Source organism: Haliotis cracherodii, unplaced genomic scaffold (assembly GCF_022045235.1).
Source record: "Haliotis cracherodii isolate W230 unplaced genomic scaffold, xgHalCrac1.p SCAF_12, whole genome shotgun sequence".
NCBI lineage: Eukaryota > Metazoa > Mollusca > Gastropoda > Lepetellida > Haliotidae > Haliotis > Haliotis cracherodii.
Genome location: NW_027266267.1, coordinates 30,427,405 through 30,651,892, shown reverse-complemented (window position 1 = coordinate 30,651,892; position 224,488 = coordinate 30,427,405). Strand labels below are relative to the sequence as shown.

Below are 224,488 nucleotides of genomic sequence, written 5' to 3'. Positions count from 1 at the left end.
CAGTAGGGCCACAATAAATTAAATTTAAGATTTTCAGCCAAATATATTCGAAAATAGCGGATTTTTTTTTATAGATAATGTTTTGCTGAAAATCCCGGAAAATATGGGGAACCAAATTGTAATATATTAAGGCAAGGCTTGAGATTCTAAATAAGAATCTATCTATCTATCTATCTTAAGAGATATAGATTCTCAACTATTGTTTTCAGAAAATTATTTTTATCATATAATGGGTAGGTTTCTCGGCAGGATAAAGCCAACGGATAAAAACGATATCCGTTGGGGTCATATGCGGAAAGAGATGCAAATATCAAAGGTCAAGTAGGGACTACTTTCACTGTTTATAAACAAACATGGTGTCGCCCTCGTCATTCGCGGATCGAGTCAAAATTAACCATCAGCAATCTGGATAAACTACAGGGATAATTGCTATCATTATTAAGAACAGTCTGATATACTGAAAATCAGTGTCTAACTGTGACGTAGATAAGGCATTTTATAGATTTGGCAACTTTGGAGATATAAATTTCGAAACAATTTTCAGGGCACGAGGCCTAGCCAAGCGGGATCAGTAGCCATATCTGTGCTTGTAGACCTCAGCGGCTTGAAACCTTCTCAGAAAATTAAAATAGTTGGATTTGGCCGAAATATATGTGAATTGTTACCTTGTTGCGTTTTGTCGCTGTGTGTACATCTGACTACACTTCTTAACGTTATGACAGGACGGACCGACTGTCAATAAGGTCTGACCGTGGCCGTGACGTCTCAGAGACAGGGTTAGAGTAGCTTCCCTTTGACAAAGAGCAGTTATTCCAGCGATCAGACCGATGGATTGCCGCAAAAGGCAATTAAAAAAATTTGTTGTTTTGCGTTTATGTTGCTTCGCCACTGTATAAGAAACAGATTTCAGGTGGAACTATATTGGCTACTGTCACTGTCCGACTGACACGTCACTTACCCTCACTCTCCTACCCAGAGTTCCATGCTCGCTAAATACAATGTTTATTCCTAATGCAGGATATTTACTAGCCCCAAACACACTCTATTTATTTTGATATATCTAGAAATTACGAAAATGTTCTAAGCTTAGCAACTTTAATATTTAGGATATGTTACAATATTGCAATTTATACTGAGTCAAATTAAAAACTTCACATTTTTAAAAGTAATCCCATATATGATATACAACGGACAAATGTACCAGAAAAGGTAATTTTTAATCATTAATGTCCAAAGAAGGATTTTAATTAACGGTGGTAACCATAATTTGTTCCAAGCACCTACGGTATTCGGTAATAACACCAACAGTTTAAATCATAAGTCCCAAGCACGAGAATCTGATGGCACACAAGTTCAGTGGCGTGTATGGCCACCATGTGGGTTGATGACTGCCACACAACGCCTCCGCATGGACCTTGTGATGCTTGTGAACACATGATTGGGAAGACGACGCCATTGTTGCTGCAAAATGCTGCCAAGATCTTGCAAATTCTGTGGTTGGCTCTGGAGAGTGCGCAGACTTCTGCCAAGAGCATCCCAGACGTGTTCGATGGGATTGAGGTCGGGAGACCTTGACGGCCAGTCCATGACGTTGACTCCCGCATTCTGAAGGAAATTCCTTGTCAAAATTGCTGTGTGGGGTCTGGCATTGTCGTGTTGGAAGATCAAACCGGGTCCATGTGCTGCCATAAAAGGCATTGCCACAGAAAGCACCCCACACCATGACACTTCCGCCTCGAAATATGTCAACTTCCTGTACACAACACTGGGCGTAACGTTCATGACGGCGCCTCCACACCCTCGCCCTACCATCAGCAAATCGAAGATTAAATCGGGATTCATCACTGAAGACGACTTGATTCCAGTTCCTCTGAGTCCATCGTAAGTGTCGCTGTGCCCACAATTGGTTGATGTAGCAAAAATCGGTTACGGAGGTGACGTAAGACAATCTGAGGATCCTCTGCATGTGACGTCACACGTGGTCGACCTGGCCGAGGGCGATCAGCGGTGGTACCCGTTTGCTGTAGACGCGTCTGTAAATCATAAACAGTCTGTCTACTACAACCCATCGTCCTTGCGACTTCAGCTACGGACGTTCCCGTCTACAACATGCCGGTGGCACGTTCACGTTGCACATTTGAAAGGCGTGGCATGACAAATAGCCGTAAAGACTTTTGTTTTCTTGTGTTTTTCTTTTTTTGTTAATGACTGCTAACAGGTATGGCTGAAAACACGTGCGGTATTACGGCCACGTGACCAGTTGCACGTGAAAAACCTCTTTTGCCACTATAGTGCTGTGCACATGATTTTGATCGATTCACCTGCACAAAAACGGGTGTTATCTGACGACAATACGAGGCCATTACTGTTTAAATACACAATAAGGGCCCACAAGGATAACTGGTCAAAATGTTAAAATTTTAGGATTGGGAAGTTTTTAATTTGGTTAGGTATATATAGAGTGCTGAAATATAGGTCTATGTTTTTAATTGTTTTCAGAACCTTCATTATATTTGTTTATATTATATAGACTAGATAAGGATCGAGATCTTTCTAATTTTTATCAAACATGACAAATATTATCTCGGTAAGTTGTGAAGCGTTAGAAATCTAGGATAAGAATGGATGTTTTCATTAGTACGTTTTCACCTGAACCCAAACAACTCTCCGTCAGCACAACAAACATAAATGGAAATTATCAAAATCATTATTTCTGGTAAATTTGGTTGAGTAGACTTTCTTGAAATTGTGATTAAAACCCTTAAAATACATCACTGAATAAACTGAGAGGCAAAAGAAACGCCACCAAATTATATAATGGTCGTCAGTTTACAACAAATTTACGAATCATCCCGAACAGTTGGGAACACACAGCTGGAATGCGCCTTACCTTTTCCCTGTGAACATGTGCACGTGCTTCAGGTGATTTGCAAGAAAAGTGAATTTAATCACTCAAATGTGCACAAAGTTACCCGTATGAAATTCTGGTATCAAAATGACCAGGATTGTACTCTCTCATCACATGGAACCGTTTAAAACAACGAACATGCATGTCTCGACTAACCGCAGAGCAGAGGGAGAGAGCCATCGTTGTGTTGCAAATGGGAGCGACGCAGGAGCAAACTGGCAGTACTGCAGACAGGCCGCTGAGCGGAAGACCTAAGGTCACGACCCTACGGGAAGACCGTTATATTTACGGGTTCTTCACCTAATGTCTAGATTCCTAACTGTGACGTCATCATCCGCAAACAGCCTCGGACATCCAGTTAGCAGGAGAACCGTTGCTGGACGACTCCGCCTGTATGGTCTCCGTGCCTATCGACCTTTCAAGGGCATGGTGTTAACGTTTCTACACCGACGTCACAGACAGAAATTGGCGAAGAGTGCTCTTCAGCGACGAGCGACGATGGGCGGGTTCGAATCTACCGACTTGGCGAACGGACGGCACGTTATTGTGGCGTCAAAGAAATAGAGCCTTCTGGAGGTTGCAGTGTCATAGTCTGGTGTGGCATCTGCGGGGACCAGAAGGCAGATCAGGTCATCATCGACGGAAATCGTTACATTGATGCGGTTTTGCGGCCTGTGGTACTGCCATTCCTGCAACGACACCAACGGACGCTGTTTCAGCAGGAGGACGCCACCCTTCCAACAGTTCGAGTCACTAGCGACTTTTTGAACGCCAACAACGTGACCGTGACAGATCACCGGACATGTCGCCTGTAGAGCACCACTGGAACCAACTTGGACGCAGGATTCGAAACGTCAACAGTCAACATTGACAATGTTGTGCCTTGGCAATTGCCCTGCTGGAAGAATGGCGTAGAATCCCTAATCAGGATGTCAGATAGACTCGTGTAGTCAGTTCGACGTCGTGTTAGGGCCTGCATTGTTGTTGGAGGTGGTCACATCCGATACTGAGCCATGTGTGTAGCACGGGACTTTAAAAGAGATCGCCGTCGGGGTCATAATGTGTCAACAGTTCGGCTGAAGACAAGGCTTGTTTTGCTCGGTTAAAACCTTCCTGACATTGTGGTGTCCAGATCCACTCAGTGTTTTCTTTGAGCAGATTGTTGAGAGGATGAATCTTCGTCGATAGGTGGGAGATAAAATGTGCATAGTATTGCAGCATTCCGAGGAACGATCTGAGCTGGGTTCTGTTTGTTGGTTCCGGAGTTCGGGTAATAGCTTCAACCTTCTCTTGAACTGTATGCAATCCGTTTCGATCGATCACATGACCCAAATACTCAAAAATTTTGGGTTGTGCAAACTGGCATTTTCTTTTGCAAACCCTAATTCCAAAGTGTTCTAATCTCTCAAGGACTTGGTCAAGAAGTTGAACATGTTTTGTTGTCTTCCCTCCTAGTTCTATGTCATCTTGAAAGGTGACAGTTCTAGGTGTACCTTGCAGGATCTCTTCCATGATTTGTTGAAATATTGCTGGACAACTAGCGATGCCAAATGGCAGTCGATTGTAACAGTAAAGTCCTTTGTGGGTGTTGATTACAAGCAACTTCTTGGTTTCTTCTCTTACAGGGACTTGCTGATATGCTTTTGTCAGATCAATTATCGAGATTTCACTGCCTGCTAGAGTTGCAAACAAATCTGCCCCTTTTGGGAGGGGGTACTTTTCCACTTCAATCCACTGGTTTAAGGTAACTTTATAGACCCCACAGATTCTCACATCGTTTGATTTCTTAGGAACGACAACAATGGGTGTTTCCCAATCACTTGAGTTGACTTTGAAATCACTCCATCTTTCTCCAATTTGTCTAGCTATTTCTCCACTTTCTCTCTCAGGGCATATGGCACTGGTCTTGCTTTCATGAATATAGGCCTGGCATTGGGTTTCATTGTGACTTTAGCTTCCTTTCCTTTCACTGTTCCTAATCCATCAGCAAAAAATACTTGCATGGTTCTTTAACACTGTTGCAACTTCACTTTTTACATCGGAGTCGGTGTTGAAATTCACTGTGAACAGACTGTTCATGTCTAGATTTAGCTTGGATATCCAAAGTCTACCAATGATTGCCTATGTACCGGCCACATCAGCCACTAGGAAAGGTAACTTGTGAATGGTGCCATTGTATTCTACGTCCACTTCAGCCCGACCAATCAAAGGTATGGATTGACCCGAGTAAGTTTTCAGTACTGTCATAGGTTCAGAAAGTTCTACTTCAGACAGTTTTTCTGTGTATACCGAATATGGAATGATTGTGGTTGCTGACCCGTGTCAATTTCCATGGAGATCGGTTGTCTGTTTACACTGATGCCAACTTTCACCGCTTCGCGCTTCCCGTCTTTTCACTGTTGTGAAACAGTCCCAGTGTAACGGTATCACTGACATAATCATCTGTTTCTTCGTTTCCGTATCCATTTGGGATCGGGTTTTCTTCAACAAACTTCATTGAACTGGTTGACTTTAATCTACATTGCGATTGCAAATGGCCAATTTTGGTACAATCATTGCATCTAAAGTTCTTGTACCAACAATCTTCTGATCTATGATTAGTTTTGCCGCAGCGGTAACACTTCTGATTCAGTGACTGTGACCTTACATTTGTGTCATTCTGAGGTGAAGGACGCGATCCTTGCTTCCTGTTGGTTGACCTTTGGTGTGTGACCTTATTGATTTGAATTCCACCGATCTGTTCTTGAACAGTTTTCAAGTCGTGTGCATTTTTGTCGGCTAATTCCATAGCAATGGCAATGTCTTGAACTTTCTTAAGGTTAAGATCAACTTCTGACAATAATTTGCGTTGAATAGCTTCATTTCGTAACCCACAGACTAGTCTATCACGCAAGGCCTGCTCTAAGAAATTTCCAAAATGACATTTGTTTGCAAGACGCTGTAATTCTGCCACATATTCTGTGTTAATTTCGTCTATAGAATCGGAACCGTTCAGCAATTGCCAGTTTGGGGGATAGATGCGCAGACAAGGTTGCAACAATTTCCTCGTACGAAAGTGAATTAGGTTTCACCGGTGCAATGAAAGATTTCAACAACGTGAAAGTTTTAGGACTAATTGAAGCCAGTAGTGCCGATGTTTTACGGGTGTCCGGAATACCATTAGCATTACATATTTGCTCAAAACGTTCAATGTAAGTTTCAAAGTCACATTTACTATCATCAAATTCTTCCAAACGCCCAAACATATAAAGACATGTTTGATATTTGACTATAGATCAATGTGGCAATGTCGCAGGGCTGAGATAATATTGAAACGATCCCACCTTTGTGTTTCGGAATTCGTTATTTCCCAAGTTCCGCGAATTTCCATGAATATCCGTGAGAAAACATGCACAGCACAACACCACTAACTAAAATAACACATTTCCACAAAGTCATTGTATCCTCAGTTCACAAGGTACCACACTTCCGAGAATCCATTCTGTCCGATAACTTGGTTTCTGAATGTCCCGCGTTATTCCACTTATTCGTCCAAGATCATTTTCTTGTGGCTGTCTTATTCTTCAAAGTTTTTATCTCGTCGCCAGGTTGTAGTGTATAGGCCTAAGTATTTCTTCAGTAACTAGTACGTAATGATAACGAGATGCCTTTTAGTTAATGCCTGTTTACTTTGGAGCCCACGATGACAATAGGGCGCGTAAGTAGTGTAGTGGTCGGCCATGTCCGCCAAGTACAGCCGAAGTTTCCCGAGAGCCGCAGCCCGTACCAGGGCAGGAGGACACAGGAAACGAAAACCTCCCAGCCAATCAGCGAGCCGGGATCGCATGTGGGGAATCAGTCGAATTCAAAGCAAGCAAAGTAAGTAGGCGTCTTTCATGGCTTTTCACTTACCTTTGCTAAAGTAAAAGACTCACAATAGTGTCAACTAGTGCCACTGGTACTATTACCGCCGGGATAGTACCAACATCAGTTTACACTACAATGGCGCTGCGAACCAATTCATAAATCGGGTGTAAAAGTCCGACCAAGTGGACGGGTCGTCGCACCAGTCATTTTTTCCCATCCGCCATCTTGGATTGGAAAAACGTTACAAAAGTAGTTTTGTTGTCATTTCAAACAAATTCGAGATGAATTATTGTCGCATCTTGCCTCCAAGCTGCACTCGTCGTCTGCTCCGCGCACACGGAACGGCTGTCATTCAGAAATGTCAGCGAAAATCGCTGAATGTCAATCGGCGCACGTGGCTTTGTTAGTATACACAGCCAACCACGTGCGGCGAGCCCAGGTTACGCTGACATTTCGGTGTTGTGCTGTGATCATAATGCGGGATATTCAAACCACTCATGTTTTGGAATAACATGTGAGGTATTACTGGATTTCTACGGTGTGATTTCTGCGATTCTGGGAGTCGGATTATGTTCTATTCGCCTTCGAGTAACTCTGCAGAGGAACTCTATGAACATTGATTATTGATTGATTCACTAACATTACCAGGATCGGTGACCCAGCTGTTGTGTGAGATTCCACACATTGCTGGGATTTATAGCAAATTAATATTGAATTATTACATACTGGTCAACAGTGATTTTTAAAATTATTTTAGTATGTTATATTACATTACATGTGCAACTGACTGGGTTATAGCGAAATGTTAAACGGCACCTCAGCAAAACGGCACCTCGACTCAAGCGAAAACGGCACCTTATTTTTTTTTTACCTTGGTCAAATAAGTGATATTAAACTTACGTGGTAACTTGCAAACACCAATAATTGTGAGATGTTAAAACAAGTTTACATTAAAGTACACACAGAAATTTCAGATTTTAAATAAATGCAGTTAATATACAAAATATAAAAATATTCAAACAACTCAATTATTACTAATTTGGCCTTGGCACAAATACAGTGTATCAAAGGTTTTTATGTCTTTTTAAACGTAAAAGTGTAAACATATGAACAAAACAAACCAGGTGTTAGTAGATCAAGGTGAATGTCCATGAACTATGACATCTTGACAGGTGAAAACAGGTGCTTGAAACCCACGTGCATGTGATTTGTCAGTGGTTAGTGATTTGTGAAAACACTATACGCTTTGAAGTTGTGATGTATCGTCAAGTCACATTTAACTTTTCGGCCATTTTGAATCCGATTTTCGCGATATGTAACGAGAAATTACGGTACCTGCAGCTTTGATCTTCTGACAACACTGCTTTCGTTCGCTTGGACCGGAAAATGCTTCGTGTCAAGTTACCAAATGTAAGTAATAGCTCATATTCAGCAAACAACTACTTTTTAACCCGAGATCACTAATGTAACTTGATCAGCTCAAATAAAATGTCAATTGTAATAAATGCACACATTGTAAATTGACGGCACACCTGTCGTCTGCTTGTTTACGTTCATGGTGTAAATGTCACGTGATGAGACACGTGATGTGCTCGCCAAAATTTAAAACTATGGAAACAAATTAGGGTAATTTCTTATTGAAAACGTTATGCTTTTTGAGAACTTCTGTCTCTGGTGTTTTGGTGATATATAAAATAAACCTTTATTTTTACAGGTTTTGACCAATGGTGAACCAACCAGAAGAGGTCAATATAGGCAATATTTGTCTGCAGCCCTAGACAAGGCATATAATGCTGTTTTAGATGGAATGGCAATTAGGAAAGCTGCCACTACCTTTGCTGTTCCATTTGCTACACTGCATGACAGGATTAGTGGGAAGGTTTCTATTGAATGTAGTACCACTGGTAGAGAACCACTATTGTCCATGGAAGAAGAACAGGGACTTGTTTCACATATTGAAGCCATGGCAAATTTTGGGTATGGCTATACTAGGGCTGAGGTTACTACTATTGCCACAGACCTAGCAATATATGTTGGAAAGAAGTCAAAGGATGAACAACCCCTATCACTTCAGTGGTTCTATGGGTTTATGAAGCGATGGCCTGATCTGTCAGTGAAGAAGCCACGATCCCTTGAGATACAGAGAGCAAAAGCTACCTCAGAGACGATCACTCATTATTTTAATGAGCTTGGGCACATCATTGATAAGTACAACCTGAAGACATGCCCTCATCGTATTTATAATGTTGACGAAAAGGGACTTGTGGAGCATCATACCCCACCATCAGTTGTTAAATCGAGTCAGAGTATTCCAGCTGCAGTCACAACATCAAGATCAAGTAATACAACTGTTATAGGTTGCGGCAATGCGTCTGGTAGTTCTATACCACCGTATTCTGTATTCAAGGGCAAGAGGATGCGGGAAGAACTACTTTCAGGAAGTACCCCTAGAGCAGCAGGCACTGTAAGCGACTCTGGCTGGTCAAACACAGAGATTTTTCAACACTCTCTGACAGAGCATTTCCTGAAGCATGCTGTCGCCGCGTCTGCAGATAGTCCACTTCTTATTGTGTATGATGGTCATAGATCCCACGTATCTATTTCACTCATCGAATGGGCACGTCAACATCACATTATTTTGTTTGTACTGCCTGCACACACATCCCATGTTTTACAGCCAATGGATGTTGGTTGCTTTGGACCTTTTGCTAAAATTTACAACAACTTCTGTCATACGTATATGCGGGAAAATGCCACAAGTTCAGTTGATAAACATTCTGTTCGTGAACATGGTTGTAGAGCTTATAACCTGTCGCTGACACCAACAAATCTGCAATCCTCTTTCAGAAAATGTGGAGTCTATCCATTTGACAAGTCTACAATATCAACATTGCGCCATCAACAGTTTTTAAGTCGACTGAACCTTTGCTGCATCCTGATACCGGTGTTATTGATTCATGTGTGCCAGTTGGAGACAAGGTTGCCACTTCACCTACTGAGGGCAATGATGTAGCAGGATTCTTTAAAGACAAGACGACTGTACTTTTCAAGAAAGCTGTGCCTACTAAAAAGAGAAACGTTCTGAGCGCTGTTGTCGGGGGCAAGGCCATCTTTCTGAATAAAATTATTTCCCACCAGACTGTGAAATCGGCACCCCAAAAAAGAAAGCAAGCGCCTAAACCAAGTAAATCATTTAAAAAAACAACTACTGTCGCTGCAACGAATGCAAGTACTGGAACTTCACGGTCCAACTCGTATCAGGACGATATTTTTGATAGTGATGTGACAAGTGATGACGAACTCTGCTGCAAATGTAGCAAATTTGTACCTGATCAGGTGCGAGCTAATGTCTCACTGATCATAACAACCTGGGCACAATGTACCCACCCTACATGTCAGCACTGGACACATTTACGTTTCTGCACGCCAGTTCGTGTTGTGCGTCAACATTCTGAGTTTTGGTGTCCCTGTCTTGATGAGCCTGAAAAATAACTCCCTGCATCAACCTTGTAAATAATCTGGATATTTGTGACTTTTCATCGTTTTTTTTCAATATTAAAACAGAAAATGAATGTTTGATGGACAAAGATGTCATAAAACAACTGCGGACTGTTCTAATTCGGATTTTGACACAAGAGATCGTCCATATATGTCATCCCGGTTATGCGACAAGCCAACCAATCAAATGATCGAACTTGTGTGACATAGCTTTCTGGGTCACTTCTGTTGACAGTGTAGAGCAGGAAACGGGACCAGAAAGTGATGATCATTTTGCCCTAGGAAGAGGTATAGTCATATTATATATCAAATGAAAGCTTGAAACATATGGATTACAAAAATTCATGTCGTAATAAAAACGATGTGGACAGTTTTTTATATCAGGCATTTGAATGTTGGTAAATTTCGGTCAATTTTCTATGCTATTCCGAAATATAAAGACTGCAATACATACTTCATTGCTTGTAAATTATTTCATAGCGAATCATTATGATTTGATGGACACATAATCTTTAGAAATATAGATTCTGAAGAACAACTTGTACAGTAAGTCACGCAAATAGGTATTGTACTTAAGTATCAGTGTAAGCCAGTGCGAAGACAGTTAAAATTTAATAATTCCTTAACTACTAACATGGTTTTATCCATGTAGCTATAGTTACTACCCTTTATGGTATGTTATATTGTTTGACAATTTCGCGCAGTATAAACAATGATTTTAACAGTTTCAACAAGAAACCTTCACAGCGTTCACACAAGTCCATCAGCGTTGTTTGTGCATTTCTCCTGTACCCCACAAGAACATCATTCAACACATGTCAAATTATTTGTCTGCATGTGCATCTGGTGTGACAGATACCACTACACAGTGGCACACAAGGCTCTCAAGCAGCTCTGATGCATATTGACCTTCAAAGAAGTTCGGTACAAGCGACATGTTCACAGTTCTTGTCCACCCAAAGTATAAAGGACTTCCAAGGTCAGGCAGTGCTTCATGTAATTTCATCCAAATTTGTGTTTGCCACATCGAAAGTTTTACGTGCTGTTCAAAGCTGGACTCACAAGGATGAAGGAAAGAGAGGTCTGCATTTTTTCTCATGCACATCCTAGCTCTGATGAGGTTGAGGTCATGGTAAATGGGCTTCATTCTTTCTATGGGGTCATACAAATGTGCAGTAAGGCGTCTTGCAGCATTAGCAGCAGGTGGTTTTTTTCTTTTCCGCCCAGGTGGAACATCTCTGAATAGACGTCAGGGTTAGCCTTCAAAGCATTGTACACAGTCTTCTTCCCATTTCTGAAGAAGGCTGAAGTAGAGTCAAACCCAGCAAGAGCATGTACTGCTGGCAGAGCTTTGCAAAAGCTGAGCTGGACCTGTCTGCATATATCATGAACAGGGATCAACCTTCGTCTGTCTGTACTTCTTGATGCCATACCACCCTCAATCCAGAGCACACAAACGTTGGTGAGGCTTGAAAAGTAATGTATGCACAGAAAGGAAAGGAAAGGAAATACATGCAATGTAGAGTTTTTTTCATCATTGAGCCTCAGAGATCAGTCATTACATCGTGGTACGTCAGTGCTTTCTGCCTTTGACTTACGTGTATCTGTACATTGAAACAAAACCCTTGCCATTGAATGGAAAATATTTATCCCATCCACCGTTTCACAGTTAATATCCACATTGTCATAACCCTCTTGTATAAGCAATCCACCATCTGCAGGTGAGACAATGCCACTTGGTTTATAGATGCCATCTCTGTTTCTGTGTAATTCCGACTCGTCATGAACATTCTCAATTCAGAGTATCTTACACAGAGTCCATAGGAGTGCAGCGTATCTATTATGCTACGAGATCCAAATTCATGGTGCATTTGAATGGCTAGACCCAAATGAAAAGGGGTTGTTGTGTTTGTTGAGGCATAAACTAAACACTCTGCAAAAGCAACTGCCTTTCGATGTATGTCATCTGACGGCGTGTATAAAGCTGCATTCAACTCGAAAGCTTTTCTGTCTATCAACCATAGTACAAACTGCAACAAACTGTCAGTAACAACCTGTTTGGACGCCTCTTAAGAAACTCCACTGGAGGCTGGATAAGAATCCTTTCTTTTTGACTTGCATTATGTTGTGTCTCAAATCGTGACTGCATTTCTAAGAGTTTTTGTTTTCCTCATTGAAAGCCTCCCCATCATCATCATCATCATCATCATCATCATCATCACCACCATCATCATCATCATCATCATCATCATCATCATCACCACCACCATCATCATCATCATCATCATCAAACCTTGTCAAGTGTAGCTCCCCCTTGAGTATGTTCACTGTGTGGATTGCATCAGCCAGAGTTAACATGTTAACCCCTTGCCAGCAATCCTCTGCACTGATATTCTGTCGCCGAAAAAGGAACAGAGTCACATTTTAAGTTTCTCACTTTTGTAGTTGCTGTTGTTGGGGGACTGATTTGTTATGAGTTCATTATATCTTGCTGTGATCTTTGCCATTGATTGAGCTTTTCCTTCTGTGAAAAGATCGATTTCCACTAGTTTTGCAAAGACCTCATCATACAGATTTCTCAGAAATCGTGTCATCATCATCATTGTCATTCATATGTTGTACTTGATTGGCTGCTCTCAGAAATCTTTTCATACAAGTCTCATAATATAAACCTTCTTTGGCAATTAAATCTACATCTTTTATACTTCCAATTACATCCATGTCCCCCACTGCTACTGCTGCTGCATTTAGGTCACCAGCTCGTTCAAAAGACTGAATTGTGTGTAGTTTGTTGTTACCACGATGTTTTTTGAAGCCACTGATTAAACAAGACAACCACGTTATTGATTTGACAGATCTAGTGGACTGCCCGTTTGTACTTACAGTCGCCTGAGAAATAGTTTTTGGGAGTATTGCCTGTGTTGCATATTTGACATTTGATCATTTCAAGATCTGTGGTATGATGTCAGTGAATCATCATGCTTGACGTTTATGATGCGACTCAATACTACATCTTGACAACTGTGTGCAGCTAAGAATACACTTTTTGAACCATGGATTGGTCCTAATGTGATGTCCCCGTCCTGTCGCCCAAAAATCAGACACTGTTCGTGTACATCATTAAAAGAGAACTTGAGTCTTTTTCTCACTGGTGCCAGCTTAAGAGGGCTGGGGTCACTTGAATTGCAAGGTTCCTTCATTCATCTGTAAACAAATCATAAGTCTGTGCTTGTGTTTTTCTTACAGAAAATATTCAACTTGCTCTCTTTGTGTTTTCTAGAATTAGAACGTGTAAACCGACAGACGCCTTAGTAATCATCATTAGCGAGGAGGAAAGCAGTATTAACCTTTGGCAGCGCGACACGGTGTATGCCGTGTCTAGGCCTAATTCATACCACTAGCACCTTTGTTTTTGGCCTCATTACATCAGAAAAAAAATATATATTACACAACATTTGTCGTCATTACGATCATTTAGCCAAAATATTCAATTTATCCTCCTATTTAATACAGATGCACATGACAAGTGGCACGCTGCTATCAATGAAATGTATGGGAAGGCGTCTCCCGAAGCATATTCACTGTATATTTTAATAAATCTTTATAATTTGAATTTTTATTCGCTACATTACAAACATTAACTGTGTGATATGTCTTGCATGAGCAGTATTTACCTCATGAAATATTTCCTGTGACCATTGTGCGTTTGTGTTTACGTTTAGTGACAACAAGGGAGATCACTCCCAGCTGAGGGTGTATGGACAATTACTTTTATATATACAGACATGTCGGCATTTTCCGATGCATATTTTGTTCCAAATTTCTAGATTAACATCCATGTGAAATTCATTACGACAAATTTATTTTGAATCTACATAAATTAAACTTTACCAAAATGCATACAAAAGGTATACCTCTTTCAGGTGCATAATAATATATGTTTCAATGGGAAATCCGGGAATGTTTGCTCGGCTAGTGAGAGGGCGGCCATGCTGTGAGTGTCAATTTCAATGGAAATACGTGGATTTGGGAAATGTTTGTCATAAATAAACAAGTTCACAGGTAAGATATTTGAAAAAAAGATAATATGAATGTTACTATGAATATTCAGCGACTTTTCGTAAGTGATCGAAACATCCATGACACGAGGATACCTTTACTCAATTTAAGCTGAAACTGTATTGAAGAGGCCTAACATGGTGCTGTCAGATCACAACAAGTGAGGTTGTTACAAGGACAGTTATTGTGCATATTTCCCTTCGATATACTGTGGGAACACATGTTTTAATAGACCTAGGTGTATATTGAGGCTGAAGTGTGCCAATCATTGGTGTTCATTAAAAACATTGCCACAGACTTGAACATTTAACAACTACACAGCATTGTTCAACATTGAAGATATACATTGTCAGTTGATATCAGAAACTGAAGCCCCCCTGACACTTGCACGATTTTTGTCCCTGAATGCCGCGCAATGCGTGCCATTTCGGTGGTACGCAGCGGAGCGTGAAGCCGCGTTTGCGACCTGTTCGCGCACTGTACACGCATTAGTTACGCAATGTCTACGCAATGCACGGCCCAAAATCGGCCGCATTGGCACACATTGACATGCAATGGCACGAATTGTTTACATATAGGTTAAGTATTGTTTGCGCATTGTTCACGTCTTCCGTACCGCAATGTCCCGCAGTGTCACATATGACACGCATAGTTCCCGCTGTTTTCCCGCATCTCCACGCATTGCCCCGACGACTTCGCGCATGCGTGAAGTGTCGCTACAATCTTTGGTCACGCTTTGTCCCGCTTGGCGGCACGCTTCAAATCCCGCTGTTGGCGTATGTATATAAACTCCAAATAGAAGAGACGCTTCATTCCTCGACTCACTGTGAACGATACAACATGCTGAATACCAGATAATACCATAACAGAGAAGGTATCTATATCTGGCAGCTGCAGAACTATTACTTCTTGAAGAGCAGGAGAAAAGGCAGCAAGAGCAAGAGATGGTGGAGAAGTTAACCCCTCACCTTAAGAAGGAGACCACGTTCATGAGAAAACCGCTTGAAGTTTGACTCAAGCTGGCTGCCACCCTCCGCTTCCTAGCCACTGGAAATGCCTATCCAAGTCCACAGTACAGGTTCAGAGTTGAAGCAGGTACAATCTGCTAGTTCTTACCAGAGGTATCATTGAGGTCTACAAGGACGAAGTGCTCAGTTGACCCAAAACTCAAAGAGAGTGGAAGGAGGTTGATGAGATGTTCAGCTCCAGATGGAACTACCACAATTGTCTGGGGGCCCTGGACGGCAAGCAAGTTGCTATGAAGAAGCCACCCAAAGCAGGCTCCCTCTATTATAATTACAAGGGCTTCCACAGCATTGTACTCATAGCTGTTGCAGATGCTGGGTATAAGTTCTAGTATGTTGATGTTGGGGCAGAGGGTGGTGCCCCATTGAGCCAGTCCTTCTGTCTCTTGTCATACAACTGTGGGTAGTCTTTTACATATTCTGCTAATTTGTACCCTCATCTGTCCACTTATGCTCAGGAATTCCGTCCTTGGACACTCTGATTCTCTTCTTCTGTTTTACTGTGGGCTCTTCTTCACTTGACAGTTCTATTTAAAGCCCCATTCACATGGACAACATTTACTCATGTAAGCAAGTTTACTCATGGAGTATATTTACTCATGTTAGCAAAAGTATATTTACATTGCGTTCACATGAAGTTTATGCAAGTGGATTTTTATCATTTGAGACCATGTCACTGTTGAAGATAGTCAACCAGAGGCGAAAGAGAGACTTTCCATACTTTCTTAAGCCCCATTCACATGGACAAAATTTACTCATGTAAGTATATATACTCACGTAAGTAAAAGTGTCCATGTAAATGGGGCTTAAGTCTCTGTAAAAACTTCAAGTTGTGTCTATGGAACAACATACACACTTGAGCAGGAGGAAGGAGGAGAAAGATCCCTCTCCCTGTCTGCAATCTGTCCTCTTCCTGTCTTGCACTGGTCTTCCCATTCTTCTACGGACTTTCTCCTTGTCAGGCATGTTGTCCATTGCTGGCAAGTTGCAGAATGACCAGGCCCCGCTTACATACGCACTGACGCGAGTGCCGTCGTTGCTCATTGGTCGTGAACTACGCGCGAACAATGCGTAAACACTTAGTGAGCAGTTCGTGCATTGCGCGAATGGTTCGTGACGTGCACGTCCTATGTGTGAGCTGGGCGTTCCATGATTACGTGAACACCCTAACGATCACTCCGCGACACGCTCGAATGCGTGAACGCGGCGCTAACAGATGCGCCCACAACGTAGACAGTTCGTGACCCATGCGTGCCATGGTGTGTCAGAGCGTGTAGTGGATTCCCATGGCACGCATCATAGGCAGTGTTTGCGCCGAGTTCGTACAATGTTCACGCAAGTGGCGCGCACATGGCATGAAAATTGATGCGTGCCAAATTTTTGAACATTTTGAAATTCTCTCTACGACATGGCACGCACCACCGCACGCTTCACACACACTGCACGCTTGTTCCCGAAGACTTTAATCATTGGCACGCCGAAGTGCGAGCCATTGCGGGAACGAAAATCGTGCAAGTGTCAGGATGGCTTAAGAACTATAGTAGCAACTGATTTCTGCATGTACCATGGACACACCGCCGGAAACGCCAGCGGTTAACAGACCTACTTCATCTGCTAGTGTCTCGTCAGTGTCAGTGTCTCGGTACCGCCCAACAGTCAGGCTATAGGGAACAATACCAGTGGGAATTGGCCTCTCAAAGGCGGGAGCAAGAACGCAGAGCTATGGAGGAGGAATACCTACATAAATTACGCAGGGCAGAGGAAAAGAAAATGTGAGCAGAGGAAGAGAATGAGAGCAGAGGAAGAGAGAATGAAAGCAGAGGAAGAGAGAATGAAAGCAGAGGAAGAGAGAATGAGAGCAGAAGAAGAAATATCACGGTTACAGAACAAGCTTCACAGTGCCGAGAGGGGCAGGCTACAAGAATGTGATCAAGTACAACCTAAGGAAGCGGAGATACGAGGGCACCTGAGCATGGGGTCGAATCCAGGTGTGTATGACAGACCAGAGTTCTCCACGGACCGTAGATTTGAGAGAGATTTGAACTCAATCAACGATGTCATCTCCAACTATGAGGGAAGGGCCACTGGACCACCAGGCAAATTTGTACATCAACCCCCGATGGGGGATACCGGGCCACAACCTATGTTTCCCCACAACAGGCCATTGGATCAGCCAAGAATGGAACATCCGGAGAGCAGTGGGACTACACAGGCCAGTGAAGTTGACCACCAGAATATAGCGGTTAATATGGAAGCAGATATCCCTGGAGTAGATTACCGGACCCGAACGGTCGATGCCAACCAACAGAGACCACCATGAGTATGCTGCAACGTGAGGTCAGAAGAAAAGTTCAGATCGTAGGCCGAACAGATCCCCCCCAGGCCTGATCAAGATCATGAGCGAGGCGAGGCGATCAGAAGACCACGTCAGGGGAGCGGGTCTGAAGACCCCACCCGTTTCATATGGAGGGAAGGGGAGCTGGAGTGCTTTCCAGATCTAATTAGACACTTGGGCAAGGAATCACCGGTGGACTGATCAACAAAAGTTCGACACCCTTTGCCTCCAGGATGAGGCCCTTGGTTATTTTGCCATATGCAAGGAGCGACAGCCTGATATATCTTTCGAAGCTATGGCGTCTAAAATGAAAAAGCAATTCAGTAAGGCGGAATTACCCGAGACTGTCCAAATGAAATTCCAGACAATGCACCAGGATGCGGATGAGTCCTTCGCAGTGTGGTCAGAGCGCTTGGTGAACACAGCCGTGATAACCTTCCCGGGCCTGCCTGACTATTATGTGGACCAACAAGTAATCACCAAGTTTTATCAAGGGTGCTCAAATAAGGAGGCGAGTCAATTTGTAGCCAATCTTCGCCCCGATACCTTAGAGGATGCTATAGATAGAGTCCACCATTTCCAACATGATGCCCAAGTAGTATATGGGCGGCAACCCAGGCGAGAGATAAGCAGGTCATGCTGGAGGAAGAACTGGCAAGCCTGAATCGGATGGGGGAACCGCGTTCTGTCGAACAACGAATGGAGGAAGTAGAGAGGGGGCTGACAGAATTAAAGAAGGAGACAAAGAAGGACGTAGAAGAGAAGTAAAACATGGTGAAGAAGTTGGCAGAGAATATGTCTAGAGCACGCGTCTGTTCTCGGTCCTCAGCCTGGGGCGCAATGATGGGTGCTTCGCTTGCGGCGAGCAAGGGCATTTCAAAGCTGATTGTCCCAGGAGAAGCCCCAAGCCCGAGAAGAAAGTCAACTTCATGATTCCTCAACCAGGTTCCCCCAACTTCCAGGGGATGAACAAGATGGCCTGATCATCCCCTATCACTCCAATAGGCCAGAATACAGGATGCCAAAGTAGACCAGTCCTTGAGGCGGTCTACGGCGGGATACATCCACTTATAAGAGTTGCACCTATCAAATTTGGAAGACCAGAGTTTTCCCAACAACTTGGGGAAACCCTTGGCAACCCGCCAAGTCCCCCGGACCCAACAGTTCTGTATTGCTCCATTAGCAATGCCAGGGCCATCTACCGGATCCACTAGATCGGAGGACTGAGGCCGAAAGATCCCTAAGCCCGGGATATTTACTGGGCATCACAGAGAAGATCCATAGGCCCAATCTGTTTACTGAGGGTCAAGAAAAAGACTTATAGGCCTAGTATATTGAATAGGCCCCAGGAACAGCCGAAAGGTAATCCCTGTCGGAAAACCAAAACTGAGAATGGAGATCTAAGAAGTGTCTACTAGTCCCAGAGAGCCTTGGGAGTCGAAGGTGGATATCTCGACGGAAGAGACAAAGTCGTAATCTATGAAAATCCCGGATGTTAACCAGGGCAGAATATACGGTCCTACCCCTCCGAAGGTCACAGAAGACGTCAGGTTCCTGTAAATAGGGGGGAGTATAGTGGTTGGCCATGTCCGCCAATACAGCCGAAGTTTCCCGAGAGCCGCAGCCCGTGCCAGGGAAGTTGCAGGACCTAAAAAACCTCCCAGCCAATCAGCTCGAATTCAAAGCAAACAAAGTACGTACGCGTCTTTCATGGCCTTTCACTTACCTTTGCTAAAGTAAAAGACTCACAATAGTGTCAACTAGTGCCATTGGTACTATTATCGTCTGGATAGTGCCAACATCAGTTTACACTACAGTAGGTCACGGGACTATGCGAGAATCTCCATTATTCTCTACTTCCGGTGACAAACGACGCTTATAACGCTGATACCCTTATCTGATTATTTATATATCATAGAAGTTACAAACAATCTTGCAAATCCTATCTATATAATAATGTAGTCATCTACTCCACTCACCACTTACCGAATGAACCCCTTGTGCCCCAGCTTTTACATACTTACCAAATTACATGTGTATGATATTGATCCTGGTAAAGAAAGTCTTATACTTACCAATTTTGTATTTTATACTGTATTCACAAAAGATAATGTGAAAAGAAAACACCCAGAAACATACAGTTAAACTTGCAACCAATGTGTCTTTCATTAGCCCAAGTGACGCAACCAATCATCTGCGATGCAAATTTATTTTTTATAATCCATTTCCAATATAGAAAAGTGTCGCTACAAATTCACTCTCTGTTTGTCTTCAGATTCACCATAAATTCTGTCTATGAGTTGGGAGTGGCTATGAATTCATTGTTTCCCTATAGACAGTCTCAGGTAGGTGAAATTATATGGTAGGTCCCCAAGGCAGAGGTGAGAAGTTGATACTTGTGTATCTATTGCATTTTATTACTCTATCATTGTGTTATATATATGATTTATTACATGCAATATTTGCAAAACACTTAAAAATGCTGGCGTTCTCCACCCTTTGATGGCTGAAGGATGACTGAGGCATGTCGGCTTCTTCGTCATTGTAATACAGTAAGTCCCTTTTTAGATTTACCTACATTTATTATTTCATCTACCCGTGTGATGGGTTCACACATTTATTATTTCATCCACCTGTGTGATGAGTTAACACATTTATTATTTCATCCCCCCATGTGATGGATTCACACATTCATTATTTCATCCACCCATGTGATGGGTTAACACATTTATTATTTAGGAGATAAATATTTCGTTTTGTAAGATTTGCGTGATGTTATGCTGAATGGATGTACGGAAATTTCATTTGAACACGACGCCGTAAGGCGGAGTGTTCAAATGAAAAATTTCCGTACATCCATTCAGCATAACATCACGCAAATCTTACAAAACGAAATATTTATCGACATTGTAACATGAACGTTAATTAAATCGATATTTAGGAGGAACTAATTTACTGAGCGCATGACACAACAAAACTGTCGTTAGTAATACGTCTCCTCGTGCTCACCTTCGAAAAGATGCATGATATGGGGTGCCGCGAAACCGATCAATGGTTTCGAGGTACTCCAATAATGAGGGTCCATTTTACGAAAGGGGTGGTCACATGTTCAAGCTCATTTCTCAGAAAATAAACAAACAACAGGAAATATCACAAATTCAATTCTTTATCACAGTTCCTCATCTTACTTGTAATTTGTAGTTGTGCGTAACTATGAAATACAAATAATCAAAATTAGAAAAGACGTACATACTGTTTGGCCCCTGTACAAGATAGTGTCAACTCGCCTGAAACTGAGGTGGTGACAAGAGACGTCAAACGTGCGAAATTTCAGACATGCAGCTTAGCTGGGATTGAAAAAGTTGTTTACTGTTACAGTGGAATAACATATGTGAGAGAGGCCGTGGAAATTAGCAGAAGAATTAACCTGGAAATTACTCACGGGAGCAGTGGACAGTGGCAGGATATTTGTATCTATGACAGGTACCAAATTACGTTCGTTAGCGAGCTGCTCCTGTCTCTGAAAAATGTTCGAATAATGTCGTTTTTGAGACGAGCACGAGTCAATGGAATACGACTTCAACGATTCATCGGATTTGTGGCCGGTAATTCTGCAAATCTCGCGATTCAATACCTGCGTTTGACAGTAAAGTGACGGCAGTTTGCAGTGTGAAATTCCCGGTCTTGGATAATGTTTATGCTGCGCTCAAATGGCGGCCCCCTGATGTGCCTGTGTATGGCAGCACGTAACCCAACAAAACTCGATTTTGAGTAAAGTTCTCCCTCAGCATTTCTGACTTCGGCATAAAAGAACCTCAGTCTCTCATTCAGTTGAAAAGCAGGAAGCTCTTCGAACGTGGGTTCAAAACCTCGGAAACCAAGCCATTCTGGAAGTGAAAAGATTGCCGTGTTCAGGGTACAAATGTGACGGTAAGTGGGAGTATTTCGTTATTATTACGGTGTCGTGTTTAAATGAAATTTCCGTATATCCATTTAGTATAACATATCTCAAATCTTACAAAACGAAATATTTAATTTATGTTAAGATTTTGGTCAATCTCGTTATATTATTGCCAATTTTTGCGATGACACATTGGTCACGCTTTACATTGCTATTATGGCAATGGTGTAAGGGAGGTAACTCTCGCTGATGTTGATCGAATCTGCGTAGGAATTTTTTTTTATTTGTTTATGTATTCTTTTATGTTTCAATGGCTTACGTCGAAATATTTTAACTCCCAGTAGATTTGGAGAGGTTCCTATCCACGATGTCCTGTACTGCTTTTGTATCAAGGGACGCGAAGCGGTGACTGGACGCTTGAACTTTGGGCTCTACGGAAACGCTGGCTGTATTTCCTAGTTCGGGGGCCATCTCAGAACGGTTTTTCAGCTTCAACAGCTTTTTGTGGGTTATAATAAGAACAAAATTAGGTGGATGTATGAAAGTCATTATAGAGTTGCAATAAATGTTTTTTACTCTGTTAAAAATTGATTTTGTTTTGTTTTTTCCTTTGGCCAAGCCCAAGAAAATTACATTATTTATGATTATGATTTTGTAATTAATGGAAAAAGGTAAATTTCATTTACCTTCAAATTCTTGTATTATCTCAGAAAATGTCTCGTCGCCCCATTCACTCAATATTTCATCGAAATCTCCGATGTGGAAGTCAGGGTAAATTTCCATCTGTTCCTCCATGTTGATGATTTCAAAAATAGTTCCATTAATTAATGTATACATACACGGTGATGAGACCCCAAAAATTCAGCGATGTTATGCTCATTCGACAACACTTTTTAACCAATCAGAACAGGGAACATACCTACATTTATGTTACAATTAGGAGATAAATATTTCGTTTTGTAAGATTTGCGTGATGTTATGCTGAATGGATGTACGGAAATTTCATTTGAACACGACGCCGTAAGGCGGAGTGTTCAAATGAAAAATTTCCGTACATCCATTCAGCATAACATCACGCAAATCTTACAAAACGAAATATTTATCGACATTGTAACATGAACGTTAATTAAATCGATATTTAGGAGGAACTAATTTACTGAGCGCATGACACAACAAAACTGTCGTTAGTAATACGTCTCCTCGTGCTCACCTTCGAAAAGATGCATGATATGGGGTGCCGCGAAACCGATCAATGGTTTCGAGGTACTCCAATAATGAGGGTCCATTTTACGAAAGGGGTGGTCACATGTTCAAGCTCATTTCTCAGAAAATAAACAAACAACAGGAAATATCACAAATTCAATTCTTTATCACAGTTCCTCATCTTACTTGTAATTTGTAGTTGTGCGTAACTATGAAATACAAATAATCAAAATTAGAAAAGACGTACATACTGTTTGGCCCCTGTACAAGATAGTGTCAACTCGCCTGAAACTGAGGTGGTGACAAGAGACGTCAAACGTGCGAAATTTCAGACATGCAGCTTAGCTGGGATTGAAAAAGTTGTTTACTGTTACAGTGGAATAACATATGTGAGAGAGGCCGTGGAAATTAGCAGAAGAATTAACCTGGAAATTACTCACGGGAGCAGTGGACAGTGGCAGGATATTTGTATCTATGACAGGTACCAAATTACGTTCGTTAGCGAGCTGCTCCTGTCTCTGAAAAATGTTCGAATAATGTCGTTTTTGAGACGAGCACGAGTCAATGGAATACGACTTCAACGATTCATCGGATTTGTGGCCGGTAATTCTGCAAATCTCGCGATTCAATACCTGCGTTTGACAGTAAAGTGACGGCAGTTTGCAGTGTGAAATTCCCGGTCTTGGATAATGTTTATGCTGCGCTCAAATGGCGGCCCCCTGATGTGCCTGTGTATGGCAGCACGTAACCCAACAAAACTCGATTTTGAGTAAAGTTCTCCCTCAGCATTTCTGACTTCGGCATAAAAGAACCTCAGTCTCTCATTCAGTTGAAAAGCAGGAAGCTCTTCGAACGTGGGTTCAAAACCTCGGAAACCAAGCCATTCTGGAAGTGAAAAGATTGCCGTGTTCAGGGTACAAATGTGACGGTAAGTGGGAGTATTTCGTTATTATTACGGTGTCGTGTTTAAATGAAATTTCCGTATATCCATTTAGTATAACATATCTCAAATCTTACAAAACGAAATATTTAATTTATGTTAAGATTTTGGTCAATCTCGTTATATTATTGCCAATTTTTGCGATGACACATTGGTCACGCTTTACATTGCTATTATGGCAATGGTGTAAGGGAGGTAACTCTCGCTGATGTTGATCGAATCTGCGTAGGAATTTTTTTTTATTTGTTTATGTATTCTTTTATGTTTCAATGGCTTACGTCGAAATATTTTAACTCCCAGTAGATTTGGAGAGGTTCCTATCCACGATGTCCTGTACTGCTTTTGTATCAAGGGACGCGAAGCGGTGACTGGACGCTTGAACTTTGGGCTCTACGGAAACGCTGGCTGTATTTCCTAGTTCGGGGGCCATCTCAGAACGGTTTTTCAGCTTCAACAGCTTTTTGTGGGTTATAATAAGAACAAAATTAGGTGGATGTATGAAAGTCATTATAGAGTTGCAATAAATGTTTTTTACTCTGTTAAAAATTGATTTTGTTTTGTTTTTTCCTTTGGCCAAGCCCAAGAAAATTACATTATTTATGATTATGATTTTGTAATTAATGGAAAAAGGTAAATTTCATTTACCTTCAAATTCTTGTATTATCTCAGAAAATGTCTCGTCGCCCCATTCACTCAATATTTCATCGAAATCTCCGATGTGGAAGTCAGGGTAAATTTCCATCTGTTCCTCCATGTTGATGATTTCAAAAATAGTTCCATTAATTAATGTATACATACACGGTGATGAGACCCCAAAAATTCAGCGATGTTATGCTCATTCGACAACACTTTTTAACCAATCAGAACAGGGAACATACCTACATTTATGTTACAATTAGGAGATAAATATTTCGTTTTGTAAGATTTGCGTGATGTTATGCTGAATGGATGTACGGAAATTTCATTTGAACACGACGCCGTAAGGCGGAGTGTTCAAATGAAAAATTTCCGTACATCCATTCAGCATAACATCACGCAAATCTTACAAAACGAAATATTTATCGACATTGTAACATGAACGTTAATTAAATCGATATTTAGGAGGAACTAATTTACTGAGCGCATGACACAACAAAACTGTCGTTAGTAATACGTCTCCTCGTGCTCACCTTCGAAAAGATGCATGATATGGGGTGCCGCGAAACCGATCAATGGTTTCGAGGTACTCCAATAATGAGGGTCCATTTTACGAAAGGGGTGGTCACATGTTCAAGCTCATTTCTCAGAAAATAAACAAACAACAGGAAATATCACAAATTCAATTCTTTATCACAGTTCCTCATCTTACTTGTAATTTGTAGTTGTGCGTAACTATGAAATACAAATAATCAAAATTAGAAAAGACGTACATACTGTTTGGCCCCTGTACAAGATAGTGTCAACTCGCCTGAAACTGAGGTGGTGACAAGAGACGTCAAACGTGCGAAATTTCAGACATGCAGCTTAGCTGGGATTGAAAAAGTTGTTTACTGTTACAGTGGAATAACATATGTGAGAGAGGCCGTGGAAATTAGCAGAAGAATTAACCTGGAAATTACTCACGGGAGCAGTGGACAGTGGCAGGATATTTGTATCTATGACAGGTACCAAATTACGTTCGTTAGCGAGCTGCTCCTGTCTCTGAAAAATGTTCGAATAATGTCGTTTTTGAGACGAGCACGAGTCAATGGAATACGACTTCAACGATTCATCGGATTTGTGGCCGGTAATTCTGCAAATCTCGCGATTCAATACCTGCGTTTGACAGTAAAGTGACGGCAGTTTGCAGTGTGAAATTCCCGGTCTTGGATAATGTTTATGCTGCGCTCAAATGGCGGCCCCCTGATGTGCCTGTGTATGGCAGCACGTAACCCAACAAAACTCGATTTTGAGTAAAGTTCTCCCTCAGCATTTCTGACTTCGGCATAAAAGAACCTCAGTCTCTCATTCAGTTGAAAAGCAGGAAGCTCTTCGAACGTGGGTTCAAAACCTCGGAAACCAAGCCATTCTGGAAGTGAAAAGATTGCCGTGTTCAGGGTACAAATGTGACGGTAAGTGGGAGTATTTCGTTATTATTACGGTGTCGTGTTTAAATGAAATTTCCGTATATCCATTTAGTATAACATATCTCAAATCTTACAAAACGAAATATTTAATTTATGTTAAGATTTTGGTCAATCTCGTTATATTATTGCCAATTTTTGCGATGACACATTGGTCACGCTTTACATTGCTATTATGGCAATGGTGTAAGGGAGGTAACTCTCGCTGATGTTGATCGAATCTGCGTAGGAATTTTTTTTTATTTGTTTATGTATTCTTTTATGTTTCAATGGCTTACGTCGAAATATTTTAACTCCCAGTAGATTTGGAGAGGTTCCTATCCACGATGTCCTGTACTGCTTTTGTATCAAGGGACGCGAAGCGGTGACTGGACGCTTGAACTTTGGGCTCTACGGAAACGCTGGCTGTATTTCCTAGTTCGGGGGCCATCTCAGAACGGTTTTTCAGCTTCAACAGCTTTTTGTGGGTTATAATAAGAACAAAATTAGGTGGATGTATGAAAGTCATTATAGAGTTGCAATAAATGTTTTTTACTCTGTTAAAAATTGATTTTGTTTTGTTTTTTCCTTTGGCCAAGCCCAAGAAAATTACATTATTTATGATTATGATTTTGTAATTAATGGAAAAAGGTAAATTTCATTTACCTTCAAATTCTTGTATTATCTCAGAAAATGTCTCGTCGCCCCATTCACTCAATATTTCATCGAAATCTCCGATGTGGAAGTCAGGGTAAATTTCCATCTGTTCCTCCATGTTGATGATTTCAAAAATAGTTCCATTAATTAATGTATACATACACGGTGATGAGACCCCAAAAATTCAGCGATGTTATGCTCATTCGACAACACTTTTTAACCAATCAGAACAGGGAACATACCTACATTTATGTTACAATTCATCATAAGTATGATGGGTTCTCACATTTATTGTTTCATCCACCCATGTGATGGGTTCACACATTTATTATTTCATCCACCAGTGTGATGGGTTCACACATTTATTATTTCATCACAAGTATGATGGGTTCATACTTTGATGTGCATAATAACAAAGTGTTTATTTGTTTCAAGATGTACTGAAGCTTTTGAATGGTAGTCTAATCTTTAGACATCGGTTCGATTCCGGTCAAAGACAAATACATTGAGAAATCTTATTCACTGCATGGCTTTATTTTGTGATGGAGTGTTGTGTTCAAGTTAATATCTTTATTGTTAGAAAGATTCTTTGGTGCAAGTAAAAATAGTCTTTACTTTTTTATTTTGATATAATTGGGACACCTTTACTAAAGGATTGAAGTTGTATTTGTTGATGTTCTTCAGCTGATGAAGACAGTGCCTCACATAAGCAAATTCCATGTTGCGTGAAAGGAAGTATAGCTTGGTAGTGTTCACCAAGGCGAGGTCACCCGCTACTGTCAATATTTGATAATGATTGCTATGTAGCACTTGCTAGAATACTAAGAAACTACCAAAATATATTATGTGAGCTCTTCCAAAAAAAGTATACCATGGAGAAGATAGGTCCATAGATGCATTAATGCCAACTTGAGACTAAAACACTTGCATACACATGCCATCAGAACCCTCGTTTTGAATACATTATATTAATTTTGTTAAACTTTAACTCCAGCTTCACCTGGATGATACCTTTGGTGTGGCATACTCATCACGTGAGTGTCCTTTAGGTCAATTTTCCTGTCACCATGTAGATGCTGCACTTTGGGTAAGTTTAAGTGATAAAATATAGGGTAATTGTTGATAATAATGTACCTACTTGACTCATTGTGCACACTGACTCGGTTGATTTCGAACACCATGCCACAATATTTTCGGTCAATGTTAAAATGTGGTCACTCAGCATGCTCACATCTAATGCTTGTTTTCTTGTTTGAAATGATGATACACCTGTACATGTTACAGATTCTATCAAACATGTTGTTAAGGTTGGTTATTGTCCCCCGCCGCGCGAAAGTGCGAAGCGGGGGATATAGTATTCACGACCGTACGTACGTTCCACCTTTTTGTTGCCGCGATATCTCAAGAACTAAACACTGGATTGTCTTCATATTTGGTACTATGGTGTATATACAGGCCGGGGACATTTCGTCACTTAGTGACAAATACTTGTTAATTTTACAGTAATAAAAAATATTACAATAGTTACAGGAAGCCAGCAAAACTGATGTGAAGTGTAGCTGGCTAAATGCACCCAAGTCTAAAATGAGGCCAGGGATTGCCAGTATGGAGGAACTGTTTCCACCTCGCAAGCCTAATTACAAGTGAGTGTGTTCAATACAGCTGCCTTTTGATATCCCTAATCAATATGTGGTAAATATGTATGTAATCATGGTAATTTTTCATGATTTAGTTATTTTGAAAATGTCATTTCATTTGTTCTAAGTACTTACTTTATACCTTTGATAAGCCAGAGCTCTAACTAGAGAGGTCATAGATGACGACCGCAAATTTATGCATGATGAGCTGGACAAGCTTGGACAATTCACTGGTGCCTTATTATTTTAAGTTGTGTGTTGATACTATTGTTTTATTCTTTATTAAGTTATTCTATACATGTGCGCTTGCACTAGCTCTAACCATTTTTAAAATACTGTTGAGGGTAAATACATTTGCAAATTGACAGCAAATGTGTTTCTTGTTTTCTGTTACAAGAGGATTAGATTACTTCTGGTTTCAACAAAAATTTACTGATATCTTGGTTTTACGTTTATTTTCTTTCTAACAAGCATTTTCCAATAAATCATATTGTTTGTGTTATTTAGATAGAAGTATTTCCTGTGTGTTAAAATACATATTATACATATGAATTTATTCTCAATCATGCCTAAGTTGTAATTAACTTTGATCAATTTCTTAAAAGTATCTGAGCTACTGATTGCTTAAATTATGAGCTATATGCAATTTGAAAAATAACATCTATTTTTGCAGCCTTAATCACTTATACACTGTTGATCTCTTTGTCATTGAAATAGCATTACTTATCATGCTTATATACCTGTAGCTTATTTATGTAACTATGTATTGCAGCACTCCGATGGATTCTGTCACCAGAACCACCAGTTGAGGGGCCAATAATTACATCTGTAGAAGATGGTGTACTCAGCCAGGCGTACATGGAAGCACCGTGTAAGCAGTCCTGGCTGAGCAGGGCAGTCCTGCTGTCACCATCCAGGATTGCAGATATTGCAAAAAAGACAGCAGGACAGAGGACAAATCCTCTGTGGTGTATTGTTCGGAAACACCAAATCTCTGCCTCCAACTTTGGTGCTGTGTTTGGATCGATCGGGAGAAATAGCTGTGGAATTCTAATTTGATGAGAAAATGAAATATTTCTTAAATGCTATTTGCAAGTAGAAAGCAGGACTCTGTCAAATAGCACCACTTTCAGAAGAAGAAAAAGCTGATATTTTGGTACGATATGATGTGGGTTCTTATCATCACTGCAATTCTTGGCGCTATTTGTCCAGTGCTTCAATGTGCCTTATGAAGCTGTATTTGTTTGTTGAAGATACTAATTTTGTTTCAGAATAAAATGTGAAAACTGTCAAAATTAATTTTCCCCACAATGTTGGCTTGCAATTACAAAAATCTGTTTGACATACTACTGATCTATTCATGTTCGTGTGTTTTCAGGAATATGGATGCATGAATCTGGTGTGCTTGGGGCATCCCCAGACGGCCTGGTCAAGGCAGCTTTCATGATGCCAGTTATGTTCCAGTCACCTGCAGCAAGGCATTTCCTACCAGACAATATTGAGGTGAAGTGCCCTTATGCTGCGAGAACTGTTGGAATTCAAGCAGCTGTTGATACTGTGAAAGGCTTCTGTCTAGGTTAGTATGTCAGAGCTTTGTTTGTGCATCTTGACAATGTCAAAGTACATTTTTTTCATTTTAATACGGTCACTACTTATGAAATACAAACAGCAGATGCCCTAAGAACATGATGTTTTATTGTAGTATGTAGTAGGCACACACTACTCAAACAAGGCCGATCTATATTCTGTTCATAGGCTTATATTCTGCCCCAAGTCTGCACATGTTTGAATGGAAGAACATACACCCTCTTCTTCCATGAAATAACATATCTTGATACATAAGTTCATAAGTTGGGACATAATACCCAGTACAATGTAATTGAACATTTTTGACATTTTACAAATATACAGGTCATCCCTAAATATACTTGGAGAGATTCTTATCAGCACACTGTACATTAAGGGATATGTTGTGGGGTTTAATCATGTTGGATATTGAATGTTTAATTGTTTATTTCATTTTCAGTGAGAGGAGAAATGGCTGTCTTCATCTGTAGGATAGTCATGAGTACTATCACCCAATTCAGGGTCAGGTGTATGTCTTGGGGAAAGAGTGCTGTGACCTGCTGATTTGGACACCAATTGACATGGTTGTGGTCAGGATTTCTAAAGACCAATCTTGGGCACCAAATATTATCAAACTGATTGATTTTTTTCACAATCAGTTTATAAAGTCGATTCTGTCATAGATCCATTCTGATATTTCTCCAAAAAGTGTTAATGCATGTATCATTGGTGTGTGCCTTCTCTGGGATGTAGCACTGCATTGAAAAGGTGCATTATGTCAAAAGAAGGAAAAGGTCAACAATCAGCAGTTTCACAAACATGGTTACCTCATACATGTTTACAAATCCTTCCACATGTCTATCAAAGGTCAAGGTCATCTCGGATGTTATTGTGAAACATGGCTGTATCCAGTATTAATATGCGCTTTCAAGAAAACACATAGTATCCCTTCAGCAAATTCAGGTGAATAAACAGGTACATGTATAACAAACTTGGCCAGTAAAAATGTGAAATTTGATATTAAACATCACTAGACATGATGATTTACCATTTATAATGTATTTCCAGTTCTCCAAGGCATTGTTTTATATGCAGAGATTAAGATTACTGTGTGTATTTTCTCATAAACTAAGCCGGAAATAGCAATCAGCTGTGCATACGTTTCATCCCAATCTACCGGTGATTCAGTTAAAAAGTACCCAATGAAATTTTAAATAAATTTAATGAAATATATTGCAAACATTAGTTTAGATAAACAATGACATATTTTTTTTTTATCACCGGATATTATGATAATAGGATTAAATTGTGTACTTCAGTTCTGATTTGTTGACAGGTATTTCCGGTGTCACATGATCGCGGTGATCAGCTGATAATGTTTTCTGAGATGGGGGAAAAATCGTGTCATTGGAAAACTTGAGTTTATTAAAAATATTAGTAACTTTGGGAGCCATGCTTTATTGCATGCCATAAGAGTTAGAAGAGTGCAATAGTTAATGAACACTATCCATAGCAATGCAATTACATACACAAGAAGTTGATGCTACAGCATGTTTTTCGCCCGCAACAATTAAATGTGTATTAAATTATGTACACTGTCCATGTGCCTTATTCGGCATAGCAGCAATCAACATTTCATCTTTCAACTTGACAAAAATAACAAAGTGCCACTCTCATCTCAAACTTATTAATTCAAAGCTTGGATAGTGTGAGTAGCATCACACAACTTTGATTCTAGTTATGTGACTTTGATTCAGGAAGTGCCGCCATGTTTATACTCGCGTGTGCTCATGATGTATTTTTTGTCAAAATTGATTACCATAACAATTTGATTAAAAGATTGGTTGACCAATTCATTTAAATTGCACTACACTTTAACAGCAATGTAACATGTGTGAGGAAGGGTCCTTCATATAGTAGTGCTTCTCAAATCTATTGATGTGGCAAATTCTGTAGTCAAGTCAAAGTTGGAACTGAGTCCAAGGTTTGAGATAGCACTGTGTATTTCTATCTCAAATTCAGGATAAGCGGGCAAATTAATATGTATTTACATAGTGGTGGAGTCGGGACAGTAGAATAGTTCAACTGTACCGGTTTTATGTTTTCAGCTACTTCCTTGATTAGAGGGGCTTGAAGATTTATGAGAGCGCAACATACCTGAAATATTTTTGGTGAAATGGGCCTATAGTTGGCTGGAACATGGTTGAGTATGTCAAACTTTTTAATACGCTCATTTGCCCTCTCTACATGTATGCGCGCTCTAGCTACTTTATAACAAATTTTGGCTTCCTCAGGAGTAAACTGGGATTTTCCTGAAAGGAATGGTGGTATGTTTACATGAACTCCCTGAGTCAGCAAGTCATGTATGGTAAACCCCTTGTCTGCAAGGATTAAGTCCCCAGCTTCAAATTGTCTGGCAAGATGACAATGGTTCACTATTGCAACGTCGGAAACAGACCCAGGATATAATTCAGTTGCAAATGTCAAAGCTCCATTTGGAGCGACTGCAGTCACTGCCTTGACAGTGTGTCTAGATTTGTAGTTACTGTAAACTCTGGTTTGTTTGTCAAGGTCATGTGGTATAGCTTGAGCTATTTCAACAGCATCAATCGATTCAAACGTTTTTGGCATTGACCCTTTGCATTTCCTCTGTGATGGCATTGATACATTTGTCGTGCCAGCAAACAACAACTCATGTAATACATGAATGAAAGTGTTAAAAATATTGGACACAGTGGCTCTGCTGACATCAAACCGCTGTGCTAAATCTAAATCTTTGCAGTTAAGTGTCAGTGTCATAAGAGTAAGTAGGAGCTGATTCTGTGCACTAATGCTTCTTGGCTTTCCAGCCAGCATAGGGGGCACGGGTGGCCCAGTCGTCTTAGGCGACGCGATTTGCTGTGCAGAGTTTGCGTCCCTTGGGCACGCCAGAAACCTATGATTGTGGGTTTCTAGGTTTGTCAGCACCATACCCGTGCTCGTGGGTTTCACCGAACTGGTAAACGTCTGAGAGCTGTATCACTTCGGGCTTTCCTCCCACATTAAGCTGATACGCCATGATATAACTGGAATACTGTTAAACCCAACTCACTCACTCCAGCCAGCATAGTAGTTGCGGCCAAATCTGTTGATGGTGTCAGACAATACGACAAAGATGTCATACGGTATGCTGGTGTACAGCAGCATCTGTAACAGAGCATTTGTTGTTGTTTTTGTTTCACAAATACAGATTCATTGTTAACGTTTGTATCCCGTCAAGATATAATGCTGCAGGGATATAGTCATCATCTGGTCTGTTTGTATTTCCTTTTCGGAGCATAACTTGCAAACCGTGACACTGTTGTCATCCAAACAAGCTACATTTATTAATGTCTGTGGCACAATTGCTGGATTTCATCTTCAAGTGTTGCAATCTGGTCTTGTTGAATGGATAATGATTGCTCTGTTGAGGAGAAATTGTAACCAAATTCTCATGCATATTTGTGTACAGATTCAAACAGCTTAGGTGAGAGTCAGCCTGTGATGTTTGTGTGTCACCATCTGATACGCAGTGGAAGTCTTAAACAAATAACTCAACAAAACTTAGTCTGTTTAATAACTGCAACTCAAATTTACACCATATTTGAATTATACCACGATTTCAGAAACAATTTCTAAAATCACTACTTACCACGATTTGTCCTTATTTGACAATGTTTTAGTCCTTATTGGACTGAAAAACCCTTGTTTGGTTTTATTAAAGTCCTCATTTGACTTTACAATTACTACAATTGTGCCCTGATTTGACACTGTCAGAGGCAGCCACCTGCCCGGCAACGTGGCTGCTCTCTACCAAGCATGACTATAAAAGTGACAAGCCTAGCGACAGAGTTCCCTCCGCACGAATTTGCGCATGCCGTCTGTGCTGCTGCTGTCCAGAACACCAGAACGCAAGTGGTGCGTTCGCGGAAATGTTTTTGAATGATTTGTCATCCTTCTGTTCATCATCTTCGCTTACAATAGATGTGGCTGCATCCTCAAGTGGGCCATGCTGCCTTTTACTTCTGAGAAAAACGTCTTTGTTTTACTATTATTATCATTATCTGATATGTTTGTTTTGAAAATTTAATTATTTTTAGTCAATGTGTCAGACAAGATGACTTCAGGAAAAGGGGCGATGGGGAGCCTCGTGGTTAAAGCAGAAGACCTAAGTTTGATTCCCCACCTTCATATAAATCCGACCTCATTCACCCACTTTCACTAAAATGTTGTTGAATATGTGATTTCATTTTGCGGACTTAAATTTTTTCTATAAAACCTCAACCACTGTTCATGTATGTTGTATGCACTATACAATTTTTAAATATCAGTGCTATTTGCTTTATCCCTGTTTGGTTTAATATTTTTGTTTCCTGAGCACACTCCAAATACTAAACACCTTCTAGCTGTATTATCCTCGAACTGGAAAAGCTTCCCTTTATTATGAGGGAAGAAGGATGGATTGTTAGATTTATCACCATCTTGAAAATGACAGGAGCAAATTCTGTCACTTTTTCAGATGGACACCTGTTAAATCGCCTGAAACATGAAAATGACTAAGGTTAAGGCTGCTGAGGCTACAATTCTTACATATGCATTGACTTTGTTAATAAACATCATACATTGGGGGTAGGAAGGGGGACATTTCTTTAAAACAACATATATTGGCATTTTGTGAGGGTGGATACATAATCTTTTCAAGCTTTATTTGGGACATTTATTTAAAACCAAAGAGTATTTTACCTGTGCATATATAGATCTGACTTTATAATATATATATAGAGAGAGAGAAAGTACACAGGCACATTACAGTAATAATTAAATAAGTGGAGTAAGATTGCACACAGTTTTAATTTTAAACTCGTACCACGTCTTATCAGCCCATAACTGAATAACGGACATGAAGTTGTAACGTATAGTTATATATACTGAACAGCATTGAAAGCGCACCAGCAATAAATCTTGAAATATTACAAAAACAACTTGAGCAATGACCGATTTTGATTAGAACAGACAGACGGATTATTAAGAAAGACGACAAAGGAAACAGGAATACCACACAGTAATTACAATTACGTCATCAGTGTAAGGAAGACACATAGGGTTAAAATGAAAAGTCAATATCTGGTATGTCCGCCATTGACAGCAACACAGGCCATGCAACATCTTCTCATTGATCGAATAAGTCTGCGAATAGTGTTCTGGGGCATTCCACTCTTGACGTAGTGTATCTTTAAGTTCTCTCAGGTTCTGTACTTGCGGACGACGTGAGAGGCGTTGACCCAGGTAATCCCATAGATGTTCAATTGGCGATAGATCGGGTGACAGGGCTGGCCATGGAAGCAGAGGCACATTATTGTTCGCTAGGTACTGTGTTGAAACACGTTCTGTGTGCGCTCTTGCATTACCTTGCTGGAGGGTGTGCATATCCTGGTGCTGATGAAAGAATGGGATGACGTGATTTGCCAATATGTTATTCCTGTAGTAAAGGGCATTAACTCTTCCACGACAAACATGGAGCTCTGTTCGATGGTTATGACTGATGCTGCCCCACACCATGACACTCCAGAACATCGTATATTACTCGTTCACTTATATATTTTCATATGACTTAAGCCCGGATAAATATACATCCATTTTCATAGTGGTGCGTTTTCAATGCTGTTCAGTATATTTATTTATTTTTTATATATTGTACCTATTAACGGCGATTACAAAAGGGAGAGTAATTAACAGAAATGGCCTTCACTTTGTGAGAGTTCATTGGAGTATGAACCTTCATAGAGTGAGGGCCAAACTGTATGAAGTGAAAGTCAGTTCTTATAATTTTTTATCACAATTTCTTACCTCAGAGGATGTAGGCCAAGATCTAAACACAATTATTTAGTACGTGTGACTAAATGTTTACACTGACAGCCATACAACAACCAGCTATATCGCGGAGTAAAATAGTTCCTCAAAAAGAGAGGTGACATTGGTGTATGGATGCACAACTTGCTCTTCAGAAACATCTTACATGTGTTCAAATCATATCCTTATTAGATGAGAAAGGTCCCAGTAGGTCAGTCACAATGACAGCGAGTCGTAATACATTTACGGGAGACGGGAGAGATTTCCGATCAACTGGCAGATAATTGAAAGGTGAATAAAGATGCATCAAACAGACACAAAGGTAAATTCATAGATTGCTGGAGACGTTCAATGTCAGCCTAGGCACGGATAGAGTCGATAGTTTAGATGTGCATGTCTTCGTTTGTTCATTAGGATGGGCCGTAGAATAAAGGTTCTCAATTATCAGAAAGAATGCATATGCATGTTTTCGTGCTAAGGATTTCTCAGGGTTTCCCAGGAATGTGGAAGTAGTCCGTCAGTGTTAACGTCATTTCAAGAACATAGTCTCGTGAATTAAGAATTGAACGTCAGTTTGGATGGGTTCATTGAAGTGTGAACGATTTTAAAGGCGCTGGTTAAACTGTGTGAACCTCCGAGCTTGCGACGTTCAATTCTTAAATGAAAGTCAATTTCGCGGTCATGTGATCAATGGAAAAGCCGTATATCGTGTAAACATGAGATTAAAAAATTATTAGGTTATGTACCGTGTACTGCGAGAGCAGCAATGCAACATGTACACATAATTTCCAGACAACGACCCCATAAACTTCTCTTTTCCTTTGGAAAGCGATTTTTGTTGTTGCATGATTCACGACCACTACGGTGGTTACAGCCGAACACGAAACACAATACCATACCGCCGAGCTGTCAAACTGATAGACTAGGATGTTGTCTATAATGTGTATGTGGATAGTGTGTGATAGTGGAGCTAGTTCTCGAAAAAATGTGCTTGTCACCGGAAGCTGGGAACCGGAAATAGGCTTCGCGAGACCCAGGTCATAGTGATAGCCCATTCGTGACGAACTCGTGCGACTCGTGCCCCTCACATGGCCATTTTTGCGACCGGGATCCGTCTTAGCGCAAACGGGCATACCTAAAACAATTGTCAACTAGTTGCGTTATGGTTCACATATATTTCCCCATATATTATATATATTTCAGATGCAATTTAAAGCACATCTTGACATGCGGAATTATACAGTATGATTGAACACATTAAAATGTGTCTTGGGTATATTTTTAGATGCAAGACATATGTAAAATCAAAAATTATTTCTGAGGGATTCTTTGGCGCATTCTGATTGGTTTGTCGTATTTTTGCACAGAATATTCATCGATAGGGGGACGAGTCTACTTGCAGGTTACGGAAAGGGGCGAGTGGTGACGAATTAGGAGATAAACCTACAAAAGCGCTCGGTTCAAAATTATAATAAAGAGGTATCTATTCTACAGTGGGACTACATCAAATTTCAAAACACTGTAGGTTTATCTCCATTCTACCATGACGGCAACAACGCTTTGAAAACGGCGCTCTCTTGCAACGCGTAATAACACAGGTGCACAGGTCCGCAATCTTAGAGCATTCCGAAAAGTGGTCACAGGTAGTCATATATGTAACAAATAATACTGAAGGTCAAGATTACAAAACACCAAAGTCGTGAGTAGTTTATAATAAGTGTTCAAAACACATAGTTTTTCAAACGAAGCTGACAAATAGCACTCCTAACTTAATCCAAAGATAGATGTTTTAATTTCTATCAAACTGTTGCACACTGTTGAACACTGTGGACTGGCTGTCGTTTCTCGGAAATTTGTGAGAGAGGTCATTTCTTGGAAATCGAACATGCCATCATTTATGTTGTAGGGGTGAAGGGTAATAGAAAAAGGTTTTAAAATGTTAAACGAATATATTTCTACAGCAAACTTTATGAATTTACATTCCAATATACATTTAACATGTCTAAGAGTTATTAGTTAGATAGCAATTACCCCCAGTAAACAATAATAACATCAAAGTAAATGCCTCTCCACCCGAACTTGGATGTGGCAGAACTTGACCTAAATCACGGTTACTCACACCTCACAGCTGTCAATGGCTGACAATCCTGTGTTTACATTAACTTGATTTAGTTAAAATTAGCAAGATGACAACCCCGATCTATGATGTGTTCAACATTTACCTGTAGATTTACTAATACTGGGATTGATGGAGCCTGCTGGTACAGCCATATGATTACCAATGGAACTGAGTATGACTGAACAGCCGCTGTTTAGGCTGCAGACTAGCCGGATATTTTGAAACGAGGAATCTGCATGGTGTGACCTGTCAATTTCAAGATTTCACGGATCAAAAGCCAAATAGTGACAGAACTTAGACATTTTTGGTCCAGAAATAGTAGGTCGTGTATAATTTTCATAATTGTGCGTGTTCTGAAATGAATTTCATCAAGTTTGATAAGCTGTCAATTCAGTTGGGACATTGTTTTCGTGGACTTTCGAAAGGGAGTGTTTTCTGATGCACTTTCAAATCCCTTACTGCCAAATTCTAACGGTGGTGGTTGACGGAGATGGTAGGCTAATGGATATCGATCAGAAAAAGGTTTGTAAACACCATGTTGTCATGAATAAAATGTCTTCAAACACATTTTATTATGTTATATTTCACTTTCATTGTCGGTTGTTTCAATAATGAAATTAGATCTACCTGTTCGTGGGTTTAAAAAAAATGAACAATTAATATTTTGTAAACAAAATTTATTAGATATCACTCTTTCACTTAGTTTCATAAACATTTAATTTGCATGCAAAAGACATGCCTTCGTTAAATCTTTTAATGTCATCATCGCAGCAGTCAGGGTTGCGGCCTAGAACACTCCAAACATCCAACATCAAACTACCGTATTTCCTCTATTTGACACTATACGCCGTCTATTAATTTCGCGAGAGCCCTTGACTCGGCGTGTATTGGAGATCTGTCTGGTATTAGAGACCCGGCCAGCGTGTATTAGAGGAAATATAGATACGTTTTACAGTTCATATGGGGGTGATCGATCGGCAGCCATTTTCTGTGAATCGATATGTAGGCTAGCTATCTATGTATTCATACGCACGTTAATATAATTGAAAGGGGTTTCCGTAGCAAAAAGGAAACCTCTTTTTAACCAATCAGAATCAAGCATTCATCAATGTCATGGTAGAATGAGCAATAGCCCGTTCGCGGAGCTCTCCAAACTATCGCTGCCAAGCTCCTCACAGCGATAGTCCGTTCGCGGAGCTCTCTTTATTATCGCTGCCACCAGTCAAAACTCCCCACTGTGATAGGTGGCCCCAACCATGCTTGGAGTTGAACTCGCAACCTAATGACCGTTTGTTTACAAACAAGTGACGACTGTCGTGACGCCGAATACACTTACCCCTGCTAAATTACTTTTCTCTGTTTGTCAATTTGAAGTTCTATTTCATTAAAACTATCATGTAATTGATATGGTAAGAATGTAAGGGAGATGTTGGTTGATTTTCCGTTTTTCTGCAATCTCGAACCAATCTGATTATTAAAACAACAAAGTAAATTCATCTGGAAAACATGGTCAGTCGTAAACCTTTTCAAAATGAAATATGATGGCATTCCCAAAGACATGAACAAAAGTACATTACACAAAACGTTACTACATTTCGGGTTAGAGGGCAAATTTCAAGATTCTTGTAATGGCCGCGCCCACACTGGTGGCAGCGATGTAAGCTGGGCCGCGCATAGGGAGCCGGGAACCAGCTGAAGCGGAGTTGTGCCCCCTTTTCTTTGTATGTGTCAAGCTCCTTCCCAGCGCGTGACACCTTCGTTACACTCTCTGTGACATAGTATAGAGAGCTCCGCGAACGGACTATCGCTGTGAGGAGCTTGTGTATGTGTGCGTAACCTCTCAGTCGCCTTTTGACGTCATTGAAAATAATCAGTTTTCGTCATGCTATTTTGGCATTGAATACATACTTCTCCCATAACAGGGCTTGATCTTCAATCGCCAGCAGTGGTTTATTCGCAGTGGTTTATTTTTTTTCACCTAATCTGATTGGCTGCCTGAGAGTGGAGAGATGTGTCATCGTGTTTTGATTGGCTGGCTAAGAATAATTGACGGCACTATTTTCGGATCGGGGATACCCGAGGTCGTCTAGTACAGGAAATCCCCAGCAGGCAAAACATTACCGTAGTGACAATGTTTCCATTGCCGAAAGTTGATGACCGAAGGAAAGTTTGTGGGGGAAGAAGGGGTATGATATATGGAGATATACCACAGAATTTCGGCTTCCCAATGTACCAGATTCAGTTGCAGAATGAGAAGACGGTAACCGAAGCGAGATACCGCATCGATATTACGGGACCAGGGGAGCAACTCCGGTACATTCTTTACTGGGCGTTTTCAAGGCTAATAACAAAGCTCATGAAACAGTTCATTAATTAATGTAAAAATACCGATGAAATAGTGAAACAAACCATATTGTTTGGTATTTTTAAAAAACAACAACTGTCAACCACATAAGAAATGTCACGTTCCAAAAAAGTTTTGATCTAGAGCCGATCGATCAAAAACATATTTCATAGATCTATTAAATTAATCGAGACTTAAATTTCATATTTTAAGAAAAATAAACACTCAGATAATTTGGATCTAGAGCAATACTCAATTTTAATGCAGGAAACGATCAATCTTTGCTGGACGGACCGTACATCTCACGACCAAGATGTTTTGCAACCACAGCAGTTGTTTCCCCTTTCAACAGGTGGAGTTTACCAAGATCAATATAATTAATGTATTTTGGCCTATAATTATTTGGTATTTTTTAAACATTAAGACTTCAATTATTTAAACATACTATCTCAGGACAATTAAGAAACTCATTCTGAAAACAACAACATTACCCCGTTAAGACTTGAATATATTAAGTCATACCTAAATCTAAATAAACTCCAGAAAGTAATATATGTATTTATATTTTTTCTTAACTATTTTGATTTATTATAGGGAGCAGACAAAATGATGAAGTTCAAGATGGTGGGCACCAATCAACCTTTTTTAGGTATTTTTTTCAAAAGCAATATTCTTTTTTTTTTCAACAATGATGTACATTTGTGCATCTTAAAATATATTGTGTTTTTTAGATAGGATGAAATTATCTCAAAATTAATTTCTTATTATAAGTTTTAGGTAGAAACTCAATATCACAGTCAATTATTTTCAGAATTTACAGACAATACAGAGTATTAAGACATGTAGAATTAGGTTTGTCTCAAGTATATTCTTTAAACCAAAGATTTATTATATACCATGATTACTGAAAAAAACCCACTTCTTTAGAAATGCATTAGGAATGTCTAATTTTAATTTAAATACTTTTTGCCCCCCAAAAATCACATATGAACAGGTCACTCAAATACATATTTATTATTATGTCTTGTTTTCATGAAGATAAAAAGAATGTTTAAGAACATGTTAATTTTAAACTACCTTATCAGTAAGTCTTAAATCTAATCTGATAAAATAACAAAAGAATGAAGTTTGGAGGTAACTGTTGCAGTAAAATTACAATGTAAAATTACAAGGGTATTAAAATGCAAATATTTGTAGAACTACTGAAATGATAATTTATTGTTTACATACTATCCTATGTATTTATGTTTCACACACAAAAAATTATTGTGCTTGTCAAATTCACATTGTTTCTTGTCATTCACAAATATGGGGAAATTAGATAACTCATTTAGTAACATTTGGTGTCATGATGTTAAATATTATGTTCAAAAGAAAAACTGTCAACTGAAAAGGGTTTTTTTATATCATAAAAACACATGGGCTCACAATGTTCAGGAACAAAAAAAATTGTAAAAAAGATGACATGAAATATTCATCATTTTACACATTAAGTTATTTACTGTAAAACTAGTTTTAAAGAGGTAAATTCGTCCCAAAATTTTACAAGCCATTGAAGGATTTGAGAAGATGTAATCAGCTGATCAGTTGCCTGAGTTGGTAAATAAAATCTTGCCTGATCAATCCTGCTGACAGTTCCTTTGGGCACTTGTTTTTCGTTAACAATAGTTCACAATATATAAGACAATATTTAATTTCCTCTTAATTGGGTTTATAACATTTGTTTCTAGCGACCAAATAAACGAATAACGTATTTACATACACTAAAAAGGTGGGCCTATTTAGTGTTGCGCATTGAAAATGATAGTCACGGCGAGACGAATGCAAATAAAGTTATGGGCCGAGAAATCCAAAACCATTAACAAATATCAAATCACATTACTAATTCTCAAAACGTTACCCCCATCAGCTTTTAATAGTTAACAAAAAACATAACACGAATGCTAACAAGTGGCTTGCCTGTCACGGAAACTTCGTGTGAGTTGTCTTCGATAGAACCTTTTTACCTGTTAATGTTACAGTTGTCTTACTGAGCATATTCGAAAACGAGGCTGGGGGGAATCCCGAGTGGTTACTAAACACGGGAAATCTTCAACTACGAGCTCGACTTTTTATGGCATATTGTTATGGGAGAAAAAGGATTAACCACTGTGTTCGGTTGATACCGAAAAATCTACACACTCGTGATTAATCTGTCACAATTAGAACTCGGCAAAGCCTCGTTCTAATCGTGACAGATTAATCACTCGTGTGTAGATTTTTCGGTAACAACCGAACACAGTGGTTAATCCTCTATGTATATAACTCCATTTGATATGTAGTTATGTCGTTAGGATATTAGGCGTTATTTTGTACGCTCACAGTTTCCGTAAAGCTTATAAAAAATAAAAATTGTCGCACAGTAGCTTTTATCGGTTTTACGATAAAAAGCGGAGAAATGTACTGTTTTTCAACGCAGAATAAATTCTCGTACAACACTAAGACGTCTTTTTTTAAAACCGATTTAAATATTTGCAGTTAAATTTACACCATCAAATAGGAAATTGCGTAATTTTATAGCCAGAGGTAGATCCAGTGCCGCGTGAGCGCAATTCTCGCACAACCTTCACTTTTCCGATCTTACGAAAATGTGCTTCAGAAACTCGGCATTCAGAGGGTTTCATGAAAATTCTACAAATAAATTACCTTGGTTAAATCTTTCCAAAAGGCTATCGAACTCCTGAGCAGGTACAGATTCGATGTCCCTCGATCATCTTGTTTTCTGTTGCCCAAGCTTTGAACACCTTTAGGTCACTCTTACTCTTCCAGATACTGTTTTTATTTTTGTTTTTATCAATGAACTTGTCAGTATCTTCATCGGTTACCTTTAGAAATCGCGATGACGACGTTGAATTAGCCGGTTTGTCACCTGTGTCATTTCTGTCAACATCGCTAGTTGGGCATTTGTTTTCGTCGTTCACAACTTCCAAGTTCAAGCGGGGAACTTATTAGGTGGCGCGAGTGGTCATGAAGGATTTTATGTGCGCCTTCAAGCAATTGTTATATATATTGCGTTGCTTCCAAAAATTATTTTAATCTATGATATTTCAACCAAAATAAATGCTAAAAGTGTACTGTTATAAAGATAAACAAACGAATCAGGCCACGCGCAAATTCCATATTGGCCCGGCCGTTTTTGCCCTGCTGGACTGTAGGTATGATGCAGGCCGATTTAGGCAGTATTATAGTTAGTTGATTAATGAAAAGCGACATTAACGCTGAGGTGATAACAGGACCATGTAAGTAATAATAGTAACAAAAAAAGCTCGCCTCGTCTAAGTTTTTTTTTGCTATTTTTCTTTTATTGTTATTATTAGTTAGATCTACATGGTCCTGTGGGTGATCGTAACTCCCATGCATTACCATAGACTTACGACAGTCTTGGGGCTAAGGTTGTTTAGAACAACGGCAGCCAGTATGGTTTTTTTTAAATCGCGACGTCATCACAGTGAGGGACTGAGCGGTATGCAAAGCCAGTTGACGGCCAGGCATAAGGCTGAGACGATTCTAAATTTACTACCAGGATACCCGACCCCCGGGTACCCACTCTAGGTCTCAAGTAAGGTACAAAATGTTCAAATGGGAAGGTTTTTTTTACTGGCAAAATGTATTTATATATAGTTTAAAACGATCTGATCGTGCATATCCCCCTGGATGCCAGAGGGACATATATGTCCCTCCTCTACAGCCCTCACTTTGAAGTCGAATAAAATTCAAAATACATCACCCACACAACTACACTTTACAGTTTTGAATAAGGTGTGAAATTCCCTGTTCTGTGATATCATCCACTGGCATTTTAGGCCAAGCAAAAGTACTGAACATGACCTCTGAAAATTAGGTACATCGGAAATGTCGCCATTTTTTACACATTACTAAATCACCACTCACGGCGTTATTTACAGCATGTTTTGAAATCTAAATTTCGCATATTTACTCGGAGAAATGAATTTCAAAAATAGCATATTAGTGATCACGGGTATCTGTCTTTTATGAAATCACCAATGATCATTTCAAAATGTCTCCAATAACCCTAGAATCGTTTAGAATGTTTTTGAAAAAACGAAAACACGAACGTCGAAGTGAACTTTCCGCCATATTGGATAGTGTTTACAAAATCACGTTTCAGGTGCACCGGTTATGAGACGCCTGTAACATCAAGTATATTTCAAACTAATCTGCGATACCTACATCCTTGAATTCCTCATACATTTTAGAATCAAATTACCAGTGGTCTTTGTCACCAATACAAAGTGGCTAGATGAAATTAAGCAAAATAGTTTAGGTGTGAAAACGAACGCTGTGCTCGAAAAACTGCACATGGTTGAAATGTAAACAAAGCAAAATTCAGATTTTACACAGTGTAGCATATCCTCCTATTTTGAGCTATCCATTCGTCTATTCGTTCAAGATATTGGGTCAACATTTTCAGAATATGCATGGGAAGAGAATCGTAGGAAGAATTAGGGAATTTCAAATAGATACATTGCAATGATTTGATATTTTCAACAGAGTTGTCAAAGTTACCGCTCTGGTTGACGCCATGACTGACGCAAAATCACGCACAACGACAACGGTATTTATCGGAATTTCTGACTATTTCCGTTGGTTTCAATGAAAACTATGACAACAAATAACAGTACATAGATTGTCAGAATGTTTCTGATTACTTACATGTCACATTTATGTTTATACGATCCCTGATTCAACGAAAGTCCCTTCGTACAATCCCGCGTACTGTTGAAAGTGTACACGCCATTTTGTAAAAGTGGGTCACCGGAAGTGATGTCATACGTCAACATTGTTGTACATATTTGGTAATTTCTTTGAGGTGAATGTCCTTGAATGAGAGTGCACACGATCACTGTATCGTGCTGTTTACAGTCTCAGTTATGATGTATAATTTGCATGTCTTTTATAAAAAAATTCACACAATTAATTTCACTTTGGATATTTGTCAATGTTCAAAATGAAATCATACGTACATATAGGCCACAACATGTATGAACGAACCTTTTATAATCTGCTGTTTGTTTGAACATTGTTTATAGTGTCGACTACGATATTTCTTTCCTTTGGACAAGTGTTACAAGATGAAGTGTAAATGTACCTGCAGCATGTACGTATTTCTTGGGATGTGTAATAAGTCAATATTATAAGTTCATATAACCAATGTCCATGAATAGCCGTTTCATTTTATTTTATAACTAAAACTGAATATATTACTTTAACAAAATGGATAATATTTTTCGGTAAAATATATGCACACATTCCTGAAATGTCTTGGTCTTGGATTTGTCTTTTATGCATTATTTAATCAATGGTTACAATTTTTTTTCAATATTGTGATCACAGGATAGTAAACAGTTTACTTTATTTCTCCAGGAATTGTAAAATGTATAAAGATATAACCCATGCCAGGTACCCCGTTGGTTCAAACGTATACGATTATCCTGAAAATTCTATACCAAAAGAGCTTTCTTTGCATCTTTTATTGTGTAAGAAAAAATAACATAATCATGAACAAATATATGTCCAATATTGAATATAATTTTGGTTGTTTTGAAATATTCTTTTGGGAATTTCATTACGTAAGCTGATGCCAAACAGGTGCGTGTCTTGTCCAATTAAGATACACGATAAACTATCTAATTGTTTACATATTCAAGACATTATTTACTTGGTGAGAGCAGTCATTTTATGTTGTGTCGAAAAAGCGTCAAATTCCGTTCCACACATCGAGATTTTCCATACAATGAACGAAAATTAGGGGAGATATATATTAATCAAAATACCAGTGTCTTCTTTTTCCGACGTTATCAAAGACATAAAACCAGTCAAAAAGAATCGTGTTATGTTTAGGGTATTTCATTACATTTGGTGATAAGGCTTGTGCTCCATTAATAATGATGCAACATCAAAGTAGTCAAATTACACTTACACAATCGGGAGAATGTTGGAATGTAAGGACTAAGTTATAGCTTAGATAAGGCCATCCATTTCTCTATTACCTCCTTTTTATGAAGTACGATTTCATCATTTCTTATGGGTATATTTTATAACTAAACGTGTACAGTTTCAATATCGATATTTGTGTTGGAATAGTTTGGTTCCTCCTGTACAAAACACCACGAAAATATTTTGTCCGTTCTCACAGCTAATTCTCACCAAGTGACCTGAGTTACAACAAAGTAGAGCTAAGCATAGCGGAGTTATGCCCCCTTTTCTTTGGACGTGTGTAACCTCTGTCACCTTTTGACGTCATAGAGAAAAATCAGTTTTCGTCATTTACGGCATGCTATTTTTGGCATTGAATGTATGTCGTTATACATACGCATATAACTCCATTTGATATATAGTTATGTCGTTCAGATATTCGGCAGTATTTTGTTCGCTCACAGTTTCCGTAAAGCTTCTTAATAAAAATAATTGTCGCACAGTACTTTTATCGATGTACGATAAAAAGCGGAGAAATTTACTGTTTTTCAACGCAGAATAAATTCTCGGACAACACTTAGGAGTGTCTTTTTTAAAAACCGGTTTGATATTTACAGTTAAATTTACACTATCAAATAAGAAATTTAATATTCTCCACCTCTGCGTAATTTTATAGCTAGAGGTAGATCCAGTGCCGCGTGAGCGCAATTCTCGCACAACCTTCACTTTTCCGATCTAAGGAAAATGTGCGTCAGAAAAAAAAATCCGCATCCAGAGGGATATATTAAAGTTGACTGAAGCTTTGTCTTTACTAAAATAAAAATCAGAAGGGATGTGTGCACAGTCAGAAAGAAATTCGAACATCAGCGACGTGTAACCATGACATTTTATTGTTAATGTCATAGAAAAATATCTATGTAACTACAGTCGTGCCTCGTTTATACGGACACTAGCGTCATTTCACAATTCGTCCGTATAAACGAATTTCCGTATAACTGAAACCAGCTTCTTACTGGAAGAGTTACTTCCCTTCAATTCTCATGACAAAATTCCTTATACATATTATACATTATACATATGTATATAGACTAACCACCGGTCCGGGTAATCCTGTGAGTACCCGGGTCCTACTCAGTACCCATCCAACTCGAAGACCCGAGTTACCCGTCTCAGCCATACCAAGCAACCATAAGGGTTAATATGTACGTCAGAAAATTAAGTCGACATGCATCCACTAGGTCTAGATTTACAGATCGAGGGAAAACATCAGCTAATTTCAAAACGATGAAATGAAGCGGATCCGCAGTTTCTGCACTTACATCCTGTAGGCCTAACCTCTTGTTTATAGATGACCGCTCGCCCACTCGAAAGAAATAGAGGAGATAAGAACACCAAATTAAATCAAACTTATTTATTGTGCTGTAGATTCTCTAAACAGTGACTCACCACAAAGGCGAGCATTCGACGACTTCGCTTTGGTACGATTTGGATTGGTCCCGTTTTGAACCAGAGACGTGACAAATTTACCCAAGAACGACTACTCGCGAAGATCATGTGGTGTGTCACGGTCTGGAAAGGTGTGTTAAATAGCGACGACCGTCACATCATCTGAGCTCGGAAGTTAAATATTTCAGAATTCTCGCCGGATGTGGTGGAAATATGGAATCAAGGCCGTTTAATTTCAACGTGGGTGTGTTGGGACACGTAGACAGTGGGAAAACCAGTCTGTCAAAGGCGTTGAGTTCTGTTGCAAGTACTGCATGTTTTGACAAAAACCCACAAAGTAAAGAAAGAGGTATTACCCTTGACCTGGGCTTTTCGTCATTTTCAATACAACTAGATGATGATTCAAAAGAAAAGTTTGGTGGACACGACCGAGTTCAATACACACTTGTCGACTGTCCTGGCCATGCAAGTCTTATCAGAACAATTATTGGAGGTGAGGTTTATTGCACGCCTCGTGGCGCAGTGGTCTATTTTTGGGGTTACAGGCAAAACATCACCGATTGGCGAAAACGTCACCTCGCCTAAAGCGATAACGGCTACTATTTCCTGCCGTAAACGGCACAGTATTTTTTTTTTTACTTTGGTACTGAAATACATGAAATTAAACTCACGTGGTCACTTTCAAACACAAATAATTGTGAAATGTTAATCGCCTTAAAGGGACACTGATCTAACGCAATTCCCCGGGACTGGTTGTTGCCTTTGTTATTGTTTTTTCCCAGTGAGTACCCGGATGTAGAGCAGAAATCTAGACTAGCTCGCGACCTCTGTTGCGCCATTCGTAAGCGCATTAGTCACTTTTATGGATACCGGTAGTAATAAGAGCGTATCACATTGATCAACAAAATGAAATACAGTTTTCGGGATAATAAGGAAATGTAGGCATCTTTGTGGGTAGCATCGGTAATGGTGACAAAGTTTTGATAAGTCACTTGCTTGGTAATTTTGCGATTTTCGTTTACACTATTTTGACTTGCAACACAAAGTAAATATTTCACCTGAGCATTGCTTTTTTTATAGTGTGTATATTTTTTTACTGTCAAAATGTGTAACATATTTATTAAACGTCTAAATATTCAGTTATTTTACAAAGTGACTGAAAAACTTTTCCATCTGTATTATTATAACGAATTCCAAACATTTTGATGTTTAATGTCATCACCAAGAGACTAAAAATGTTATGTTGAAAAGTACATTTCTATGTTGTTTGGCTTCTAATCCTACATAATAATCTGTTGTGATGTTTGTAGGCCCTTTTGATCGTCTTAATCAATCTGGACAGATTTTTTAGTCAAAATGACTGAAATATTTACACATTTTAAAAATTGCCTGAGAGAATCACATTTTACAAATTGACGGTAATCTATACACGCTTACAAAGGAAATGACCTGTGAAAACAACGTCTATCGCGCATTCAAGAATTTCCCAACCAAGACGTAGAAAAACAAGAACGAATCGGTTCAAATGAAGGAAAACAAAATGCAAATACCATAATTACAACTTACCAAATTTATGTGTATAAATAGGCAGCTTCCTTATTCGAGGAATGTATCCGTGAATATCCACACAAAGGAATAATATCCCACTTGTCTGCAGCTATACAAAATAACTTATTCGATGTCACGTGTCTCTGTAACTATCAAATATTCTAAAAGATATATATCGTTTCGGGTGTCAAGTCTCAAGGGTCGGCTGAGAAAGGCCATGTGACAACTATTTTCATTACGTCGACGGTTCCTAAAAAATCCATTGAGTTTGATAACAATGAGCAACCAATCAATGTATTATCAGTTAACCCTTTGAACAAATTGTATGTTGTTTTTACATCGGCACTTCACGCCATGATATGAGTGTATTCCCTTTGTTTTAGTAAACCTAGACATGTAAACACTCACTTTTGACATATCCACTGTGCAAGATAACAATGATTAATCAATCAATGTATTTTCTGTTAATCCTTTGATGACTAGGAACGATCCGTTGATTTACAAAAAAAAGTAAATCAACTGATCATTCATCTCTTGCTGGGCTGCCACGTGCATATTACATAACCTCACTTCAAACCTGGATTTAGATTGTATAATTACCCCAGACACAATAAATGCCAAATGAGAACCTTTGTCAGGTAATCTAAGTGGTGCTACCACTAACTGTACCTGTAATAAATTAATTAACTGAGCATCAAGTGAATGACGACAAATACACAAGTGTAGGGTTATACGAGAAAACATGTATGACAACAAGGGAGTAGTAATCGTATTACACAATCCGAAATCCGAAAATGCTTTCACTGCATGGATACTTTTTTTAGTATTAAACTATAACCATCTGGGGTATTTCCAAATGACGACTTCCGATGAGCTCCGCCGTTCTTTTTGTCTGTTTGTTTAGGCTGAAGAAATTATTTAACATGCGCCCTTTGTCGAATCTTTATAGATCACAGTTAACCAATCAGTGTTTATGCAAAAATGCGTAAAACAAATATTGCCTCCAGCCTCCAAGTTTATTTAGCTGTCCTTGCAGACGGTAGCCCAGTCTCTGGTCACGCTCAGTTGCGTTGCATATCATCCGGGTACTCACGGGGGAAAAAACAATAACAAAGGCAACAACCAGTCCGGGGAATGGCGTTAGATCAGTGCCCCTTTAAATCAAGTTTACAATAGAAATTAGCCTCTACTCCAAGTTACTGACTGACTGTTTGGGAGGTGCAACTAAACTTCTCGTTGAAACATCACATGCTTTGAAGGTTTAAGTACCTTTACTCAAAGTAACTCAATGTCAAGCTGAAACTACCGGTATACCATATATTTAATATTAATTTTGATTAAGTTTGAAATAAATTGTAATTTTACAGAGATATTCCAAATATATCTCCCCTTTCTGCCGACATCTGACATCACAAGAATGTTGCTCCAGAAAACAGACTGTGTCCCCGCCCAGGGAAAACATATATTCGACAAAACAACATAATAAAGCATGTTAATAAAGCATATATATACTACCACATAAATTGTTCTTATCGTTAATAAAAATAGGTGCCGTTTTTGCCTGACATTTAGTAGCCGTTTTCACTAAATGAGGTGCCGTTTTCACCCAAAAATCGTCGACGTTTTGCTGAGGTGTTTTAGCCTGCACCCCTATTTTTGTAATGCCTAATATGCCTTATCATGATGATTCCTTTGGAGAAGTTTTGGGCTGTTATTGGTAACTGAATTGAAATCAGCGTTAGAAATTGACATTAGTCCTATAGACCTTGGCAAACTGCCAAATAGTTAACGTATCATAAGGACAAGTAGAAATTTGCCCTTTTTAAGGTTTTTCTACTGTCACCGTCATTTTTTCATGTTATTTTTTAAAAGTAATTCCATAAAGTATTGAAATATCTTCTACAAGAAATATGACGTTATGTGAAAGAGCCAATTTTATAAACAAGAACACATAGATGACAGTCCCCATGGACATCACTCGACACACATAGATGACAGTCCCCATGGACATCACTCGACACATACAGATGACAGTCCCCATGGACATCACTCGACACACATAGATGACAGTCCCCATGGACATCACTCGACACGTACAGATGACAGTCCCCATGGACATCACTCGACACACATACAGATGACAGTCCCCATGGACATCACTCGACACACATACAGATGACAGTCCCCATGGACATCACTTAACACACATAGATGACAGTCCCCATGGACATCACTTGACACACATAGATGACAGTCCCCATGGACATCACTCGACACACATAGATGACAGTCCCCATGGACATCACTCGACACGTACAGATGACAGTCCCCATGGACATCACTCGACACACATACAGATGACAGTCCCCATGGACATCACTCGACACACATACAGATGACAGTCCCCATGGATTTCACTTAACACACAGAGATGACAGTCCCCATGGACATCACTTGACACACATAGATGACAGTCCCCATGGACATCACTCGACACACATAGATGACAGTCCCCATGGACATCACTTGACACACATAGGGAGTGTCATCAATGTGTGTCGAGTGATGTCCATGGGGACTGTCAGCTGTATGTGTATGTGTGTACAATATAGCATTCTATAAAAACAGTCATAAATATACTTGAGGCTTCAAAACAGTTGATTGCACAAACTTGGTGAAATACAGATGACAGATTATATGACTGCTGCAGGGAGGGTGTAGCAGTTTAGTGAATGTCTTTTACGAGTCAACAAACACATACTACGGGGTTGAGATCTAAGATCTAAGATATCATACACCCTGAAACACATAATTACACAATAAATAATAAGTGAAACATTATCATTAATGCTTGATACATAGCATAGGCTTATTACAAGTAAGTATTTACATATATCAGTCATCCATTAAACACGAGATAGACTGAACCTTAAACGATTATACTAGAACATATACAGTAATATACGTGATCCATAATACCGTCATTCAAGGGAGATAACTCCTTGACTTTCATTTGACTATAATATATACACAATATATATACATAATGCTTACACATTCTGTATAAACATATACAATACTTTAAGACAGAAATTAATGATATTATGTTTTCATCACATTTGGATTACATCTTAAGTCTTAGACAAATATAAATAACACAATGCATACCCTGTGGGTGATACAAGGGTGTGGGTCTCAACTGCCACACTTATGGCAACACCATAGATGACCTGAATAAGCAATACAAAGACTAAAACACTATTTAAATTTAATATATTGAACAAAGTAATACACACTTAATTTACAATGCTTTGCATGTATCACCTCTGAATCTGTACATTATAAAGCTTTTTAAAACACTCTTGAAGTAAAACACTTTCACACATATTTCATTGAAGTGATAGAATACATTTTAGTGATAAAGTATGGGTGTTTAGCTTATCTTATGCAGATTTAAATATTTAGACATAATCAACATTTATGTCAGATTACATACATTTAGTTTACTTTATATAACACTTTAAACATACTGTATTATTTAAATACAACACAAGATAGAGATTATAACCATTTAACTCACCTGATTTAATATTGTCTCTTTACACTTTGCTGGTCTGAGCAGTTCTGTCAGTTTATGTGCTGAGAGAGTATGCAGTGTAATCAAAGCATGCAGTTAAACAATAGGTGTTAGCTTGGCCAATCAGAAAATGAAGCTTCTGGCCATGGGGCAGTTAGTAGGTAAGACAGGTCAGATACACTTTGTTATAGCTGACTGAAACTGACAACTAGTTATATATAATAAATATATGTAAAAACCTAAAGTGAAATTCAAACAAATATATACAAAAAACTACATCGGCCACAGTGGTTCATTACGAAAAATGACAAGCTGCGGTTGTGTTTGTTGAAGTGACAATTATTCCATTATCAATCACTTCCTCAATCAATCACCCTGTAATAAAATATAACAATATATAACATTATATACTATACATACAATAGCATTCAAAGATACGGCTGCATATTAATTATATCCTAGTTTGAGCAGTCACATTAATCCACACATGCAACACATACAGTTACACATCACTAGTTCATTGTAGATAACTTATATTTACAGAATTTACAGAACTTTCAAATCAGTAGTACATATATAAAATGTCTTTTATCATAACTGAATATATCAGTTACACACTATATAGTTAGAAGGATACCATTAGCCGTATGGTGTCATAAATATATACTTATTATCACTAAGAGTAGGAACATATATAAAATGCTACCATGTGGTGTTAAATTATAACACATAGTTAATACATAGAAATTCATTCATAAGTGAGTGATAAAATAAAGGATTTATACATACCCTGTGTGTGACACCGGGGTGTGTCTATAAACCCACGTTATAGAGGATTATGGCATTCCTATAAAAGTAAATATAATGTAGTGATTGGTGCTTCCGCACTCGTACATTGGGTTACATCGGATTGGCGACCCTATGCTGCTCGTATGTTTCCGTGTGTGATCGAGGCATGTGATCAACTTACCCGCCAAATCTGACAGGTGACAAGTGACAGATTGAGACTGGACAGAAAACAGAACGAACGATTATGACACCAAGCAAACTCCACCTCGATCTCCCCATCGATCTCCCCATCATTACGCTTACACTGTAAGGTAAGCACCTTTCCTTATCACTAGGCCTTTACAACAATAACATAACTGTCATGCCTGAATACATACATAGATACATACATTACATAGATACATACATTACATACATACATACATACATACATACATACATACATACATACATTACATACATCACATACATCACATACATCACATACATTACATACATACATACATACATACATACATAACATAACATAACATAACATAACATAACATAACATAACATAACATAACATAACATAACATAACATAACATAACATAACATAACATAACATACATCATCACAACTATTATCTTAAATAATAGACAACCAACTTCTAATTCAATCCTTACATTCAAAACGCCCAATCAAATCATCCTTTCACACATCCTTACATGTTAAACACTTTATACTGATAAAATAGAAGATATCTTGATTATTTGATATCATAGTTAAGCATTTACAATACATTATTGATAACATATTTAATCAATAAGTTGGAATTCTATTTAGGAAATATAATGTAAATAACTAACCTGAACTATATGTAGTCCTTGTCCTGTCTGTGCAGAGTTATAAGCAGAGTGAATAAAAAGTGTGCAAATGTTAGGGAAGAAAGCTGTAGTTAGATAATGTCAATCAGCTTGGGAGCTGAAAGCTATTGTATTGACAAGCTGGAGAGTTTGAGACAAAGGGACAGGAATAGACTAACCTGTCCACCCTTCAATAAAATGGACCAACATTTTGTGCTACAACTAATGAAGATATATACAACTACTTGAAATGAAAAAGCTAAAACTGTATTCCTAAAAACTCTATGTACAATATCCTGTTATATGACAATAAACAAAAAGGGGCGATACCTCCTTGACTGACTCAATACAATCAAATGAAATAGATATGTATACAATAATACAAGCTAATATGTACATGACTATAATATAAACTAATATGTACATGACTGTATAATACAATAATACAAACTAATATGTACATGACTGTATGATATAATAATACAAACTAGTATGTACATGCATGTATAATACAAACTAATATGTACATGAATGTATGATACAATAATACAAACTAATATGTACATGACTGTATAATACAATAATACAAACTAATCTGTACATGACTGTGTAATACAATAATACAAACTAATATGTACATGACTGTATAATACAATAATACAAACTAATATGTACATGACTGTAATACAATAATACAAACTAATATGTACATGACTGTATTATACAATAATACAAACTAATATGTACATGACTGTTTAATACAATAATACAAACTAATATGTACACGACTGTGTAATACAATAATACAAACTAATATGTACATGACTGTATAATACAATAATACAAACTAATATGTACATGACTGTAATACAATAATACAAACTAATATGTACATGACTGTATTATACAATAATACAAACTAATATGTACATGACTGTTTAATACAATAATACAAACTAATATGTACATGACTGTATAATACAATAATACAAACTAATATGTACACGACTGTATAATACAATAATACAAACTAATATGTACATGACTGTATAATACAATAATACAAACTGATATGTACATGACTGTATAATACAAAAATACAAACTAATATGTACATGACTGTGTAATACAATAATACAAACTAATATGTACATGACTGTATTATACAATAATACAAACTAATATGTACATGACTGTTTAATACAATAATACAAACTAATATGTACATGACTGTATGATACAATAATACAAACTAATATGTACATGACTGTGTAATACAATAATACAAACTAATATGTACGTGACTGTGTATTTCAGTAATACAAACTAATGTGTACATGACTGTGTAATACAATAATACAAACTAATATGTACATGACTGTGTAATTCAATAATACGAACTAATATGTACATGACTGTGTAATTCAATAAGATGCATCTGCCACATTACATAAAACTTCTTACACTAACCATTCTGAATGGTTAAAATTGTAAATTTTTTAACTTATACTGCATTACTCCTTAAAGGATTTACTGCTGTTTTCTGACAGAGAGACGAACTGTGTGAGATCCAGCAGCTGTAGAAAATTTGTTCCAACTAGTAGTGGCAGCACCCTCGCACAGTCGTCACGTGACCCGGAAGTCATGACGTCATATCAAAACACATGACTGCTTTGTCACCTCCTCGGACGGACATACTTTGTATCCCTTGTGGAAATTTAAGCTTATTGTTTCTATGCTTTGTGTGTTTCTGCATTCATCGTATGCTGCTATATTGTTGCCTGTGTATGGTCTGTTACCTTTAAGGTCTTCCCTTTCGTAATTTGTAATGTTTATTGCTCGTTTTGGGCTCTAGTCACACTAATTTATGGGCGTTTTCTTGTTCCCGCCATTTTGGTTTTTTCCCCGCCATTTTTGCGATGGCCACATACTGTCATGTTTTGCATTTTGAATTCTTTATTTGGCATAGGTAATACACTAAATTTATCTATTTTTTAAGCTTTATTTTTTCACTGCCATTTAGCGTAATTGTTTGCTCTCATAAACTTGAATCAAATAAAAATTATGATTCCCGTTTTGGCTTAGCCACATCGTTATGTTTTTGCTTAAATTCCAGACATTATGTCTCAACGCACTTGCTGCCACAGGAACATATCTGGTTGGGGCCTGCCCCTTCTGCCTTGATTCTACGATGCCCTGTACTTTCACAATGTAGTGCCGATGTTGCAGTCCTTTGTCGCTGTGCTCCTTCAACTCATATGAGTATCGAGAACACGCCTCACTCAACGTGCTCGTCGACACCCTGATAAGGCTTACAACTCGGAGACTCCCTTCCTCAGCTCCACTGATGCCCTTTTGAGGTCTCCTACGCCTCCCTTGCCATCAGGAGGAGCCACGGGCTATTCGGCTTGAACGGCCAAGGCTATTTCTTTAGCCTATGGTCCGTCTGCATGGGGACTGTATATCGACAAAGGGTGGTCCTTCCAGGCACTCTGCTCAGACAAACACCAGGATCCATGGACAGTGCCACCTCAGTTTCTGGCTGAGTTTCTCCTGTTTTTGCGCATCACACTTTGAAAGGCTCTACTATCTCTTCGTCTGTGATTGCTGTCTCGGTTGATCGGAGAATGATGAAAATCCCCAAACTCATTTTGAAGATCAGTTCACACCGCCTGCGTGGGATCTGTACATCGCAGCCAGAGGTCAGACTGAATACTGTTTCCTAGTGGGTCCGGGCGGTCATCCTCCAAGCTTATAAAGCTGCTGGATTGGATTCCCCCCTCAAGGCCAACAACCCACACAAGATCAGGGCGGTCACAACTACCATGGCTCTTCACAGTAACTGCTCCTTCAAAGTCGATCATGGAAGGCTGTTATTGGTGATCTGACGCTGTCTTCGCCAGCCATTACCTCCGTGATGAGGCCAAGGAAGATGTCGCCGGCGTTCAGAGTTTTGGCTCCCTGGCTCACCAGTTGTCGACTCCACTGATTGTCTGATAACCTGACCTTGACCAGACTAGAGCGCTCTACTGCGTTCCTCTTTGGTCAATGTTTTTGTCATATATTCATGTATTCCTATTTGCGTCGACTCTCATTTCCTGATGACAGGAATGGTCATAGATGTTGACGCCGATGCCGACGCCAACGATTCTCCGATACCCTGAGCGGAACCCATCGACCACTCTGGTGTTAATTACCCCAGACTAGAGGGCTCTCCTGCCATCAGCATTCGCTCCGTCAAACTCTCTTTTGTTTATCACCCCAAATTAGAGGGCTCTACTGCGTTCTGCATTCGCTCTTAGGTAAGTCCTAGGTTTTGGCTACCCGCCTCATTCTATTTTTGTCACCTATTCGGGTTTTTTCCTTTTTGCATCGATGACAGAAATGGTTACAGATGTTCCGGTCATCATTTGTATGAGGTGCGGTTTCACTGGACCTTGACGAGGGTTTAACTTTAATATGGATCACATCTGAAGGTATGCCCACAGGCCATGCCATCTGATAAAGATGCATTAAGGAGTAAGGCAGGATAAGGATACAAATGTAAAAAAATATTTAGATTATACTAATGTGATGAAACTATATATGTTTGATCTCTTGGCAGATAATGACCAAGATTGAAGGATAAGGTCATTTGGTCGGACTGCTTATAAGTTTATTAGGGTAGCTACAGGCACAGGACTATTTCTCCAACTGAAAGTGATATTATTGAACCAGGAGTGCAGAGAACTTTGTTATTTAGGTAGCTATTAGCACATGACTCTTTGTTCAAAGTTGTACTGCATTGGACATGAATGACTGAATCAGATGTGTTGTGACTCACTCTCTACAGTAGTGTTTATGTCATTACTCACAGTGCTTATGACTTTGTTACTATAGTTACTATATACGGTGGGGATGGGCCTGCTTCTGTTTTTGCAAGTAATGTAAACATCTTTCATGTGAGTTGCAGGCATGGAACTTTCTGATTTATAGTTGCACTGCATATGACAACACCATCCAGATGGCAACGACATGCATAGGACTTAAAGTTATGTAGGCCTTGAAAAATGTCAGTGAAGGGTTAAACAAGTACTTGCAAGCACTTTTCTTTTCTTACCTTGTGAATTAAAAGGTGTTTTTTTTATCTTGTGAATTAATAGTTACACTGGACAGTGGTTGTCAATGAGATATATTTGACAACTATCAAATATTGTGGGATAAAACATCAGTATGTAAACCTTGACATGTTCCAGGTGCACAGATAATAGACATGATGTTACTGGTGGTGGACGTTGTGAAAGGAATGCAGACTCAAACAGCAGAGTGCCTTGTCATTGGAGAGATACTCTGCCACAAAATGATTGTTGTGATAAACAAGATGGATCTTTTACCAAGCGAAAAAAGATCTGCTAGTTTTGAGAAGGTAGGATCTAATTGATTGATTTTTCAACTTATCATGCATTACTCTTTAATTCATTTACTGATTGTTTTGACAGAATCAAGAAGTTTATCAGGTCCCGCTGAAGAAGTAGTAGTTTCAACTAGTTGTGTGGCTAATCCCATCACACATCGTTCACATGACCACAGAAATGATGATGTCACATGACCATCACATTACTGCTGTCACACAGACTGAACAGTCCTGTTTGAGTTCTCAAGCTACAATCCATTGACATCCTTTGCGTGTTATTCAACACTATTGTTTTATGTGATTTATATCCTTCATATGGTTTGTGACTCCATGTCTTACCTACTATTTTTGCGATTGTGGTATCTTGGTAAGTATCAGGTGTGTTGTGGTTCCAATTAGCCATTTAAGTTCATGTTCTGTGGGCTTGAAGCCCCAACCAGCATCTACCTCTCTAAGATCGGCCTCCCCTTCGTCTCTTCCATCTACATCGACATCTCACCTGTACAGGTGCTGGTGAATACTTCAGAGACAACAGTATTCCAGACGCTGATGACCACACTGAAGGCTACGCTGATCAACACGTCTGTGGCACGCACTTGGGATGACCTCGCAGACAGAAGTTAGCCATAACACAATATCCTTGTGGTTACGTGCTCTTTTTCCACAGGCATATGAGACCGCTGGATTGGATCCCCCCAGGGCAACCCTCACGAGATCAGAACAGTTGCTGGACACGCAATTGGCTTTCGAACAGGGGAAGCCCTCAAGCACTTTCCCTGTCGAATTGCTGAGCGATTCCATGGAGAGGACGATATTACTCTCATAGAATTTCTTTCATGTGGCTTCTAGTAGACATGATCTGTATCCTAACTTGAAGATCATCACAAATTCATGACCGACTCGCCATATGACAGAATCGTCATATACTACAGGGTACCCACCTCTCGGGGGCCATCATTCACAGGGCAGGACCGGACATCACAAATATCTTGGAGGTCAACCTGCTCCTACACCGGCCTACGATTGCTCACATCAGCCCAGGATGTGATGAGCAGAGGTCGACTACACTTGCTTCTGATGCAACAGTTCCTGGCGCCTCACATGACATCAGGACCCCTTGGCCCATCTGTTGCTCTACCCCCTCAAGTGGAGCTGTTTCGTGAAAAATTGTGTACTTTGTGATAAGAGCATGCAACTTGGCACAGTGTATCTTCAGATATGGGTCCACCTATCAAAATCTAATATTGCCACCAAATCCAATACCCAGTAGTGATGAGTACAGTCTCAGGTCAACAGCAAGAAGCAAACAAGGAAAAAAGGTCACATGCGTTCAACCAAACAGTAAAATTCTTCACACATGGAAGGCATTTCTGAGAATTGATGAGAACAAGACAACTGTTTAAGTTCTTGGCTTAACAAGTTATTTCATAAGCATGTTGGGATAAACAAAGTATACACACTTTCAGCAAACAGGTTCTGTATAACAAAGTGTACGCACTTTCAGCAAACAGGTTCCATATAACAAAGTATACTCACTTTCAGCAAACAGGTTCTATATAACAAAGTATACGCACTTTCAGCAAACAGGTTCTATATAACAAAGTATACGCACTTTCAGCAAACAGGTTCCATATATCAAAGTATACGTACTTTCAGCAAACAGGTTCCATATAACAAAGTATACACACTTTCAGCAAACAGGTTCTATATAACAAAGTATACGCACTTTCAGCAAACAGGTTCTATATAACAAAGTATACTCACTTTCAGCAAACAGGTTCTATATAACAAAGTATACGCACTTTCAGCAAACAGGTTCTATATAACAAAGTATACGCACTTTCAGCAAACAGGTTCCATATATCAAAGTATACGTACTTTCAGCAAACAGGTTCTATATAACAAAGTATACACACTTTCAGCAAACAGGTTCTATATAACAAAGTATACGCACTTTCAGCAAACAGGTTCTATATAACAAAGTATACGCACTTTCAGCAAACAGGTTCTATATAACAAACGCATTTTCAGCAAACAGGTTCTATATAACAAAGTATACGCACTTTCAGAAAACAGGTTCTATATAACAAAGTATACGCACTTTCAGCAAACAGGTTCGATATAACAAAGTATACTCACTTTCAGCAAACAGGTTCTATATAACAAAGGGTCAGTTGTCAATGATCTGAATCCATGTTCAGATTAGGAAACTGACACACGACCCTTATTGCACATGTCTGAGTTTGATTTGAACAGTTGATACTTGATGTCATTGTCCTGGCCATTGCATTGTTTCACAGAATAGATGTGTCTCTCTCAAACACACACACACACACACCACACACCACACACCACACACACACACACACACACACACACACACACACACAATCATGGTTGTACGCATTGTGATTACACCTGCTTCATTGCAGATTTAGGCCCCCTTGGACTCAGTACCACGGTGACAAGTGTGGCTAGGATCCCCATCCTTTGTGTCTGGACTGCACCAATATATGTTTGACAGCTTCAAAATGTAGCTTTTGCATACCTCTTTAACTGAGAGCGGATGGGCAATATCGGTAGCAAGGGCTATGACCCTTGGTGGACTACACTACCACAAGCTTCTAAGTCATGCCAAGAGCTTCTGAGATGGAGTTGTAAGTCTGAGAGGATAAGCTGAGCAGTGTGTGACTGTTGTGGCATATTTGATTACAGCACTTTTCAAATGTGGTGACAACTGTGATGACATTAAATTGCCCCTAACCAACCAAAACTATTAGCCATTTTCAGCATATTTTGATAAATTTAAATTTTGTTCTTTAAATATTCCGTTGTTGTCATTGCCATATGAGTATACAATATTGGTATAGTTAATTGGCTTTTATGAAGTATGTTTTATAGATATGCCGAAATTGTGAGAAAATCTATATTTGATATTTTCTACCTGTTCTGGTTCTGGATGTCGGAATGTTCTGGCAGACAATATATCTGGGCCAGGCAGGATAGCTACCTGAATGGAAGCTTCCTTCTGAGTTTTTTTCGGGAGTATATAGTTATTCCAAGGTTCCGTCCATCCATCGGTCCATCGGTCTGTCCGTCTGTCCATCTGTCCGTCTGTCCGTCCGCCCGAAAACTTTGTCCGCGCGAAAAAAATTGTTTTTTTTAATTTTCCATTTTTTAATGAATTTTTCAAACCCTAACGTCTGCCCGAAAACTTTGTCTGCGTGATTTCTCTTAAACTATTCAGTGGATTCATCTCAAACATAGTACATATAATCTGTGTCATATGGAGGGGTGCAGTCAAAAGAAAAAAATTGTTTTCATTAATTTTCCATTTTTTTAATGAATTTTTCAAATCCTAACGTCCGTCCGAAAACTTTGTCTGCGTGATTTCTCTTAAACTATTCAGTGGATTCATCTCAAACTTAGTACATATAATCTGTGTCATATAGAGGGGTGCAGTCAAAAGAAAATAAATTGTTTTTATTAATTTTCCATTTTTGTATAAATTTTTCAAACCTTAACCCTATCCTAGCTATTTAATTTGTAACTACTGACACACTAGTCCGGGGTATTAATGAGCCACGCTCACTTTTGCACTTGTTATCTTGTGTGTCAGGGCCTAGGTCATCTCAACAGTGACCTTGTCGCAACTTGTCAGAACTACCAGATCACACCTTCTGTCTCCTGATCCAAGAGTCGCAAGCTTGGGGACACATTCAGCATCCCGTGGGAAGGGCAAAGAGCTATTCCGCACCCAGTACTTCTTCCCAGGGCGATGCAGAAGATCAGGGCAACCAAGAGCCTCGCTCTGATTGTGATCGCACCTTGGTGACCAGCGAGAGGGTGGTTCATAGATCTCTGAAGTCTTGCAGGAAGTAATCCACTACCTCTACCGGGGTGTTCCATCTTACTTATCCATCTGAACAGCCGGCTACCACATCCAACGCCAAGCAGGTTTCATCTGCACACCTGACTCATCTTAAGGGAGCTGTAGACTTTGTGTGGTGCTTGGAAATGGCTTTTATATTCCCGTATCAGTGACCTCCATGCCCAAAGCTAACTGCAACACAGTTATGGTTGTGAGCTGTCATCCTTCAGGCTCATGAAATTTAAGTGGTTGCACTGACGATGGCTCTACACAGTATTTGATCCCCTTGGAGCCATCATGGATGAATGTTTTTGTAAGGTCAGACACTGTCTTCGCAAGCCACTACCTGTGGGATGTGATCTTGGAAGATGTTCAAAGTGTTCACAGTTTTAGATCTCTGGTCAGAACCCAGCAGGTCACCAAGCCATGTCGCCATTCAAATGCTCCTCTCCAGAGACTCGTGCAGTGTTCGCACGCCTGACACAGCGCGTGGACAGGATTGGTCGAAGTAGTTTAAGTTCTGAAGAAGTGATGCGCTTAACGACTGCTGTGATCCATTAGAGAGTTTCTGTCACTGAGGACCGTATGCCCCCTGCCATACGGTCCGATAAAGATGCATTAAGAAGTAATGCAGGATAAGTTATATATGCTAGATATATGTTTTATTTTTGTATACTTATCCTGCATTACTTCGTCTAAAGTGGCCCACTTGTCACAAAAATGCCTCCCAGTGACGTCTTCAGATGTTACGAGCTAGCAGTAATGTCATGGTCTGTGACATAATCACTTCTGTGGTCATGTGGACGCTGTGTGATGGTATTAGCCACACATCTTCTTCTTCAGCTGGACTTTCTTCAGCTGAAACATATCAACTGCTGTCATTGTTGTCACTATGTTTTCCTTGCAAAGGATATATTTCAAAATATATATTTACACATGTATTTCTTAACATTTTGAACCCTACAACTAAGATTTGTTGGTGCCCTAAAGCAAATCATTTGATGAATGTGGACACATTTTGTCTTTGTCCGAGTGAGCAAAATGGTGTAAATGTATTATCTGCGTAAGTGCAGATTATGATTTTCAATAACAGCCACTAACTTGCAATGAATGTCCTTGGTTACAGAGGTGTTTGAAAAACAGATATGTTAAAAATTAGATTAGTGCCATAAACAAAACTGGGGCATTTGCAAATTTCTGATTTTCACTCCAGCAATACATTTTTCTGAAATAATTACACCACAACTCTTAATTTTCACATCCTTACAGACGAATATCTTCCTATTATCGCTCCTGAAATAAATATTTTTACAATCATCAGGATTTCCTTTTCGCTTGGTACCAAATTTTTTTAAGTATGATCATTAGTTATTTCATTTATGATTTTTGGCTTAAACCCATATTTATGTCATATATCTATAATTATACCATATAGCAGATGACATAATGTACATTTTGTCTATGATTATGGTCCGAATATATCTATTATTTACTACATATTTTTATGCCTAATCCTCTTAGTCATTACCCTACTTCTTCCCTAGGGAAACTCTGAACAAACTATATCAAATAAATCAACCTACATGCTTACTATTCTACTTACATAACAACCTATTCTACAATTAAAGATAGAGGCGTCTGGTTAATCTAGTGTCTGTGTGAAATACCCCCATACTGAGTGGACTTACTTGTCAGGAAACCCAAACTCTTAAGACACTGAATGCTACAGTACCAGGTCCTTAAAAAACACTAGGCTGACCCTTGACATGGTAAGAGATAAACTCTTGTCATACAGCCTTGAGCACTCAAGTAGGAAAACATCCACACCCCGAACGACCCAAAGGAACTATTTATAGCCAAAACGTGACTGATAAGAGGAACAATTGTCTTCATGATACATTCAACTTCCAGAGGTACTTCAAATTTATATGTTTCTTATCGGTTAACAACTAGCCACCCAATGTTGCTTGCCCTATATAATTACTCTAAATTATGTGGTTTCCTTCAGTAATATGCTGCTGCTCACCCTGCAGTAAATGAGTACCATGTTGGATGAGATGGAAATGTGACTACAGGGATCAAAATTACATATATTTCAAGTGTGCCAGTGGGGACAGTTATGCCAAATCAAGTGTGCCATCACATGTTTAGGTATGCCAGGAAAAACATAATTGGCTTCTAAACTGTTCATAATTCAAATACAAGTCAAGTGACTGTCATAGTGTTTATTCAAGTCAAATTATACTTATATTATCACAAAATTCAAACACACATCACTCAATACTCATTTCTGGTTACTCGTTGCCTTTGAATCTTCGTTAAATACTGCAATACTAATTATAATAGTCTCACACCATTATCAACAAAGATTATTTTGTCATCTACATGATAGTAAACTTGCCTAAATTACTGTAACATTCAATTTAATTGGTTTCTATTGATGCTTCCTTGCCAAAATCTGCAACAAGATTTGTGATTTGAGCATGTGACCTAAGGCAACCAATCAAATTACAGCAAATGGTACCGTCCTTGTGTATGATGAATTTAAGATTTTGGCAAAAAGTTTTTGTTAAAATGTGTTGTATTGTCTTTGTGGAGAAATCGAGGCGACCAAAGCTAAGATGTCATTTGACTCACATTACACGCGATTGCACGAAGAGATAAAAATAATAACTTAGATGTAAGTTTGACAACTTTTAGATAAAATTTTGTTGATTTAATTTTTTACTTTGTAAAATATATTTAAGATTTCATTGACATTTTTTTTATTTTGCTCTTTGACATGTTTGATGTGGACCCAATAAGATTGCGGGAAATAGATCTAGTGAATAATCTTTTAATCTTTCAATAAAAAATAATTAATTGAAATAAAATACGTATTTCAGACATTGTGAAACGTGAGAGATGTAATAAATGAATGATATGACAGGTAGGTTCATAAAAGTTAAATACTATTTTGACGTGACTACAGCTTGGCCAGTCTTCTGGCCTGCGGTGTCTGGGGACTCGGTGTTAAAAGAGTTCAGTCATGTTGATCATCGTTTTCGCACATACTTATAAAAATTATTTTTACATACGAGTCATGACTATCAACAGAAATACTCATCAGTCACTTTCATCGATAAATTAAGTGTGACATAGGGGCATGCAGGTAAGGAATTCACCGTGCCATTACAGTGTTAGGTGTGCCCTCGGCACGATGGCACTAATAATTTCGAACCCTGGACTATTAACCTTGCAGCAACTAGGGCTGAATACATTCCAGGGAACTGAGGGGGAATATCGTGTGTGTGCACAATGATCCATTGATCAATTTTGTGCCGAGAACTATCACCAAAATAATCTTTGATAATTGGAAATGTGCTGTTGTATACTATGGCACATTTCCAAGTATCAACGGACAAAATCTCTCAGCTAAACCTTCCAATCCAAGCGCCCGGAGGACGCCTACTCCAACACCAACCTTCACTGGTACCCTGACCAGTATACCGTAGATTCAGCACTGTCAGTTTGAGGACTACAAGGAGAATAATCAAATGCTGTCAACATTATACGTCTCTGAACTTATCAATTCATGTTCCTTCGGGATATTTATCTAATACCTACACCATTATCAGTACTAGTGACGAATGACATCTTCTGAAATTGAAAATATGTTGAGTGTTTGCATTGGTCCTTAAAAGAATGGAGTGCCCAAGGGGGTTTGGGAGTATCCTCCCCAACAAATTATTTTCATCATGCCAGAGCTATAGATAAGTTTTTGGTTATTTTGGTATTTTCCCCAGGAGTTATATTTTGTTTGGGTATCCTCAAAATTTAGAGGGTATTCAAATTTATACCTTCCTGTTTCTTAACATTTGGGTATTTAACTTAAAAACTATTTCGTAGTAATCCCTGTTAATCATTTAAACTATGTGAATAGTAGTATACTCGTCTGCGTCTGCTTGTAGATTCCTCTCAGCGAAGACATTTTTAAAACATTTGTTTATTTCTTTAACCACCAATCAGCAACTTATTAAGATACAACATGTACATTGACTAAACATGATGTGCTTTTCAATTGGCATCTTTCAGTATGTTCCTCACAGAAGCTTTTCCAAATGTCTGTAAGTGAATTTGGCCATAGGCTGATACGAATCGTTTTATCTGACAGTTGTAATATACGCAATCGTTTTATCTGACAGTTGTAATATACGCAATTATTTTTTCTGACAGTTGTAAGGTGACAATTTTTTTATTTCTTGGTTTACGGATGCGCCGCTCTTACAAAGTCCAAATGTTAAAAAAAAATAAAAATGAAAATTACCCTTTTTTATATTACCGCCGATCTTTTCGACAAAAGTTCAAACAAAAAAAAGATTTCATTTCCTCGTTGAGCGTAAAGCAAAGGGAAGTCACTCTGATATTTCTTGCTGGGATCCTTCTCTAATACCATCAAAGCTTGTCAACACAAAGCGTAGTGGTGACCAGTTTAACTATTTCAACACTGTTGGCCGTTCAAAGCACCGCCCAAATCACGTCAAAATAGTTTATAATTATATTAACCTACTTGTCATATCATTCATTTATTAAATCTATCACATTTCACAATGTCTGAAATACGTATTTCATTTGATTTTATCATATATTTTTTATCTAGAGATTAAAAATGTATTCACTAGACACTATTTCCCGCAATGTTATTGAAAATAAAATTCTCAGACACACTTCGACAACGGGTCCTCATCGAACATGTCAAACAGCAAAATAAAGACGTTTCACGCGCTGAAACGTCTTTATTTACAAAGTAATAAAATCTTCAAAAATATACCTATAAAAGTTGGCAAACTGACATCTTAGTTTTTATTTCCAACTTTTCGTGCGATCGCATGTAATCGTCAGTCAAATGACATCTCGCCTTTTGTCGCCTCGATTTCTCGGTTCAGACACGATGTCTTAATGCCAAAATATATGCATAAGAAATCTTTGTCACAGCTCGTTAACTAGCTCTATGCATCCATATAGTTCCATATTTTTAATATAGATGGCGATTTCATGCTCAAACGTTCAGAATAACTTGATTTAACCCAAACCTTTCGCCAAAGTATGAAAATTACCGTTGCTGTAATTTGATTGGCTGCCTTAGGTCACGTGCTTAAATTTGACCAATCATGAACCTTGTAGCAGATTTTGTCGGTGAAACAATCTATAAGTTTTTTTTAATGTATACATACTGACATGGCAGCCTTCGACCAATGTGTAATTCATACGAAGCTTTGAAAACGGAGGTATTTCCTCATGTTAGTGAGCAGACAGCCACTATCATCGGGAAATGGGTGATGACAGATATTATTTGTAATTCTTTTTGAAATAATGTTCCGACTACGTAAACAAATGAAAAATAATCAGGACGTTATGAATGTTTTAGCTTACATTATTTTTATTTAAAACGAACTTTATTTAGTTGTTAATGAATTATTTAAATAATGTGATACACATAACTTTCATATTTATAAACAATAGGATTAATTAGACCTTTCAAATAGTGTATGGCCAAACATGTAGTAGCAAAGATGTTAATTTCAGCAGATTATTTCCTTGATAAATGTTGGTTTCATCTATCACACAAGAGTCTCTGGGAACTTGATGTCACAGCAGTAATCTTCTGGTTGGCTGGTGTTGAAAGAGTTAAGGGATATAATAAAATGTTCTTGAAAAATTGAGTTATTTTACTTTTGTTACGCCAGGATATTTTTTTTTCATACCTACCTAACATTTTAGGTCAAAATTGAAGTAAAAAAAATATGAGAGGCTTTTTTTTTTTTTTTTTTAAATTGGCCTGCCTCACTTTTGAAATGAGTTTGAAATCTGTAAACCAAGAAATAAATAAAGTGTCGCCTAATATACGCAATCGTTTTATCTGACCGTTGTAATATACGCAATCGTTTTATCTGACAGTTGTATTATACGCAATCATTTTATCTGAGAGTTGTAATATACGCAATCGTTTTATCTGACACTTGTAATATACGCAATCATTTTATCTGACTGTTGTAATATACGCAATTGTTTTATCTGACAGTTGTAATATACGCAATCGTTTTATGTAATAGTTATGATATATGCATTAAGTTTATTTCAATAGCATATTTATTGGTTTTTTTTGCAGATTTGGTACGCTAGGATTTGATTTGTCTTGTGTATTTCAGTTTATCTTATGTGTATTTTGCGCAAATAGCACAGCTTTTCTCGAGCTCTGAATGTTGTCCCAGAGTTTTAAGTCCATTCTGAGGACAAATAAATTGTCTGGTTAAAATCTTTAAGTGTTTGTATTCATTGTGTGTAGTTTTTGGTTTTCACTCACATTCCCGAAATCGTATTGCATTATATAAATGTGTGAGATATAATTACCTCTTAATACATACACATCTTGTGTGTTAAAATCATGTATAATATAGCTACATTAAAGCTATAATCAATTGATTATATCAGTTTAATATTAAGCAATGACAGTTAGGAGTGAAAACAGTGACATTTACAAGTGATCGGCTTAAATTGTCCGGCTATCTAGGCCTACTAGTGCTTCCGGCATAAACACATTGTATAGTTTATTTCGATATTGTTTTATAGTTTAATCCACTAACCTAATATGATATCTTCCAAAATACATATGTAAACAGCTAACATTTTAATTGTTAAATCCTGTAAAAGTATGTACATCCTTCTAAGTTACTGTCACTTCCTAGATTTGGTGTTTAATCTCATTCTTCTTGCTCAAAGTTTTAGCTTGCATTTCTGGTAAGGACATTGACAAAGAAATATTGTTAGAAGGCCTGTGATTCTTATTCTTGAACAGTTCATGATGTTCAAGAACAGTTCATAATTTGAAGAACTCACTTTCATAGGGGTTGCTTAACATGACTTTCCTGATTCAACTTCTATTTTATCTTGTTTGCGTACAACCAAATCAGAAATGAAGCCTGTACAAGACAATTATATCCAGTGTCGGTGAAATCTTATGACTAACGGAGGATCATCATCATCACCGTTGGGCCACAGACATTACACCATCAAAGCCTTAGCCCCAACTGTAGAGTATGTTGATTCATTCTCTCAGATATTACCTCATAGCCATATCTGAAATACATAGGAAGAGACTATTCAGCCCCTGCAAGAATATGACAAGATATTACTGTAACAGCGGTACTCTGGTCCTCTCAAAGATAAGAGAGTACTTGTTGGGTTCAAGGGATTTATTTTCAATGGGCGTAGAGAACTACACGGTAGTCCGGATCTGCCCTAAAACATACATAACTTGATATAAATGTCATGGGTATCATTATAAAGGCACTATATAACAACAATACTAATTATACATTTCAATCTATAATTCCTTACTTTTGGCATATATATATATTAACAAATCCTTCCACATAAAACAAATTACACTCTATATATATATACAATTAATAATGCATAATTAATAAAACATAAATAGCATACCTCGTCTCAGGGACGCAGGCTGGAAACTCTCTTATGGAGACGTGCAGTGAAATAGCCCTGCACAAATAAGTATACTACATATAAGTATACTACTTATAAATATATCACATAGCCACAGTTACACTAGCATGTATGGAATACGAGCATTATAAATTCTACAAAATACTATACATATATACATGATACATATACATATATCACTTCTAACCAATTTAAACCTATTTTATATATAAATGTACATTTGGCTATTACCTCAGTCAAATACACAGTTAAGTTGAATAAAGAATACATTACAATGTCATAATACAATGCTAGCTAAAATACTATATCCAACAACCATGATTAAAATACATAACCTAAGCTCCCAGATAAATAAAGTAATAATTAAATGAACTTACCCTATATGATTCAGTGTAGAGAACGTGTTGAGAAAATAGGTGTTGACTGACCAGTAGAAGTGTGATCAGTGTCCCCACATAATTGCAGAGAACATGCAACAAAGCTAGATCACAAAGAGCACCTAATCACAGGCCAAGCCTGTGACCAACCCATTGACAATAGCCAAGAAAGAAATGTCTGAACTACCCAAGCTATATACAGAACTAGCTTACCTGTGAATTAGTAGATTTGTGCAAGTGCTGAAGTTAACACAAGTATTTAGGAACATAAATGTTAAATATTTAGGTTAGCTTATTAATTTAATTCATGTTTGGTTACTATGATGATACTTTAAAATCTAACAATATTCTATTTACAAGCATACTGCTACATTACCATAGCCACAGTTGCTGGCTAGTTCAAATGCACTATTGCAGCAACTTGTCAGCAAGCCCAAGATTTGCAAGGGATCTATACCCCAGGTCGTATGGTGGCCTACGGTGGTGCCCGGTCAAGACGATCTAATCGATAATCAAGATCTTATGTTGTGACATCGCGAAGTGCATCAAATCATGCGAGCACCTTTGATTAAAAACATGAAAAGGTTTGGAAAATATCTGTTGACAAAGTCTTGGCGGTGCACATGCTTTGCAAATCCTGCAACCGACCAAAAACAGTTTACGAACCAGATATCGATTTCATTTTCCAATTTTATTGGACTATGCATAGACTTGTTAGTCCAGCCAAAATGAAACTCCATAATACCAGCCTAGTTCAGCAAGGATGGAAACTGGACTTTTATAGTCAGTTAACTCAATTGCCTCGGGAAGATGTATGGTGGCAGCTCAAACTGTTCTCTACCAATAGTTTTCATTCTATGATAAAAAAATGGATGGGGTGGGGTGTGAGGATCCGACACCGGCAGTTTCAGAGGGTAGATAGACCTTTGCTCATTATTACCTACTCAGTGTAGGATAGACCAGGGGGCAATAACTGAATCAAGCCTTAAGACACAAGCTTTGATATCAGATTGACCAGAAGTGATGTCAGAACCTGAAGTGACATCAAAACTGGATTTGATGGTGAAACCATATGTGACATCACAACGGGAAGTGACATCATATAAATGACATCATATGAGATTGAAAAGGAGGTCATAGTGATGACATTTATTCCGGAAGTGATGTAAGAACAGGAATGATGTCATAAAGAAATGGATATGATGTCAACAAGATAGATAATGATGACACTAATCTGGAAGGTGACGTCAGATACGGAAGTGACCGAATGACAGGAAGTGACGTCAGAATCGAAAATAAGAGATGGTTAAGAAACTCTAATGACGTCATAACTATGAATATCAGCAAATATAATGGTAATCCAAGAGAAGATATCACATATTTAACTGATTTATTTCACTGCTTGATTTTCAAGTCATTGAGAGGTGATTCAATGGAAATTATCTTGTATTAGAATTTGAAGCAGTTATCATATGAAGGAATCACAAGAGTTTTTTTCATATACTGTCAACTATAGAGGGAGTGTAATAGACGCAGAACCCGCCAATCTCTCTGGTGTATTCTGGCAATGATGTAATAGAGGTAGAGGATTCGTAGGAATGATAAAAATAACAGTTATTTTTGTTAATAGTTCTAAGAATACTGCCTCTATAACATCTAACATCAGTAGTACTCCATTCCACCTCTCCAATCATCTGCCTCCAGTTGGTATATGTTTGGAAAGAAGTGAGTATTTTCCAGCCTTTGCACATGTAAGAGGTGTGAGCTGTTTGTGCAATTAGGGGAACAGCTAGGTATGTATAGTTGTTAGTGAAGAGGACTTCTGTTGAAAGTCTGACAATTTGCATCCAAAATACAGGTAATGATGTAATATTAGAGGTAGTACTATTAGAAAAGATATTGTTTTGATGTCTGCCATTAACTGCCTGACATGGTATACATCTTTCTTTGTACTGGGATTGCCAGAATTGAAGAAAGAAGGTGTCATGTTAAATTGTACTTAAATTTTGTGTGAGTTCATTTGAATTTGCGCCTTTGTATAGTTATGTTATGCAACTAACTACCCATTTTCTTGTTTAAAAACAGATGAAAAAGCGCATGCTGAAAACGCTTGAGACAACACGTTTCAAAGACAGCCCAGTAATAGCAGTATCTGCATGCACAGGAAACAAGGACAATGTAGGTGAACTTGGTGCTTTCCTAGATGTTGGTCATTACCCTTCTGTGCTTTAACTTTAAGTATAATTGAGTAAGTATAATACAAGTATGATGTTCCCATTCCCCCTTCAAGTTTCGTGAAAAAATGCCCTCTGGTGTTTATATATATCGGTACTATGCAGTCCAAAGTCGACAGTGTTTTGCTTCAGGTGGAACAAACAAGAGATAAGGAACTTGGTATTAACAGAATTTGACCTTTTAAAGGGGTGTTATCAGATTGCATTAACTGAACAGGGAAAGACGATTTCTGCTTTTGCTGCACCAGATGGACTTTATCAGTACAAAGGTGTGCCATCTGGCTAACAAATGCACCAGCTACCTCATCAATGATGTCACTTTGCCCTGCAATGTAGAGACTTACATCGATGACACTCTCAGCCTTTCACTTGAGTGGGACGATCATTTGCCGCAAATAGCAATTTTCCAGCTATATGACGGCAGATACCTTTAGTCGCCTCTGACGACAAGCATGCTTGGGTTGCTGAAGACCTATTCTATCACAGGCAATACTGGCCAAGTGCTCAGGCCCAGGTTGTGGTAGTCGGTCAAGGACAGGGGACAGCCGTTTGATGTGAAAGTGAAGTCTGTTTTCTTTGTAATATTGATTATATCAGTCCACAAATGCAGTTTTGCTAATCATGCATTGTATGATGGAAACATATTTTATGTTCATTAACATGTGTAATAGGATTTGTTATGAAAACAATTTTATCATTGAAATTGCATGTCTGTTTTAAAGAAAATGTTACGATGTTAAAATTTTCTTTCTTGAGGAGGAGTATCATGTGGCAGTTTTGTTGTAAGTTTATTTTGGATAATTATTAGTGGGAGAAAATTGAAGCGCTAATAAAATGTCAAGTATATTCCCATGGCATCTCATAACATAGAGTGACCTGCCCTTAGTGTATACATTGTCTCAACTTTGTCCAGCACTTGACAGCTTCTTTACCCTCCCAGCATAGAGAGCTTCACCGTTGTAACTTTGGGAAATGACTCCCTGGTTTGAGGCATTTCCAGAAGGCCAGTTGTATCTATATAAGAGTGAAGATGAGGGGCATTCCAGGTCCTTCTTCGACTTGAATGTTTGAACACCAACCTTTATGGCTGTTTCCAATGCTGAATCCTAGATTCAAGAACGGAGTATATGCCTCACTCTAGATATTCAACTGTGACTAATTCTGGACAATCATGACTAAATTTGACTAAATTTGACTAAATATATTGCCATTTATAACTGTTAACTTAATCCTGTGTTTCAGTATCATTTGTTGATTATTTATTGATCTTGTGTGGTTACTTACTGATTTCACGAAATCTTTTTGTATGTAACCCTTCACATTTCAACTTGGGAATCAACTCCTTAAAGTAATACAAAAATGTCCAAACTGACAAAGTCAAAATAACTACCCAATATTTTATGTCAGATTGACAAGGCCAAAACAAGGCTTTGACAAGGCCAAATTATGTTGAAATTATTCACAAACTGTTGACAAGGATTGATAATTTATATCTTTTGATAAGTTTTTTTAACAAAGTATTGACAACAATCATATATCAGGGAAACCTGTCAACTCTCTAGCTATTTAGCTTGCATCATGTACTGTGCTGTTTTATTCCAGGAAATGACATCTGAAGGAATGAATGATCTAATCTCCTTGTTGGTTCAACACACATATTTACCACTTCGCAGCCCACTGGGAAACTTCATCTTCTCTGTGGACCATTGCTTTGCTATCAGAGGACAAGGGACTGTTCTCACAGGCACTGTTCTAGCTGGAAAAGCCACAGTGGGTGATGTAAGTTATTTTTAAAGATTGTTTCATGTGGTATGTTTAGCACACAATATCATTTGTACCCATATGTTATGAGGAAATCTGGTTTTCAATAACACTAAATAATGAGTTCACCGAAAGACATTATCAGTTTAGGGATAACAAGTCATTGATCAACATTTGCACGTTTCGTTCTGTCTGTTCCTGGATTGGTAAATATGCCACTAAACATACCTCCTAGGCTACCCCTATTGTATCATAGCCAAAAAGGTGCAGTTTCTGGAGCACCACTTGGAGACTTTTCGTCCAAACCTGGTACGTGCATTAACCAAGGGCTGAAGTGGTGCCTTTTGCTATTTAGGAATTTTTCAAAATTTGAGGTTTCCATGGAGACAAGTTGGACTTAGCAGAAACGGTAGGTGTTGTTTCCTGAATGGAACTCAAAAACTATTCAACATTTATCACCCAAACATGGTACATATATTATTCTAGGGCTGAAGTGGTGCCTTTTGCTATTTAGGAATTTTAATACAATTATATTTTTCATGTTTCCATGGAAACAAGTTTGATTGACACTTTCTTGAAACTGTGCACATACAAAGACCAAGTTCCGAATCCCAATGTTGTTAATGTTTTGATAGCTGAATGACTACACTTGTATGCTAATATGTATTGACATACTAGATGGAAATTCTCTCATTAAGTTTGACTTAAAAGTAACAGTCATATGATTCAAGTTACACTTACTGTTGTGATTCAGTGTTCAAGTCACATCTACTGTTGTGATTCAGTGTTCAAGTCACATCTACTGTTGTGATTCAGTGTTCAAGTCACATCTACTGTTGTGATTCAGTGTTCAAGTCACATCTACTGTTGTGATTCAGTGTTCAAGTCACATCTACTGTTGTGATTTAGTGTTCAAGTCACATCTACTGTTGTGATTCAGTGTTCAAGTCACATCTGCTGTTGTGATTCAGTGTTCAAGTCACATCTACTGTTGTGATTTAGTGTTCAAGTCATATCTACTGTTGTAATTCAGTGTTCAAGTCACATCTACTGTTGTGATTTAGTGTTCAAGTCACATCTACTGTTGTGATTCAGTGTTCAAGTCACATCTACTGTTGTGATTTAGTGTTCAAGTCACACTTACTGTTGTGATTCAGTGTTCAAGTCACATCTACTGTTGTGATCAGTGTTCAAGTCATGTCTACTGTTGAGATTTAGTGTTCAAGTCACATCTACTGTTGTGATTTAGTGTTCAAGTCAGATCTACTGTTGTGATTCAGTGTTCAAGTCAGATCTACTGTTGTGATTCAGTGTTCAAGTTACATCTACTGTTGTGATCAGTGTTCAAGTCACACTTACTGTTGTGATTCAGTGTTCAAGTCACATCTACTGTTGTGATTCAGTGTTCAAGTCACATCTACTGTTGTGATTTAGTGTTCAAGTCACATCTACTGTTGTGATTCAGTGTTCAAGTCACATCTGCTGTTGTGATTCAGTGTTCAAGTCACATCTACTGTTGTGATTTAGTGTTCAAGTCATATCTACTGTTGTAATTCAGTGTTCAAGTCACATCTACTGTTGTGATTTAGTGTTCAAGTCACATCTACTGTTGTGATTCAGTGTTCAAGTCACATCTACTGTTGTGATTTAGTGTTCAAGTCACACTTACTGTTGTGATTCAGTGTTCAAGTCACATCTACTGTTGTGATCAGTGTTCAAGTCATGTCTACTGTTGAGATTTAGTGTTCAAGTCACATCTACTGTTGTGATTTAGTGTTCAAGTCAGATCTACTGTTGTGATTCAGTGTTCAAGTCAGATCTACTGTTGTGATTCAGTGTTCAAGTTACATCTACTGTTGTGATCAGTGTTCAAGTCACACTTACTGTTGTGATTCAGTGTTCAAGTCACATCTACTGTAGTGATTCAGTGTTCAAGTCACATCCAACTTTGGGATGCTTGGTGTGATGTCTGCTCCACCAGTCTCTCGTGCGTTTCTTGGTTATCACTATGATAATGTGATAGGCGCTCTTAGACGTCTCCAAACGGTGCCCAGTGACAGTAGATCCATAAATTTATGGCAAATGGTCTGATATTTTACTGCAGATTTACGTTGTATTTTTTTCTCGCTGCTGAGTTTTCTTTTGTCTATATGTCCCATGAGGCTCCTGACCGACCTATCGGTTCAATAATAGATAAAACACAAAGAGTAAAGTTTGATCCAAAGTTTGTTTTCACAAAAACAACAAGCGGAAATTTCATTAACTTAATTGAAAGAAATACCTACCTATTTTTCCCCCTTCCCTACCTTTATATATTACAACCACCCCTCTAACTCCTGAATAAAATGTCCTAAAATAAACCTATCTTATTCCTATGCCATATCTCCCAACCATATCTAACCCTAACCTAACAGACTGCCTCCATGGTCTAGTGGTAGACTGTCTGCCCGTCATGTTAAACAGAACTGAACAGGCTGATTTACTGCCTTTCGGCATCGATGCATCCAATCAGACAGATTTCTTTGATAATTTATGTGTGAGCCTGTCAATTCAAACATTGAAACATGATATATCAAAGGCTATATCAAAACCGAAAATGGTAGATGGGGAAATTCAGTGGAGTAAGCCTGTGCTAACATATGAAGATGTCTCCTCTTGTGAAAAGACCTCTTTTGCTGTTTCATTGTTTTTATAACATTCGGAATGCCAACTTTGTGAAAATTGGCATGATTATCATGTATGATCTTAATCATGTAGGCAGGTGTGTGTCAAACACTGCTATTTTCTGCATATGTTGTGTAGTTTTCCTAGCCCTATGGCTATTGTAGTACCTAACAACAGCCGACTGTTGGGTCTGTAATATATTTTACAGGTTATCCCAAGCTACTATTCTCTGGTGGAGTTGTTTGAATTTCCTTGCACAGACAACTGTGGCACAGGAAAACAAATGTCCATAGCCCCTATTTTAATACCTGGTATTTTGACTGAACAGTTCAGTTAGTAACTTAACCAAAGGAGGTATTGCATGTAATATGTAAACCTACACAAATCTGACTTTTTGTCCTTTACTCTATTCATTTGGTTTTGACATTTTACAAAATGTAGTGTCTGTAGCCCCAGATTATTAGATGTTTAAATGTTTTACTTTATCTTGAGTAGTTTCCAAAGACAAAAAGTTGTCATTTAACATTAATTTTTATCTTATTACAGTTTGTCTGTTCACTTATTAGACACTTTGCAAAATGTAGTGTCCATAGCCCTAAGTACAGGCAAGTCATTTGCCTGGATATTTATCTTTGCACTTATTGGCTTACAAGTTTATTACATACTACTATCTAGAAGTTTTGAAAGGATTTGATAAGACTTACTTTGATAAGATTTTTTATATTTCTTCAATAATATATAGCATTTTGTAGTGTCCTTAAACCCATGGGATGTTTGTGATGAGTTTCAGACAAAAGCAGATGAAATTAAGAAAAACCCTTTTCAGGCCTAAACATGCTAATATCGTCCTTTTATTTTCTTACACCACTGAGCACTTTAATTGCACTTGATTTTTCAACAAAAGTGCAAACCCGATTGTGACCAGGTGAATGTATTTAAAGTGGTATTTGATGAGATGGATTCATACTACTAGGGGTAATTATTCTACTGAATTGGAATAAGAAGGTCATCATCCACACACCTTGAGATTGATAGCTGAGTTCTTCCTAGTTCTCATGAGCCTAAGATTGGGACTGTTACTGGAGGATTTGGCGGATAGATTTTGCATTTTAAAAACAACATGTAGTTGACTACTTATGTGTAAAACTGTCTCCTTTGACAGTATGGCCATCTAAAGCTATCATTAAGAAAACAATGCCAAAGACATTTATAAAATACTCCAACACATGAATTGTGATAGACTGCACGGAAATCTCACTGAAATACCACAATCGTTTACCTACAGGACCTTCCTATACTCCAATTATAAATCGCATATGACTTACAAATCATTGATTAGTCCTGCTGGGGTAATAAGTTTTGTGTGTGATCTTTGATGTGGTAGTACTAGTGATACACAATTTTCAAATTATGTGGCTTACTACATCTCTGATCCTGGGGATGCAATAACTGTGAACTGGTACACTGCTAGTGTTGAAATGTGTACATACAGTGTTCACTGCAAAAACTCAAATATCAGCTTTCTATTTTAGACCATTGATGTTCAGAATATTTCATTCCAATGTACTGATAGATTTAACACCTTAACGCGCACCAAAGGAATTCCCACTTGAACACTGGTATATATAAGTTTGCATCTATGGTCATGATCATGGCGAATAATGGAAACAAGTCGGGTTCTTGTAACTGACCAAAACTATTAAAGCATACTGTTGGTCAATCTCATTGATGTGTTGGTTATAATAAATGCAACAAAACCCTATCTATATTCATAAAAAATAAATTGTACAATTCCAACTATATCATGAGCATGTGCAGCATGCTAGTAGTTATAATGATTATATATAGCAAAACACTTATAAATGGCAAATTTCTACTAGTCCCTGTACCTTAACTGTTGAGCAGTTTGGTAAGGACTGCACTGATGTGTTTATGGATCACTTTCAAGTGATGATACCAGGTATTTGTGAAAAGGTGAGAGTGTCCTAACATCTTATCTGGAATAATTTCCTCTTACTGTTCACTGTAATTTTGCTGTGTTCAGGTGCCTGTGGTGAGAGTACTTGCATCGCTATTAGACTGTGAAGAAAGGGTGATAACGGAAAAACCATCATTAATATTAATCATACCTGTTTCAGTCGAATTAAAAAAAAGTTGTGCCTTTATTTTGGAAAACATTTCTACAGTAACACAGCATGCAAAACATAATGAAAGGAACAAGGTTTTTGACAATGATCATGATGAGTGGACTATAGGACTAGTGCCAATTTCTAACACTGTTGAACTAGCTTGCTTGTACTAGCTTGGACTTTTAACATTAATAATAATGTTAATTCAGCTGCTCACTGAGACACCATGTCACAGTTGAACATAGATACCCCACTCACACACTGGGAACACAGACTGACTGAGCGAACCAGTCCCCTCTTGTCCCTTTCAATGTTGGCACCTAGGAAAGAAACACCATGTACATTGACGTACCAACCATTAAATTTTGATCAAATCTTTTGGTATGTCACAGCCAGGGATTGAATTCTACAACTGTTCATAACTAAACGATAACAGCAGATGATAGAAGTGACAAACAGCTAAGGTTTTAGACAGGTATTGAAATTTTTATTGCCACAAGAACCTTTCTCATCTTTTATGTCAGTGTTCATTTCAGAGTGGGGCATTCCCACTAACAAACATGAAATTTGACTGGAAAGTGAAAAGACAGAAGCCTGTTCATTATGTGAAACAATTAACATGATCAAGATTACCAATTCTGTACAGGATAAATAATTCAAATTTAGATTTGTAGAACTTACACATTACACGCTTTATAAGGTTCTGTCGCCATTTTTAAAATGATCCCATTTCAACAGACCCATTTTAATGAGGATACACCTTCCACACATAGAGACTGCATGTAACAACTCAAGTTATCTTTTTTCAGCAGATTCCCATATATTCACCTTGCAGTGGTCTCATGACTACATCCCCACTTTAGACCATCATTATAAAATGATGAATATCCAAAAATGGTCTTAACTGCATTATCAGGGGCAGTTGATGGTTTGCTTGTCCATGTGTGTTCTTCTCGATAGTAACACAGTCTTCTTCAGAGAGGCACATATCCCTGATATACTGTGACAAATGTCTAGCACTCTCCTCACTTTTCACATCACAGCTGTCTGCATAGTTAAAAACAACTGAGTGAAGGGAAGGTACTGTCACATCTGTGTTTTCAGCCATATTGACAACAGACTTTGAGTCAGTAACTACCCTGCATGTGGAGGACTTCCACAAAGTTTTGCAGCAAATCTATCCGAATTTATTAGTTTAACAGTTGAAATACCACTTGCATAAGTAGCATCTTGCTTTGAAATTGTTGATGTCTTTGTATGTTCTGCCCCCTTGTGTTTTGTGAATGTCATATTTTGTAATTTAACCAGGCTCAATTTGGATTTTTTTTGGCTGGTTCCACTTGCACTCCATTGAAGTAAATGCATGCAACCCCTCAAGTTTTTTTTCTGAGATGTCAACTAAAGCATAAAGGACAGCAGCAACATGGTTGCAGAATTCACCCTCACTGAAACAGATATATTGTTCACTGATTGTTTAATTAAAAATGTATAAAAACATATAATTCCACATCCAAAAGTTTAAGTAGCATAACACAATGATGTAGGATTAATACAATGTTGCTGTACATTACGCCCTCATACCATGTACATGTATAGAGGTATTCAGTGGGCCTACTGCACAGTGAAAATGCAATATTGTTATTTGGTTATGTTTGGGAAAATTCATTCAATTGTACAATTATACATACACTAGTTTTGGTACTTCACAGTAAGTAAAACTGATACCTTAGAGCTACTGTTTAATGGTAACTTAGTAGAGTTGTGACGATACACATTGAAACCAATACAATACGTATCGTGATATTTGGTTTACGATTCGATTCGATTCGATATGTATCACGATACACAATTAACTGCTTAACATGCCTGTTTTTAAGAAAATAAAATCTAAATAATGAATAAATCAATAAACTAAATTCTGCAGTTTTGTTTTGTGTAATCCATTTAATTTTGTTCTTAAATTCAAGAAGTTAGATGAAAGAAAGATCTCAAAAACTTTTTATTTGAAACTTTTAATTAGGAAAATACAAAATAAAAATCAATTTGGCACACAGTGTAATTTGGCACACATATGAAAATAAATATTTCTTGGCCATTAAACCATGATTGGGTAAAACACAAATAATTTTCATCACACTGAAATCAGCATATTTTCTATTTATGCTGAGTTTGCTTGTCCCTGAGCAAGAAATATAATCAAGCTTATATTGAACAGTTTGGAATGGACTTGTGGAGGAACTGAAACTCAATTTTCATACCCTCAGTTTACACAACTTGAACTTTAGAACACTCAAAGTGTCACAACTGACAATACTGTTACTAGAAATATTCAGTAATGATTGCAAAAGTTCACTCAGTCAAAATTTTAACAAAAATGATATCAAATATCAATCTCAATTGGCACTTGGTACAGTCAGAAAGGTACAATAATAATTAGCACGATACCTGTTTATGAAGGAATTCTTGCAGAATAAAAGACTTGAATGAGTTAAAATGGCCAATCACTAATATTCATTCAGTCAAAAGTCACCAGCAGAATTCTTCGACGACGAGTTTGAAGTTCGAGGATCCAGTTTTGCCCTCTTGTGAATCTGAACATCTTCACTCGCGTGGCGTCTCTTCAAATGGGCTGCCATATTCATTGTGTTGCCATTATATGTTGAAATGGTATTGCAAATAGTGCATGACACCTTTGTTTTGTCTCTCGACAGAAGGAAATGCTTCCACACAGCACTTTTAAACGATGCCGGAGCCTTTATAAACTCTGACACATCGCTTGCCTCGCCAAGAGCCGCCATTTTAACTAGCGAGACTAGACGAGATTAAATGTTGCATAGCAACCTCAAACATGGCGTCGTCCACGAGACAGCGTTTCCGGTTGTATTACGAGTAAATATTTTGTTTCAGAACAGATAAATTTATTCAATGAAATGTATTGTTATTGTATCGATACATAGAAACCATATCGATATATCTTTCAGATACCTACAGATCGTGATTCGAATACATATCTATTAATCGTCACAACTCTATAATTTAGTAGATCTACTTACCCGACATGGCGGTTGCAACCAGCAGCATGTGCTCGGCCAGTAACTTTGGACAGGGACACCCACACATTATAATCCATTTTTTGTTTCATGTTCTGTGTTGGTATTGAAGGAATCACCTTGCCACTTACATAACAGTGAGAACAGTCCTTGGATTTATGGTGATATTGGATTGTATGGACGTGTCTATCTTCAGAAAACTTCAGCTTTTAACTGTGATTTAGCGTTGTTTGGGCCAGTGTCAAGTGTCCGCTGTTTGCTAAAAACCAAATGATTATACTAATCACTTGATGGCACAGGTCAACATTGCTATCCCTGCCATGTTTCAGGAGTAATGAGCCTGGTAAAAGCTCGCCGAGAGGTGACACAGAAACTGTTCAGATCGTCTTTGTCTCACATTGACCACTTCTGTTGTATTTACATGTTCAATAAATTGTTTGCCAAGATCACTTACACCTTTGGCACACAAAATCAATTCAGACTTTTTCCCCGAAACATATACTCCATTATGTCCTTTGTAAATGTTTTTTTTGACATATTGATGACCCATGCCAAGAACACATATTCACCATGTAACACATGAAGAATTTACTGTAGGAGAGCGGAAGTCCGGGGTTCGATCCCCGACCTCGTCATACCAAAAGACGTTAAAAGATGGTACTTGTTGTTACCCTGTCTGGCACTCGGCATTAAAATGCAAAAACAAGGACTGGTCAGCTCGGAGTCAGTATACTGTGTCTGAGTGGGATATTCATGTTAAACTGTGACATGGTATCTCAGTGAGCTAGCACTATAAATCGGCATCAGTCCGGACTAGTACAAGCAGCCACACAAACACATACACATACATGCAGGTCGCTATATAAGTGCAATAATCTTGGACGCGACGTTAAACCCAATTTCACCTCACCTTATATATATACTGATATTAGTCTTATGCATGTAGTGGTTATATTAACTGAATTTTTTAACTTGTATTTTTGAAACGGTGATGGAGAACAATTGTATGATCTCTAACAAAAATCCCCTGGGACATCAGTTTAAGAACTAAAGGTGGTTGTTACACTGATATTACAGAAGTTTACAAAGTAACCCAGAACATCAAAGAGATATAGCCTTTGTTGGGAAAATGTCTCCTCTGTTGTGAGTATGGGTGTTATCCTGGCTATCACGGTACAACGCCACCTAATCAACACTTATCTCTCTTATATGGGTGTTATCCTGGCTAGCACGGTACATCGCCACCTAATCAACACTAATCTCTCTTGTATGGGTGTTATCCTGGCTAGCACGGTACAACGCCACCTAATCAACACTAATCTCTCTTGTATGGGTGTTATCCTGGCTAGCACGGTACAACGCCACCTAATCAACACTAATCTCTCTGTATGGGTGTTATCCTGGCTAGCACGGTACAACGCCACCTAATCAACACTAATCTCTCTTGTATGGGTGTTATCCTGGCTAGCACGGTACAACGCCACCTAATCAACACTCATCTCTCTTGTATGGGTGTTATCCTGGCTAGCTCGGTACAACGCCACCTAATCAACACTAATCTCTCTTGTATGGGTGTTATCCTGGCTAGCACAGTACAACGCCACCTAATCAACACTGATCTCTCTTGTATGGGTGTTATCCTGGCTAGCACGGTACAACGCCACCTAATCAACACTAATCACAGCAAAAAAAATGCAGTTTCCGGTATCCGGATACCTGCCGGATACCACCGGACACTTACCCAAAACGCGTCCGGGTATCCGGTGGCAGAAACCTTGCCGGATACCAGATCCGTGGTATCCGGCATGGACACCTCACCTGAAAGTATGCCACCTGGAATCCGGGTATCCGGCACCGGATACCTCACCAGATACCTCAATCTGGGTGTCCAGGGATCCGGCACCGGATACCTCATTCTGAGTTTCCAAAAACATGTCACAATTTGGGGGGTGCATTTTGTTCAATTAAGTGTGAAACACCTAAAAATATATTAGAAACTAACCATGAAAATTGAACATTGCTGAAGGTATCCGGCAGGTATCCGGCAGGTATCCGGATGCAATTTTTCGAGATGTCTTTCTCCTAGTAAATAATGTTAGCCTAGGCATAGCAGATAGCTGTAGTAATATTCTGTGTTATTTTGGTTGTAAATATCCCCTTAAAGTTGAGATCTATGGGCAGGTACTTTTGGTGAAAACATTTTTCAAATTCATATATATTTCATTTTAGATGTTCAGCGTATTAAATGAAAAGCATTCAGTCCTGGTATGATGGTATCCTTACATTTCATCTTCATATTCCCAGTTTGTTCTAGTTTCTCGTGGTTGAAGCGCTCGATTCACCACATCGGTACATTGCTTGGTGTCACCCATCATGATATTGTTGGAATTTTGCTCATAAAGTGACATAACACCATATTCACCCTGACAAAACAAATGAAAGTCATTGGCTATGTGCTCACTTGGGCCTTTGTTCCTGGTGAGATTAAAAGATAATTTTGGAACTGTATCAGTACTTGTTACATCTTGACAGACGAGTTTCATTGAAGTTTGAAACAGAATATCATTAACCCAAATGGGTGCATCCACAGAAAACACCTACCGTAATAAAGTACCGGTACATAAAAACATCAATGTAATTTTTCTACTGACATGGAACTAAAAACTTCATTCGGTGAGCTGTATTAATTGTAGGAAAACATTCAGGGCATTAGTATATTTGTTATATGTTAGCACCTATGTTATGAATGATCAATATCATATTTCTTTAAAGAAGCAAAACAAAAAAATTTGTTAAGATAACAAATCATATTTATTGATTTTATGACATTTCATTGGTTCAGTAACCAAAGGTGTTTGCAAGAACATTCAAAAACAGAAACAGATGCTTCAATGCCATTTTCTAAATAAACAAATCGGTCAAATCTCAGAAGAATTTCAAGGGAGAAGAATATCTAAAGTCAATTATGTTTGTGCAGTAAACCACAAAAGTCATTCAGATTTGTATAGTCAGCGTCAGCGTACACCACATAAACACAGTCTCACTGCTGTGGTATTAATTCCTTTAGACTTGATTAATGTCGTAATAAAACAATCTACAGAATCACACTGATGTGGCATTATTCATTCAGAATCATCACTTTCTGAGGTGAACCTGCTAGTTGTTCTGGGGAGGATTATTCATCACCCTGAGAGTCCTTTGTATGACTTGTCTGATCTGGTGTCATTGTGAAATCCAGGTGCCTGAAACAATTTATAACATCTTTAAAATCTTGTTATTAAAAATATGAGAAATATACATATATTGACAAAGGGTAAAAAGTTGGTTTCTCAATGAGTAAGGTAATGACAGTTTATCAAGCAACTGTTAACCAAACCATGTTAACCAATGTAAAAAAGCCATAGCAAACAGTAAATTTTACAGAAAATACAAAATTGTAATTGATCTTCTGAAAACAATTCCTGTAGTGCCATAAGGCAGGCTCAACTGATTTTTTCTCAAATGTTTGCATTACATCAAAACATAAGGAAGGGTAAACAAGGCAATGCAAATTGCATAAAATAGGTTCTTATACATAAAAACAGAACTACCGTATTTGATGTAATAAGCGCCTCGCTCTAATAAGCGCCCACGGGAATATTTGCTAATATATTGTCTCGTTAACAATCCCAATTAGCACCCTTTCCAAGTGATCAATGTATACAAGACTTATTTATTTGCATATAATACACATTCGTGTGTGATATGCACCCTTAATTATGGGGAATTTCATTCTGGAAAAATATATTTGTCGTACATTAACATTTCAGGCTGCCAGCATAAAGCACGAAATTTTGAGAGCGCCCTGGGCGCTTATTCTGTCGTATACGGTATTCATAATTATCAAAACTTTCAATCACACAAGTCATGTAAGTGATCTCAAAATAATATATAATGAGTGTGCAAGTTAGTATAGTTCCACACAGCTTTTAGCAATATTCCAGCAATATATCTGCGGGGACACCGGAAATGGGCTTTTCACACAGTACCCATGTGGGGAACAGAACCCAGTGCTTCGGAGAACGCATTACCCACTAGGCTACCAAATACAAATATCATCTCAAATACAAAAGTAAGTAACATTAGGATTTCATGCAACAGATATTTTCACCAAATATCAAGTCACTATACAACTGATTGAATTACTGATTAGAGAAGCAAGTACATATAAATGTAGCAGCTAAATCAGGCTTAATTTGAATTGTTCCTTGCTTCAGTTGCAATGGGAGCCACATTGAAAATAATTATCTCACTTATTATTGATAATTAATATCTACCATTAATTGGTAGGCCACTGATACAAAAAATCAACTGAAAAGAACCACCTGAACAATCGACTAAAAACTATGTATATTACATTTGGGGGACCTTATTTCGGCTGCTGGCAATAGCATGGGCGGATACAGAGGGGGGTGCTGTGGTGCGCACCCCCCTTTTTATTTCGAAAATAAATCTTTATTTCTGTATACATTTCCACCAAAGACAATAAATAGCTGTAAAAAAAGCTGTATCCGCCCATGATTAGTCATGAGTAAAATCATTATCATATTTTTATCATTTACCCTATCTTTAATTAAGATTAACAATAACGGGAAAAACTGCCAAATATATTGGTCAAGTGTAATCATAATTTAAGTAGTTCCATTTGGTTTTGGAACTTTTCAAGGGTCATTGTAAATATATGTGTATTCCTATTTGAATACTCGTTTGATTGTTATAAAGTTACACAGTATTGCATCTATCGTCTGTTTCTAAATACAGTGGAACCCATCTTTGACTTGTGTGACATAATTGAATCATACCCCAATTGAATCATACCCCAAGTGCATTGTTATGCATCTGCACAGAGTGGTCAAAGTCCTTGTCACACACATAGTTTGCTACAAGGCAGAATCCAATAAGTACAGTTGAGACATCAGGTTGTATCCAGACAAACTGTCTGATAATCTCAAGTATGGTCTTGGTAGGATCAAGGGATGTAGCTAATCCTAAATAAACATTAAACAAATGACATAATCTCTTCTACAGAACACTTGATCAAAGCCTGCCCCACCTTTGATGTTTATCATCTTGTTACGCTCACAACAGCTCATTAGCAAGATGAACTCAATGTCAACTCATGGTGGATTTGGGATTAACAGGGCAATTAGTGTCAGGTGGGTATTATCACTTGCAATTATCTGTTAATTACTTAATTGAGTAGTGACGGCTTAGTTAGTTTCCAACCACACTGACAAGTCAGTTTACAGTTTACTAGTAACATGTTTCTGTGGACCAAGGAAATGTATCTTGCCAGATACTTAAAAAGTTCTACTCATAAGTAATAAAATAATGACAGTTTTGATATGCAATTCTCCCTACAAAGACATTTAACATTTGATATACATAAACTGTCTGTTGAAACTATGATGATGCTAATATACAAGTCGCACAAAACAACTAATTCATATACTGGTACCTAGCCAAACATACATAATTTTTATACGCGTATGCACATGCTTGTACATATATACCTCTACTGGCACATCACACATACAAACAATCATTAGATGGATGTAATCGTTGAAAAAATATTTTACATACACAAACAAGTGAACAGATTCTGTAATAGCATGGTTAATACTTGGAGATGTTTAAGCATTTCCATTTTCACAGAATCGAAGGCATATCCTTTCAGGACTCAGATCAGCTTGTAGTGATTTAAATTCACATAAAAATGATTCATGTGAAATGACCTATCCCGCACGTGTGGCACCTGTTATAAAAATACCATTCATTACTTATTTGTGTGTCCAAATTATGCTATTATTAGAAATAATAGGTATTATTATACAGCATGGATATAAGAAAGCTTTATATGGAATTGTTGAAAATTATGTACAGGAAAACATTGAAATAAATCAATCAATACGTGCATTTATCTCAGAATCTGGTAGATTTAATCAATATGGACTTCTCCTTCATTATCTAATTATAATCAGATGATTACATTATTGCTCAACTGATAGTTTGCAAAAGTATAGAATTAGTATTTTATTAATAATTATTTTGTATTTGAGCATCATTTAGATAAGCCAATGAAAAAAATATATGTTTAAAACACATGTAGTAGAACATATTGCAATAGTTAAGACCCGAAAAGAAGTTATGTGTAGGATCCTCAAAATGGTATCCACAAGAGCAGGTTGTAGAATCATGTTGGTGTTTGTTGTTTAACTCTGCACTCAGCCATATTCCAGCTAAATGACGGCGGTCTGTAAATAATCAAGTCTGGACCAGACTATCCAGTGATTGACATCATGAGCATCCATCCACACAATTGGGATACAATGACATGGATCAACCAAGTCAGCGAGCCTGATCAGCCGATCCATTAAGTTATCTCTTACAACTAGCATAGGTTGATCATGTTGATGGGGACTAACTTCAACCTGGAATCCCCATGTGAGTATGTATGCAGCTGTTAGCTTTGTTTGATGTTTAACGCCACACTCAGCAATATCGCAGCTATGTGGCAGGAATCAAACCTGCATGGGTCTTCAGCACGAAGAGTGAACGCTTCAACCACTAGGCTACCCCACCACCCAAAATTCCCCCATGATAAAGTTGTCATCATGGTTATTGTTCAGCTAGTTCAAGTGAAAATGTTCATACCCTTAAAATGTGTCCACTTCACGATGATCTCTGATGCAAAACTTCCCTGTCATTAAAGCTGTTCTTGATTCTTCACATCTGGAAAAATATGCTGAGGCTATTAATCATCTCACAGAGTAAAGGGAGTATATGAAATAAGACAGTGAGTCACATTAGCATACAAATTATCCAGTTAAAGTAAACATATTTCTTCATTATATACATAAGCATATACTAACATATGATAGACAGGCTATTTGTTATATAAAAATATAATTATATCCTGATACATTTACTTACATGTTGGCTATGAAAGTTAATGTGTCACATGTGACAGGCTTACATGTGGTAAATTACTTTAATACGTGATCATTGTAATATTCACATATTCCTTACCTTAATGTGTCACTTCAGCTGCCAGCATTACCTCAGCTGCAATCTCAATATTTGGCCAATTTTGACGAAATGACCGATCGTGTTCAGTGTATAAGCTGGGCCTCGTCTCTAATATAACTTGGCGCAAGTTGACGACGTGCATAGAGAGCCGGGAACCAGCTTATGTCGTGTTAAACTAGTTCCCGGCTCCCTATGCGCGTCGTCAATTTGCGCCAAACAATATTGTGATATTAGAGACGGGGGCCCAGCTTTGTGTTAACCCGGAACAAGCCAATTTACCCATATTCCCCTGCGGTCCAGGGCACCATTTTAGAACATGGATGTAAACAAACCTCGTGTATCGATATACACTGTGATACTTGATTACGATAAGCTTACCTCGTGTATCGATAGATTGTTCTCATTCACCTCCACCACGGAAATGCCGGCCGAAGTTCCTCTGAGCCATCCACAACGCGGAAGTCAACAGTATTTGGAAAGGCGATTGGCAGCAAATGCGGATGCCAGGTACGTAGCAGGGCTTCGTGACCTTATGATTTCCGTGCAGAGATCTTATGGAACGGATTGATTTAGATATTTTCCTGCTCTACATACTTTACTGTAAACGCCAAGGGTCCTTTTTTTAGTATTATGGTCAACTGTTTGTTATGACGACAAGGATTTGCATAAGGGGCGTAATGGATTTGTGGTCAAAACAAGATGATCCAAATTAGATCCGCTTTTTATAGATAATGAAGAAATGTACAAAGATCTAGGAACGATTATTAACTCTAAACTTTTGTGGGATGCTAATACAGACTATAATTTACAATAATGGCCACCAAAGACTTTACTTTTTTTACGCTTAACATATTTTTATAATTACACTGTTATGTCCTTGTTTTGTATAAGCTTCATAACTAAATAATTCAATATTTCATGGAATGACTCTGACCTTGGCGAGGATCTTTTTTGCAACAAGTGATTCCCTATGTAAAGTGTATGTTGAATGACCCTGGCTTTGTTGTCAAATAATTGTTTGACAGTTGTTAAATATGGGATTATGTTTTATCTCTGAATGTTTGGGATGAAATATTTTAATAAGGACAGTTCTAAGTTGGAAACTCAACTGGGGCCTTTTCAATTGAATTCAATGTACAGCATGTACAGTTTGGATATTTCTGTAATGTGAATGCTACTTATTTTTGCAGAATGTCTGGATGAATGAATGAGTCAGTCATCTGCACAGCATCAATGGAAAAAGGGAAGCAATGAGGAACAAGAGAAGAGTAGCAGTGAGTGGTAAATATTTGAAATTATTCTGTTTGGTTCATCATGTTCATGTAGCTATTCTGCAAATATTTCTTCAGTTTGCTTGTTCTTTATCACCTGTTGGCATGGATGGCTTAATTATCAAAGGCACCACAACTTGCTGTGCATAGTTGCATCTCTTGGGCTTGACAGAAACCAATGGTCGTGGGTTTGAATCGAGGGTAGCATCATACACTTGCTTGTGGGTTTCATCAAAGTGGTAAACATGTAAGACCTGCATCACTTCGGGCTTTCTTCCCATTTCACTCATTTAACACCACATCCAACAATAGTTCAGCTAAATGACAAGGATTATAAATAATCAAATCTCAAATCTCAACTAGGCAAACCAGTGATTAATGTTATGAGCTCAATCCAGACGCACCGATGATGACTGTTATGGACAACATCCCACGTTATTGGGTACGATTACGAGCGATCAATGAGCCCACTTGCTACCTCATCTATTACTTTGGCTTGTATGGCAAGCATTTTTAAGAGATGTCAGTTAATGATTGTTTCAACTCATCAGCATGGAACAATATATATCTCAAGTGTTTGGTATATAACAAAACTCAAAGATGATAAATTAAGTGAATTTGCTGCCTTTTATCTGTAAGTACATGTTGCAACAATTCTTTTCTGTTGCTACAATCTTTATACATAATTTTGCAGAAACTGATGTCCAGCTTGAGATACCCGGATGACTGGTTGACAGTCTGGAAGGACCCTTCCAGATATCAGAAGTGATAGGCAGACAGTGATGAGGAGAATCCTGTTATTTCAATGGGGGCCTACCAAGAAGTTATATCCCAATTGACTCTGGGACACACTCACAAAGGCTGGTCTGGCTAATGTGAGAAGACCAACCAATGCCAAGTCGGAGTGGGACCCTTCAAGGACGTTGAAGCAATTATTGTCTTTGGCCATGTGGTAATCACTTGAAAGGAATGATGTTTGCGACTACTTGTCTATAAATGTGGACCCAAACACCAAATAGAATGTTCACAATTCTACTAACACAATGCAACAGGGATAGAGCCGATCTGGCCTCCCCTCATCCTGGTTCCTGTTTTTCCATGGCAATATAGAAGGGAAAGGATATTTGAGGGCAAGTAACTCTGAACTGGTGAGCATGGTCTGCTTATGCTTTCAAGCGAACAGTTATCCCACTCTGTTATGAGTATTGAAGAATAGGAGGAAATTGCATACTGCATCAGGAACCATCATGTGAACAATGTTCAGTGTGTGATATAGGCATATAAATAAAAGAAATTGATAATTTGTTTGTTGTTTATGTTTCTTTAGCCAGGTGTGTAAATGGGGATTTTCCAATATTTTGCCTCAGTTTGGTAGCCATAGTTATCGGATGAAACCATGCATTGCTTGGACATCTTTGGAATAACACATTGATCTGCTATGTCAAAGGTCAATGTCATAGCCAGACAAAAAAATTGTTAATGGCCAAACTCTTCCTTAGGGCAAGGATAGAAGTTGGCAACAGGTCATACACTTACTTTTTATCCCCCCGGCATATATTACGGGGTGATATAGCGATCAGTCAGTCTGTCTGTCCGACCGTCCATCCGTAATCATTTCCTTTTCCAGGGGAAGGATTCCCAAACCATTCAGTGTATTTGATCGAAACTTGGCAAATCTATCAAGCACATACTGAAGTGGTGCCTTTTGATATTTTGGGATTTTTTTTAATTTTTTAATTTTTTTTTTTTTATGGAATGATGTTGGACATAGACTCAATTGGGGATGGGGTTCGTTTCCGGGGCAGAATTCAAAAACCATTCAGTGTATTTGATCAAAACTTGGCAAAGCTATCAGGCACATACTGAAGTATTGCCTTTTGATATTTTGGGATTTTTCTAATTTTTATTTTTTAAAATTTTTATGGAATGAAGTTGGACATAGATTCAATTGGGGATGAGGTTCGTTTCTGGGGCAGAATTCGAAAACCATTCAATGTATTTGATCGAAACTTGGCATTCATATGGATGCGACCATGGTGGATCTTTTGTGGATAAACAATGTATGCTTCTTAAAGAACTTTAAACTGTTGACTCATTACATACAGAATTGCACATTTACTAGTGGTTACTTTACAGACAGCTGTTATCTGGGTTATGTCATCTTTCTGATGACTCTTGTTCTCTAATGTGCATTTTCCTGCAAAAGTCTAAATAACTCTTATACATATAGTTGTATATCATTGTCATATGTTTGTCAATGTTATACTGAATGAAGCAATTTACAATTGTTTTTGAAATAGTCGCAACTGATATTGAAGGTCAAATTAGCTTTCAATGTCTTTCAGTAAAAATGTTCACAGTAACTGAGGAACAGCTCTCTGTAGTGTGATGAAATCTGGTACATGTCACCCTCAGAGTGAGGCATATTGTGTTTCAAAACTTAAATGAAGCTGGTATGCTCATAACAAGTACTTGTACCTTTACAAATAATCATATTATCATCTCACTAGGACCAAAGGCCCAAGTGAGCACACAGTCGATGAGTTTATACTTTCACTCAGAACAATCTGGAAGTCTGAACATGAAATTTAAGGATATCATCATACATGTATTAGAACTGATGTTTGTTCATTAAACAGCTTAACATCTAAAAAGATTGAAAAAATTGTCTTCTCCAAAAGTACATGCCCATAGATCTCAACTTTAAGGGGATATTTACAACTAAAATGACACAGAATGTTACTACAGCTGTCTGATATGCCCAGGCTAACATCATTTACCAGGATTAAGACATCTCGAAAAATTGAATCCGGATACCTGCCGGATACCTGCCGGATTCCTTCAGCAATGTTCAATTTTCATGGTTAGTTTCCAAAATATATTTAGGTGTTTCACACTTAATTGACCAAATGCACCCCCAAATTGTGACATGTTTTTGGAAACTCAGAATGAGGTATCCGGTGCCGGATCCTTGGTATCCGGTGCCGGATCCTTGGACACCCAGATTGAGGTATCCAGTGCCGGATACCCGGATTCCAGGTGGCATACTTTCAGGTGAGGTGTCCATGCCGGATACCACGGATCTGGTATCCGGCCTGGTATCTGCCACCGGATACCCGGACGCGTTTTGGGTAAGTGTCCGGTGGTATCCGGCAGGTATCCGGATACCGGAAACTGCATTTTTTTTGCTGTGAATCTCTGTTCCAATTCTGCAAGTGTGTTTGGTTGTCTGCCCGCTAATGTTGATTTTGTTCTGAGCCAGATGAGCAATAGACACCCTTGTTGTGTGAGGATGTGTGTTGTCTTGTTGAAACAACTGCAGTTGTAACAACCATGAGAACAACATGATAAACCTATACACAACAGCCCTTGCACGTGTCAGAAGACATGAAGCTTGGACCTATGGTTGTAGCTGAAGCTCCCTAAACCATCACACTTCCACCATCCCATTGGTTAGCCTGGATGACACAGCAATCCGCGGCAACACAAAACGCATGAACTTGACCATCAGAATGAGAAAGATGGTAGCGAAACTCAACCAAAAAGACAACTTGACACCACTTGGCACGTCGCCAATGTTGATGTTGCCGTTCTCACTCTAAATGTCACTGCAAAACCGTGTGGTTGTGTCAAAATTGGTCCCTCTTACAGATGTTGACAGTTGCGTTAAGCAGTGTGGATACATTGTGGAATCATCTCTACTGACACTGGTGCCCTTGGCCGCTGAACTACAGCTGCTGTTCTTATGGCTGCTTCAAGTTTCAATTTGGGAATGACTGCATGTAGCAGGAGGAAATGTTGTACATACATGGGTCAATGTTTGGGAGGGGCATTGAAGTGGAAGGCTTTGAGGAACCTTCAAGGGAAGTGAAGGTCTCCGGAATCATAGTACTCTTTTATGTATTGAACAACTCTCTGTGTTTGTATGTTATGTTGTTGAGAGTGTGCACCTACAGTCAGGTAGGTGTTGGGTGCAATTCCTGAAATCAGAAGTGCTTGCACTAGATCATGTTACACAAACTCAGAACCTTCTAACATGAGTAATTAACTGCTTCAAAGACATGCTCCATGTCAATCAGTGTCAGTCACAAGCATTAGTAAAGCAGACAACTTACCATGTCATAATCCCATTTCCACTAAAGTATGCATAAAGATTAGAAAAATAGTTACAACTGGAGGAGAATGAACAAACCAACTGGCAACATGTTGACATTATCTCTTTTCCATATTTGGCATCTCTTCTGAAATTGCCAGACTGATAGAGTTCAGCATGTTTGTTTCTCCGTATGATGACATCATATTTTGTTCAGTCGAGGTTCAGTATTTAGGTAGAAAATCTTTGAATATTAATGCTGACAATAACTGGTTAAGTGGTTGTCTTTTTTGACATTTCAAACAGGTGTGCTACAGTGCTGTGACTGTTTTTCATATTTTGACAATGTAAATGAGAAAGGCTGAAGGCATTCTTATCATAATACTAGTAATTAATTGTTTTACCGTATTTTCTTGACTGGGCAAAAAAAACCACACAGCTGTGTAGAAGATAGAAGGGGTATACATTTTTGTTAACATTGAACCTGAAGTTAACAACTAATCATTGGGCTCCACCAGGATGTATCTGAGCCTGCAATAAATGTCAGTAAAAATTTCAAACCTGAAATCAAGGTTTTCCCTATTCATGTGAATCATTTCAGAATAGATATGACTAAAATATGCCTCTGTAGGGGTGACTTTTATTTCACTGACAACAGGAGCAATTAAAAGGAAAAGCGTTGAATTGGATGCAACATTGAAATTATCTCTGAATTTAAGAAAAAAAAGTACCTTAAGAATTTCCAATTTTGCACAATAATGATTTTTTTTCATACTATTTCTTTTTTCTTTCAGGCTCTTGAATTCCCAACTATGAAAGTCAACAAGAAGATCAAGTCAATACAGATGTTTAAGAAGCCAGTAGATTTTATTCTACAGGTATCTATTGAACAAAAATGATAATACATTAATGTGGTATTATTTTACTATTGTCTAAGGCATGTTTGAATCAATCCATAAACTCGGTAACTTATTCATTTAATTTTATCTGCCAAATCTGATTGAGAAGGCTGCATTTAGAGATGTTCCAGTGAAAAATAAGATCATGTAATTAAGCAGCCCCCTGTAAATAAGTTACACAATTCCCATCCTATGTCATGGTTGTGTCTTACGTTGCTTTGAGTGAGTGAGTATGGTTTTACGCCGCTTTTAGCAATAATCCAGCAATATCACGGCAGGGGACACCAGATATGGGCTTCACACATTGTAATCATGTGGGGAATCAAACCCGGGTCTTTGGCGTGACGAGCGAATGCTTTAACCACTAGGCTACCCGACCGCCCCTATGTCACTTTGAAGGTAATTTCCCTTCTTTTGATAGAAAGAGACCGGTGAAACCGCCTCCTCTGTATAATATTCTATGCCTAAAGATTCAGGGTGAAAAAATACTATCCACCAGAATTAATGAGAAGAAGGATGACTTCATCTTTCATAAGGTCCACTTTCCATTTATGTCAAGAAATATGCCAGCAGCGCCAGTTGGTGTCTAGATTTCACAACTTTTTTGTTGTGAATTGTTACCTTGATTTGACATTAGTGCCTGTACAGTCTTACAGTTAGTGTCACCAAAGTGCAAATGCAGTCAAGGACAAAACACAGAAATAAGTGCAAATAGGGAAACTATATTTCAAACCCCGCTGCACACAAGCCTACAACCATGTTTAGGCAAATTATCTGCATACTTTGGGGAACAATGGCAAAAACTAGATTATTGTTTCAAATACCTTACCTCTACTACATTCATTTTGGCTAAACTCACACCATAAAAATCTTAAGATTTTTCAACATATGTCCTCTCCACAATAATGAGCAGTATCAAAACTGATCTACTGCACATGTGCAAGGTGGAATACACTTCATTTTCACAGTTTTCCCACTTCCAATTTTGGGTTTGTTCTTCGATTGATAATTGTCTGAAGGTTTTCCACAGTTACATTTACTATCCATAAGTTAAACATCATCTTGCAAGATGTTTTAAGCAGAATACAGTTTGTGTTGAGAGCATGAGAAAAGACTGTCCATTGGTCTGCAGGATGTGGAACTTATAATACTTGTGATTCAAGTGCCAGGATTTGATGTGCATGATGGATTCAAGCTGTGATCTGGGCATTTCTCATAATGAAAAGGAATTTGGAGGATTAGTGGAAGCTTGGAATTTTACTCATCGTCTCATTATAAAAGTCTGAGGAGGAGAAGTTGTAAGAAACCCTGTTTAAGTAGAAGGGTAGATTCACGAGTAAGGAGAAGTCAGGGCATGAGGTGCCTAGGAGCAATCCATGATGTCCTCCAGGGGCTGCAAGATCGAGGGACATACAGCCTGCTCATTCATGCAAAACCTTACCTACACAGAAAGGCTAAATTTGCGTCCCCTGCAGAACTGGATAAATACCTCACAAATACACTATCTGAATGAAAATTCAACCTACAGCTTCCAGACACTTCGACCTGAATTGATGGCTCCCCCATCACAATTTGATGCCAAACATTCCATTCATGTTTCCCACAAACACTGGCTGATGCCTCAAACACTGGCTGGGGAGCTCATATGGGCAATCTAATGATCCAGGGAGAGTGGTCATATGAAAATCAAGCCCTTCACATAAACAGTCAGGAAATAAAGGTTATTTAATTTGCCCTCCAGTTCTTTGTACTAGTGGCAACAGCTGCAGATTTGGAGGCTCGCCACAAACCAGGGAAATTGAAATTTTTAAACTTATCCAATCTCACGTGATACATTTACATACACCCTCTGTTTCTTTGCCGACTATGTCGTCGATATTGGCTGCTGATTCTGCCTCCACTCTGCACCCTCAGTCGATCGTGTGTGCTCCTTCAACATTCCATTCTTGGCTTCCATACTTTCTGCATGTGATGACCAATGTAGTTGTATTCACGTAGCCTGTTCACAGACCAGATTCAGGAGGTCGCTATGGAGGTGCAGAAGGATATGAAGTTACAGGTCAGAGTTGATCTCCTCTACCTACAGAAGTGACAACTGGAAGATTGGAAAAAGAGAGCAGTTATTCTCACTTTGTGCCTGCTCATCGGAATCTCAGGGACCTCATCTCTTCTCGTTCTACTCTTTTGTGCATCCGTAGAAGAGTATGTCCGGGATAGCGAGTCCCATCTCGTTTACTGGCGGGGTACTTTCGCCTCCAGCTGTTCACATCACAAACTCTCCAGTTGGCCTCTACAGAGGGAGTATCTGGCCAGCCAACTACCGATCCTGACTGAGATTATAGGTATGTTACTTCTGAAGAAGACTATAGGATGTCTTGGCCCACTTCCTGCAACTCCAGGTTTATTCACCCATTATCCTCAAGCTCATTTGTGCCTCTTGGCACACTCATTCTTCATAGTGATTTCATGTCCAGCCTTGATCTACAGGATGCTTATCTGCAACGTTCACATCCATCGGGAGCACATCCATTTCGTTCGGTTTATTTTCCAAGGCTGCCACTACCATTGGAAGGTGCTCACGTTTGGAATTTTCTTCGGCCCTGTGTCTGTTCACCTAATTCACCTGGCCCTTCTCAAAATTCAATCATCTTTGTTGAATCCGTTTCGACTCCTATTTCGACGACTGCATTCAGGCACATGCAGAAGCTTACATCCTCCTTCAGCAGCTTGACTTCACGTGACTTCTTCTGCATCAACTCGGCTGGTTGGTCAATGTATCAGGGCCCACTTCAACACTCGTCAATTTCTGATTCCCCTCCTGTTCCACATCTTCAGTGATGGTTAGTCGAATCGAATCTTTGAGGCCACTGCATTAGCGTGGTATATAAACAGGATGGGGTCCATTAAGTCGATGTTCCTCTTGTTCAAATTCCAGAGGTCATAGACTGTTGCTGCCAGAGATTTCCCTCGTAGGAAAATCTCTTTGGAAAATCTCTTTGACACTTGCTTCAATGCTCAGCTCTCCTGATTCGTATTGCCTATCCCAACCCTCAGCCTTGGGATATCTTAGCATTGTAAACCCAGTGGGAGGGCCTCAATGCATACACCTTTCCTCCAACTGGCGTGCTTCCCAAATCATGTCTCTGACTTTGAACCCACCATATTGGCCAACTGGTTCCACACCTTGCTAAGGATCGCCATCTGTGCGTCTGGCGTTGGTGTTCCTATCCCTATTCCGAGCCATAACTTGAAAGACGTTCAATATTTTTCAACCAAACTTGGCATATATATGCATTGCTCGTGAGCTTCATTAGTGACTTTTGCTATTTTGACTCTTTCTAAATTTTATATTTTTGTATCCATGGAAACAATTTGATGAAGGGTTTTTTTTTTCTGAGCCATAACTCTCAAACTAATGAATATTTGTGCATGAAACTATACATGTGCAATGACCACGTGCTCTACTATTGTCTTTTCATATTTTTCAGTTGATGTTTTTTCTATTTCTTGTGTTTCCATTGAAACAATTTGGAAATTCTTCAGGGTTTTTCCACTAAGCATAAAGCTAGTGATTATTCAGTATGGGTACATCTACTTGCACAATACAATCTATCATCCAAACTGCTGTTGAAAGTTCAGTTGTTTTATCTGCCATAATGATTCAACATGGCAACGGGACGGTCGGGTAGCCTAGTGGTTAAAGCGTTCGTTTGTCACGCCGAAGACCCGGGTTCGAATCCCGACATGGGTACAATGTGTGAAGTCTATTTCTGGTGTCCCCCTCCGTGATATTGCTGGAATATTGCTAAAAGCGGCGTAAAACCATACTCACTCACTCACTCAACATGGCAACAAATGTAATGCTGCTTCATTAGTGGATTAATCAGAATCATTACATGTGTATTTGCAAACACATTTATAGCAACAACTTACACTAATGTATTAAAAACAGGAGAAGAGAGACATCTGTTTTTGTGAGTAAAATTACATTCTAGTTTGGTAAGAAGTGACCTATTCCTGCCTTGTGCTTGCACAGTAGATCAGTTTTGATACTGCTTAAATCACAAATGCTCTTTTTTTCCTCCCACATTAAGCTGACATACCGTGATATAACTGGAATACTGTTAAAAGCGGCGTCAAACCCAACTCACTCACTCACTCACAAATGCTCTTTTGATAAGGGGGCATCTGTTGCAAAAGAATTTTATGGCGTGAGTTCAGGCAAAACAGAATTGTGTCAACATATCCTTCATAACTCCTTAATCCATTTTCTGCTGCTTTTTGACAGAAGGATGAGCTGTGAGAGGTTAAGCTGCAATAGAAAGCTGGTCCAACCTGAAGTGCAACAGTGCTCTCACACAGCTGCCAAGTGAACAGGAAGTAGTGACGTCACATAGGAGCCCATTACTGCTTTGTCAGCCTCCTCAGACAGATGTGTATTTTGAGAAATAAAGTTGTACACTTTCCAGCATCCTTTTTTTATTAATACTACATTGTTTTTCTACTTCCCAATGTGTTGTTGTCTAAGGTTTGTTCTTTTTTGGTATTAATTTGTAGCAGTTTGTCGCTCGTTTGTGGCTCTCCGTCATGGTAATAATGTTCCAATCTGCCATCTTGAATTCGCCACACGGTCTTGATCTTCGTCGTGTCTTGTGAAGTCAGTTGTGCTTGTTGTGGTAATTCATTATTAATTATGACCTCATTCTATTTGTGTCTATTAAGTGTTATGTAACACTTTAATGTAATTTCCCTCTTTTGAACAAGTTCGTGTTTTTGAGTTATAACTTGTTTTTCATTGCCCGTTGCGTATTTGCACGTTTGTTTTTGACAGAGTCAAAGTGTTGTTTTTGTACTCCCCTTTCTACTGCAGACTTCACTCTGTACTTGAAAGCCGTTGTACTTGAAAGCGCTGTACTTAGCATGCTTGTCGACATCCCCCATGTCCGATGTTGCAGCTACACCATCTTCTTCCCCTACAGATGATGCGCCAGGCTCTACGACTGTGTTGCAGTCGACCACCTCATTGTCATCAATGTTGACGACAACTACATCCCAACAGACGACGTGTGCTCAGCTGATGGTTACATTCTTACAATTGGTGACGACTTGTCAGGAGAATAGGTTGATCCTGCCGGCGACGTCTGTGGTGTTTTAAATCTCTGCTGCGGCTCCGGTGCTTTTACCACCCATGACAATATGACTCCCTTTGATGTCTACCTTGACGGCTAGTGGTAGAGCGTCCGCCCGGAGAGCGGAAGGTCCGGGGTTCGATTCCCGGCCACGTCATATCAAAAGACGTTAAAAGATGGTACTTGTTGTTACCCTGTCTGGCGCTCGGCATTAAGGGGCTAAAACAAGGACTGGTCGGCTCGGTGTCAGTATACACGTTGCTATATAAGTGCAATAATCTTGGACGCGACGTTAGACCCAATTTCAGCTCACCTCACCCCCTTGACGGCGCAGGCACCAGCGCACTTCAACCCTTACATGATGATTATGGCGCCGGCACCTCCTGTAACCTGCCACCTTCAACAGCTGCCTTACCTGGCGTCCCGCCATAGCATGTGCCTCTTTTATGGATCGTGCTTGGATGCAGTCTTTTTTTCTGTCAGTCCATGGTGCGACGCCTACTCAACTGGTGACTCAGAAACCCTTTGCGGCACCTCCTCTCAGCTCCACTTTGCTTCGAACTTTAACCCTCCCTCTCCGAAGCTTGACACACTGCTTGGTATGGTCCAAGACTGGCCGACCATTTATCCTCTGTTGCAGTCTCCGGGACTAGACACATAAGAGAATCTGGTTCACCCGATGTCTTTTTCTCCGGACTCTGTGCTGAAATTTCTCTCAGCACTGAATGAGGACATTGCCAAACTTTCTCTTACTCTGTCGTTTAAGGTGCCTCGTATCGAGAAAGTAGACTTCCAAATCCACTAGTTCCCTGTGGCTGATGGAGCTCACATCCTTGATGATGATCTCAACTGTGTCCTTATCTCCATCGGTGGATGGTGGAGTCTCCTTGACTGCACTTAACCCTACACTACATCTATTCGTCGATGCCTCCAAACGGGTGGGGAGCACATATGGCGGCTCAGACAACCTCAGGCCTGTGGTCAGAAGAACAGGGTCACTGGCACAGCAACCATTTGGATCTAGAAGTTTTTATTCTGGATATCACATAATGGCAGACCATTCCTCGGCAAGCCCAGCTGACTAATGTAAATCTGGAAATTAATGTGTCTCCAAATTGATACAACTGCTGTCCCCTAGCCAAAATTGCGACTCCCCCCCACCCCATCCTAACTGGAATGATACATATCCTTACCAATCAAATAGCAAATAGCACCGCTTATGAGCACTGAGTAGATCACTTCCTAAAAACAACATACAGTTATATGTTTGTTGACTGGCATTAAGGAAGTTCAAAGGCAATAAAATAGTTGAACCAACACCAGTTCACTGATTGGTATGCAGAGAAGGTGCCAACTCAAGTGGGTAGGACTCTTGACCCCTGCAGTAATAATTAACTCAACGGATGCCCATTGTGTAATTCCTATTTTTTAAATGACATTGTTATACTTGTTACAACTGCTGCACAAAAAAACTGTGTTTGTTTATATTCAAGTTTGTATTTCTGCTCCAAAGTAAATGCAAAGTTAATTAATGATCGCAAAGACCACTCACATTTTGTGCATTTAATTCACGCTCACTTTAATTTCAAGATTAACATTATATACACAGACAACCCCAGAGTGGTGTGGTGTCATTGGAAACCAGGCGACCGTCCACTCCGCATCACTACTAGAGGAAACGTTCGAATCTTCCACCTGGTGGACTTTTTTTTCTCATTCTAAACATTCCAAGCTGCCGGAATGTCTTAGAAGACGCTCTGTCACTACCGGACTAAGTAGCTCCCACAGAATGGAAGCTACACCCCAAAGTGTTCTGCCAGCAGATTGACTCTCCCATCATAGACCTGTTTGCCACATGCCAAAACTTTCAACTGCGGACTTCCATCTCCCCGGTTCGGGATCCGCAAGCAGTAGCTGTCGATGACCTCAGCGTTCCCTGGGACACTTTTCTACCGCCAGTTCTCCTTGCCAGTGTTCTCCAAAAGGTCAAGGACACTTGGAACCTAATTCTGATTTTGGTCATGCCCTGGTGGACAGCGACGTTTGTTGCCCTGAAGTCTAGTCAGAAACGACCCTCTCGAGCTTCTGATTTGGCCAAACTTACTGCTCCACCCACACAGCTGGTTGCCTCACCTGGCCCCTGACACATTACATCTGCACGCTTAGTACATCTACAGAAAGCTCTTGAGGCCCGGGGCTACTCATCAAGGGCTGCCAAGACCATAGCATTGGCTCATACACAGTCAACGAGGAGTCTGTATGATGACAAATGGCGATTCTTTGAATCTTTCTGCAAGGACAAGCAGCAGGATCCCACATCTGCTTCCCCTCAATTCTTGGCTGAATATTTACTCTTCCTCTGCTGTTGGCATCTCCTCAATGGATCTACCATATCTACACACCTGGTGGCCATCAACTTCGTTCTAGCCATTCCAGAAGACCTAGAATGATGAAAATGCCAGAATAATAAGCTTTCTTTGGCTCTGGCTACAGCGGCTCGTGTCAGTGAACTCTATTCTGTGATGGCCTTTCACATCCAAGAATCAACTCCCAGGACACCCAGATAGGTCTTTTACTATCGTGGGACCAGACGACGAATAGGGGCTTTTATTGTGCCCTGTACATGCATTGCCGTGTTTACTCAGATGCTCTTAGGCAGCGTTAGAAATTGGCACTAGTCCTATAGTCCTTGCCAAACTGCCCAATGGTAAAGGTATCCTAAGGACTAGTAGAAATTCGCCCTTTTTAAGGGTTTTGCTATATATTATCATTATAAGGACTAGTGGACGAAAACTGTTAGTTTCTAACCCTGTTTTAGTTTAGGTCCCCTGGTGGTGGCTCAACAAGTCTCCAACCCATGTGGCAATTGATCATCATAGATTATTGAGCGGGATCGTCAACCTTCTCCTGTTTTTGCCAACCCAGATTAGAAGCCTCACATGCTGTTAGCATTCGCTTGATAGTTCAATTCTAGATTTTAGCACCCACTTTTTTCTATTACTGTTCTCTTACCCAGTCTTCCTATATTCCTCTCTCTTTCATTTTCATTCTGACAAGAATGGTCATTGTTTACGGTCATCGCTCTGGATGCTGTACTGTTTTCTTGGGACTACAAAGTGGATGTCTGCGAAGGTATACCATCTGGTAAAGATGCATTAAGGAGTAATGCTGGATAAGTTAAAAAATTTAGTAAAATCTAAACATTTTTTACATTTGTATACTTATCCTGCATTACTTCATCTAAGTGCCGGGGGACACAGGTGGCCCAGTCATCTAAGGCACCGCGATTCGCTGTGCAGAGTTGCGTCCCTTGGGCACGCCAGAAATCTATGATTTTGGGTTCGAATCCCGGTTCGCCCCGATTATGTTTCTAGGTTTGTCAGCACCATACCCGTGCTCGTGGGTTTCACCGAAGTGGTAAACGTCTGAGACCTGCATCACTTCAGGCTTTCCTCCCACATTAAGCTGACACGCTGTGATATAACTGGAATACTGTTAAAAGCGGCGTTAAACCCAACACACTCACTCACTCATCTAAGTGCCCACCCATCACAGTGCTACTTCCCTAAAGAGTTTCAAATGTTACGTTCAATCCAGTCATGTGCTCTTAAGTGATGTGACCACTTCCAGGTCACGTGGCGGCTGTGCGAGGGTACTGCCACACTTCAGGTTGGAACAGTTTTTTTCATTCTGTCAAAAAACAAAAGTAAATGCATTTAGGAGTAATGCAGGATAAGTATACAAATGTAAAAAATATTTAGATTTTGCTAATTAGGCTATGATGTAATAGAGGTTGTATGCCTGAGAATTATACACAATAATTATTATTTTTTTATTTTCTCAAGTAGTTGTCATGGAAACTGATGTTGTCTTCGAAAGTTTATGGTTTGAACAACATTAGGAGAGGCTGTATGGTGGATGGTTCAGGCAAAGTTTCACCTTCCTACATCTTGTGATATGGGAGAATATAGTGAAAAGAGTTCAAGAATGCCCAAACTGTCCACGGAAGACAGGCAACCATTATAACAATTCAAATTTTACATGGAGTTTAAAATTTTCTGCAAAGAAATGAAGGGCTTAGAAAGCATAACCTTAAACCAAAGAAGATCCAAATTTGCTTTCGACATCATTGTAAAGTTTTTCAAATTTACTGTATTTTCTTTTTCACAGAATCATTGTACATGTTTCTTTAACTCACTATTGATGTTGGTCATCAAAATACAGTTGAAGTGTTATGGAAGTATTTATTATTTAGTTTGGCTACAGAGGTGTGTGTGTCTCATTTTTCATGTATCTCATAAAATTTGATATGCAGTTTGTGGTTTATGTAAAGTTATATAAGGCTAAAAAAAATCAAATATTGTTGGTTCTCAGCCACTGTTGCACATTTCGGGTTTTTTTACATTTTCAAAACAAAAAAATCCTTAAATATATAATCATTACAAATACAGTTATGTATTCTATTATAAATTACAGATGGCAAAACAACACCAGTAATAAGTTTTTTATTTCTGCAATTAGGCCATGTACAAAACGGTCCAGTGAACATTGTTCACAGGAGCAAATGCATTGCACACAACCGAACATGTCATATTGGTGGGGGGGTAAGAGTATTTCATGCTTGTTTTATCAGGAATAATTTATTCCAATATTATGTTAGTTTCAGCTTTATATATGTGAAATAAATTAATAACGATAAGAGTAGCACTTTGGTTCAGCTGATCACTATTGCCGGATATGTTTTGATATGGAAGAATTTGACCAATCGCATTCGATGCTCCCGTGCCCGCAATGGCGAAAACCTTATGTTGACATGTAATAGTCAAACTACAACAAGTATGACTTCCAGCGATTCAATGTATGGCATTTATAATATATTTGATTATGATATCATTCTCCATCCACTAAAGTTTGTTTCAAGGCATCAATAGCAGTAATATGACCATGGTTGCTGTAAATAACGCTGAGTTGTGCAATATTTCGATCACTTTACATATGATTTCGCCAAAAGAATTGAAACAATATTGAATGGAATGTTAATTAATCAAATAGATTACAAACATATATCCACATATATTATGAACTCTTTTACAAAAAGACAGTGTAATTACATGACTAACCTGCGTACCTCAGGACAGATTTCTTGACATGGTATTTCCGGTGTTTCGTGTGCGCAGTAATGTCTTTGTGTTGTGGAAATGGAAAATTACATAAAAAAATTAACCCTGTGTATAAGACAACAATGCGCCCGCCTTCTTAAGCCTCCCAATTCAAGTTTTGAAAATCTCACCTTATACACAGCGTTATACAGATTTGGATTCTTACTAGTGTGTACACAACCAAACTTTAAAAAAAGGCCGTCCGCCCGCACAATATTTTCAAAAGCGATTGTCTGAGAAACCATTTTTTTTCAGCCTTATTTGTTACCTTCCTGTAAAGTTGTGACTTCAGTTTTACTGTTCCAAATTGATGACAATCTTTATCATGCGGTAATGATAGGGATGTGAAAATTTGATTCATGTTGTTCCCTGTTAAAAGTTGGCATAGAAGTGAAAGGTATTTGATGTTAATTAATGATGACTAATAAATGTCTGTCTGTGTTACAGGGTGACAGAGCAGGTGTGTGTGTAACTCAATTTGATCCCAAACTGCTTGAGCGAGGATTTGTATGCACCCCAGGAAGCCTCTCAACAACAGTGGCAGCCCTGGTATCAATACACAAAATATCTCACTTCAAAGGGAATATTTCCAACAAATCCAAGTATCATATAACTGTAGGACATGACACTGTAATGGGACATGCTTCATTCTTTAGATGCAGTCAAGAGAAAGATAGCCCTGAATTGAAAAGATTCAACTTTTCACAAGAATATGAATTCCAAGAAGAAGTGTCTGCATCCTGTGATACAGTGGAGCAGACAATGGACAATTTTGCTCTTTTGCAGTTTGACAGACCTGTTGTATGCTTGCCATCAGCTATTTTCATCGGCTCCAAGTTAGATTCTGATGTTGATGCAAATGTCTGTCGCCTTGCGTTCCATGGGAACATATTAGAGTCTTTTGCTGATGCTGATTACCTGACAACAGTTTTACCCAAAGTGAAGGTTGTTAAGGTGAAAAGACGGGAAGGGCTGATGGAACGAGCCACAGATAAGTACACAGTGATTGCCAAAAACCTTTTCAAGAAGGAAACTGACATAACTTTGTTTACAGGGATGCAGGTTGAACTTTCATCTGGACAGAAGGGAACTATACAAGGGAGCTTTGGAAAAAGTGGCAAAGTGAAGATACAACTTTCAGGTAATGTTCACTTGTCTTCCTTCTTAATCTGGTGTAATAACTGCATGATGACATGCTCTTTAAAACTGACTTGTTTCCCAGTTCAAACTTCTTGTCTTCAAGTTTGACCTAAGTCTAGATTTCATTTTTCCACGAAGCACTGCCACACCAAAGACTTCAATTTGGTTTGGACATGAGTATCAACTTCAATGCTAGTACTGTATTCAACGTAATAAGCGCCCCGCTCTAATAAGCGCCAAAGGCGATATTTGCTAATATATTGGCTAGTGAACAATCCCAATTAGCACCCCTTCCGATTGATCAATGAACACTTATTTATTCGTGTATAATACGCACTTGTGTGTAGTATGCACCCTTTATTATGGGCAATTAAATTCTGGAAAATATATCTGCCGTGTATGATACGCACATACTTTTCTTTTGTATCATTTCAGGCTGTCAGCATAAACTACGAAATTTACAATCTTTTAACTCTGTTTTTTTTTTTGTCACCAAAATTATATTCTAATGAGAGCCCCCTATTTCTAATTTTGAAAGCGCCCCAGGCGCTTATCACGTCGAACACGGTATGTGTTTTCCTGCTTTTCCTACACAAATACTTCCCTATTAAAAGTACAACTTGTCTCTGTCATTCAATGAATATATCTGTTAATTCCAGAACATCTTTTTTGAATAAAGTGCCTAGGTTATTACAAGAATGAGTAACCCAGTGTGATCAGGGGGAAATAACAACAGCGGTAGAAACTAACAGTTTCAGTCCACTAGTCCTTATAATGATAACATATAGCAAAACTCAAGAAAACCGCAGATTTCTACTAGTCCTTATGATACCTTAACTATTGGGCAGTTTGGCAAAGACTTCAGGACGAGTGACAATTTCTAACACTGAACAAGTCCTAACTTTAGCTGTTACAGAAATGTGTAAGGCTGATAAGTCATTGTTGGGTTCTCAGGGAGGAACGACAAACGCGGGAGTAGGGATACGAGCCTGCCACTTGACCGGCTGTTTATTCAGACTGTCACATGTTACATAACAGCACGTGATTGCGCTTACCTGCAACTAATCGCATTACAAGAGCGGACATCTGTTGGCCTGTCATAATATTATACTCAAGCTAGTTTAAAACTACTGCGTTTCAATTACAGATATTACATCCGCCCCTCCTAAATTAAGTTACTTTGAAACCAAAATGATAATCTTTGATAAACAACATAGTCCACGGGACTTCATAAAGTATAAGTAACTTAACAATGTACACTGACTCTTGTAAAGTACTAATAACCCTGATAACTTGACAAGTTACAGTCTTAATGAAAACACTGTTAAAGTAGAAAGTGAAATTCAACTAAACTGAGCTTTTTCCCGACACATAATACTGATAACCTGCTGAAGTATTATAGTCCTGATACAAGTAACTGTAATTCACAGCTAAATCAAATGCCACCTTGACACATAGTTCACTGCAAATGACAGTCACAGTTCACTCAAATGTCACTTTGACACAAAGTCCCTCAGATAAGACGGTTGCTGCTTCACTCTGGTCGAACGACAAAGTATGGGTGCTACAGGCGATGTCACTACCGGCGTTACCTCCCCCGGTTCAGACATATCTGGTACACTTGAAACATCCCCTGGGATACTTTCCTCATGGGAATCTACCTGTGATGTGTCAGGTAAGTCTGATTCATACTCCTTCCTTCGTGAAGACTGCGATTCTAGCGGAGTGTCTGAACGTTGAGTCACGTCCCATTGGGGTGAAGATAAAGACATCCTGACATGATCCACATGCCTTCTGACCAATCTTCCATCCGTTAACTTGATGATGTACGACAATGGACCAGTTACACTATCAACTTGTCCACTAATCCATTTTGGACCTGAAGCAAAGTTCTTAACCCACACTGAGTCATTCACTTGAAATGCCCTACATTTCGTTAGAGCTGACTGATCCGCAAGTTTTCTCTGGTTCTTTTTCACCTTTGAGGTAAGGTTTGGAAACATCAAGTCCAATCGCGAACGCAATCTGCGTCCAAGAAACAACATTGAAGGTGATACACCAGTTGTAGACTGTGGTGTAATTCTATAAGAAAATAGTAACCTATGTAGTTGAGTTGCAACTTGGTCACCAGTTGTCTTCTTTAATCCATCTTTTATTATTTGAACCGCCCTTTCTGCTAAGCCATTCCCAGCCGGGTGATGAGGGGATGTTGTCACATGTTCAACCCCATTTCTGGACATAAATGTAGCAAATTCTTCCCCAACAAAAGCTGTAGCATTATCAGTTACAATAATTTCTGGTATGCCATAAGCTGCAAACATCCGACGCAGCTGGTTAATGGTAGCCTTGGCATTTGACGACGACATAGGTGCACATTCGATCCACTTGGAGTAGGCGTCAATCACTATAAGAAACATGCTACCCATGAATGGACCAGCATAATCCATATGCAGTCTTTGCCAAGGTTGAGAAGGATACTCCCAAGGGTGTACGGGAGCTACACTTGGACAATTCCTGTTTTCCTGGCATGAATCACAACTGTTTACTGTTGTTTCTATGTCAGTATCTAGATGCGGCCACCAAACATAGCTTCGGGCCAAGCCCTTCATCCTTGTGATTCCTGGGTGGGACTGATGCAACTCTGACAATATGACAGATCTGAGTTTCAATGGAATGATGACCCTCGAACCTCTCAATAAGCATCCATCCATCACACTGAGTTCAGAACGAACTCTGTAGTACGGCTCATAGTGGTCATCCAACTTGTCACGCTGCGGCCAACCTCGGATCACAAATTCTCGAACAATAGACAATGTTCGGTCCTTGCCAGTCTGGATACTTATGTCTGTAGACTTCAGAGGGCACGTGTCCAATTCCTGAAGCATTAAGACTGTCATGTCTTCTATAGGCTTCCCTGAGTCAGGCGCTGGCAACCTGCTCAATGCGTCTGCATTGGTATGCTGTGTACCTTTCCTGTGTACAATTTTATAGTCATATGCAGTCAACAACACTGACCATCTCTGAACTCTTGGAGACACCATCTGTAGGGCTGGATTATTCTCATTGAATAATGACACTAACGGCTTGAGATCTGTCACGATCTGGAAATGACGTCCATAAACATACTTATGAAACTTTCGCAGTCCAAAGATCACACTCAGTCCTTCACGATCAAGTTGAGAATAATTCTGCTCCGCCTTAGTCAGTGTCCTTGAAGCAAAACTTATAGGTCTCTCCGAACCATCAGGCAGTTGGTGAGCCAACACAACACCTACTCCGTAGGGGGATGCATCACACTGCAGTAAAAGTGGTTTGGAGCTGTCAAAATGAATCAAGACATCCGAAGACTGAAGCAAGTTCTTCGACTTCTCAAACGCTTTTTGTTGAGATGTACTCCATGACCATTTCACTTCTTTTTGTAGCAACTTGTACAAGGGGGAGAGAGTGTCAGGCAGATTTGGTAGAAATCTATGGTAGTAGTTCAGAATACCAAGATAAGCTCTCAATTCTTTCACATTTTCCGGGACTTTAGCTTCCTGAATTGCAGCAATCTTTTTCTCCACTGGATGCAAACCTTCGCTGTCAAGTCTATACCCAAGATATTCAACTTCATCAGCCATAAAGACACACTTGTTTCTTCTCAAAAGTAATCCTGCTTCTGACAATCGATGAAGTACTTCATCCAGAATACGAAGATGCTCACTGTCGTCGATTCCAGAGTTTATGATATCGTCGAGATAACCCACTGAGTAATCGAGTCCCTGTAGTATACTTTCAATCATCCGTTGAAAGATAGCGGGTGCCGAAGATACTCCAAATGGCAATCTTGTGTACCTAAAGAGTCCTTTGTGGGTGTTAATCACGACATATTTTCGGGATTCTTCATCCAAGACCAACTGTTGATATTCATGACTCATGTCAAGTTTGGTGAACTTTACACCCCCAGATAGCTTCGTGCACAAATCTTCCAACGTTGGTATTGGATATTGCTCCAATTTTGAAAACTGATTCACTGTCAGTTTAAAATCTCCACAAATCCTGACAGAAGAATCAGGTTTAATGACTGGCACAATGGGACACGCCCACTAAGAATGCTTGACTGGCTCAATAATGCCTTCACTCAGCAAGCGATCAAGTTCCACTTCTATCTTCTGACGTAATGCATACGGCACAGATCTAGGTTTGAAATACTTCGGAGTTGCATCTTTATCCACGTAGATGTGAGCTTGGAATCCCTTAAGTGTTCCAAGACCTTCCTCAAAAACAGCTGAGTGTCGTTTAAGAACATCATTAAGTGTCAAATCTGTAGATTTCATAAGATTCACCGAAACATCCCTCAGGTCAAAGTTCAAAGGCTGTACCCATGTACGACCTAGAAGATTGGAACCATTTCCCTTGGCTATGGAAATCGGTAAGGAGTAAGATCTCTCCTCGTAAGATACATCCACAGTAGTATAACCGTTCAAATCTACTTCCTGTCCTGTATAACTTCGCAGGGGTACTTGTGATGTGTACAATGTCGATGACTGAAGGCCAATTCTTTGAGCCGTCTGCTCATTCACAATGGTCACTGGGCATCCCGTGTCAACCTCAAACGTCACTGGTGTGCCATTAACATCCACTGTAATGTAGTAGGGGTTTGGGTAGTTTGGATCACCTTTAGCCGAAGGCTGAGTACTAACATGAAATAGCGAGTTCTCAAACAAGTCTTCCACACTAGCACTGCTGTTACCTGGGCCACACGAGTACAGCATTCACTTTCTGTCTTCCCTTGAATTTAGCCTTAGAATTCTGTTTCTGCGGAATTGATTCTTCTGACCTGCAGACTCTCACAATATGGCCACGTTTTCCACACTTGTGACACTTATCATTCTTATAAAAACACATGTGTGGAGCATGAGTAGTTTTTCCACATCTAAAACAAGGTTTGTTATTTCCAGATCCAACTTGAGGCCTGTGGTCTTTGGTACATTGTGCTGATGGCTTATTGCGAAACTTGTGTACTGAATGTCCCACAGTTTTATCACTGTAGATTCTTGTCTGACGCCTCAATTGCGTTAGCAATTTTCAATGCACTACTAAATGTTAGAGCAGTCTCTGACAACAACTTTTTCTGAATATTGTCATCACAAATACCACACACTAACCTGTCTCTCAACATGGCCTGTAAAGACGTTCCAAAATCACACCCGTCAGTCAACTTTCTCAATTCGGCGACATAAGCAGCTACACTTTCACCAGCCTTCCTATTCCGTGAATGAAATTTAAATCTCTGTACAATTTCCGATGGTTTTGGCGTGAAATGCTCTTTCAATAAATCCACCAGCTGGTCAAACGTTTTCTTGCTAGGTTTCACGGGCTGAACCAATGCTCTTATCAACTGGTAAGTTTTAGTTCCACATGACGCTAACAGTATGCTTTTCTGTTTGTCTTCGTCTGTAATTCCGTTTGCCACGAAAACATGTGTCAGTATCTCACACCATTCCTCCCATGTCGACTTCTTTGGATTGAATTCAAACAATCCACAAACAAAACCTGTGGTAGCCATAATCTCTGAGCTGAAGATAGTGATGGTTATAATGCCTCAAGAAGGGCGAAACAAAAGTCAATGTTCATCTATACCGCTTCTCCCACTTCACACTGACGGGTGAAACAAAGGTCAGCAGACCACGTGCTCTTGGCTAACACACTCGTCACAACGAACACACCTCGTCAATGTACCGTCAAACAGCCAGATAAACGTACTAAAATTCCTTTACATATACTTCATAGCTACCTGGGATCCCATCCTCATCGCCAAAATGTTGGGTTCTCAGGGAGGAACGACAAACGCGGGAGTAGGGAGACGAGCCTGCCACTTGACCGGCTGTTTATTCAGACTGTGGCATGTTACATAACAGCATGTGATTGCGCTTACCTGCAACTAATCGCATTACAAGAGCGGACATCTGTTGGCCTGTCATAATATTATACACAAGCTAGTTTAAAACTACTGCGTTTCAATTACAGATATTACAGTCATGAACATCTTATGGGGTTTAATATTATATTACATATTTGCATGCAGTTAAAACCTTTTCATTACAGGGAAGAATATCTTTGAAAAATAATAATTTAAGTTAGTATTGATGTGATGAAACACTTGTAAGGCTGTACAAGTCATAAACATCTCATATTCATTAAATTAAAGGCATCAACAGAGGAATTCTGAATGAAAGCAGTAAGAGTTATGGAAGTAATATCCATTCAAAAGTTAATTTTTTATCCAAAAACAGTTAGTAAATAGTTCCGACCCATGTGTTATTTATTAACATGGCGGTGTCTTCATTGTCTAGTCTTTCATCCATCAGCGTCTGTAAATGTCTTCAGAAAGCACTAGACCAATACTCAAAACTGTATTTTTTTATTTGCACTTCCTGTTGTTCATTAGACAAGTGATCCTATCTCACATGCTATGTGCCAACCCGACCATACCTACATCACAGCTCATCTAGCTTGTTAGCTCTGATGAAAGAGAATGATGTGGCAGGGGTAAGCATGTGATCAGGTCGTGTAGGCACAGGATCACAGTGTGTGACTTATTTGAGTGCTGACCGTGGTAATGCTCTGATGTCTTCGGACGAGGCTGGAAACTCTTTTCAAGCACATTTTTGCATTTGATCGAAGAAGAAAGAAGACGTGCAAACTGAAAGTTAGGATAAGTTTTAAATTAATTCTACCATGAATTTGGCATTTACTCGATTCTGATTGGTCAATCAGAGGCTGATAAATCGCAATAAACCCCCTCTGATTGAAACAGCTGGTTTGACAGCCGCATCACCGCGGAAGCTAATATTCATAGAATAGTACTTTTTTCAGTCATTGTCGGTAGGCATATTTAAATAATTATATCTACAATTACAGGTTACAAAATGCACAGATGCGGTTACTACAATATTCAAAAGGATATGTGTCAGTACATTTCGTGCAGAAAACACGATAGAAATGTACAAAGGGAATGTACTTACGTTTTGGAGACAACAGAGAGCTTGGAATTTTGGAGCTTTTCTATATACCAGTGTGACATCATATCTTTTGCGTCAAATGAGCAACATGGCGTCATAATGGTGACGTGCGATGTAGAGCTAAAGCCTTGCAAAGCTTGCTTTGTTTTCTTTAGGGATTCCCCCCCTCATGTTGGCTTACCAAGTTGCCATGCTTATATATATGCTTTCAATGCCTGTCATATGTTAGAGTGATGTATTTGGGTGTAAACAAACTGCTTGAGTATATACAGCGCCATATTTTGTTCGGTGATTCCGTAATTCAGATCGATAATCCACTCAAAACACTGGACTCAATTCCGAGCTGCTTCACTCAGTGTATTTGCTAGCACCAAAGAGTTCGCATTTTATTTAGTCATGGTAGAATTTTATATACACGTTTCTTGATTGTGGGGTTCTGAGGTTTCCCCCATTCCTTGATTGTGGGGTTCTGAGGTTTCCCCCATTCCTTGATTGTGGGGTTCTGAGGATTTCCGCATTCCTTGATTGTGGGGTTCTGAGGTTTCCCTCATTCCTTGATTGTGGGGTTCTGAGGTATTCCTCATTCCTTGATTGTGGGGTTCTGAGGTTTCCCCGATTCCTTGATTGTGGGGTTCTGAGGTTTCCCCCATTCCTTGATTGTGGGGTTCTAAGGTTTCCCTCATTCCTTGATTGTGGGGTTCTGAGGTTTCCCCATTCCTTGATTGTGGGGTTCTAATGTTTCCCCGATTCCTTGATTGTGGGGTTCTGAGGTTTCCCCCATTCCTTGATTGTGGGGTTCTAAGGTTTCCTTTAGGACATAAACATGTGTTTCCACTTTTCTTGAGTATTTGATTCCTAGAAACTTCATTACATTACAATTCAATGAGCAAAGAATTTATTCAAAGATTTCAGGGAATATTTTCCTATCAAATTTGAACTCTGGTTCATCTCTTTGTGATCAACTGGTGAAAACAAACTCATTGTATAAGGCCTACATACTGTATATGCTGGGGGAGACTTCATGGAGACCTAGGTGAGTGATGATGCAGCCGTAGCAGTCAGAGGTTCTTGTATCAAGCTTGTTACTGATGGTAGCGACATCCAGACAGCACAGCTAATCTGCCTTGGACTGCATACCCGCACAGTAACAAGTGCACCTGAAACATTATTGCATCAGGATAATAATATGTTATTTAATATATTATATCACTTAATTTACATGAGTGATCCTAATCACCACAATGGTTTAATTACTTATATAACAGAATTAAGACAGTAAATGAGCTTTTTGTAAACATTTAACATGTTTCATGTCCACTCATTAAACAACCCACTGTTTTTAATAATTATTGTATATTTATAACTTTTAAATTTGTTTAAGTTTGTAAATATTTTTGTAAAAATCTGGCCTAATGCTGGATTATAAATAGTTTCCCTGCCAAGTTGCAATGCATTTTCTTTGAATGTCTGTCAGAACTAACCAATAACCAATAATCTAGGACTATCAAATATAGCTCTGACTGATTTCAACACTAAACACCCCAATGGAGTGATCTGTGGTTTAAAATTAGGCAGTTTTTTTTTATCCGGCAAGTGCTGGAGCTGGTCCTGGTGCTGGTCCTGGTGCTGGTGCTGGTGCTGGTGCTGGTGCTGGTGCTGGAGCTGGTGCTGGTGCCGGTGCTGGTGCTGGAGCTAGTCCTGGTGCTGGAGCTGGTCCTGGTGCTGGCGCTGGAGCTGGTCCTGGAGCTGGTCCTGGTGCTGGTGCTGGTGCTGGTCCTGGAGCTGGTGCTGGTGCTGGACCTGGTCCTGGTGCTTGAGCTGGTCCTTGTGCTGGTCCTGGAGCTGGTGCTGGAGCTGGTCCTGGAGCTGGAGCTGGTGCTGGTCCTTGTGCTGGAGCTGGTGATGGCACTGGTGCTGGTGCTGGTCCTGGTCTTGGAGCTGGTGCTGGTGCTGGTCCTGGTGCTGGTGCTGGTCCTGGAGCTGGTGCTGGTGATGGCACTGGTGCTGGTCCTGGTGCTGGTGCTGGTCCTGGAGCTGGTGCTGGACCTGGTGCTGGTCCTGGTGCTGGAGCTGGTGCTGGTCCTTGTGCTGGAGCTGGTCCTGGTCCTGGTCCTGGTGCTGGAGCTGGTGCTGGTAATGGCACTGGTGCTGGTCCTGGCGCTGGAGCTGGTGCAGGAGCTGGAGCTGGTCCTGGTACTGGTCCTGGTGCTGGTCCTGGAGCTGGTCCTGGAGCTGGTGCTGGTGCTGGTCCTGGTCCTGGTGCTGGAGCTGGTGCTGGTGCTGGTGCTGGTCCTGGAGCTGGAGCTGGCGCTGGCCCTGGCGCTGGCGCTGGAGCTGGCGCTGGCGCTGGTGCTGGTGCTGGTCCTGGTGCTGGAGCTGGTGCTGGTGCTGGTCCCGGTGCTGGTGCTGGAGCTGGTGCTGGTGCTGGTCCTGGTGCTGGTCCTGGTGCTGGTGCTGGTGCTGGAGCTGGTGCTGGCTTGAAATATGACATCCAGTTACTAATCAATTATCGATTTGTTTTAATTTGGATGGGAAAAAATCAAATAGATTCTCTTTTTCCCAGTAATTTTCCACTCGTCAACTAACTTTACAAAAGTACTTGGATGTACCCCATTTTCGTGTTACTCAAAGGGCATATGCTCTTGTAATCAGATGGCAGATGTGTAATCTGATCATATAGCCCTAACAAGCTTAGACTGACAACATTGCTAATACCAGCTATAGGGTTGTAACAGGGTGGGGCATGGTAAATGAGGCCAGCTAACAAAGCATGCGGGTCACCAGGTGTGACAAATATCTCTGAAAATGTAATAATGAGCATATAAGTACACACATATCAAAGTGTTATTCTTAACACTGTGTTACTGGTGATTGTTGAGATGTAGAGTCGGGGTCAGTGGACACAACAGGTTATGTGGGTCTTCCTGCCTCATGTTGGTTCATAAGCGTATGGTTTTATGATTTCTTGATGGGTCAATTTAGGTAACTTTGATCTTTGGAATCGGGAATGTATCGGATACCATATAATGTCTCACCATAAACTGGTACTTTTGCATTGAGACTAGATGGTCCTAGTCAAATTGGTACCAAGATTTTCACACTTAATGTGAGCTTCCCGCTTTTACTGTGAGAAAAATGAGTGTATATTTTCAAACAATGATATAAACTTGCGTTATGTTCCAAATAAGAAAGAAAGTGATCTTTGCGTGTACACTTCTCCTTTAAAGGGAAAAAAAAAGACGATTAAAAAAATAATAATTGACATTCATATTGAGAGGCAGGTGTGGCAAATTGTAATAACATCTCTCATTCCTTCAGATTCCAAAAATAATTTATGTGCCACTAATTGTTCAAATTTCGCATTTTAAATTCTGACCACCATGATGTTTAAGGAAAGAAAAAAGGTGTTTTTGTTTGTTTGTTTATATCATTCTTTATGAGAGGCAGGTGCCGCAAATTGTAACAAACTGCGGTAAATTGTAATAACCTCTGCGGTAAATTGTAATAACATCTCTCCTTCCTTCAGATTCCAAAAATACTACAAATTGCAGTGTTTGTTCGACTTAACAATACATTGCCCACATTTTCTGTCTTGTGCTCCAAGTAAAACCAATGTACCATATTTTCTTGAGTATAGTGCGCACCCATGTATATTGCGCACCCCCCTCTAGCGGATTCAAAATTTTGGAAAAAAGGAAATTTGAATATCATGTGTATAAAAAATACACCGTACCCCTTCAGCGAAGTCCGGCAAATGAACGGGTGATGAGAAACTTTGTCAGTTCAAATTCGAAATTTGAGATAAAAAATCACCAGACAAGTTGATTTACCGTTTGAATAGTTTTTTTGGTTCAGCTAGGCATTGTTTTATAACCAGGTATTAAGATTACCATGTGTATTTTCTCATAAACTAAGCCGGACACAGCAATCAGCTGTACACACGTTTTCTTGGAATCTACTGGTGATTCGGTCAAGACACACCCAATGATATAACTTTACAGTATTTTAATGCAAGGATCAGCAAAAGTTGTATCTGAAACTATTTTTTTTATCAGGAATAATATATAGAGGTTATTACGCGAGTGTGTTTAGGAAGGGTAAATATCCTGCATTAGGAATATACATAGTGTTTATTCCTAATACAGGATATTTACCATCCCCAAACACACAAGCGTGATAACCTCTTAATCATATAATGTCATTCTTTAATTCTGTGCTTCAAAATCGCTTTACCTCTCTCATAAACATTACCGAAACATTGCGAGTTTTCATGGAATGCGCGCATTAATATTTATTATGTCACAGGGTAAGTGATGTGTCAGTCGGACAGTGACAGTAGCCAATATGGTTCCAACTGAAATCTGTTTCTTATACAGTGGCGAAGCAACATACGCAAAACAACAATTGTTTTATTTGCCTTTCGCAGCAATCCATCGGTCTGTCCACTAGAGTAACTGTCCTTCGTCAAAGGGATACTACTCTAAACCTAGTCTACGAGACATCACGGCCACAGTCAGACGTTGTTGACAGTCGGTCTGTCCTGTCATAACATTAAGCAGTGTAATCAGATGTACACACAGCGACAAAACGAAACAAGGTAACAATTCAAACATATTTCGGCCAAATCCAACTATTTTAATTTGTGGAGAAGGTTTCAAGCCACAGAGGTCTACAAGCACAGATATGGCTACTGATCCCACTTGGCTAGGCCTCGTGTCCTCGCAAAATTGTTTCTCCAAAGTTGCAAAAACTTATAAATGCCTTCGCTACGTCACAGTTAGACACTGATTTTCAGTATATTAGACTGTTCTTTTGATAATGATAGCAATTATCTCTGTAGTTTATCCAGATTCATGATGGTTAATTCTGACTCGATCGCCGAATGACAAGGGCGACACCATGTTTGTTTATAAACAGTGAAAGTAGTGCCTACTTGACCTTTGATATTTGCATCTCTATCCGCATATGACCCCAACGGATATCGTTTTTATCCGTTGGCTTTATCCTGCCGCGAAACCTACCCATTATATGATAAATTCCAATACCTTGTTAATTTAGATGCAGCTTTTACTAGACATATTTAAAATAATAATAACCCTAAGTGAAGCAGCTGATTGCTATTGCCGGGTATTATTTTTTACATGGAACCAGTCTGACCATTCACCGTCAAGGCTCCCGATCACGTGATTGCGTGTTCGTGAGAATTACGTGTTGACATAGAATTGTCCAACAAAAACAAATATGACTTTTAACGATTCAATGTATGATATATCATTTATGATATATGTGTCCATTCTCTGTCCACTAAAGTTTGTTTCTAGGCGTCAATAGCGGTAATCTGACCGTGGTTGCTGTTAATAACGGTGAGTTGTGCGATCTTCTGATCGCTTCACACACGATTTCGCCGAAATTAATTAAAACAATGTTAAAAGGGCTTTTGAATAAAATTAATGAAATAAGTTACAAACATAAGTCCAGATATACAAAGAACACTTTTTATAGCCAGACAGTGTAATTACATGAATAATTTGCGAACTTCAGTATGGATTTGTTGACATGGTATTTCTGGTGTTACATGCTCACGGTAATGTCTTTCCATGGGGGAAAAAACATCAAAACTCATTAATTCGTGTATAATGCGCACCCCCTCTACACAGCTGTGTTTTTTTGGGAAAAAGTGCCCACTATACTCAAGAAAATACGGTAACCTGAAAGGCATAGAGAGTGGGTCTTTTTAATGAATAAACATAACAGAAAAGTTGATAAAATCAAAGCAGTACATTATTTCCCCTCACTGCTACACTGGTTTTCATTACACAATAAATGAATCATAACAAATATTTTATTTGCATCTGGAACAAGGGGTTGGGCATGTCAGCAGAGATAAACCTAGACCTGCTCTAGAGGTTGATATTCAGCCCCAAATCTACAGCAGATGTCAGTAAACTTATAAAAGTAAAAAAAATGTCAAAAGTTTTAATAAATCTATGCCATCCTTAAATAACAAGGAAATTTAAGGAAATTATAAGTTATATATTCACACTCAAAAGAAAAGTCGAGTATGCAGTATACATGTTATTTATTCAACAGTAAAGACAAGAAATACTAATAGGGCAGGATTGACAAAAATTTGACTGAAGACAGTTTAATGGATTAAAAGTCAGATGACATAATTGTTTTTTTTCAAATGTTAAGGGCTTACACAGTTTCGGATCAATACCCAAAATGTCAGTCAATACCTGGTGTGACCACCATTAGCATTGATCACTGCCACACATCTCCTGTACATTGAGTGGATCAGACAATTTGTGAAGCCCTAGGGATCCTCCTGCACGCATCCAGGGCAGCTGTGCGTAGTTCATCGGCAGTTGTAGGGACTGGGCGCACATTGTGTCGACGCCTTTGACCCTCATCCCACAAGTGTATGATGGGGTTCAGATCAGGGCTGAGGGCTGGCCACGGTAGAACATGGATGTTGTGTTGTTGCAGAAAGGCCATGGTAGCTCTGGCACATGGGGACGAGCGATGTCCTGTTGTGTTGTTGATGTTGTGCAAAAAATGGAACAGCAATGGTCGATTGTAAGATATCCGAGGATGAGTTTCGTTTAGTGCTGTCAGAACTCACCAAATACAACGAAATGAAACAGGAGATTCGATCAAAATCTCGTAAGACCAGTGGTATTAGCGAGGATGAGAAAAAAAAGTTCATAGAACAGGGGAGGCAACAAGCGCGTCAATTATTCCGTGCCAAGACTTCAATAATAAGCGTAGAAATATTAGGTATTGCACTCAAGTTAACTTTGATATCATCGAATTCACCAACCAAATTTAAACTAACATTTTGGACTGCCGGACGACTATATAACATATGACCTGGTTTTTCTGGCAGGGGAGTGACTAACACACTTTTTCGTTTTGACGGGATATAAGCCGCGAGTACGATACAACTATTTATTATCTTAGTTAAATTATGTCCCTTAACCATCATCACATAAGGTGGGGTAATGACGATATTCAGTAGCCACTTGATGTTTGCTTCGACCATAGTCCATTTATTCTCACCGTTGCGAATAATATTGTACGGAGTGTTTTTATGGAGTCTACTAACGTCGACATCGCTTAAATCTTCTAGATTTTCCGGGAATGTAACTTCTTTCCGCTTGTATACATTATCGTGTAAGTGTAAAGCATATAACTTACCATTGTTACCGGGTTTATCGAATCCTTCTGTGTCTCCGAGATCGGAAAGCGCAATTGTATTACATTGTCTGAGCGTTCCAGGGCCTGATGCATCAACCATTATTTATAATATGGAGTGTTACACTTAAGTATCCTATATGTACAGGTTGGTGTTTTACATCTAATACAGAAATTTTGAGGTCTGAAATAATACCCCGCTTTAATTTTTTATATTGTAATAATGAGAAAGATTCCGTTCTACCGCTATTATATTTTTCATTTTTCACTGGAACACTTCTGGATAATGCCTGATCAGGGTGTGACAAAGAGACAGTGTCTTTGTTTTTACAAATTCTTTGTGTCTTGAAATAAGTTTCATGCGTTATGATACTGGTTAGCACTTTCAACACTATCTTTTTGAGAAATATATTATTTAAAAAGAAATAATATTATGTTAAAGAAAGTGCCAACAAGCTCAGTTTTACGCCAGGTGGTTATTGTACCATGTGTCATTGAGTGTTTGTTTGTTAGTCCTTCAGTTAAATCATATTAATCTGACTTTGATACGGCATCAAGTAAATATACTGAACCGCAAAAGAAATGTCACCCCAAGTAACATGAGAAGTTGTTATTGAGATACCTGGGTAATTTTTGTCAAAGTTTCTAAAATTTAACATTACATTGTCCGGAAAAATGTAATTTAATGAAAAAAAACCATAGCAGATGACAATAAAACCGATTGCCCAAACGCATCACGACAATGGCCATGGTAACCCAATGCACTTAAGTTCCCTACAAATTTAAATGCACATGCATTACCTCATTTTTTGCCCTATAAAAATCCACCCAGATCGGATAATATTCATTCATTTTTGAATTGCTACCACATGCCAAGACTGACAAGAAATCAGCGACTCGAAGTCCTTGGACGTTTGCAAGCTGGATAAGCCGTCCGGCAAGTAGCCAATGCATTTCAAGTCCACGTAAGGACCATATACAGGCTCCAGCAATGGTACCAGACCATCAACACTACACATGATCGACCACGTAGTGGAAGACCAAGGGTCACCACCCGACGTCAAGATCGCCACTGTCGCAGGCCACACCGAGGACCCATTCTGACACCATGTCATCGCCGCGACCGTCTTCAGTGGGCAACACAGCACCAGCATTGTCACCATGAGCAGTGGAGAAGAGTCCTCTTCTCAGAGGAGAGCCGTTTCTGTTTCTCAACAGTAGATGGCAGAGAGAGAGTCTGGCGATGCCGTGGGGAACGTTATTCGGATGCTTGTGTTGTTGAAAGGGACTCGTGGGGTTGTCCGAGCATCATGGTGTAGGGTGGAATTGGTCTTGCACAGAGGGTAAGCCCTGTGGTCTTCCAGAACATCGGTCCAGGGAGAGACAGTGGTGTCACAGCAGCTTGGTACTTTGATCAAGTCTTGAGACCAAACGCCATACCTCATTTTGCATCTTGCCGCAAAGACAAGTTTCAGCATGATAACGCCTGTGCCCATACTGCGAGAGCAACAAGAGACTCTCTCCAGCAGAATGGCATCAGGACCATGAAGCGGCCTTCCCTCAGTCCCGATTTAAATTCCATTGGGACGAGATTCATACACGGCTGAATGACGTCCGACCAAGGCCGACAACTGCAGGTGAACTCCAGCAGAACTGTGTCAGGCGTTCCTCAGAGTATGGGCTCAAGTGCCTATGGCCTTCATTAACCGCCTCATCCATTCCATGTATCAATTTGCACATGAGATACTGACTTCTGATGCCATTTTCTCAGAGACTAGTGTTGTGTTTCACAAATGAACATTCAACACTTTAATTTCAACCTTGATGATCAGTTTTGCCAAGTTTCATCTTTTTAATATGTCTCAAAGTATGTTTGCAGTGTTTGGACAAATAAGGTTTCTCATATATCTATCCATGGTGACGTTTCTATTGAATAACTTATGTTGTAAACAATTACAAACCAATGATTTTCTTATATTAACTAAGATTTTTTTATTTCAGTCTGTCCAAATATTTCAGTAAATATCTCTTCTTTTTCATGGAATTTTCCTCTTCTTTCTGATCTTAAAGGGATGATTCCATTTCACAAGAATAGGATCAGGTAATTCATTACTACATGGGTTCTGTCTCTTCATAGAAAGGCTGAAATATGCAAAGAATGACATAATGGGAACTTATGTATGAATTAAATTGAATGATATTGCTGGAATGAAAATCATTGACAATGATTATATTTCTATGTTTAAAGAATTATTACTGCTAGAGTAATTTGCAATATTAAAAGGTTGGCTTATTGTAATTTTTGTGATTTTGAAACTAAAATTATATCTAAAAACCTGTAACAAAATATCTAAGTGAGAGGACAACAGTTTCAACCAGATGGTACTTCAATATAAATAATGGAAGATTTCGATCTGCACTTACCGAAAAACGATCACTGTCATATACTGAACAACAAAAGTTCCTGTGACATTGAATAAGATTTAATGCAAAGTTATGTTTTTCACCAAATCTCCAACAATTTCAGTTGGCAATAGATAAAAGACTCTCCTGTAAGTGTTCAATTAGTTTAATTTGCCAGACTGACTTCAGAAAATGCGTTATTTCATAAAAACATGAACATGCCAAAATGTCAATTTACAAATCAATAGCTTGTGTGTCCACCTCTGGTTGCGATGCAAGCAACACATCTTCGTCTCATGGTATGGACCAGGCATCGCACAAAGTCTTGTGGGATATCTGTCCATATCTGCTCGAGCATGTTTCAAAGTTCCTGGAGTGTCTGTGGAAGAAGTCGTTGAGATAGAAGGCGCCGATCCATCTCATCCCACATGTGCTCGATTGGTGAGAGATCAGGGGAGCGAGCCAGCCAGGGGATGACATTCACGTTGTTTTGTTGAAGAGAATCCTGAACAAGTCGAGCAATATGAGGCCGGGCATTGTCATGTTGAAAGGTAATGCCTGGGCCATGATGACGCAAAAACGGTTTATGAGGGCCGATGATTGCAGTAGTGCTGTCCATTGAGGTTTCCCTCTACCACTATCAAACGGGTCCTATTCTTGCTGTAATGCCACCCCATACCATAACGCTGCCACCCCCGAACCGATCTTCTTCCATGACACAATGATTGACATAACGTTCACCGCGACATCAGTACACTCGAATCCGTCCATCGCTGTGGCTGAGATGAAAACGAGACTCGTCAGTGAATAGAACTTGTCCCCACCGCATGGCCGTCCAGCGTAGACGTTGTCTGCACCACTGTAGACATGCTTGACGGTGGTTTCCTGTCAAAATGGGACGTCTGTTGGGTCTTCTGGCGACAATCCCTGCACATCTGAGGCGACAACGTAAGGTTTGTGAAGATATTCGTCGAAGGACAGGGATGCTTCTTGCAGTCACCGTTGCTTGCTTGAATCGATTTCGTAGGTGTGTTGTTCAAATCGAGTTGTCTTGTCGATTATTTGTTACTCGTGGCCTGCCACTCCGAGGATGGTCTCTGACTGCATTCGTCTGTTGCCAACGTTGCCATAAACACCTAATGTAGTTTCTGTGGACGTTAAATTGTATTGCAACATCACGTTGACTCGATCCTGCTTCAAGCATACCAATGGCTCGCAGACGCTCATTTTCGGACAGGTGTGGCATTTCGCAATGTTGAATAATTGGATAATTTTGTTGTTTTTCTGAGTGGTTGTTGTCAACACGATGCTAAACAATGCATATGGAATCATGTTAACGCACATGTTTTTATACCCATTCTTGGGTAGTGAAATGCATGGGGCTTGCATAAAAGTCAACTTTTGCATGGAATTCATGCTTTTCTGTAGCAGTTGCGTTTTTGTGACTTGATTCAATACATGTACTACAATATTGAAAATCAAACTTTACTTGTTTGAAAAATACACTAAAATATTGGTGTCACAGGAACTTAAAATTTTGTTGTTGAGTATATTTGTTTACAGTGTGTCACGGTCATCTTGCATGTCTCTTTTCATTAATATAACCTGCTTACTCAATGCCCGATGTTGCAAAAATACATAATTTAAAAATGATTTTGTAGTTACAAGCTTTAATCTTGGCTATTACATGCGTAAAATATTAACTTGCTACATGGTCTCATTTACTCGTATTGAATTTGTATATGTGCAAAATTGCGAAAATTTGTTCAAATTCCCACCTTTGAGCAGGCGTAGGTCCCGTGGAAGATAGTGGCGACAATTACCGGATGGTGAGGCCTACCGCACACCTTGCTCAGCCTCAAAAGTTTTCTTCCGACCCTGTGGGATTGGGTAAAGGTATATATATCTTAACCCAGCGATAGGTAATGGCAAGTGAAAAAGCATTAATCATTTGACCAGGAAAGTAAGTCTTAAAAATCCTCAAAGCACAGCTGGCCTTCTGATTGGATCAAACTCATGCATGTGCTAGTTTTGATTGAAAGACTGGTCTATTGGCCATGGTGAAGTCAAACAAACACTAGAATTGGATTTCTTTGGAATCTGAAGGACTGGGAGATGTTAGTACAATTTACTGCAGTTGTTAGTATAATTTGCTGCAGTTTATTATTATTTGCCAAACCTACCTTTCAGCGTGAATGACAGAAATTGTCTCATTATTTTCGTTCCTTAAACATAATGTTGTTTGGAATTGAACCACAAAAGTCACCGTTTTTGTTTTCCTTCAACATGATGTCGGAGAAACATTCAGAGAAACATTTGAATTCAAACTTATTTAAATTAAAAACATATACTAATTATTTACTGTATACTATTCTCTATCGTTTCATGTTTTCCAAGTCCAGATTTTGATTTCCAAAAAGCTTAGTTGCACATTTTCAACTTCATGTAGGTTTCTTGTTTTGTAGCAAATGAATGATATTCTATTACAATTTACCGCAGTGGTTATTACAATTTACCACAGTGTTGTTATCACAATTTACCACAGTGCTGTTATTGCAAAAAAACGCATTATTTCAATTATCATCGTAACAGGGTTGTTTTTTTCCCCTCCCCACTTTGAATTGAAGACAACTTTCAATATATCCAGGGCCTTCAGGCATTTATTCTTTAAATATTTATTGTGAGGCAGAAAGGTCAAATGATGATAAAAAAATTATAGCTTTAACAGGAGTGTCATCTAAAATTAATTCTGGTTCTTTATGAGGTTGATATTTTCTACACAAATGAATACAGTTTTAGTTTTAGATTTTGAACATTTATATTCCATTTTCTAAAGACTATTTATGGATTTTACTTGAAGTTGCCTTTTTCCCTTGACAGGTAATATTAAAACCATCCACAAGAAGCGTTCCATCAATTGAATTTTTGAAAACTTTTGGTGAACTGTTAATCTTAATGGTAATCAATGTGACAGACATAAAAATACTGCCTTGTGGCAGCAAATCCTGATTATAATGATCAGACGGTGTTGAACCAACACGCTTGAAATTGCCTGTCAGTTAAAAACTTTGATAAAAATTGAGACATACAGCATGGCAACCCAAAGTCATGTTAATCTATTTATGTACCTTGTTTCCATGTTGAGGTAGACACTTCATGTTATTTGTTAATAATGGCATCCTTAACAAATTACTCCAACCTGACTAAATGATCAGTGGTACTATGATTTTTATGAAAACCACAGTGAATATTTGTTACTAAATCATTTGATATCATGTTGATCTATTACTGACCATTTGTTCCATGGTTTTGTAAACATAGTTGGTCAGTGAAATAGGTTGATAATTGGAGGTATGGGTATGACCATGTCCAGGCATAGGTATAGGAACAACTATAGCATCTCGCCATGAAGCAGGATATTCTCCTTATGTCCAAATATTATCAGAAGGGTTTCCAAACATGATTGCAGTAAATGTTTTAAGTGTTGATTATGTATGTTATCAGACCCTGTAGCAGTATCATGAACTTACCCAAGGGAAGTATAGAGCACATGAATGGAAAAGACGTCATTATGATCTTCCCAATTACTGGTGGTACCTTCTGGCCTTTCTTGGGGTAACATTCTGTACTTGTTCTTTGTTTCAGAGGGCTTGAGCGAAGAGGTGTATGAGATGTACTGTAACAGCAAGAAGAAGAGCAAAGAGGACATTGCAGTAGATACTCCAGCATCTGTCAAGGTCATCCTCAACTTCAAGAGATATGTCTATGATCCTCTGAAAGTGATGAAACAATGATAGTTGGTCAAAGATGACATTCTCTTCATTGATGATATTCATATACTGCCCACTGAATTATTATCACCTTGTATGAAGAAACAAAATCTTGTTGATTAGAGCCACCATATCACAAAGGAAATTCAAAGGAGGTTGCCCTCTGTACAGTGCTGAGCAATAATTTATTTACAGTATTGCACTATTCAATTGTGTTTAAAAATATTCAAAAACTATACTGTGTCAAATTAAAAACTTCACATTTTTAAAAGTAATCCCATATATGATATACAACGGACAAATGTATCAGAAAAGATAATTTTTAATCATTAATGTCCAAAGAAGGATTTTAATTAATGGTGGTAACCATAATTTGTTCCAAGCACCTACAGATTTCGGTAATAACATCAACAGTTTAAATCATAAGTCCCAAGCACGAGAATCTGATGGCACACAAGTTCAGTAGCGTGTATGGCCACCATGTGCGTTGACAACTGCCACACAACGCCTCCACATGGACCTTGTGATGCTTGTGAACACATGATTGGGAAGACGACGCCATTGTTGCTGCAAAACATTGCCAAGACTTGCAAATTCTGTGGTTGGTTCTGGAGAGAGCGCAGACTTCTGCCAAGAGCATCCCAGACGTGTTCGATGGGATTGAGGTCGGGAGACCTTGACGGCCAGTCCATGACGTTGACTCCCGCATTTTGAAGGAAATTCCTTGTCAAAATTGCTGTGTTGGGTCTAGCATTGTCGTGTTGGAAGATCAAACCGGGTCCATGTGCTGCCATAAAAGGGAGAAGTTCTGGTGCCAGTATCTGGTCGCGGTAAGCAGCAGCGTTGAGGTTGCCACGGATGACAAGAAGCATGGAACGTGCATTGCCACAGAAAGCACTCCACACCATGACACTTCCACCTCGAAATCTGTCAACTTCCTGTACACAACACTGGGCGTAATATTCATGACGGCGCCTCCACACCCTCGCCCTACCATCAGCAAATCAAAGATTAAATCGGGATTCATCACTGAAGACGACTTGATTCCAATTCCTCTGCGTCCATCGTAAGTGTGGCTGTGCCCATAATTGACGTTGACGTCTATGTAATTGAGTCAGAATCGGCCCGCAGTATGGCCGTCGTGCTTGAAGGTTGAGCAGTTCTCAAATGGTTTCGAACAGTTTGCGCACTCAGTCTACCCCTAAACAGTTCGTTTCTGGTTGATGTAGCCGTCAAAAATCGGTTACGGAGGTGACGTAAGACAATCTGACGATCCTCTGCATGTGACGTCACAAGTGGTCGACCTGGCCGAGGGCGATCAGCGGTGGTACCCGTTTGCTGTAGATGCGTCTGTAAATCATAAACAGTCTGTCTACTACAACCCATCGTCCTTGCGACTTCAGATACGGATGCTCCCGTCTGCAACATGCCGATGGCACGTTCACGTTGCACGTTTGAAAGGCGTGGCATGACAAATAGCCGTAAAGACTTTTGTTTTCTTGTGTTTTTCTTTTTTTGTTAATGACCGCTAACAAGTATGGCTGAAAACACATGCGGTATTATGTGATCAGTTGCAAGTGAAAAACCACTTTTGCCACTATAGTGCTGTGCACATGATTTTGATCGATTCACCTGCACAAAAACGGGTGTTATCTGAAGACAATACGTGGCCATTACTGTTTAAATACACAATAAGGGCCCACAATGATAACTGGTCAAAATGTTAAAATTTTAGGTTTGTGAAGTTTTGAATTTGGTTCAGTATATTAAAAATATACCCCTTTATGGCCTTTATTTCATTTTTACCACAGCATAATTGACATATCACATGGATAACCAGAACCAAAATGTTTTTGTGTGTAAAGAATCATATACATTTCTATTTCTATTTTATGTTTCCGGATAAATACAGTATTTCATCACTTCATGCATGACTAAAAGCTTTTTCTCAACTTTGTTTCATTTCATGCTTTATATATGATTATTCTGATACAGGCAATATTTATTCGAACACAGCATACCATGTTATGTACAAATGTAACATAATTATAGAATAACCCTAGACGTAGGATTGAATACAGAGTATATATCACGAGTGACAAATTTTCTGTAGTCACTTGTGCTGCATTTGTTATTCTGTTTTTTACCCATAATCAAAATAAAGACATGTTTCAAGAAAAAAAAAATGGTTGATGATGAAGAATCAGATCAATCTGTGTGTAAAATAACCACTCACTCCAACCACATTACTCAGTCAACATGTTATGAGTGAAAAATATAGTTTATATTAAAAACCTTTAAAGATCACATTATTGCAGTTATATTTCTCTCTGATTTACACAGTGTATGCTATCTAGCATTGACAAGAGAAGACAAGATTAAAAATATACAGCAATAACGTGCTCCAAGTAACATGCACACACGCACTACCTGTGGAACTACATACATACACACATTCAAAGTTTGAACACAATTGGGCAACTGAGCCAAAGAGAAGCGGCGCTTTCTCAATGGTGTGGCTGTAGACAGATAGTCTTAGACAGTTTCAATACCACTAGTGCTAGCACTAAGCGATTGAGCTTCAGTGACTTGAATGAATGAATGAATGGAGTTTGGTGCTGTACCTGTGGAAAACTCAAACGCAGCCAAAGACAGGAATTCCAGCTCGGCTTTGGACGGGTGCACCAACTCGGCTTGTAGGCCAAGAGCATTAGACAAAGAATAACCACAACCAGAAAAAAATTAGTAGATCGCTGCATTTTTCGGGAGACCTCCAGAAAGTCAAACTGATACCCCTGGCATAAAGTTCCCCAAGTTCCTCTTGTGGCATTTTAAAAAGTATGAAGGAAAAATTTGCAATACTTTAATCAAACTGGAAAACATCTCCTTCTGTCAATACAATAGTTTTAATACTTTCTTACTTAATAGGAGGATAGCCAAGTATACTACTATCATAATCAATCAACTTTTGGAGTAGGAATGATATTAGGTCCCAAGGAAATATGTCCAGTGTCATTATATTGTTCATGAGCTGCTGCAAAGAAGTTAAGAGTTGTGTTGACATGGAGCAGTATATGTATAATGCATGTCTTGGGTCGAGGTATATGAATGCATGTCTTGGGTCGAGGTATATGAATGCCGCCTTATATCTGCCTGTTAACCAAGATCATTTGTTACACCAACACTGTTGGTGGCAAGTACAGTACGAGTCTCAAGAATTGGTTGATATTCTGAGTAGTTTGTAATCGCAAATGAATATAAGATGCACTCATCACAGATATGAAATCTTGACGGTGATCTGGTAAATTGTATCTTTGACAACTTAAATATCAATGTACGAATCTTACAGGTCATGGTACTTTGCATGTTGTGGGTGGTATTACATGTGTCAGCACTCCAGGTTCTGAGGCAGTCCAGGCTCTCTCCCACGGTCTACCTAAAGGGTCATGACAGCTGCTTCTTTAGGTCAATTCGGAAAAGTTCCAGTGAAAGTTTACCAAAAAACAAACACATCAAGATTCAAGTCCATCAAGTTTAGGCCTCTTGAACTTTCACTGTCAAATGCACCCCTCTAGAAGTTTGCAAAATGCTTGGAGAGTTGCTCGTTAAAAAGTTTCTCACTTAATATACCTGTGTCACAATGTCATGGAGTGGCTTTTTGCACAGTCCATTTGGCTTTGTGTTTCCGCTCAACAGTTGGCTGAAAAGTATTCAGTTAGTATTTGACTTGTCACATTTGACGGGCCTCTCCAAATTTCATGCAGCCAGCCATTTTGCATATGCAAAATTTGCCCACCTCTCTTTACCAAGTGAAACGTTTGATTCATGTCATGTCTCCTGAGCAGTACCACAACTTCACTTACTTTACCATTCAATGAACAGAAAAATGCTGGAGTGGAAACTTCAGTGATCAGGCAACAGCACATGATTTTGTGCAATTGCGGAAGATCTCTGTAGGTATCGGGGGTGGTCGAGTAGCCTAGTGGTTAAAGCGTTCACTCGTCACGCTGAAGACTCGGGTTCGATTCCCAACATGGGTACAATGTGTGAAGCCCATTTCTGGTGTCCCCTGCCTCGATATTGCTGGAATATTGCTTAAAGCGGCGTAAAACCAAACTCACTCACACACTCACTGTAGTACCGCCCATGGTCGAGAAGCCACAGACAAAACAATCGCCAAATGGATGCAAGTCACACCCCAATGCTTTCTAATCTGTGATTCCTTGAAAAGATTCACAGGAGCACACAGTCAAACATCTGAGCAACATGTGGACTTGCAAGCAAGTAGCACAACTAGAGATGCCAAAGACTATGAGACATTCCTACATTGGACCCAAGCGCACTCCCCTTTCTCATATGAAGAGCACGACTCGCTGGTATGTAAAAGAAAGGGCGTTGTTGCTAGTAAATGTGTTGATGCAGATCAAGCAATTTCACTTGGTATCCAGTCAGCTTCAGCTATAACTGGTCACACATACCCAGACATAAAACTGAAGAGGATAGATTGAGTGACCAGCATTAGTGGTGACAAGAACCACTTCACTGTGCCTGGAGTAGGGATAGAGGTGAACTCAACATCATTATTCATGAGGGCCACATGTGTGATAAAGGATAGCAGTAGTATAGAACGGGTCCGCAGCAACCCCCTTTTGGTTGATCCGGTTGATCCAGGCTGATGCGAAGGTGATTGGTTGATCCAAGTCACGTGATCGGATAGGATGACTCATGCATCAACAGCGCGTCACAGGTGAGGGGGAATGAAAGGTGTGTGTTTATAAGGCAGAAAAGAATTCATAAGAAAACAAAAGTAAAAGGTTATGAATAGAGCTATGCGTATAGCGTGCTGCCCTAAATAGACAGACCGTACCCGTCAGCCCAGTTTGAATTGAGCGCGCTTGACAACTCACGTGGCCTCGTCGTTTAACCCGCGCTCGCTAGAGCGTGCGACCTGGTTTGATGAATACAGGGTGTGTGTTGAATGTACATCATACCGCAATAGAGACGGGTTATGTCAACACGATATACGCCGGGTAATGTAGGAATAAAAAATGTACGTCTAGCTGGATCAAATTCATCTTGTACGGTCTACACGTTGTACACCACGAACGTTAGACAACCTGTATAGAAAAAAATATAGACAAAATAGATAAGACTACGCAACCAGGAGGCTAGCAGTGTCGTTTAATTACATTTAGCGCGCAAGAACGAGGTCGTGGCGTCACCCTGCATTGACTATAACGCTGAAGGCAGCCGGATTTCGAATCACCCCGCGCTGCGTACTATTGTGAACCATTTGTATAGAGGGCGTTGACTTATTCAGATCTGTCCCGACTTGCATAGTTGATGTTTCAACGCTAGCGTTTCCATTTAACGCGATGACAAATAAACCGTACGGTTTGAGTTTTAACCGTGTAACATGATGTGCACAGTTTTACTTCAGAACGTGCTATTTTGACAATAGATAGTTAGAACCATGTCTATGTTCAATAGAAAACTGATGAGTATATGTACCCGTGTGACGGCACGAAGCTAGGTTTGTTGGGAAAGTGATGGAAGCCATCTATAAGACATTTCATGTTTACAATACTCACCCTTAATCGGATAGGATGACTATACTATGTCTATACTAGCCTAGACTATACTACTAAAATTGAGGTCAGGCACCGAGATAGCCAACGCGCAGGTGTGTACATAATAATAATATCTGAATTGCTCAATGTTCAACATCTTTTCCCGTGTGACCGTACAGACAGATACACAGGTGCATCTATATGGGTATATGGGTGGTCCGTATCCCAAGCTGTCAGTCATGCTTATACAGGTGCGTTGAATGGCCAGTTACTATATGGCAATCATTCATCATAGAAACATCCTATATAAACACCACCCCGAATATCAGAGCGTCATTTCAGTTTCAACAGTCCGCAAGGAAAACATGGATTCATCAAACGCGTAAGTGTATTTCTTAATGACTTATTTCGTTTATATTAAATGAGAATACTATACAGCTTACACATGTTTCAGGCTGAGTGAAAAGGTATGCGTTAGTAAAAGTGATTATGAGTAACTCTCATTACCAACTTTATGAAGAAAACAATGTTGTATCTCTAGCGTGAATTGATAGGAATGTTTTGTCTTTCAGACCATTCACCTGTCCTGTGTGCGGAAACTTATATTCCTCTCAGAGGAATGTGAACCGCCACAGGAGGTCTGTTTACCAAGGGCAGCGCTTTGTTTGCGACCATTGCTCTAAAAAAATTTCTTCCAAACAAAAACTAAACCAGCACAAGTGCGCTGCCTGCTCGCAACAACGCCTATCGGAATACCGTTGTAGCGTAAGTTTATTTTCGTGAATGTAAGGGTAATTTCATTAGATTTAAGCGAATATGTGTGGGACTTTTATTTATCTTCCTATGCTTATTAAAAGGTAATTTTCATTTAAACACATGTGGTTCATTCTATGTTGAAAACAAGGACATCATGCTATGTTAGTACGAGTATCGTTACTAAACTCGTACAGTCCCTTTAAGAACACTGCTTTATTTCTACATACAGAAATGCCCCGAGGTATTCCCCTCTCCCCGTGACTTGGCCGTGCATTTTCGACGGTGTCATTCTAGCGGTAAGTTGAATGTTCATAATGCCATCTGAAGTAAAAGTGTGAAAGACATGGGTTATTAACTGTATTGAAAATATCACATTCGTGACTTCGGGCTTATCATTTCACTCGAATAAAATATGCTCAGATGCTAAAGATTGAACATATCTTTTCTCCACAGGCGCAACACAGACGTCGCGTGATGACGCACGGCCGTCTACCTCTAGAGCAGTACCGATTAGTGGGGGTGAGTTCTATTTTGTATCTATCTATCACTTCATTCATCCATGGTTAGTACTAACGAGGTTCATACCGCATAGGGTTTCAATATATGTGTGTCGTGTGTTTGTAGATAGATAGCATTGACTGGGATGTTTTCAGTAAACTGTTTTGTATTTCAGGGACAACCTCTACAAACCAGCCTACACCGTCCACCTCCTCGGGGCAGGTTGCAAGGGCGGGAAACTCTCGTGCTAGTGGAGGTAGATATTGAATAGTATTTTATAAGCTATGGGTTTTAGCTAGCCCTGAATAATATGTATTAGTTCAATCCGTCATGGTGTTCATATGTATTCGCTTTGGAAGTATTATAAAGCACGTGTTAGTCATGCTATTTATTTGAAGCATAAGAGCTCGTAGTGAGTGAGTGAGTGAACGATGCTGTTATAGGCGAGCCCAGTATTCATACATTAAATTTTATTCTATCACCAGCTCCCTCATCGTCCCGCATCGCAGCATCGGATGGTTGTCCTACCTGCCGGACGTGTCATAGGCGTTTCGAGGATCGGTTGTCTCTCTACCGTCATCAGATGATAGAGGGACACCGTGTCCTACCATCGCAGTCCGGCGGAAGTATGGATACCGATGCTGTTGGTAGTGAGCTCCAACCACGCCCATGGGGAGAGGGTCCCGCCCCGTGGGTAGAGGAGAGCACTGGCGAGGTGACGGAGCCCGGACTCCAGGAAGCCTATCACCTGGACGCTCCCTACATCCTCGCACGGGACCAACCCGGGGAGGTGTTTTCTACCTACAACCACCCCGTCAGCAACAACTTTTCGATAGGTGAGTTGATGGAACGCGCTAGGGAAATCTATCAATCGTTAAGTTATAGTTTTAGGTTCAATCTAGCGTTCGGTGTCATCCTGCGTCACGTGGAGACGGGACGCTATCGCTATTTCCACCCTTACGCTGTCGATCCGCTCTTTACTACTCCTCTCTATATCACCGAGCTGAGGGATCTAGAACGGTTGCGTCAGAGACTGGAAAGTTTAGATGTGATGTCTTATCTATTGAAACAACGCCCCGATACCAAATGGAAACCCGTTTTGATTACGAATGTACAGTTTTATGCGTACAGAATGAATTTTCCTTTAGGCCACCCCCCTGCTGCTCTCCCCGATTACATTAAACACCATAAAGCTATTAACTGTTTAAATTATAATGCTAAGTCTGGTCGACGATACGAGGACCATTTATGTGCTTTCCGGTGTCTGGCACTGCATCGAGATCCATCCGCTCGACGATCACTAGAAAAACCTACCAAAGCTCTTTACTTTCAGTGGGTGGCCTACTCTCGGGACCATCATCTCCAATCTTTGTATCAAGTTCGTCCCGAAGAGTACGCGGGTCTCCCCCCTTCTCTCTTGTGTCACTTTGAAGCCTGTTTCCGTGTGAATGTGAGCGTGTTCACTCTAGACGTGACGGGGATAGCTCAACCCGTGTATAAATCTAGAGGGTTGTATCAGGAACACATGTACTTAAATCAATTCGAAAATCACCTATCCCCCATTACCAATATGAACATCTATTGTAAACGTTACCAGTGTCCCACGTGCGAACGCCTCTTCCGGCGCAAAATCAAATGCAACGAACACCAACGTCGTTGCACGGCTCAAACGACTTTGCGGTTCCCGGGTGGTTTCCACGGTGGTTTCCACCACACCCCAAAGACCGTGTTTGACGAGTTGGAAGAGTTCGATTTCGTCGTCGAGCCTAGAGACAGATATTTCCCGTGGTTCGTGGTGTTCGATTTTGAGTGTTTTTTTAAACCGATGAATACCGGAACCCAGAAACTGAGATGGACGCAAGAACACCACCCCATCTCGGTCAGCGTGTGTTCCAATGTGGAAGGGTTTACTTCGCCAAACTGCATCGTCGATTCCGATCCGGATCGACTGATTGCTGCCATGTTGTCATACATGACGGAAATAGGAGAAGCCGTAACGAAGCTAGCCAAAGAAAAATATAAAGGGGTGTTAGAACGCTTGCGCGAGTGGATGCAATTGTTGTCTGACGAGGACCAGGCGACTGTTGACGACGACGACGACGACGATGATGATGATGATGATGTCAACGTCAGGAAGGGTGACAACCACCTAGCCAAAGGCAAGTCTACTCGCGCACACTCTACCCCCGTGGCTAAGTGGAGAAAGCACGTGAGCGATCTCTGCGGGAAGCTTCTGGGGTACTGTTCTCAAGTCCCCGTCCTCGGATTTAATTCAGCTCGTTACGATCTAAATATCATTAAGGAAAAACTCCCCAAACATCTCTCTCTCGACGACGTCGAATCTCAGGCTTTCACCGTCAAGAAAAACAATGCTTACTTGTGTCAAAGTAATCAAAGTTTCAAATTTCTTGACGTCACGCAATATCTCTCTCCCGGAACGAGTTATGCTCAGTTTCTGAAAGCATTCGGAGTTCAAGAGAAAAAGGGATTTTTCCCGTACGAGTATCTCGACACTCCGGATAAGCTAAACGAAACTCGGCTTCCCCCTCTGGGTGAGGCATGGTATTCCAGTCTCAAACAGAAGTCCGTCCTCGACGATGGTGTGAAATCGATCGAGGAGAATTATGCCGAGCTCGAGGAAGTTTGGAGACGGCAAGGCATGTCCACGTTTCGAGATTTCCTCGAGTGGTATAACAATCTGGACGTGGGTCCCTTTGTGGAAGCTGTACAAGCCATGCAGCGGTTTTATTTCCAGGATGGCATCGACCTCTTTAAAACCACTATGTCGGTACCCGGTGTGGCCCGTCAGAAAATATTCCGGGAGATTCGAAAGTTAGGGGTCTCCTTTGCTCTGTTCGATAAACGCAACGAAGACCTCTATCACACCGTGAAGGGTAACGTGGTCGGCGGTCCTTCTATCATATTCACGAGGTACCACAAAGCCGATCAAACGTTGATTAGAGGCCATCCCGAAAAACGGTGTAAAAGGGTGGTTGGGTATGAAGCGAACGCGTTATACTTATGGGCTATAGATCAGCCCATGCCCACCGGTCCTTTCGTGCGTAGGAGTGCCGAGAATCGATTCAAGCCGGAACGCAGGGACAGGTACGCGTGCATGTACGATTGGATGGATTGGTTGAGGGAGCAGGAAGGGCGGGACATTCGGCACAAGTTAAACTGGGGGCGGGAAAAACGAGTCGGGCCGTACTTGGTGGATGGGTTCATTCCCGGCTCCATGACCGTATTCGAGTTTCATGGATGCTATTTCCACGGCCACCATTGTCACCTCACGACGAAAGCGCGCGCTCAGGAAAAATCAAGAGAACGATTAGAACAAAAACTAAAGGCAACCAGAGCGCGCGCTGCTTACATCCGTGATCTGGGTTACACGGTCGTGGAAATGTGGGAATGTAACTTTCGCGCCGAGTGCAAAACTAATTCCCAGCTCTCGTCCTTTATTCGAGATCGTCAACCACCTTTCACTCAAAAGAAGGCGTGGAAGAAGGTCTCGGAGCGGGACATGTTGAACGCTGTGGAAAAGGGGGAACTTTTCGGCATGGTGGAAGTGGACATTCGCGTCCCCGACCACTGGATGCCTGGACAGAACCCTCACGGCACTCGTCTCTCCCCGAAGGAGTACTTTCAAGAGATGACTCCCTTGTTTTGCAATGCAGAAGTTCCGTTCGAGATTATCGGGGAACACATGCAGGGGTACATCAGGGAGAACGACTTGAGTACAAAACCGCGCCGTATGCTCGTTGGCGGGTTAAAGGCGCGGAAAATCTTGATCGCCACCCCTCTGTTGCAATGGTATTTACAGCACGGCATGGTGGTCGATCGCGTGTACCAAGTCGTCGAGTACACCCCGAACGCGTGTTTTCAGCAGTTCGTTCGGGACGTGTGCTCGGCCAGACGAGAAGCCGACCGAGATCCCTCAGCAGCCATTCGCGGGGATACGGCTAAACTTACAGGCAACTCCGCGTACGGTTCGGTTTTGATCAATAAAGAAAAACATCAGACCGTCTCGTACGTGTGTGGTCAAACGGCGGCTAGCACACAAGTCAATTTCCCTCAATTCAGGAAATTGACGGAACTGGGCGGGGGTTATTTCGAGGTGGAGAAAGCCAAGAAAGTCATACGCCTCGATACTCCCGTGCAGCTGGGGTATTTCATCCTGCAGTACGCCAAACTGCGCATGCTTCAATTTTACTACGATTTCATGGACGTGTACGTGGATCGTAGCGATTTTGAATACATGGAGATGGACACGGACAGCGCTTACATGGCCTTGAGCGCGAAATGTCTGTCCGACGTCATTAAACCCACCAAACAGTCGGCGTACCAGGACCAGTTGAAGGGGCTCTGTGGTGACCATAACCCGGACGACAGCCACGTCACGCGTTGGTTTCCACGCAGTTGCTGTTCCGTCCACGCCCTTCACGACAAACGTACTCCGGGTTTATTCAAACTCGAGTACGAAGGAGACGAGATGATCGGACTATGTAGTAAAACGTACTTAGTCTCACAGTCCAGTCTCCAGCGAACTCCAAAGCCAACGCCGAGTTCGAGCGTACGTACAGCACAACGTTTACTACGCCGTGCTCGCCGCCGGCTCGGTCGCAACAAGCCCGTCAATACCAAGGCCCGACGCCTCCGTTTAAGCACCCCTGTCGTCGGTCATTTCGAACGCCGGGTAAAATTCTCCTGTAAAGGCATCTCGAAACGCACACTGAAAACACCACTAAGAGCGTTTAGAGATGTTTTACGTACGCGAGTACCCGGCGAGGGGTTGAACAGAGGTTTCCGACTCAAGGGGAATACCATGTGTTCCTATCAACAGTTACGTCAGGGGTTGAGCTATCTGTATTGTAAACGTCGAGTGCTAGCCGATGGCATTCACACAGCCCCTCTTGACCTAGAGCTTTGTCCTTGGCCTTCCCGTGATGACAGGTTGGATGACACCGACACCTTTTTGGCCGAACTTTTAGAAAATTTAGCAGAAAATTAAACAAACAAAAAAGTCCCAAGCGCGTTCCCTCAACTCCAGTAGTGTACATATTATAGTTATTTATTTATTTATTATTATTAGAAGCATATTGTGATAAACATATTGTGATAAACATAAGTATTTCTATCAAAAGTATTCTCTTTACTACTTGTGATATTTTGGTTTCTCAAATGTATTTACATGAATAAATCTATGTTATTTTTGAAAGAGTGTTGGTTGACTTGTCTTGTCTTATGCCATGTAGGTCTACTTTCTAGAAGTTGTGTATGAAATAATACATCCATTCGCATACGAGTCCCGTACCCACTCGGAATAGAATGTACTGCCTTCTATAAGTTCACTACATAGTGCAAACTTATCAGAAAACAAGATTGGTTTCCTTTGCTGTTAAGTGAGAAAATAAGACTGGTTTCCTTTGCGGTTGACGACACGCGTGAGAAAATAAGACTGGTTTCCTTTGCTGTAAGCAAAAGAGGCAAAGTTAGTTTCATGGGAGCCATTCTACACCCTAGTCTCGGAGGGCGATGCTATGCGCTATTATGTGTATTGTTAGCGAATTGGGGTGTGGGTAGGGTGCTTATTGTAGGCGCAAAGGGGACAGGCGATTTTATATACCACATAACATTCACACAAACAACACGAGACTTCCATTCTATCGATTCAGTGTTTATTACTAACAGCTCGTTATGGTGATACATAAGACAGTATAGTCATTTTAATACACAGTTTCCAGTGGCAACATGAGACAAACTTTCTATCAATTCACGTTTAAAACTAACAACAAGAGAGATTCCATACTATTTTACTGTTTCTAATGGTTTGAATTTCTTCTTCGCACCGGGAACACCGTCCCTCACTTTGCCACGCACGAACATGGGTTGAGTTCGTTTTCTCTTGCCTTTTCCCACCTGAGAGAAAAAGGGTTGTGAGTTGGGTAGATGTTTCAGTTGACGGGTAAATGCTTGAAATCCAACATCTTTTATATCATTACTGTGTAACACAAACTGACGAATGCAGTCAATCACATTAGAATGCTTTATAGGGTGTCCGTGTTTATCCAACCATTCGAGGTTAGCATTCCAGTTAATGCGGCCGAGCTCTTTTTGTTGGTTGAGATATTGCCATAGCGACACTAACTTTCCCATTTGGTCGTTCGAGTGGACGCGTTGTAACAGTAGATATAAAACATCTTGACAGTATAGGGGTGGGTTCGCTACTGTTGCATTCCCTCCTCCTCCTGTTGTTTGTGGGATAAGTGAGGCGATGTTATCGTGGATGGACGTGTCCCGCTCAGCCGGTGGTTCATCAGTTGTAGTGTTGTCTGGAGTCTGCTGCTGTTGTGGCATAGGGGCTGGTGGGGGTTTCAGGACTGGAGTGGGGTTGGCTTCCATCTTCGGAGGAGGTTGGATCAGGCGATGGTACGTCTCGCGAGATAACAGGATCATGGGTTTCGTCATGTTCAGGTGCGAAATACCTGTCGAGCGCTCTCACACAAGGTGGTAATATAAAGTGAAAAGAAACCAGCAGCTCCCTTTTAGCTCTGTATCCTTCCCGTTTGCTGGCTAGTAACCGAATGATCTTTCTGTACCGGTACAAGGTCTTTTTCTCGCGATCCGTCACGGGAATGTGTCCGATGATAATGTTATGTAAAAGCGTGATGATGGCCTTAAACTGGTTTTTGGACAGATGAGACAGTAGTGTTTTACGCTGTACAGGCTTAGACCGACTCAGTACGTGGAGAAAATCCACGTTATCTCGAATACACTCGCTCATGGTGTGAAGCGAACCTTTTTGTACGTATAACCTACAGGCCCGCCGTATGAATCGGGTTGGTCCACTCCAATCCGCCAAGCTTCTTTAAGAGATGTGATGCACGCTTCCTTCGATGAAAACCACGTAGGGCTCTCTTTTAAGGTGATCTCTTCGGTCTGGTGCGGGGTAGCTCTTACGGACAAGGTAGAGGGTGGCGGGTTACACACGATGGTCCAAAAGTAGACCTTGCTCACAGCGCGGCTGCTGTAAGACTGACTCGATTGAAGCGTGTTTATCGCTTTTTATTTGGGAAAATAGAGGGTGCAAAGTTCGCCGGGTAAGATGCCGGTGCGTAAGCGTCCGTATTCCGGGTCACTGTACGGCGAGGCGTCCACGACTAAATAACCGTATTTCCTCCCTTCCACGGCATCCTTGTAAGATTCCGAAAAATACTTGCTTTGACCTGGAAATATTTGCGAGGCTAAAATCTTGTATTCGTGAGCGGAACGGGGATTGCTCATCAAGACGAACATATGCGTATTCACGCTCTACGTCCGTGAACAGGGACCTTTAGGGTAGACGGACTGTAGCAGATTGATTACGGTAATACCCAGATGATGCGACAAGGTGGTGTACACGTTTAACATGAGTTTACTGGTACATATGTCCATCATGAGATCGTCTAAGACGAGAATCATGTTTTTGCTCGACTGATCGGACCACAAACGTAGTTGGCTTTCGCTGGGCAAAGATTCGTGAAACTGAATGTTAGCAATAGATTGCTGCACGTCGGCGTACAGATCCTGCCACACCCCGTAACAGTACACGATGAGGTCGGGTGGCTTATCAAACACTGTACTGGCATTCTCTAACAGGCGTTTCGTCCAATAGGTCTTGCCGCTACACGTGCCCCCGATCACGGACAAGGTGGTAGGTGTGACGAAAGGGAGCAAACATTTCTCGGACATATTTCACGGAGTGTCTATGCGAACTGATACATTCTGTCACCGGTGCGGGCTTATTTAGGCAGCCCTCGGTACGAGTGTCCGTTGTTGACGTCTAGCCAGTCTTTGGAGAGCTCTTTGGGCTTCGTCTCTGACTTGTCTGACGTGTTCGTACTCGAATATAAACTGAATCAAGGGAGTATGGTTTAACAGGGTTCGCTTAATGCTTCTATTCGTCGTGTCGGGACGAGCGATACGTCGCAACATTCTCAAATAATGGTTGTGGGGATGAGGCTGTAAGAAACGACGATTCTCACCGCGTGTTACCGGGATGCGAGCATCGAGCAATCGCTTTACGATGGCTTTAGTACCCTTGATTTGCTCGCCGTTCATGCTGCGAATATCGCGCAAGGTTTCTTGGTAATCATTCGACGAAAGAAGTTGTCTGAAAAACGTGTAATGTCGCAGGACGTATCTCGCCATGTCTGAATCGTACGGTGTCACACTCGACAATGACACGTACTCGTGAGACTTTGATCTTAAATAATCATGAAAACCGTATAACCCAACTTACATTGAACCATATACATACGTCCATGTCATATATAGAACTGAAACACAATAGACATTTTCTCTGTTTTTATTGACTCGTCTGCCACTCTACAGGAGGAAAGATCGTGTTATATCGTAGAACACGTGAAACAGTACTTGAAATAGTCACAGATAAAGCGAGTCACATACGCATCATTGCGTGTTTTGTCTGTACAAAACATCTGTACGATATCTCGTAAACTAGCACTATTTCTACATTTCTGTAACGAGTAATATAAACAATAGAATCCACAAGCACTCGAACTAGATTGCTGTAAAACAGACGTGTTATATCGATAACTGCGAGAATGTCTCTTGATAAAATATTCAAATTCACGATGATAGTAACTGGGTTTCTGTCCATAACTATCAAAAAACTCGCCGACTCCACACCCGTCAAAGTAAAAGGCAACCCAATGTTGACCCTCGCCACGTGCTAGGTCCGTGTTAGCCACACATCCCCATGGTTTTCCACTGGAAGGTACGGTGATGTTAGCTAATGTATCTCTCGCGTACACACCCACCACGTGTGTACGGAGGCTGGTGTCGCTACGGATGGCACACTGTAACTGTCGTTTGTACATTGTCTACTTTAGAAACACGTTACGGCTTTGGTCGATTTCGATGAGGGCCGGAAACTTGGCCAGGGCGATGACGTTGAAGGTATGGGTGAGGGCTTGAGCAAACTGGACTTCTAGTCGTAGATTACCCGACTTGACCAGATTCAGATATTCCCCTCTGTCGCCTTGTATGTCTTGCAGGTTAAACACGTACAAGGCATGACCTACGGAAAATTCCGTGCGGTCCAAGTTCAAACCTTTGTCTTTACGCCATTCGTTATTCCAATCGTACAGACCGGCGTAAGCCTCGATGTCGTTCGACTCTAACGGTCGTCCAGGTACACTGGTACCGTTCAAGTACAGTCCCATGCTTTTAACGATGTCGCCTTGGAAACAGAAGGGATTGACCGTGTAGGATCCGTTCACCCCATCGGACCTCACCAAGGCGACCACGAGTCGACTGGGGACTTCGTCCTGAAACATGGCGTCCCAGTTAAAACTCAGACTGGACGAGGCGACCGAGGCCATTTTGATCATGGATCGTTCGTACGGGTACAGGGCGTTGGCTTTTTCGAACTGTTTGTTGTGGGCCACGATGAGAGCGTCGTTGATCCTCAGTTTGCATACTTTCAAGTACACGTCTTGCAGTTCGACGGTGTAATGTTTATCGGTCTGGTCGGACATCAAGACAAAGGTCGTGTTGGAGCGAAACAGTTTGAGCCCCACGTCCACGCCGTTCACCAGATGACGGTCGAAACCGAACACGTCTTCCATGAGGGGTCCCGTTAGGGTGAGCGACTTGCTTCCGGCGATGAAGCTTCCTCGATTAATGAGACCGTCATTGCTACCGGCATAGGGATCAGCGGAGTTAAAATCATCCACGGTGACACCCGAATCTTTGTAATACAGCTGACTGGTCAGCTGACTGGTCTTGGTATCGGCGCCGTAGTCGAGGACGGTTTCCATGAGAGCTTTGTAAGGGTAACCGGCATTGCTGGAGCTCACTTGTTGTCCCTGTAGGAACACGCTCACCTGATTCCACAAGCTGTGCAAAGTGAGGTTGACGGGCCCTACTTTTTCTTTATCGGCTAAGGGTGTTTTGTCGGTGTGAGTGACTTTGAGTTTGACGTGAAGTCGGGTCTTGCTCAAGTCGATGTAGTCTTTCCCTCCATTGGGTATGTGAAATTCCACCGGACTGGAATCGGTGATGACGGACAGGGGCCTTACGTTCTCGTAGTAATGTTGAAGGATGCTGGTTTGATAGGGTGGCAGTTCGAATAAATCTAAGCTATTTGGCAGGGCTTCGGAAAACTCTTTCTCCGTCAGTACCGACATGGTTACTGGTTTAAGATGTCTCTGGGGTCGACAGCGGGGGTATCTTTAAACTCGATGAAGGATCGTTTAGAGCTGTTACCCTCGCGACGTACTTTCTTCGATGTGACAATCTTGTCTCCTGCTTTGCGTTTTATAGCCTTAGTTCGCTTCTGAGCCGCCACGGCTCTCTGGACCACGTTCTGATTGGGTGACGTCATTGTTACGTTCAATTTAGAGTCGCGGCTGGGTGATACTTTGGCTAGGGATGCGATGGGAATGATTCGCGACCTGGGTCGACCTTTGATGAGCTGTTTTCCCTCATGCTTACTTCTGCGATCTACTAAAAAGTCCACAAACTTCTTAGTGTCGGGAATGTACAGTTTCCGTTCCATCGTGCTTAAGTCAGAAAGGGATACCGTCGCAACACGAGTGATACGTTCACAGTCGCTTTCAGAAATGAATGCGATGTTCCTTCTGCACACTTTATATACACTTCGATTTCTGACGTGTCTCTCACGATAACGGGTAAGTACCATGGCTGGTGAAAATAATAATTGGGTCCGTCTCTCAGATCGAGTCGCCTCAATAAAGGTAGATAATGCTCACCCACGTGTGAACTGTCGCACAGATTACACAACACGTCAATGGTGGTATTATTGATATCTTTCAACTCGACTCGGCCTAGTTTTATTTCTAACAGAGCCACCATCCACATGCCCTCCAGTTTCAAATGTTGAGACAGTTTCACCCGGAAACGGTAAGGCGTGTTGTCCGGATAATACTCTCGGAAGTCTGCACTGTTAAACACGATGTATTTATCCATTTTACTTGTCCTTCACTTCCCTTGCTTCTACCCAGGAATCGAAACTCGATGGCCAACCTGCCCACCTGACTAAATAGTACAATTTCCCTTTGTCTTTCTTTTTCTTTAACACTTTTTCGATATCCCATGCGGCATCTAAATCTTTATCGACACGCTGTAATTCTTCTTCGTAAAAGCGTCCCTTTAAGAACTGGTCGTGAAAATCTTTCAGTGTGTATAAAGGAATACCCTGTCGTCGATAACGGGCTGCTACTTTAAATAACTCTTCCGTCCATCTCAAGTTGTGTTCCTTAGCAAAAGGTTTTCTCAAATAACTGATTCTCACGATATCCCCTATTTTATATTGAAAGGGACGGATCTTGTGTGTCATGTATGGTGATGGTTTCGTGTATAAATGATTCCATACTTTGACTTCATTTCGTTCATTCACATCTGCAGGGGCCCACTCGCCTAAACTTCTGTGTACTGTGTGATTGTAATTATACACTAAATCGGGTAGCACGTCCACATAGCGCTCGGTGTTCTTGTGTGTCAGATACCTCGCTATGAGTGACCTCAACGTTCGAATGACTCTCTCGGCGTAATTCGCTTTAATGTCTTCGTTCTGAGTGACGAACAGTTTGATCGACTGACGCTCTATAAAATCCTGGAATGCCCCTTTAAATTCCGTACCTTTGTCCACTCTGATGGTTTGTGGCTTGCGACCGTGCGACAGGATGCCTTTGAATGCCTCGACAGTGGACTCGGGTTTCTTGTTTTTTAAAGGGGCTACCCATAGATAGCGTGACAAAATGTCAATGGCTATCAGCACGTAACGTATACCATCGTTCACTTTAACATAGCGACTCATGTCCATCAGATCGACATCCCACTGCTGATCTATTCGGTTGACGAGTACTCTGAGACGTTGAAATTTGCGTTTCACCGACTTATGAAGCGTGTAAGCATCGTGCTTGCTCAATTCGGCTTTTACCTTGGACACGCTAACCGTTTTCCCACGTCTTTTTAAACTTTGTTGAAATTTGGAGGCACCGTAATACGCACCCGGGGACTTGGGATTAAAGTAATAGCTCTCTAACTCTTTCTGACGAGACGACGACGACGGTGTTACATGTGACTTACTGGACATGTTTCTGTCTCGTGAGGTAAACTCAACTGCGACCGCCCCATCTGCGCACGCTCTCTTTATATACACAACAATGATAACAGACACATGAATTGTTCAATACTATTATTTAATAAATACAAGGTAATCATGAGTATACAGCTATTAAGATGCTACTTCGGATTATATACAACAGCATACCGTTCATCGGAATGCTCTTTCTAAATACAACATTTTCCATACACGGTCCTGTATGTCTTTTAACCAGTCACCCGTTTTGAAGTGAGTGTCCAGATGGTCCTTACACCGATACTGACAGATAGCGTGGGAAGACACGCTGCTTAAGCTTGGATCTTCGTGAATCAATCGAATCCATTGATCAATCACACGATCGTCATTCACTTCGTCTAAGGCTGTATTTATGTATTGGTGTATTTTGTGTTGGTCAGACAAGTCCTGACAAGTATGGTATTGACTGTCAGTTTGTTCAAACATGCAACCGAAACACAGTTGGACGGCGAGTCGTTTGATAATTTCACACAGTTCCACAGTATAGCATAGCGTCAGTAACGACAACATGTAGTCAGTCACTTCAACCGATTCCACTTCATCTACGACGATAGCTTTCATCTTCTTAGTGATGACTCGTTTTAACTTCTTATCCTCGTTGGGGACTTTCATCTCGGCATCTTGTATACAATGTTCCCGATGTTGAAACCATCTAGACGACTGTAAAACGACGGTTTCGTGGATCCGATCGGGTTCGCGTTGCACGTACTTCCAGGTGAAGAAAGTCATTCTGTCACTCGACATTCTATATAGGATGGAAGTTTTCTTTCTCGGCTAGCATGCAGGGAAGGATGCGATTCGTAAGGAAGTCTCATGCCTGAATGAAACAGTATGCGTGGTGTACTTTTCTTTTTATATCTGCTATATTTAGAAAAAATGATATCACGAAGCAGTCAACGTATAGTCTGCACAGTCACAGTTCATTATAACGTACACATACTGCGTGGATTGTATGCCATACAGTCATCCAGTAGCGCCCTGACTTTGAGCAGCTGACGCCATTCTTCTGGCTTAAGAGCCATGCCTTTGCGCGTCGGTTTTACTTCCCGTTCGCCATCGTGTAGCCACCACTGCCGTATATCCACGACTTTGTTGGGCGAGTTCATGGGTAGGAAAACGTTACACCCTAACGGTAGACAGAGAGAGCAATCTTCCTTGTTCAGGATTTGATTTAAGGAGTCTGACACAGTCTTTTCAATAACCCCCAGCTGCGCCCATTGATCGAGAGATAAACAAATACCTGCCTTGGTGGGATAGAGTATGCCTTCAGCACTCCATTCGTATTGACGAATGTCTATTTTCCACTCTCCACTCCAACGGGTAGCCTTGATGTAGCGACTACTGCCGATATGAAACATACTCTCTCTGTGTTCTTCTGATGAACCCACTGCTTGCTTTGTGGATCCCGTAGATGAACTTGTACTGCTCGTTGCCATGACTCAAGGAAAGTGCTGTGATCTTCTAGGTAATAAGCGATAACACCGAGCAAAGTGAAAAGCATTCAGTGTGGTACGGAAGGCCTCTGCGCTGTAAATGATTCACTTTTGGTTCAAATCTGTTTCATATACTGCGGGCCTAGTCACGAGATGCACAAGTGACGCGGTATAACATTTTCCTCGTGAAACATTTTTCCATGATAAACTCTGTTCTCTCTTCGAATTATGGGTGAGTATTGTAAACATGAAAATGTCCTATAGATGGCTTCCATCACTTTCCCAACAAACCTAGCTTCGTGCCGTCACACTGCTACATGTACTTATCAGTTTTCTATCTATTTTCAAAATAGCATGTTACACGGTTAAAACTCAAACCGCACGGTTTATTTGTCATCGCGTTAAATGGAAACGCTAGCGTTGAAACATCAACTATGCAAGTCGGGACAGATCTGAATAAGTCAACGCCCTCTATACAAATGGTTCACAATAGTACGCAGCGCGGGGTGATTCGAAATCCGGCTGCCTTCAGCGTTATAGTCAATGCAGGGTGACGCCACGACCTCGTTCTTGCGCGCTAAATGTAATTAAACGACACTGCTAGCTTGCTGATTGCGTAGTCTTATCTATTTTGTCTATATTTTTTCTATACAGGTTCGTGGTGTACAACGTGTAGATCGTACAAGATGAATTTGATCCAGCTAGACGTACATTTTTTATTCCTACATTACCCGGCGTATATCGTGTTGACATAACCCGTCTCTATTGCGGTATGATGTACATTCAACACACACCCTGTATTCATCAAACCAGGTCGCACGCTCTAGCGAGCGCGGGTTAAACGACGAGGCCACGTGAGTTGTCAAGCGCGCTCAATTCAAACTGGGCTGACGGGTACGGTCTGTCTATTTAGGGCAGCACGCTATACGCATAGCTCTATTCATAACCTTTTACTTTTGTTTTCTTATGAATTCTTTTCTGCCTTATAAACACACACCTTTCATTCCCCCTCACCTGTGACGCGCTGTTGATGCATGAGTCATCCTATCCGATCACGTGACTTGGATCAACCAATCACCTTCGCATCCGCCTGGATCAACCGGATCAACCAAAAGGGGGTTGCTGCGGACCCGTTCTATACTACTGATAGCTCTAAAATGGAATCATATCTTCTTCCCCAGTTTCTGAAACACCACCTTCCTGATGTAAACAAGAGTCATCAGAAAGATGACATAACTCAATATAGTCATTGCTAACTGTGAATATTGACCTTAAACAAATTTATTGCACCCGAACACAACATTTGGTGACTTGCCAAAATACAGCATCTTGAAACCAAATTGGGAGAAATTGCATGGAGAAAAAGCTGTAAGCATGCTGCACGTGCAAATACGGCTACTTAACCTTTATACCGATGGGTATAAAAAGTTTGCAGTCCTGCTGCGAATCACTCTCCGATGTTTTGTATACGTGACTCTCTTGATGCCAAGACTGAATGAAGACAGTAGAAACAGAGCCATTGGACGTCTGGAAGCCGGACAAAGTCAGACATCAGTAGCCAGGCACATTAACGTGAGGCGGAGTACCATTTCTCGTCTGTATGGCAGCGCTACAGACTCCACAACTCTACAAGAGATCGACCGAGAAGTGGAAGACCCAGGGTCACAACTGCCGCGCAGGAACGCTTCATCCGGGTGTTTCATCTTCGCAACCGGACAATCAGTGCAGCATATGCAGCTAACAATGTTCCTGGTCTTCGTAGAGTCTCAGCGCAAACCATCTGAAATCGTCTAAAGCAGCATGGGATACGACCAATGAGACCATATACAGCGCCCGTTCTGCGGCAACATCATCATCGTGCACGTCTGCAATGGAGCAGAAATGTTCGACTATGGACCCTAGTGCACTGGAGAAGGATATGGTTCAGTGATGAGTCGCGGTTCATGCTGTATCGCCATGTTGGTAGGATGCGTGTCTACAGACGGAGAAATGAACGTTACACTCGACACTGTATTCATGAAGTAGACCGATACGGCGGTGGAAGTGTCATGATGTGGGCAGGCATATCCGTGAATGGTAGGACAGATCTGGTGCACGTGCAGGGAAACTTAACTGCTGTACGCTACCGTGATGAAATCCTTCAACGTCACCTTATTCCCGCCATTGACGCCAGGGGAGAGATTTTCCAGCAAGACCGCATACTGCACGTGTTACCATGGATTATCTTGCCCACAACAATGTTACTGTGCTGCCATGGCCGTCCAAATCGCCTGATCTAAACCCCATTGAACCTTTGTGAACCATGCATTGCAGGATGAGTGGAGAAGAATTCCACAACGCATGATTCGACGACTCATACAGTCCATGCCCAGGCGGTGCAGAGCTGTGATCGATGCTCGTGGTGGTAACAACCGGTACTGACTTTGGCACAGTGCCATAACAGACACTGACGTCCCAACATTTAAAGGCTGTTTGTAGTGTAAGAACCATCTGCCTCATCCTGTGTCAAATTTGTTTGTTGTATCTTCATTATTTAATGTGTAATCCCATTTCATTAAACATGTAATGAAACACTGATTATTCTGTTATGCGTTTCTTTTTTTGGCCATTGTATATAGACATGCAATGTTTGGCAAGGAAATATTTAACAGTTTATTTGTTATACTCCATAAGTGAACCCACCGTATATGAAAACTTAAATCCAACTTGTTGCCATGGAAACGTAAAGAATAAAAATGTATTAAATTCCTAAAGAGCTAAAGGTACCATTTCAGTATGTGCCTGGTAGACATGCAAAGTTTTGTAAGAAAGTATTTAACAGTTTTTAAGTTACGCTCCGGAAACGAACACTACCCTTATAGAACCTAAGTCCATGGAAACGTAAAATATATAAAATTCTAAAATTCCTAAATAGCAAAAGGCACCAGTTCAGCATGAGTCTGATAGGCATGCAAAGAGGTTGGAGTCTTGCTTCCTGGATCCTGCACACTATGATACGGTGCATTGTCCATGACAATGAGAGACTTGGTAGGCAAAGCAGGGACTAATTTATCTTTAACCCACTCCAGAAATACATTGCCGCTCATTTCTGTGTGGTAGTCCCTGTTGTCTTTGGCCTTGGCTCTGAAGACGAGGTCACATTCTGGGAGAAAACCCTGACTAGCAGAACCAGCATGGAGAACTATGAGTTTTTCACCCTTTCCCATTGGTAACTTTCTTCACAGACTCCTTACAGTCACCACTGGGTACCAACTGACTGCTGGCTGTGTGTGACGCATTTACCCATGTCTCATCTAAGAAGACGGGCTGATATCCTTCTTCACGTTTCTGCTTCATGGTACGAAGGTAATGATATCGGAGACGAACAATGTCAGACCGTTCACACAACACAGCCCTATTTTCTCCAGTTATCTTTTTGTATTTGTAACCAAATGTATATTTTGCAATTCATCGTTCTCATTTGGAGTCAAACGGTCTGTACATACACTGCTCCAAGTGGACACAACTTGAACTTCATCCTTAAGATTCTGTGACTTTTTGAACCAAAACAATTATTTTTGACTGAAATGTAAAATTTGGAAAACATGTGATTTCTCTTGTGAAAAAATTGATCCTTCAGATTTTGTCACTTTTTCAACAACAAAAAAGATCTTTGACTGAAGTGCAAATTTTGGAAAACATGTGATTTCTCTTGTAAAGAAATGTATCCTTCAGATTTTGAGACCTTTACAAGAATACTTTCTTAACTGAAATGTAAAATTTGGAAAACAAGTGATTTCTCTTCTGAAAACTTTGATCCTTCAGATTTTGTGACTTTTTAACTGAAATGTAAAATTTGAGAAAAAACATTGGATTTCTCTTTTGAAAAATGTTGTCCTCCAGAATTTGAAACTTTTTTAATAAAATGTATTTTTTTGACTAAAGTGTAAAATTTGGAAAAATATGTTCCTTTGGTGAAAAAATTCATCTTTCACATTTTGTCAGTTTTTCAACCAAAATTTGGCTTTTGACTGAAATTTGGAAAACATGCGATTTCTCTTGTGAAGAAATGTATCCTTCCGATTTTGTTACTTTAACAAGAATTCTTTATATTTTTTTAACTTTTTGATTTAAACATATTTAATGCGAAAAATCAAATGGATTGGGCACAAGTGACACACGTACGAGGCCTTCTCCTGTATATATTTCATTACATTGTGATATGTGAATAATGACAGTGCAGAATAAATGTGCAGTGCAGAGGAATTACAAGTAATGAGAAAATATAATAGCACACATATATTCATATATACTCACACGCAAAAAAAACGCAAATGGATTAAAGCAAATAGGTAACAAACACGGAACCATAATTTGATACGAGTTTTAGCATGTAGTGAAGCCTGATGGTGTTATCAATATTTTTGGTTGCATTTTAGAAGCCCCGAGTAAAAACGCAAACATAAAAAACGGATCGCCCAAACGCACCATTTCAATGAATATGTGGGTATCACGCACCCATTTCTTGCGAAATCGAAAATCACGAACTGTAGTGGGTATAAAACTATGGCCGATTCTTGGACCTACCACTCCTTGGTCAACAATGCCACGGCGAACTCAAATTCAGAGAAACCAGGCTATCGGACGTTTGGAAGCTGGAGAGTCTGTCCAAGATGATGCCCGTCATTTCTAACGTTGACATAACCACAATTTACCGTTTCCTGCATCGATACAATGCTACACAGACCACAGATGACCTTCCTCGGAGCGGTCGTCCTAGGGTCACCACACCTCGACAAGATCGGCAGATTTCCCGTCAACACCAGCGACATCCGTTCCTAACTGCAAGTGAAAGTGCTCGACAGACCATAGGAACACATAATCAACACATTAGCCGGGACATTGTGATCCGAAGTCTCCGTTCCAACAACCTCAGATGTCGCCGACCAGCACGTCGTCCTGTTCTCCAACCATCGACAAGCACGACTTCAGTGGGCACAGGGTCATCGCAATTGGCGTCATCGTGAGTGGAGGCGTGTCATCTTCTCTGATGAAAGTCGCTTTTGTGTCTCCCATGCACACGGAAGAGTCAGAATTTGGTGATCGTCGAGGTGATCGTTTCGCTGACAGAAACGTTGTGGAAAGGGATCCATGGGGGTGGACTTAGCGTAATGATATGGGCAGGGATTGGACTTAATGCGAGTCTTGGACCCATGTGCTTTCTGAATGTTGGTCAAGGTCAGCGGTATATCGACCAAGTGATCAGACCCCACGTTGTTCCATTTTTTGCACAACATCAACAACACATTTTCCAACAGGACAAAGCTCGCCCCCATGTTGCCAGAGCTACCATGGCCTTTCTGAAACAACACAACATCCATGTTCTACCGTGGCCAGCCCTCAGCCCTGATCTGAACCCCATCATACACTTGTGGGATGAGGGTCAAAGGCGTCGGCACAATGTGCGCCCAGTCCCTACAACTGCCGATAAACTACGCACAGCTGCTCTGGATATGTATAGGAGGATCCCTAGGGCTTCACAGATCGTCTGATCCACTCAATGTACAGATGTGTAGCAGTGATCAATGCTAATGGTGGTCACACCAGGTATTGACTGACATTTTGGGTATTGATCCGAAACTGTGTAAGCCCTTAACATTTGAAAAAAAACAATTATGTCATCTGCCTTTTAATCCATTAAACTGTCTTCAGTCAATTTTTTTGTCAATCTTGCCCTATTTGTATTTATTGTCTTAAATGTTGAAAATAAATAACATATATACTGCATACTCGACTTGCGTTTCTTTTGCGTGTGAGTATATATACAGTATTACACACAAACACATATACCTACATATACACTCACACATACATATACATGTATACATATGATGAATTTATATTTTTGGTATACTATGGTACATGATATAGTTATAAAATAACACAATAGTTAATAAACTTGTAAACTTGTAGACATTTTAAATTTATGTGAGTGGCAGGAAATATAGAATATAACAAAGCTGTGATAATTACATGGTATGCTATTGATTTACATCAAGGTTATAGCGAATACCCAAACTAATAGAAAAAAACAAACAAAATAAAATGTAAAAATATAAGTAAGACCTTTTGTGTTGAAACAACCATGTATTATATGTGCAAGTCACATGTAAAATCAAGATAATTTGAAAGTAGCTCGTGAAATATAATTCTTGTTATAATTCTTGTTATATTATGATACAATTTAAAATCTGTTTGTTTCTACAATAAATTGATGGACATATTTAAAAATTAAGTTATTTTGTTCTTCAGATCGATTTTTGTTACCTCTAAGAATTGTTTCCCAATTTGGCTGAGTCCCTATATTCCTAATGTTGATAAACAAAGATTATCTTATTAAAGAATATTTTTAAATTCAAGAAAATAGCGAAAAGCATTTCGCATTGGGAACCGCAAGGGCAAGAAATAGTGTCTGACAAAACCCTAAACATATCATCATTTAGATTGCTACATCTTTGTCTAAGTTTTGTGTGGATAATATGAATTTGACGCTTTCCATAACTAAAATAATATGCCATTTTTTGTTGATAATTTTTGTTTAGTGACACTTTGGATTTCTGGTATTGAGCTGGGTAAGTTTAAGCTTATTTCTGGGAGTTTAAGGTATAATTTTGCTGCTTTATCTGCCTTTTCATTTCCAAAGATTCCTACGTGGGCGGGGATCCAAATGAACTCTATTTGTTTACCTGCCTTAGTTAAGTTGTCTGAGCTTTTGAGTCTTTGATATATTAGTTTGGGCGGTTTTTCGTGTTTTTTATTTTTGAGGGCTTGTAGTTCACTGAGGGAGTCGGTTAGGATGAGGATTTTTTTGGTGTTTTTTAGATTGATGATTGTGAAGTGTTGAGGCCATGACCATGACTTTGGCCGTGAATATGGATTGGTTGTTTGGGTGTCGGTAATATTGGGTGTTTTTGGTTGGTTGTGCGATGTGAACTCCGAAACCTGTGTGTTTTGAGATCTGAGGATCCGTCTGTGTAAATGTGACACCAATTTGGCCAATTTTCGTGTATGTATGCTGGTGTGGTGGTTTTAGCGATGTAAGGATCGGTCTATTTATTTAGTGTATCGGCTAGTGTTAGATATTGCATGATTTATTGTTTTGTTTAAGATTATTTGTTTTGTGTTCATTTAGGTAATTGGTTATTCTTTGGGAAATTGGAGTAAGTAGTGGATTTTTCCGGGCTAGGGCTTGGTTCCTAGGGTTAATATTGTTTTTTATTTAGTTTTCGCTTAGAGAGTTTGATTGGGACGCGGCCCAGAAGTTAAGGGTAAGTTGTCTCTACGCAGTTTAAGTGGCATTTCTCCTGTTAAGGCCTGGAGTGAGGTGGAGGAGGTGCCATGTTGAGTTCGTGTGATTAGTTTTAGGGCCTGATACTGGATTAAGTTTAGTTTTTTTTATGAGAGAGTTGTTTAGGGTGTCGTAAATGGCACTGCCATAGTCTAGTTTTGATCTAATTAGTGATATATAGGGTGAGAGGAGGGTGTTTGGGACATTGGTCCGACAGCGTTTGGTCTATGCCCTGATTTTGCGGTTTGTAGGGTAAACTTTGTATGTAGTTAATTATTTGACCTATTTTCTGTATTTTTGATATTAGCCCGTTATACCAAACCATGTCGAATGCTTTGGAGAAGTCTAGAAAGATGCCTGTAGTATATTCTTCGTTAAGTTGGCCTGTTTTAATGTCCTGCTCTAGTCGGGCGAAGTTTGAGCGTCCAAGAGTGAAACCGCTTTGGTCTGGATTTATTATTTTGTTTTGTTCTAAGTAGTGCTGTAGCCTATCTTTTGCCATTGATTCCATTAATTTGCATACGTTAGAAGTTAGGGAGATTGGTCTGTATGAATAAGCCTGGTCAGCTGGTTTATTGGGTTTTGGGATTGGTATGACCAGGGCCTATTTCCAGGGTGATGGGACCTGTCCGTTTAGATATGAGGTTATAGAGTTTTAGAAGAGTTTGGAGTAGTTTGGGTGGTAGTTGTTTAATTATCTTGTATGAAGTAAGGCCTAAGCCTGGGGCTGTGCCCTTTTTCCTATTTTGTAGGACGTGGAGTAGTTCTTCCTTTGTGAAAGGGGGGTTTATTTTTTAGGTTATTATCTTTTGGCTCTTTGGTAAATTTGGTTTCTGATTTCAGTTGTTCCTGGAATTTTTGGTTAAAGTTGCTGTTACTACTGACGGCCGAGAAGTGATTTGCTAGGTTATTTGCTTTTTGAGTAGGGTTTGGTCAATTGTTTATGTTGGGAGTTTTTTTTATGACGTATAATGCCCCTAATGGCGTGGATTTTGCGCCAAACTGTTCTGGCGTCTGCATGATGGTTAATGTCTTCGCAATTTTTTTAAAGTCTCTAGTTTTAGCTGTTTTAACTATACATTTTCAACAGACCCGGGGTGGTCAAAATCATCAAAATCTGAGATTTTTTTTATTCCCATATCGTTTGCGCAGTCTCCACATATGTTCAAAAATGTATTTTGAGCTCAAAATTTTGAATTTTGAGAAGTGAGCCAATTCTTGCCAAACTTGTGCATTTTCACCAGAGCCAGGGTGGCCCAAATCATCAAAAGCAGAGAATTTTTTTTATTCCCCATATCGTTTGCGCAGTCTCCACAGATGTTCAAAAATGTATTTGGAGCTCAAAATTTTCTATTTGGAGCTCTAAATTTTGAAGTTTTAGAAGTGAGCCAATTCTTGCCAAAATTGGGCATTTTCACCAGACCCGGGGTGGTCCAAATCATCAAAAACAGAGAATTTTTTTTATTCCCCATATCGTTTGCGCAGTCTCCACAGATGTTCAAAAGTGTATTTTGAGCCTAAAATTTGGAATTTTAAGAAGTGAGCAAATTCTTGTCAGAATTGTAAATTTTCACAACCCCGGGGTGGTCAAAATCATCAAAATCGGACAAATTTTATTTAGTCCCCATATCATTTGGGCACTGTCCACAGATGTTCAAAAGTCTATTTGGAGCCTAAAATTTGGAATTTTAAGAAGTGTGCAAATTCTTGCCAGAATTGTAAATTTTCACCACCCCGGGGTAATCAAAATCATCAAAATCGGACAAATTTTGTTTACATCCCATATCATTTGTGCAGTGTCCACAGATGTTCAAAAGTGTATTTTGAGCCTAAAATTTGGAATTTTAAGAAGTGTGCAAATTCTTGTCAGAATTGTAAATTTTCACAACCCCGGGGTGGTCAAAATCATCAAAATCGAAGAAACATTTTTTGGTTCCCATATTATATGCGCAGTGTTCACAGATGATCAAAAGTCTATTTTGAGCCTAAAATTTGGAATTTAAGAAGTGTGCAAATTCATGCCAGAATTATACATGTTCAGCACCCTGGCGTATTCAAATTCCCCACAATAGGACAAATTTTGTTTAGTCCCCATACCATTTGTGCAGTGTCCACAAATGTTCAAAAGTCTATTTTGAGCCTAAAATTTGGAATTTTAAGAAGTGTGCAAATTCTTGCCAGAATTGTACATTTTTACCACCCCGGGGTGGTCAAAATCATCAAAATCGAAGAAACATTTTTTAGTCCCCATATCATTTGTGCAGTGTCCACAGATGTTCAAAAGTCCATTTTGAGACTAAAATTTGGAATTTTAAGAAGAGAGCAAATCCTTGCCAGAATTGTAAATGTTCACAACCCCGGGGTGGTCAAAACCATCAAAATGGAACAAAAATGTTTTTTTGTCCTCATATCATTCCTGCAGTGTCCACAGATGTTCCAAAGTCCATTTTGAGCCTAAAATTTGGAATTTTAAGAAGTGTGCAAATTCTTGTCAGAATTGTAAATGTTCACCACCCTGGGGTGGTCAAAACGATCAAAATCGAACAAAAATGTTTTTGTCCTCATATCATTCCTGCAGTGTCTACAGATGTTCAAAAGTCTATTTTGAGCCAAAAATTTGGAATTTTAAGAAGTGTGCAAATTCTTGCCAGAATTGTAAATGTTCACCACCCCGGGATGGTCAAAATCATCAAAATGGAACAAAAAGGTTTTTGTCCTCATATCATTCCTGCGGTGTCTACACATGTTTAAAAGCCAATTTTGAGCCTATTTTGAGCCTATTTTGAGCCTAATATTTGGAATTTTTCAGAAGTGTGCAAATTCTTCCCAGAATTGTAAATGTTCACCACCCCAGGGTGGTCAAAACCATCAAAATGGAACAAAAATGTTTTTGCCCTCATATCATTCCTGCAGTGTCTACAGATGTTCAAAAGTCTATTTTGAGCCAAAAATTTGGAATTTTAAGAAGTGTGCAAATTCTTGCCAGAATTGTAAATTTTTACCACCCCGAGGTGTTGAAAACCATCAAAATCGGACAAATTTTGTTTAGTCCCCATTTCATTTATGCGCAGTGTCCACAGATGTTGAAAAGTCTATTTTGAGCAAAAAAATTGGAATTTTAAGAAGTGTGCAAATTCTTGCCAGAATTGTAAATTTTTACCACCCCGAGGTGTTGAAAACCATAAAAATGGGACAAATTTTGTTTAGTCCCCATTTCATTTATGCACAGTGTCCACAGATGTTCAAAAGTCTATTTTGAGCCTAAAATTTGGAATTTTAAGAAGTGTGCAAATTCTTGCCAGAATTGTAAATTTTTACCACCCCGGGGTGGTCAAAATCATCAAAATCGAAGAAACATTTTTTAGTCCCCATATCATTTGTGCAGTGTCCACAGATGTTCAAAAGTCCATTTTGAGACTAAAATTTGGAATTTTAAGAAGAGAGCAAATCCTTGCCAGAATTGTAAACATTCACAACCCCGGGGTGGTCAAAACCATCAAAATGGAACAAAAATGTTTTTTTTGTCCTCATATCATTCCTGCAGTGTCCACAGATGTTCCAAAGTCCATTTTGAGCCTAAAATTTGGAATTTTAAGAAGTGTGCAAATTCTTGTCAGAATTGTAAAATTTCACAACCCCGGGGTGGTCAAAATCATCAAAATCGGACAAATTTTGTTTAGTCCCCATTTCATTTGCACAGTGTCAACAGATGTTGAAAAGTCTATTTTCAGAGTAAATTTGGAATTTGAAGAAGTGTGCAAATCCTTGCCAGAATTGTAAATTTTCACAACCCAGGGTGGTTAAAATCATCAAAATCGAAGAAACATTTTTTAGTTCCCATATCATTTGAGCAGTGTTCACAGATGTTCAAAAGTCTATCTTGAGCTTAAAATTTTGAATTTTAAGAAGTGAGCAAATTCATGACAGAATTGTAAATTTTCACCACCCAGGGGTGGTCAAAATCATCAATATCGGACAAATTTTGTTTAGTCCCCATATCATTTGTGCAGTGTCTACAGAAGTTGAAAAGGATATTTTGAGCTTAGAATTTGGAATTTTAAGAAGTGAGCAAATTCTTGCCAGAATTGTAAATGTTCACCACCCTGGGGTGCTCAAAATCATCAAAATCGGACAAATTTTATTTAGTTGCAATATCATTTGTGCAGTGTCCACAGATGTCCAAAAGTCTATTTGGTGCCTAAAATTTGGAATTTTAAGATGTGAGCAAATTCTTGCCAGAATTGTAAATTTTCATCGCCCCGGGGTGGTCAAAATCATCAAAATCGGACAAATTTTATTTAGTCCCCATATCATTTGTGCAGTGTCCACAGATGTTCAAAAGTCCATTTTGAGACTAAAATTTGGAATTTTAAGAAGAGAGCAAATCCTTGCCAGAATTGTAAACATTCACAACCCCGGGGTGGTCAAAACCATCAAAATGGAACAAAAATGTTTTTTTTGTCCTCATATCATTCCTGCAGTGTCCACAGATGTTCCAAAGTCCATTTTGAGCCTAAAATTTGGAATTTTAAGAAGTGTGCAAATTCTTGTCAGAATTGTAAAATTTCACAACCCCGGGGTGGTCAAAATCATCAAAATCGGACAAATTTTGTTTAGTCCCCATTTCATTTGCACAGTGTCAACAGATGTTGAAAAGTCTATTTTCAGAGTAAATTTGGAATTTGAAGAAGTGTGCAAATCCTTGCCAGAATTGTAAATTTTCACAACCCAGGGTGGTTAAAATCATCAAAATCGAAGAAACATTTTTTAGTTCCCATATCATTTGAGCAGTGTTCACAGATGTTCAAAAGTCTATCTTGAGCTTAAAATTTTGAATTTTAAGAAGTGAGCAAATTCATGACAGAATTGTAAATTTTCACCACCCAGGGGTGGTCAAAATCATCAATATCGGACAAATTTTGTTTAGTCCCCATATCATTTGTGCAGTGTCTACAGAAGTTGAAAAGGATATTTTGAGCTTAGAATTTGGAATTTTAAGAAGTGAGCAAATTCTTGCCAGAATTGTAAATGTTCACCACCCTGGGGTGCTCAAAATCATCAAAATCGGACAAATTTTATTTAGTTGCAATATCATTTGTGCAGTGTCCACAGATGTCCAAAAGTCTATTTGGTGCCTAAAATTTGGAATTTTAAGATGTGAGCAAATTCTTGCCAGAATTGTAAATTTTCATCGCCCCGGGGTGGTCAAAATCATCAAAATCGGACAAATTTTATTTAGTCCCCATATCATTTGTGCAGTGTCCACAGATGTTCAAAAGTCTATTTGGAGCCTAAAATTTGGAATTTTAAGAAGTGAGCAAATTCTTGCCAGAATTGTAAATGTTCACCACCCTGGGGTGCTCAAAATCATCAAACTCGGACAAATTTTATTTAGTTGCAATATCATTTGTGCAGTGTCAACAGATGTTGAAAAGTCTATTTGGAGTCAAAATTTGGAATTTTAAGAAGTGAGTAAATTCTTGACAGAATTGTAAATTTTCACCAGAGCCGGGGTGGCCCAAATCATCAAAATCTGAGATTTTTTTTATTCCCATATCGTTTTCGCAGTCTCCACATATGTTCAAAAATGTATTTTGAGCTCAAAATTTTGAATTTTGAGAAGTGAGCCAATTCTTGCCAAACTTGTGCATTTTCACCAGAGCCGGGGTGGCCCAAATCATCAAAAGCAGAGAATTTTTTTTATTCCCCATATCGTTTGCGCAGTCTCCACAGATGTTCAAAAATGTATTTGGAGCTCAAAATTTTCTATTTGGAGCTCTAAATTTTGAAGTTTTAGAAGTGAGCCAATTCTTGCCAAAATTGGGCATTTTCACCAGACCCGGGGTGGTCCAAATCATCAAAAACAGAGAATTTTTTTTATTCCCCATATCGTTTGCGCAGTCTCCACAGATGTTCAAAAGTGTATTTTGAGCCTAAAATTTGGAATTTTAAGAAGTGAGCAAATTCTTGTCAGAATTGTAAATTTTCACAACCCCGGGGTGGTCAAAATCATCAAAATCGGACAAATTTTATTTAGTCCCCATATCATTTGGGCACTGTCCACAGATGTTCAAAAGTCTATTTGGAGCCTAAAATTTGGAATTTTAAGAAGTGTGCAAATTCTTGCCAGAATTGTAAATTTTCACCACCCCGGGGTAATCAAAATCATCAAAATCGGACAAATTTTGTTTACATCCCATATCATTTGTGCAGTGTCCACAGATGTTCAAAAGTGTATTTTGAGCCTAAAATTTGGAATTTTAAGAAGTGTGCAAATTCTTGTCAGAATTGTAAATTTTCACAACCCCGGGGTGGTCAAAATCATCAAAATCGAAGAAACATTTTTTGGTTCCCATATTATATGCGCAGTGTTCACAGATGATCAAAAGTCTATTTTGAGCCTAAAATTTGGAATTTAAGAAGTGTGCAAATTCATGCCAGAATTATACATGTTCAGCACCCTGGCGTATTCAAATTCCCCACAATAGGACAAATTTTGTTTAGTCCCCATACCATTTGTGCAGTGTCCACAAATGTTCAAAAGTCTATTTTGAGCCTAAAATTTGGAATTTTAAGAAGTGTGCAAATTCTTGCCAGAATTGTACATTTTTACCACCCCGGGGTGGTCAAAATCATCAAAATCGAAGAAACATTTTTTAGTCCCCATATCATTTGTGCAGTGTCCACAGATGTTCAAAAGTCCATTTTGAGACTAAAATTTGGAATTTTAAGAAGAGAGCAAATCCTTGCCAGAATTGTAAATGTTCACAACCCCGGGGTGGTCAAAACCATCAAAATGGAACAAAAATGTTTTTTTGTCCTCATATCATTCCTGCAGTGTCCACAGATGTTCCAAAGTCCATTTTGAGCCTAAAATTTGGAATTTTAAGAAGTGTGCAAATTCTTGTCAGAATTGTAAATGTTCACCACCCTGGGGTGGTCAAAACGATCAAAATCGAACAAAAATGTTTTTGTCCTCATATCATTCCTGCAGTGTCTACAGATGTTCAAAAGTCTATTTTGAGCCAAAAATTTGGAATTTTAAGAAGTGTGCAAATTCTTGCCAGAATTGTAAATGTTCACCACCCCGGGATGGTCAAAATCATCAAAATGGAACAAAAAGGTTTTTGTCCTCATATCATTCCTGCGGTGTCTACACATGTTTAAAAGCCAATTTTGAGCCTATTTTGAGCCTATTTTGAGCCTAATATTTGGAATTTTTCAGAAGTGTGCAAATTCTTCCCAGAATTGTAAATGTTCACCACCCCAGGGTGGTCAAAACCATCAAAATGGAACAAAAATGTTTTTGCCCTCATATCATTCCTGCAGTGTCTACAGATGTTCAAAAGTCTATTTTGAGCCAAAAATTTGGAATTTTAAGAAGTGTGCAAATTCTTGCCAGAATTGTAAATTTTTACCACCCCGAGGTGTTGAAAACCATCAAAATCGGACAAATTTTGTTTAGTCCCCATTTCATTTATGCGCAGTGTCCACAGATGTTGAAAAGTCTATTTTGAGCAAAAAAATTGGAATTTTAAGAAGTGTGCAAATTCTTGCCAGAATTGTAAATTTTTACCACCCCGAGGTGTTGAAAACCATAAAAATGGGACAAATTTTGTTTAGTCCCCATTTCATTTATGCACAGTGTCCACAGATGTTCAAAAGTCTATTTTGAGCCTAAAATTTGGAATTTTAAGAAGTGTGCAAATTCTTGCCAGAATTGTAAATTTTTACCACCCCGGGGTGGTCAAAATCATCAAAATCGAAGAAACATTTTTTAGTCCCCATATCATTTGTGCAGTGTCCACAGATGTTCAAAAGTCCATTTTGAGACTAAAATTTGGAATTTTAAGAAGAGAGCAAATCCTTGCCAGAATTGTAAACATTCACAACCCCGGGGTGGTCAAAACCATCAAAATGGAACAAAAATGTTTTTTTTGTCCTCATATCATTCCTGCAGTGTCCACAGATGTTCCAAAGTCCATTTTGAGCCTAAAATTTGGAATTTTAAGAAGTGTGCAAATTCTTGTCAGAATTGTAAAATTTCACAACCCCGGGGTGGTCAAAATCATCAAAATCGGACAAATTTTGTTTAGTCCCCATTTCATTTGCACAGTGTCAACAGATGTTGAAAAGTCTATTTTCAGAGTAAATTTGGAATTTGAAGAAGTGTGCAAATCCTTGCCAGAATTGTAAATTTTCACAACCCAGGGTGGTTAAAATCATCAAAATCGAAGAAACATTTTTTAGTTCCCATATCATTTGAGCAGTGTTCACAGATGTTCAAAAGTCTATCTTGAGCTTAAAATTTTGAATTTTAAGAAGTGAGCAAATTCATGACAGAATTGTAAATTTTCACCACCCAGGGGTGGTCAAAATCATCAATATCGGACAAATTTTGTTTAGTCCCCATATCATTTGTGCAGTGTCTACAGAAGTTGAAAAGGATATTTTGAGCTTAGAATTTGGAATTTTAAGAAGTGAGCAAATTCTTGCCAGAATTGTAAATGTTCACCACCCTGGGGTGCTCAAAATCATCAAAATCGGACAAATTTTATTTAGTTGCAATATCATTTGTGCAGTGTCCACAGATGTCCAAAAGTCTATTTGGTGCCTAAAATTTGGAATTTTAAGATGTGAGCAAATTCTTGCCAGAATTGTAAATTTTCATCGCCCCGGGGTGGTCAAAATCATCAAAATCGGACAAATTTTATTTAGTCCCCATATCATTTGTGCAGTGTCCACAGATGTTCAAAAGTCTATTTGGAGCCTAAAATTTGGAATTTTAAGAAGTGAGCAAATTCTTGCCAGAATTGTAAATGTTCACCACCCTGGGGTGCTCAAAATCATCAAACTCGGACAAATTTTATTTAGTTGCAATATCATTTGTGCAGTGTCAACAGATGTTGAAAAGTCTATTTGGAGTCAAAATTTGGAATTTTAAGAAGTGAGTAAATTCTTGACAGAATTGTAAATTTTCACAACCCCGGGGTGGTCAAAATCATCAAAATCGTACAAATTTTGCTTAGTCTCCATATCATTTGTGCAGTGTCCACAGATGTTCAAAAGTCTATTTTCAGCCTAAAATTTGGAATTTTAAGAAGTGTGCAAATTCTTGCCAGAATTGTAAAATTTTCACCACCCTTGGTTGGTCAAAATCATCAAAATCGGACAAATTTTGTTTAGTCTATTTTGAGCTTATAATTTGGAATTTTAAGAAGTGTGCAAATTCTTGCCAGAATTGTAAATATTCACCACCCCGGGAGGGTGAAAATCATCAAAATCGGACAAATTTTGTTTAGTCCCAATATCATTTGTGCAGTGTCCACAGATGTTCAAAAGTCTATTCTGAGCCTAAAATTTGGAATTTTAAGAAGTGTGCAAATTCTTGCCAGAATTGTAAATAATCACCACCCCAGGAGGGTGAAAATCATCAAAATCGGACAAATTTTGTTTAGTCTATTTTGAGCTTAAAATTTGGAATTTTAAGAAGTGTGCAAATTCTTGCCAGAATTGTACATTTTCACTACACCTGGGTGTTCAAAATCATCAAAATCGGACAAATTTTGTTTAGTCCCAATATCATTTGTGCAGTGTCCACAGATGTTCAAAAGTCTATTTGGAGCCTAAAATTTGGAATTTTAAGAAGTGTGCAAATTCTTGCCAGAATTGTAAATTTTCACCACCCCGGGATGGTCAAAATCATCAAAATCGGACAAACTTTATTTAGTCCCAATATCATTTGCGCAATATCCACAGATGTTCAAAAGTCTATTTGGAGCTCAAAATTTGGAATTTTAAGATGTGTGCAAATTCTTGCTAGAATTGTAAATTTTCACTACCCCGCGGTGTTCAAAATCATCAAAATCGGACAAATTTTATTTAGTCCCAATATCATTCCTACAGTGTCCACAGATGTCCAAAAGTCTATTTTAAGCCTAAACTTTGGAATTTTAAGAAGTGTGCAAATTCTTACCAGAATTGTAAATAATCACCACCCCGGGAGGGTGAAAATCATCAAAATCGGACAAATTTTGTTTAGTCCCCATATCATTTGTGCAGTGTCCACAGATGTTCAAAAGTCTATTTGGAGCCTAAAATTTGGAATTTTAAGAAGTGTGCAAATTCTTGCCAGAATTGTAAAATTTTCACCAACACTGGGTGGTCAAAATCATCAAAATTGGATCATTTTGTTTAGTCCCAATAACATTTCCGCAGTGTCCACAGATGTTCAAAAATCTATTTTTGAGCCTAAAATTTGGAATTTTAAGATGTGAGCAAATTCTTGCCAGAATTGTACATTTTCACTACACCTGGGTGTTCAAAATCATCAAAATCGGACAAATTTTGTTTAGTCCCAATATCATTTGTGCAGTGTCCACAGATGTTCAAAAGTCTATTTTGAGCCTAAAATTTGGAATTTTAAGAAGTGTGCAAATTCTTGCCAGAATTGTAAATTTTCACCACCCCGGGATGGTCAAAATCATCAAAATCGGACAAATTTTGTTTAGTCCCCATATCATTTGCAAACTCTCCACAGATGTTCAAAAGTCCATTTTGAGCTTAAAATTTGGAATTTTAAGATGTGAGCAAATTCTTGCCAGAATTGTAAATTTTCACTACCCCGGGCTGGTCAAAATCATCAAAATAGGAAAAAAAAAATTTTAGTCCCCATATCATTCCTACGGTGTCCACAGATGTCCAAAAGTCTATTTTGAGCCTAAAATTTGGAATTTTAAGATGTGAGCAAATTCTTGCCAGAATTGTAAATTTTCACCACCCCTGAAAGGTCAAAATCATCAAAATCGGACAAATTTTATTTAGTCCCCATATCATTTGCGCACTGTCCACAGATGTTCAAAAGTTTATTTTGAGCCTAAAATTTGGAATTTTAAGAAGTGTGCAAATTCTTGCCAGAATTGTAAAATTTTCACCACCCCGGGATGGTCAAAATCATCAAAATCAGACAAATTTTGTTTAGTCCCCATATCATTTGTGCAGTGTCCACAGATGTTCAAAAGTCTATTTGGAGCTTATAATTTGGAATTTTAAGATGTGTGCAAATTCTTGCCAGAATTGTAAATATTCACCACCCCGGGAGGGTAGAAATCATCAAAATCGGACATATTTTGTTTAGTCCCAATATTATTTGTTTAGTGTCCACAGATGTTCAAAAGTCTATTTTGAGCCTAAAATTTGGAATTTTAAGAAGTGTGCAAATTCATGCCAGAATTGTAAATAATCACCACCCCGGGAGGGTGAAAATCATCAAAATCGGACAAATTTTGTTTAGTCTATTTTGAGCTTAAAATTTGGAATTTTAAGAAGTGTGCAAAATTCTTGCTAGAATTGTAAATTTTCACTACCCCTGGGTGGTCAAAATCATCAAAATCGGACAAATTTTATTTAGTCCCAATATCATTCCTACAGTGTCCAAAGATGTCCAAAAGTCTATTTGGTGCCTAAACTTTGGAATTTTAAGATGTGAGCAAATTCTTGCCAGAATTGTAAATTTTCAACACCTCGGGGTTGTCAAAATCATCAAAATCGGACAAATTTTATTTAGTCGCAATATCATTTGCACAGTGTCCACAGATGTTCAAAAGTCTATTTGGAGCCTAAAGTTTGGAATTTTAAGAAGTGTGCAAATTCTTGCCAGAATTGTAGATTTTCACTACTCTTAGGTGGTCAAAATCATCAAAATCGGACAAACTTTGTTTAGTTAATTTTGAGCCTAAAATTTGGAATTTTAAGAAGTGTGCAAATTCTTGCTAGAATTGAAAATATTCATCCCCCTGGGGTTGTCAAAATCATCAAAATCGGACAAATTTTATTTAGTTCCCATATCATTTGAGCAGTGTTTACAGATGTTCAAAAGTCTATTTTGAGCCTAAAATTTGGAATTTTAAGAAGTGTGCAAATTCTTGCCAGAATTGTAAATAATCACCACCCCAGGAGGGTGAAAATCATCAAAATCGGACAAATTTTGTTTAGTCTATTTTGAGCTTAAAATTTGGAATTTTAAGAAGTGTGCAAAATCTTGCCAGAATTGTAAATTTTCACTACCCCTGGGTGGTCAAAATCATCAAAATCGGACAAATTTTATTTAGTCCCAATATCATTCCTACAGTGTCCAAAGATGTCCAAAAGTCTATTTGGTGCCTAAAATTTGGAATTTTAAGATGTGAGCAAATTCTTGCCAGAATTGTAAATTTTCAACACCTCGGGGTTGTCAAAATCATCAAAATCGGACAAATTTTATTTAGTCCCCATATCATTTGCGCGCTGTCCACAGATGTTCAAAAGTCCATTTTGAGCCTAAAATTTGGAATTTTAAGAAGTGTGCAAATTCTTGCCAGAATTGTAAAATTTTCACCACCCCGGGATGGTCAAAATCATCAAAATCAGACAAATTTTGTTTAGTCCCAATATCATTTGTGCAGTGTCCACAGATGTTCAAAAGTCTATTTGGAGCTTATAATTTGGAATTTTAAGAAGTGTGCAAATTCTTGCCAGAATTGTAAATATTCACCACCCCGGGAGGGTAGAAATCATCAAAATCGGACATATTTTGTTTAGTCCCAATATTATTTGTTTAGTGTCCACAGATGTTCAAAAGTCTATTTTGAGCCTAAAATTTGGAATTTTAAGAAGTGTGCAAATTCATGCCAGAATTGTAAATAATCACCACCCCGGGAGGGTCAAAATCATCAAAATCGGACAAATTTTGTTTAGTCTATTTTGAGCTTAAAATTTGGAATTTTAAGAAGTGTGCAAAATTCTTGCCAGAATTGTAAATTTTCACTACCCCTGGGTGGTCAAAATCATCAAAATCGGACAAATTTTATTTAGTCCCAATATCATTCCTACAGTGTCTAAAGATATCCAAAAGTCTATTTGGTGCCTAAAATTTGGAATTTTAAGATGTGAGCAAATTCTTGCCAGAATTGTAAATTTTCAACACCTCGGGGTTGTCAAAATCATCAAAATCGGACAAATTTTATTTAGTCGCAATATCATTTGCACAGTGTCCACAGATGTTCAAAAGTCTATTTGGAGCCTAAAGTTTGGAATTTTAAGAAGTGTGCAAATTCTTGCCAGAATTGTAGATTTTCACTACTCTTAGGTGGTCAAAATCATCAAAATCTGACAAACTTTGTTTAGTCTATTTTGAGCCTAAAATTTGGAATTTTAAGAAGTGTGCAAATTCTTGCTAGAATTGAAAATATTCATCCCCGTGGGGTTGTCAAAATCATCAAAATCGGACAAATTTTATTTAGTTCCCATATCATTTGAGCAGTGTTTACAGATGTTCAAAAGTCTATTTTGAGCCTAAAATTTGGAATTTTAAGAAGTGTGCAAATTCTTGCCAGAATTGTAAATAATCACCACCCCAGGAGGGTGAAAATCATCAAAATCGGACAAATTTTGTTTAGTCTATTTTGAGCTTAAAATTTGGAATTTTAAGAAGTGTGCAAAATTCTTGCCAGAATTGTAAATTTTCACTACCCCTGGGTGGTCAAAATCATCAAAATCGGACAAATTTTATTTAGTCCCAATATCATTCCTACAGTGTCCAAAGATGTCCAAAAATCTATTTGGTGCCTAAAATTTGGAATTTTAAGATGTGAGCAAATTCTTGCCAGAATTGTAAATTTTCAACACCTCGGGGTTGTCAAAATCATCAAAATCGGACAAATTTTATTTAGTCGCAATATCATTTGCGCAGTGTCCACAGATGTTCAAAAGTCTATTTGGAGCCTAAAATTTGGAATTTTAAGAAGTGTGCAAATTCTTGCCAGAATTGTAGATTTTCACTACTCTTAGGTGGTCAAAATCATCAAAATCGGACAAACTTTGTTTAGTCTATTTTGAGCCTAAAATTTGGAATTTTAAGAAGTGTGCAAATTCTTGCCAGAATTGTAAATATTCATCCCCGTGGGGTGGTCAAAATCATCAAAATCGGACAAATTTTATTTAGTTCCCATATCATTTGAGCAGTGTTCACAGATGTTCAAAAGTCTATTTTGAGCCTAAAATTTGGAATTTTAAGAAGTGTGCAAATTCTTGCCAGAATTGTAGATTTTCACTACTCTTAGGTGGTCAAAATCATCAAAATCGGACAAACTTTATTTAGTCCCAATATCATTTGCGCAATATCCACAGATGTTCAAAAGTCTATTTGGAGCTCAAAATTTGGAATTTTAAGATGTGTGCAAATTCTTGCTAGAATTGTAAATTTTCACTACCCCGCGGTGTTCAAAATCATCAAAATCGGACAAATTTTATTTAGTCCCAATATCATTCCTACAGTGTCCACAGATGTCCAAAAGTCTATTTTAAGCCTAAACTTTGGAATTTTAAGAAGTGTGCAAATTCTTACCAGAATTGTAAATAATCACCACCCCGGGAGGGTGAAAATCATCAAAATCGGACAAATTTTGTTTAGTCCCCATATCATTTGTGCAGTGTCCACAGATGTTCAAAAGTCTATTTTGAGCCTAAAATTTGGAATTTTAAGAAGTGTGCAAATTCTTGCCAGAATTGTAAAATTTTCACCAACACTGGGTGGTCAAAATCATCAAAATTGGATCATTTTGTTTAGTCCCAATAACATTTCCGCAGTGTCCACAGATGTTCAAAAATCTATTTTTGAGCCTAAAATTTGGAATTTTAAGATGTGAGCAAATTCTTGCCAGAATTGTACATTTTCACTACACCTGAGTGTTCAAAATCGTCAAAATCGGACAAATTTTGTTTAGTCCCAATATCATTTGTGCAGTGTCCACAGATGTTCAAAAGTCTATTTTGAGCCTAAAATTTGGAATTTTAAGAAGTGTTCAAATTCTTGCCAGAATTGTAAATTTTCACCACCCCGGGATGGTCAAAATCATCAAAATCGGACAAATTTTGTTTAGTCCCCATATCATTTGCACACTCTCCACAGATGTTCAAAAGTCCATTTTGAGCTTAAAATTTGGAATTTGAATCAAGTGTGCAAATTATTGCCAGAATTGTAAAATTTTCACCATCTCGGGATGGTCAAAATCATCAAAATCGGACAAATTTTGTTTAGTCCGCATATTATTTGTGCAGTGTCCACAGATGTTCAAAAGTCTATTTTGAGGTTAGAATTTGGAATTTTAAGATGTGAGCAAATTCTTGCCAGAATTGTAAATTTTCACTACCCCGGGCTGGTCAAAATCATCAAAATAGGAAAAAAAAAAATTTTAGTCCCCATATCATTCCTACGGTGTCCACAGATGTCCAAAAGTCTATTTGGTGCCTAAAATTTGGAATTTTAAGAAGTGAGCAAATTCTTGCCAGAATTGTAAATTTTCACCACCCCTGAAAGGTCAAAATCATCAAAATCGGACAAATTTTATTTAGTCCCCATATCATTTGCGCACTGTCCACAGATGTTCAAAAGTCTATTTTGAGCCTAAAATTTGGAATTTTAAGAAGTGTGCAAATTCTTGCCAGAATTGTAAAATTTTCACCACCCCGGGATGGTCAAAATCATCAAAATCAGACAAATTTTGTTTAGTCCCCATATGATTTGTGCAGTGTCCACAGATGTTCAAAAGTCTATTTGGAGCTTATAATTTGGAATTTTAAGATGTGAGCAAATTCTTGCCAGAATTGTAAATATTCACCACCCCGGGAGGGTAGAAATCATCAAAATCGGACATATTTTGTTTAGTCCCATTATTATTTGTTTAGTGTCCACAGATGTTCAAAAGTCTATTTTGAGCCTAAAATTTGGAATTTTAAGAGGTGTGCAAATTCATGCCAGAATTGTAAATAATCACCACCCCGGGAGGGTGAAAATCATCAAAATCGGACAAATTTTGTTTAGTCTATTTTGAGCTTAAAATTTGGAATTTTAAGAAGTGTGCAAAATTCTTGCCAGAATTGTAAATTTTCACTACCCCTGGGTGGTCAAAATCATCAAAATCGGACAAATTTTATTTAGTCCCAATATCATTCCTACAGTGTCCAAAGATGTCCAAAAGTCTATTTGGTGCCTAAAATTTGGAATTTTAAGATGTGAGCAAATTCTTGCCAGAATTGTAAATTTTAAACACCTCGGGGTTGTCAAAATCATCAAAATCGGACAAATTTTATTTAGTCGCAATATCATTTGCGCAGTGTCCACAGATGTTCAAAAGTCTATTTGGAGCCTAAAGTTTGGAATTTTAAGAAGTGTGCAAATTTTTGCCAGAATTGTAGATTTTCACTACTCTTAGGTGGTCAAAATCATCAAAATCGGACAAACTTTGTTTAGTCTATTTTGAGCCTAAAATTTGGAATTTTAAGAAGTGTGCAAATTCTTGCCAGAATTGAAAATATTCATCCCCCTGGGGTTGTCAAAATCATCAAAATCGGACAAATTTTATTTAGTTCCCATATCATTTGAGCAGTGTTTACAGATGTTCAAAAGTCTATTTTGAGCCTAAAATTTGGAATTTTAAGAAGTGTGCAAATTCTTGCCAGAATTGTAAATAATCACCACCCCAGGAGGGTGAAAATCATCAAAATCGGACAAATTTTGTTTAGTCTATTTTGAGCTTAAAATTTGGAATTTTAAGAAGTGTGCAAAATTCTTGCCAGAATTGTAAATTTTCACTACCCCTGGGTGGTCAAAATCATCAAAATCGGACAAATTTTATTTAGTCCCAATATCATTCCTACAGTGTCCAAAGATGTCCAAAAGTCTATTTGGTGCCTAAAATTTGGAATTTTAAGATGTGAGCAAATTCTTGCCAGAATTGTAAATTTTCAACACCTCGGGGTTGTCAAAATCATCAAAATCGGACAAATTTTATTTAGTCGCAATATCATTTGCGCAGTGTCCACAGATGTTCAAAAGTCTATTTGGAGCCTAAAGTTTGGAATTTTAAGAAGTGTGCAAATTCTTGCCAGAATTGTAGATTTTCACTACTCTTAGGTGGTCAAAATCATCAAAATCGGACAAACTTTGTTTAGTCTATTTGAGCCTAAAATTTGGAATTTTAAGAAGTGTGCAAATTCTTGCCAGAATTGTAAATATTCATCCCCGTGGGGTGGTCAAAATCATCAAAATCGGACAAATTTTATTTAGTTCCCATATCATTTGAGCAGTGTTCACAGATGTTCAAAAGTCTATTTTGAGCCTAAAATTTGGAATTTTAAGAAGTGTGCAAATTCTTGCCAGAATTGTAGATTTTCACTACTCTTAGGTGGTCAAAATCATCAAAATCGGACAAACTTTATTTAGTCCCAATATCATTTGCGCAATATCCACAGATGGTCAAAAGTCTATTTGGAGCTCAAAATTTGGAATTTTAAGATGTGTGCAAATTCTTGCTAGAATTGTAAATTTTCACTACCCCGCGGTGTTCAAAATCATCAAAATCGGACAAATTTTATTTAGTCCCAATATCATTCCTACAGTGTCCACAGATGTCCAAAAGTCTATTTTAAGCCTAAACTTTGGAATTTTAAGAAGTGTGCAAATTCTTACCAGAATTGTAAATAATCACCACCCCGGGAGGGTGAAAATCATCAAAATCGGACAAATTTTGTTTAGTCCCCATATCATTTGTGCAGTGTCCACAGATGTTCAAAAGTCTATTTTGAGCCTAAAATTTGGAATTTTAAGAAGTGTGCAAATTCTTGCTAGAATTGAAAATTTTCACCACCCCGGCATGGTGAAAATCATCAAAATCGGACAAATTTTGTTTAGTCCCCATATCATTTGCGCAGTGTCCACAGATGTTCAAAAGTCCATTTTGAGCTTAAAATTTGGAATTTTAAGAAGTGTGCAAATTCTTGACAGAATTGTAAAATTTTCACCGACTCGGGATGGTCAAAATCATCAAAATTCGACAAATTTTGTGCAGTGTCCACAGATGTTTAAAAGTTTTTTTTGAGGTTAGAATTTGGAATTTTAAGATGTGAGCAAATTCTTGCCTAAATTGTAAATTTTCACCACCCCGGGAGGGTGAAAATCATCAAAATCGGACAAATTTTGTTTAGTCCCCATATCATTTGCGCAGTGTCCACAGATGTTGAAAAGTCCATTTTGAGCTTAAAATTTGGAATTTTAAGAAGTGTGCAAATTCTTGCCAGAATTGTAAAATTTTCACCGACTCGGGATGGTCAAAATCATCAAAATCGGACAAATTTTGTTTAGTCCCCATATCATTTGTGCAGTGTCCACAGATGTTTAAAAGTTTTTTTTGAGGTTAGAATTTGGAATTTTAAGATGTGAGCAAATTCTTGCCAGAATTGTAAATTTTCACCACCCCGGGGTGGTCAAAATCATCAAAATAGGAAAAAACATATTTTAGTCCCCATATCATTCCTACGGTGTCCACAGATGTCCAAAAGTCTATTTTGAGCCTAAAATTTAGAATTTTAAGAAGTGAGCAAATTCTTGCCTAAATTGTAAATTTTCACAACCCCTGAAAGGTCAAAATCATCAAAATCGGACAAATTTTTGTTTAGTCCCAGTATCATTTGTGCAGTGTCCACAGATGTTCAAAAGTCTATTTTGAGCTTCAAATTCGGAATTTTAAGAAGTGAGCAAATTCTTGTCAGAATTGTACATTTTCACTACCCCTGGGTGGTCAAAATCATCAAAATCGGACAAATTTTATTTAGTCCCCATATCATTTGGGCACTGTCCACAGATGTTCAAAAGTCTATTTGGAGCCTAAAATTTGGAATTTTAAGAAGTGTGCAAATTCTTGCCAGAATTGTAAATTTTCACCACCCCGGGGTTGTCAAAATCATCAAAATCGGACAAATTTTGTTTAGTCCCCATATCATTTGCGCAGTGTCCACAGATGTTCAAAAGTCTATTTTGAGCCTAAAATTTGGAATTTTAATGACGTGTGCGAATTCTTACCAGAATTTTAAAATTTTCACCATCTCGGGATGGTCAAAATCATCAAAATCGGACAAATTTTGTTTACTCCCCATATCATTTGCGCAGTGTCCACAGATGTTCAAAAGTCTATTTTGAGCCTAAAATTTGGAATTTTAAGAAGTGTGCAAATTCTTGCTAGAATTGAAAATTTTCACCACCCCGGCATGGTGAAAATCATCAAAATCGGACAAATTTTGTTTAGTCCCAATATCATTTGCGCAGTGTCCACAGATGTTCAAAAGTCCATTTTGAGCTTAAAATTTGGAATTTTAAGAAGTGTGCAAATTCTTGACAGAATTGTAAAATTTTCACCGACTCGGGATGGTCAAAATCATCAAAATTCGACAAATTTTGTGCAGTGTCCACAGATGTTTAAAAGTTTTTTTTGAGGTTAGAATTTGGAATTTTAAGATGTGAGCAAATTCTTGCCAGAATTGTAAATTTTCACCACCCCGGGGTGGTCAAAATCATCAAAATAGGAAAAAAAATATTTTAGTCCCCATATCATTCCTACGGTGTCCACAGATGTCCAAAAGTCTATTTTGAGCCAAAAATTTAGAATTTTAAGAAGTGAGCAAATTCTTGCCTAAATTGTAAATTTTCACCACCCCGGGAGGGTGAAAATCATCAAAATCGGACAAATTTTGTTTAGTCCCCATATCATTTGCGCAGTGTCCACAGATGTTGAAAAGTCCATTTTGAGCTTAAAATTTGGAATTTTAAGAAGTGTGCAAATTCTTGACAGAATTGTAAAATTTTCACCGACTCGGGATGGTCAAAATCATCAAAATCGGACAAATTTTGTTTAGTGCCCATATCATTTGTGCAGTGTCCACAGATGTTTAAAAGTTTTTTTTGAGGTTAGAATTTGGAATTTTAAGATGTGAGCAAATTCTTGCCAGAATTGTAAATTTTCACTACCCCGGGCTGGTCAAAATCATCAAAATAGGAAAAAACATATTTTAGTCCCCATATCATTCCTACGGTGTCCACAGATGTCCAAAAGTCTATTTTGAGCCTAAAATTTAGAATTTTAAGAAGTGAGCAAATTCTTGCCTAAATTGTAAATTTTCACAACCCCTGAAAGGTCAAAATCATCAAAATCGGACAAATTTTTGTTTAGTCCCAGTATCATTTGTGCAGTGTCCACAGATGTTCAAAAGTCTATTTTGAGCTTCAAATTTGGAATTTTAAGAAGTGAGCAAATTCTTGCCAGAATTGTACATTTTCACTACCCCTGGGTGGTCAAAATCATCAAAATCGGACAAATTTTATTTAGTCCCCATATCATTTGGGCACTGTCCACAGATGTTCAAAAGTCTATTTGGAGCCTAAAATTTGGAATTTTAAGAAGTGTGCAAATTCTTGCCAGAATTGTAAATTTTCACCACCCCGGGGTTGTCAAAATCATCAAAATCGGACAAATTTTGTTTAGTCCCCATATCATTTGCGCAGTGTCCACAGATGTTCAAAAGTCTATTTTGAGCCTAAAATTTGGAATTTTAATGACGTGTGCGAATTCTTACCAGAATTTTAAAATTTTCACCATCTCGGGATTGGTCAAAATCATCAAAATCGGACAAATTTTGTTTACCTCCCCATATCATTTGCGCAGTGTCCACAGATGTTCAAAAGTCTATTTTGAGCCTAAAATTTGGAATTTTAAGAAGTGTGCAAATTCTTGCCAGAATTGTAAATTTTCACCACCCCTTGGTGGTCAAAATCATCAAAATAGGAAAAAAAATATTTTAGTCCCCATTTCATTCCTACAGAGTCCACAGATGTCCAAAAGTCTATTTTGAGCCTAAAATTTGGAATTTTAAGAAGTGAGCAAATTCTTGCCACAATTGTAAATTTTCACAACCCCTGAAAGGTCAAAATCATCAAAATCGGACAAATTTTATTTAGTCCCCATATCATTTGCGCACTGTCCACAGATGTTCAAAAGTCTATTTTGAGCCTAAAATTTGGAATTTTAAGAAGTGTGCAAATTCTTGCCAGAATTGTAAATTTTCACCACCCCGGGGTGGTCAAAATCATCAAAATCGGACAAATTTTGTTTAGTCCCCATATCATTTGTGCAGTGTCCACAGATGTTCAAAGTCTATTTGGAGCTTAAAATTATGAATTTTAAGATGTGAGCAAATTCTTGCCAGAATTGTAAATTTTCAACACCTCTGAAAGGTCAAAATCATCAAAATCGGATCATTTTGTTTATGCCCAATATCATTTGTGCAGTGTCCACAGATGTTCAAAAGTCTATTTGGAGCTTCAAATTTGGAATTTTAAGAAGTGTGCAAATTCTTGCCAGAATTGTAAAATTTTCACCAACACGGGGTGGTCAAAATCATCAAAATCGGATCATTTTGTTTAGTCCCCATATCATTTGCGCACTGTCCACAGATGTTCAAAAGTCTATTTTGAGCTGAAAATTTGGAATTTTAAGATGTGAGCAAATTCTTGCCAGAATTGTAAATTTTCACTACCCCGGGGTGGTCAAAATCATCAAAATCGGACAAATTTTGTTTAGTCCCCATATCATTTGCGCAGTGTCCACAGATGTTCAAAAGTCTATTTTGAGGTGAGAATTTGGAATTTTAAGATGTGAGCAAATTCTTGCCAGAATTGTAAATTTTCACTACCTCGGGGTGGTCAAAATCATCAAAATAGGAAAAAAATATTTTAGTCCCCATATCATTCCTACGGTGTCCACAGATGTTCAAAAGTCTATTTGGAGCTTAAAATTTGGAATTTTAAGAAGTGAGCAAATTCTTGCCTGAATTGAACATTTTCACCAACCCGGGGTGGTCAAAATCATCAAAATCGGACAAATTTTTGTTTAGTCCCAGTATCATTTGTGCAGTGTCCACAGATGTTCAAAAGTCTATTTTGAGCCTAAAATTTGGAATTTTAAGAAGTGTGCAAATTTCTTGCCAGAATTGTAAAATTTTCACCATCTCGGGATGGTCAAAATCATCAAAATCGGACAAATTTTGTTTAGTCCCCATATCATTTGCACAGTGTCCACAGATGTTCAAAAGTCTATTTGGAGCTTAAAATTTGGAATTTTAAGATGTGAGTAAATTCTTGCCAGAATTGTAAATTTTCACTACAACAGAAAGGTGAAAATCATCAAAATTGGACAAATTTTGTTTAGTAACAATATCATTTTTTTAAAGTCCATAGATGTTCAAAAGTCTATTATGAGCTTAAAATTTGGAATTTTAAGATGTGTGCAAATTCTTGTCAGAATTGTAAAATTTTCACTACCCCTGGGTGGTCAAAATCATCAAAATCGGACAAATTTTGTTTATGCCCAATATCATTTGTGCACTGTCCACAGATGTTCAAAAGTCTATTATGAGCTTAAAATTTGGAATTTTAAGAAGTGTGCAAATTCTTGCCAGAATTGTAAAATTTTCACTACCCCAGGATGGTCAAAATCATCAAAATCGGACAAATTTTGTTTAGTCCCAATATCATTTGCGCACTGTCCACAGATGTTCAAAAGTCCATTTTGAGCTTAAAATTTGGAATTTTAATCAAGTGTACAAATTCTTGCCAGAATTGTAAAATTTTCACCATCTCGGGATGGTCAAAATCATCAAAATCGGACAAATTTTGTTTAGTCCCCATATCATTTGCGCAGTGTCCACAGATGTTGAAAAGTCTATTTTGAGGTTAAAATTTGGAATTTTAAGATGTGAGCAAATTCTTGCCAGAATTGTAAATTTTCACCACCCCGGGGTGGTCAAAATCATCAAACTCGGTAAAAATTTTGTTTAGTAACAATATCATTTGTTTAGTGTCCACAGATGTTCAAAAGTCTATTTGGAGCCTAAAATTTGGAATTTTAAGAAGTGTGCAAATTCTTGCCAGAATTGTATATTTTCACCAACACGGGGTGGTCAAAATCATCAAAATCGGATCATTTTTGTTTAGGCCCAATATCATTTGCGCACTGTCCACAGATGTTCAAAAGTCTATTTTGAGCCTAAAATTCGGAATTTTAAGAAGTGTTCAAATTCTTGCCAGAATTGTAAAATTTTCACTACCCCGGGATGGTCAAAATCATCAAAATCGGACAAATTTTGTTTAGTCCATATATCATTTGCGCACTGTCCACAGATGTTCAAAAGTCCATTTTGAGCTTAAAATTTGGAATTTGAATCAAGTGTGCAAATTCTTGCCAGAATTGTAAAATTTTCACCATCTCGGGATGGTCAAAATCATCAAAATCGGACAAATTTTGTTTAGTCCCCATATCATTTGTGCAGTGTCCACAGATGTTCAAAAGTCTATTTTGAGGTTAAAATTTGGAATTTTAAGATGTGAGCAAATTCTTGCCTAAATTGTAAATTTTCACCACCACGGAAAGGTGAAAATCATCAAAATCGGACAAATTTTTGTTTAGTCCCAAAATCATTTGTGCAGTGTCCACAGATGTTCAAAAGTCTATTTTGAGCCTAAAATTTGGAATTTTAAGAAGTGAGCAAATTCTTGCCAGAATTGTAAATTTTCACCACCCAGGGAGGGTCAAAATCATCAAAATTGGACAAATTTTATTTAGTCCCAGTATCATTTGTGCAGTGTCCACAGATGTTCAAAAGTCTATTTTGAGCTTAAAATTTGGAATTTTAAGATGTGACCACACTCTTGCCAGAATTGTAAATTTTCACCACCCCGGGGTGGTCAAAATCATCAAAATTGGAAGAAAAAAATTTAGTCCCAATATCATTCCTACAGTGTCCACAGATGTCCAAAAGTGTATTTTGAGCCTAAAATTTGGAATTTTAAGAAGTGTGCAAATTCTTGCCAGAATTGTAAAATTTTCACTACCCCGGGATGGTCAAAATCATCAAAATCGGACAAATTTTGTTTAGTCCCAATATCATTTGCGCACTGTCCACAGATGTTCAAAAGTCCATTTTGAGCTTAAAATTTGGAATTTTAAGAAGTGTGCAAATTCTTGCCAGAATTGTAAAATTTTCACTACCCCGGGATGGTCAAAATCATCAAAATCGGACAAATTTTGTTTAGTCCCAATATCATTTGCGCACTGTCCACAGATGTTCAAAAGTCCATTTTGAGCTTAAAATTTGGAATTTTAATCAAGTGTACAAATTCTTGCCAGAATTGTAAAATTTTCACCATCTCGGGATGGTCAAAATCATCAAAATCGGACAAATTTTGTTTAGTCCCCATATCATTTGCGCAGTGTCCACAGATGTTGAAAAGTCTATTTTGAGGTTAAAATTTGGAATTTTAAGATGTGAGCAAATTCTTGCCAGAATTGTAAATTTTCACCACCCCGGGGTGGTCAAAATCATCAAACTCGGTAAAAATTTTGTTTAGTAACAATATCATTTGTTTAGTGTCCACAGATGTTCAAAAGTCTATTTGGAGCCTAAAATTTGGAATTTTAAGAAGTGTGCAAATTCTTGCCAGAATTGTATATTTTCACCAACACGGGGTGGTCAAAATCATCAAAATCGGATCATTTTTGTTTAGGCCCAATATCATTTGCGCACTGTCCACAGATGTTCAAAAGTCTATTTTGAGCCTAAAATTCGGAATTTTAAGAAGTGTTCAAATTCTTGCCAGAATTGTAAAATTTTCACTACCCCGGGATGGTCAAAATCATCAAAATCGGACAAATTTTGTTTAGTCCCAATATCATTTGCGCACTGTCCACAGATGTTCAAAAGTCCATTTTGAGCCTAAAATTTGGAATTTGAATCAAGTGTGCAAATTCTTGCCAGAATTGTAAAATTTTCACCATCTCGGGATGGTCAAAATCATCAAAATCGGACAAATTTTGTTTAGTCCCCATATCATTTGTGCAGTGTCCACAGATGTTCAAAAGTCTATTTTGAGGTTAAAATTTGGAATTTTAAGATGTGAGCAAATTCTTGCCTAAATTGTAAATTTTCACCTCCACGGAAAGGTCAAAATCATCAAAATCGGACAAATTTTTGTATAGTCCCAAAATCATTTGTGCAGTGTCCACAGATGTTCAAAAGTCTATTTTGAGCCTAAAATTTGGAATTTTAAGAAGTGAGCAAATTCTTGCCAGAATTGTAAATTTTCACCACCCCGGGAGGGTCAAAATCATCAAAATTGGACAAATTTTATTTAGTCCCAGTATCATTTGTGCAGTGTCCACAGATGTTCAAAAGTCTATTTTGAGCTTAAAATTTGGAATTTTAAGATGTGACCACACTCTTGCCAGAATTGTAAATTTTCACCACCCCAGGGTGGTCAAAATCATCAAAATTGGAAGAAAAAAAATTAGTCCCAATATCATTCCTACAGTGTCCACAGATGTCCAAAAGTCTATTTTGAGCCTAAAATTTGGAATTTTAAGAAGTGTGCAAATTCTTGCCAGAATTGTAGATTTTCACCACCTCGGGGTGGTCAAAATCATCAAAATCGGACCATTTTGTTTAGTCCCAATATCATTTGCGCAGTGTCCACAGATGTTCAAAAGTCTATTTTTGAGCCTAAAATTTTGAATTTTAAGAAGTGTTCAAATTCTTGCCAGAATTGTAGATTTTCACTACCCCTGTGTGGTCAAAATCATCAAAATAGGAGAAAAAAAATTTAGTCCCCATATCATTTGTGCAGTGTCCGCAGATGTTCAAAAGTCTATTTTTATCCTAAAATTTGGAATTTTAAGTTTGGTGCAAATTCTTGCCAGATTTGATGGTTTTGACCACACCGAAGAAAAGGAGATCAACAGAAGGAAAAGAGATCCTCAAAACTGTAAAAACAACAGAAGAGAACGACTTGGACAGGCTGGACGAAGTTACTTGATAGAAGAATAGAATAGAAGAAAAATCAATCACATGTACCGAAATATTTTCAATTCGGACATCGAATTTCACAAACTAAAGAAAAACCGCTGCAACAGATGTGAGGAATATAGAATTAAAGAAAAACATGACTGTTTTGATGAGGGGCTTCGGGAAGAATATGTGTCTCATTTCCAAACGAAGATGGCAACGCAGTGGCATCGCAGGATGAGATGAACAGGGACAGGCAAGACAAGACAAAAGCTGTTATATGTTTTGATTTGGAAAAAGTGTTGAGTTGTCCACAGGCAAATATTTCAAGTTTCTTTTATCGACGAAACCTTAGGTTTTACAACTTTACAGCCCATTGTTCTCTTGATTCACAAGGATATTGTGCTGTATGGAATGAAACCAAAGCAGGAAGATGTGCTAATGAAATTGCCAGTGCTCTCATTTTTTAATCCTTCAGAAAGTAGTAGAAAAGCACAATACAGATCACATCATACTTTGTCAGACTCATGCGTGGCACAAAACCGGAATTCAGGAATGTCATTTGCTGTAAAGGATTTCATGATGAAAGAACAAATTCCAATCATCGAGCAGAAGTTTTGTGAACCTGGCCACTCAAGTATGCAAGAGTGTTACAACATTCACAGCCAGATTGAACGAGAACTGAGAAAGTCTGATGTTTTTAGTCCTCTTGGAATTATGAGATGTATTGAAAAGGGACATGCAAAGCAAACCGATTTCGATGATCCAAATGCGAGATGATAACTTTCATAGATTGAAGGATCCAGAAAACCTAATTTTACGACAGTGCCATACACCAAGGCCAAAAACTTGGTATGCTACATAAAGGATCCATACTCAATTGAGTTCAAAGACTCATTTCCTGATGCAGACCTGACCAAGGTATCAGTTCGTCCACGAGAGAACCTCCGGCAGATGTCATCATCCTCGCGTAGGCCAACTGTTATTGACTGGCCTTAAGCCGTTATCTCATCAAAGAAACCTGAACTGTCAAAAGAAATATCAAAGGACATCAAGGCCATGTTAAAAGTCATGACTCCTACAGACAATAAGTTCATGAGTGGACTAATCGACTAAGAAATTTAGTTGCATGTGCAACTTGATGGTCTAACATCAACATCTGGACACTAAACTTTCAGTTAATAGTCTATTGTCCTTAAAACTGTTTCATGAACTGATCATCAGAAAGGAAATAATATTACGTGTAGATTGATTGATTGTTTTCCTATTTGGGGTAAAGAGTGAGTTACTACTAGGAAAATGAAATTTATTTAGTTATGGTTGTATTGTAAGAATAAGTGATCTTTCTGTATTGATGTTATGAGGAATTCGTGTTTTGAAATTGTTCATTTATGATGCTCTTACGAGTTTGTTTTGCTACGAGAATTATGTGGCTATCGACAAAATATATTTCTGCAACATCATACACATTCAGTGAGAGGCACACTCAAGGGCAGGAAAGAGTTTTAGGTTGAAATCATATCTGTCCTTAAAATTAGGACAAAGCAAAGTGTCAGTTACAACCAGGATCGTGAACTTCGTTTTGTTTTGGTTGTTGAATGTTGATAAACGTTTCTTTTTAAATAAAATGTTACATGATGTTATTGTTTGTTGCTTTTGTTTTCAGCGAAAAACTACACTCAATTTCCACATATATCTTTGATATTTACCAGTTTGACCTAACTGATAATGATTTAAACACATAAAATAGAAGTCACATTGAGATGGAACAATATGGTTATGACAATTTCACTTATTTCTTGACTCAAATTGTCCCATGTCAAAACAAAAATCGGCTTCTTCAGATATTTTCTTAATTATTACTGAAAATTAAACATATTATAAGTTACTTTCTTTTAAAACCAGACAACAGTCCTTTTTATAATCAATATCAATATATATGTAATAAACTAGATATCGATATGACAATGTTCAAATGGCAGTATCTCGAAACTGAGTTTTGAGGACTTAGGACCCTCTGCCTTTCAGGTGACGTGTTGCCTTAATCTCAAACACTGATGACGATGTTACATCTGATAACGTGAGATTGAGCCAGTAATTGACTTTGATTCCCCAGTTTCATTTTGCCACTGATGATGATCTTCCTTTCTCAAATAATGTTGGACTGGTAAGTACTGATTTAACTGCATTCCAAAGTCTCAATGATTCAAGTTGACACAGAAGAATCAATTTCTGATTCTGCATCAGATGAGCAATACATCCCTGATACTGATGATGCAGATTTTGAGATTCCACATCCACCTGTTGAAACTCAAGTGATTGTAGGTCCACCAAATGACACTCTGGATGATAGTGGAAAGGTCGGTAGTGACCTACAGCCTCGTCCATCAACAGACGAAGATCAGGACGTTGTTATGGATGATGCTGGTGAAGATTTAGTTGAATTGCAGCCCAGTACCACAACACAAGACACAAGTACGGGTGAACAAAAGGAGATCAAGAGAAGGAAAAGAGATCCTAAAAACTGGAAAAACAACACAAGAAAACGACGTAGACAGGCTGGACGGAGTTACTTGACTTCTACAGGAACTTCTTATAGAAGAAAAATCAATCAAAACAACGAAGGACTGTCAAGGAAAATGTAAATTCAAATGTGACATCTATATGACACAAAGAGAAAGTACATTTGTGACACACAATGAAAAGTTCCTTTTCTACAGTAAAACAGCAGATAGGAATTACAAACAAAGAAGTCGAACCCGTGGTAACAAGAACAGCAACAGAAAGTTTTTCCTATGTGTTTATAGGAAGTGGAAGAGTGAGAGTGTTGAAAGAATTTTACCTGACTTACTCTAGGCATATCGCAAAGGCGAGTTTCCTATTTCTTTGAGAAGAAATACAACCATGCTACTGACGTACTTTTAGGGGGAGACATGAGAGGGACGCGTACACGTAAACAATGTGCAAGCGATCACATAAAGTCATTTCCAAGGATAAGTGTCACATTACTGTAGATCAAAGACACAAAAAGAGTATCTGGATCAAAATTTAATCATGGCAACCATGTATAGACTTTTGTGAGAGGTGTGATGCTGATGGACGAGATCCTATCAAAGAGCATATGTACCGAAATATTTTCAATTCGGACTTTAACATCGAATTTCACAAACCAAAGACAGCGACAGATGTGAGGAATATAGAATGAAAGAAAAACATGACTGTATTGATGAGGGGCTTCGGGAAGAAAAGTCTCATTTCCAGTCGAAGATGGCAACGCAGTGGCAACGCAGGAGGTAAGTAACAAGGACAGGCAGGACAAGACAAAAGCTGTTTTGATTTGGAAAAGGTGTTGAGGTGTCCACAGGCAAATATTTCAAGTTTCTTTTATCGACGAAAGCTTAGCTTTTACAACCTTACAGCCTATTCATTGTTCTCTCAATTCACAAGGATATTGTGAAATTGCCACTGCACTCATTTTTTAATCCTTCAGAAAGTAGTAGAAAAGGACAATGCAGATCACTCTCGAATCAGAAAATCTACAACAAAATGACGTCATACCGGAAGTGGTCTTTCGCACGTGGATACGGTGGGTGGAACGTCGGGAAATTGCACTCATCAAGTGACAGAAGATATTTTACTTCGTGTCACGGCTTTTAATCGAATGTTTGATTCCCATAGCATGCTTAGTTTTTGGGTGCCAATTGTACCCATCTTACAAACTAAGTTCACCATGTTTTTTTAGCCTGCTTAAACAATTACCTAACATTATTTCTTGGTGTTCTCGTAAACATTTACTGCGGTCACCCCGAAATCCAATATGGTGTCCAAGATGGCCTCCAAAGTGGGAAAATTTCTCAGTGCGCTCATTAATCTGTCAAAACAGCTTTTTCAAAATCAGGAATGCATTTATAGGTGCACATATACATTTTTAATGCAAAATAATTCAGAGTACTTTTCTAAAGTTAAATAATGAATTTTGTAGAAAACATATTTACATATCTGAGATAAGACTCAAACTCAAAGGAAAATTGTTTTGAAATGAAAGTCCATTTTCATGATGTCAAAATGTTTCACACTCACTAGTACTGTATTTGATTCAGTAAATGATGTTTGAAGAGCTTTAATGCATTAAGATGCATCAGTTGGACAAAGTTGATGCAGATATCACTGTCTGTGTCTGAAGATGAGTTTGACTCCATGTCTGAATCATGGATATCGCCATCAGTTATTTCAACTGAAGAATCTTCTGAAGGAAGTATGTCCACTTCAGGATCAGTGCTTCTTGACTCGTTCTGGCATCCTGAGACACAAGAACACAGTCCTGTAAATTTCAGACTGTAAATTTCACACCTCTTTGTTCGGCAGCAGGTCATTGCTAGGACTGATGACGGTGCTGGTTGTACTTCAATCTATTTAATTTCCAACTTTTTATCCGCCACAAACCATCCATGTCCATTTGGAGAAGGTGGTTGCTGGTCCTGTTTCAGACAATTTCTGGGGAGGAATGCTTGGTAATTAACACGCTGTACTTTCTTTCTCAGAACATTCTGGCATCTGATCTGATGTACCTGATCCAAACATGATTGCCCGCAGTGTCTTTACACTGTATGTCAAAACCGGATTCCTATGTTTGGTTCTGGAATTGAAGCTGTAGAAGATGCAAGTTGTAGATTGTCAGTTACTTCTGAGCTTTTTCCAAGTGAAGCCATTGCATTGCAGAATATTGCATCATCGTCAAGAAACCAAAATATGCCCATTTTTCCTCGTCCCTTGAAGGCACTAGTACTGTCGCAACCAGTGAAAGGATATGCATCTTCTCCAAGAGTCCTTCCAACACTTTTAAGATCCAGATAACGTGATAGAGCCTTTTTAAACTGTGTATCTACCCTATGATCCCGGCTGTTTATTGTAGTTGCAAAGCTTTCTTCTGCAGACAGCAAGCGAGACTCATGTTCAGTATTCTTAATTGACATTTCTGGATATGTATCTGCTACCCAATGCACAGATGCAGTACTGCTTGTTCAAACATGTCTCATGGATCATTTTCATTACAGCTTCAGCCAGGTCACCAAATGTGGCAATCTTAGCAAGTTTCAATTGCTGAATCTGTTCCATAGCATCTACAATGATGGATTGGTTTGTCCTTCGGCAGGGAGTCTCTTTTTGTTGAGTCATCTTTTCTAATTCGTGCATGAGTACAAACTTTGATGTCTTAGCCAATTTTCCTTCAGCAGTTGCTAGAGAATATGGCAAAGGGCCCGATTAGAAATGCCATAACTTCATCTATTGAAAAACCTCTTTCCACAGCTGTCTCGAGTATTTCTGAGTCTTGTTGTTTGAATTTTTAATGATGTTTTTTTTTTTTGTCATTAAGGCAAAGTTCTGCAGACCAAGTTTTGGCCATGCATCATAGAAACTCTTCTTTACCTGAGTTGTAGGAGTTTCTGTCTGAATTGAACTCACCGTTGGAACGTCCTCATCTGATGAAGAAGTTGAAGAACATGTTTCTTCTCATCTCTCTCTCACAAGCGCAGATTGTCCTTTATCATGGGCATGAAGCATATCTCTTGCAACTTCTTCAGTGGCTTGTCCTACCAGATGAGATGTGACAATGATGTGCTGCACTTTCTCTTCATTTTCTCTGACCCGTATCTTGCCTGCATCATCAGCAATGAAGAGATTCTTTTTCATCCCCAGTCAGAGAAGTGCAACGTCTCATAAACTCAGCTCTCTGAGTTGACAGGATTTCCCTTTTCCTTGTTGCTGCTGGTTTCATGATTATACATGGTACATCTCCTGGAGCCTTAGAATCTCTGTTAACAGCCATTTCAGTTTCTTGGTCAGCAGGAACTCTGCCAAATGTTTTTTTTTTACTCCTCTGGATGGTGAAGAGGGATCCATTAAGAAGCTGCTCTTGGCAATCTGAGTGTGTGTTTTCAAGGTTCAGCATCATGAACAGATAGAGAGGTTTGTATCGTTCATATGCATTTCTTCCATAGGCAATAAACCAGGGGAGCATTTCAATTTCAGAGTGTAGACTTAGTTTCCAGTCACCTGTTCAAGCAGCTCGCACATGCCGCAAGAGTATCCGAACCATTTCGAGATACATTGACCAGATCTTTCCATTTGGTCAAAGAGATGACATGTATGAGTTGTAGAGTGACAACACAAATCTGAAGGTGTCTGAGGTTGTTAGAGTGGCAAGCCTCTCAGGTGACATATCATGACGAATACCATCAATTTCAGACTTCAAGATTTCAAGACATCTTCCATGATAAAGGTTTTTCACAAAAGCTGCAAAACGAAGTCTCTCACAAGCTTCAGCAACAAGCATGTGGGCAAAGAACCCCCAGTTGGACTATCACACACAAACACACAATTTCATTGAATCACTCACCTCTGTGAAATGTCCTCCCGTGCTTTCTTCTTCACGCTGTTCGTCAAATTGTTGGTAAACGACGAAAACAACACGTTTTTTCTTCGACTGTACACCCTCTATTAGAAGGGCTAACATCGTTAGTCCAGTTTTTACTCCTTTGGCGTTTCAATGTCAAAGGTTGACTAGAATCCATGATCGGTTGATAATAGAGTGAGGGGATTCCCTTGTAAATTAATTACGTCATTGGGGAAATCCCCCTATATTCGTACCTCCATCACAGGAGAGCGGCAATCTTAATTTACGACAATGATCGTAAGACAATGAATTTACGAACGGATTAAGAACGCTTTGTGGATCGGTCGTAAATATTAGTAAAATTATCTTAATTTCTATCGTAAACTCTTCCAATATGTGTAAGTTACGAAGGCTTTGTGGATCGGGGCCCTGCATCGGGTTGGCCGGAATCCCTTTACGTCCGGCGTGCACCACACCATAGTGAATGGTCAGGTCAGCGATCCTGTTATAAACTGATCGGCACTCCCTTACGGGGCAGAAGAATGTAGTCAGGTGTTGTGTATGGCGCATTTACCAGTGCCTGTACATTTACAAATATCTCCTTGTCGGGGAATGCCTTGGCATAGGCTATTTTATCTGCATTTACAATTCTTTTATTTTTACACAAACTATTCCTCATCTCTGAATGATTCAGGATGGCTCACTGTGAGGTATTCACTCAATCTTTATACTCCGGAGTGAACCTTGTTGGTGGGTCATTACCCTCGTACGTTAAAAACCGGTAAACATGAACAACCCCTGGAGTATCTATTTGGACCATTTTGAATACGATATGTGATGTCATCAATTTGATTAATGAGAACCCAAATCTTTACACCACTGTAAATGAAATGTAACTCAGATTTGAGCCTTTGTGTGGCTTAAACAACCATACTGGCTGTCCGATCTTAAGTCGTGATACCTTGCTCCCCAGGTCATATCGTTTCTTTCGCACTTCAGAAGAATGTCTGAGATTTCTCAGCAGACTCAAAAGCATGTTCAAAATGTTTGTTTGACCTCGTCGACATAGTCATCTCTCGTCACAGGATTCTCGTTGGGATTTCCTGTGACCAGGTGGTAAGGCACTCGCACCTACCTAGCACCAACCTGTTTGGTGTATAACCTGTCGACTCATCCTTTGAGCTTCGATAAGCAGCCATTACGAAGGGGAGATGTTTGTCCCACGACCTTTGTCTCCCTTCAATATAAATGCTAAGCATGGCTGCTAATTTTAGGTTAAACTGCTCGACCTGGCCATTGGCCTGTAGTCGGGGAGAAGTTGTCCTAGTTTTAACAACAGCAATTTACATAGTTCCTGGAACAGGTTAGCCTCATACTGTAAGTCACTTAGCGATCGAATCAGTGACAACAAGTATGTACTTGTTGCCACTGGCGGTACGGTCCAGTGGATCCATGATGTCGGTAGTGAGTCTCTCTATGGGTGAGCCTGCTGTATACTCTTTCATTGGGTACTTTCTGTTTCCTAGGACTCTTCCTGGCAACACACTTATCACAACAAATGCAGTGCCGACGCACATCAGTTTTCATACCAACCAGAAGTAAGACTGATCAAGCTTAGCAAAAAGTCTTTGAAACCCCAAGATGGCCTCCCAAAGGTTGAGTCATGACACGCTTTGAGGATAATTCGCAGCTTGATGGATGGTACAACTATCTGCCTATGCGAATCCTTTCCATCCTGACTCTCTCATCTTCTGTGTAAGACACCCTGCCTTATCGACAGTAGATGAAACTGACCCTACTGCGCTATGCATGCCTCCAAATATCCTGAAACAGTTTCCCAATCAGGTCGGGTATTTTGATCTCTAGCCTTGTATATTAGGCTGATATCGGAATCTCGAAGCTACAGGTCGTGAATGTCCTCAGGACTGAAGGAATTTTCCTCAACTCTACCCAATTGGTTTGAGCTGTAACAGGAAGTATTTATCCTGTTTGGCCGTTTGTGATCTGGTGATAGCATAATAACTAAGATTCGACTCTACCAACCCTTTGCTGCAAGGTCCACTCTTGCTCTTACATTGGGGACAGAGTGCCTGAGGTCTGCACTGTGCGTCGGCATTCCAATGCACTCTGCCTGGCCGGTTTACCTCGGTCAAATCATAGTTGACTAGCTCTTGTAGCCAGAGAGCCATCTGGTTGACAGGCCTCTTAATTCTTTTTGCAAAGACCACTGCAGAGTACATATGAATGGCAATGGTGACATGCAGTTACTAGTGCAAGCAATTCTCGACGGGTGACTCAGTAATTCTTTTCTGCCGGTGTGAGACTTTCGCTGTGGTAGTCAAGAACGATTTCTCTGCCATCTTGATTTTGTGACAGGACTGCACCTATATCTTCACCGGATGCATCTGTGTCAACAGTTATCTCGCCTTCACGCCTTGGAAACCCCAAAACTGGTGCTGAGGTAAGTGCTTCTTCCTTCAGGCTGATGAAAGCTCGATCAGTCTCCTCAGTCCAAAGAAAATCAACCAATCGACTGGTAGGTTTGGTCAGTGGCCTGACAATTTTAGATAAGTCTTTTATGACTTTCCGATAGTAGTTCGCCAAACCCAAAAACTGTAGTATTTCCTTTCGAGACTTTGGGGTAGGCCAACATCTTACTGCCTCTATTTTCCCTGGCTGGGTTTGAAATAACAGTGCCTAAGAAATCGACTCTCTCTTTAAAAAGGTGACATTATTTAGGCTTTAATTTCAGGCCAGCTGTGGTCAGACTGTCGGAAACTGATTGAAGCCGGAACATTGTTTCTTCGAAAGTTGTTCCGAAGACAATGATGTCATCCAGGAAACACAGAAACTCATTCCACTGGAGACCTCTAAGCACCATTTCCAGAAGTCTCTCGAACACACTTGGGGCGTTACATAGGCCGAAAGGCATGACATTCCACTCAAACAGTCCGTAATGTGTGACAAAGGCTATTTTCTCTCGATCACGAGGATCCATTTCTACCTGCCAGTAACCTGCTTGCAAGTCCATTGTGCAGAACATTTTGACACCACCCAGACTGTCAATACAGTCTGCAGGGCCAGGTAGCGGGGTAGGAATCTTTCCGAGAAACCTCATTTACGAGCCTAAAATCACAACAATATCTCCAACGGCCATCCTTGTGTTGCAGAACTGTCGGAGAATCCCAAGGACTATTTGAGGGACTGATTACACCTTGCTCTAACGTTCGAGCCACTTCTTTCTCCTCCGCCTCTTGCTTCGCCAGCGTCTGACGTCGTGGAGCCTGTTTAATAGGTCTCGCATCGCAACCAGTATTGATACGGTTTTTAACAAGGCTAGTTCGTCCAAGATCATCATCATCTTTTGCGAATGTATCTCTGTATGAGTACATGAGATATCTCAGCTCATCCTGATGCTCAGAGCTGAGGTTTGTTTTACAGCGATCAAATGAATCTGTTGATCAGGCACCTTCGAGTTGTTAACGTTAATTTGTGATACTTTTTTTCTTTTCCTATCTGGTACTACATTGACAGATTGACACTGACCAATAATATCAAGAACATTGATAACCTTAACTGTAGCTGCCTTATTACTATTTGTGACTACTGAATCGAATCGAGGACCGTTCCTAATGAAGTTGAGGCAAGCTCACTTGGATCAAAGATACAGACTTGGGTGGCAAAGAGACATCATCTGCAACGATGACAGTGGTTTCAGCTGGTAACCACCTGCCCATCAACCGGATCCTTGACCCAGGGATTGTCGATCAGACCCTCCAGTCTATCCAGTACATCGTTACCAAGAATGCCATCACAATCATGGGAATTATCAACCTCTGCAACCAGGAATTCCTCCACAGTTGGGTTCATGTCATCACTAATGTGAACAAGTGCTTTGAATATTCCATATGCTTGGAATAACCTAACCGTCAATTGAGTTGACAGCTACTGAAGATGGCAAGCGCTTGCTTGCGGCTGGAGAAAATAAGGTCACCTGACTACCCGTGTCAACAAGCCAAGTAAAGTAAATGTTGTCAACCTTGACATTCACTAATTGGCCCTTATCTCCTTCTTTAAAACAAAGCCTGGAAATTTGCCTTCACCTTGACTTGGGATGAATCAGGGGTTATCTACCCTTGACCAAAAACCAGACAAATCTCTCCCTCCATCTGACCACTTCCTTTATAAGCTCTCACTTCCTTAGGATTTGTGTTTTCTATTTCAGAACTCTCCACCGAAGCTCGACCTAAGTCCGGGTCGGTGGGGTACTGTTTCCCTGAGAAATATTTGTCTTGGAATTCCGAGGGCACTCTGAAGACCAGTGACCGTTCTCACCCTATGTGAAACAGGAAGTGTTTCCTCTCCTACAGGCAAAAGGGGATCGCGAATAACTACGCCCATTGGAATGCTCTCTCCTATTTTGAGGGGGATTGAGGTCGCCCCTCGTTCTTCTGATATGTGTTGCTCTTACTGTTCTCAACAGCATTTTCTACCAATGCGACTTTGTGAGCGAGATCACTGTACCTGCATTGATGCAAGATTGTCTTTTAAAGATCAGCCAAGCTGACTGGTAAGAGTAGTAAGTCTCTGGTTGACAGATTTCTCCTCCAACTCTAAGTCAAAATGAACTCTCCTTCCTTGTGAAGGGTAATGACTCAGGTTTGACTACAACTGACTCGTACAGCTCAGCTTTATCCACAGCCTCCTATAAGGTACGTACACCTCGGTCCATGAACCAGACTCTCAAGTCTTGATCCACAGCCCTCTTTCAGTGCATCCAACCTCTCCTGAAGTTCATTATGAAGATTGGGGCATGCTCCTTGAGCAAGATGCCAGAGATCATCTCGTAAGTCAGCAATTTTCTCACAATTTTATCCCAGCATGACTGTGCAACCAGATTCTTAAACTGTGCTTCGAAAGCACGATAATCTTCTTGGGCATTAAATTTAGGCAATTGGAGAGATATTCTACCAATTGAATGATCTCCCCCCTGGGGGGTATCTGTCAAGTGTCAATCCTTTGTGCAAGACCCAGCACACTACTAGATAATTGTGACACGAAACTGGTCTGAACTCACCATTGGTTGTGGCACAAGTACTAGGTACCCGGGTCTAGTCTGTGAAAACTGATCCTCAGGGTACACACTAGGAACATTTGGCAAACAATCTGACCTGGATGGCTCACCGAGTACGAGTATTTTCACCAGAACTTAGCTCCGAAATATTGGACACTTTGCGAGAGCGTAAATTTCCAGCCGCACCATTAACATGATCCACTATCCTTGACAGGGAATTGATAGATGAATTATTTTCCATTTTACAAAAAAATTGTCACAAAACTTTTTTCTGATAGAATCTTATCAATTTGGAATATTTGTTAAATACTAATCTTCCTTTATTTATATATATGAGATCCACAACAGATCCCTCCGCTGCCACCATAAAACTGTTCAGGGGGTGGGTATTGGGGTACAGCTTTGGGTAGCGAATTGTGGATCACTCCCAATACCACCAACCACACAGTATCAATTATTGCACTCCACCAGTGACAGAAGTTATTTTACTTCGTGTCACGACTAAGTAATAATATAAAATGCATTTAGATGGACTAGATGCACTTTTGTAGCCATACAAGGCTGATTTAAGCCATTATGCTACAAGAAGTAGTTTCGTGGAACAGACTCACGAATATAGGTGACGTTACACGAACTATCACGTTGCCAAATCGAAACAGGTGACTTAGGTGTTCACATTTTGTTTTTGCACATAACACAGTCAGTAAGATCAGTGGTGATACATGTTAATTCATGTAGCAATAACTTATATCTTTACGGTAGTATGCTGTATCACATACATGTACAATATGATTCATCTCACTGTCTACTGACCGAAATGAACAAAAGGTTTGTACATTACAGCCATGTTAAAATTCATGACTTGCATCTGCAACTTGATGGTCTATTGTAAAATGTTACTATGTCAGTCACTACCAGGAAAGTGAAATTTATTTAGTTATGGTTGTATTGTAAGAATAAGTGATCTTTCTTTCTTTGATGTTATGAGGAATTCATATTTTGAAATTTTTCCTGGAACTGTTGAAGTGTTCATTTATGATGCTCTTACGAGTTTGTTTTGCTACGAGAATTATGTGGCAACCCAAAAAACACAACTCACTTGATAACTCTGCCTCTAAGGCCACACATATTGTAAGCATTACTTTAAGTAATCAGGAATCCACTCAGACTAACAACAATCGTCCGAGTATAATGTAAAGTAACAACCATTTTCTAACCACAAAAATCTTAAAAATTAAAACAAATGAACTGAAATAGTGTCTGTGCTTGAGATTAACATCTTGACACCGCCATTAAACAATCTTCATATAACTTCAAATCAACATCAACTGTGGGCACACTTTAAGAATTTCATTATAATGTATCAGTTATCGTTTTCATCATCACTCTTATCTGAATCTCAGTTTTCAGTACGTGAGTCTTCATCATTTTCAAACTGGGTAGTGCACAAGAAGAGTCCAGTGCATTTTAACCTTTTTGACCTGCAAGAACACCTTAGTCAGGAACATTCTCCTTTGCATTGGCATTTCATCATCTCGATAATGGCCTTTGGTGCAGGTAGAATATCAGTGGTAGTCGGTCATCAGATCAAGTAGAACTTGTTGTTGAATGCCTTTTTCTGGCCCCAAACTTGAGCCTGTACATGCCACCTCATTATGAGATGTTTAAGGGCACCGATTGTGGGTGGCAGTTTATCAACTGCAGAATAAGTGCCATAGCTCTGGAATGCTGCTCATTTGGATTTCTTTCGGACTTTAAACAGAACACATAAACCTCTCCAAACTTGTCATCAGCTCTTCTGATAGTCATCCTAAAGTCTTCAATTATGTCATCAGCTTCAAGGAAGATCTTGAACCAAGTAACTTTGCCAACTCTTGCAAATCTTTCCAGTGTTGTCAGCACCTGAGACAGCATGGAATTCGCCTTTTCTGGACCTAGAACATCCCAGAATGGTTTAATCTGCAGAACATCCGATGTCATTGAGATGGAGGTGCTCTTTGGGAGCAAATCATAGTTGGCTGTCGCCTTGCTGCAGAGTCTATCAAGATGGTCAGCTTCCTCATGGTTGTTTTGATCAAAATTCCCGAGATTTTTGTTGCTCTTGGTTGTATCAGATTCTGAAGTGATGACTAGGTTGGAGAAACTTCTGCTGTAGTTCAGACTCCTTCAACGTGAGAGCCTGCATCATAAATGTCAGCAATGTTGGTCATTCATGGGAGTAGGTGCAGAGTAGTGAGTTGTAGCTTGTCTATCCTGGAAATGGACAAGAGCCTCCATCTCTCAGCCAAGATATAACTGAAGCAACGATTCATCCCAGATGAGTCAGCTGGTAGACACCATCAACGCCTTCCTTGTTGACAGTGAACTCACTAATCTCTCGTTTGTTTATATATCATTCTGCCTCGGCTTCTGACATGGTATTATAAATATGTGGTTTGGGATCACAGAAAAGCTCTGTGCATCAGTTATATATGTAAGGGTGATGCTATTGGTTATCCAGCTTTCTGGTACACACCAGTTAATGTCCCGTGTATGGTACCTTTGCCATCTGCCGTATCCTCGGAAAAAATCAGCATTATCAGCTGCGAAAAAGACAAACGTGCCCCTTTTCAAGAACTGTGGCACATACAACCCTTGGAACTGTTCACACTTGCATTGGCAAGGGTTGTTTCCATCATAAAAGTGAGGCCATATGATACACATTAATCTTGGGCATGGAGGAGATTTACCAGCTGATTATTTCTAGCCAGAAATAGCCAGAGCTAATCTTGAGGATTTTCTCTTGCATGATCATTGTCTGAAAAATATAGAACTAGCCAATAAAATGACAGGCTTATTGGACTTATCTTTTGAAATATAGTAGAAAACCAGTTATTGGTAGACTCCATTTTGAAATTCCAAGATGGCCACCATAGAGAGATTGAAAAAAATGGGAACATTGGTTTTCAAGTTCAGCAGGTCCTAACCTTTACCAAAAATGTATAGTTTAACAAATCTCAAAAAAAATTAACGAAACTTTTCATTAGTACATTGTGAACTGGACCATCATATCTGTCCTTAAAATTAGGACAAAGCAAAGTGTCAGTTACAACCAGGATCGTGAACTTCGTTTTGTTTTAGTTGTTGAATGTTGATAAACGTTTCTTTTTAAATAAAATGTTACATGATGTGATTGTTTGTTGCTTTTGTTTTCAACGAAAAACTACACTCAATTTCCACATATATATTCACTTTTTACCAGTTTGACCTAACTGATAATGATTAAAACACATAAAAATAAAAGCCACATTGAGATGAAACAATATGGTTATGACAATTTCACTTATTTCTTGACTCAAATTGTACCATGTCAAAACAAAAATCGGCTTTTTCTGATATTTTATTAATTATTACTGAAAATTAAACATATTATAAGTTACTTTTTAAAACCAGACAATAGTTCTTTTTACAATGAATTGCAAAATATAAGTAATAAACTAGATATCAATATGACAATGTTCAAATGGCAGTATCTCGAAACTGAGTTTTGAGGACTTAGGACCCTCTGCCTTTCAGGTGACGTGTTGCCTTAATCTCAAACACTGATAACGATGTTACATCTGATAACGTGATTGCCAGTAATTGACTTTGATTCCCCTAAGGAGGAGGCAACAGTTTCATTTTGCCACTGATGCTGATCTTCCTTTCTCAAAAACTGTTGAACTGGTAAGTACTGCATTCCAAAGTCTCAATGATTCAAGTTTGACACAGAAGAATCAATTTCTGATTCTGCATCAGATGAGCAATACATCCCTGATACTTATGATGCAGAATTTGAGATTCCACATCATCCTGTTGAAACAGGAAGAAGAAATCAATCAAAACAACGAAGGACTGTCAAGGAAAATGTAAATTCAAATGTGACATCAATATGGCACAAAGAGAAAGTACATTTGTGACAGACAATATGCCACAAAGAGAAAGTACATTTGTGACACACAATGAAAAGTTCCTTTTCTACAGCAAAACAGTAGATAGGAATTACAAACAAACAAGTCGAACCCGTGGTAACAAGAACAGCAACAGAAAGTTTTTTCTTATGTGTTTATAGGAAGTGGAAGAGTGAGAGTGTTGAAAGAATTTTACCTGACTTACTCTAGGCATATTGCAAAGGCGAGTTTCCTATTTCTTTGAGAAGAAATACAACCATGCTACTGACGTACCTTAAGGGGGAGACATGAGAGGGACGCGTACACGTAAACAATGTGCAAGCGATCACATAAAGTCATTTCCAAGGATAAGTGTCACATTACTGTAGATCAAAGACACAAAAAGAGTATCTGGATCAAAATTTAATCATGGCAACCATGTATAGACTGTCTTGTGAGAGGTGTGATGCTGATGGACGAGATCCTGTCAAAGAGCACATGTATCGAAATATTTTCAATTCGGACTTTAACATACAATTTCACAAACCAAAGAAAGACCGCTGCGACAGATGTGAGGAATATAGAATGAAAGAAAAACATGACTGTATTGATGAGAGGCTTCGGGAAGAATATGTGTCTTATTTCCAATCGAAGATGGAAACGCAGCAGGAAAGTAACAGGGACAGGCAGGACAAGACAAAGGCTGTTATATGTTTTGATTTGGAAATGGTGTTGAGTTGTCCACAGGCAAATATTTCAAAATTCAACATTACAGACCATTGTTCTCTGGATTCACAAGGATATTGTGCTGTATGGAATGAAACCAAAGCAGGAAGAAGTGCCAATGAAATTTGCAAATGCACTCATTTTAGTCTTTTAGAAAGTAGTAGAAAAGGACAATCCAGATCACATCATACTTTGGTCAGATTCATGCGTAGCACAAAACCGGAGTTAAGGAATGTCATTTGCTGTCATTGTGAAAGAAGAAATTTCAATCATCGAGGAGAACCTGGCCACTCAAGTATTCCTGTTGGAATTATTGCAATGTAATGAAAAGGGACATGCAAAGCAAACCGCTTTCGATGATCCAAATGTAAAATGATAACTTTCATAGATTGAAGGATCCAGAAAAACCTAATTTTACGACTGTGCCATACACCAAGGTCAAAAACTTTGTGTGCTACAAAAAGGATCCATACTCAAATGAAGGAAAGTGACGTCTTCTCAATTCTAAGGAAATCGAGAGACGCTTACGTTAATGACTTTGGAAAACAGCTGATCGCTTTCTGTTGCACATACGGGATTCAATATAAATGCTCGTTTTACCAGCGAAGCACATGGATCATTCACGTGTTTTGCAAACACTGGGGCCAGCGTTGTCGAGCATATTGTTGCTTCAACTGATTTATTTTATTCATTATCAGACTTTACTGTTCAGACACGTACTGAATCAGACTACTTGTAGTCTTAAGTGTAGACCTAATGTGATAAAACTTTCAGATCAAATAGAAAAAAGGTTTTCAATACCGAAATATATATGGCATTCTCAGAACGTTGAACTTTTTTGTGTATCTTTGAAAGACAAATTACTTGAGATGGAGATATATCTCAGTCTTCTACATCTTCTCAAAAAGTCTTAACATTTGAGATCTATCATTCAAGAGTGTGCTGACGACAGTGGTATGGCTGTAAGCAACAGGTCGTAACACATAACGTATAGGTGTGCTTCTTCGCCATGGTTTGATGCAGAATGTGAAAATATGAAACGCTACAAATATAAACAGTTAGACATGCTTAGAGTTAGTGGTTTGCAAAAGATTCAGAGAAATATGCTGGCAAAAGAAGGATGTATTTGAAGAATCTGCTATCCTTAACTCCTGTAATGATAAGAGAAATTCAAAAACATTTTGGTTCGAACTGAAATTTCAACTACGGAAGCCACCCGTAAAAGCAGCCAGTATTGGTGTTTCTTAGTGGATTGATTACTTTAAAACTGTTTTGAATATTAGTGATAATGTTACTGATGTGGATTTTGTTGTGTAACGATGAGGGTGTTGACAGTTTGTTAAATCAAGATATAACGGCTAAAGTGGTTTCCGAAGCCATAGATTCCCTCAAATATGGTAAAGCAATTGGTCCTGATGGTATTTTACCAGAAATGATAAAGTATGGCAGTGATGTTTTAATTTCACATCTTCTAGTTCTTTTTAACAACATTCTATGCAGAGGTAGTTTTCCAGATCAATGGTCTATAAGTATCATCTTCCCTCTCCATAAGAAAGGTAATGTTCATGTTGTTAACAATTATAGAGGCATTTCCTTAATGGATATTTGTGGTAAGGTTTATACCCAGGTTTTGAATAATAGATTTAAGCATTTTGTTCAGTTATATGATAAGCTCTTGGAATGTCAGGCTGGTTTCCGACAAGGATATTCCACAGTGGATAACATGTTCGTTTTTCAATCATTTTGTGCAGAAATATATTTTTCTAAGTCAAAAGGAAGACTTAACTGTATGTTCATAGACTTTCAGAAAGCTTTCGACTCTATTAACAGGGATCTTCTTTAGTTTGTTCTGCATTCAAAAAGAATTAATGGGAAACTGTTTACTATCATACAGGATATTTATTCTAAAACTCTCGCTTGTGTTAAAATTTCAGAGTAGCGTCTCAGATTATTTTAACAGTCTCAGTGGTGCAAGGGTGCGTTTTAATTCCTCTGTTGTTTTCGTTATTCATGAACCATTTGGAAGAGGACATCCAGCAGTGTGGTGGTAGAGGGATATTTGTACACGAGGATTTACTGGAATTGGTTCTTCTCTTATAAATGCGGATGACTTGTATATTTTTGCAGATTCAGTTCTTGAACTACTGAAGAAGATTGATGTTTTACACAAATTTTGTAACAAATGGGGTCTAAAAGTTAACATGGATAAAACTGATATCTTAGTTTGTCAAGGTTTTTACATATTACAGTTATTTGGGTATTATATTTTCAAACAGGCTGTGTTGGTCGAAAACAGTTCAGTTCAGTTTTGAAAGTAAGTAAAGCTTTAATTCCTATAAAACAGCTTAGTTATCAACTTCGAAATATCGCTCACAAAGTGTTGTTTAAAATGTTCGACTCTCAGATTAAAACCTATTATTTTATATGGTTCAGAGATTTGGGGTGTTTATCAATGGTTGTTTCTCGAACAAGTTTTGTAAATTTGTTTTTTGTTTCGGTTCCAAATCTGCAAATGTTGCAGTGCATGGAGATTGTGGTCAATATAGTATTTATATTGACAAGAAGTTTAAGCTTCTTAATATGTCTCAAGAGAGATTTCCCAAACGGGTTTTCGATGTATTAGTTAGGTTTGATGCCGTTGGTAGGAATACAACTGCTGTTAAGAATATGTTATATTCTCATGACTTCGGACATGTGTGGGAGTTTCAAGGTGCTGGTGATCCAGAATATTTTATAATAGTCCAGTTCCTTATGTATTTTCGTTGGAATTTTTTGGAGATTTGCTAAACTATATATTTTTAGAATTGTTAGGATACAGGGAATAGGAAAACTGATGTTCCCATTTTTTTCAGAGTTTTTATGGCGGCCATCTTGGCTTTTCAAAATGGCGACCAAAAAAGCAAAACATATTTTGTAAGTATTGCTGAATAAACATTAGATTTAAGTCATCAGGAATCCACTCAGACAAACAACAATCACCCGAGTATAATGTAAAGTAAGATATTTATTATGAATAACCATTTTTTGACCACAAAAATGTTAAACTTTACAACAAATATACTGAAATAGTGTCTCTGCTTGCGATTAACATCTTGACACCTCTATCAAACAATCTTCATATAACTTCAAATCAACATCAACTATAGGCACACTTTATGATTGTCAATATAATGCATCAGTCATCGTTTTCATCATCACTCTCATCCGAATCTCGGTTTTCAGTACGTGAGTCTTCATCATTTTTGCACTGGGTAGTGCATAAGCAGAGTTCAGTACACTTTAAGCTTTTTGACCTGCAAGAACACCTTTGTGATGAACAATCTCCTTTGCATTGGCATCTCACCATCTCGATAATGGTCTTGTGTGCAGGAAGAACATCAGTGGTAGTCGGTCTAAGCTGACCTCAGTCGTCCTTGTGGTAGCCATATTGCATCGGGTCCAGTAGAACTTGTTGTTGAACGCTTGCTTGGCCCCAAACTCGAGGTTGTACATGTACCCTCATTATGTGCTGTTTAAGGGCACCGATTGTGGGTGGCAGTTTATCACTGTCCGGCATGTACTTGCAGAATAAGTGCCATCGCAACTCTGGAATGTTGCTAATTTTGATTCCTGTCGGACAATAAACAGAACACACAAACCTAGCCAAACCTGTCATCATATCTTCGGATAGTTTGACGTCATATGAAAGCATCCTAAAGGCTTCAATTATGTCACCATCAGCTTCAAGGAATATCTTGAACCAAGTAACTTTGCCAACTCTTGCAAACTTTCCAGTGTTGTCAGCGCCTGAGAAGGCATGGAATGCAGGTAAAGCTTTCGCCTTTTATGGAACGAGAACATCCTAGAATGGTTTGATCTGCAGAACACCCGATGTCATTGAGATGGATGTGCTCTTTGGTAGCAAATCATAGTTGGCTATGGCCAGGATCAGAACATCAGTGTCCGGTGAAAAAAATGTTAGTTGTACTTCTCCTGAGTGCCGCCTTGCTGCAGAGACTGCAAGACATATCATCAAGGTGTTTTGATCAAAATTCCCGAGATCGTGGTTGCTCTTGGTTGTACCAGATGCTGAAGTGATGACTAGCTTGGATGAACTTCTGCTGTAGTCCAGAGTCCTTTTCGCCAAGTACTCAGTCAAATCTACTTTGGTCTTGTCATGTGATAGGAATCTGCCCAACGTTATGTGCTTTATACTCGTCTCATCTGTGACTTGGTACTGAACTGGGTCCTAACCATGGTGTCTCTTGTCCCTGGTTGTACTCTTCAGGGAATCAGATTTATAGGTGTCAAATACAAGAATAATCTCATCAAAATTCTGTGTGAGATTCATCAGTTTTTCATAGAAAATCTGGTTCAGATCTCTCATTGTAACCATTGTTGCTGGTTTCTTAGTCAGCTTCTGGACAAGTACCATTCCGTCTACAACTGCAATCTGCTTGCTGTGATTGGCCACTTCAGTAGCTTCTTCGTCTGGCAAAGAGTCTCCTTGTACTGTTTTCTCAGATACCAGCCTCAGGGCATGCACTCTACATGGTGTCAATGGTGTCAATATAAATTCATAGTTCCGAAAAGCTTCCTTCTGGTCCACATCTCGGTTTGACCTGGCCAACACCATCAGTCTGCCATAAAGATCTTTGGTCTCCTTCATATCAATTGTTACGTCACGAATCTTGACTGCATGTTTTGTGTTTCCAGATGTGAACATCTTGTTGTTTTGTCTCTTTACAGGTGACCAAAGACTGACAGTTCCATTGATTCGTTCAGCAACATATTCTTCATATAACTTTTGCCCAGTGTCATCTATGTTCAGGATCTGGGGCACATACTTGTCTGGGATAAAGGCATGGGTGATCAGGTTGTAGAGTGCATGGCCTTCAACTGCAAATGGATTACCATGCGTCAATATTGCAGCCTTGATTTTCCTAATTGCTCCATGCTCTCGCTTCACTGCAGCTGGGGAAAGGTTGTGGTGTTCAATGGTGTTGTTTCTTTCAATGCTGAACTGGCTTTTGAATTCCTTTGCCAGGCAGGACAGCTCAGGAGCAGCCATGAAGAAGCGTTGTCGTGCAATTGAATTATTGGAAATTCCAATAAGACCAGCGTGGACCTTCATTAGTTTGTTCAAATGTTCACAGGCATGGTCTGCCCCAATGGATACAAAAGGTATGTCACTTTTGGTGACAGCTATGTTGCCTTCTTCAAGTTCCTTCCATGTGTCAGGGTGGTTGAACTTAAGGTCGTGCATATCGGCTATGTAACGTGGCCAAAGTCTCTTGTACTTGATCCTATCCATTGCAAAATATAGCTTGCTAAGAGCTTCTCCAGCTTCAAGGTGAGGTGTAGATCAGCATTCCGGGATGCTGCTACAAAGAATAGAATGGTCTCTACACGATGCAGGTAGTTCATTAATGATCTAAACATAGCATTCTTTGACTTATCTGTTTCCCAATCCTGAAACTTCATCACCAGATCCTCCTGAGTCAAAACTTGCAACAGATGAGCATTGGCTTGCTTCACATTTTCGGCCTTCGTATGTTTGTCCTGGACTGCATCTACTACATGTGCCGTTGCCTCAATGCACACCACTTCTGAGATGAGGGTTATCCTCCAGGAATTGCTCTAATGCCAGTTCATATAGTGCCATGTATGAGTATACGTGTGCACATAGCGAACGCTTGTAGTGGGTGCATTTGAGGATCTGTCGGGTGGTGGCAGAACCATACAGATCGGCTTCCATCCAGGCATCATCTATTCCCAAATTTTCTATTGAAGAGCCAAGTGCTCTTAAAGCGGCCATGACGGCGTGCAGCTCACAAAGCCTAGGCAAAACTTTGCCTTTCAAATCTAGCCTAGAATCAACTAGCTGCACTGCTTTCTCATACAGTGCCATGTCAAAGGTGATGACAGTGAGAAACTTATCACCTACTGCAAACTCCTTCAACGTGCGAGCCTGCATCATAACTGTCAGCAATGTTGGCCATTCATGAGCTACTTCTGGGAGTAGAGGTAAGGCTCCTACCTTGGTCAAGCGTTTGCTTGTACACAGTAGTGAGTTATAGCCGGCCCACCCTGGAAATAGACAAGAACCTCCATCTCTCAGCCGAGATATAACTTGAAGCAACGACCTATCCCAGATGATTGAGCCTTCCTTGTTGTCAGTAAACTCTCTGATCCTCTCGTTTGTTGATATATCTTTCTGACTAGGCTTCTCACATGGCATTATAGTTGTGTGGTGTGGGATCACAGAAAGGCTCTGTGCATCAGTAATATGTAAGGGTGATGCGATCGGTTCTCCAGGAGCATCAGCTTTCTGGTACACAGCTGTTATTGTCCCGTGTGTGGTACCTTTGCCATCTGCCGTATCCTCCGCAAAATCAGCGTTATCAGCTGCAAAAAAGACAAACGTGCCCCTTTTCAAGAACTGTGGCACATACAACCCTTGGAACTGTTCCGTATTCTTCACAATTGCATTGGCAAGGGTTGTTTCCATCATCAAAGTGCGGCCATAAATTATGATGCACAGTAATCTTGGGCATGGAGGAGATTTAACAGCTTCTTATTTCTTGTATCATGATGAATTGCCAGAGCTAATCCCACCACTTGAGGATTTTCTCTTGCATGCTGTGATCGAAATCCTAATTGTTCAGTTTTTGGTCGGTATGTCACCTGCCTCTCGGATTTGAAACCAAACATCAAGTTTTGACTGATGGTGAGGGCAGCTCTATCCACTACATGTGTTCTGACTTCAGTCTCTAATTTGTCTGCAGGCCCTGCCATAATCCAGCGGATACGTGTATACAGCTCCATGGGCACATCTTCCACTGTGCTGGAAACGGGAATGCACTTTTGTGACTGCTCTTCTTAGTGAATTCTGCAATACTCGGACGAACCAGCTGTGCAGATCTGTAGACCATCTTTATGTTGTCTGCGTCATCAGAAGTTATTGCACATTGTATCATTTCTTCCTCACAGGCATCTGGGCAGTACAAGAGAGCTGGCTTTCTTCTATTGCTTTGCAGAGCGGACTTAACACTTGGTAATTGAGACAATATCTTGTCTTTCAGCCATTTTCTAGTATATGGAGGTCTATGAGTTGTCAACGCGTGTGCTCCTCCTAATGTATTCACATAAGTATTCTCGATGTCTGCCATAGAAAGATAAGCACCATGTTTGGTTTGTACATTAATGATGTCCACTAGTTCAATGAAACTTGCAGTTTGTAATGGACACCCAGGCTTCTCATCTCTTTTGCTAGTTTTGGCTTCATCTCTCAGAACATGAAATACATGTTGTGTCCAACAATCTTTGTGATATTGGACATCAATAGCGTGGGCATCACCTTCGGCGATGCAAGATGAAAGTCTAGTTTTAAGTTCTGGATTGGAGGAGATGAACACAGCTTTTTTCCGAGCATTCTCAGTTCTAACTGCATACAACTTTTGGTCACCACCCTTTTGACAGAAAAAAACACAAGTCTCTGTCCAGTGGTCGTGTCCCTGACCGTGTAAACGATGTTGTTGCAGCAGCAGAAGTTGATGGTTCACTTGTATCAACGCCTGAAGGACGCCCCCGTTCCCTATGGATATGTGATACAGTAGACAATGAACGTTGGTACCGATCCCTAGCACGTTGCATTTTAGCTTTGCAAGTGGCATTAGAGTAGCAAGTCCTATGCCAACGAGCCTCATTGTTCCTCAGAGTCTCTGTTGTGCAGTTTAGGAGCTTCTTGTTAATTACGATGAATTCACCATCATGCAGCGATGCTCGCTCCTTTACTGCTAACAACAAGGTCTGGTAGGAATTTAATTGTGGCTGCAAAACCAGCTGGCCGGCCTCCTTTTGACAAAGAATGCACCGTCTCCAGTTATTTGTCTCATCTGGCTGCCGACCAAGTTGTGGCAACAACTGTGTGGCCATGCTATTTCTGTAAATATATATTATTAATTGAAAAGCTCAGTTGCTAACTACACAAGTAGAGCCGGAAACGAAACCACAACAGTTACACTTAACAGGTATCATTGACCGTAGGTGTTAAAAATGAAGCACTGAAAACTGCAAGTTTAATTTAAGAGGACTGTAAAAATATAACTCTTTATGCCGATATTTGAAAATTTATTTGACTGAAATGTAATGAAGACTCTGCAGCTTAGCCGAAAATTTGGAAAATTTAAAGAACAAAACTATATGAAAGTAGTTTATGTGGGTAACACAAGTGTGTTGGGATCACTTTGTTCCAAAAACTCAGAGCAGGTTCACTTACCTTTGACGGGATGCGTGTTGGTGGAATCGTTTACACTAAAGTATACAAGTGAATAATCGGGAATGTTCTAACTACACTCTCTGCTGGATGAATTACTGGTTTGAGAGGTACAACAATCATACAATAACAACACCGATGTGCCACAAATCAAGCATGCCTTACCTAGCAGACAGGTTCATAAATGAAAAAAATAACAATCTGTGGTTAGCTGGAATAGACACTTCTTCAAAACATACAAGGAGTCAAAACACTCAGAAGCTACCAGTCTTAGGTTAACTCAAATATCATACCATCTGCTTCTTTTCAGCGAATACTTGTATCCCTTCAGGAGCCCACGTTTAGGTTAGATGCATTATTTCATTGCGGTATCGGACATGATTGCGTTGGATTCAAAGATATATTCATAATTTCATGATAAAATAATCTAGACAAAATGGCCCATGGGAAGCCAGTTTGGAATTATCATTTACAAGTAATTTTTTTTTTTACCCTTTTTTTTGGGGGGGGGGGGGGGGGGGGGGGAGTACATATATGTATGTTTTGCCAACATTTTTACCACGATTTTACCTTTACTACATTTTAAAGTGACGAACCTGCTGAAATTATGATATAGCTTTTATAGAAAATAAGAATCACCTTACCTACTTGTTACGTGTTACTAAAATGCAAAATGATCCCTTAAGGAGTCACTTTTTCGCATAATTTGTTTTTAATCTTTTCCATACTGCTGCAAGTATTTCCAGTATGTTCATTGTGTAAAAAATATAGAAATAGCCAAGAAACGTACAAGCTAAGTTGAGTTATCTTTTGAAATATAGTAAAAAACCAGTTATTGGTAGCCGCCATTTTGAAATTCCAAGATGGCCGCCATAGAGACATTGAAAAAAATGGGAACATTGGTTTTCAGGTTCAGTAGGTCCTTACCTTTCCTAAAATGTATAGTTTAACAAATCTCCAAAACATTCTAACGAAACTTTCCATTAGAACATTGTAAACTGAACTATAAGTGAATTTATACGGAGGGTTAAGGACTGTCATGCACAAACGTGGTATTCTGAATTGTCTGGATGCTCGAAATAAGAACTGTATTCATTATTTAAGACATCATTATCACTTGAACAGTATATATTATATGTATTATGAAAAGAAAAGCGACGTATGCTTACCCTTTTACATATTGAACAACTGGGAATTATGCATAACACAGGAAGGAGGGATGGCATCGATAAGACACTCCGGTTTTGTCCATTGTGCAAGTTATGGGCAGTTGAAAAGGAAATTCATTTCATTCTTGTTTGCCCTATTTATAAGGATATTCGCTCAAAATATTTCCCATATTTTAGATATCATTACTGGTAATAATCGTAAAGACACACTGGTTAGAATGTTAAAACTCTTCTGATGTACAGGGCCTTGAGACTTTAGCCAATTATGTTAAAAATGTTATCTTCGTTCTTCTTACCTGTAAGTATTATTTGATGCAGCACTTGATGTGAAACTAATTTGTATATATATGTCTTATTAACGAATCAACTGATTGATTGATTGAGTTCAAGGACTCATTTGCTGATGCAAACCTGACCAAGGTATCAGTTCGTCCAAGGGAGAACTTCCGGCGGATGTCATCACCCCTGCGTAGGCCAACTGTTATTGAATGGCCTTTAAGCCGTTATCTCATCAAAGAAACCTGAACTGTCAAAAGAAATATCAAAGGACATCAAGGCCATGTTAAAATTCATGATTCCTGCAGACCAAAAGTTCATCAGTCGACTAATCGAATCAGAAATTTAGTTGCATGCGCAACTTGACGGTCTATTGTAAAATGTTATGGCAATAATCTAAAGTAATAAAACTGATATTGTGGCCTGTACATCAACATCTGGACACTAAGCTTTCAACTAATAGTCTATTGTCCTAAAAACTGTTTTATGAACTGATGATCAGAAAGGTTGTTTGGAAACAATATTACTTGTAGATTGATTGTTTTGCTCTTTTGGGGCAAAGTGTCAGGTACTACCAGGAAAGTGAAATTTATTTAGTTATGGTTGTATTGTAAGAATAAGTGATCTTTCTTTCTTTGATGTTATGAGGAATTCATGTTTTGAAATTGTTCCTGGAACTGTTGAAGTGTTCATTTATGATGCTCTTACGAGTTTGTTTTGCGACGAGAATTATGTGCCTAAGGGCAAAACATACAGATACACTCAAGGGCTGCAAAGAGTTTTAGATTGAAATCATATCTGTCCTTAAAATCAAGACAAAGCAAGACCATCTCAAAACAAAAATCGTCTTTTTCTGATATTTTATTAGTTATTACTGAAAATTGAAAATATTATCAGTCATTTTTTAAAACCAGGAAATTTGTTTACCACCCCATGATGGTCAAAATCATCAAAATCGGACCAGAAATCTTTAGTCACCTTATCTTTTCCACAGTGCTCACTTCCTCAATTTTTTTAGTCTCAAAACTCAGTGTCTGTGGACACTGCGCAAATGATGTGGGGACTAAAAAAAATTCATCTAATTTTGATGATTTTGACGACCCCGGGTGGTGAAAATTTACAATACTGGCAAGAATATTAATTTGCTCACTTCTTAAAATTCCAAATTTTAAGCTCAAAATAGACTTTTGAACATCTGTGGACACTGCACAAATGATATGGGGACTAAATTTTTTTTGTCCGATTTTGATGATTTTGACCACCCCCGGGTGGTGAAATATTACAATTCTGACAAGAATTTGCTCACTTCTTAAAATTCCAAATTTTAGGCTCCAAATGGACTTTTGAACATCTGTGGACACTGTACAAATGATATGGGGACTAAATTCTTTTTTGTCCGATTTTGATGATTTTGACCACCCCGGTGTGGTGAAAATTTACAATTCTGACAAGAATTTGCTCACTTCTTAAAATTCCAAATTTTAAGCTCTAAATAGACTTTTGAACATCTGTGGACACTGCACAAATGATATGGGGACTAAATTTTTTTGTCCGATTTTGATGATTCTGACCACCCCGGGGTGGTGAAAATTTACAATTCTGACAAGAATTTGCACACTTCTTAAAATTCCAAATTTTAAGCTCCAAATAGACTTTTGAACATCTGTGGACACTGCACAAATGATATGGGGAGTAAACAAAATTTGTCCAATTTTGATGATTTTGACCACCCCGGGGTGGTGAAAATTTACAATTCTGACAAGAATTTGCTCACTTCTTAAAATTCCAAATTTTAAGCTCTAAATAGACTTTTGAACATCTGTGGACACTGCACAAATGATATGGGGACTAAATTTTTTTTATCCGATTTTGATGATTCTGACCACCCTGGGGTAGTGAAAATTTACAATTCTGACAAGAATTTGCTCACTTCTTAAAATTCCAAATTTTAAGCTCCAAATAGACTTTTGGACATCTGTGGACACTGCACAAATAATATGGGGACCAAATTTTTCTTGTCCGATTTTGATAATTTTGACCACCCCTGGGTGGTGAAAATTTACAATTCTTACAAGAGTTTGCTCACTTCTTAAAATTCCAAATTTTATGTTCCAAATAGACTTTTGAACATCTGTGGACACTGCACAAATGATATTTGGACTAAATTTTTTTTGGTCCGATTTTGATGATTTTGACCACCCCGGGGTGGTGAAAATTTACAATTCTGACAAGAATTTGCTCACTTCTTAAAATTCCAAATTTTAGGCTCCAAATAGACTTTTGAACATCTGTGGACACTGCACAAATGATATGGGGACTAAATAAAATTTGTCCGATTTTGATGATTTTGACCACCCCGGGGTGGTGAAAATTTACAATTCTGACAAGAATTTGCTCACTTCTTATGATTCCAAATTTTAGGCTCAAAATTGACTTTTGAACATCTGTGGACAAGATTTTGACCACCTTACAATTCTGACAAGAATTTGCTCACTTCTTAAAATTCCAAATTTTAGGCTCCAAATAGACTTTTGAACATCTGTGGAGACTGCACAAATGATATGGGGACTAAATTTTTTTTGTCCGCTTTTGATGATTTTGACCACCCCAGGGTGGTGAAAATTTACAATTCTGACAAGAATTTGCTCACTTCATGAAATTCCAAATTTGAGGCTCAAAATAGACTTTTGAACATCTGTGGACACTACACAAATGATATGGGGAGTAAACAAAATTTGTCCGATTTTGATGATTTTGACCACCCCGGGGTGGTGAAAATTTACAATTCTGGCAAGAATTTGCTCACTTCTTAAAATTCCAAATTTTAGGCTCCAAATAGACTTTTGAACATCTGTGGACACTGTGCAAATGATATGGGGAGTAAACAAAATTTGTCCGATTTTGATGATTTTGACCACCCCGGGATGGTGAAAATTTACAATTCTGGCAAGAATTTGCACACTTCTTAAAATTCCAAATTTTAGGCTCCAAATAGACTTTTGAACATCTGTGGACACTGCACAAATGATATGGGGAGTAAACAGAATTAGTCCGATTTTGATGATTTTGACAACCTGGGGTGGTGAAAATTTACAATTCTGACAAGAGTTTGCTCACTTCTTAAAATTCCAAATTTTAAGCTCCAAATAGACTTTTGAACATCTGTGGACACTGCACAAATAATATGGGGACCAAATTTTTTTTGTCCGATTTTGATAATTTTGACCACCCCTGGGTAGTGAAAATTTACAATTCTGACAAGAATTTGCTCACTTCATGAAATTCCAAATTTTAGGCTCCAAATAGACTTTTGAACATCTGTGGATACTGCACAAATGATATTTGGACTAAATTTTTTTTGGTCCGATTTTGATGATTTTGACCACCCCGGGGTGGTGAAAATTTACAATTCTGACAAGAATTTGCTCACTTCTTAAAATTCCAAATTTTAGGCTCCAAATAGACTTTTGAACATCTGTGGACACTGCACAAATGATATGGGGACTAAATAAAATTTGTCCGATTTTGATGATTTTGACCACCCCGGGGTGGTGAAAATTTACATTTCTGACAAGAATTTGCTCACTTCTTAAGATTCCAAATTCTAGGCTCCAAATAGACTTTTGAACATCTGTGGACACTGCACAAATGATATGGGGACTAAATAAAATTTGTCCGATTTTGATGATTTTGACCACCCCGGGGTGGTGAAAATTTACAATTCTGACAAGAATTTGCTCACTTCTTAAACTTCCAAATTTTAGGCTCCAAATAGACTTTTGAACATCTGTGGACACTGCACAAATGATATTGGGACTAAATAAAATTTGTCCGATTTTGATGATTTTGACCACCCCGGGGTGGTGAAAATTTACAATTCTGACAAGAATTTGCTCACTTCTTAAGATTCCAAATTTTAGGCTCAAAATAGACTTTTGAACATCTGTGGACAAGATTTTGACCACCTTACAATTCTGGCAAGAATTTGCTCACTTCTTAAGATTCCAAATTTTAAGCTCAAAATAGACTTTTGAACATCTGTAGACACTGCACAAATGATATGGGGATTAAAAAAATTTTTGTTCGATTTTGAAGATTTTGAGCACTCCGGGGTGGTAAAAATCTACAATTCTGGCAAGAATTTGCTCACTTCTCAAAATTCCAAATGTTACGGCCAAAATGATAAAATTATTATTTGGTATTGATGTGTTCCAGATAGATTGTCGAAGAATTGCTATGATTAACCCTAGTTCAAATAGCAGTGATTTATTGTGAAGTTTGTTTTTTAGCGGGTTGCAATTTTCGTGGTTACAAAGGGGGATAACTGCGGGTAGGTTTTATTTTGGAAGTATGCCGCTGGCCTGCCTGCCATCATTGCCATGTGGGTTATTCTTTTGGAAGAATAGATGGTCTACAAATGGTATGAATTACTTTATTTGCAGTCTTTGCTTAGAAGCATTTTGTGTTAGTATTATTAACTTATAAGCAGCACTTTCTATAGTATTCAGTCACGTTATTTAGTCTGTATTTTCACAAGGCTTTCGAAGCTGTTTGCTGCATTCAAAACTCGCTCGCTTTGCACGAGGTGTTAAAAATAGATTTTGCAACAGGTTGTTTTGCGAGGGCTTTTCAAACTTATTATTTCACAGTAAATGCTTATTTATGGAAATATTGGTTATATGACTTGACTGACATGTTTCGGTTCTCCAGAATTTCAAAGTTGTAGACTTTGTAAAAATATATCTTTATTGTTGAAGTTTGTTACATAAGGTTGTAATAGTACCACAATGTAAAATAGCATTATGTCATGCTATATTTTCTTATTTATTGCAGTAAATCTGTCACAAGTGAGACTTCAACACGCTATGAAATATATGAACTGAACCGTGTTTATAAACTTTCACTACAGTCTTCCACAGCCAAAAAAGTGTAGGTTTCCATCTTCCAGAAACCATCCGGATACCTTCCCATTTTGGATCCGGCCCGGATACCTTCCAGAAACCTTCCAAAAAAAATGTCAAAATTTGGGGGGTGCATTTTGTTCACTTAAGTGTGAAACACATAAAAAAATTAACTTGAAAATACCAATCAATTTGGAGGTTGTTGAAGGCATCTGGAAGGTTTCCGGAAGGTATCTGGATGCAAATTTTCTTCATGACTTGCTTCTGGTAAATAATGTTAGCCTGTGCATTACAGGTACCTGTTGTAATATTCTGTGTTATTTTAATGGTAAATATCCTCCTAAAACATTTTTGGAGAAGAAAATTGTTCAATTTCATATTTTGTCCTTTTCAGATGTTAATGGTATTTAATGAACAAACATCAGTTCTCGTATAATGATATCCTTAAATTTCATGTCCAGACTTCCAGTTTGTACTGAGAAAAAGAAAAAGTCATTGACAATGTGCTCACTTTGGCCTTTGGTCCTAGTGAGATGATAATAAGACTATTTGTAACGGTACATGTACTTGTTATATCCAAAATACTAACTTCATTGAAATTTGCCTCACCCTAGTTTTATGGTACTACAGTAAGCTCTTCCTCAGTTACTGTGAATAATTTTATTAAAAGGGATTGACAGTTAACTCTTTCAACACCGTAGGCCGGTTATCCGGCCAAGAAGCATCGAGTTCCCAGACACCGCAGGCCGGTTATCCGGCCAAGCCGTAGTCACGTCAAAATAGTATATATTTTTATGGACCTACCTGTAATGTCATTCATTTATTAAACATTATCACATTTCACAATGTCTGAAATACATATTCCATTTCAATTTAACATTTTTTATCGTTTAATTAAAAAATTATTCACTATTTCTCGCGATGTTATTGAAAATAAAATTCTCGGACACACATTTCGGCAACGGGTCCACATCAAACACGTTAAAGAGGAAAATAAAGACGTTTTAAACGAATCTTTAAATATATCATACAAAGTAATAAATAAAATCAACAAATATATATCTAAAAGTAATCAAACTTACATCTAAGTTATTATTTCCATCTTTTCGTGCGTTCACGTGTAATGTAAGTCAAATGACATCTCGGCTTTCGTCGCCTTGAATTCTCGGCTCGGACACGATGTTTAATGCAAAAATATATGCATGAAAAATCTTTGTCACAGCTCGTAACCTAGCACGATACATTCACGAAGTTCCATATTTTTAATATATATCGTGATTTCCTGCTCAAAACGTTCAGAATAACACGATTTAACAAAATTCTTTTGCAAACTTTTGTAATTTATCGAACACGAGCTTGGTATCACAGCTGTAATTTGATTGGCTGCCTTAGGTCACATGCTCAAAATTGACCAATCACGATACTTGTAGCAGATTTTAGCAAGAAAGCGTCATTAGAAACCAATTTTAATCCAATGAAATCGCTTGTTATAACTACGGAAAAAAAACAGTCGATGTTACGAGCGTGTAGATGAAGGAATAAGCTTTCCAGCGATGTGTCATATGCCATTCTTCGACGAACGTGTTATTCATACGAAACCTCGAAAACGGGGGTATTTCTTCATTTTACTGAGCGGACAGTCGCTGTTATCGGGAAATGGGTGATGACAGAAACTATTTATAATTCTTTTTAAAATGATTTTCCAATTTCGTAAACAATGAAAATAAAACAGAAATAGGTACGTGGATATTATGAAATCATATATTTGCCGAAAATCGTCAAGTTTTCGCTTCTTTGGTCCCTAATCTGGATGTTAACAACGTGTTAGCATACATTTTTTATTTACAACGAATTTAATTAAGTTGTAAATGCATTATTTTAAATAATGTGAAAAACATAACTTTCATATTTATAAACCATAGGATCAGACCTTTCAAATGGTGTATAACATGTAGTAGCAAATATATTTTACAAGCAGGTATTTTCTTTGATAAATGTTGGCTTCATCTATCACACAAGAAGCTCTGGGAACTCGGTGTCCCAGCAGTAAACACTTCTGGTTGACTGGTGTTGAAAGAGTTAATTTGACACTGGAGTTGTAACCACTACACATATATGTGTATTCAAATAATATAACAACTATGTGCTTAATACTTCACAAATATCTCCAGAAATAGGCATTTTAGTTATAATTGCAGAAATACTTACTCTTCAACCCTTCATGAGTTATCACTTTTGAGTGTGAATTTGACCTTCAATATCAGTGATAAATATTTTAAAAACATTTCAAAGAGCTATCCAGCACATAAACCAAATATGCAGTCCTTTGGTAGAATTCAACATATCATTGACCAAAATATGGAAGTAATGTAACCAGTATACAGGTGTATGTATAAGAGTTACTAAGACTTCTGTAGAAAAGGCAATTTAAGGGAAAATGTAGTATATATAGATCACACACAACCTTTTTCCAACTTCGATCCCTGCCCAAAGGAAGAGTTAGACTTTGTGACTTTGACCTTTGACATAACAGATCAATGTGTCGATCATCAGACGTTTTCAGAGCAAAGGAAACGTGTTATTTATCTTGAGATGCCCAAGCAATGCATGGTTTCATAAGATAAGTGTGGCTATTAAACTGAGGCAAAATCATGAAACATCCCCATTTACACAGCTGGCAAATGAAACATAAGCAACAATCAAATTATCAATTTCTTTTATTCATATGCCTATAGTATATCGCACATTGAACAGTGTTCACATGATGGTTCCTGATGCAGTATGCAATTTCATCCTATTCTTCAATACTCACAACAGAGTGTGATAACTGTTCGCTTGACAGTACCTATGGATTATGTTCACCAGTTCAGAGAACTTACTTTCCCTCAATCCTCCTTTTCTTTCTATATTGCCATGGATGAACAGGAACCAGGATGAGGGGATACCAGTTAGACTCTATCTCTGCTGCATTGTGTTAGTAGAATTGTGAACTTTCCATTTGGTGTTTGGATCCACATTTAAAGACAATAAGTCGCATTTAGCATTCCTTTCAAGTGTTTACAAGAATTTCCTGGAAGAATTCCACTCCAGCTTGGCATTGGTTGGTCTTCTCACATTAGCCAGACCAGCCTTTGTGTGTCCTAGTACCATTTGGCATACAACTTTTCGGTCGGCCTCCATTGAAATAACAGGACCCTCATCATCGCTGTCTCCAAATCACCTCTGATATCTGAAGGGGTGCAGCCTCTGTTTAGGACTCCCTCATCTGGTCCTTCCAGACTGTCAACCTGGAGTACTCATCCAGGGATCTCAAGCAGGACTTCAGTTTCTGCAGCATTATGTAAAAAGATTTTAGCAATCAAAAAGAATTGTTGCCACATGTACTTACAGATAGAAGGCAGCAAAATCACTTAAGCTGTCATATGTGAGTCTTGTTATATGCTAAACATTTAAGATAATCACATCTAAAATCTCAACCAGACAAACCAGTGACTAGTGTTATGAACTCGGTCCAGAAAAACCGATGATAACTATTATGGACAATATCCCACATCACTGTGGTATGATTACATGCGATCAATGAGCCTACTCAATCACTACCTTATCTATTAATTAGGCTTGGAATGCTGGGAATCTTTTTAAGAGATGTCATTTAGTGATTGTTTCAACTCATCAACATGGAAAAATATATATTTACAATCCTTGTCATATAGTCAAACTATTGCTGGATGCAGTGTTAAATAAATGAGTTGGCTTTAACACTGCTTTGAACAGTATTCCAGATATATCACTGCATGTTAGTTTGATGTGGGAAGAAAGTCCTAAGTGATGCAGATCTTTGATGAATCCCACGAGCATGTGTATAATGCTGACAAACCTAGCAACATAATCGGGAAGAACCAGGATTTGAACCCATGACTATAGGTTTCTGCTAAGCCAAAGAGATGCAACTCTGCACAGAAGATTGTAGTGCCTTAGATAATAGGACATCCGTGCCCACAGCGATAAGGAACAAACTGAAGACATATTTGCAATATAACCATATGAACCAAACAGAATAATTTCAAAATATTTACCACTCACTGTTGCTCTTCTATGGTCTTTCTTTGCATTGATGCTGCACGTATGACTGTCTCTTTTATTCATCCGGATATTCTACAAACATAAGTAGCATTCACATCACAGAAATGTCCAAACTGTACATGTTGTACATTTGATTCAAATGAAAAGACCCCGGTTGTGATTCCGACATAGAACTACCCTAATCATAATAATTCATGTCAAACATTCAGAGATGACATTTATCCCCATATTTAACAAATGTCAAAACAATATTTTGACAACAAAGTCAGGGTCATTCAACACATACATTACATAGGAAATAACTTGTTCGACAATGCAGAGAGATCCTCACCGAGGTGAATATCATTCCATGAATTATTGCCACATTTTCTTGAAATGCAGATTAATGCAATGCAGTATTTACTTTTATTTCTAGGCTATTTGTTTGGCTTTTCCATGGCACTGTTTTGACAGAGATCTAACCTTGATATGACACTTTGTTCAGAAATGATATCATATAAATAAGAGAATACTTTATTATTCCCGAGAAAATTTGGGTTACATTGTAAAAGCACAGAGAAACAAGTATAAGATTCATGATTTAAGTTAAATACACTCGACCCGTGAAGATTCCGGGGTAGAATAGGTCTTCAGCAACCCATGCTTGCCGTAAAAGGCCATTATGCTTGTCGTAAAAGGCGACTAACGGGATCGGGTGGTCAGGTTCTCTGACTTGGTTGATGCATGTCATTGATCTCAATTCCGTGACTCGATGCTCATGATATCAATCACTGGGTTGTCTGGTCCAGACTCGATTATTTACAGACCGCCGTCATATAGCTGAGTGCGGCGTTAAACAACAAACCAACCTAAATACACTCATACATACACACACAAACATAACATCCAAACACCAGGGTTAGAAATTTGCACTAGTCATTTTGACATTTTAAAGGTTTTGCTATATGCTATCATTTTAGGACTAGTGGACTGAAAGTGTTAGTTTCTACCGCTGCAAACACTAATCAACTGATGAATTGAGTGGTCAGACTAGGTTGTCATCATACTCTGAGGGCATGGATCTTTGCTGATAATAACAATCACTAGATTGCCTGGTCCATGTTCAATTATTTACCGGCTGCCATCACAGAGCTGGACTATTGTGAGTGTGATGTTTCACATTACATTGAAATATACCATGATGAATACATGTAGTTTGTATTTATCACAAACAAAAATACTCACTCAATACTTGGTATCCTCCCTGAGGATGTCTGTGAACCTCCCCACAAACCCTGAACATGCTGAAACAGAAAACAACTAACTTGTCTTTATCCTTTCAATGCTTCAGTGTGAATTTGTTAAAGATTGACAAGCTGTCATTATTCATTGTAATCCATATCTCACTTTCAGGTGGTTCAGGTGGCAACACATGATTGGAATTGAATGCCACGTTTTGTTCGACAGGCACTTTGCCAGATTTATACCCTTGGTAACTAACCCTCATCATCAAATCCCGGCGTTATGTTGAGAATAAGGACACGACCCTTAAAAGTCCTGCACCTGTAGCTCTTATGCAAGCCCAAATAGAAATACCATGTTACAACAAACACTTGATCATAATAATAACAAAGGGTTTCCGAAAACAACAAAACTAAAAGGCCCTTGACGTTTGTAGCGACCAGAACTGGGATACGACCAGAACTGGGATAAACACCGTAGAGAATTATATCTCTGGCATGCAACTATGTGTTTGATTGACAAACATTTAATAAGAGCAAAATCATCTGCACTTCTTGTGTTTTGTATTTTTACTCCGTTCTGCAAAGTGCGCCAATGGCAATGCTACTGACTCGATGTCCGACATTTGCAGCTAAATTTAGCAGTGTATAAAAGTGGTAATGCGGAACTAAAGCGGAATACAATTTCTTCTTATTATGCATATCGCTCATGACAAAATGCAATTCCTATAAAAATGGTCGTGTTGCTTATTATCTGTAATTATTGCCCATTGCCATGTTTAATTTCTAACCATGATATCACTCCCAAATGTATTATTTAATTGTCTATCATATCATAACCTTTGTGAGGTGGTGACATGTTTAATAACAGAGTAAATTTTCTGTTAAATAGCTATCTTGGCAACTTCTGAACACAGTGTTTCCTACAAAATAGCAAATGCCAAATGAAAATAAAATTATTCTCTAATTTATGTATTTTAAAGTTGTTATGCCACTCATTGGTGGGGATACAAGCGTAATAATTCAAGTTCCTAGGATGTTTGTGTTATGCAATTTTGCAAGAGTTATGAGAGTTGGACATATTTCTTCTCATACACAGTAAAACAGCAGGTAAATGTCTAGGACATTGTACAATAGGCCATGATGTTCACAAAATATATGTGGGAGGGTATGTACATCAATATAATAATATTAATTATTTTGAATATAACTGTGTCATTAAACATCAAACAATGAATACTCAACCTGTCAGAATTGAAAGGGGTACAGTTAAATTTGTACTGTTCAAGGGATTTCTAAGCAACAACACCTCACAGCCCTCTGGCAACTGATGTGTGTATTTTTGTTTGTATTCTCAAGTCCAAAGTAATTTTTTGTAAATATTACTATCATTATCATGTTAGATTTTAGTGGTAACAATTATTAAAAATCACTCCATTTGATTATTGTGTACATGATGATAAAAGCAACTATTTTCTTATATTAATGGAGGAGGTACATGTAACTGCTTCCAGGCATAGCAGATGCAGGATGTGAGAAAGTTTGTGCTTCATCTTATCAAAGGAACATTAAAAAATAAAAGAAACTAATTACATATAGAAATATTAGAGTAGAAATTGTTGAAAAAGATTTCTCTTGTTAAAAAAAGATTTCTTGTTGCTTTGATTCAACCACCACCCTATTCTTTTTCTCATTGTTTTAAAGGAAAAAATACATATGTAATACCCGGTATGACAAAATCTCCTTCCTGGTCAGTATTAAAATAACTGGGAAACTCATTGAACCATTCCTGGTAGCTTATTGACATAAAAACGTTGAAGCTTTCATAACCGTTTTGCCAGCAAAATGTCCTCATATTTCTGGGGAGACCATATGGAATCTAAATCATATTATTTAATAGGATTGAAATATTTAGTAACGTTTCAAAATTACCAACTTAAGACAGATAACATATATTTGATAAACCAATTACTAATAGAGAACTGAACTTGTTATCTCATGCTCTGTCATCATTGACATTAAAATTTGCAAGACAAAGCAACAGTAAGAGTTATCCTCCCTGTACAACTTGATCAAAATGGTCGTCTGGTCCTTGCTGTTGAAGGCCAAGTGGCTGAAGTTTCTAAGATAATATTTCTTTGAAAGACGAGAATGTGTAGGTAAGTCATTATACCTTTACTTTTTACCTTTTTTCTGTGGTTTCTATCAAGGCAGGTACAGACCTAGCACAATGTCATGCATTGTGCAGTCAGTCCCTCCAGCTATGAAGGGGACGAAGCTTTTTTTAAAACTATGTAGTTTCATATGCACAGCTTATTGTCAAAGTACATGTTTCTCAAAGGTTGTAAATGTGAATGACAATGTTCAGAAAACAAAACTCTCAAGATTCCTTTCATTCTTGAAAGCATAACATTTATGCCACTTCTGGTTGAGGGGATGTGAGTAATAATATAGTCAACAATCTCTTAACATTAGCAATATTGACCCATAGCATTCAGATTCTCCTCACAAGTTTGAAATGTTATTTACTATCATCAGCCAAGAAGAAATCTTAAGATTTCATTAATAGTAGATTTTAAAGGTGTTATCCCATTTCTGGTCAAGGTTATATGAATAATAATAATATAGTAAAAAAATCTCTTAAAATTAGAAATCTTGACTCAAAGTGTTGAGGCTTTGCTCACATGTTTGAAATGTTATTTACTGTCATCAGCCAAGAAGAAATCTTAAGATTTCATTAATTGTAGATTTTAAAGGTGTTATCCCATTTCTGGTCGGGGTGATATGAATGATAATATAGTAAAAAAAATATTTTTCAGATTAGAAATCTTGACTCATAGTGTTGAGGCTTTGCTCACAGGTTTGAAATGTTATTTACTGTCATCAGCCAAGAAGAAATCTTAAGATTTCATTAATAGTAGATTTTAAAGGTGTTATCCCATTTCTGGTCAAGGTTATATGAATAATAATATACCGGTAGTAAAAAAAATCTTTTAAAATTAGAAATCTTGACTCAAAGTGTTGAGGCTTTGCTCACATGTTTGAAATGTTATTTACTATCATCAACCGAGAAGAAATCTTAAGATTCCATTAATTGTAGATTTTAAAGGCATTATCTCATTTCTGGTCAAGGTGATAGGAGTATTAATATAGTAAAAAATCTCTTAAAATTAGAAATATTGTCCTATTACATTTAGATTCAGTCTACAAGTGTGAAATATTATTTACTATCATCAACCGAGAAGAAATCTTAAGATTCCATTAATTGTAGATTTTAAAGGCATTATCCCACTTCTTGTCAAGGTGATATGAGTCATAATATAGTCAAAACTCTCTTAAAATTAGAAATACTGACCCATTACATTTACACCTTTGTTCATAGGTTTGAAAGGTTATTTACTATCATCAACCGACAAGAAATCATAAGATTCCATTAATTGTAGATTTTAAAGGCATTATCCCACTTCTGGTCAAGGTGATATGAGTCATAATATAGTCTTAAAATTAAATCTCTTAAAATTAGAAATACTGACCCATTACATTTAGACCTCTGTTTATAGGTTTGAAATGTTATTTACTATCATCAACCGACAAGAAATTAGAAATCTTGACTCAAAGTATTCAGGCTTTGCTCACAGGCTAGAAATGTTATTTACTATCATCAGCCAAGAAGAAATATTAAGATTCCATTATTTGTCGAGTTTATAGACTTTATCCCATTTCTGGCTGAGGGGAGATGAGTAATGATATTGTAAAAAATCTCTTAAACTTAGAAATATTAACCCATAGCATTCAGAATCTGCTCACAAGCTAGAAATGTGATTTACTATCCGCAGCCAAAAGAAAATCTTCAGATTCCGTTAACTGTAGATTTTATAGGTGTTATCCCATTTCTGGTCGAGGGGATATGAGTAATAAAATAGCAAAAAATCTCTTAAAATTAGAAATATTGACCCATAACACTCAGGTTCTGCTCCCAAGTTTGAAATGTGATTTACTATCATCAGCCAAGAAGAAATCTTAACATTCCATTAAGTGTAGATTGTATGATGATATTGTGTATAAAATGTAATAGGTTGATTATGACCTGTGAACATCTGTATAGATTGATGTATTACCACCTTCCATGGAAATGTGTATTTGTCTATTTCTAGACTTGCTAAAGCCAAACTGGGGAAAGTGGAAATTGATAGTTTATACTGAAGGGTTCATTGGTCTGTTGAGGGCTCAAACAACTGAATACAGGCGAGCTACTGCTAGCACTGACACACACTATTGATTTGTAAATTGACATTTTGGCATGTTCATGTTTTTTATGAAATCACACATTTTCTGAAGTCAATCAATCAATCTTTATTGTATGAAAGGCCATTGGCCCATATACACATACAGATAAACAATATCATTTACAGCTGTACAGCGCATTATATAATTATTGGATAACTAATATGATGCTTGAGATGTAATAGAGGTATTGTAATAACAGTGGTAATAACCACAGTGGCAGCAGTAGTAGTATAAAATACAAAAGGAATACAAAAGGAATGGAATGGAAATATGAAGTTTTACGTCGCAAAGGCTTTCAGCCATAGCACGACGTTCAATACAAAAGGATCTATCAGTAATATACTCATCATGTCATGACAATTTGACAATTTAAATGTATATGCATTTCTAAACGCTTTGATTTAACCAAACATATCCAAATCCGTGAGAGAAGAGTAAATGCTTAATGTTTGATGCCCAGGTTACGTAACCAACACTATCACGATAGACAAGCATTTCGTAGCATTTTCTTGGGATTCGTTCCCGCGACATCTCTGTTATTTTGAGCCAGTATCTGAGTAAACGTAAATATGAACAAATATATAACGGGTATCTTCCACATTTGCCATAGACCATATGACTTGGAGCTGATTCAGAAACATTTAGAATGACAAATTAAACCATTTGAACATTTACAGGAGTCTTTTATCTGTTGCAAACAGAAATTGTTTCAGATTTGGTAAAAAACATAACTTTGCATTAAATCTTATTTAATGTCACAGGAACTTTTGTTGTTCAGTATATATTATTACTTATATGGCCTCGACCAGAAAAAGGGAGAACACCTGTAAAATCTACAGTTAATGGAATCTTTAGATTTTCTTTCAGCTGATGATAGTAAATAACATTTCAAACTTGTGGACAGAATCTGAATGTAATGGGTCAATATTTCTAATTTTATGAGATTTTATCATATAATGGGTAGGTTTCTCAGCAGAATAAAGTCAGTGGATAAAAACGATATCCGTTGGGGTCATATGCGGATAGAGATGCAAATATCAAAGGTCAAGTTGGGGCTACTTTCACTGTTTATAAACAAACATGGCATCGCCCTTGTCATTCGGCGATCAAGTCAGAATTAACCATCGGGAATCTGGAGAAATATCAATTACTATGTATTTAACAAGCCAAGGCTCGCTAAATACAATGTTTATTCCTAATAAAGGATATTTACCATCCCAAAACACACTCGCGTGATAACCTCTATTTATCACTCATATCACCTCAACCAAAAGGGGGGGCGGTCGGGTAGCCTAGTGGTTAAAACATTGGCTCGTGACGCCGAAGACCTGGGTTGATTCCCAATATGGGTACAATGAGTGAAGCCCATTTCTGGTGTCCCCCAGTGATATTGCTGGAATATTGCTAAAAGCAGCATAAAACCATAGTAACTTACTCGCTCAACCATAAATGGAATAACACCTTTAAAATCTACAGTTAATGGAATCTTAAGATTTGTTCTCGGCTGATGATAGTAAATAATATTTTGCTCTTGTGGACAGAATCTTAATGTAATGGGTCAATATTTCTAATTTTAAGAGATTTTTTACTATATTATGACTCATATCACCTTGACCAGAAGTGGGATAATGCCTTTAAAATCTACAATTAATGGAATCTTAAGATTTCTTGTCGGTTGATGATAGTAAATAACATTTCACACTTGTGAGCAGAATCTTTATGTAATGGGTCAATATTTCTAATTTTAAAAGATTTTTTACTATATCATGACTCATATCACCTTGACCAGAAGTGGGATAATGCCTTTAAAATCTACAATTAATGAAATCTAAAGATTTCTTGTCGGTTGATGATAGTAAATAATATTTCACACTTGTGGACAGAATCTTAATGTAATAGGCCAATATTTCTAATTTTAAGAGATTTTTGACTATTTTATGACTCATATCATCACCTTGACCAGAAGTGGGATAATGCCTTTAAAATCTACAATTAATGGAATCTAAAGATTTCTTGTTGGTTGATGACAGTAAATAACATTTCACACTTGTGAGCAGAATCTTTATGTAATGGGTCAATATTTCTAATTTTAAAAGATTTTTTACTATATCATGACTCATATCACCTTGACCAGAAGTGGGATAATGCCTTTAAAATCTACAATTAATGAAATCTAAAGATTTCTTGTCGGTTGATGATAGTAAATAATATTTCACACTTGTGGACAGAATCTAAATGTAATAGGCCAATATTTCTAATTTTAAGAGATTTTTGACTATTTTATGACTCATATCATCACCTTGACCAGAAGTGGGATAATGCCTTTAAAATCTACAATTAATGGAATCTTAAGATTTCTTGTTGGTTGATGATAGTAAATAATATTTCACACTTGTGGACAGAATCTTAATGTAATAGGCCAATATTTCTAACTTTAAGAGATTTTTGACTATTTTATGACTCATATCACCTTGACCAGAAGTGGGATAATGCCTTTAAAATCTACAATTAATGGAATCTTAAGATTTCTTGTCGGTTGATGATAGTAAATAACATTTCACACTTGTGAGCAGAATCTTTATGTTATAGGTCATTAATACTAATTGTAAGAGATTTTTGACTATTTTATGACTCATATCACCTTGACCAGAAGTGCGATAATGCCTTTAAAATCTACAATTAATGGAATCTTGTGATTTCTTGTCGGTTGATGATAGTAAATAATATTTCAAACCTATGAACAAAGGTCTAAATGTAATAGGACAATATTTCTAATTTTAAGAGATTTTTTACTATATTAATACTCATATCACCTTGATCAGAAGTGGGATAATGCCTTTAAAATCTACAATTAATGGACAAATCTACAATACTGCTATTTATAAGAGACCTTTTACTATATTATCACTCATGTCCCTTTGACCAGGAATGGGATAGCCCTTTCACATGTACAAATAATGGAATACTTGTAGCTGATTTTTATTAATTATCGATTAGATATTTACCCTTGTATTACTGTAATTAAGCCGTGCAGAAGCGGCATAACACCTTTAAAATTTATTAGCTGTTGAATATTTATAATTAATTTTAGCTTTTGAAAGCGATTAGGACCACAAACTTAGCAAATATTGAGGGAGGTCATGATTGGTACTTTTATAGGGAATATTTTACCAGTAAGTGTGTTACACAAGGAGTGTCAGAATTCAGAAATTCTTGTATTTACCCAGTGAGGGTGAAGGTAATACATGGATTCTTACATGAGTTTTGTAAAACAGAATATGTACTGTGTTTATCCACGTTTATCCACGTAATGCCAATCGCCAAGCACGGGTACTATCTTATTCCTGTATTTTATTTTCCGCTGTCAGGGGTGCGATTGGTTAGCCTATTGGTCAAAGCGTTTGCTCGTCACGTCGAAGGCCCGGGTTCGATTCCCATCATGTGTTCAATGAGTAAAC

At 38.8% G+C, this 224,488-nt stretch overlaps 5 protein-coding genes, 2 long non-coding RNA genes and 1 pseudogene across 7 annotated transcripts; 4 read left to right on the top strand and 4 right to left on the bottom strand.

The window, feature by feature from the left end:
- Positions 1–8,140: 8,140 nt before the first annotated feature.
- On the top strand, positions 8,141–10,040 carry LOC139457775 (uncharacterized; annotated as a pseudogene).
- Positions 10,041–27,171: 17,131 nt separating this feature from the next.
- LOC139457278 (uncharacterized) lies at positions 27,172–29,671 on the top strand. The gene is made up of 6 exons (XM_071238686.1): positions 27,172–27,198; positions 27,448–27,540; positions 27,978–28,096; positions 28,247–28,323; positions 28,863–29,129; positions 29,469–29,671. Exons 1-6 carry the CDS (start codon positions 27,172–27,174, stop codon positions 29,669–29,671), a joined length of 786 nt encoding a protein of 261 aa, XP_071094787.1.
- A 1,286-nt stretch (positions 29,672–30,957) lies between these two features.
- On the bottom strand, positions 30,958–44,238 carry LOC139457277 (putative nuclease HARBI1). Its single transcript, XM_071238685.1, has 4 exons — positions 44,218–44,238; positions 32,748–32,842; positions 31,748–32,492; positions 30,958–31,038 (listed from the first exon to the last, which is right to left on the bottom strand). The coding sequence occupies exons 1-4, from the start codon at positions 44,236–44,238 to the stop codon at positions 30,958–30,960; spliced, it is 942 nt and encodes a 313-aa protein (XP_071094786.1).
- Positions 44,239–47,517: 3,279 nt separating this feature from the next.
- LOC139458349 (selenocysteine-specific elongation factor-like) lies at positions 47,518–129,580 on the top strand. Its single transcript, XM_071239741.1, has 7 exons — positions 47,518–47,902; positions 58,405–58,574; positions 72,399–72,491; positions 74,150–74,326; positions 95,378–95,461; positions 106,218–106,911; positions 127,160–129,580. Exons 1-7 carry the CDS (start codon positions 47,623–47,625, stop codon positions 127,306–127,308), a joined length of 1,647 nt encoding a protein of 548 aa, XP_071095842.1. The 5' UTR covers positions 47,518–47,622; the 3' UTR covers positions 127,309–129,580.
- LOC139457942 (uncharacterized) lies at positions 69,655–70,435 on the bottom strand. The gene is made up of 3 exons (XR_011652646.1): positions 70,314–70,435; positions 69,916–69,972; positions 69,655–69,711 (listed from the first exon to the last, which is right to left on the bottom strand). It is a non-coding gene; the product is annotated as an uncharacterized lncRNA (long non-coding RNA).
- Positions 129,581–133,114: 3,534 nt separating the features above from the next.
- LOC139457774 (uncharacterized) lies at positions 133,115–139,155 on the top strand. The gene is made up of 6 exons (XM_071239123.1): positions 133,115–133,236; positions 133,427–133,619; positions 133,840–133,906; positions 134,064–134,129; positions 134,284–134,364; positions 134,594–139,155. The coding sequence occupies exons 1-6, from the start codon at positions 133,115–133,117 to the stop codon at positions 139,114–139,116; spliced, it is 5,052 nt and encodes a 1,683-aa protein (XP_071095224.1). The 3' UTR covers positions 139,117–139,155.
- A 3,835-nt stretch (positions 139,156–142,990) lies between these two features.
- LOC139457276 (uncharacterized protein F54H12.2-like) lies at positions 142,991–144,298 on the bottom strand. Its single transcript, XM_071238683.1, has one exon. It carries the CDS (start codon positions 144,296–144,298, stop codon positions 142,991–142,993), a length of 1,308 nt encoding a protein of 435 aa, XP_071094784.1.
- Positions 144,299–214,177: 69,879 nt separating this feature from the next.
- Positions 214,178–217,332, bottom strand: LOC139457773 (uncharacterized). Its single transcript, XR_011652635.1, has 3 exons — positions 216,748–217,332; positions 215,524–215,595; positions 214,178–214,768 (listed from the first exon to the last, which is right to left on the bottom strand). It is a non-coding gene; the product is annotated as an uncharacterized lncRNA (long non-coding RNA).
- Positions 217,333–224,488: the final 7,156 nt, after the last annotated feature.

What these genes read in the sequence shown, in the direction of transcription:
- LOC139458349 (XM_071239741.1), top strand. Translation starts at nt 47,623, where the DNA reads ATGGAATCAAGGCCGTTTAATTTCAACGTGGGTGTGTTGGGACACGTA. An exon ending in TATCAGAACAATTATTGGAG is followed by an intron (nt 47,903 to 58,404) that starts GTGAGGTTTATT and finishes GACATGTTCCAG; the next exon opens with GTGCACAGATAATAGACATG. An exon ending in AGTGAAGATACAACTTTCAG is followed by an intron (nt 106,912 to 127,159) that starts GTAATGTTCACT and finishes TCTTTGTTTCAG; the next exon opens with AGGGCTTGAGCGAAGAGGTG.
- LOC139457774 (XM_071239123.1), top strand. Translation starts at nt 133,115, where the DNA reads ATGGCCAGTTACTATATGGCAATCATTCATCATAGAAACATCCTATAT. An exon ending in TCGACGGTGTCATTCTAGCG is followed by an intron (nt 133,907 to 134,063) that starts GTAAGTTGAATG and finishes TTTTCTCCACAG; the next exon opens with GCGCAACACAGACGTCGCGT. An exon ending in AGCAGTACCGATTAGTGGGG is followed by an intron (nt 134,130 to 134,283) that starts GTGAGTTCTATT and finishes TTTGTATTTCAG; the next exon opens with GGACAACCTCTACAAACCAG.
- LOC139457276 (XM_071238683.1), bottom strand. Translation starts at nt 144,298, where the DNA reads ATGTCGGTACTGACGGAGAAAGAGTTTTCCGAAGCCCTGCCAAATAGC.
- LOC139457278 (XM_071238686.1), top strand. Translation starts at nt 27,172, where the DNA reads ATGTTGCGTGAAAGGAAGTATAGCTTG. An exon ending in CCTCGCAAGCCTAATTACAA is followed by an intron (nt 28,097 to 28,246) that starts GTGAGTGTGTTC and finishes TTGATAAGCCAG; the next exon opens with AGCTCTAACTAGAGAGGTCA. An exon ending in TGGATCGATCGGGAGAAATA is followed by an intron (nt 29,130 to 29,468) that starts GCTGTGGAATTC and finishes GTGTGTTTTCAG; the next exon opens with GAATATGGATGCATGAATCT.
- LOC139457277 (XM_071238685.1), bottom strand. Translation starts at nt 44,238, where the DNA reads ATGTATGAGGAATTCAAGGAT. An exon ending in TGTATGAGGAATTCAAGGAT is followed by an intron (nt 32,843 to 44,217) that starts GTAGGTATCGCA and finishes GCTCTGTTACAG; the next exon opens with ATGCTGCTGTACACCAGCAT. An exon ending in TACTATGCTGGCTGGAGTGA is followed by an intron (nt 32,493 to 32,747) that starts GTGAGTTGGGTT and finishes TGGAAAGCCAAG; the next exon opens with AAGCATTAGTGCACAGAATC.